Here is a 288,358-nt window from a genome sequence, read left to right as displayed (position 1 = left end):
AAGACTTTGCTCAAACTCAGGTTTTTGCATCCCTGACCCCAAGGTGACCTGCTGACCTCTCCTCCCAGCCTGACTCCAGCCCAGCTGTTTCTCCTGAAGGAAAGGGGCCAGGCTCACCTCCTGCTCTCTGCTTGACAGCGTGTCCAGGCAGACTCCTTCCTGCCAGAGTAAATACAATTAAAAGAGCAGCACACACCTAATACCAAAGAGGTCAACAGGATAGGTGCCCCAGAAAGCCCCAGTGTGACAACACCATCACAACAAGTAAATAACTGCACATGTGCTACTCTTTTGAGTTTGCCGACCACATAGGTAAGAATTGTTGGATGTTGCTTGTTCTCCACACATATGTAAAAAACTGTAAAATAAAGATCTGAAGCAACCCATGAGGTTATGACTCCAGCTTCCAAAAGATGTTTGCTAATCACTTTCCTAGTCAAAAGGCCCCAATAAAAAAAGTTGCGGCAGCATGCAGCGTGAAGGCTAAGGCAGCATGGACTAGCAGAGAAGAGAGAGATGTACAACTAGCTCCTGACAGGAAGAATTTATTTGAGAGGAAGAAGCAATATTTAAAAATCAGTAGAGAAATATTCTAGTCCACAGCCAGGACAAAACAACTACAATTATGTGCTCGTATTAGGAAGGAAGAGTGGTTCCATTGCTAAAGTCCTTCCTCAGGCAAGGGATCAAAGCAAATTACACCCATAAGAAGAATTTCTACAATGCCTCACTAATTAAATAGCAGTTGGTTCGTGTAATACTGAAATCAAAAATCATGTAAACAAACCTTGAGACAGGATTGAATATTTTCCATGCAGACATGAGCCTGAACAAACTCTATCTTGCACTGCGCCTGACTTTTGGAGAAGTTTGAATCCAGAGATGAATCCAATTTTTGTGCTCCAGATGCACCTCCACTTAATATTAACAAAAGTCAAATCCTTAGCAAGCAAAATACAGTAGCTTGAAGGAAACTGCAGAACACAACCAATGACTGATGACAAAATGTAAAATGAGTTCAACTTCAGTGATGTTTCAAAACTGAAAATGAGACTGACTGGTGTCACATACTTTGATGCAAGTAAGTGTATACATTCAGTACTTTTTAAGCTCTTGTAGGGAAGAAAAGGAATGAGTATTACATTAACAAAACGAATAGCAGTACCTTCCAGTATGACTAAAGGTTCCCAGGCAAATGGCAAGGCAGCAGCAAAGACCAGCAGCATCCTTCTTTCATCCTCCCCTCTGAGTGAATTTACCTCCAAGCAGATGAGTGCTGCAACACATGTGGTGCTGGGCTGTTCAGAAAGGCACAAAATAATAACTAGAGCTTAGCACAGCTTTTTATAGAAACAGTGCTGAATGTCTAGAAGCCCTGACTCTGTGACACCTACAAATCTCTTCCATCTGACAGAGGCAGAGCCTGTGTTTTGAGGGGGCTATCCCTGCAGCCGCATGTGTTCACCTAAATAAAAAAAACGATACCTAAAAAGAGGCAGCTGGGGATTTCTTGGCTCTTTTCCATTGTAAGTCTCTAATGGGAACTTGTAGCATCTCTGCTTTCCATTACCAATTTCTTCTTGTTGATTGAAGGATTACCTGCAATGCCTCTGTCCATCAGAGACCCAGCTGGGAACACTGGGAGCGTTTCTCCTCTTTCATGGCAAAGAAGACCTCTCTTCCCCCAAATCAGCTTCTGCTTTGTATATGCCAGTGTTGCTCTGGCTGCATCTCCTCCAGTAAATGCAGCAAGGCCAGGGAAAAGACTTAAGCACTGGCCCACAGCTGCGTCTGCCATTTGGCTGTCAGCAGGCTCCTGGGAGCAGTGCCGACGGCTGCCTCCTAGCCCACTTGCATTGCTTAGGCACAGTTTGCAAGTGCCAAGAACCATTTTCCCACAGCAGAAGTAGCCCTGTAACCTCCCATCCCTCCCAGTCACTGTCCCTTCCCTGTATTCAAGGACTATCCCCCTGCATCCCCAATTCCTTTCCTGCTAACCAGGGTCTACACATATACACACAGCGTATTACCACATCCATTGCTATTCCTGTTTTTTCCCTTTGAATCATAATCCTGGAGCCCTGCATCTCGAGAGAGCCAAGTTTCTCTCAGAAAGAAGATTTACAAAATGAAAATTTCTTTCTCAAGAGCTCATCCGCTTAGTCCCCACCTGCACTCCTAATCCTACTGGTGACATCAGGAGGAACGGGCAGACATTTAAATTTTCAGTAAAAGGCAAAAGTGATGGGTCTCATATTCATTTTCTACAGCCACACACATCTGCTCCCAAAAGAGAAGTTTTAAAAAAAAAAAGAGAATAAGCAGAAAAAATAGCCAAAACCCCTGCACACCCAGAAATATGACAGAATCACACTATTTCTGAAGCGAACACTTCTGAGTTTCCTGTAACGACAAACTGGATACACAGGTCAAGTACCCTTTGGATGTGGTAACTGGGAGCTGGAACAAGCAGCCAAATGTTTGGCGTGGACGTGGCCTGTCGCCAAGGGCAGGGTAGGGGACTCACAGGGGCGATACTTTCTCCCTCCAAAGGCAGAGTGCCAGGAAAGCCCATTTCCCTCCCAGGGAGCCAGGGTGGCCACAGAGCTGGCCTGGCTTCACAGGCAGCCTGAAAAATCCTCTCATCCATTAGGTTTCCCCCCGAAAGGACATTCCTTTCCCAGCTCACCTCTGCCAAGCGCTTCCCTCTCGGGGCAGCTCAGAGCTCTGCTCCCTACCACAGACATCTGCAGATGGCTCTTCTGCAGACACCTACTTCTAACCAGCTTAACCTGTGCAGACTTTTGCTTCGCTGCAAAAGGACACCGCTCTCAATTACACGTTTGAAAAGTCCTTGCACACGTACGCACACATTCGCATATACACTCACACCCACACATTCACACCCCGGGGGGGGGGGGGGGGGGCACCAGCAGTAGCCTGAGGCCAAGTATATTCAGCACCAGCTTAAAGTGTAACTCCACGGCATCCCTCATTTTATGAATAAAAGCTCAGCAGCAAAACGTCTTGGGAGGAGAAGCCACAGGGCTGTTATAGCTTTAACAGACCCCGAGTCCTTATCTCAAGCTGAGAGAGTGATTTCATGGCAATAATTTGTTTAAAGTGTTGCTGATTGCTTCCTATTTCTTCCTAGCAAATGACTTTTACACCTTTCTACTGTTGCTTTTATATGAGCTGCTATGGCAATTACTCTGTGGGAGGCTGTGTAAACATCACACAGACCCTTTTATCTGATTACTAAGGGCCATAGAAGACACTCCTGAGACCTGATAAAAAGTATTTTCATACGTTTTTCCCCTTCCTTGAAAAAAAAATTGTTACTAAGTTGCTACCAGAGTTTCCTCTATTCTTACAGAACGCATTCAAGTGCACTTCCAACAGAGACTGACTGATCCCTGTAAGTAGCCTCTTTGAAGGGAGCTTCAATAAAGTAATAAATAAAATTACTGAGGGGTCCAGGAGGCAAGGAATTGCCCCTTCTCTGCTGAAAGAGGAATTTCTCTGATAAAATTATTTCAAATCAAGTTGACTCTTTCAGAATAACCAGGGGTACACAGTGATTAGGGCTAATCAGAGGAATCTCTTTCCGGTTCATCCTTTTATTCTCAAGTGCCAGCGCTAGGTGTCAGCTCTCCGTTTCTCCTGTCCCTGCTAGGAGCAGGTTGATGCAATGATGTTTGGAGTCTGACCAAGGCGCTTTGTGTGTTTGACCAGGGCTCCAGCTCAAGGATCTGGTTTGGCCCATGAAAGTTTTGTGCTTTATCCCAACTTCAAAGTTTCTGCATTCTCCGCTCTGCATCTCTGGGAGATCTGAGCCCTGTCAGATCACCCCTGAAGCCCAAGCACCGTCACACAATCACATCTCTGTCAGATTAACCAGAGCACATACCACGGAGTCTATGCCAGTTTTAGGCTTTTTTCTGCCAGTTTTATTCTGACTTTAAGAGGACTTAAAATAGCTGAACCAGCACAAAGTTAGAGCAGCACAGGAAGATAACCCAAGACCTGGTATAAATCCTGCTGGTACAAAGTCAGGTTGTCAATGTTTTTTAGCACATTTATGCTGATGATGTGAGTTCATTCTTGATCAGTGTTTTGTATCGTATGACCACAGTGGGTTTTTTCCTTATCAAGAAAATCATCATATTATTCAATGAAGAGTGAGAAAAACACTCTGATAGCAATTAGTAGCAAGAGAATGACATTAGCAATTAGTAGCAAGAGAATTAAACCTTACAGGATGATTAACTTAACAATTAACTATTGCAGCTAGGACTGTGATGCATTGTAACCCCTGAGTGTCAGTTGTTTGGGGGATTTGATGATTTAACTATAACTTGTATAAAAAGAATGATTAAACTCCTACATGCTCACCAGCAGATTATATTCCTTTCTCTGATTTAATGTAGCATAGTCTAATATAAGTAATATGATATTTCTTTCCTCAGTATTCCATACGAATGAGATGTTTTAAATGTCTTATGGATGAAAGCACCAAAACTCAAAAGAAAGATTCATAAAACTTTTACCTGTAGGCAAAATGGGGAAAACATTCCTCGGTGATGTTATCTCAGATTCTTAATCGTTGTTTTCCATTTTGTATATATTTTGTGTTATTATCCCATTTCACAGTCTCTGAATTCATATTTACTTTGGGACAAAGGTAAATTTGAAAGTCAGTATATCAGTTTACTTCTGAAAGCTGCCATTTCCAGTCACCCAGTCCCAGAGATAAAAAGCATACATACAATATTGTGAGGGTAGCACTCTTAGATTCATCCAGTTGTGTTCTTTACCTTTGGTACAATCAAGAAAAGTTTTCTGAATTGCAGGTCATATTAGTCTTCCAGAGCCATGCCAGTCCTTCTGCTGCTCATCCACCCCTACTGATACACCATTAATAATACACAATGACAGCTTCTTGTATTAGCCCCCCATAATAAGTTACGGGTCGTTCTTTTCAGTGTTTAAAATGTGTTATCAATACTAGCAGAGAACAGGACTCCAGTAGGTAGTGAATCAAACTCATATTCAATAAAGGGAATAAAGGACGTTATGCGTATCCTTACCAATACATAGAGTTCTCTCCTCATTTCTACTTGGACTTCTGGGCAGTGAAACAACTCCCTAACTTTAAGAGGAGAGCAGGTACTCATCAATAGGCTCTATGACATCTGTTGAAAGACGTGCTCTGTGCAGCACGATGTCAAACAGAGGGAGCGTGGGCTCGTTAGGAAGTTATGAAAGGAGCTTCCTTGTTCCTTGGACTGAAAGCCCATTTCTGGCTCCAGGTGGTAAAAACATTAAAATAAGACTGATTGTGCATTATTCTCGCTGCTTATTTCACACAAGCACGAACTGGTCTGGTACAAGAAGTATCTGTCAAGTAAGTGAAATGAGATAAGCAGGACTAACACAGTATTATGCACTTAGCATAACAGTAACTCCTGTAACATTATCTAGATGGCTACATAAATTGCTCTTAAGTACTCCAAGTGTTGTTACGTGCATTTTCTTTACAAATAGGCTTGGTAACATTGTTCTTCCCGGCCTTTACACACCCGTGTACATGCTCCTTCAGCCCTTAGAAAGGGAGAACTGTAACTGCCCAAAACAAAAGCTGAAATGATAATTCACAGTAGTACTATCTAAGTGAAGCAAAAGTCTTCTGAGATCTATTTGCTATATACGTCCATGGGTATATGAAAATACAATGCAATACTGCCCTCTATTAAATGAACATTCATTTGCCCAACATAAGCTGGATAGTGGAAAATCCTGATTCAAGCCCCAAGATTTGTGTGAGGATACTTCTCAGACCAAACAAAGAGGAAACTGTTGTACAGTATCTGACATTCATTTGCAACCCAACACGGAGCTAACTAATTCATCACTGTTCCTTAATGTTATCAAATTCAATCCTAAAGCCTCACTTGGTGTGAATGGTGGCACTATTCCACCACAAAAACTTGTTTCAGATAGATAAAAAAAAATACACACTGTGTCAGTATCTTGTCAAAGATGCTTCCCAAATACAATCCCCTTCAAACCATTTTATACAAATGAAACTATTTCTGACCTGTTTAAGTGGAAGAGGAGGGGTACTTAGAAAAACTCCCATCTCCCCAGCTAGCTTTAGCAATTTGACTGCCATCTGGTGTGGTCTTACAGCTCCTAGAGAGAGAGGCGCAGAGCCCCTAACCTGCCTTACCCACACCGGGTCCCCTTCTGTCCCCCCTTCCCATTGAGGGACCTTAGAGAGAAGAAGATCCTCATGAGGGGTTCCCCTCGGTTGCCTGCCCATAGACAAGGAGATATGCTGGAGCCCCCCAGGACACTGAAGACAGAGCGGGAGGCTGGCAGGCCGGAGCTGTGCTCTCTGGGCCAGCAGTGGGAGCACCCTGGCTGGCACCGAACATCAGTGCCCATGGAGGTGGTCATCTGCTAGTCCCAGGGACAAGCCGGGGACAGCACGGGCAGGGACCCTTCCCACAAGGCAGTAAGGAAGGGTTTGGCTGTACAAACACAAGCTATGCCATGCCACTTACTTCCAAGGGCAGAGAGCAGTCCCTGGTCCATTTTATTTACTGGTGTAGGTGTAACCCTCAACTTCAACAGTGACATTTCTTGAAGAACTGCATGGTCTACCCAAAGGGAGTGAAATAATAGATACCAAATTGTATCTTACTGTGATACATTAATATTATCACAGCTTACTATGAAATAAATATCCCGATGTAAATTCTCCAGCCTTCTCCGATCACATCTGCATAATCACAAATCTCTCCTTAAAAAAAGAAAACAAAACACACACACAGAGAACTAAAATTTGTCCAATATTTCTGTCTAAGCTATTTCTCTCACTTCTCAAAGATGTTTAGGATTTTCTGTTACTTGCTTGCCCATCTCTAGCTGTCCCTTCAGAAGCTCTGGGAATTCGTGGGACAGTAACCCCTGAGAGGTTATTGCCCCCAGGGATCTCCCCACCTCTGCACCCAGCCTGCCTCAGCTGCCATCCACCTCACAGCCTAAGCCAATTTGGGTTAACAGAGCTGACTGGGAGCAGCGGAAGAGTGGCCACATCACCTGTCCTGCCATCCCTGAAAGAAGGGAAGTCGCTTCTAGCCTAAGAGTGGATGTAGGGAATGGTCATTGGACTTGGTATCCTACATTACCGCTATGAAAACATGACCCCAAATCTGGAGCATGCTGCGTAGCCACTTGCTGCAATGTGAGGAGACTTGGATTTCTGTGTTCTTAGTGGTTTGACTTTGGTTCCTTGCTGAAACCAACATTTTAACAAGTTTGTCTCTGGAAGCCTTTGAATTTATTATCCTTATAATGTTTGTTCCTAAAATGGCCTGTTGCAGGAAACATTTAATATTTCACATTCCTTTTGTATCTGGTAACATATAAATTTCATGCCTATAATTCTGTTCTTTAGAGTAATTGTAAATCATTACATTTTCTTTCACTCTCCCATTTCTCTATTATTGACCAGATAGCAACGCCTATAACCAACAATTTGCAAGGTACATGGTGAAGTGTAGATGACAACCAGTAGAGCCAGTCACGTTGCTCCTCATGTGTCCTTCTAGTCTATGCTCCTCTTCCATTTGAAAATAAGAAGGTATCATTCTTTCTTTTTTTTTTTATAAATTATTTTGTTAGGTCTGATGAAATGATAGAGTGATTGCATACAGTCTGTGAACACTTTCCACTGAGACTCCAGGAACTATATGGTCTCTAAATTAGCCATTCTAGGACATATTTCTCTTATTTTCTACTTCTACAGAAAAACTACAAATCTGAGAATATAAGAGGTAATAACAAATTATTTTCTTGTTTCCTATTATGTTCAATGTAACAAATTCTCCGATCTAAAAGCAGCTGCTGTAACATTTTATACCACTTTCTGCTAGGGTACTTTTCAATTTACTAACTTTAATATAAGACTTTGCTTTCAGTTTCATGATAGAAATTTGCCGTGTGTTACATGTAAATTTATTTCCCATTGTGTAAGAATTTTTATAAGTTTATTCTCTTAGTGTAGCCATCTTCCTCCTGGAGGGATTCATGAAACTACATATTTCTAGTCCCTGTAGTCAAAATTATTAGTTCTCTGCCATCCTTAGTCACCTGATTTCTCACTGCATAAATGTTCAGTACAGCTGCCAAAATAGGAGCATTTTCCATATTTCTATGTTTACTTACATTCTGTTGTCCCACTTTTCTCAGGAATGTAAAATCATCCTATAAATCTTTATCTACTGAGTATTACAAAGTCATCACATGCTTTTAAACTGGACCACAGGCAAATGAGAGGTACCTGTTGCACAGAATGACCAAGTTAGTGGCATTCCTTGGAGGAACGACGCTTCATTTTGATTTAGGAAAGGAAAACATAGCAAAGTATTCAATCTACGTATCAATCAAAATGACAACACGATCCTTACCTTTATGTAAATGAAGAAACTCCCTAATTGTATATTCAGTGCTATTCCCCTTTGTGTATCAGAAGGGCTTATCAGTTGAGAAAAATGTTTTCTTTCAAAGGCACAAACTGTAGGGGACTCAGACAATTTGGCAGTATATCTGGCAGCAGACAACATAATACCTATTGTTCTTAAACCTCTTTGAAATATAAATGAAATCCAGCAGAAGATTAGAAACCCGGCTGACTTCACTCATCATCAGTGGTTTCATATAACCAAGCAACAGTCAAAGGCTGAATCCCACTCCTGGAAAGAAATACCGGTTACCAGTATATTGCCTTGAGGTAATTCCACTCCTAGCAAAATGCAAAGTTCCCCCAACTGCAATGATGCAAGGTCACAGCAAGTGAGGTTACAGAGAACAGACAAAGAAACTAACCCTTAACTAAAAGAGATGAGGTGGGAATAAAGGAACTAAGAGCAAGTGACAACTTCTCTGTTATGAGTACAAACTACACAGGTGCCTTACTTGCCTTTCTTCATTGGAAAGAAGAAGTAGAGGGTGAGCCGGGAGGGTTGGAAACTGCATATTAACAGTAAATGAGTTTTTCCCTAGAGTGTAGACAGTTTTGGCCAGTGCACAACCAACACAATGACCTTTGTGTCATCATTCCAGTCGGCTCAGATCGACTCTTGGGCTGCTCTAAACTATATCAGAAGCTGAAGCCTGTAGGCTTAGGGAAGCACTAAGTTTCTGCAGAGCCTCCTACCTCCATGTTTGCTCTTTACCTCTTCAGCAATCCAGTTCAGTCTATACAATTTTTTTTGTCTGCTCCTACAGTGCCTCTGACATGTTCAAGCAGGAGATGACAGCCATCACAGCAGCATGTGCCATTTTGTGATGGAATCCGTGTTCACAGACCTTTGCAATTATATTATAGACCCTCGTCTGTTCAATGTTTAATTTGCAAAACATTATTCAAATGCAGAGACATATTACATGACTCATACCACATGATACAGCAACTTTAGCATCCTACAGTAAGAGCTCCTCTGAAATGGTCCACGACACATTGCCCTGAACGTTTACTAAGCTGTCAATAATCTGTATTTCACCACTGTCCTGATTTCTTTTGCAGCTTTTTCCTTCCGTGTCTTATATTTTTGGTAACCTAGGCCAGTAACATATTACTGAACCTTATATTCAGAGGAGCCTTCAGTGTCCTGTGCTTAAATCTGGACAGGAGCAGAACTGACTGGCAATACAGTCCCAGTTACCCTGCCCTGCTGTTGTGCGGCTGGCGTAGAACAGGAAAGTTAACCTCTAGCAGGATAACTCTGAGCCTTCTTTGTTGGAGTTTATCAAAGACACCAGTTTTTGAAGTGTAAGAATCAGCCTCTCACAGAAATGGGTGCTTTCCAAATTATTTATATGCTAGTATAACATTTTCAAATGGGTTAATAACAAGTTACTTCTTGCACCATAAGCTTTCTCTATGTTTCTGATTGCACAGCTCTGTTAATCAATTTTATGCAACTAATGTTCCTGATCTACTGCTCAAATGTGCCCTATAGAGTTCATATGATCTGCTGTAAGCCTGATTGATAGTATATTTCTTAAATTAGTTTGCCTTAGAGGGGAAAAGATTAGGGCCCTGTAGACCCTTGAGTACCTACTTTTAGGTCTTCGCCAGAAGACATATCTCTTTTATCTCTCTTGCAGAGAAAATTTCTCTCATTTTGTAACACTGGAGGTAATACTTCAAAGCTATCCACTGTAAATTGAATGACAGAAATTTGAATAGTATTTAGTTCATGGCAGCCCTGTTATTGGCTCCAGGGAGGAGAACAAATTCTGATATGATCATGGTGCAGCTTTTCTTTGCGCTAAATCTGGGTCTGCCTCAAGAGGATGTACTGATTTAGTTACTTCCACTGCTATTACTTTTGGCATAATGTGCAACAGGTTTTATAGCCCAGAATGCTTAGTGCTTTATCTCTGTGTTGAATTTTAAGTTTGCATGGAGATGCAAAATATGAACGGTCACAGATATTTTCTATGGTCAATAAGGTAGAGAAATCTAACCATATAATGTGGTGCTTTCTGGAACCGATTCTCTCCTGCAGGAAACCCCCAATATTTTAAAGAAATGTTTCACTAAAGTTACATTAGCATAAAAAGATGCAAAAGAGAAGTGAGTATTTGACTGTATTTTTGCATAAGGGTCCTCATTATCTAGTTCATTTGCAGCTTAATACGTAAGTCCTCTGCGGAATAGCAAACATTTATATATTGCTCTACTTTTTTTTCCCAGAGTTTCTCTAAAAATCTCTGCCACAATCCTATTCATGTAAATCTCTATACAGGCACTTTGGAGAAAACAATGCCCCCAAAACAAAACAAAAAACTCAGACCAAAAACTGTTTTCTCTGCCCCCATGACTTGAAAAGCAGAATTTGTCCAAATACAAAGCAGTCAAAACCACATCTACAGTCTTAATTAAGTAGCTGCGCTGTGTTTTTCACAAATTTACCAACTGTAGAAGCTGCAAACATCCACTGTAGAAACAAATAAAATGCATTTTAAACCATATTTATAACTACCTCAGAGTAAGCAAATTACTTTGTAAAGGTTGATACTTAGTTCTGTACTACTCATTTTAGCTTCCTGTAAATTTTAAATTATTTTTAAGATGGGAATTTACTGTTTATGATTAACATCAAAATTTCATCTCTTTCACCAGGATGTCCCTCACTTTTGGCAACTCTGTTGGAAAGCCAACCCATCTTAATTTAAACACCTCAAGTGACAAACTAGGAGTCTATGATGGTAACGGACAGCCTATGAGGTACACTCATTACATGCCTGTGGATTGTGAAATAGTGAGATAGCAGCCTTCCTCATTAGTGGGAATACTAAATATATTGCCCTGCTACCAGCCTGGGACCCTGAGAAACCAAGTCCAAAATTTTAACTGTTTGAAGTCTGGCATCCCCTTCTTTCTGCAGCTGTCTTTCTTGATATCCTATCATGGAACTATGCTCAACTTGCAAGAATTAGTAGTATTAACTATTAACCCCAAGCATCTAATAAAGTTTTCCAATAAACAGATGTTATATTCAAGACTCCATCTTATCTTCCTTTGAGATATCTAATATTATGAAGGAACCCCAGATTTCCCTAAAATATTTATTATTCCAAAAGATATTTATTATTTCCCAGGAAAATACAAATTCTATTGCATAAATTTTACTGCACAAAACACTGTTAAGGTATTAGAAAGCCTTTTGGAAATTTTTTGCTCTGAACTGTTCTGTGCCAGCCTGGATGTGAAAGCTGTAGTGAGCAGACCTTGTTCTGCTACTGGTACACCACAGTGACCCAAGAGTATTGTAAAAGTGCCCCGAAGTCCCTGCTTCTGGGCTCTCCACAGGGGTAGGTGGCAGAGACTTCAGGAGGACACTGCAGCCAAAATAGTTTTATTCAGTACTATTGTAGACTGAAAAAAAGAAAGTTTATAAACTAAAGCAGAATATTTTACTTATTGATCCATTTATGTTTAAACTCTTTCTGTTCACTAATAGCTATCAAAACTGGTTACGTCCTTCTACTTTTCGTGTTTAGATTAGATTTTCATTACAAAATTGACTCTAATGCCTATGTTTAGTATCAGGAATTAAATAAAAATTAATATGTTTAAGATCATATGAGATCAGACGAGGTGAGAGAATACCCCCAGGTTTAAAATTTAAGTAAGTAAGTAAGTTATTCTCATTTAGTACCTTGTTTCCTTCACAGATTTGCCTTATTGTATACAAGATAGCTTTACTCTTAAATATTTTTACACTCCTATACTTCTGTGTTGGCACACAGTTTTTTTATCCAGCATTATATGAGGGTTTCTGGCATGCAGTTGTAAGGTACATATCCTTATAGATGCAGTTTTGTCCATCCAGACCACTGACCACATGTGGAAAGTAAAGCACAGTCTTAACAAGAGGGAAGTTCTCTTAGTCCCAGTCAATAATGCATCACATACTCTACATAAACTAGCCATTCCCTTTCAGAATCCCAAATAGAGCTGTCAATTCAATGCTAAGAATGAATAAAAAGCAACAACGAAGAAAGGAACACAAAATACCCCCAATTTCACTTTTTTGCCCTTGTCTCCATGGCAAGTTCTCTGACACTCTCAGATCTTGTTTGCATTTCCCCATTGGAACAGGCTTTGCTATCTGCACCTGTATCTACACAAATCTTCCACAAATGTTGCCAATTTACAGGTGTGCTGGTTTTTTTGCCTGTTAATCACATATGCACCCTTACAATGGGTCTTATTAGACTGACACCTAATTACCATGGTTCCCACTGAGCCAGGGCAAACATCAGACTCTCATCCCATCCAATACTGGATGACTTGCAGTGCTTCCTAACTTAGCTTCATACCTTGGCATGTTTGGACACCCCAGTCATTTGTCCTAGTTTTTCAGTCCTAACGCTGACTCTGGCGTATTTTGGGTAATCCAAAAAAAGAGCTTTCTAGTGCTAAGGCTACTTTGAAGACAACTAGTTGCGAAAACCTTCACTGAAAAATCTAGGCACCTGCAAACATGCTGTCTTGTTACTAGCTTTCACGCTCTTCCCTGATGCATTTTATGTACCTTCCTACAAAGGCTCTTAAGGCTTTCCATGCTTCACCCTCATGTTTTCTTAAGGCTCTCTTCAAAAGGAAAAGGTATAGGAACTTACTTTAAAATTTAAGACGAAAGCCATGTCTGCCCAGTGTGCCCGAATCTGGTGTCTTTGAGAAGGCACCACAAGGATATCCCTTCTAGTGCATTGGGATGGTGAAAAACATAAAGGTGGAGCATAATGTTTTATTCTGTTGCATGCAGGTTCTTATGGCACACTCATTACTGCAATATCTACACCTTGGATAATGCATTTAATGCGGTGAGTGTACATCAGTCATCCTGGTCTGCTTATTTTCTCATCTTCTCCCTTAAGGGACAAGAATCTACAAGAAAGTAGCTTTTTTGATTAGCTTTGGGAAGGTGGGAAAAGCTATCCTTTTTCCTTTAACATACCTACTGTCGTGTGTGTAAAAGAGAGCAGAACAGAAATGCATTTGAGGCAAAAAAAAATGGTGATATGTACGATGGCCTTTAGATTTTGGGAAAGTTTAATATAGACTCTCTGATTTGACGCCAAAGAAATGTATTTTTGTCTCACAAACAATATTTTTTCTCTTTATGCAAACTGTTCTGTTGTGTCAGAGGATTTATGAGATAAAGCATTAAACTTCTCCTGGGTGACACTCACTTTAAATCTCAAAAAACAGCCCCAAACCTTCCATTGGTTTTGAAATGCTATAGAAAGTCAGCATAGAGAGATGAGGGTGCCCACACGTGCCATGGCTGCTGGAGAAATGCACTCAGCACTGGTTGAGGTACAATGCTGGAGTTTCAAGCCCAGCTAAATTGTATTCACATCATCAAGGGCAGGCTCCTCAGAGCACAAGAACGGTCCAAGGCAAGGTGCAGAGAGTTGAGCAAGCATGACAGAAGGCTGCCATGGATGAAAATTGTGATCCTGACTGAGCCTGAGCACAAAAAGGAAGCACACAGAGACAGAAGCTGGGACAGGCCAATTGGGAGGATAGAGACATTGACTGTGCATGTAGGGCTGGAATAAGGAGAGCCAAAGCTCATCTGGAGTTGAAGCTAGCAAGGGGAGTGGAGGACAACAGGAAAGGTTTCCTCTGTAACTACATTGGCAGCAAGAGGGAGGTTAAGGATAGTGTGGACCCATTGCTCAGTGGGGTCGGGAATCTAGTGGGAAGGGAAAGGTGCACCTCTATGCCTTTTTTGCCTCAGTTTTCACTTGTCCTCAGACCTCACAGGTCCCAGAGTCTGCTGGCAGAGTCTGTGGGAGTGAGGCCATACCTACAGGAGACAAGGACAGAGCTAGGGATCACTTGACTACTTGGATGTGCACAAGTCCATGGTACCAGCTGGAATGCATCCAAGGGTGCCAGAGGACCTGGCTGGTGTCATTGTGAGGCTGGTCTACATAATTTTCAAAAGGTCGTGGCATTTGGGGGAAGCTCCTCAGGATTGGAAAAAGGCAACATCACACTCATCTTTGAGAAGGGCAAGAACGAGGATGCAGGGAATTGAAAGCTGGTCAGCCTCACCCCAGCCCCTGGGAAGGTGATGGAGCAGGTGATTGTTTTAGAAACCATTCCAAACACATGAAGGACAAGAAGGGGGGTGGGAGCAGCAAACATGGGTTTGCCAAGGGCGAATCATGCCTGGCCAGTCTCTATGCTTTCTGTGATGACATGCTGTGGACAAGGGTAGGACAGTGAATGTCATATACGTTGACTTCAGCTAGGTCTTTGACACAGTCTCCCTTAGTTTCATTACCAATCTACAAGTGGATGATAAGGTGGGTGAAAAATTGTCTGGACTGCCAGGCTCAAAGCTGTGATCAGGGGTGCTACTGTTCAATATCTTCCTTAACAATCTGGATGATGGAACTACATGCACTCGCAGTAGGTTGAATGAGAGGGTCAATATGGTGGAGAGCAGGGATGTTACCTAGAGCGACATGAAGAAAAACTAGCTGACAGGAACCTCATGAAGTTCAACAAAAGCAAGTGCAAAGTCTTACATCTGGGCTGGAATAACCCCACACGCCAGTACAGGCTTGGGGCTGACTGGGACACAGCTCCACAGAAAAGTCTTTTCAGTGAAAGTTTAGGTATCAGGTTTTAGGTTCAGCAAAGGACTCCAAGAGCTTTCTGAATGGTAGGCTGTGGATCAGTCAGTGTAGGAAAGCTGGCCTGAACTTCTGAGATTCACCAGGAGAGTTTTTGAGCAGTGTTCATTATCAGATATTTATCATTCAAGATTAAGGCTTTCACTGGCTTACATGAACATAACAAGTACTTAGATGAATAGGAGCAGTCTACCTCTCAGCGAACAGAAACCACAGTCTATGTCTTCGCATTAATATCTCTATACTGCGTGTTTAGAAAGATAAAGGAAAGTTTGCAGGCAAATGCCCTGCTCACTTCCAAGCTCTTTTAGTGATCTCTCCCAAACACATCTCTCTGCTGCCTTCTGGTCAGTGTTGCTAGAACTTGACCAGACTTTCCCCTATAGAGAAACACAAAAGCTCTATACTCTGGTCTTAAAGCTATTCAAGCTTAGTCAAACCTATCTCAAATGTCAACAATATTTACAGAGCTATCAAGAAAAACGTTGGGGCTGGGGCCAGCACCATGCCATGCATGCATCCCTCCCTCTGCAGGACAAGGGTGCATCCTTTGCCAGCCAGCTCTGGGTGGAGAGCACTTTGATTCTCCTTTACCAACTCCCTATCTCCAATTAACCTACTCAGTTCCCCTTCTCACTATGAAGTAGAGAGGAAGGAGAAAAACTGCTTACTCTTTTTCTCTCTTCATTACGGTTGTACTTAACAGTTGTTTCTGTGTCACCTGGAGTGCTCCCCTACCCTATCATGTTTTGAGGTGTTGATGTTGCAGCAGGACAGTGGTATGTTAAAGACTCCTGCTGAAAACAAAAACAAAGGCAGGGGACAGAGCAGTCTCTTTCCTTCCCAGAAGCTGTGCCCTGGTGGGAGAAACAGTGGAGGGAGGGAAGGTGAAATGGAAAGGGGGGAGAAGAGAGATAAACGGCAGGAGGAAAAACATGGTAAGGAGAGAAGAGCCTTGCATAACCTTTGGACTTGTTACAGCCAAGTCACATTTTTTACAGTTGCAAGCTTCCACGTCTTGCTGGGCTGTTCAGAAAAAGCTCCCACAAGAAAGAGATCTTAACTTCTAAAAAAACCCTTCATTATTACTATTGTTACATTCTGATAATTTCCAGGATTTCTGACAGCATTCCAGTTTCCAAGGAGCCATAGAAATCCATATAAGAAATTAATAAAACAAGAAGTACATATCAGAAATTAATAAAATAGTTGTTGTTTTGCCTTTTGTTTCCTTTGATAAAAGAGGTCATTAGCATCTTTCAGCTAAACAGCTTCCAGCCAGTTCCTGTGTACGAGAGCGTGCATCAGCAGCATCTCCGTGAGACTGACGCATTCATCAAAACCCCTGAAGCAGGCACGCTGCACCATGGGCTGATACTGCAGACCTCCAGGCCTGCTTAGTAAAAGTTATTTTTTACATCTTGAACAGTAAGCATGCATTACAGTACTGTCTGTTAGATCAGTTAAAGGGAAAAGGCCTGATCCTATTAAAAAATAAAGCCTAGCCCTATTTCAATTGGTGAAACATTACATAAAGAAAGACAAGAGTCCCAGATTAAAAATGGCGCCTTTAAAAGAGATCTTCAATGCTTATGATCTGAGGACCTGTATCCTCCAGAAAGCCGCTGACATGCAGAAAAACCACTTATCCCTCAAGACTTTTGTAACACAACCTCTCGAAATCAACCTCTTGTCCTCTCCTTTAGTCCTCTCCTTCCTCTAGAAGATCTATTTTTTTGTATAGAAATAAAAGCAAAGCCATGTTGGATTTTCTTTCCTCCCCTTCCTTTTTTCTTTTTGATTATGCGCTAAAAGATTGAGAAAGTTTGGTATTTCTTTATCTATAGTTTTAAGTTTAACAGAGTGGAGCAGAAGGGAATGAGAAGCCCCAGTGAGCACAGTTCACCTTATGCAGTCTATGTGTTCGAAGAAAAAAAACGAAGCTGGAGCGCAAGAACAGTATGGCGTGCTCTCCCTGTTTGCTCTATAATATCCCAGATTTACTAACAGCACAAAGACAAAGCAGTACCGTGTTATTTATAATGTCATTTCTCAAGAATGCAATGTCCCACCCTCTCCCACTCTCAGCTTTAAACTCATTTGATGAACACCAGTTTTCCAGTAAAGACAACATGGTATTTGGCCAGAGTGGTGGAATAAGAAACATGATTCTTTTCATGTTGGACACTTGCATAATATTTCTCAACATCCAAAGTTGGGTTTATGCAGGATTACAGCAATCCTTATATTATTTATGAAAGATGACAGCATGTCATGTGATAATGTTTAGGTTACTCATCATGCAACCTATAATAGCCTACGTGGAGGGAAATATGAAATTTTACTTAGCAAAATGAAACCTTTAATTAGTTTCATCTGTCCAACAGTTGCTTTTTTTTTACCCAAGCAGTAAATATCTTCCAGCAGATTCACAGGGCAGAGACTTGTCTTGCAGTGACAGCTAAGAAAAATGCTTATTAATGCTCTGAGCCTGCCATGTATGTCTGACACAGCCAGGTTTGTCACGCTGTTGATCTCAGATCTGCGTGAGAAAAACAGATTGCACACAACCCTTCGCAGCTTCTCCAGGCCTGCGAAGGTTTGCATGGTCTACACTGGAGAATGGCGTCCTTCTCTGGAAGAGGAAAGGAGAAAACTCTCAGCCCATCACCATCATCTCCTCATGTATTGCTGTTACCTTCGCCAGGGTGGGCGAGACATCCTTCCAGGGAGAGATGAGGAAACAGCAGGGAAAACCACACATGAGACCTGTTGAGGTTAACATTTCCATAAAGTCTCCAGCTGACCCTCTGGGTGCTATCAATAATGTTAATCGTAGATGATCTTCTAAAGGCAGCGATATGAAGCATGGGTGTTTTTCATTGCAGTACAACCATAAATAATTAAATACAATGTAATAAATGAGCCTGTCAGAACCAGCTGGCATAAAGTTAGACCTACTAATCTGATCTGACTGCCAAAATCAGCACGCAAGCAAGTCTCCATCTGTGAGCTGACTGCTCAAGGTGTTCCGGGGGCATGTTGTGCATGCCCGTGTCAGCTACCCAGAGCAAAGATGATGCTCGGAGGTGCCCCAGGATGGCAGATGGATGTCCCATAGGACAGAGGAGCGTGAAGGTCAGCACTTAATTGCCACCATACATGGGTACGTGCCACAAGTACAGCCTATCACTGGATTTTTTTTTTTCTAGATAGGATAAAATACTTCAGGAAAAGCTGACTCTCCAGTAAAAGCTTTTTCTTGTATGTACATACACCATTTTTTTACCTACAGGAACTGTATTAATGAAACATCTCTGGTTGTGTGAAAATTTACTCAGAGCCAGGAAGTTAAAACTACACCCTTAACTCAGAGGCTTGAGCATTTATAAAATGTGACTTTTCCCATCCTTTCATTGTGCTAAAAAAAAAAAAAGGAAATTAGTCTGCAGCTGACCAAAACACACAAAAATGTTTCATAAAAAACCTGGCATTTTTAGAAGATGACTATTGGCCACACATTGGTGATGTTATTGGAGTTTTTCCTTTAAGCCCAGACATCTAATCTAAGTATTATTAACACTTAAATAATTCGCCATTTTTTTTCCTTACTAAGCCTTCTTTTTAAGATGGTTATTGGTTTGTTTCCTTTTAAATTGTGTTTCAAGTGTGATTTTTAATGGATTTTCAACAAAAATTTCTCTTTTAAAAGCCAAATACTTTTTTGGGAAATGAAAAATGGCTCTGAACAGAGACTTCGCAAACTCAAATCAGCCTCAATGCTTTCTATGCTGCATTCTCCTATTTTTGGCTGACTCTCCATTTCATTGAATCTAAAAAAACAAACAGTAAAATATGTGTTTGCTGTTATATATATATATACACGTGTAAAAACACAGACAAATACACACACACACACACATATACTATTTGGCTGAGACCTATTTGGAAAAACAAAAAAAAAAGTTGCTAATGCCTGAAAATCCTTCGGCTGGGGCTGCACAGCTAGAAGGCGCGTCCCCTGGGTGGTGGATAGGGGATCCCTCTCTGGAGGGTGCACCGGATAAAATTGAAGAAGGTGCCGCGAACCAACACAGCCTAAGGGAAGGCCACCCTGACAGAAAAACCACTGGCCCTCCAAGTCATGGGGGTTGGGCAGGAGGCCAACTACCTCCTCCCGGGGGAAAAAAAAAAAAAAAAAAAAAAAAAAAAGTTGCAGAAACAACGAGCATCAGAAATGGCGGGGATGGAGAAAATCGGTAACAAAGTGAGGAGGAGGAGATGGAGATGGATCGGTCGTGTCCTGAGGGGGAAACCGACGGAAGACTGCACTGTGGCCCTTGGACTCCAGAGCACGCAGCCGCAGACCGATCGAAGTGGAAGAACGATGTTCGCGCCTTGTGTGCCTCCTGGCACTGAGAGAATTCAGATCAGAATGCCTGAAAATGGGGATCTCTGGTGGTAATAACTGTGTAGCTACAGTAGGCATCAGTGCTACCAGGAGTTTTCTCCCTCCGTCTATATGTGCTTAACATTCAGGGGAGTTTAGAGATGTTGTAATCCTAATCTGTCAGATTAAGATGATGAATTCTTGATAGTCTCTTCCTGCTGTAAGAGGAAGCATTCACTCTTTTACTGTGCAGTTGGATGGGGTTTTGAGAGGATCCTCCACCCTTCAGCAAGACCAGAGCTAAAATAGCTGACAAGCCTTTCAGTGTTTAAATTTTTGTTGACATTTACACACCCTTGTCTCCCTCTATCTCTTTTACATGAGGACAATAAAGAGAAGGGGATATTATCCTTGCACGTACTGATACAACGTAAATATTTTGAACTTTATCACATAGATAAGGAAAAACGATCCCATTTCTGCCTCCCTTTTTACATCAAATTTTGTCAACAGCAGCTTCATTTAGCTACTGTTGAGCACACTACATTAAAAAATGCGTGTACTTTGAGGATGGGTTATGCTTGCATGACGTTAAAGTCAGAGCAGAAGAGCAACAGAATGAACGTGGGTACAGCTAAGGAAGCTGTGGAACTATATCTATCATCCAACACCTTTCTAGGATCTTCACACTTGTGATCTAATCTTGGTTGCAGGACCTGTGGCTCCAGAAAGGCCTCCAGCCTTGACTTTAAAGATCTCAGGAGACGGGTCCAAGCACCACGTCCCTTGCTTTACTCCCTCCCCGCTGGCGGTGGGTGCCCGCGGGTGCTGGGCTGCAGTGCGTGCCGTGGGACGGCATGCCTCCGCATGCTTGCCAAGTCTCCCCACAGCCCAGTGCCAATAAATATGCCAATAAATCTGCTGCCCGCTCACGCAGGGCTGCAGGCTGGCACCCACCTCCTCCCAGCCCACGTTACATGCTCCTAATCAGTCTTCCTGCAGGAACAACAATACCGGATCAGACGGCGGCACATTCTTGTGCTGGGTACCTGCCTTAGTGGAGGCCTTTTCTTTTGAATTACAGCCCACAGCCAGCTGGACAGAGTGGCAAAGGGGCTGTCGGCGCTCGGTAGGAAAGTCTGGGAGGAAGGCAGCCCCGTGCGGAGAATGGCAGGAAAGCCGCGCCGCTTCCCGGTGGCTCTATCTGCCGGGAGGCAGCGCGGCGCCTGGAGCCTGCCTGCCCTTCGGGCGCTTCCCGGGATTTCCGAGCCGCAGCCACGGCTCCCGCTAACAGCCAAATATTTCACTCTGGAGACATACTACACTTCCTGATATAGGATGCACTTGCATGTCTCCCGGTGACCTTAAACACTAATAAAGGAGTCATAATATGACCTAGACGGGCCTTGAGAGCCAGCCGTGGTGCGAGTGATTGAAGGGGAGGCTGAATGGGTGGGTGCGCTTGTCTGCTCTTTGTTTGGCAGCTTTCGTGTTGTATTCCTTTCCTTTTGATTACGCGGAGAAAGAGATTTTAAAATACATTAGTGTTGCCCTTTTGCCAGCAGCAAAAATTAATCCACGGTGCTGGGAGAGAAAAATCTCAGTGTGCTGACAGTCGGGGCTGGCCAGCAGCTCCCATAGCCTTGCCCTTGCTCCCCCCAGCTGCGTCCTACCAAGGAAAACAGCGACGCAGTGCTAGTCCTCCTACACGGTCACTAATTCCCACTGCCTGCGCAGGCAAAAAACAATTGCGCGTGTGTATCATGGACCTTTTAAAGGCTGCTTTGCAGTTGTAAACCAGAGATATCCAGCTCCTGTCCAAATCACAGACCGAAGAAATGGTGGGGTTCTCGATGTTGTTGGACCAGATTTTCATCTGCTGACAACAGACTTATCTGCATTCAAAACAGCAGAGGACTTAGCCCCTTTGGTGTAAGGAAACACAGCAGCTATCGTTTGCTGCTTCCTGCCACACGTTGGGTTTTGTACTGCCTTGGCCCTACAAGCAGAAAGAGGCTAATTTTGGATCATGCTGGCAATCCAGCTATCAACCGTAAAATGTGCTCAGACTTGCTAAGTAATGAGTGAATGATGACTTTGTTACCAGCAAAACGGTCAGCGTTACAGAGATCAAATGCAAGTGGAGGAGAAGCAAGAGAACACCGGGAAAAGAGGCAGACTTTCTCGTCAGCAGAGGACTGTTTTAACTGCTTTAATAGCTCTAAAAATACCTAATTAGATGGTGAAGCTATGTTATTTAGATCTGTTTATTTGTAAAAAGAAGGATAACAGTCTGTCTTCAACTCTATATTACATAAGATCAGCTGACATTTGCTATGATGTCATAGACCAACAAAATGAAATAACTTGCAGAGAAAATATTGACTTTCTTTGTCTGAAATGAAGCCAGCAGACAGAAGAGAGATGAATATGAAATAAGAGAAAATATTAGAGCAGAAAATATTACCCAGACTAAATTTAGATACAAGTGATGCATGATCTAATTCAGGAAAGCTCAAGAAAAAAGTCTTAGGCATTATTATCATTGATATAAAAGCTTTAAGTTGCAGAAACCAATCCTTAGCAAACGAACAATGCAGTGAGACAATTCCCACAACTGATGAAAACTTAAGTGCACCATGAGCTCATCGTCTTCTGATACTTTCACATAATTCCCACTGATTTTGACAGGAGCTATGCAGACATTTCGGAGGGAGGTCTAGTTGCATGGAGAAACAGGAGGCAGAACCTGTACACACGGCAATTCTTAATGCTCGCTGTCACTGCACAGCCCAGCAACTCAAAACATGATAGATCCGCTCTCAGCTAAGACCCTAATCAAGTAACCTCACATCTGACATGCCCTTGGCGTATCGGCCTGCCTTCAAGACTCTTTCCCAGGATCTGACTGACAAGGGCAATTAATCAGGGCTGGGTCCACTGTAGCCAACAATGTGACACCAGTGCAAAGCTGGTGAGAAGTCCACGCCAGACATCTTTTTCTGCATCAACTTCATTCTTGACATAGTGCTGTTGCTCAATTACCACCTCATTTTTTAAAATAAATGTATGTTTTTGAAACTGTTGGTAGGATACGTTTCTCAGTTTGATTCAACCCTGTAGACTTTAACTGCAATTTCAACAAAATCCTATTCACTCATTCCACTTCTGTACGAAGATAACAAAGCAATGATGGCTGTCTTTGAATATTTCTGTCTGTCCCGGACACCTCTCCAAAATTTCCTCCGTACATTCAGAACAGTCCCCTGTATAACTCTTCTAGGCTCTGATGTGTCTACCTTGTTATTTTAATTCACCGTCATGGCTACAGCAAATGCTTCACTTGACACTTTCCCAAATTCTTCATTTTTAATCTAATACATCTAAATAACAACTCATTATCTCCCCCTGATCCTAGACTTGGAGGGGATGAAATGCTGTCTCCCATGTGCTCTAGGGTTTTAGGATGGCAGAAGTTTTGACCATTAATCTTTCTTTAATATTTATAGGAATTGATCCATTACACTACATCCTAACTGCTGAGGTTACACTTGTGTTCAGAAATCACGCTAAATCAAGAACAGTGCTGAGGATCTGATTCATTCAGTGTCTGACCTGTACGTAGTAAAACGAGATTTAAAAGACTTTGGAGACCTTGCCACTTTTAGAGAATCCTGGATTTTTATGTTATTTCTGTTTTTTATGGCACCTCATAAAACAATACTTCTGTCTTCTGTTACACCTTACCAGATCTATGCAAGCAGGATTGTCCAACATCCCCCTCCAATGCTCCAGGCCTCTCCACTCTTTACTTCTTCCCATTGGTCTTTTTTCTGCCGTTTCTGTCATGTATTTCTGCACAGCATTTCAGTTTCTTTAAATGCATCACTATTGGAGCCTCGGCTGATCTCAATTTGTATGTCACACAAGAAAAAAAATAAAACCCAGTCTGAAATACCATTTGCTTTTTACTGTCTAAAACGCACCATAAGTTCACCGCATGTCGTGTGCGTGTTTCCACTCTCCTCCACATCAATTTTTCCATGGAAACTTGCACCAGCGTCATATAGGATAGCAACGCCCTGCGTCTGGGCTACCCATGCGTGAGAGGAGGAGGAGGTTGCTGAGAAGGTAAGTGTGACAGACAGACAAACGGCCTGCGGCTCTTCGGCACATGTGTTTCTCAAGCTCCAGTTGTGAGTTGACATGTTTACATTTCAAACCACTCACAGATTGCAGTGGGTGCAAACAGGCATCTTCAATTATTCGTGTGGCCTCTTCTCCATAAATAAAATATTAAGAAAGAAAGAAAGCTGCCTTCTCGCCTGTTTACTGCCGGGATTTATCCCATCTTGTTGTACTCGAGCAGAGTAACTACGAGGAAAGCCTCGGCTGTTGTGGAAATAAAAAGTTATGACCAATAAGCCCAGACAACGGTCAGGTAGTTGCACTCCCCCTGGGGCCAGGAGAAAGAGCCCCGATGAAGGTATGGCTCTGCAGCAGCGGGGAGCGGGGCCCTGGCTGACATGCAGGCATACTTAAGTGTGTCATCGCGGATTTGCTGTCACCCCAAAACAGGGAGGCGGTGGCTGCCGCAGCCCCGCTTGCCCTGGAGGTGGGGTGGGGTCTGGTGCAACAGCCCCACAGCCGCCCCGGCTGCTGCCAGCACTCCCACCGGTTTTGCGTGACAGTTTAGCCCAGGTGACATCTATGTCACATCCAGTTCCTACATACTCCAGTGAAACTCCGAATTGGTGCCAAGGGAGCTTCTTCTGGGCCACAATGCACGTTTGTTTGTTCAGTCAGACATTTGTCCATGGTGGTAACTCATCACAAAAAAACCCAAGTGCAGCAGTTATGTCCTATATGACTCTCATGTAGGTTTAGAAATAGCTTCAGTCTAGGTAGATTTAAGGTGGCATTTTTTAAAGCACCTATTTTTCAAAGTGTCTTTAGGGCCTACCTCCCTCCAGCTCTCAGTGAGGTTAATGGCTTGTCCAAGCTGGCAATTACAGCATTTCACATGAGGCTGGGGTTCATACTTCTTGATTCATAGATGTGACCCCCACAATGAACATTCCTGTTTGGCATATGGCAACATAGACATGAACATACGGTCATGGGCCCCGTGCAGGGCACAACACGACTTCTATGTCTTTGCCCAGTGCACAAGTGAAAACAAGCATTTCAGTGTCATGCTGGGCATATTAGCAAAGATTGCAGGGATAGGTTTTGCCAGTTCTCTTTACATTTTGAACTTTCATAAACTAATGAAAAAGAAATTGGTAGGCAAATAAACTAATGAGAGCAGAGGAAATCCACATGTTTGGGAAGACCAGTCTCCTGCAATCGTCTGTGGACAGAGTGGTTCAATTAAATTTAGAGAGTTTTCTTTTTCACTATTCCCTAGGAGTTGTATTCATCCTGCCTTCAAGACCTGGTGTTCCTGCTTAATCAGATTTATAATAAGCCTAATATTTAAGTTCTCAAGAACAATTTGCGATTTCCTTCCAGTGAACATTAGAAAATGATACCGTGATTAGCCATGATATCTCTCTGACTGAGACTGCTAAACAAAATAAGCGGCTGGCACAGCTATTTGATTTGGGAAGAAAGAGAAGTAAGAGTAATGACAGCCAGTTTCCAGGTTTTTATTAGAGGAAATGTTTTTGATACAGAAGTCCCATCCCACATGCATTTAAGTTCACATACTAAATAACACAAGTTGTTTCTAAAACATGGAGAAGTTTATAAAAGCTGATTAAAATGATTTCTTATAGCCCTCTATTCACTTTTTTCTTTATGTAGCCCCCAAGAGTTAAAAGAACTATGACATAAAAGATGATAACCAAACGGTCAATCCTGCCCAACGATATAGTAGTCAGTTAAGACAAGAGCAGAATTTTGCCCGTCTTTACCTTTGAACCATAAGGACTTTGTTAGCATAAAAAGAGACAATCTTACTTTTCTGGGGAATACGATGCCACTAGACCTCTTGAAGAATAAACAAAATATTTTCTTGCATTGTGCCATACAGTCTTACAAAAATAGTGAACTGACTTTCTTCTCATGTTTTTTACCACAAGTGATGCACAAGGCAGAAAAAAATTGCTGAATAGTTTCTGAAATTTCAGGCTGAGCTGGCAAAAGTTAGAAGAAACTTGCAGATTTAACCACTGTGACGCTGAAACAAGTGACAGAACAGAACTATACAACTTTACATTTTTGTTTTCTGTGGTTCAGTGTAATCCCTCTTAAGAAGAGTAGACCTAGTACTGACTAGAGGGCTGTTGCTTTTTCTTGATGTCACATAAATTCAAATTTCAAAGTGCTTTTTACTCTGTTCTGAGAGTGCTTTAAAAGTAAACATCTGTCTTTCATCGGCTGGATGGCAATTAAAGAAAATCTATCATTAACCCCACAAGTACCTCGGCAGATTCTGGGTCACTGGGAGCAAGCGATGCTTGGGGCTCTCGGGGGTCCTTGGGTGCGGAGGAATCCAGTGCATCTATACCTCTTTCTGTGAAGAAGGGAATATGGCATCGGGAGTGCCTTTCTGCAGTACAGCTGGGAGATAGGACAGAAGTCTGAAATGGATCCTAAAACAAAACATCACCTACAGTATATATCTGTTCCTACATGTGTTCCCAATAGCATCCTGAAGACAGACATGCCTATTTGTTTTTAACAAATCAGAAAGAGTAGCATCTACTGCAGCTGAACAAAAAATGTACTTTATGGTGTTTTTATGTGTAAAAACACATCATTCAGTCCTTCTTGTCATTTGCCTTCTCTCATGTTTAGCACCCAGGGCTATCTACTGTTCTCTTCTGAAGCAGCCTTACAAGTTCACCTTCTAGCAAATACTTGAGTACATTCAAAGTGCAGGTACTTGGCACTCCGGGACGTGATCCAATCTGCAAAGTGGGAAGAAAATGCATTTCCTCCTTTCTTTTTGACATGCCACCTAATATATTTCAGGGAATATGAAACGCAGAGGAGAGGAGTCAGTCTGAAATCCCTTACTCAGTGCCTCCAAAGAGGCATTTCCATGTGCTTGGAATGAGTGCTGGATACCATTTCTTCAGAGAGAGCAATGCTGCTGAGTTTTATCCCATCCCAAACTGCCTACCCCAGGATGTGGAACATCCAGGCTTGATGACCTCAGGAAATTTAAACTGTTACCTGCCAAGTGACTGCATAACCACTAGGGCAGGGGGTGGTTTGGGTGTTGGCGTCCTCCATCCACTCTGGTGCTTTTCAGCCAGGACAGCAAGGTCCCTTTGACCAGGGAGTAAGCCAAAAAGTAATGGTGGTTAGGCTTGGGGACACCCACTGCTAGGACATCATGAGTGTCACATCCAGCATCTAACACAATGCTTAAGCATTCAAGGGACAAATGCCTAAATATCTTTCAGCCTGTTCTCTTTTGTTTTACTGGGATTAGTGCGCCATGTATATTACCATGGTATCTCAATGGTGCATTTCCAGTGGTACACAAAGCAGCCTACATCTAGACCTATTTAAAAAAAAAAAAGGATTTCTGTTCACAAGTCAGCTAGACGCTTTTGAAAATGTAACTCCCAGTCGGATTAAGCTTCTTGGGCTTCCCCCAGAGAAGCAGCTGGGATGCCTGGGACCTACCAGCACAGAAGCAGTTAATTTCTATGAAGACTCCGAGAAAGAAAAACAGTCTAAGAACAGCCTTGTGTTGGGAGGAGGGCTAGAAAACGAGGCTGTTGCTGTTGTTTTCATTGTGTGCACTCTAATCAGAGAGAGTAAGAACAATAATGCATGTAATGCTGATTTTGGACCGTTTCCATGCAGCTTTTCCCAGGCTAGGCAGCCTTGGGAACCACTGATAGTGTGGCACACCAGGGGCACAGCCTCAATCACCAAGCACAGGGCAGGGCAGCCTTTTCTGTGGATAAAATATGTGAGGGATGACAAGAATCTTCCCAGCATGGGAAGTGGCAATAACAAAAAAAATATACAAGGGGCTGAAGCTGAGTGCAACATCCACTGCAGAGCCTGCCTGCAGGCAACACTCAGATTTGAAAGGTAGACTGCTATTTTTCATTTCCTCCCCCATTTTGTGTTTGTTTGTTTGTTTGTTTGTTTTCTCTTCTTTCATTAGATGCCCCCCTCCCCCTCTCAGCACCACTTTGAAGCCAAGATGAAAGAAATGCTGTGGCTGCTGGCACGGAGCACACACAGGGAGACGGACTGAAGTGTGCTTTAGTTTAAGATGCCATGGCTTTTTTTTTTTTCCTAAGTAGGGGAGGGATGGGGGAGGGGAGAAGAGGAGAAGAAAGTTATTCAGCTAAAAACAATATATTACACTTCATTGAAAAGCATATTGTACAGCTTGGATTGAAACATGGTCCTAATTTTTCAAAGCTTTGCTCTTCAAGGACGGAGGGTTTGGGGTAGCTAAGATGTGGCATCCTCCCAGACAGTAACTGCCCATATTTTATTCATAAAACCTGTCACATCAGTGTATGATGAGAATTGACACAACAAGCTGTAGCTTTGTGACCTGTTTTGAATAAGTTGGTCAAATCAATGATGTTTGCCCCTTAGTAGCAGAAATTTATATGGCCACTGCGGGGTGGAAAAAAGTCACTTGCCACCATTTCTGTTCTGAAAACAGAGAGATGCTTTTGAACAGTAACAATAAAAGGATCAACTTGTTTTCTTTTCTTTTCTCTAGGCAATTGATTTCTCTTGACATCCACTTTTAAAAAAAGAAAAATCTGGCAGGGAGAGGGGTAGAATTCACACACCTCTGCCTTGACACTGTAAATACTAGAAGATGTAATTAACTTCGAGTGGCTGAAGAATTCAGATCTTTGGGGAAATCCTGGTGCAAGTGACATCAGCAAGGGATGTGTCAGTGACTTCAGTATATCAAGGAGTTCAAATCCCACCGAGTTCATTATGTACCATCCAAGCCTGGTAGAACAAGGCCCTTCCACCAACCCAGACTTGCCCCAGTGCTGGGAAAGTTGTGCAAAGACTCTGTAAAATCCAGGGGAAAAGGAAGGTCACCATGGATGGTTACAATATTTTCTCCTGCCTTCAGCTTCCAGCCCTTGCCCCTATAAAAGTGTCATTCACCACTAGAATTTCATGCTTATTTAATATCTGTTAGTCACTGTTAAACTGCCAACAGCTAGCTAAATTCACACTAATGTTCTTTTAAATATGCAGCAGTCCTACCATTTACAATCATTATGGAATTAAACTGTAGAATTAAACTCTCAGGTCAAATACTTTAACATATATCTAAACCAGCATTAATTAGCATGTCCAAGGATTTTTTGGAAGCCCTTGAAGAGAGCAATTACAGCAATTGGTGAATATCCTTTGAAGGGTGGATTGCATGCAGCTTAGCAAGTTAGAACTTCTGACTATTAATTTATTTTGAACTAATTCTGACCCTGCTTCTGTCTGCTAACTGCAAGCCAATTTTCAAAGGCCAAGTATACTGGTGTACAAAGTAAGCCAAGTTTTCTGGAGAATAGAGAACAGTAAGCCAGCTCTCAAAGGGATGGGGCTGGTTCAGTATCAGAGACTAATGGAGAAACAAAAGAATCACAAAATAGGTGTTATCATGGCCTGTTACACAGAAAGATAGTTTTATAGCAATATGTTTTGTACATGGAACAATCCAGGGTCCGTGTTAGGAAACAGCACAGCCATCGTGAGAATTTCTTGTCACACCAGTAACAGAGAGGATTTGTTTCAAACCAAGCAGTTTCCAAGCAAGTAGCAAGCAGGGGAACAGACCCATTTGCAATTGTGACATCGCAAGAGAATGATGAGCGGACTTTTCAACAAGAGACAGATTATAGGGCTTGAAGAGGTTTTCTGACTCGACCACAAGGAAGGACCAGTTATATCTAAACTATTCCAGGCAGGTTTATGGAATCTCCTCTTTAAGTTCTCAAATGATGGAGATTCCTCAGTTTCCCCAGGTAACATGATTCAGTGCGCAACTGGCTGCACATTAAATATAACTCCTAAGATCTTCCCCAGTCTCCTTTATTACTGTTTGGTATGCATGCATCACATTCTTCTGGAAGGCAAAAGGCATTACACGTTAGTGTTTTCATTCGAGCTGCCTTTATCCTTACCATTAATAGGTCCGGTCAGGCCCATCTTTCCTCCTAATGACTCCAGGGTGGTGCAATTAAAGCCGTAATATGCTCCAACTCTTTTATTTGCTTCATTTTGTCTAGCCAAATTCTAATTGTAGGACTCCCTTTTGTGAATACCGTGATACACTTCCTATCACCATTGTTTTAAAAACACAGGCCCTTTCAGAAGCGTAAGGAGGAGAGGATCAGAAGAGGAAACGTCCAACTTTTAAATCAATTGCAGTAACCGGGTGCCAAGACATTGCGCAATGAACTTTGCATATCAGACGACCATGTGGTTCTCCCTCAGTCTGGATCAACAGGTGAGTAATATTCCAGAACTGAAGTAACTTTAACTGAAAGATAGAAAGAATCAAACAGAACAATTCTGCATATGGTTATACTCCTGGTACTACACAAAATCCAGCTACAAATCAAAAACAGCAGAGTGAGGAAAAAGCTAGGATCCATAAAGAGTTATTTTTCAATGTGGCGAGATTACAAGAGTTCTCCAAAATTCCCTCCTCCTAAATCAGTGGGTTTGATGTTTCCTTGGGATAATTGTAAAGCAGTGACACGGGAACGGCACAGCAAGTTGTAATTCTTACCTAGCATCCAAGAAATACTCCACTTATTGTAACCACCAGAAAGAAGACTCAAGTACCTTCTGGAGGGCCTCAGTAAAAATATCTGTTCGATGTGCCTCTGAGACAGAAAACTCAAATTGTTAGTGCTTCTGGGAGAGTTAACATTTGAAAAAGAGATTGGACAACGGCATGAAGAATAAAAATATAGGGAATTATAAACGATAATGCTGAAAAAAACCTTGTTGCTTCAGGATTTAGATGGCTCTAAATGTTGGTGGTAAGGAAGAAACCTGCTGGGAGGGAACACAAATCTGCCTACCTGTGTAAGGCAAGGTTTTCTCACCAAGACTCTAGTGCTGACTGGTTTTTAAGGTAGCATATTGAACAGGATGAGCCGCATACTGGTCTGATATGAGAACTACCGTGTTCCTAAAAAAAAGGAGGTATTTTAATAATTCTAGAATCAACCTCAAGGTAACATCTTTTCCATTTTCACCATCATATCTGGCACAGAAATATTTATGAGCACTGATTGCTATTTAACCTTGTTCACTAACTTATTCTTTTTACTCTAAATAAAAAGCTCTAAGTGTCAGCTGCAAGACTTCAACACTATAGTCCTGGCTTTAGCTTTTTAATTACCGCATCCTACTCCCACTACACCTGTGTTCTCACCAGCCATGGGAGACTTTTCCTGGCTGTGTGCCTGACCCCATGAGGCTCTGTGTGCAGAGCCCCGTACAAAGAAGCAGTACCCCCTGCCTCCAGCGCCTTTAGTGTAAGTCCCTGTGCTGTCCTACAGATACAGCAACGATGATTTCCATGAGTCCTTGAGCTTTGCCTAGCTATATGGCCTAAAACGCCAGATAACTAACTTCTGTTGATTAAACCTATTAGTTCTGTCAGTGAACTTCGAATTTCATTTAGTATCCAGCAAATGGTTTTGGGAAGTCAGCCCTCGTCTCTGCTCCATAACAAAGTCAGGGGCCAGATGCAGCCTGCACGCTTGTTCAGCAGCCTCCTCAAGCTCTGTGAGGATCACTCTTACTGACGAATTCATGGTCGGGTGTCTATCAGGAAAGTATCGGTTGGAGAGATTTTTTGCATTAGATAATTAAATATTCTTCATTAAGTAACACTGAGATACTAAAATACTAAGTTGATTTTTCATGCCTTATGAATGCCTTTGACAGGCAGCAAGTCCACATGAGTTAATGACTGCCTGCAGTACAGGGCAGAGCCTTTTTAAAAGGTTACAGAGAATCCTGGTATTGGTTAACAAATTTGTCCTTTTCTATGTGTGACTGGTATAGTCAAGGGAAAATATGTCATGGATTACTTGTAAGAAAGAGAGTAGGTGTATTTTAAAGCACAAATAAACCTCCACCTTTGCAGTTTCTCAGCAGATCACAGCAGGCAGCTAAAAGGTTCATGTCACTACTCGTGAGCTGTTTGTAACATGCTTGAAAACTTTCCCTCGTAACATCAGTCCAAAGCTAAGCCTTACTAGCCAGAGCAAAAACAGCTGTGTTGCCATGACCCACAGATTTTAAGGGAACAAAACAATTAGTATAGTTATAAATAACGACTTTTGAAGACTGTAAGTCAGTCGTACATTTCAGTTTTTCCTTTGTGTTCCTTATAAACAAAATACCCCTTAAAATAATTGTGTTAAGAGTAAAGACACATGAGATATATGACTGTGACAAATAATAGCCTCTTGTTAAAATATGGGAGTTTGGGGGTTTTGACATTCCTAGTATAATAAAGAAGATCATGGGTTTTTTTAAGGAGTGTAACGACATCTGAGAGGAGGACATGCATTGCCATTGACATTTGAATCTCTCAGTCAATTATGTGTAGGCATAATTCATAGTAACTGCTACACTGTCTTCTTCTGACCCTGCCGGGAGCATAGAGAGGCTCAGAGAGCAGGGAAGCTCAGACCCTGGCCCCCTGAAGCCAGGGCTTGTGCCTCCAGCACAGCAGAACGGCAGCAAGAAGGGACAGGGAGCAATGTGGAACCGATCAGATGGGGAAAAGGTGGCGACGCCAATTTAGTCGAGAGGTCAGATCCTTGCAGTCTTTCCCAACCACTCTCGCTCACGGAAACTTTCTGCTGCAGTTTGGTTAGACCTGCTACACTGTCTAGAGTGCTTATCTAAATGAAGGATATTATGCTTTCTGTCACGGCGTTCTCCTTTATCTGAAGCTCCCACCAAAATCGTCATGTTATTCTGGAACAAATAAGAGGTCAAATAAAGAGAATAAATATCTGAAGGCAATAATATCATATCTGAATGGATGCTTTCAGCAAAGGAATGCAGATTCAAAACAAATAAACTAGCAAGCAGAACTGTGACCCCCTCTCTTGCTGCCTGAGGCACAACAGGGGTGTCATAGAGATGGAAGGGTGGTGCAAGAGGCCGGAGCAAGCCCTTTTCCACCAGCAATAAAAGCAAGAATACTGAAAGGATTACTGAACCAGGGAGTTCCTGACATACGCCATGGCATTACTGAGAAGGGAAGTGAGTAACACCAGGTCTCTGGCTGATTGAAAACTCTTTTGGCACTTTGGGCTCGTTGATTGAGGGAATGAGAGATTCCTGAGCGGGTACTAAAAGACTTTCAGAGTACTTTCCAAGCTGCCCCTGTAACAAAACTATGGGTCTCACCTTGGCTGTAGATGAAACTGCTGCTATGGAAGAGCCCCAGTCATAATCCAAACAGGAGATTTTGATCACTTTTTTCTTTCTTCACTGGGCAACAATTACAGATGCCAGCATGGTGTGAGCCAGGGATGCTTTTGTGGGTCCCAAAAGATGATGAATCCAAACTGCAAGGCACAATGTGTAACATTTCTGCTGCTTGGAAGCCACAAGTGCAGAGATGCTCACTTTAAAAATCTGTCACAGATGTTACAGATTGCTAAACCAGGGACTTGGCTATGGAGTCCATTTTTCAGCTCATGGAAATAATTTAACTATCTAAGTCTACCACTACACAACCTACCTCTCCTCTCTTCTGGTTAGCAGTGTAAGGGGGACGTAGCCTTGAACATGGGGAGACTGGGGTTTAATTTTCAGCTTTGTCAGTTTTCTGGTCTGACTTTGAATGTAGCATTTGAATGTGTATCAGAATAACAGGATGGTAAATGTCTCTGCCCTCCCATCCAAGGCTGGTCGTGAGATCAGTGACAAAAACATTTGGGTCCAATGCACTTTACTCAAATGGGGGTCTCCCACCATCAGCACATTCCCATTGCAAGGCAGCTGCTAAACCCCTTGCAAACACAGCTGGCAGCCCTGGGAGGACTCAGCCAAACTGGAGCCCTCTCTGTGAGGCCAGAGATGCGTGCTGCTGCCGAAGGGGCTATTGCGATGTCCCTGGGCTGCTGTCAAACTGGTCAACCCCGCCATGGCCATCCGTGGGTGGGGTGACCGGTTCAACGGCAGCCCGGGGACTTCCCGGCAGCAGCACGATGGGCTGCTCTGCTCGGACCATGTCTGCTGTCCCTCCCACACTCTCCCCCGGCCTCTCACATGGAAGCAGCGATGGCAGTGGGGACAGCAGCAGATAGTGCTCGGCTTGCTACCCGTCTGAGAGCAGACAACGCTCGTCTATTTTTATCACACCCTTTACCATAGTGGGTCTTGGACCACAGATGTGGAGTAATTGCTGAAAATGTTGTTCATCCCGAAATTATACTGGCTAGCGCTAGCATAAGACAGCTCTGTTATTGCCTTCGCCCTCGGTATAGATAGTCTCAACAGCAGGGGAGCATCCTCCCGTGCTGGAGCACTGGTGTGTGTTTAACTCACTCCGTCTCTCTGGCATTCTTTTGGCTATGCTACGAGCAAGAGAGACAGCATAGAAGAGAGACTGTGGTTGAAAGGAGAGGAGGTTTTCTGATTCAGTGTCTCTGTCTCTGCCTTTGTCCATTGCTATCACACAGTGATTGAGTTACAGCAGTGCAAAGGAGGCTGTGGGAACATCTCTGTCCACTGGCTGCAGAAACAGAGAGGCCCCCCCGACCAAAGCTACAGCAGTGATACAGGGCAGCAAAGGAGCCCTCCATCTTTACAAGCCCAGGTAGGCTCTGTGGCAGCTTTTCTACATGACACGCCATTACTCCCAGCCTTCCTGTCTTCGTGACACTACTGCATAACACTGAAGTTTTGCCTTTTCCTCCTAAATCTGATTTCCCACATATCACTTATCATAAATGACATGGCTTAAAGTGGCCCTCAGTTTGATAGAGCCTATGTTAAAATATATTAAGGCAGCCTGACTTTCAAGAAGAAGGTTCTTGAAACTCTCTTGCAATCAGCTCTTCTCCATTCATCCCCTTACAACTCAGGCACTGAAGATCCTTAGCTAATACAAGGATCCCACTTCACCCATGGTCTTTCTACGAAGCCTGTAGAGATTGTGTAAAAGAGTGATGTTTTCAACTTTAAAAGCATGAGATATCTTCAACATGGAAAGAAAAGCAATTCTATGAGCTGTTCTTTAATTTTTCGGGTATAACAGGCAAGCTACTGGCAAGGTACACTTGATGCTAAAAGCTACTGCAGGTAGGGGCTACTATATGATTTATATAGGGCTTACTAACAGTAGGGTAATGATCTGGAGAAAATCTGATTACCTGTTTTTCAGACACAGCAAAGGGAATTAGCTGAATTCTGTAATACTTATTTTGATAAGCGCTGTTTTGCTGTGTTTATTCTCACCTCTAGCCAAAAGGAAGTACTGATTTTCAATAGATCCTTTGAAAACAGCAGTATACACGTCAAATAATAAGAACAGGAAGTTGGCTGCATATAGCTTTTTCCTGATCATCATTGCTTTAATATTCGAATACTTTACTCTCTCAATATATTTATCCTTGCAATTACCCCAGGAGACCTGACATCTGTATAGTACCAACTAAAAGAGGAAATAAGTGTTATATCATGTTAGCTGAACATGGCTCTGTCAAGCCTTAACTGGTATCCGAATCACCAAAACAATCTTTTTCTGCAAACTAAATACATATGTTCTGAGCAAGTGTTGTAGAGAGGATTGTTTCAGTGACTAAGTGATATGTTTCAGTGGCACTCCTTTGTGACTTTGCATATATGCATGTGTGCGCATAGAAATCCATGTGTGAAAACAGAGAAAACCAAGATTCACTTTTTCTAATCTAATATATCTCTGAATGATTTTATACTCCTTTCTCCCATCTGCTTTCTCTCCAATTTGCTCTGTGGCTCTCCAAGCCGGTGGGAACTTCTGACAATTTCTGAGATCTTGAGCTACAGCTGAGCCAGCGGGATGGAGAGGTGCCATAAAGACTTTCAAAGAGCTGGCTGATGAGAACAGATTGGTGACAGAGCAGTTTTAAACACAAAGATGTGAAATCTGTACAGCAGAAAGATCCCAAAGCTTTTCAAAAAGCTTTTCCCAAGGGATTTGCAGACTAAATACATGAATTGTTTCGACAAATTTACTCACTATGTCAGGAGTGAGTAAAAGCAAGAGTGAAGGCTAGCCTGGAAAAAGAGCATACTGCAGACCCAGAGGACCACTTCAGCAGAATGTAACCATCCCAAACTCTAATATGGTCACAATACCAGAAGCACGTCTTCTGTATTTATAATGGCCATGTAGCCAAAACAGAATACCTGAGTCTAAGGGCACTAGGGTCAGTGGCACAATGTCCACCAATGCTGAAAGAAGAGAAAGTCCTTATATCTGATCCAGCCTCGGTGCTTCCTTGGGCTGGGTAAGCAGTGCCAGAGCATGGCCAATTTATATGGGGAGACTGCAAGAATCTAAAAGTTCTGGTATCTGATATTTCTAGGATTAAAATACCATTCATTCACGTTTTATATGTTAGTCCTATTAAAAAACAAACAAACAAACAAAAACAGTATTATAGAAACACAAACAACTCAGAGAGAAACTGTGGGGTTTTTTTTAGCTTTCCTGTGATACAAGGTCTGTCCGTCTGCACCCTGGCTGTCATAATTTGCCTCTTGGTAGCACTTATCCCTCTCCCTTAACTTCCCTGAATTTCTCCTACTTCTCCAATGTATGTTCTCTCCATCAGCTTCTTCTTGGCTTCTTCACCACCTGTATCATGTCAGCCTAGCCTGAGACTTTCAGTTGCAGGACTATGGCCTTACAAACTAGAAAAAAGGCCTTTCTCTCAGACTAAAACTTCCCTCCCTGTGCTAGGGTTGCTCTCTTAGGGAGACAAGAAAAGAAAAGAAAAAAAGGAGAGGAGAGGAGAGGAGAGGAGAGGAGAGGAGAGGAGAGGAGAGGAGAGGAGAGGAGAGGAGAGGAGAGGAGAGGAGAGGAGAGAAGAGAAGAGAAGAGAAGAGAAGAGAAGAGAAGAGAAGAGAAGAGAAGAGAAGAGAAGAGAAGAGAAGAGAGCAAAAAGGGAATGAGTCTTTAAGTACACCCCACAAAACATATTTTCTGGGATCTGCTTAGCACTATCTAGACACATGTTAGCAAGGGAAATTTCTCACAATGAACTCTGATATATTGCAAAGAGGGAAAAAGAAAAGAGGAAAAAAGAAAATAAAAGAAAAAAACCTGTGGCATAATCCCCATGGGAAGACCATGTCCAAGAGTGACATTCTTGAGGCTAATCTTCCCATATGTCCTCTCTAACAAGCACGGTAAGAAATAATTGCAACCATTCCTGCTCAAGTCGTATATGTTGGCAAAAATTATTTCACCAAAAGAGCATTCTTTTGTGCGAGTCCCCGAGCGCCTGCACGAGGCTATGAGGCAGCGCTCGCTCACTCACTCCCCAACATTCCTGCTCTTGAGAGTGTGACATTCAACTACGGAGTGGGTTGCTCTTTCTGGTATAGCAAGTAAAGGTGACTCTCACTGTTACTGTAAATTAACCTGTCAACACTAGCCAGAGAGCCGTGGCCAATACAAATAATGGGCTTGCTAATGAAGAGCTGTTGACATAGCATTTCAAAAAGACGAGTTCTGCACTTGGGGCTGCAAGGGCACCAAACGTTTTTGTTTTGGTTTTTTTTCCAAGTTTGACTGGAAAATGCAGAAAAGTGGGGAACGTTCAGCATCATTTCCAGCCTGCTAGTGTGTTAGGGAGGGTATGGATATCTTGAGGATTTTCAGCCCCAAAGGCCACCTGAGATTGGGTACTTAGCTTGCATATCTATACTGCATGAGAAAAATCAGTAACCAGAGGGTTATATGTGTTGTTATATCATTTTCAGCCATGATGATCTTTAAAGTGGGCCTTTAGAACTGATGATTGAAAATTGAGCCCCCAGTGTTCTCAACCATTGCAAAATTATCACATAAATTCATGTTCTCTCCTTTGGTTGCAGGAGGCACTCACGTATCTCCATATGGAAAGCACTGACATCTTCCGTTTCTCTTAAAAGCTCCCCTTTGCTGCAGGATCAGAAGTACAGGTAGACTTTAAAGTGGAAGACCATAAGCACTTCTTTGTTCAGAGTGGTTTTTGAGTAGCCATTGGTCTTCAAAGCTGTTTGTATTCCAGCAAGTTGCATTACAACTACTATGAAGTGATTTTATAAGTATTGTTTCCAGTACTCAGGAACAATTCCTGCTGTGCTCTTCACCATCCTCAATTAAGCCCATACATGCAGAGCTCATCCCGCCAGCCGGATCAGGGCAGTCCCTTAACCAAAGGGAGCAAGTACAAAGGACAAAGGAGCCTGTAAGCAAGCTGTGTGGTGGAGTGTGGGAGGGAAAGGAGTAATCCTCTCTGCCCTGGTGGCTGGGACAGAAATTGCCTGTGGAGAGACTGGGACTCAATTCAGTCATTCTTGCTGTTCTCATGTTCCTCTGAGTCTTCCCGGCACATGGCCACATGGTTAGAGCACTGATGTTCAGGTGTTTTAGGCTCAGTCCCTGCCTCAGCTAGAGACTAACTGAAATGCTGGATGACCCAAGAAATCTTAGATGAATGGGATGACATATCTTCTATTTTCCCATGCAGGATCTGCCTTATCTGTGTCATAGCTATGATGTCCTCAGGCCAGGATTATCTGTCTCCCTATGTCTATGCAGTGCCTGCCACAGGGACACCAATGTCACTAAGAGCCTGTATGGTAGCCCAAAAAAATAAGCAGATAGATGGGTGTCTGCATACAACTTCCCCTTTTTATCTTTTAACAACAGCTGCTACCAAGCACAGCTTTCTCACTCTCTACTACCATCCTCTCTGGATAACTTTACCAAGCATGAGGTAGTGGTCTCCTGCCTCCTTTTGATGCCTTCAGTTTCCTGCACCAGGGTTTGGAAGACTCTCCATTACAGGCAGGACTATTGATTGGTCCACAGGCCAGAAACATCTTTCACAACTCATTAAGGTTTTACATCTATTTGACTGCAAAAGAGTTGCCTAATACCCACATAGAGCTCTACACCACTCAGGTGTCATCTGCCCCAAGCGGAAATGCAATAACATGATTCCTGTCTCAAAGAACCTGCTGTCCAACTAGATATAACTCTTCATACAGTGCTAGCCCTTGCCTCTGTTAATTTGGAGTACAGCTTCCTAAAAAATTATTTTTAAATTAAATGTTTGATCAGAACTATTTTAATCACTTTTTTTTCTGAACGATGATTTGATTTTGGAGATCTTTAACGTAAAGAAATTTAGAAATTAAAGGCTAGATTTACCAAGTGACTTTAAAAACCTTGAGAACATGTTGTTCCCTGATCCTACATCCTTAACCAGGAAAGTTCATTTGTTGCAGTATTTACTGAGGAGACAGAAATGCAACACTTCTCCTTGTGTGTCTACTGCAGAGAACAGCACACTCGCATTTGGGCCCTTTGCTTCTCGGGAGCTTGTCTCAACACTCAGAAAAGGTGCTCTGTAGTGGAGACATCCCAATATTTCTGACTGAAGCTTCATTCCAAATTATAGAAAGTAATTAAAGTAATTATTATCCACTCAGACAAGTGCTATAGACACCGAAATATAAGAATGGGTTGTGAGGGAGGGACGTACAACCATCTCTTTCTTCTCTGCTTTGTGAAAGCCACTAAGTTGCCTCATGAATCAAGCCTTCCAAAATTCAATGTTTCCTTCTGAAAATGTTGAAATGAATCGGTTGGGCATTTTCAGAACTGTATTTGTTTGTTAGTTTTTGCATCAACCAAAATTAGTTGTCCTGCCTGACCCAGTGTCACAAGCCTGAACTTTTTTGGGCTAACGCTTGATTTATTGGGGAAAAGAGAACAATTGCAAAGTCCTGGGCTGTGCCCCTTCCTTCTAAGCCAGGTCCAACAGCTGGGGAGCAGAGCCCATGCTCTGTCCTGCCTGGGCATAACGGGCAGCCTCGGACCGGCGGCAGGAGGTTAGCTACTTGTGTGGCAGCGTGTGTCATTTCTTCTTAATAAAAAAAGAAATCACCAAAGCAAAAACAGATGATAGAGAGTAGCCGTTGCTGAGATACTACAAATAAGTAAACAATTCTTGGGCTTTGTGCTGTTGCTATTTTTCTTTAATGAGGACTGTGGGTGGGAGGCCCTGGCGCCTCTTCAGTGCACCCAGCCTAGAAAAAGAGCTTTCCTACCCTGATCAGCTTGACAAAGCAACAGGAGTGGTACCTCCTGAGCAACTCGGTTCACAGCTGGGGAGTATTTCCCCACTTTGAAGGTTTCTGTTGCTGACATCAGAATAAAATATGAAAACCCTGTCTCTTCTCCTGGATCAGACCATGCAGTTCTGCTCCCACGAGAAGAAGCTGCTGTCAGGGACTTGGCAGGCTCCCCAAAGCTCAGTGGTTGAGTGACAAGGAGTAGGGAAGGGCACTGTACCAGGGCTAGTAATGCCTATTATTAGGTACTAAAAACTATAGAGAAGATGTCCTCACAGGCGCAAATCATCTCAATTGGAAGCTGATGGTAGAGTGCATAAAATCTCATTCTGAGGACAAGCCAAACTGTACCACATCAGCCATGGGCTTTTTGGGTCCACTTGCAAAATATTTTCCTGCACTCTTCGTACCTCATGTTTGTCCACTATGAGACATGTTCAACAAAACATAATGATACCAGTGGGAAAGAGGTACAGAGTTGTCCCTGGAAACACCTTCAGGCTACAACTTCTATATCCAAGTATCCTCCTACTTCAAGAAGCCTCATTCTAATTTTATGCCAGCTACAATTGCACTAACACATGGGTTTAACAGTTCTGCTGTCTCTGGACCTCCATGTCTACTTCTTTGCATAAAACTGGCCCCGTTACTGGAAAAGAAAAATAAGATGGTTATTTGAGATTCCAGCTGGACACTGAATGGATTGTTCGTGATACAAACCAGCCTCATGAGAACCCACAGAAAAAAGGGCAGCATTGCTTTTTCACTCCTCCTGCTATTGCTTGCGTGCCTTTGCATGTACAGCCCTGATCCCTCATTGATTTTTTTAAAAACTGTCAATAATCTTGTTTACACCCCTGTGGTGAGGGGACAGAGTATTTTGTGCTTAGTTCAGGAAAGGAACTGCACTGGGTAAGGGCTACTGTTCTTGCCAAACATCAACTTGAACGTGAAGGTATGTAGCTGCTCCTTTGGAGTCCTGCGTTGCCTGTGTAGATTGTTTCCTCTTCCTGATACCTCAGTAAAACCTGTTGCTATTGCTCCCACTATTCCTGTCCTTACAAATAAATGTACAAAAAGTACTAACTGCAAACATTAATGAATGTACCTTTATGTTCAAGGGAAAAGCAAGAACAATGTGGGCTGACCAGACCAGCTGGCTGCTTGCAGTCAGCTGCTGCCAAACGAGGTGCAAGGGGGGAAAACTGAAGTGCCCGCCAAATGCGTCACTCTGGGTGCCAGCTCAAAGGGCACGTGGTTTCCCATAGGCTTGTGTTTCAAAGCTGGTGTCCAGAGAGGAGTAAAGTTTCTTCTTTGAAAAGCTCTGTCTCCAGTGGATTCTCAGGTGCCTACTAAGGTTGCTCTCCCTCAACAGCTTTTCTCTCAGCTGGGGTGATACAATAGGCTTGTGTGATTCCATGAAGCTTGCGGAAATATCATTAATACCTTGGTGATCCCTACTAACTCTAGCTGAAACTGGCCAGCCAATTTGAAAGATATTGAGAGATGTGAATATGAGCAAACAGATGCACAGCACACTGAGTGGTATGTTGGGAGCCTTATTTCCTAGAAAACCCAGCTGCTAAATAAAACAAAACCACAAGTAATGTCATTGCATTAGTGTCAGCAGTCCTCTTACCTGTCATGGTTCTGAGGGCACCCACAGCCCTTACTGTGCCCAATCAGTCTCCCCTGGGGCTCCTCCCACCCTGCCCACAGCCCAGGACTCCATTTCAGTAGATAATCTGGGGCTCGCAGAAGGGGACAAATGTCATAAGCTTTTGGGGGAGGAAGAAGGGGCAAAAATGGGAAATGATACCTCTGCTTGTCAAGGATTTATCACTTCATGTGTTCAAAAAGTACAAATACTTGAGATTACCTTAGCCAACAAACAGATCCTTGGGGCATCTTCCCTGGCAAGGAACTAGTGAAAAAAAAAATGATTTGTGTGGTGGGGGGAGCCTTTAACACTAGGAATTATTTCTTCTGAAAAAGGCTAAATAGTTCACACGCAAAGTCACAACTCTGTTTTTATACAACTCTTATCAAACTAATTCATGAACAATGGCTTTTTAGCAGAAAAGATTTAAATAAGAAATACAGCATTGTGACATGTGTTAGCAAGGAAAATATAATATTAAATAACTCCTACAAGGCTTAAGGCCATCTAATAATCACGGGAAGCTGAACAAGCTTCTATGAAATGGAGGCATAACAAATATGTTCCTCCTGCCACCAATAAGATCACAAACACTGGAGTATTCCCAAGAGTTTGTTTATGGTTAGCTATCCACATGATGCTTTAGCTTGGCTATCTGGAACAATGAAGAAAAGGAAGAAGAGCTGAAGTCTACAGCTGGTAGCAAATAAAATGAGAGGTTAAAATCACAGAACCAGTCTCCAGGGAGCTGAGGATGGAAGGTGAAAAGTGCTAAAGGGTGGCACGAGGAAGTGTCAAGTGCCAGTGAGGGAGTGTTTGTTATCTGAGCCCTGTTACAAGAAAACATGCAGAGGGACAAGTTGGAGCTCTGGCAGGGCTGTGCCTGGAACTAGAGTAGATACGTAAGCTAAGGCTGCTACCACCCCGAGAAACCAGCACAAGGGCTTTCATGAGGATAGCGTGGTACTCTTTGGATGACCAGAAGCCAAAATGCATTGGGATCCTGCAGTGCACTCATACTCCAATACTAAAGGTGACGAGCATCACATTCTATTTTGTTGAGTTGAAATAAGTGAGTTAGTGTTTGATTTTCTCAATCATTGTGCAAAAATTTGCCTTAATGTCCTCTGTAGTGTCATTATCATATTTTACAGCCTGTTCTTTGATGATTTACAGGCACATCCTTCAACAACCCCTAGGTTTTGTCCTCTGTATCAAAATCCTCCATAAGACCCATCAAAGTTACCTGTGGGCCAAGCCTAGAGGATCACAGCTTCCCATGACAGCTTCATTCCTGGCGAGAATGGAGCTGTCAAGATCCACAAGTGCAAGCCTTGTGCCCGGCTGGCAGGGGCTCTGCAGCAGCCAGCCCTCAGCTGCAGCACGTGCTCGTCAAAGACAGCAGGAAGACTCAGATATCAGCATTCACGGCCTTTGGAAAGAAAGTGTAGAAACATAGCATACCATTAATCCTCCATCCACTTAGAGCTCAGAATTAAAAACACACAAGAAAATTTCTCTCAAAAAAAGGGAGACAGAGAAAGATGCAGAAATCTCCTTCTGTTCTCGGTTTTTTTACAAGTTGATGAGCTATTAAAAAAATTACATGATGAGCACAGTAAAAGAAGCCAGCAAATGGCTGTCAGGTTATATTCACAAAATCACAACCAAATCCTGCCTTTCTTTTTGAAAAAGAAGTGCTGCTGTCATTACCTATAGATGATGAAATAAATCTGTTCATTTGTGTTTTTAACTGCAAACCTAGGAAGAAAGGTTAAAATCTTATGTTCCTTACTTGACATAATGCAGAAAATAATAAAAGGCAATCAATTTTTATCATAAAGGAGGCAGGCATGCAGCTTGCACTTACAAATATTTGTATCCAACCATCCAGATACTTTGTAGTATATGGCTTTGTGGATCTAGTCCTCCATTCAATTTTTCTTTCAGTGATCTCAAGCTGTAAAAGTCCAAATATCTCCTTCATGCAACAGGACTAGAATGGAGTGGACAGACAGCTGAAACCAGTGCCTAATGTGTGAGCACACTGCTCTGCTCCTTTCTAGTGTAGCGCTGAATAGTTAGCTTAAAGCGCCTGTGGTTTATGCTGCAAAAACATGATTACCATTGCTCAGCCCAAATCAGCGCTTTACTGTGATTTTTTTTTTTTTTCTCTTTTTCCAGCCAGAGCAAAGTAGTGATAGCTTAAACCAGGTTCTCTGTCTTTGTCCTGAAGAGGACTAGAGCGTGGTGTGTCCTTTCAAACCACCATGTCACGAAGATGGAATTAATTTGTGAAACCTTCAACTTCAGTTCTTCAACTTCAACCTCTTTAGCTATGTTTTTTATGTGTGTGTTTGACTGTTTTCTGTGTAACATATAAGCACCATACCTTTCAGTACTGCTTTAAGCAACCCATAGCCTTGAGGCTGGGACTCTATAGGTACAATTGCAGTTCCCAGTTCAGGCCTGAGACATAGCACTGAGGAAGGAGGGAATATGATGATTGCTTTCAAACGTACGTACTCAAACAAGCACCCAGAGTAGCCTGCGCTTTCACAGGCTTGAAGACCTCTGATCAGGAAAGCATTTATGGATGGGTTTAATTAGAAACACATGCTAAAAATATGGACTTCAATTATACTAACTTCAATGCAACTTAATTGAAAATGTGCTTAAATATTTCCTGTTTGAGGCCTAAAAGAACAAGAACACAATTCTTCAAAATATAGGACGTTTCATTGTGTGGAATCTTAAAGGACTTTATGTGCTGCATATGCTGGTATTATTTATCCCTGAAAAGCGGTTGCTTCTAAGGTGGAACATTTTGTGTGCTATGAGAACAAACAACAACACTGCAACAGCTGCAGACAATGAGTATATCATGCCCAAATAAAACCACTGTAGGAAAACAGACAACCAAAACATAATTTCTCAGCTTGAAATTTAGAGGAGACACTAACTGTTACAAAAAGCCCGACTGGAGCTCTGACAATGAGTATGGAGGTCTGGAGCCCTTAGCTTCATGCCGGGACACTGATTCATTCCTTACTCCCGGGGAAGAATGACCTCTTCCTTAACGAACTACCAGCCGAGCGTTATTCCTTGTACAGCATTTAGTCTTCCTGCAAGGTGTCCTATCCCAAAGCCATGCTTAGGTTGCAAGAGTGTCACAGCCTGGCTGTCATGGCTGTAGGGAAAAGGCTGCCTAGCGCTTTAGAAAATGTCAGACACAGTTTTGTCACTGTTTTTCGCTACTGTTGTTGCCTTCCACTTAGGACACTTAATCCTTTGCATTTATTTCTAAAAACCACTCTATGCCATCACTTCTTCAACAGTGCTTAAAAATTGATAGCATGATATGTTTCGCGGCTACGTGCTTTGCCTTACACATGGCATCTGTCTCGTCCGCTTTCAGCAGCACACGTAGCAGCTGCAGGGAAACACTGCCCAAGGCACGCGAGGGGTTCACGGGAATGCAAGGGGCACTGACAGGGCTGAGAGCGGGCGCTGCCCTTCCCGCACACACAGGCTGCAAAGCTTTAGCTGTTGTAGTGTGGTAAAACCTCCGGATACAGCTCTATTAGTCAGAGAAGTATTTTTGGTCGTATAGCTCTTTCCTACGTGGCTAGGATATAATGGTATCAACTGCCTTTATACAGCTTCGCTATATTTACAGTGGATCCTGTACCAGAACATTCATGCTCTTTCTTTAAATTCACTTTGTTAACTATCATCATATTGCAGTCAAAAAACTTATGTGTCTTAGGTCTTCAGTTCAAAACAACCTGCTTGCATTATCACAACAGAAATTTGTTCTGGAACATACACTCCAAACACTGTCAGTCTAGAAATATGGAGGGGGAAAAAAAAGTCAAGTTAACACCATTTAAAGTTAAGTAGAATCTTATTTCTTCTCAGTTTTGCCTCGGTTGTTGTTTTTCTGTTGCTTGATGCCCTCTTTGAGGAGTGATATAAAAGACTTTTTAAAAGGACATTTGCAGCAGATTAGTCTATGATGTGAATTAATCCCAGTCTGTGTTCTTAAAACATTTGACATGTCAGAATTTACAAGGGAGCTATGCAATAACCATTCAAAATAGATTACTGCATGGCTGAAACTATAATTCTACAATATACACATACCAATAGACATAAAGGGCAACAAAGAAACATACTTCAATTACATTAGTAGTAAGAGGAGGATGGGAAAAGAGCAGGACCACCATGTAGTATAGAAGGAGTGACACCACTTGATCACACAGGCAAAGGCAAAATACTAAATCTTTGCATCAGCCTCCAATGCAAAGATCCTGTGCAATCACACGATTAATACAACTTACATCAGAACTCAGCTCTCAGGCTAAGAAGAGGAGAATATTTAGAAAAGTTAGTTGTTGAGTTGCATTGTCTCCCATATCAGCTTCCTGATTAATTTTATCTTGGGGTGTTTAAAGAACTAGCTGAAACCACCTTGGAGGTTCACAGAACTCAGACGGGCAAACGCAGAATGGGCATTCATGCCACCCAGTGAGGATCATCTGAAAGTCAGGCATTGTTAATAACTCACATTGCACAGTCATTGGAGACATCTTCTCCAGAAGGTAATTTTCTTATCCTAAAGTCGTTCCTAAAACTACTCTCTTGAGGCACCCGTCTTTCTCCCATAATTACAGAGGAAACCTTGATGACTATTTTAAATTGGACATCTAATGCTCCAACATTTCATGTCATGTAAGCTGAATTGCACCTATACCTTCAGAGTAAGGAGACGCTATGGGACTGTAGGGCAGCCATGTTATCTTTATTGTAGGAAAAATACTAGAATGAAGAAACAAACTTTTTGTGAGTGACTGCAAGATAACAAGGAAAGGAGTACAGTCAAGATGGATTTGTCAAAGTCTGTATTTCAAACCTTCCTGGCAAGCACCATGGCTACTGGGTACAGAGTACTGTGGGGCGGGTTTTCTCAGCCCATCCCAGTGTTTCGTACTGCATATATAGTAAGAGGCTAAAAACTGTATTTGCCACATGCTCTAACCAAGAAGCAATTTGTGAATGGGTAGCAACGGTGGCTGGATGTGCAGGGAGCCCTTTTGGCACCCAGGGACTCCCTGGTGCCCGCTTGGCCAGTCTCCTCTGTCGCCACAGTGCCACATGTCAGAGGTGAGGGGCAGGGAAAGTGGTGACCAGCTGGAGGGAGGACAGTGCCCGTCGCCCCTACCACTGCTGTAACGCCTCCTTTCAAACAGCCACGCAGATTAGGCAGCCGGCTTGATTTCACCCTTGTGGTGGGCTTTGGCTACAGAAACTCACTCTTTGGCTGCCGTGAGAAACAGCTCAGGCACAGTGGCAGATGGGGCGAGGCCACTGAAAGTGATACAAGGGCAGACAAAAGAGTGATGCTTCTGCCAGGGGAGGGTATGAAAGTGGTGTCATAGGAAAAACTTTGTTACACAGCAAGCATACTGTCTCTTATTCAGACCTCTCCTGAGCAACAGCTCGCAGGGAATGCCCGTAATTGTTCTCTTCTTCTTAGTCCTTTGATGTGGTACCTATTGAAGCCAGCTCTGAGAAACTGTTCCCCTGGCCCTGACGCATCACCACGTCTTCCAGCAGGTTGGGTGCGTGATGTTCAGACCACTGTGTACATCTGCTGTGGGAAGCACCCACCGGGGCAGGCCCTGCAGGGTTTACCGGGCAGCAAGATCGCACACGGCTCTCCACACCCAGGGGCCATGCAGAATTGCAGGCACTCAGGGAATGTTTCTGGTGGGAACGCAGATTCCTCGGGAATTTAGGTTCTTTCATCCTCCAGCAGTTTCTGCATGGGAGTCCTATGCATCTACCTTACAAGCAGATGTCTTTACTTAGCTATCCCCCACACAATAAAAAACAGATAACAGTGCAAATGTGTCAAAGCAAAGTATAAAATTACCTATAAAGAGATGTGGCTGAAATAAAATACGTATGGACAAATACCTATGTTTTAACATACCGTCACATTGCTACTGATCCTATTTAGAACAATGTATTACCAAAATAAATTTAAATATAGAGTCAGATCCTTGGCTGTTTGAGATCAGCTGGTTGCCTGATCCCTGATGTATTTTCAGCACAATTACTGTAATTGACATTTTCTCAGGCTGCCTGACTTTGATTTCTGTTCCTGTGCCACAGCCCTCAGTGTGAGGACTGAGCATCTCTGCTGCGCAGCGGAGCACAGCACACAAAACCCAGCACAAAGGTGCACCCAGCAAGGTGTGCCCTCAGAACAGGAGGGCAATCCCATGCAGCCTCCTCTGAATAGATGTGGAAGCATAGAATTACATTACTGCTGGAATTGTGAAAACAATTATTTGCAAATATGTCTTATTGGTACTGAATGACCATGTGGGCACTGGTTCCGGACCTATCAACTTCCAGGGGTCAAGGTCTCTGCACTCAGGGTCTCTGTAACTAAAATACTTCAGACCTGGCCCTGGCTCAGTCGACCCAGCTTGGGTGTTTCCATTCCCACAAAGTGGATGTTCCCTGAGCCTCTGGACTTAGAAGTAGTGATGAGTAAAGAATTGAGAGCAGAATAATATGCTGGCTAACATACAGGCAGGATTAGCACAAATAATACTAGTTAAATAAGGCAACATCTCCCAGACTCAGATGTTCTGCAGGCTCTCTGCATGGCAGTCATCAAGCACTGGAAAGCAATTCAGCTCATGAGAGAAAACACCGTGTTCTGAAAATCTCTTTGTGCTGTGCCTGTACGGCGCCTAGCGTGGTGGGGTACTGGTCCGTGTTAGGCTCAAAGACACGAGTGCAGTGAAAACAGTGCATCAGTTATCTCGGATGGGGGAGCAATGCTGCCATTTACTAAGGTAAGTGGTGTCATCCTCACTGCCTCTGCCTCTCAGAGAGGCAAAATACAGCTGATCACATGCTTTTTAGGTTATGCAGGGGTGCCCAGCTTCAGCCTCCCATACACCTTTGTCTCCTGTTCTAGCTGCCTCAGTAATAATCATGCAAGAAAAACCAAACCAATAACAGCAATGACAATGACGGCAACATGCAGAACCATAATTTGTTCTTTAACCAGCAGCTCAGCTATATTGGGCTGGACATAGGACTTGCTCATAGACAAGGTGTGATGGACCAGCTTATGAGGTTTGCAGCATACCGTCTCCAGAGAACAGCACAAATTTTTCTTGCATACCTAGGGTCCTCGGTGCTCTCACAGAGGAGACATATAATAATGACTTACGCTGTCAGGGCTGTGTTAAAATTGCACTGATGACAGATTAAATCAGTGTCTGGCTTTGTTTGATGCTCTTATTTCCAGCACTAACTTTGGAACTTAGAATCATAGAATCATTTAGGTTGGAAAAGACCTTTAAGATCATTGAGTCCAACCGTAAACCTAACATTGCCAAGACCACCAACTTAAATTACCTTTCTGTTCCTTTTGCCTGTGCTGCCTAGTTTCTTGTGTTTTCAGTCACAGGGTTATATTTTGGCCAGTCACACTGCTGTGCAGTTTGCAAGTGCAAGAAGAAAACAGCCCAGAAGTAGAAGTGACCTGTTTCCAGGATACCATGTGCTTTAATTTCATTTTTCAGATTTTCTGTAAACCAAATATTTTTCCCACAAGGTGAAACAGACGTAATAAATTTGCTGCACTTGCCTTTGTGAAGGGATTTCACTCTCATAAATTCAGTGCAGTGTCAGGTCAAACATTCCCTGGAGAAACCAGGGCATAGATTACAGTTAAAGCCACGAATGGCACACGCCGACCTATGGCTATACCTCCAGCATTCATTTTAAATGTGTGACACCTTGAACTTCAAAGAATAGATCATTACAGTAGATACAAGAATGAACAGGGGAGAGGGCAGTGAAAGACAACATTCGCTTCTGCAGTTCTTAGGTATAGAGCCAGCAGAGTTTTCCCACATGATTATAGAAACAAGGAAGTTTTTGTAAACTTAAAGGCAGTGAGTTAAAGGCATAGTTGCATCTCATTATACACCAAAGAACGGGAAGGATAACTTTTTCTATTTTTCCTAACAGCAGCTGAGATTTTCCTTTTCTTTTATTTCCCAGAAAGTGGACAAGTTAAAAAATAAATACGTGAGCAAATATAGATATGTGTGTGTATAATTTTATATATATCTTATATGTAATTTTAGAGAAGTTCTGCTTCAGCACCTTGACATCATCAGGGAAGTACTCTGTACTTTTACATTCCAGACAAACCCTCCCAACATCCTCTCCTGTACTTTTATGGAGAAATCCAGTGCTTACAGAGATAATGCATGTTTGTATCCCACGAGCTGCACTTCCTGCCCACTCGAACCTCTGGTGAAAGCTGCAGGTTCTCTAAAATGACTAGATCTTCCCAGTTCACTAGTTTCTCCCATTCCTGAAAGTAGTGCAGAAACTCATGAGTTTAAACAGAGGTTAATAATAGTTTTTAAGTGTATTTTCCCAGTTCTGATAGGGACGCAGTAGTGCAACTGGATTGTTGGCAGAGGACTTCAGAAATAAAATGCTGTAAAGATAGCCAAAAAGTGGCAAGTAAAACCAAGATAATGTGATCAGCACGAGAGATACAGGACATTGCACCAGTCAGACAAAGGGGCCTTTAGAAGTGTATTATAAGCCTCCAGGGTTGATTTAACAGAGACAAAGTTTACTGTGGCACAGAGAGCACTCTCACTCCATGGAGGCAGCAGAAAGCAGTCGGCGGGTCCCGTCCAAGCTGCCGGGGGGAAGGAAGGAAGAGAAAAAACCAGAATCAGTGTATTTTCTGAAATGCTGTCTCTTTCCACTTCTGGTCTTTAGCTAGTTTGTGAAGTTTCACCCCAACAGAAGACAATGATTTAGAAGGGCAAAAGTCTGCCCTGTGGCTGGTGTCGCCAGTCCCTGAGATAAGCCCTGGGAGGCTGTCCTGGGAACGCGCCTCACTGAACAGCCTGCAAAGGGAAAGGGCTGCCTGAGCATCCCCCAGCCGCACTGTCACCAGTCTGTGGCTGGCCACCCTCTGGGTCTCATGTGTCTTTTAGATGTCAGCATCTGTGGGGTTGTCTTGTGATAAATACCAGGACTGGTTCAAGACTAATGCAGAAATATGGGGAAATTCAGTGTTCCTTCCCTAGGACTATTCACCATGTTACTTCTCACATGCAAGTACACCAAGACTGTAGAAATAAAGTCTTTAGAAGACGATGGGGAATGCAATCATGAACTTTTGCCGGGGGGGGTGGGAATCCACTGAAATACAGTGGATGAGGTAAATAGAGTACCCCTCTAACATCTTTCTAATGCCCTTGGCAGAGGTCTCTCTCTAACTCTTTTCCCTGGTGATGATGAAGACTGTCCCACAGCTCCATCACCTCTCACAGACCACGTCAATGCGGAGCAGTAGCCCAAGTTTCTCTTGGCAGGTCTGTCTCTAGTCCTTGGGGGTCTAGCTTGCTTAGACTACTGTGGGAGCATCACTCCAGCCTCCCTGAGGGGCAGAAGAGGCGAGGAAGGTACTGCTGTCCTGTGTGCCACCTCCCACTGCAAGGCCCTCTCTATCATCACCCACACTAGCGTTCAGTCCATTGCAACAGAGACCGCAGAAATGGGGACCTCTGCAGCAACCTTGAGCAGAAAGTCTTGAAGCATGGAAATGAAGTTGTTGCCACAAGGTAACACTTCTGTTTTAAACTCCCAAAGAGCAAGTGCAACTATGATAAACTACCTCTGGAATTTCTCTTTTGCAAATGAAGCTCTGCATGACAGCACTTTGCCCTTTTTATCAATAGAGGGAGTAGATAGCTTTTTCCTCCCTAAAGCTTCTGGTCATAGGGTTGCAGGTACTTTACTGACAGTAACATTATAGCAATCCCTGACACCACAATCTAAGGACAGATGCTGAAGTCTCAATTAAACCTGAAATAATTATCTTCTGTTGTGCATCTTGGCAATCCTTTCATTCCTGGCTTCGTTGTAAGCTGTACTGTTAGAGTGATCACAAAGCCAGAACTAAAACCTGTGGAGGGAACCCAGCATTCATAAAAGCAATCAGGTTTGCTCAGCCCTTCACAGCATAGCTGTGAACCCAATTTCTCCATTATGGCAGCAGTGATATTTAAAAGCACGTGGCAGCTATACTGCCAGCCTGTACGAAGAAGTACCACTTTAACTTCCAGCAACCTCTTATGCCTCCAGAGAAAAGGAGAACTTCGTCCTTGCCTTTACCTATGAGAAATGTGTAGCATCCTGCATTCAGCCCTACTAAGATGGAGCACTGGAAAAGAAGAATGGGAGAAAGAATGAGCCACATGTTGCAGCTGTATAGCCACATTTAAGGCATCACTGGAAAACACTTGGGTGTCTCTCAGCAAGAGTCACGTGTAAAAATCTATGTCGAACCAATGAGTGGATCCTGAATCCAGGCAGCCACAGATCACTGACAGCCTGCAGACCATCGGGTACCCTTGTCATCAAGTTCTTAACTCAAAACATTATACGAATGATAGTTCCATAGGCCAGCTTGGGATGATGAGGAGTCCACACTTGGTTTGTAGATCAGTGGAATAAGAAAAATGTTAGCTTCCTCAGTATTCATAGCTTTCACATTCTTTATTTCTTAATCCCAGAATTCTGAAGACAGAAACTCTGTGGGGTGATCCTTGTTAAACAAAACCACCAGCAAGTCTCCCCGTGCAGCCGAAAGAGTGGAGTTCAGAAGAGATTCCATCCTTAATTACGGCTTAGTGTTCTGCACACACTTATCTGTGAGTCAGAGAAACAGATCTGCATTCCTCAAAAAAAAGAAAAAAGGGTATTTCAATGCCTTGCTGCTCATGCACAAATGCAACTATAACCTTATGCTTTTATACTTCTTATCTATCATATCTTTTTAGATTCCTAAGCATTGAAAATACAATCCTTTGGTCACAATTCATTGTCTTTATTGCAGCCAAATACTGTTTGAAATATGAGAGATCTGAAGCCCATACAAACTTCTTCTGACATTGTTTTTCTGAGCGTGGCCCAAACTTTGCTGTGACTTAAGTGAAGTTTAAGGCATAGTGGTGCTGAATAAAAATAAAGCATCATCCAACAGTTTGCATAATGTAACTATACATGAGATAGATAGAGATGAAATTAGATACTGCAGGGATTGGTAAGGAAGATAAATCCATAGCCAAAATTTCAAGCAACTGACAAAGACCATCAGGATTTTGCAATAGAGAATAGCCATGTGTTTTTCAGTGATGTCAAAGATGAAAGATTATTATAATTTTCAGCTGTTACTAGTGCAAGCCATTTCACAAAATCATTTCAGCCAAGAAAAGGACCCAAATACGTGCCAAATAATCCTATACAAAGGTTCCCATGTAGCCTGTACATTTATACACGTCTGTCAGAAGCACAACATCAGATTATCAGACAGACGATAATTGCATTTGCTGCAGGATATCATACTCTGAAAATACGCTGTGTGTTTGGCCCAACCAACCAAAGATAAGGCTTTATTCTGAAGATTTTTCCATAATAGACAGTAAGCAACTCTGATGACCTGCAGCTTGGAGATGGGAATGGGAGGGGTAAACTCAAACCAAAAGAAAAGGTTGTATTAAACTTCAAACAGTAAAAAAAAAAAGTGTTATTTAACAATAGGAGGGGAAAATACTAAAGTTACAACATGTTAAGTCAACTCTTTGCATACTAATATTGCTGACTCTTTTTAATATGTGCTGTTAATGCTTTCTTCATCTTCATTAAATATGTCCTTGTTTTCCCCCGTAAAGTCTCAGTAGCACTGTTACGTATTGGTGGCTGTTACCAAGTTGTCTTTGTCTTGATATTCCCAAAATGACTCCATCTCTGTAGCAAGCCTCTCTCACTCTACATTATCCACTCTTAATAGCAATCCAAACAACTCCTAGATTTCAAATATTTGTGAAAAATTGGAAGAGCATCCATAGCTCCATTCTGCAGTGGGAAGAACTGCGGCACAGAAAGATAAAATCGTCTGTCCTTGGCAGGAAGCCACTTACAGAATACTTGCTTTTTGTTTGTTTTTTTTCTCCCGCCTTTATATCCCAGATACTTCTTAGATATTTTTTCTTTCTCTTTCTTGCTGGTATTCTGTTTGATTTTTTTTTTTAATCTTTGCCTTGTTTATTGAGGTGCCTGTATTTTTAATTACTTCTCCCTACAGGCTATTTCGTATGAGGAATCCTCCCCCTGGTTGCACAAAGTCCTTAGTGAAACATCCAGCAGGACCAGGACTAAGCATACCTTGCTTTACTTTCGTCCCACTTTTCTCCGTCCTTTGGATCCGTTTATCCCTAGTTCTACCCATTTTGCGCTAAACTTCTAACCCTCCCCCCCATTCCCTGCCGCTGCCTTCCTATTTTCTTTCTGTCTCTCTCTCCTCTTTTCCCACCAGCTGGACATAAAGGGACCAGGATTTGAAATACCAAACAATAGCTTTTCAGATCTTGGTATGTTTCCTAAGGACTTCACAGGACTGGAGTCTATGGGAGGGGGAGTAGCCTTTGCAAAAATAAGTAGATGTTCCTAATCATTGCCAGGAGATGCACTAAGGGGAGCCTAAAAGGACTCAGTCACAAAAAGGGAGTGGTATTTTCCTTGCCATGAGCCCAGTATTGCACTAGCCAGCACTCTGAGTCACTGGGGGGAGCTTTGCTGGGAGAAATCATGCAGGATGTTTGGTCCAAGAAATCAATCTCAGAAAAGCCATTGCCCTAGTTTGGAGAATATCGAGTATCAACACAGAGTTTCAGGAAGGTTGTTCAAGGTAATCTTCTCATTATGGGGAAAAAGCATCAGCTATGCCTAAACAGAACAGTCCTCCTTAACAGTTTCTCCCTGGTATCCCTTATTACTCTGATGTTAGCATGGTCGCTGTGACCCAGGGTCATCTGCTGAGTACAGATTGGTGGCATATGTTCAAAATGTCCCTACATTCCTTTAAATAGTTCAAGAGATATTTCCCTGATCTCTATGCATTTTGGAGATACCAAATGATAATTTAAGCCTGTCCCTGTCCACATACTCCTTTCTCAGCTTCCTGCAGTTGTTCTTATTTGTAACATCAGTGTTATTTATCAATTTTCACAAAAATTACCTGACAAAGATCAGTAAAACTGAAACACCCCGAGGGGTCCCTCTGCGTCCTGCAGCCTGTGACATAGTCGGAAGCTCAGGAAAAAAAATCTTGTTCAGAATGTTCCCTTCAACAGAGATATAAAAGAAGAAGAAAGAGACAATTACAGAAAATGTTAGGAGAGCTTTTAGCAAACTGGCACAAAAAAGTAAGAAATAAACGATGGACGTGCTCTTGTCTCAGATGTCCATGATGGATTTCAAATCAAGCTTTAACTGTGGTAAATTTGTATTGGAATAAATGTCCCACAAACATTTGAGACAGGTCCTTTGTTGCAAGAAAAGCAGAAAATAAGAGGTAGCTTCCCAGAGACCACTTTGATTTACATTTGTGTCTTGCATGGAAAATGCAATAATTTGGTACAGAGTCACCATTTGTCACTTTGTCATTTGAAGTGCCATGTGCAAAGAAATTCACAGAAGAGTGGCATAACAGTGACATGGACCAGCTCGTCACCTCTTGCTTTGTGTACATACCCTTCATCACTTGCACTGCTGAAACAGCACATTAACTAATCTATATAATGAGAAACAGCACTGTAACCCAGGGTATCTCTTCATATGCCTTTCTAATCATGGTAAGCCTTTCTGTTTCTGAAATCCATGAGTGGGTTTTCATCTTGTCCTATGCAATGCATATAAATGAAGACAGGGGAGACTACATGCTTGGTCACACAAAGGGAAAAATATGGAAAAAAAATCCCAGTATCGAACATGATGTTGACGAGTTTATTGCTTATCTAACTTTATTTCTGGGTCTGGGAATAAGGTTTTCTAAAGCCTGTCACCAGACTTGCCACAGCTTTGGGCAAAACAGATGTTTTCTCCATGCTTCTGATGCTCCTCCCTTAAAATGAACTTTACAAACCTAAACTACCCCAAGATGAATTGATACTACTCACAGGTGAGAGCCTAGACAGCACCAGGCTATGAGTATGCTTTGGGACCAGCTCCTTGGTCCAGGTCCATGCCTGAGGCATGCCCAAAATCCTCACTCCGACAGTGGGGCAAGTCAAAACGAGACCCAGACATACAGCCTTGCTCCCTGCCTCCCTCATGCCCTTGGTCCCAAGGGAAGGAAAGCCAGATGCATTTGCTGGAGGCAGCTCCAGCACTTTGCAATAGATCCCAGGTCTGATGAACTAACAGACCAGGACAGTGAGAGGAGGGAGACGAGACTGTACTCAGGCTTCCCTCTCTTCAACAGTAGTGTAAAAGAAACCACAAAACCAGCCCTACAATCACATGCAAACAAAGGCTCTGTGAACTCCTGAAATTTAGGCTCACTGGGAGCAATACTTTCCAAGCAATCAATACAGATCTTCCCAGGTGTGTTTTACACTACAGGCATACAAGATTAATGCAGCTTTCTCAGAATTGTTATAGGAGGACCAGAAAACAACCAAGCTGATCTGACAAAATGTAGACATACCAGATAGTATGTCCCTGGGCAGAAAAGAGGAAGGCATTTGAAAACCTTGTGTTTAGGGACTGTTGTGTCCTTTTGAAATATCTCAAAGACAGCCTTGTGCAGGCTTTACAATTAGCGAGGGAAAGAGAGGATTGTGAAAAAAAGAAATGAAGGAAATGGAAGGAGAACATGAAGAGCATTTTAAGAGGTTGCAGGCAAACCCCCCACCAGGGAGAGTGGGCAAAAAGGGAGCTAAAAATAGGCAGCATGAGACAGGGCTCTCCAAAAGAGAGCGAGAAGGACACTGTGTTCTGGAAGCTGGTGCAACCAACCACAGATGAATGTGCCAAGGCTCTTGTACATTTTGTTGGCAGTTGCTCAAGGCTGGCACGCAATCCCTACCAGGAAAGGTATCACCAAGTAGGCAGTGCCCTTCGCCGGGGCATGCATCGCCAGTACAAACTCCTGGAGGGGCCAGAGGCAAATGGTTCATCAGTCAGTGACGGAAAATGGTAAAATGAAGATCTTCCTGGACTCCCCCTTATCGACAGAGGAACTGACAGAAGCAAAGTTTTATGTACTTACCTAACTCCATCAAAAAAGGGGGTTTTTCTACGTAGTTTATAGCCATTTGTTCTTGTGCTTACATTGGCATTTAGCTTCTTTCTAAATTAGCTTTAGTTAGCTTATCTTCTCCCCCCATCTGTTTATAGAGAGTAATCATATCCCCCCCACTAAGCTAACACACCAACTTCTGCTATTTTCTTACTGTAAATCAGATCTGTGATTCCGTGATCACTCTGCTTTTCCACTTCTGCATCTGCTCTGGTCCAAACTAGTTTCTCTTGAAGTGGGGTAAACAGAGTGAAAATGAAATTTCAAATACAAGCTCAAAAGCATCTTGCAAAATAGTACCTCTCTACCTCCATCTAAGATCCCAGACCTGACAAAACATCTGAGGGTAAATAAGTCTTTTTTGCTCCCAAATCATGCTAATGTTTCTAAGTCCCTGTTACCTCTTACAGAGACCCAGTTTATAATAGATGTTCCGATCACCTCCTAAATGCAATGATTTGCTATTTATACCATTAAACTCTATCCCATTTCTGCTGCAGTCATCTTCAAATTAATCTTCAAAGTCATCTTTATGTGATGGTCTGATCTTCATCTGTATTGACATGCTTCTCTTTTTATTTATCACTGGTGGTTTTCATCAGCTTATTCCTGTTTTCTATGCCAAGCTCATGAAACAAACATATTAAGTGGCACCAGTGCCCAGACAGGGTCTCAAGGCACCTCCTTGAAGCCTGACAGGTTTCTTTTCAGCACAGCATGTTGTCCTTTCCCTTTTATGTGCAACTCACGTATCTCATATTAATCTCTGACTTCTCCAATCTGGCAGTTTCTCAGGTGGTACAATATCAAATACCTCACTAGAGAGCAGGAATATTGGACATACTGTATTTCTTTTAGCTAGAAAATCACTTATTTTTCTCAAAGATAAATTTTATGTCAATATGGAATGCTTTATGCAACCAAGGTAAGGTTTTGTCCTGTTTTATATTTACCTCCATTTCCTTAATTATTCTACATGTCAGCAGTAAGCTGTGCTAAAAATCCTTGCTGCTAGAACTACACTTCTCTGACTCGTCTCACAGGTGAAGATTGTCCAGGGTTCTGACTTGAGTACACGGAGAGGGCATGGACACCACATGTTCCTCACTGTCTCTTCCAATCCAAGAAGCAGGACACACATTCAAAGCCAACACGAGGAGGATGGTCTTCAGTCAAGCTGCAGGTAACCTCTGGAATTTCTTGTCCTGAGATGTTGTGGATGATTAAAAACAGATGAGGGGGTGAATGAATGAGTCAATGACAGAGGAAGCAACTGAAAGTCAATAACTACAACCCTCCTTATTCTGGGTATGTAAGTCCCTGGGCCACAAACTGCTGGAGGCTCGGAGACTTAATCCTGAGTTGAGAAGCATGGTGAGATGGATTTGCAGTCTAACCCAGTGAATTGACTCTTATATATTTACGTAATCTACCATATCTTATTTGAGTACCTTATCTGAGTCTTATTTTCACCACACTCATTCTAACATACCTACTCCCATTCACTTTCCCACTTTTTAGCTCATGGCCAACATCATTATTGAAAGCTGAGACAAAGTGTTTGTTTAGCTTTTACACGATACTTAGATTATCTTTAAACCCTTATGTAAAACCCTGTAATATCCTTATGGCACAGCAGATGCACTTCATTATTTTTCCTTTGTGTTTCTTGCTTTACCTGCTGTTATTTGCTGTAATTTCTTTTTTTTAAGTTAAGAGCCTGACTCCTGGAAATTCTCACTTTGTCCCTACATTTTCTAAGATCCAGGAAATTGTTTATTTCTTGATAAGTCTTTTTTCTATTCCCTGTAGCCTTCAAGTTTTGTTTGTACGTTCTTGTTTGACACAACAATTCATTAGGCCACAACTGGACCCCTTTCTGCAAGTTCTTCCTTATCAAAGATGAAATAGATTTTACACTTTTGAGGTAGCTTTTACACCTTTTACACCTAGAGGTAGATTTTACTCCTTTGATTTAAGGAACTCCAACCCTCTGCTGCCTTTCAGTTCTTCGTGATCTCTAAGTCATGAAAGTAAGAACAACAGCTCAGGAGAGAATGGAAAGTAGGTTTTGTCATCTGAAGCCCCTTCCAAGCATCTAAGGTACTTACCTTCAACAATTGCAGCCATCTAGTGGGCAAATACCAGAAACAGTCACTAGTCAGTAAAAATGTGGTCTCCTGTTACTTGCAATTGTTCACTTTCTGAGTGGACTGATATTTCATGGCTAAACCAGGCAATATGAAAAAACGTGTCTCCAAATATCTTTATCATAACCTTGTATTACAGTGCAGTTGTCTTGGCCACCCCCCTAAGACCTCAAGAATGAGCACGCCTTGCTACCACTGAACATTATGGCACAAGGAGTCACTTGGGCATACGGATTTATTCTCTTGCGCTTCCAATACCACAAAAAAGTTATGACTTTACAAATGCTGCCATGCACTGAGAGTGACAATAAATACATAACCAGAATGGTTTCTACAGTGGGACACACAACTGACTCATTTGGATGCTTGACAAGTGAGTGTGGAGTCAGATTTATGTACAGCAAGGCCTTACCCCACAGCTATGAATCCTAACCTGTGCTACACCTACCTTACTGATGCACCAATCACTCTATCAAGGAGTACATCAGCAGCTGCTGATTATCCCTGGTGTAAATGCTTGCCATCACAGTAGGTGACTCTACACAGACAATTACAACTTTTGCGTGCTCAATTAACTCGGACAGCTAGGTAATGGCAATCCAACAGCAACTGCCTTTTGAGGTATGGGAGGTATGGAAGGAAAATAAATCAGCTGGTATGCATTTGGTGGAGGAGAGGGTGCAAAGCTGTAGGAAAAGAAAGAAAGGAATGTAGATAACTCTTGACCTGTCAAGAGCTGCCTATGGAGCCCGAAGTTGTTGCTATTGCTGCTGGCAGTGATAATTACCTCTTTCAGCATCAGTTGTGGTGGTATCCACACACTCTATGACCACAAACTACTTTGCTAAAGTTTTTTTTTTTTTATGCAGATATATCAGTCACAATTTGAACACCATATAAAATATTGTGCTTCCTTAAGACTGACCTTCATTATTTTTTTAAATGACCACATTATCATGTGCATAGCACCCAAAATGCTCTTGTGTCAAAAAAACATGCACTTGGCAACACCATTATGATGACGTCCTTCTTTGCCTGCCAAAAGTCAGCTTTTAAAATGCTGCTACTTGAGCGCAAGGCATGACTATTCCATTTTGTCAGCTAGGAACTCACCACAATTTTCATACTGTATCTCTGATAAATGCTTCTAAACACACTGAAGGAATGACTTATTGGAAGCATAGTCATTTCAGTTTTGTTTTAAGTAATACCACAAAACTTAGTAAAACTCTAGTGGTTATTACCAAGATAAAAGACATATACCCATAAAAGAATTTGCCAAAAGTGAACCCTGAGAACCTAACTGATACACTAAGCAGGTATAATGCAGAAGTCTAGCTTTTCCACACTCTGGGTGCTTTCAGGTGTGTTATCATTGTCAGTGTATGCCTGCATTATTTCTGGCTATTTGGAATAAAAAATTCAAATGGCAATTTTCCAGTGAGATTCAGTCCTTGTGCTTCCTTGAGATCACTGTAATGAAGCTGGGTATGAAGAGAATAGACATGATAGGAGAGGATCAGATCAACGCGGATGAGAAAGTCAGAAACATTCAGCCACTGAAGTTCCCCTTTCTGTGCCTACAGCGTTTTCCCTCCCTTTTCTCTTCATTCAGCTCCCATTTTCCTTGTCTGAGTGTCTGAACTGATGCACACAATTCTGTCCATTTTCTGCTCCTCCATCTCCCAGCAAACTATCACCACCAGATACTCACAGCTGCCTCTGCTTTTTCTGGAGCAGCGTTTGTCTCCAGAGCATGAAGCGTGACTGCTCACAAGGATATCTTTGGTGTTTCATATTTTATGGGCAGGGCAGTTTCTATCAAAAAGCAGAAGCAGCTCTGCATCCCTAACCCCCAGGGCAAAGCTGTGAGCGTGCAGCAGCATCCAACAACGCCCAGGGGTGGGGGGAGATATGTGCCAGAGGAGACACCATGCTCTATACAGACCTCCATCACGTTCAGCACAGCTTCTGCAGCTCCTGCAGCTCCTGGAGCTGGACACCATTTGGGCACTAGTGTAACTACCTGGCTGATTCAGCACCGGAGCTAAGTAAACTGTTTGCAGCCAAAAACATAACAAATCCATCCCTTTTTCTGGTTCATAAATTATTTTTAAGCTCCGCATTTTATCAATTTTTTTTACCTGTAAGAAATTCACTGTAACTCTTTAATGACGCGTATGCTATTCGTGTTACACCTAACTCATGTGATATTATTTCTATTGCCAGATCAACTCTCTGAAACCTTTCATCAAGAGACAGTGGAACTGAAACAGTCATTTCTAGTTGGATCTTTGAGCAAAGACAGACTTACGCACACATACACAAAACAGCAGCCAACGTTTGCTTGTGTGCATGGCCTGGGGCAGCAGTTTTCACTACTGAAACCCAACAGTACACAAGAGATAGGAAAGCAGATGTGCCGTGAAGTTCCCAGCATCAGCAGAGCATCCTTAGCTACATATTCTAGCGAGCAGTCCACCTCAGGGGAGCTGACATCAAACTGATGCTGGATTTATTTCACATTCCAGAATAGTGGCCATAATCCTAAATTACATAGGTCTACAATGGACTTTAATGCCTGACAGTCGTTTGTCAGCTTCAGTCTTGCTCCACATGTATTCAGTCCCTGCAATATTTTAGCATGTTGCCTTTTGGCAGGATTAGTGTACTGGACGTCCCCTGAGAAAGCCATAGGAAATACATACTGGTCTTGTGGTTAAATTAACAAAGCTCTTGATGTCATTATTATTTAGTGGAAAAGTAGTCAAATGCTTACTGGGCATCCAAAGTTTAAATAAATTCCCATGTTCTTAAGTGGTCATTTTGAATGTTTGACATAAAACGCACATCTCTGTTTAAGACGCATGGCATACGCAGATGAACTTACACACCACTGTGGGTTTTAACATGCTGAAATGATTTGCAACTCTGCTTTAAAGTTTCTGGCTTCCAAAAACAATGGTGATAAGTAAAGTGAGATCTGGAACAAATTAATATATTTCCCAATGACCTGCGGGTTTCTTCGGGACTACTCATAGTACTTAATGGGCAGCCAGAGCTTCCCATAACAATAACAAAATGTAAAAGAAGGAAAAACCCTATGAATATTGATAAGGTGCAAAGTCAAGCACTTAAAATTTAGGAAGTGTAAAAATAAGGTTCCCTCTGTGATGTTAATTTGAGACCCTTGTATACATTTATTGTGAAACAAACCTGATACTCAATTTTTTTCCACAGGATACTTCTGCGGCCAGGACAGACTGGGAAGCCAGGAAGCAGAAGCAAAATGCGGCTTTCCAAGTAGGACACAGCTGACTGTCAGCAAATGCCATGCCGATGCCAGGTTCTCTGCCACAGAATTAGAAAGGAGCCCAGAGGAGTTATCAGAGGCACGACTGACCAAGGTGCGTGTGTTTGTGCAGAGACACTGGGTGTGGAGAAAACAAGTTAACTGCCCCATTTCCCACCTTTCCCAGGAGGCCCTTAAGAGCAGATGTAACCCAGCTGGGTTGCCCAGGAGGGGCAGCCTCATCCTGCTGCCTCCTTCCCTCCCCTGTAACCCCTCAGCTGGGTTTCTCACCTGAGCTGGGGGACAGACAGGTCAGTGCCCACAGCCAACGGGACCGTGGAAAGAGAGGGCAACCAGGAACAGGCAGCCAGAGTTGTTCCAGGAGAGCATACATTTCCTTGGCCATCATCTTTTTAACCCTGGGATCTGCGGGGAAGCTTCAGGTTGGCTGGGCTGGTTGTGCCCCTAGCTGCAGACCTGCGGTGGGAGAGGAGCTGGCCCCAGCTGGGCACCTCCCAGGAGGAGGTGTGCCTCTATGGGGAACGCGTGTCCCCAAGGCACAGTGCAGGTAACACCTTGCAGAGATCCTCAAACCACTTCTAAATGAGCTACTGCAGGGAGCGCAGATTAATCCTGCATTAATGCAATACTGCACCCAGCCTAACGAGCTCTGTTTCTTAAGCCATAAGGCCACCTTACTATTCCTTTCCCCCTCTGTGTTGTTCTCTATGTGGCTATTATATATTGCCCCTTTTTATTACAGCGATTTAAAATGGAGAGAAAAGACTTTACAATTTGCACCCATTTTATTCTGCTTCTTTTTTTCTTCTTTCCAGAAAAAAAAAAAAAAAAAACAACAAACCAAACCAAAACAAAGACCAGCTCTGCCATTCAGCTTGTCCGGTTTTGTACTTGGGCACTACAATGGTTCACATTAACAGCTGTAATATTTTTTATAGGAGGTAACTGGAAGTTCAGAGACACTGAGTGACCTCTCCACACAGGAAGAAACAAAAGCCTTTATTTCCAGCTTCCTCTTCTAACAGCAAAGCTGCTCTCCCACCCTCCCTACAGTTTACTGAAAATTGTTCCTTCTCTTTAAAATGTTTACTCCAAAATACCACAATTGTGTCTCAGATTCCCACAAAGCTCGGAGTAGCAATACAACAGACCCCAAATCTGTCAACATGGCTTCACCTCAGTGTTGCTGCCTTAGCCAAGGTTTGGATCCACGCACCTCAGACTGCTGCACCGCCTGTACATGGAGCCCAGCCGCTTGTAGAGGAGGCAACCGTGAGCTGTGGGTGACAAACCAGCAGATGGATTTGGGGAGATACAGGGACTAAGCTTTAAAATTGCAACCTAGGGAGTGAAGAGTAAAAACAAACAAACAAAAAATTTTGAAATTACCCCATATCTAAAATTTCAGAGTATTTCTTTCAAAGTCAGACAAAGAGTCTCACTCAAATAATACAGTTGCTTATGACTCAAATTTTCCTCAGCTTCCACATTCCGAAGTATTCAGCCAGCTTCAGTATTTTTTAATGTACAGCCAGCTCAAGGCTTCTCAGCAGTGTCGGCAAAATGCAGTTTTGGAAATGGTAGCAGAACGGGTCCAGGATGGGGAGGGGCTTTGGTATATGGTGAAGAACCAAAACAGCATTTCTTGCACTACGAGAAGTGTGGTTCAAGCAATTTGAGTCAGCTTGGAGCCTGGTTCCAGGAAAGCTTTATTTTAAACCTCCCAGTGGCTAAAGAGGAGAGAGAAGAGATTTATGCCTCTTGGGTGGGAGTGCTAAAAAATGGACATATAGAGTTGTTCCCCATCTGGAAGAGGCTATTCGCCCAAGAGGGACTGCAGGGCACAGGTTTTCATTGCTCACTGAGTTGAATTTCCTGGCCTTTTGCTAGGAGTGGCAGCCAAACAGTTGTGGCACTTACTGTCCCAGCACAGGGGTGGTGCTGCCAGTGCCCAGGCTCCCCAGGGGTGACACAGGGAACTGCAGTCACTCCAGCTTCTCACAGGGTAGGTAATGGGAGGCTCTGCCTCTTGAAGGAATAGCTCACCAAAGCCAAATCTGCAAGACACACAGTGACACAGAGTGTTCCTGAGCACTGCATTTTGGTCAGATTTTTGGGTTGGGGGTTTTTTTGGTCTTTTACAACCAAAGGAATCTGTTTTGTCCTCCCTCTCGATGCACCCACATGTTGTTTTTGAACACCAGCTTGTATACGTAGGTATGGTGGTAGATGCTTCCTCCACGGACTGATTAGCCTGCTCCCACCTTTACGTGGTCCTCAGAGGGACATGAATGTGGCACTCAGTACTCAGCTGGGGCAGCCCTCTGAGCCCCAGTCAACCTCCTGACTTGTTATGGGAATGCTGCATAACAGGGTAATTCATGGCAGTCTGTTTGCAGAGGAGGAGAGGTGTAACGACTGATCTCCTTCACACAGCCCTTTACTGGTTACCACTTATAGCAGCGTGTTCAACGATAGCCTCAAGCAAGCTCATTGGCTTTGCTGAGGACTAGTAATGTCCATGACATCTGCTGAGCACCTACCTGGAGCCCAAGCCCTACTTTCTGAAAGCCATTCATGGATAACTGAATGCATGGCATTACAGCTTAGAGGGACTCGCAGTATGAAGGTGTAGGTGGTTTCAAAGATGGGAACAACAGCAATGGGAATGTTTCACGATGCATGGTCTGAATATAAGTTACGCTCTTTTCTCTCTCCATCGGAGGCTTTTTAATCTGCCTCTTTGGGGACATGGTGATCAAGATGGTGCCTTGTTCATGTGCATTTAGCAAGCCTGGGGAGATGGAGGGAGGCTCAGATATGAAGCAGTGTATCCGCTTTCACCCACTGAGTGTTTGTACATAGGGACTGCCTATTTCAAAGAGTGCTGGTTACTGGTAAGTAGTCTGTTGTCTTTTCCCCTTGCTTCATTCTGTGTCGTGTTCAGATTAAAAATATGTTAAGAGGTCCAGATTGGTTTAGCCAGCTCTTTCAGTGAATCTGCAAACTATATTGTTTCAGCATGTCTCAACTTTCCATTACAATGTAGGATTATATTAGTTGATTTGCTTCATGAAAACTACAAACTCAACCAACTTTTGCTTGTTGTGGATGTGACTTGCCCCAGTGCCCCATCACTCCTGTACTACAAATCATCATGTGGGAAAGCAGGAAGGAAATGACACTCTGAGGTTGACTGCTAGTCCCTTTCTTGACACCATGAAGGAGAATGTGGTGTCCCCCAATTGGCAGAAAAAGCAAAGTCAGTCCATTTCCTTTGCCAAATGTGTTAGTACTCCTGCTGCTGCCCCAGGAAACTCAGGTTTCCAGGATCACCAGAAATTGCTCAGTGAATCATCACAGATCTACAGATCCATAGCTGCTTCTGAATAAATATGCCCTTCGTGCACTGAGTACATGGAGAACTTCTCTTTGAGAGGCTTATGCAAGACTCCAAGTCCTTTGCTCATGTCACAGAGTTTTCAGGAGGTTAACGATTACGTTTTGCATAGCACTACTAGGAGCAAATATTTATCATTCTGAGCTGAACTAACATGTAACTGTGCCTAATCCAGTTCAACAAGGATTTTAATCTGCTGCCTGCTTAAAGCAAGCCATAGGCTTAAGCAGCTTGCTGAATAAAAGCTAAAGGGAAGAAACATTGAAAGAAAAGGATAGGTGGTCATAAATGATTGCATAAAGTTTTCAAACAAACTTTAGAATTGTTTTTCCTTTAATTCTGATGCCTTACTTTTCCTTAATTGGTATTGCTTTCCCAGTAGAATCTCAGTGCAGCTCTCATCTTTACAACAGAAAAAAAAAGAAAACTGAAACAAAACTATAGTTTCTCATTTAATTGAGCACCAGTTTGTAATGAGTGGAGTCAGGTCCAAACACAGAATTTCTCAGACAGACTCCGAGTTCTTTATTTGCATCTTCCAAAAGCCTTGAGCTGTTCTGCAAGTGTTTTATCTCATATTAATTAAATGAGAATAAATCATTTCAATATAATTTCAAATGATACATGGAGCACACGGGGGTCTTGTAAACATAGCAAAACATTACAACATCTGTTATTATTAATACTCTCTACTTTCTGCCAAGTTTATCCATAGTCCTGTCGAGTGATGAAATCCCTCCTCGCTGGTACACGAATCAGATGATCAGAGCTGGGCTCACCAGGGAAGAGGAGACACAAGGATTCTGATGCGTTTCAGGACAGTGTAAAGAGCTTGTTCATACTCTTCTGACTGAAGAGTGAAGAAGCTATCGCCCATGAATACAACTGGAAGGACTGAGTGCCGTATGAATATCCTTACCAACGTGTTGTGATTTCCTGGGCAACCTTAATGTTGGTGGATTTAATGGGGTGCAATGAAGGTTCGTTACTCATTTTCAATGGCTTGTAAAGAGAGGTACTGTGTCCTGCAACACCCAGGTTCTCTTTGTCCCACATGCTGTGATTACATATATTTAGCGCAGAGATGGCAGTGTTCAAGTACCCTCTCAGTGGGGATGTTTCAGGCAAGAAAAGTATTTTTTCTGGGTTGAATACCAAAAAGTGGTAAAGAGCAAGTAGGGAATAATAGTAATAGTGCAAAATATCATGGGCAAGCTGAGATTGGCAAGCTATTTTCATGTCAGTATACAGAAAGATGGGCTGTAGCATGCCATGCTAACATCTGGAGGAATGAACTGCAAGGTTTGAGCCTCATTTTTCTGAAGGCTCAAAAAATGTTTTCTGTGACATTGATAAAAATTAGGAGAAAAAAAAATCTTTTCACTGAAATCTCCAGGAAAAAATACATTCAAGAGAAAAAAAAAATTATTTCCCACAATCTAAATCAGTTCAGACTTATCCCAGAGGGAGCTGCTCATCCTTTCTGCCTATTTCCACCCCATTTGTTCTATGCCATCTCTTTCTAATACAACCAGGGAAACTGATCAAACACATTCTATACATACCACCCAGCCCACAGTCTCAGCATCCCAGCTGTATTCCTAACCTCACAAATTCACAGTGAAACCATCTCCAGGGTTTCAAAAGCATAGCAGCTTTCATGAAGGGGGGCAGTGGGAGCTCTCTTAATTAGCCCAGCTTCTTTGTGCATTTCTAGACACGTCTCCCCCTTTGTTCACCTTCAAGAGTTTAATGCCAGGGTAGAAAGAGAAGATTTCTCCTCTGGAAAGTAGCAAAGTTTTGGCACTCGGAAAAACAGCTGGGGCGAAACATCTAAATGGAAAGAGGTGAATTTTAACCAGTCTGCGCATTTATTGAGCACTAACAGTGGAAAATTTGGAAGTTCAGCCAGTTAGGTGAGCATTTCATTACCAGAAGTCCTTCACATGTTGTCCCTGCAACTCTGGCAAGGGAAATTCAAACACGAAACCATCATTAATGTAATTCAACCCTTTCTGGAAGTACAAAAAAATGAAATTCAGTCTTGATACCTTAATTCTTTTGATTTTTCCTCTTGAGACATAACTTACTGACCTGACAGTCATTTCCTAGGAGAGACTGAATGCAGGGAAGGCAGCAGGACTGTGAATTTTATCTCCAGTGCTTTAAAGCATAGGTCTATACAGAGAAAAGAGTTGAGGATAAAGTCATGGAAAGGTGGGTTCCAACTTTACTGTGTTCCTGATTTCATTATCAAAGGTTTGCAACAAGGAAATCACATGGTCCCCCAGCACATTCAGCCTGGGCCAAGAGGTCCTGAGACAGCAAATCACTCAAGGATGTGCCTAATCTACACACAGCCAGTTTTTCTAAGGAGATCCCATGCAGATCAAGTTAGAGAATAATTAAAAATGTCATTACAATTTCTCTTTGGCTACTGATAATAAAGTTTGAAAACTGAGATTTGCCATTAAAATTTGCATGGTTTCCAAAATCTGAAGTAGTATGCAGCTGGATAAAAGGCAGCCGTCAGCTTAAGTTTGTAGCTTCTGAGAATTGTTTTGTCTTATAGGCTGCAATATTTCTGTTACTGGAGAACTGAACTAAAAAGGTTAACTTCTGGGCGTTCTCTAGTTTTTAATGTTATGCATTATCATGATGGCTTAAAAGAAAGATGAAAACATGAAAGAAATGGAGAATTTTAAAGTACCCCAAAAGTGGATCTCCTTCTGAAGGCAAGGCAGCTATGAACACCAATCAATCTCTAGATGTTTCCTCATTGCTATGAAGAGTCTGTCTTTCCTACTGAGGAAGATATATTTAAAGAACTTCATACTAAGCCACTGCAATATCAAGGAACATAAACTAATTCTGGTCTCTACCTCAGCTCTACCTCCCTTTGAAACCCCTCTGGACTGGTACTGGCAGAGTATTCTGTTCCATCTCACCAATGTCCTCACCTCACCAGTTTCCCCTTCAAAACCCTTGCAGATCTCTCCTGATGATTTAAAACACACCTTTCCTGCAAGAAAGGAGGCAATGATCTAATTAAAGGCTACTCACCTTTTCAATACATGCATATGTGTACATCGTACATCTTACTGCATGTGTATCCTCTGCTTGTCAGTGTATTCCATCTCCTTTCTCAGCAACAGCAAAGTTTAAGGGGGCGGGTATTACCTAGAAATACCTCAGCATTGCTTTACAAACTTATAGTAATAAACTACATCAACGTTTGAAACAACCGTACAACTCTCACTGTGAGGCATTTCATATTTTATTTTTTCCATGTAAAATAAGGTCTACTTTTTATAGAAAAAGTTTGAACAAGACTTCTACGTGTTACATTTGGCATACCATACACAATCCTACTGGTTTATAAGGTACCATTCCAAAAGTGACATTTTGGCTGTTTGGCGTTTTAATGCCAGTGAACTGATATCATGACCACAAATACATATAGTTAATACACAAAGTGAAGCGGGTATAATATATTCACAGTCATGGAGCCCAAGGGGCAAGGGGTGTCCTCATCCTCAAGATATTAATTTTTGCAAATCAGCATCTTAACCTAAATTTAATTTAATTGTAGTTAATATTCAGCTGTTAGGCTGTGTGCTACAGGGAAAGGGCTGAGAAAAGATCCACAGGAATATATCTATAGTCAGGTTCAGACAACTAATCACATCTGTTTCCCCTGGATTCTGCTGTTCATGGCAACTTAACATAGTCTCAAGTCTCATCTCTCAAACATTCTGTTGAACAAAGGTCAGAGATTTTGCATTCACCATGGAAAAAAAGAGGCTCAATAGGCTGTTTTGGCCAGCTATTCATCCTTGTTTCTTTTCAATGTAATATCTAACATGTTGATGCTATTTAACAAAAATTGAATTCATTAACACATTAGTCAATACGCAAATATTGTTTGATGACTAAATTCTTGTTCTTTTTCCCAAGCATAAAGTGATCAAACTAAATCTCAGATGTTTTTTCTTGTTGCTTTACTTTCTCAGCTGGTTTTCTTAACTATCATTTTCTGCAGATAATTGGGTAAAAGGAGATGCTTCTGTAATTATTGTCTTGTTGGATGGTCTCTTTTGTGTATTCTTATTAGAGCATTTCTGCTGTTTGAAGGGACTGTGGCCATCGCCCCTATTGAAGAGTTATACTCCAAGAAAACAATGGAAAACACAGTTCTACAACTGCCATGCATAGACTTCTCTTTATTTGTCTGAATAGGGTTTGGGTTGCAGGATCCTGGAGGATAATTTTATGACTTTTTGGACATAGCCTCACTGTCCTGCCTAGGCACAGCAGACTGTGGGGCACAGCTCAGTTACATCTGTGCTAGCAGACAATGGCTCTGCTCCTGCTTCTGATGTAGTCACTGAGAGTTTTGCCATGAACTCCTATTACTGTAATTCAGATGTGCTACTGAAATAAATGTGATGTATATTTTCCATTATATGATTACTGGATTCAGTTCTGGTCAATTAAAGCAGCCTGCCCAGGGCTATCAACAGGGTAATGATTAATGTCTATAAACAACCCTTCCTGGCATCTGGTGGCTGCCTGTAAAAAAAAAAAAAAAATTAAAAAGGGGCAGTCGCATCAATTTGCTGCCTTCAGCTACATTTTAGGCTGAGAATACATAACTGCACGGAGCTGAAGCCGTTTATTGTGCCCAACAAGAAACTAGCTGAGGGAACATCTGTTACCAGGAGTATGTCGGAACCGCCATGAAAGTTGCCCTGGTTCAAGGTGAAGAGTTTGGCTGTAGCACTGGGCACATCACCTGTGAAAGACCATCCAGCAGCACTCTGCCAGTGCCTCACGAGACAGACAAACTAGACCTGAGCCTCGCAGCACAGAAGAAAAAGGCTCGAAACATAACGGAGAGAAGAGAAAATTTTGGGCATGTGAGCACTTGAATTGGCACAATTATAACAAAACAGCCCAAGGGCCAACCAGAGCTTTGGTGTGCAATGGGCGGCCTGAGTGCCAGCCCTGTGGAGGAAAGCACGAGAGCAGCCCTGGGCTGGGACCCTGCCACAGAGGGAGAAATTCAGAATAGAGAAGCTCCTGGCAAATTTCACATGGGTCTCTGGCTCCCCCCGCTCTCTTTCCAGCTAGCTCCCAGTACACACACACTGACCCGCAACGTTTCAGCAAGCGTGAGACATCTTCTCTTTTTCCATCCTAGCTGGGTCTTCCTAATCAACCAGTGGGTTGCATCTCCGAAACAAGGACACTCCCTTGCGCTCCAGCTCCTTTCCGTGCTCCTTCTCCCCTGGTTTTGATGCCACCCTAGAGAGTGGGCTAAACAGATCCCCGCACTGTGGGGAGCAAAGATGGGCATCGCTCATTCTCCATTGTTTTGAAGCAGGAAACGGCTGCAGAAAAGCCTCTTCTCAGCGCATCCAGGCTGATGACATGGGACTGGTGGGATCCCTTCTGGTCAGAACGTAACCCTCACTGGAACAATCAGCAATTTGGACATCCGAAAATTATTTTATTAAACAGCAGTTGTTAATCAGTAGGAGGTCTTTTTCCACAGCCATTCTTTAAAACCCAAACATTTCCATGTTTCCTGTAATACTTGTGCTTAGTCACACATTGACAAATACAAGGAAAAAAACTCAGATCTGTATGACAGATTTTTGGAACCGCCAAAATAATCTCTTTGAATTTTGCAGTCACTTGACAGCAGGAGTCCAGGAGGAGAGTGTTGAAAACAAAAACTTATATTTATTCACCGGAGTTTTTACTGCACTTCTCTCTCAGAAAAGGATACCTATCATGTTCTGCTAAAAATACATCATCAAATAAACAGACTGCAGACCCCGTTAAAGTTTAAAAGTTGCCAAGTCCACTTTTTGCTACCCAGCCTGTAAGTATGACAGAGAGAAAAAGGATGGTCCTTTGCAGTTCAGCCAGAATTTATCACACTTCAGGATGGAGGTATTTAACATTCTCAGATATGGAGACCAACGGCTCTGTCAAAAGACATCTTCTGCAGAGCATCCTGCCATTTTGCAACTCGCATACCCATATGAGCAAAAAGTCTCCAGCTGAGTCTGGCTTCCCCTGCTGTAATACATCATGAGAAAAGAGATCCCTATATCAAAATTCTCAAAAATCTAAATGCCTGGGAAGTATTAAGCACTATAATTAAGAGTTATTAGTATTACTCTCTAAATACTTAGAGAAGAATGGTTGTGCTGGTTGGGCATGAGGCCATGTGTCACTAATCCATGAAACTTTCCTCCACCACGCCAGGCTGTAAGGAGGCTGGCAGCAGGTCTTGTTCAGAGTACTGCCCATGCAAAAAACAGGTCCACTCATTCATTTTTTTATGGTCAACCCAAAAGGCCACAACTTCAACAGAAATGAAGGCAAATATGCCCTCCCACATCCATCAATTCTGAGGCATGGAAGGAACAAGCACTGCATCTCTAAGTAGATTTTGAAAGAAAGAGATAAGCCTGGCTGTTTTTCAAAGAACTGGTTTAGCACAGAGCTGGGAGTGGACATAGCCAGCTGAGGAGCACCACAGCCTGCTGATGATAGCAGCCCTGTGGTCTGCTCTGCTGGTGGCACAGGCCTGAGAAACTGGGTTTGCTGCTTGACCTTGCATGACCAGCTCCTGCTGGTGGGATCCTCCCTCCTCCTTTCACCAGGCGTGCACCCATGAGCGGGAGCAGCAGGCTGGGCTCTCCCCCAGCTCTCTGCCTCAGATTTGCCCTTCCTTCTCTCCCTTCTCTTTCCAGGGTAAGTCAGTCCAGTCTCTCCATCCCTCACCTCAGACCACACTGGCTGTGTTGCCGAGAACCTCGAGCATGGGATGCTTCAGGTCTGCCTCCAGGGGGGAGCTTCAGGCTATGCCCCACAGCAGTCCTGCATCAGCAACAGAGATCCAGAAAGGCCTGGGGCTTGGACATAACCATAGTGTGTCCTACCAGCCTGCTAAGCAACATGTAAACATCGTTTACATCTACTACACATGCCACTACACATCCCAGATAGTGAGAGCTGTTCAGAGGTACTGCAGTCTCCCCATGCTATGCCTGCATGCCCTTGGGAGCCCAACTCAAAGGCATGGGTTTCGCCAGCCAATGCTGAGAGTCAAAACTCCAGTGTCTCGTTGTGACTCTACTCCTTAGCACATCCCATGCCCATCTGCATACTACGAATAATTTTTTTCACCAGATAAAACATTTCTGCAGCTTAGAGGAGTACTGTGAATATAAAGCACAGTCGAGTCCATGAGGTGCTTAATTCTTTGTCTTTGGGGTCATTATGCTATGATGGAGTTATAGGCGTTATATGGAAATGAGCACCCCTGCTCGTCACCTTCCCAGCCTACTCAGAGGTGGCCTTTGTAAACGAAATGAAAAATAAGACTCTCCAACAAATACGGACTGAGAATTGAGACTTTATAAAATCACAAATATTCCTTTGCAATAAAGACAGTATTTATGCTAGAGACTCTGTTTTAAATTAATTTTGGCCAGGTGAACATGGTTCTGGCCCTGAGGGGGTAAAGCCATGGGGAGAAGTCTCCTGGAGAGGCAAACAACGGCAGCTGGGTGTGCATGATGGGTGCATCTGGGCACCACCAGGCCTTTGTGGTGACCTCAGCAGGATGAGTAGTAAACCCAGCATTTTCCATGCAGCAGAGAACAATTTCTTTCACTTTGCAGCTTTCTCCTGAGGCTCCCAAGAGAACAATTATTCTTTTTTCCAGACTGTTTCCAAGTGCCATAGAGCTTCCCCCCAAATCCCTATAACTCCTGCCTTATCAATACAAGAAAGGAAGGAAACATAAAATGTTCAGAGTGACAGGTTCAACTGTTTTCCTTCTTAACTAAAAATGTGGGGATTCTGTGGTGGTCGGAGAGAGAGGTGAAAACACGTCAGCGCAGCAAGGTGACATGTCTTTGCAAGCCTCCTGCCTCTCGTTCCCCTTCCACAGGCACAACTGGCCACGAACATGGATGCAATAGGGGCAGCTGTCGCAGATCTCCCAGTTTGCCCCATTATGTCTTCTAGCAGTTCCTCTCGGTGCAGACCCCTTTGATCAGCGATACAGGGAAGATTAGATCTGAGCTGATACAATAGCTCGTTGCAGGACAAGGCTCATTTGGCTCCTGCCTGTCAGTGTGACGTGCCATGTCCGTGGGGCTACTGCATCTGCGTAAGAGCGGCCACACTGAGCTCCCACGATGCACAAAATTCACGTACTGAATTTTCCCTCTTTGCCTCCAGCTATCCCTGTTCTGCTTCTTGCTAAGTCAATTAATATCTACCATACTAGTAGTAAAGGGCCCTTGGGAAAAAGGAAACCAGGGAGTAGGCTGGTTGTTCCCGATCTAGGCTTGCCCTGTGCCAATACAGCATATTTTCTAGAGTGTTTTTTTCAATTCAGTTTAAATGACTCAGCTGAAGGGTTTTGTATAACTTCTGACCACAGCCTAACCGTTCTCACAGGAGGTAATATTTCCTAGTGTTTGGCATGAGCTTTCCTCCTTTTCATCTTAGCACTTGTGCTCCTTCAGCAATCCTTACCCGCTTCTTTCCTTCCTTCGTGCTTACAGCCTACAACTTTGTAAGTGGTTACTGGATCCCTCAGCTTCCACCGAGCCCTTCACCACGCAGCATAATATATCACATTCGTTACTGTTATGCAAGCACCTAGACAGACAGGCTTTATCTAGCTGTTTTAATCTTTCCCATAAACCAGTCCTTAAAGTCCAACAGCGGTTTGAGTTATTTTATGTGAATTCCCTCCAGTTTGTCAACATCGATCTGCAATGCTCTGATCTTTGAATAACTGGATTGTCAGAGTGCTGAGAAGGTGTGACCATTTTCTTTTTGGTAAGTAACCAACTACTCATTTGTTGCATTTTACTAATTGCATTTAATTCTACCTCTGTTTTTTCCCAGTTCCGTTATACTCTCTGTATTACACTTTTTGTGGTAAGAAGCACCAGACACAATCGGATTCCTTTGTCTGTCAGCAGCAAAGGTAATCACCGTAAATATTTAAAACACAGCAAACTCTGATATATGATACAATTAAAACCCTTTCAAAAGCATCCTCTCTCTAAACCCATCCCCTGGCAAACTGAATTTAAGTGGCAGCAAAGCAACCAAATCAAAACATTGCCTTTCATTTCTGCTGATGTGAAATATTTCCCCTCTCTGCTCTATGTTCTTGCTCCTCGCAGAGTGAGTAGATATTTGATTAGGTACAGATTTAAACACAAAAAGATTTTCCAAGCCTCAGTTCCAAGTTCCAAGCAATTACCCATTTGCTGGGTGTAACTCACTGCAGGGTCGCCCAACTGGAGAGCAGAACAGAGGAGGCTCTTTACAAAGGAAAAAAAAAAAACTATTCCAAGTGTTTCACCTCACAAGGAATTCTTGAAAAATGTGTTTCCCCCCAGAGACCTGGAGTTGTTTGTCTCATTCAAGGGCTGAGTATTTTCCTCTCGCTGGCAGACTGGCAAAGAGGTGGAGGGCTCATGCTGCAGCAGAGTCAGTGAAGAGCTGTCCCGAGCTGACACCGGATTTGCATGGGAGCTCCTGAGGGCTCCACTTGTGTCACCTAACAGTGCTGCCTGCCACATGCCGGCCCCTTGCACTTGATCTCAGGTATAGCACGCAGGATGTACTCACCTTGTCTGCTCTCCAGCAGCACTGGCAGTAAAATAACTTTGCAATCAGGGCAAAAAGTCCCAGTCACATATCTAGGTCTGCCCCTAAAGCAGCCTTTCTAAGAGGCAATACTGTTGTTAAGGCTGGTGGTCTTCTGGGCACCCTGCAACGTTGTCTCTGAGGAGCTCACCTGGAGAGAATAAGAGCTAATATCGATCCCCCAGGTCTCAGATAATCAAGATTAAATGTGATTTTTTTAACGCTAAAACCAAGTCTAGAACAAGAAGCTAACTAACTAGCTCTGACTAGATGACACCAAGTGGTCATAGCAAAATTTACATTTATTATTACTGGAACACTTTGCAAAACTTTCACCCTTTGAACTGGCATTTTGCAGCTTTGCCATTTGAACAATTTTATTTTTTATGTGGGAGCCACTAAGTCTGGGTATTTTGACTCTAGGAAGAGCACTCAAACTGTTAAAAAATACAAGGAAAATAGTTCAACATAAATTGCTACCATACTCAAAAGCTGACTTATTGTATATTAACAAGGTGCAGATTTTTAAGCCCTAATTACTAATTTAATTAATTAATTAATGGTTCATGAAGTGATTAATAAGTAGACTATGCAGTGGTGTTAATATAGAAGTCAAGAAAAAAGTTCCTATTACTAAAACATCAGAGGTCTTTGGATAAGGCATTGCATGGACTACAAAAACATACTGAAGTATAAAATAGCAGCATATCGGTTACACCATTATTTCAAAACAAGTGTTTATCACTCCCTATGCTCTTAGCTTTATAATATCTCTTACAAGAGATAGCTGGTCATACCTTTACTGGACAAGATACTTAATGATGTAGGAAAAGAGATGTCAGCGGTGCATGTTCTCAACCGTTACAATTTTGTGTATGATGTAGAATTACATGAGCCAATATCAAAATGTATTTTTAAAAGTTAGTCATCTGCTGCAATGTGTTCTGTTGGGATGTTTTCTTTCCTCCCTTAGATGACTCCGTGAAATACTTCTCTAGTCATTCTGCCAGCAACCATGAAACCCCAGCAAAACATCAGAAGTCCAGCCAACCCAAGACTGCAAAACTGGCTACGCTGAAAATTAACTCAACAGGTTCCTCCATTCTTTTTGAAGGGCTTAAATTCTCCCCCACTAAGGAGTCTGAACCTGTGCAGACACGTGAAAAAAGAGAGGGCTGGTTATGTGAAAGCAAACGCTCTCTACACCTGCAGGAAAGGACAAGGTGAGAAGCAGGTGTGTGGGCCAAGGTGTGTGGACACATGGTCTTTGTACCACCACTGTCTGTAGCAAGGAAATTCTGTTCTCTTTCTACACAGAGTTATCATCCTGTCCAAATATTTCCCATTTTGATTCTGGTCCCTGTACAAGGCATGTTCTGAATCGAAAAACTGTGACTTGAAGGAGAAGGTGAGAACAGCATGAAACACGCAATGGAAGACAACCTGTGCCGTCTTCTTTCTTCCTGAGCTTTCGGTGGGCTAAATTGTCTGCTTCTGTCACTGATGCCACAGCAACTGGTTGTACCATGAGGATTTACCCCCTGGTGCCTGTGCAGGCCTGCCCCACTGGTGCACGGCCATTTGACCAACTAAGCTACATTGGCCACTTTATAGATTTGCTATGTTAGAAATACTCTGTGCCTCTCCATTTGCTGGAACGCACCCCCGTTTCTCATGATTCACCTTGCGCCTCGGGCTGTGTTCCCTGAGCTCTCCAGGTTGCTTTCTGTCATGCCCATGTCCTCACTGCTATTGGCAGGTCTCTAAATTTTAAATAATCTTACGTGCTCTCATTAGCATCTCTCCAGTAGTCTGCTTACTTCCCATTTAAGATCAATACAGAAGAAATCAATGACACGAACACCAATTCCCTCAGGCACTTCTCTCTAGACTGTAATGCATTGCTGGCATCTCCTCTGCATCTGGTCTGTCACCTGTCTTTCTCTCTTTATAGCAGTGGTTTTATCTGAGAGATTGTCCCCCTCTACTCCGTTCTTGTGAGGCCCCACCTGGAGCACTGCATTCAGCTCTGGGGTCCCCAACATAAGAAGGACATGGACCCATTCGAGCGAGTCCAGAGGAGGGCCATGGAGGTGATCAGTGGGCAGGAGCACCTCTCCTGTGAAGACAGGCTGAGAGAGTTGGGGTTGTTCAGCCTGGAGAAGAGAAGGCTCCAGGGAGACCTTATAGCAGCCTTCCAGTACCTGAAGGGGGCCTATGAGAAAGCTGGAGAGGCACGTTTTACAAGGGAGCATAGTGACAGGACAAGGGGTAATGGCTCCAAACTGAAAGAGGGTAGATTTAGCTTAGATATAAGGAAGAAGCTCTTTACTATGAGGGTGGTGAGGCACTGGAACAGTTTTCCCAGAGAAGTTGTGGATGCCCTCTCCCTAGAAATGTTCAAGGCCAGGTTGGATGGGGCTTTGAGCAACCTGGTGTAGAGGAAGGTGTCTCTGCCCATGGCAGAGGGGTGGAACCAGATGATCTTTAAGGTCCCTTCCAACCCAAGCCATTCTATGATTCTATGATTCCTGGAGAAACTGTACTTGGAAGAGTGGTCCTGAAAATCTAAAGACGTATTAGTTATGCTGTTTTATGCTTTGCTGTATGAAACAAATTAAATACTGGTTCAATAATAACAAAAGTGGTAGACTTCAGATGGACTACTCAGACAAGCCCATGGACTCATAGAGCACGAGGGCTCTGGCCTTGTTGGAACCACAGCAAAAGCATCACTCTAGACGAAACTGTGCTGTGAGACCCTGAGCCCTGCAGGGTAACTGGCTTTGGAAGCGGGGCATACAAGTGATGTGTACCCATTGAGTGGGTACTAACCTGTTTCAGATAAGCAGGTACCTGGCAACTTCCTCCAGCAGGGCACTTGCTCTGCGTGACAATCCCCTCTCCTTAATCAGGACCAGCAAGGTGGTCTTCCCTTGTTCTCCTTACTCTCAGACTCTCTCCCAGAGCAGGGAGGTTTGCCCAGCACATTTCCTCAGCACGGACTCTGCCCCCTTGGAGGAAACGTCCTATCTCCCTTTGCCCTCCCCAGCCCCACGTGCCCACCCAGAGCCCCCTCCCCACTGGCAGCTGAGGAAGGGCAGCAGCAGGGAGGTTTCTGGAGCTCGTCCCTCTCGCCTCCCTTCTCCCTGACAGAGCCAGCAGGCTGCAGCTCCAGCTTGGAATTCCCCTATCAGGGAAGAAAAATCCCCTCTGATTGCAGAAACCCAAATCACCCACAGAGGTGGATGGGTGATGGAGTCCAAGTGTCGCTGCTCTGACATGTCACCTCACGCAAAAAATCACATGCGTCGAAGTACCTCAGTGTGGGGCTCCCAGCCAGCAGGAGCTCCAAGGCGGAGGGGAACATTTTGGCAGCTTCAGGACATGGGCATACCCAGTAGCCCTTGGGGCACGCAGCTTTTACACCACCTATGCTTAGGCCCAGAAACAACATAAAGGTAATACAGGAGATATACTAGCAGTGGTACTGTAATATAACCTGGAAAATATTTGAGCTAGTCTGCTCTGGGGAGCATCTGCTGAGCCTGGAAAACCAGTATGGGGAGTCTAAACAGACAACATAGACGACTGTCATAGCCCTCGTGTTTGGGAGTCCCACGCAACCACTGCTAACCCTGAGTGTGTCTGGAAAATCCACCAAAATGCTTCGGAGACTCTTCACATGCACAGGAATGGGGAAGGCAGATAAGCCTGGCTTGACCAAACTAGTGGAAGAAGGGAGGAGAGAATATGGTAAGGAAGAGAAAAGGCAGGGGTGAGGGAGGGTTGGGGAAAGGCCGAGATGGTGAAGGCAGGGTATTTCAGGCAGAGTAGGAATGAGTGAGCCAGAGGGAGTGACAGGAGCGATGTGGCCAGGGCTATTAACCAGAAGGACAAACTGAACAGCTTTTCTAGCAGTCCAGAAGCAGAGAGGAGATGTGTTTGGGAAGTCAGGCAGAAGCCTGAACAAAGTTTAGTTTATTTAGCAGAAAAGTCAGATTATTCTCTGCATTTGTAGGAAGACCTGATAGCTGCACTTGGAGACAGCCTTCACGTCTAAGCAAACAAGAGGGCCGAGAAGGCACCAGCATTATAAGCCTTACTCACCGAGACTGGAAGAACTGATGCCCTCGGCCACGTTCAAGGAAGCAGAGGAGACGAGAGCCTTAGGAAGGAAGAAGAGAAGTTCAGCCCTGGCTGAGTGAACGCCAAAGATGGGAGAGGGACGCAGGAAGAGGTAGAGCCTACCAGAAAAAGATGCAACGTAAAAGCCACGTCTGTGGCCGGGAAGAAGTTACTGCCAGGAACCAAGTTCTGTGAGCTGCCATCCCTAAGATGGCCTCAGGCTGTTCCCAGAGATGGAGGTGGGAAAAGGAAGGGAGCAAAGGTGGAGACCTGAGCACGCCTCACGAAGAGCAGTAGAAAATAAAGGGACAGCCAGAAGCAGGGAAAGAAGCTAAGGAGCAGGGCTTGCAGCGGGCCAGGGAGGGCAGTTTTCCAAGCAAGAGCGATGGCCTGAAAGAAGAGAAAATTTCAGAGACCTTACGTTTGGCTCGGAAAAGGAAGCTAAAATCTTCAGTTAAAAAAAACTTTCCGTGATCAAAACCAATGCAACAGTGACTAAGGTGGGGGCTGGAGGGAAGAAACATGAAATAACTGTGTCTCTTTTATCCTTAACACCAGGACAAAAGCACCCGGGGACCTCATGGTGTTTCGGCAATGGGAGTGCCCGTCTGCTGCGGCCCCAGAAGGGTCGCAGGCCCGAAGAAGGGGTGCCGGCTGCCTCGGGGCCTGCGATGGAGCCCAAAACAGGAACAGCACGGGTCTGAAAATGAAACCTCTGCTCCTTGCGAAGGTAAGCACCAACACCCAGGCAGAACCGGCAAGCACCAAAAGCAAAGTGCTCTCTCACAGTAATTGTAAATGTTCTTTGGTTAACATCTGCCATAAAAAATTAAATACAAGAAAACAACTTACCAAGCAAAAGAAAGCATTTAGCATTTTGGAAAGCCTTCCATCTGCACAGATTTTTTTCATCTCTTGCACCACAAAGAACAGCGAACACTTTTTAAGTCACTGACAATTAGTCTGACATGTCCTCAGAGCTTCAGAGCTTTCCTCTCGAAGAGAAAATCTTATCTCTTTTTCCTGTAACATGACATATTTATTTTCAACCCTATATACACAAAAAAGATACGTAGAATAAAATTAATCAGAAGCATGTTAAACTAAAATACTACCAAAGTAATATAATATTTTGAAGGAGAGAAGAATGTTTATCACCATAAATCAAAAATACCTTGACAGTATCCTTTTATTTTAGAAGTGAGAAGAAAATTGGAATTAGGCCCAGCTCTTACAGAGAGCTCTTCAATTTCTTTATTGAAGCAAAAGTCATATTCAGTCAACACAGGTTTTCCTGATTAAGCTCAGCAGGATCAAATGCGATATTAACTAAAGAATCACAAAAATACTTGTTTAAGCCCAGGCAGCCGTAAGACACAAGACTGAGCACAACCAAGACAGAGACAACTTCTCTCCCTCAGAAAATGAGAGTAGTTGACAAAAGGGAACTTTTTGCAATTTAAAATAACTGTTTTCTTCATGGACACACATTCATGGCTCTATTTAAAACTTTCAGTTTGGGGAAAACCAGTTCACCTCTTTGGCTTAAGATCCTGATCCAAACTCTTCTGTGGTGGAAGACCCTGGCTCTTGACTGGATTCATGCCTGCTTAATTTGGGTACAAATTTACCAGTTGAGTATTCATATTTTGACCTTATGTATGTGTTTTATTGCAGAGATTTGCAAGATGTTTTCATTCATAATTTTTCTTTTTCCAGAGATCATAACTTCTTCTACTGACAAGCAGACGTTTAGTGTGTCCTTTTACTTAGCTAGCTTTGCGGGATCTGCAGTTCCACAGCCACTTCCAGGTGCCGACAGTGACTACTGTGACTGAGGAAGTTCATTAAAATACCATGGATCTAGCCAGAATATATGGGGTTGCTTATTTTCATTATATGCATAGTCCATGTACAGGAGTATTTTCAGAGCATTCGGTGATGTGCTTTATTATGAACAGCTAGGTTTGAAGATGATACACTATTTTCTCTCAAAAAGAAAACTCAGCTAACACCACTGCTGTTTCCTTAGCACCCTCTGAAAACTGGTTCTGTCTTAACTCTCTGGAAAGCATCTTGGTTTTTTATTTTAAAAGGACAACCAGCAACAAAACTCAAATAATGACAATTCTCCATTTTTTGGCAACCAAAAAGCACAAAAGAAGTCCCATTTGGAGTGAAAACATTCAAGAAAAAAAAAGGAAAATGCTGAAGAGAGCTGACTAGGAAGAAGGAACTATAAAAGATAGAATTCCTTTAGTCCAAAACCCACCAAGTGTTGATAAAAAAAATCAAGAAGGTCCCCATTTTCGACACAGGGTGTGTTTATCCAGCCTTGCCACAGTTACTAGTGACATGAGCTAGTCAAACCATGCTTCACCACTCTGAAAATTTATTTAAACAGAAATGAGTTTCAATGAGAAATCTGTGCTTATGTGCTCATTTTTACAAGTACTCTATTTCCATTCTAATAAGATAATTTTATTCTTGCTACAGCTCTATGGATTTTAATAGATCTACCTCTAAAATAGATTAAAGTTCATAATTCGTGTTGTGCAGAAAACCGTGAGACTAGGTTCTGTATATTTTTGTGAGGTAATTAAGTGGCCTGATTTCCATTAATGAAGAAAGTGCCCTAGTTCCCATTAACACCATTGAAGCCGTTCATTAAGATGAGTAAAGTTAGAGAGTTCCTAAATCTTGGCCCATCGTCTTTGAAGAAAACACAGAGCCGAAGCCAAGGAGATGTTCGGGGAAAGTTTAAAATGCACAGTGAGGCCTGAATTCTCCGCTGCTTCTTGTCTCCTGTGGTCATGTACAGCTGGGCACAGTCCTCATAAAATACTACCAGGCAAGAATTTTGCACATGTGTAGAAAATCAGGACCTGGCTTTTGCAGAACATATACGCTGAGTATCAGGCAAAATGCTGCAGCTACCAAGACCCTTCAGCACAATGACTTTAAAACCTTAGCAGGCGATTACTGTTTCCATTTTACTGATAGGGGACTAAAACAGAGAGACAAAGCAAGCTAGGCTAGATGGAAGTGCCCAGGAAAATTAATAGAGTTAATTTTTAAAGTGGATTAGTTAAACCACAAACAATTCTGTGTAGACACCCATTCAAAACCAAAGCTGCTTTTATTCTATTCAGTGTTATTTTATTCTGAAAGTGAATTAATTTAAATCAAATTGCAGCCAGTTCTGTTGTGAATAAGAGCATGCAAATTGAGGTTCAATACAGTTCACAGGCATTTTTAATTTACACCTTTTGTTAATTTAATTAATTGTCCTGAGTGCCTGAGCTCACATAGGAAGCGTGCCAAGGTGCAAAGAGTTAAGGATGAGGCCCTTCAACTGCAGGGTTTGCCCTCTCCAGCAGCCCTTCCTTGGGGTGCTGCTCAACCACCCTCCTTATCACCAGGTGGCACAGCCCCGGGTCCTTGATCCTGTGGGAGCCAGAGGAGGTATTCCTGTCTTTCCCCGCCACCTACCAAGTAGTGACAGCTCTCAGGGAGAGCATTTCATGCATTTAATGGGAGGACTGGACAAACACGCAGGACCTATTGACCAGGGGCCAGGAGGAAGCACTCGACCCAGGAGGGTGCAGTCATTGACCTCTGTAGGCACCTAAAACAGGGAACTAGTGTGACACATCACAGGGGACGCAGAGTCATGTTTTCATGGGCAGCCTAAAGACCCAATAGTCAGCTTCACTACTTCACCAAGATCAGATTTGCGGAGTTGTAACTCAATGATAACCATTAAAAAATATCACTGAGAAAGATCTATAATGGGTATATATCTGCATCTTCCTTCTCACCTACTTTTTTTTTAAAATCATATTCAGCTTGAAATTGTAGTTTCTTACAGCAAGTCTCTGTACAATTTTTATACTTCCCCAAACTGAAGCATGCTGAAGCGATCTACTGGTGTGATCGCATCCACCTCAGGGCAGCTCAATTCTGTCAGTATCTCTGCGGTTATTGCGGTACCGCAGCAACCACCTATGGATCACCCTCTACTTTGACCCATTGGCAAGAGTCCTACAGCCCAGCTAATAGTCGCATACTCCTCCACGATGCAAAAATGCGTGGAACACCATGCATCCACTGCCACCCGTGTGCAGCCACTGCCTAGGCAAAGCCACGTGTTTTAAGGTCTCTCCACCTTTTCGGAGTATTATTTTCTTCAGCTTCCTATCAATCCTGCCTTGGTATGAATTTAGCCAGAAATCACCTTAGCCTTTTAGTTATAATTGCATGAGAGGAAAGAAAAAAAAAAAAAAAACACCAAGATGAGCTTTTCTCTCATTTTTCAGCTTTTCCTGGCAGCTAATGATGAGGCCATCAAGAAAAAAAAAATACAGCGTCATTGTCCGTAGTCCATGAATGCGAATTGTCTTTCTCTACTGTTCTTAGAGCTTCCTAACAGCAGAAAGTAACTTCAGAGTAATGGAACAGTTATCCCTAAGAGGCTGCTTACTGGGTGAGGGACATGGGCTGCAAAGGTTTGTTTAAGAGGGAGAGGGTAAGGCATAAAAAACAGCTCTAAGACTAAAAGTTTGGGTGCCTTCTGAGTCCAGTAAAGAAACCCGGGACAATCTTGAGCCCCCGTGAAGAGAGCTGCTGGGTACAACTGCAGCTCCTTCACGAGGCCACGCTTATTTTTAAAATGTTCTTTAGAACTCCTAACTATTTAATCGTAAACGTCTCGCAGCTACGTAAAAGGGGCAACCCTGAAACCTCGGGGGAAAGGCAGATTTATTTTCGGGGGGGGGGGGGGGCAGACGATCGTCGCTTCCCTGCGGGAGCCGGCTCTCCAGACGCAGCGAGGAGCGTCCTGCTTTCCTGATTTCGCAAGCCAATTCTCGACCCCCCCCGCCCTTCAGCCAAACGCGGGGGGCACCGGCCCCCCCGGCCCCGGCGCCACCCGCGTTTGGCCCCGAGTGACCCACGGGGGCGCGTCCCGCCGCCGCCTCCAGGCCCCGGAGCCGCACCGAGCTTTTATTCGCATCAAGAGGGGAAAAAGAAAACAAAACAAAACTCCAGACCCGAGGGAGGGAAGGAGCGGGAGCTGCCTGCCCTCCTCCCGCCGCCCCTCGGCCGGCCGCGGCGGCGGGGCAGGGTGTCTGCGGGCCGGGTGTCCCGCTGCCCGCCGGCCCGGGGCCGCCTCCCCCGGGGAAAAGCTGTTCGGGGGGCTGCGGGGAGCGGGGCTCCCCCCCGCCCGGCTCTCTCCCCGCCGGCGGTGGGGCGAGGGCTGCCCCGGGGCCCCGCGGCTTCCAGGCGGGAGCGCGGCGAGTCCGCCCGGCTTTTTCCCTCTGGAGGGAAAGGTACTGGGGAGCGGAGGAAGATGCGTTTCTCCGGGCTGCAAATGTCAACGCTGCTTGCTGCCGGCAGAGCGGGTCATCCCTCTGCAGCGACCGCTCCGGGGAGCCACGCGTTGCGGGGCCGCCGCAGAAAGAGACACGCGAGTACCGGGACGCGTTTCCACCAGCGACCTGAGCAAAACGAGAGGCTTCGCCCCGCGACGGCGGCTCCCCGGGCGCGGAGGGCCCGCCGCGGCCCCGGCCCGGCCCGGGGGTGGCGGTGCTGGCCCTACCCACGGGGGACCGTGGGGTCCCCACGCAGCCCCCGCCCGCCGCCCCAGCGCACCTGCCGCGGCCGGCGAGTCCCCGACCCGGCGGGGGTGCAAGGGCCTGCCTTCCTAGCTGCCCCCCGGGAAAGCCCGTCATTCCCCCCGCAAGGAGCAGGTAGATCTAATTAAAAAAAAAAAAAAAAGAAAAAAGAAAAAAGGAAAAAAGGAAAGAAAAAAAATTAATCTGGGTAAACCGAAAACAGTAATTGCCTGCTAACACTAGGAGCTTCCCAGAGGAGGGACTTCAGCAAGGCTGCCAGGAGGATTTAGTAGCCGGATCCACGACAAACAACGCTGACATAAGCTCTACTCGGGGAGGTAAACATAGGATAGCTCCGGTTTCTGTAGGAGAAAAGCAGGGGAGACTTGTGCCCCAGGGAAAAAAAAAAAATACCGTAGGACAGCAGGAACTGTTTCCAGCGTGAGCAGAAATTACAAATCCAGCGGCACCGACGCGTGACATGAAAGATTTCTGTGCAAAACCCCGAGACAGCTCGGAAACGCACCAACATCCCCGGGTGGTTAAAATATTTTAGCGGGGATTCAAAAACCCGCGCTCGAGCCTCTTGCCCCGTGTCGGCAGGGTTTTCAGGCGCATCTGGAGCAGCTGCAGCCCGGGCGGGGTGACACGGGCTTCAGTGCAGACCTACCGAACCTCGCCCCCCTCCCTCCGAAAGGCGACTTCTGCGGCGGGGCATCGTCTCCCGGCCCCCGGGTGGCGGCGGGAGCGGGCCCGGCCCTCGCAGGTCCCCCGGTGTCCTTACAGCACGGACAAGGAAGGGAAGTTTTTGTGGGGTTTGTTAGTTGTGTTTTGTTTTGGTTTTTTTTTTTTTTTTTTTTTAATCTAGAAAACCTCACGCCGAGCAGTAAAACTGCTGAGTCCGCTCCCAGATTTCTAAAGCGCTTGTGCTTCAAATTGAAGTCGGGCACCGCAGGCTGCTCCTGCTATCCGCTTCTCCCGAAAGGTCCCGATACTTTTGGGGGGCTTTTTCCTTTTTTTTTTTTTGTTTTTTTTGTCAGATCCCATCAAAGGGGCCATTGTGGGGAATGCATCCCAAGTCTCCGGGAACTGCCTTTGCCTTTCCCGCGGTCGCTCGCCCCTGTTGTGCCTAAGCAGCCGCGGAGGTTTTAGTAACTCCGCAAACACGGGCATGAAAAGGATGTCCCGGCAGGGCAATGAGCCATGAAATCCCGCTGTTCCTTTACATAGTAGCAACATCCACATGAAAGAGCAAACACCCGACGTGCCACCAAATATAATTGCATAGATGGGAGGGTATTAGCGGGAAAAAAAAAAGAGCTGGCGCCGCTTTCTCTTTCATGAGGGCCCTTTCTCGCACGCACACCCGCAAACAAACCAAACCACCTGTACCTTCTGCAGGATTTAACCGAGTGGAAAACTGAGTCATTGGCAACATGGGTTGCTAAATATAAGGTAATCGGGGTAAACCCCGCCCGCGGCCAGCCACGGCGCCGGGGCTACCGAGAAGAGCCGCGCCGGGAAGGTGCCCGCTCGGGCCGGGCGAGCAGGCTGCGGGTCCTCCGGGCTGCTGAGCCACCCGCGTGTGTCCCCCGGGGGTCAGGATAAGAGGGGACGGGAGAAAAATGTCTCCAGGAAGGTGGCAAAGGGGACGGAGGGGGGGAACAGGCTAGGAGGGGGGAGAGTCTCCGAAGGTGAAAGATTAAATATTTGCCGAGAATATAGCGGAGAATGTACCACCCCCGAATGTATTTTGTCAGGAATCCGGAATTAGAAAGCACAAAACAAATAAGCAGGGGGAGGAAAAATCCCAAAGAAAAGCAGAATAAACCCGCCTGTTAAGGATCCGCCAGTAACCGAGGCGCTAAGCTTCCTCCAAGTCCTTTCCAGCCGGGATTATCGCCGTGCTTGGCTCCCGTCCCTGCAAGTGCCCGCTACCCCTCGGCGCGCCCGTGGGCGCCCTGCGGGACGGGGCGGACGGGGCCGCTCGCCCGGCCGGGCCAGGATCCGTACCTTTCCCGGGATTCGTGCCTTCCCCGGGATTTATACCTTTCCCGGGATTTACACGACCCCCAAACCCGCGCTCCGGTGCCCTACAAGACACCCCGCGGCATCCCAGGAGCGGCGGCCAGGGCTGCCCGGCACCCCCGGGGGCTTTGCAGGACGAGGCGAGGGGGCTGATCCGGCTCGGGACTCACGGGCCAGGGGCAGTAAGGCCCCCCCAAATGCCGGGTGGGGGGGTAGGGTAGCGGGGCCGCCCCCCGCCCCCCTCCGGCGGCATGAGAGGGGCTGGGAGCCAGATCCCGCTTCTTGCCCCCGGAGGGCGAGCCCCGGGGCTGCCCCGGAGCCCGGCGCCGTGCCGGGGGCATCTGCCCCGCGTCGCTCCCCGCCCGCCGGGGGCCGAGGGCGGCCGGGCCCCCCGCGGAGCGACCGACCGACGGCCCGCGCCTCCGCGCCGCTCCGCGCCTCCGCGGTGGGCGGCCCCCCCGGCCCGTCACCCCCGGCGGGGCGGGCCTTGCCGGGGGCGGGCCGTCGGGCTTGAGGCCGTGCCGCGGCGTGGGAAAGCGCCTCAGAGAGGGTTTGCTCTGCTGGCGGTGCGGAGCCGAGCCGAGCCAGACCTCCCCCCCCCCCCCGGATTTATTTATCTCTGCCCCCACCCCGGCCATAAACTGCGCCGCGTCCTCTGCCCACGATGAAGCGACCTTGCGAGGAAACTACCTCAGACAGCGACATGGACGAGACTATAGACGTGGGGAGCGAGAACAACTACTCGGGGTAAGTGGGGCAGCCCCGGACCCCCCCGCTCCGGGGCCGCCGTCTCCGCGGGCGGGGGCCGGGATGGGGCAGCGCCGGGGGGGAAACGCGGCCGCCCCGTCGGGGGGGGGGGGGGGCGGCCTGAGTGCGAAGCGGGGTGCGGTTTTGTCCCCCTCTAGGTCAACTAGCAGCTTGTTGATAGCCCCCTGAGAATTTGCCCCGCGGTCTAGCTGCCCGAGCCTCGAAATTACGCGGAGCACTCAAGCGGCTTGCGAGCCACCCGGCTGCAGCTCATTAGCTCCGCTTAATTTGCCATTTTCAATCAGATCTTTTCCCAAATAGCTCCTGAGCAGGCCGAACAACCTAAGGGAATCGGCGCCAGCGGGAAATGGGCTGTGGAAAGTAAGCAGGGATCCGCAGTGGTCGAAGGGTGACTTGGGCAGCGCCTGGGCGCAAGCCGCGGGCGAGCTGGGTGCTTGCCGAAGGCGGGCGGGCTGGCGAGCTCCCCCGGGACGGCGCGGGTCTCCGAAGCTGCTCCGGCCCATTTAGAGGCACCGGCGCCCGTGCCCCGTCTCGTCCGCACCAGTGGCTAAACGAGTATCAAAAGCTACTGGAGTTTTTGTTCGCTCATGGTGAAATAAAAAACCTTTTTGTACTTGTGGGTAGTGCAGTTTTAAAAGTGGATTTTGAATTCTGTTCCTGGTGCGGGACAGCGCAAGGGACGCGGGCTGGGCAGCTGGCTTTGTGCTGGAGCATCTATCGACTCGTGTAGCAATGGGCAGGAATGTCAAAACCTAGCAGGCCAGGCAGAGGCCGTGGCATCGAATTCGTGTACTTGCCACTGCTGGTAGCACGGCGAGATGGTTCGCGTGGCTTTGGACTCGGTTCTTCAGCCTGCGTTTGGTGGGCAGGGCTTTATATGCAATGAAAATGAAATCAGCTGAGCTGGGCAGCGAGCTGTCTTCAGAAAGGGACTTTATTTCCAACAGAGTGTGCTGTCAATTCAAAATATATGCTGGGGCAATCAAAAATGAAATCTCTCTCTAAAAATACTGTGCAGTGCAAAGCACATCTTCTAAGCGCTGCAAGCAGCAGGAGAGGGACTATGCGTACCGAATACGGTGACCTAAGGTGTCTTCAGTGAGCAGGGTCAAGTTGTGCAACACCTGACATACTTCTGTTGTTTCACAGGCAAAGTAATAGTTCTGTCATTCGATCAAATTCCCCAACAACAACATCTCAGATTATGGCCAGAAAGAAAAGAAGAGGGGTACGTTGCATTTAATTCTTTTCCCGTGTGACAATTTGCATGTGTGCTGTGATTTTGCCCTTCAACATTTTTTATAAACTTCATGTGTTTTGTTTTTTTGGGAATAGATTATAGAGAAAAGGCGCCGTGATCGTATAAATAACAGTTTATCAGAGCTGAGGCGGCTTGTGCCAACTGCTTTTGAAAAACAAGTAAGCCCTTTTTTTTTTTTTTTTTTAAATTCTGTATCTCATCTGGCAATGTTAGTTCTCTTGTAAAACTCATTAAAATAATATTGTATGTGTCCTGATCTGGCACAAAGCAGGCATTTCAATAAAATGCTTTCTTGTGGCAAAACTATTAGAAACATAATTCATTATAAGGCTGAAAAACATTTCCATTCTTTGGCTTGTTTTTCCCTTAAGGGTAACTGTGTTCATGTTGCCTCTGTTCTTTCGATGAATTCCAGTAGTGGTTTTGTTAAAAATGTGCTTTACTCCATATTTAAAAAAAAAAACAACCCAAACCCAGCACAGCTCCCCCAAACCTGTATGTCAATTAGCCTTCTGTCTAAATCTTTAAATATAATCTCCTTCGCCCCTACTTTAAGAAACCTTTGGTTTTTAATCTATAATTTCAGTTTGAAACTAATCAATCCAGTTTCCTGAAAAGGGAACAGACAGTCTGGATTATTCACATTTTAAAATGACTCTTTAGAACCAGAGCATTAGGAGAGGGAATAGGCCCATGCCATGTGAGCTAGTGAAGCCAGTGATATGTTCAAAGACTTGCAGTGAGCAAGTATTCAGTGGGAAGGCTGGAAGGACCCAACTAACTTCGGTTCAGCTATTTGGTCATGAAATTACAGACCAAAAGCTTAGAATGCAATCTGTCCTGTAAAAAAGGGCATTTTGTTTATGCCATTCAAATTAAATTATTTATTTACTTTTCCATATCTCGATTTTTATTTTTTGGGCTTTGATTCAATATTTAGCCTTGTTCCTGTTTTACTGGAGGTATCCAAAGATCTATGGATACGTGCAATTGGCACTATGTTTCAATAAAAGGAACCGACTGAAAATAAAGAACCTGACTTCCTTGTAATAGTAAAATAAAAAACAGAAAGTAAAATTTGAGAGCAGGATTGCAACATGCTGAATGTCAGTGGTAACTGCGTGGCAAGCACCGCACCGCATTAGGCCTGTTACATCCCTGGTCTGAACAAAAGCTAAAAAGAAATTTTAAATATTGTAAGCACAGCGAGAGCATCACTTGCATCACCTGCAATACACTTGTAATAACTGGTAGTTGTAACTGTGCCCTTCCGTAGGTTCTGGCCAAATGGAGTGACAGAGGTATTTTCAGCTAGATAAACAGGGGCAAGAGACAACAGTTGTTTGTCCCGTTTTATTGTTTACTTCTTGAAAACCACAAACATTATAAAACAAGTCCTACAGAGCCTTTGGAAATTACCCAGCGCCATGCAGTTTTTAGCTATTAGTCACTCTCACTGAGACGGCTTGTGCTGTGTCTATGGAAAAGATGAAGTCTGAGAAAAGCACAGGATGTAGTCGCGTGTAAAACGGGGAATTCTGACCAAAAATTCGCACGCGCACCAACCTTTCTATGAGGAAAGCGCCAAAAGCAATAAGCGGATAGAAGAAAATGTATTGGCGTAAAAACGAGCGCGCGCTGTATTTTGTTCGGAAAGCCCCACCATTTTTCTGCAATATGCCCAGGACAAAGTCAACAGTCCTTTTCCAGCTCCTTGACAGTCAGCTCACTGAAGTTTCCGAGCTGGAGGTTTAGTTTCGCTTCTGCCTCCCTGCATCCCTCCCCAAATCACAGCTCTGCTCTCCGGAGTCCCTCGCAGAGATTAGCGCTGGCAGAGCGGGGCTGCGGAGGAGGGCGTAAGCCTTACCTAACTTGCACATGTGAAACCTGGGCAAAGCCGGCTGAGGCTGCAGGACAGCCGACGGCAGTGAGGTGGCCTGGATGACAAGTAAGAGAAAAATTTGGCTTGCAGGATGCAATCTGCCGGTGGCTGAAGCTTGTGCAGCCCTGGTTTTAACTGATGCCAAGGAATGATTTCTTGCACTGGAATAACATTTGCGTGGTAAACTCTGTCATCTGGGCTTGCTCCAGGTATTCAAGCGAATGCTACCATGCCAAATAGTTATATTTGTAGGTTAATACTACCTTTCGAGTTGCATTTTATACTTTTCCAGCACTTACTGTAGGTCTGTGAGCCACCCTCAGTAACAGAAAAGATTTTTACTGACAGAGAAGCCGTACTCTTTCACAGTGTTTAGCTTCATGTCCCTGCAAACTAGGCCTCTCACTAACTTAAAATACCGTGGACTGTGTGGTTGCTTTTTCAGTTGAGAATGAGAATAGAATATTCAGCAGCCAAATGACATGTCGAAAATTAATAGGCGATTAAGAAAGAGGGATACTTCCCAGTGTGTGTCCACAGGGACACCTACTGGTAAAAGCAGAAAAAAAAAAAAGTTGGAGCGGGGGTCTTCATCGATAGCTGTGCAGACCTGTCCTGCCAGCTCTCCATTTGTGTTTGTTGTTAAAAAAAAAAGTCCAGAAAGTGATGTATTTCTCTCATTTCATGCAGATGTGATCACTAGGCTATCTTCAAGGCCAGAGCTACGCTGAGCTATAGCCTTAACAAAGCAAAATTGTACTGCTGCTGCTTGTATCGCTAGACAGGAGACAGCATTAGTCCTTAGACAAAGTCTGGCAGGCAGATGCTCACGAAAGAATTAAGCCGAGAATGTCCTAATGATAGGGGAAATTGAAACCACAAGGCTGAGCTCAGTGGAAAGTATATAAAATTAAAGTTTCTCGTACTTGTAAGCCTTTATTTATATGAGTCTCTTATGTCAAAGGGATCTGCCAAATTAGAAAAAGCGGAAATACTGCAAATGACAGTGGATCATCTGAAGATGCTACAGGCAACGGGAGGTAAAGGTAAGGAGCCGACAGTCCCTTTTCTAATATTTGGGGAAATCTCAGCAAAAAAAGTGCTTTGAGGAGCTGTGATAGGCGTTTCCAGATTAAAGGAGTGGAAATCAATGCTAATGGCAGGATTGAACTCGTGGGAAAGAACTACTGGGACAAAAGAAGCACTTGACCCTGAGCTTGTGTTTGCTTTCATAACACTGTGGGAGTAAAGGCTTCATTCACAGGCAGCCCAGTCAGAGATTTGTTTGGGGTTTCCAAAGAGGACTGAAATCTGCACAGGGAGACAAAACAAATACACAAACACCAAACATAAACAGGAGGTTTGTGGCAACAATTGTGTAGCACAAAACCAATGCTAAACCTCATTATCCAGCAGCTATACTGAAGGAAGTGGAGGGAGAGGAACTTTCATTATTGTTTATGTATTTTCTTTGTTCTGGAAAGGCTCTTAAATGCCAGGTTAGAGCGTCTCGTTCACCAGAACAAAACCCAGTCTTGCTCTATGCAGCTCCAGGTATCTGATAAAGCAGACAGGCAGATGGCTAGCAGCGCTCCCCGCACCCATATTTATATGCTATATTTGTGTGTCAGAGGTCTGGGTAGCTCCCTGTTAGTGGGTGCTGGCGTGACGCAGGGGCTGTGCTGGCTGACCCACTAGATCAGCCGGCTGCCGGGAGTCGAGTGTACCTCGCTTGTGCAAGCTGACAGTCCTGAGGCTGGAGGCCAAATGATTTCAGCCACCCACGAGGTGTTCTGTATAGTCATGATTTTGGAACTTATTTGGAGTGAAAAACTTGCTGGCCTGCTGTAAGCACGGTCCCACGTCCCGCACCGTCAACTGTGATTACGGTTCAAATTGTTGCAAGGGAAGCCAGCCGGTTTTTCATTGACCTGTTCTGCCATATAGGTAAAGCTAGAAAAGAGGGGGCTGCCGGTCCCTCTCTTCCTTTTTTGATTAAGCTCAAAAGTTTTTAGCCCGTGACTGAATTACAGCTTCTCTCTGTACCTTGCAGCACTTACAGAATTCAGTTTAGAATCGGTGCATGCTTAACAACAGATGGTTATAGGAAAGCATGTCGAAGGCTGGTGTTCTGTTATCTGTGAAAATTAACACTGAGCTTACGTACGTATTGTCCAGGTGTTAAGAGGCTTTTGCTACAAGTCCATTTAAGCTTAAAATTTATGGGTAGCTTGTTCTATAAGAGCTGAAAGGGATTTTATTGCCCTTCGTATAACAGACGCAGCTCTTGATTCCTCGGAAAACGTGCAAAATTAAACCTAAAAAAAAACGTTAAATTTTACATCTAAAAGCTTTCTTTACAAAGCACTATTTAGATGGTAAAGCTATGCTCTTGAAAGTTACGAAATGCCAGAAGCGATCATGCTTGTGCAATTTGAATTCAGATCCTCTGTGTGCGCGCGTGATGGTGCCGTCCTTAATTGCACGGTTGCGTGCTGGCTTTCCGCAAGCTCTGTCTCACTTGGTGCGCGGGGCGATCGACGCTCGGCTGCTGAGAGAAGCGGTGGCTGTTTCGCTTCACCCTCCCCGCGCGACGTGCAGCTCGGCTGTCCCAACCTGACCCCTGCTTCACGCTGCGCATCGTTCCTCTTAAGAGCTGCAGCAGCTCCCACCCCTTTGATGTCTACACCGACAATGGAAAGGCCAGGAGGTCAACCCTCCTTCCCCTGCCTCCCTGCCCAAAAAGTGTATGTGGGAGATTATTTTATAACTGGGTCAGGTTGGGTGGCCCAGCCAGTGGGGCAGGGGACGAAGTGCCTGGGATGGGAGCTGCCGGGCAGAGAGAGGTGTCGGCAGAGCCCCGGCCTCCGGCTGCGGCCGGACAAGCTGGATTTTGTTAGCAGCTCCAGGTCCTGCGGTCTCTGCCTTGGTCCGCCGCCACCGCCGTGCCTCCCCCTGTGCCGGGCTGACACTGTGGCTGCCGGAGGGCGGTTCAGGGAAGGACGAAGTGTCGGGGTGCGGGGAGAGGCGATGCCGGCTTACACCCGCGTGAGCCCGCTGCTGCCGGGTGGGCAACGGCAGCCGCCCTCACGCCATACAGAGCCCCGGTTGTTACTCGCGGTCCGTAGCGGGTGGGACATCAATATAATACCCAACTGCTTCACAAGTACTGTGGCTTTATCTTCTCCTTCTGACCCAGAGATAAGAGTAATCTCGCTGCATGGATTAAGAAACTTTAAGAAAAAGAGGTTTGCGAGTTAGTACTGGGCAAAGTTTAAGCCTGTGTTTCCTGCTTGCTTAATGTTTTACTTTGCAACCTAAGTAACATCTTTAAATATAATTTCTTAGGGTGTTTTTGAGGCAGACGTTTGTTTTATTTGCAACTGTAGTTATTCCCACTTTGTAACTCATCGTCCGAGCCAGAAACTTTTTTGGATCAGCAAAAAAATGAATTCCATCATTTTTCCTATGGACAAAAGCTATTATCGCAGCAGGGAGAAATGGGTCCTGATACCCTTATCCTCCCCTGCTTTGAGGGCTGGGGAGAGCTCGTCCTCTTCCTCCTCACGCCGAAATGGAGGACACCCACGATGGGGAATGCCCAGGGCTAGGAAAGCCAGGGTGGAGTCAGCCGCTGCTCAGAGCGCCGAGCCCGAGGTGGGCACGGCGGAAGAAAACCCGACGTGGCTCCCGTCCCTGCTCTGCTTTTCGGAGCTGCCGAGGCAGGCAGGCTGCCGCCTCTGAGGTCCTGCGCGGACTCCGTGTTTCCGCCACCCTGACGCAGGTGTGGGCCATGGTCTCCTGTTCACATTGAGTTATTGTTTTGGCCTGGGGCCAGGGCTTTTTGCTGACTGTGCAAGCAAGCACAGGGGAGGAGTAATTTGTCAACAGTGAGTAGCTCGCTGGGACCTTGGTGTTGTTTTATTGCAGCTTCACTGCAAATTTAGCTTGGGTGACTGACACCTGGGTCAGCAACATGAGTTAATATAGCTCAAATGACTTAGCCGGTGTCCTGTGTGCAGAGCAGGTGGGTTACCAGGACAGCTGAAGGAAAAGCGAGACTTCCCATTTGCTACAAAATGCCGGCGTGTATGCGTGTGGGTGGTGGTGAAAGATGTTCTTGGGTTTTGGAAAGAAAAAAGAATCAACGTTTTTAAGTCTGTCTCAGAAGGGGGAAGCCAGCAAAGGGGAAACCTGGAAAGATAACCATCAAAATCAAAACACAATGGAGCCTGGGAGTCCCAGCTCTCATCTCCCCTGTTTTCGTGTCTCGGCCACCATAGGAGACTGAGAGGGAGCCAGGATCACCAGGGCTTTGGGACGGCTCGTCACAGAGCCAGCAGCTCAGACTCAGGGGAAGCTGGTGACAACCACAACCCCCACGTCTCCTCCGGTCCGGAGGGAAGGAGGCCGGGAAGCCCTGGCTTGAGCCGTGCATTCTCAGGAGTCCCAGGCTGGCTGACTCGCGGCCAGAGCCGGGAGGCGGCTTTGGCTGCCCGTCAGCCTCTCTGAAGCCGCCGGAGGTCCTGGAGCCTCCGGCATTGCGGCAGTCCCCATGCCAGGCTGGCTGGCACCCGCGCAGGTGCCCTGCGAGCTCGCCGCTGCTGGCCTGCCTGGCGTTTGTTTCTCGGGAGTTCACTCAAACCGCAGCGTTTCCACAGATCGCTTGGTCCTGGCAGGAAAAAAAAAGTGCAAGGAGTCAGTGCTTGCCGAGACGAGTCCTCGACCCCTCGTGCTCACTGATCTGCTGGCCGAGACAGTGTTTCTCTCGGGTTTCGTGCAGCCTCAGATGAGCAAGGCAGCCTGCGTCAAAATCTCTGTCGTAATTTGGCAAGAAGGGCTATATAGCAGGCAGGGGATTTGGGGTGATGTCTATAAATGTGCCCAAGTTAATTCTATAATGCGGGCGTGCAGCAACAGAAAGGCTCTTTTCTTGCTTGAAATTTGATAAAAGCGAGAACAACTATCTAAGGCGCTAGCATTTTTCAGTAGTAAGGGCGCTTGATCTTTGTATACTAGCACACATCATAGTCACACATACCTAAGAATTTTCACTGAAAACAAGAGGAAAAACCACCATGCCAGCTTGGGAGGGGATAGGACATTATTCCCCCAAGGAGACTACTTTTAAACTAAAATAGGAAAATTCCAAAAACTGGAATAGGATTTTGTAGTTGATGAGCTGCAACTTAAGCACTAGATTTGCTGCTAGATCCCTTTAGAAAGGGAATATCTTTTCATGTGCATTTAATAAGACAATTTTTTTTTTTTTCAATGCTTTTTTGTCCCAAGCCTGTGGAGCTCCAGTTGCTGTTTGTTGAAATACCTCATGGGCCATATGACTGTCAGTCTTCCATCTCCAAATTAGCAATGGCATTACATAAAACGTTTTCTCAGTAAAGCTTTTTATTGTGTGTGTGCAGAGTCATGACAAGATGTTTTTAGTTTGTAGTTAAATAACACCGTATGTCATATTGTCCCAATGACTCTGTGAAGTAGATGGGACCCTGGCAGCAGCTACAACAACTATCTCACAATGTCAAGAAATAGTTTGAGGGCATTACTAGGAACGCCAGGGTAGAGAAGAAAAGGCAGGGTAGTACATGCAAGCTCTCTGATCTCCAGCCTGTTTCTTTGTCCGGATAAACGTCTGGTTCACACACACACACGCACACACACATGCGCGCGCAGGGTCGATACTGCACTGCCGCAGCTTGCTGAGGAATTTCAGGAGAGGCATCGTATATCTTCTTAAGTGTCACGAGTACTTATGGACTTAATTCTTTTCATTTGTATATTGTCTGCAAAAACAACTACAGCTTATTGCATTACAGGGATGGTGACACGAATCATTTACAGATCAGAGAACAAACTTTTCGCGTTGCAAATCTTAACCCGTAAATGGGCGATGTGGTGGCTGAGCAAGGACCGGGTTAGCCGCGTCACCTTAACGCCGGCTGGGAAGCCGGCTCGAAACTCAATGCATCTTTTGCCCTCCCCTTGCAGGTTATTTTGACGCTCATTCCCTGGCCATGGATTTCATGAGCATCGGCTTCCGGGAGTGCTTGACAGAAGTGGCGAGGTACCTGACGTCGGTGGAAGGTCTCGATACATCTGACCCCCTGCGCGTTAGACTCGTGTCTCACCTGAGCACCTGTGCCTCTCAGAGGGAAGCGGCCGCCATGACCTCCTCCATGGCCCACCACCACCACCACCCCTTGCACCCTCACCACTGGGCAGCCGCCTTCCACCACCTCCCGGCCGCTCTGCTGCAGCCGAACGGACTCCATGGCTCCGAGGCCGCCCCGTGCAGACTCTCCTCGGACGTGCCCCCCCACGGCTCCGCCTTGCTCACGGCCACCTTCGCCCACGCCGACGCCGCCCTCAGAGTCCCCTCCGCTGGCAGCGTCGCTCCCTGCGTCCCCCCTCTCTCTACCTCCCTCTTGTCCCTCTCAGCTACCGTTCACGCTGCGGCAGCGGCAGCCACAGCCGCGGCCCAGAGCTTCCCCCTCTCCTTCACTGGCGCCTTCCCCATGCTCCCCCCCAGCGCGGCCGCTGCCGCCGTGGCTGCGGCAACAGCCATCACTCCGCCGTTGGCCGTATCAGCCACCGCCAGCCCTCAGCAGGCTGGCAGCGGGGGCAGCACTAAACCCTACCGGCCCTGGGGGACTGAAGTTGGAGCCTTTTAGGTCCCCCCTCTCCCTTCCCGGTCCGGCTCCCTCCTCTCCCTCAGCGCACGCACGTGTGCACACCCACGCCCCCACGTGCACACCCACACCCCCACACGAGCCCCCGGGACTCGGCGTGTCCTTCCCGCTCAGCCCGGCCGAGGGGCCGCCTTCACCCAAAGGGCCTGAGAGGTGCCGGCAAGCCCGCCGAGGAATGGCACAGCTATCCTCGCCTCGGGCGTCGGAGGGGACGCGGGATGGTGTCGTCTTCTTCTCGGTTTGTTTTGCTGGAGGCACCTTGAGGGAGCAGCCATGGCTTTCAGAAACAGCGTGACCGTATCGGCATGTAGAGGTTTCCTGGGAAATATGTAGACGCTAGAACTAATAATTCTCCAGCTATGCATCCTTGTTTGGCAGAGAGGTGAGGGATCGCACCTACCGGGTCTCCCCAAGCTAGAAAGAGAGTTTGAATTTCGTAAGTGCCTGACATTGAAAAAATAATAATAAAAAAACTATATATGTGTGTGTTCTGCTAAAACAAATAACATTGCACAGGTATGGAAATGATATGGGAGAGAGGAAATCCTGCATTCAGCTTCAGGACTCGGATATCTTTCCAGGGAAGAGTGTGCTCTTGAAGGGGAGAGGTTTTTTTAGCCAAAAGATTGCCGAGGAAGAATGTTCATTTTGACAGGCCTAGTTCTCGCTTCCTTAGTTCACTTTGTTTGTACAGACTTGCCAAATTGTGACATCTAGCATAGCATTGGTAAAAGCAATTATCTTATCAGTGCTGGGATTAATGAACGTTTCAGCACTGCCTGGGAGCCTTGAGGCACCCTTTTTTACGGCTTAAATATGGTGCTAGCTCGTATCTGCACAAACAGTGAATTTGTCATGCACCCAGAAGTAACCACCTATTTAAAGTGTGCGCACTTGGATACGGTTGATTCATGCCAATACAAGAGACTCAGTGTTGCAAGAGTTCAGATTAACTTATTTAGCTGTATATGGACATTTACTTTTAGCCGATTCTGTGCAAGATCCCTCATCTTTTCACTATCAGCTACAGGGACAATGATCACTCTGGGTATGAATGAAGTTACGGTAGGGACAATTTTTAAATTGGCTATTAACATGCCAACATTGTAATGTGGGTTTGATTCCAAACCAAAATGAATGTATTAAAGGGTATGTCAGTAAATTATTTTGTCAATACCCAGACAACTAGTGCTGCATAAAATGGTTTGCTTTCATTTTTTATTACAGTGACTTAAAATAACCTAAGTATTTTAATACATCCAGTCAAGAACTAGAGATTTTATGTAAAAAAAAAAAAAAAAGTAAAAATAAAACACAGCATGTATTATTATGCACTTGATTTCTCTGCTGTGTGGAGAAAGCAATAAGCATTGAGAATGTTAAACATTATGCAAAATATACTTTAAAATATTTGTTTTAAAAATACTGTACCTAGTTGGTCTTTTATGCATTACTTTGTTAACCTTTTTTCTATGCAAAAGTCTTTACATATCACTAATTAAACGAAGTCCTTTTTGACTGCATTTTATGGATGATCTGTTGAGTTTTTGTTTGCTTTTGAGGAAGACTCGTGGAGTCGAAGTTAGTTTCTGCCAACTGGCAACAAGCCTGTCGGCTGCTCCATCCTCTTCTGCTGCCCTTGCTCAGCTGGGGAGCCCGTCCCATACAACGTGCTCTGAAACAGGTAGAAAAAAGCAGTCAGTAAAGCAGCATTGGTTTTCAGACTTGTAAACTGGTTCTGCATTGATGGTACTCTCAATGATACAAACCCGTCTGGCCATCCCAGAGACCCCCCAGAATTGTGGGGTTTCTAGGTTCAGCCTTCCTTCAGATCCTCACTAAGGGCCTTGCTGTGTTTAGAAGGGGAAAATTTCAACCCAATGACATTATTAAATATCTGGATTGAGAGAAGGTGTTTTTTCCCTCCAGTTCTGGTCTTCTAATTTAACCGTTCTCACCGAGGCAAGGGTTTGTTATTGTTTCACCTTAGATCTGCAAAGCCCGTCTGTAGAAGGCATGTAAAGGTCTGTCTGTAAGGATAAGCACAGTGTCTTACGTGTCCAAAAGACACTAAAAGATTATTATGCCCAAATAACAGCTGACAAGACTGAGGCACAGAAATGAGGTGACCACCCTTCAGCCAGACAGTGACTTTATCCGTTGCCAAAACGAAGCCTCAGCTCTGTGACTTGCTCCCCATCATCCCTTTCTCCCAAAGGTTAAACATGTAACCCATCCCCGCATCAGCTGGTCTCCAGCACCCAGGCCAGGAGGGATTGTGATTTCCCTGAACAGCCTGCTGCCCCATGGGGAAAATGGACAAAAGAGGGGGAAGAAGGCTTGCTACCCCTGCCCTGTAAATCATCCTTGATATTCTTTGAAGTTTTGTTGTTTGACATTTTTTGATTCAGGACACAAATGCTGTACTGCTGTGCTGGCATGTTTAGCAGCCTCCAGTTGAGGTACCATTCACTTTCCCTATGCGAAGTTTCAAGAATAAAGATGACATTAGTGAACTGGCAAGTAGATAAAAAGTGGGCTTTATTTACATGAAAAAGAGCAGGTTGCAACCCTACCTGACTTTAAGCTGTTAGCTATTAACCTGCCCTCTAAGAGCCTGGTAGGAGGTCTCCCATGCATCATATCATGTTAAAAATGGGCAGCCACTGACTTGGTTCCACCTAAGGGCTTCAGCCTAACTGATGTGCTGGAAATCATTACAATTTGTTGCCCCAAATGCAACATTTTGCCTCATTCTGAAGAAAGAAATTTTGAAAAAGTATTTCTGAAACTGATTAGAAGAAAGCATGGTTATTTTACCCTCCTGAAACAATGCATCACGGATGGATTTGTGCAGCCTGTGTCTTTGGGCTTATCCCATTTTCACTCTTGCAAAACAGGCTAAATTCATGTATGTGGAGTTGCTGATGTTTCCTCTATTTCTTGTTTTGTTTTGTTGTCTTTTGCTTTGCTTTGTTTTGTTTTTTTAATCTGAATCACCTGAAGGGACCAGCACATGAGGCAGGAGCTCAGCCTTCATACCTGTTTAGTCCTGAGCTTCTCTTTGGAATGTTACCTCTGTGACAGCGGATGAAGATTTCTCAAGTGAGAAATTAATGGAGAAGCAGCATATTTTACATGTGCTGTTGGAAAGACATCAGAGGGTAATAGCCTCTGATGGCTTCGGTTGTAGCTGTGCTAACAGGTCAGAGCTGAAGGAGTCTACGCAATTTTTAAAACGGAGCAAGGGAAAGCTGTTTCCTTGGCATAACCAAGACCCAAAAGGTAGAACGCGTGGCTGTGCATGCACCACCTTACTTCGTCCCTTTTCTATCTTTATACTGCATTCAGTGACGAATGGACCCGGAGGAAGAACATTTGTAATTCATATAATTTAGGACTAGATCATACCACAAGAAAGCAAGAAAGCAAATCAGGCTGCTTGCTCAACAGCAAGCAGTTGGCTTTGACTAACTTTTCAAGGGGTGGCTTTGCAACCTTAAATTCCAGTTATCAAGAGGATCAAAGGAAGTTATGCAATTTCCTAGAATGTTTTTCTTAAGAGGAAAAAGCTAAAATCCAATTTTGTCACTCAGCATTAGCAGGCTTGAAACCTTAGCCCTCAGCAGTGCAAATAAAAAGCACTTGGGCTGCTGTAGCTGTGGGACTAACTGTGTCGCACAGCACCCAGAGAAGATTGTTACCCTAGAGAGGAGGCGGGCGACCGAGAGGCGGTGCTGCCTGCCCTCCCTTTGCTCTGATTGCAAGCGGGGGAAATCCGGCATTAGGTATTGCCCCAGAAGAAAAACTGGCTACTGTGGCTGAGGGCTGAACGCACATATTCAAAGCAGAATAATTGCATCCTGGCTGTGACTACATCTGCCTGAACAGCTGCCAGGAGGTGCCTGTTCATGCTCCTGCCTCCTTAGTGTGAGCCTTCAAGATGTTTGTTTGCAGCTATTCTGAAAGATGATACTACAATCGGGATGGCATGAGGTGAGTAAAGGGCATTTACCGAAGCCTAGGACATGGATATCGACAAATTCTTAGGGCTATTGTAAATGAGGAGTTTCTTCTTCATAATAGAAAAAGGTCATAAGCGTCTTTTCATCAGAAGATATTGCGTCAGAAAATACCACTGAAGTGTGAAGTGGACTGTTACCAGCTCTGCAGTTACCAGTCTCATTAGTCATGTTCTTCTATAGGCACAGATAGCCTGAGATCACACAAATGACGAGGACCTAAGGGATTTAATAGTCACAGGTAGTTTTGTCCAACTTCCAGAAAAGATGAAGAAATCGGTATAGCTTCATTTGCAAGCTCCATGTGCCCAGCCTCATTTTTGTGAGGCTACTGCCTGAACCTGCATGTAATTTTACTCAACGCTGAAATTTTTACTTGTGCTCTGTTCCTCTGCTTCACCATTTTACACAGCAAAGACTTGTGTTTTGGAAGCTAATGTGCAAAGGACTCAAAAGGGATGACTGCAGCAATGCATCTGCCCGTGAGCAGAAATGATAAGCAGAGGAGCACCAGGCAGGTGCTAGAAATGCTGGGATCTCAATGTGGGGGTAAACCTAAGCTTTCCTAATTTACAAATGAAACAAAAGTTTGACAGATAGTTATCTGAAAAGAGGTGTTTTGGTTTGGGTTTTTTGGGGGGTTGGGTTTTTTATTTTCCTCTGGTAATTGCTACTACTGGAAGTTGTAAAATGTTATTAATGTGTAAATACAATCACTTAGTCGGCATTCAGTTGCCTAAATATTTGCCACATCCTAAGCTGGGCTCCAACTATCACTCTGGAAGGTGCAGGTCTCCCTTGTGTCCTCTGTCATCTCTACCAGCCCCGTCCAGATGCCTGGGAAACCCAAGGTTGCTTAAGTGGCACTAAATGCCTATGGCCAGGCAACCGAATATTTCCTTCTCTATCTCGCATCATCTGTGGAGAGATAGGATTTGAAGCTTAATAATATTTTCACGTGATCTAGTTTTTTCAAAGAATCAACCTCCTTCTCACTTGAAGAAACAACAGCACAGTATCAAAATCATTTGATGATAACACGTTGTTATCATCTATCCGTCTTGTAAAACTAAGACCAGTCAACACCTGCAATGGGCTCATTCAGCACTAACTTCAGAATTTCTTTTAATGGTCTGGCTGCAGCAGTGGTGGTGATAATAAGATGATGTCAATAAAATTTCTTCTTAAAGGGATATTTTTGTGCATTCACGGTGGCAGTGCAAAGCTGGACACATGAATTAGTGTTGTACCCTAGAAATTAAAAAATCAGAAGCAAAAGGAAATGAATATAGGAAATAAAAGGAAATGTATCCAGTCGAATTACTTGCATGGTCTGGAGAGGCAGACCCCATTTTTACAGCTACAGCTGTCAATATTGAATTCAAGAAAAGCTAAATGTTTTAGACGATGTTTGTCTGAACAGCGCTATTACTTATTCTACAGGAAAGTCCTTCTGAGGTGTTGACTTAATTCTGCTTTCCACACAGTCCATATTCAGCATTTTTCTCTTCTACAAAGGAAAGTCTTCAGGATGAAAAAAATACCATGATGCAACACTGAAATTGCGATTGCAATCACCTCACAGCTGGGAAATTTCTAACTCTGCCCACGTCTTGATGTATGTTACACTGCTAGACCTCCTTCTATGGAATCGACACACTGCTCCAGGAAACAGTATATTACTGGAAGATGTAAAGAAAAGTGTTTTACCTGTAAAGAATACCCATAGATAGTATTCTGTATTACTGTGTGGTAGGTGAAAATCTAATAAATGACTACAAGGCAATCCATGACCCTACAGAGATAAAATTACGATTACTGAAAGGCCTACACTTTTTTTCCCCTTAGTTTTCATTTAACTCTGAATGATGTAGGGTTTTTTCATAGATCAAAGAGCCAAGTAACTATTTTTCTTTAGGAGAAGGACTCTCCCTCGGTGAGTTTAAATCAAAATGTTAGGCATTTAAGGTACGCTTTTGCAACTAGACTAACAAGATGAGGTCTGTTGTGTGTGGATAGCTCAAATAGTTTTTAATGACACTTCCCAGCACAACACTGGGCTTTAATATACAAGCCTTAAAATAAAATAACATTGTTTCTCTCCCCACCCCCTCTCCCTCTTTGCTTTCTAAACATATTTTGGTGGAGGAGAAGGGAGTTTATTTTGTTTGGGTTTTCTGGGGTTTGTTTTTCTGAAGAGGCACCGGGGTGGCAAGGGGGAGCGGCGGTGGGGCACGAGGACCATCTCCTTTCCCCTGGGTAGGCAAAGCCGCTTCCTCGCCCTTTCCCTCCCCTGCCCTCTTTTTGGGCAGCCGTCCCAGCGGGCAGCCCCCTCCCTGCTTTCCCGACAGAAAGGAAAGGCAAAACGGGTTGCAACCGCAGCGAAAGACTGCGGTGTCGCCAGGCTGGCCCAGTCTCTCTCGCCGTGCTCTTTTCGTTTCGTCGATCACAAGGGCCGAAGTGTGTGGTTTTTGATAATTACCTCAGGTCTTCAGTCGTGATCTGCCACCACATGGCCGGTGCCTGCTTCCTTCCCTCCCGCTCTTATCACGGGTCTGGTACCTGCCCAGCTGCAATGACTTTGTCCCTTCAATTTATTATTGCAGTTAGCAGATAAAAATGCTACAAACAGGAATCTCAAAACAAAACAGATGAAAACGTTTCTCGATACTGCTGAAAACTGACCTTCATGTGCCGCCCTGTCCTGCTTCAAGGCCTGCTAAACCCACAAGAAAGATTCCCATTAGTAAATCACTATTGGATCATTAAACCTTTTTAAGGCAGTATGTGCCTTACCAAGAGAATGAGGATTACGACACAGCAGTGGCTGCTGCCCACTGACAATCATGGGAACCGACCTCAGTAATAAATCCATGAATTATCTGGCTCACTTTGACCGGTTCTCACGCCAGAGCAGCTCCTTTGATGTGACCGTCAAAACCCAAGGATGCCCAATAGCAGTAGCCACCAACAAAACAATAGAGAAGTAATAATTCAATATAAATATGTAAAACCTGCTTGCCCGTATGCCCAGCTTTTGCAGTGGGGTATTTCTGTGCCTGTGGTTGAAACTGGAGACAAAAAAGAGAAATAAGGGCCTTTTTTTTTTCTGTGTAACCTTTTAAGGGAAGAAAAACTGGGCATGTTAGAGAGATATTTTTCAGCTGTTGATGTGCATCACTTTTTCAGCTAAGGGGGGGGGGGGGGAGTTCCCTGTTGCTTTTCAGTCTGATAGTTCAGCACCAACATTCACTTCAGGACTGATCCTGCAGAGGGACTAAGGATGTCCCTCTGAGGGACACAGAGGCACTCTTCAGTAGGGCTATTTCTATAAATAGAGTTTTTCATGCTTTTAAGCCCCTGCAGGACCAAAACTTTAAAGGATGCATTCTCATTTGTCTGATTTGTAAAAATATTTAGGTGTCAAGCTCCTTTGGATTGTTTAAATACATCAAAAATGCAACTGTTTGTTTGGTTCTTGGCTGACCACCTGTGAAGTGGGAATAGTGTTATCTAGTCTCTTGTCCTTGATCTTCCCTAATTAGACCTCAGACTCCAGGGGAAAGATTGTCTCCACACTGACGTTCAACTTGTGAGCACCCTTATCTAGAGCTTCTGGCCCTTACCGTGTGCTGCCAGTTAATAGAAGGTAGTAGCTGTCCTGGAGCCCAGATGCTAGTGAGGGAAGCAAATTTCTGATGGCATAAGGGATGACATGGAAGAAAAATCCCCTTCAAATTGTAGGACCAGAGGAGAAGCAGGATTTATTACATTACTTTTAAGCATTCATTTTTTAACTCTTCAAGCAGGATCAGCAAACTGTAATAGAGAGTAGGTACAAAAGATTTTCAGACACCTGGTTTTCAAAAGCACTGAAGTACCTGTGAGTACACCAGCATGACAGGAATGAATAAGCAGAGGACACTGCTTCTGGGTCTTGCTGTGCTGGGCTGTCACGGGGGAATTGCTGCCGTACTTGGGGTGAGGTGACCCTTGCCTGCCCGTAGGCAGAGGGCTGCCTGCTCCCGCTGCCCGCGGCGTGTTTATCTCACGCTGCCGTGAGCTACCCGCTCCAAGCAGCCCAGCAACGGAGCGCAGTCACCAAGAAAGCAGACAGGCGGGGGGTGACAGGCGCCTCTTCTAAACTCCTGTGTTTCTGAAGAAGTGTGGCAGTACGGCATACCGCAGCGAGCTGTTGCATGTTGCCTGCCTTCACAGCCAGAGCTGCCAGCAGCTCCCGCCGCTCCTTTCTCACCAAACACAGACTTGGGGAGGTGGTGGTGGGAAGCCCCAAGGCGAGCACTTCAGAACCGGGTTTGGCATGCACACAAGGGCTGCCTGTGAGCCTCGCAGCAGGCCAGGGAGTCACGGTGATAGGAGCTCATGCTCATCATCACACGTGCTTCACGCTCAGCTTCAGTCTGCTTGCTTAAGGGGAGGTGATAGCAGTATGGTTGGAGGGATGAAAACCACCCAGCAGGCTACAGCAAGATGCTCCATTTCGATTGACCTGAGGCCATTGTCCAAAAGAATCTGAAGCTGAGACTTTCTACCCAGCTTCAGGTAGAGAAGGAGCAAACTGAAGACTATGTACTGCAAAACTTCATCCTGTTAGAATTAGACAGGCAGTCTCTTAACTGAACAGAGGGGAAGATCATTCCTGTTTCTTTCATTTATTTTGCTGGATTTCTTGCGCAGAACTGCAGCTTACACAATACCGATTATGCCATTTATGGAATACAGAGTTGTCATTTATGTCAAAAAAAATCCCTTGCAAAGGATGCGGGGCCAGTCTGAGTGCATAGCCGCTTGGCAGCAGAGCTGCAGAAGGCACCCTGCCGTGGCCACGCTCCATCAGCCGCCTCGGCCTCGCCTGGGTCACTGCTATTCCCTGTCACACGCAGCGGGCAGCACCATCAGCCAGAGCATGTGTTGTAATATCAGTTTATAGCCTGTTATTATTTTCCTGCTTTTGGGGGAAGCTGGCACCTCCCAGCTCCATTTCCCTGCCAGCAAGACAAAGATTAGGCATAGCATAATAACATTGTCAATATAGTTTACGAAAATGTGATTAATCAAAAGAGCACATGGGAAATAAAGCATGGAAAAGCAGAAGGTAATGATTGACTGTAGCCACAAGGCAGTAATAAAAGGGGCCTAGAAAGCAGATTTTCAGCATGTAAGTGAAGAAGTTCAGGCATTTAAAAGGATCAGAGCTTTCATAATTTCATGATCAGAGCACTTCTTAATAGGATATGGCAATTGCTCCTGTAAAAGGGACTTTTTGGAAAATGGTCTTCAGATAGTATTATCTAGATCTGTGTGTGGTAATTAAATCTGCATTGGACATTCATTACCATCACCTTAAATAAAATGCCTCGATTTGGATAAAATAATTTCTTTTAAAACATGATTCAGAGTAAATTTTCCAGCTGTAGTTCTCAAGGGACGGTCCTATCAGGATTTGAAATGAGGTTGTTACGGTTTTTTAGTTTATCTTACTGTCCAGGAGGTGTTCCATATTGAATCTGTACCTAGGAAAGAGATTTACAGTTATGTTTTAAGTCAGCAGTATTTTACGGAAAGGATCTTGGGGAGGTATAATAGGAGGAGGAAAAAAAAAGTCTGGAGAAGGGACTGTGTGCCTGGAAGCATCTTTTTTTTTTTTCCCTTCCATCTCTAGCAGTTTAATAAACACTTTGCCTTGTTTGTGTCCTTTGACTGCCATGGTGACAACAGCACTAATGTCACAGCAGAGACTGCTCCCATGGTCCACTGGCCTTGTGAATTAGTGCAGAAGGGAACGAAACCAGACCCTTCTTGTCTCCCTGGCCAGCTGATCCTGATGCCCTGGGATCCTGACCTGGGATGCGGAAATTCTGGTTCTCTCCTTTGCCTTGGCGCAGAGTTTCTGTGTGATCTTCAGTTCAAAATCTACAGGTGAAAAGCAGAGATGCTGCTGGCCCCTGACAGAGTGGCTCTGAGGATGAACACGTCTAGGGCCACGTGGTTCTTCATCACTCTGGTAACGGCATATATCATCACTGTATAAATGTCACAGATGATAGACTGAGGTGTTAAAGAATCCGAGTCATACTCCTGATAATCCTTTGTCACTTCTCTTTTTTAAATGCTACATTCAGGCTGTTTAAAAGACAGCTTGTAAAGCTTTCATGTACAGCCTTAGACTCAAGGAAACACGTTGCATATGATTTGGCTCAAAAACAGCTTCGTCTGTACATGAAGTTGGCTTTATCAGCACATGCAAAGACTTCATTACTCTATAGCTCATTGGAATTAAACGGGCACAATGTTAACCTATGGAATTAAATCTGAAACCTCCAGAGCTGGGAGGCGCGGGTGGGTGGTGGCAGACACGGGACCGGGGTGCCACCTCGTGGCATGTTCACACGATATTTTGATCAATAAGCAGAGGCTCGTTGCCCTGTAGGGGATAGCATGAAGTTGTATTTGTTCATGTCCACAATAAAACAAAAAATAAGGGGATAAGCGGCCACCAGAATGTCCTGGGAACAGAATAAATCCAATGACTGCATGACTGTATGTCCTACAGATAGAAGTGAAACATGAGGGCAAGTAGAAAATATGCCTTTAGAAAAAAACTGGGAGCTTTCATTTTCTAAAGAGTCTATTGATTGTAAAAGTCATGCAAAATTTTATGTTTGCTCACAGGCAAGGTACTTCATATAAGATGGGAAAAAACTTAAGAAGCAGAATTAATGTAGGGCTATAACTTGAAGGAGGTAGCCAGAGAGAAAACTTAATGCCAGAGATAAAAGATCAAGTTTGGGTGTGAAAGCTCCTGTTCCCAAATTTTCCAATAAGAAGCAAGAGTTAACAGTCTTATCCAGAAACTCAGCTGCTGGTTTAAACTTATCTATAGTTAAAGCATTGTCTTCCTTATCATCTTCTTTACTTCTACTGCAGTGCATTCCCATCAGCCTTCGCTGCGAGATGGAAGGCAATTAGTCAAGCTTTTGAGGAAGGACAGAAATGAAAGTAAAATGAATTGTGATCCAGTATCTCAGGATGTATCACAGTTAGAAGCAAATTCACCTACACTTTGAGAATGTGATGCTTATAATAACAACAACAACAACAACAACAACAACAGCAACAACAATAATAATAATAATAATAATAATAATAATAATAACAATAACAACCACCACCATACTGATCTTATATTTGTTTGAAATACCTCTGTTCTAGCCTGTGCAGCCATGTGCCAGATCGCTTTTGTCATGTGTCTTTGGTTGTACTGCCAGTCCTCTGCAAAATTGCCCACCTTTTCTGGGGCTTCAGCATGCCAGTGTCATGAGTTACTTATAATTTAAAACAAAAATATCAACAAAGACTCTAGGAAAGATGCTTCTTCCGCCTGTTCCAAACAAGTAGCCTATTCCTTCCCTCCATCATGTTAATCTAAGGCCCAGGAAAGAGTGAGTCAGAAACCGCCGCAACTGTTCAACCCACGCTGAAGATGAACACTTATCCTGGAGTCTTTTCAACTGAAACCAGGACACCTTTAATTACAGTAGGACCTGAAGTGGCAGGACACCAGCAAGAGGACTGGTTCCCACTCCTTGCCGCGTTGATATTTGTCCTCTGTGCAAGGGCAAGTTTCAGGTCCGGCATTGGACTGAAAAGGGGTTGGGAAGGCCATTAGGTAGCCTCCTCAGAGACTCTGCTTCCATTCCTAGCAAAATACTGGAAACTGCACTCTTTTGTGGGCAAGACCTATTATGGTGACTTTTTCCAGGTTTCTAAAATCTTACATATGATTATCCTTTCTCAGATGACTCTAAAGCTGGACTCATGGTGCTAAGAGCATGCAAACATACTGCTACAAAAAATGAGTTAAAGCCGAAGGAAAGGCTTCTTTTGCTACTACTCTGCAAAACCATATCTATACCTTTTCTGGGAGCCTAGTCAATACCTGAAATTCACTTCAGCTGCTTCTAAAATGACCCATCGTTTTCTGAGGTAGAAAACAGCAACTTCTTCGACCAACTTGGTAAGGCATTTCACTGAGTCCGAAGAGAGACGGGGGAATCCAAGAGCCCCACACGGCTATCTCAGTGCAGCTCATGTGTCCTGGTTTCAGCTGGCATAGAGTTAAGACATCATGTAAACTGGTAATTATAGGGGAAAGTCCAAGATGAAATAATAAAATTAGGACTTCCAGGACCTTAGGAGACTCACTGAGCTATGACCCTGGCCCAGTCTGAGACCCTTGAGATGCTTGCCCAGCCCTCTCTTAACAACCTCCAGCCACTGGAATGCAGTAAGTCCTTAAGTTACATCCTTTGGTCCCAGTGCTTAGCCATTATTGGGCTGCTTTTCTTAATATCTAAAGGGTAACAACAGCTCTTTTGACTGGTTGCTTTCTGCCTTAAAGCAAAGGCGATCCCATCCTTTTGCACCCCCTTGGAGCTTCCTTGTCATAAAAAATATAGCAGAGGACCTTGGGATTTCTCATGAGACCCTCCTGTCTGCATTGGAGGGCAGCCCAGACTGCAGTACGCCTCCGGCACACCCAGGGAAAGGCAGCCAAAGCCATCGTTTCCAGTGATGCCTTCACATCAGGGCAAAGTACTCCAGCATAAAGCGTGGCCTGCCGATATTAAGGAGTTATATGGGTGATGCAAGGGCCATGGCTTGCTCCTGGCAGCAGGGAGGATCCCTGCTAAAGTGTAAGCTGCCAGGTATGCTAGCCTTTGTTTTGCAGTCTGTCTAAGGTGATAACTTTATTATATTCATTTATTACCAATATTTTTTGGTTTAACTGCAGCAGTGTATTGGGTCTGCCTGGGATGGAGTTAATTTTCCCCATAACAGCCCTCATAGTGCTGTACTTTTTATCTGAAGCTAGAAGGGTGTTGATAATACGCCAGTGTTTTGGCTACTGCTGAGCAGTGCTCCCACAGCATCAAGGCTGTCTCCCCAGTACTCCCCTCTCCCAAGGCCAGCAGGCTGGGGGGCGGGTGGGAAGGGTCTGGGAGGGGACACAGCTGGGACAGCTGAACCAAACTGACCAAAGGGGATATTCCCTACCATATAAGCCTTTCAATACTTAACATAAGCCTTTCAATACTTAAATACTTAACATAAGCCTTTCAATACTTAAAGGGGGCCTGCAAGAAAGATGGAGATACTCTTTTTAGCAAGGTCTGCTGCGACAGGACAAGGGGTAATGGTTTTAAACTAAAAGAGGGTAGATTTAGACTAAACACAAGGAAAAAAATTTTCATGACGAGGGTGGCAAAACACTGGAACTGCCCAGAGAGGTGGCAGATGCCCCATCCTTGGAAACATTCAAGGCCAGGCTGGATGGGGCTCTGAACAACCTGATCGAGCTGTAGATGTCCCTGCCAACTGCGGGGGGGGTGGACTAGATGGCCTTTAAAGGTCCCTTCCATCCCAAAGCGTTCTATGATTCTGTGATTCTATACGACAGTTGTGCTCAGCAATAAAAGCTAAGAGAAGAGGCGGGGGGAGGGATTAATTTTTAAGGCATTGGCTCAAAGATTCATGATGGCACCAAGTGACCATTCATCTGTGGGGGGAAAGGTGTGGGAACACCCTTAGCTGTCAGAGCAGGCAGAAAAAAGGAAAATATGGTTTTTCTAAGTGCTGGCCAACAGCCCTGCCTGTGCCCCTCTAGGCAGACATTGCTCAGCAGCCTTTGCTGACTCCCAGAAACCCTGTGGGTGGGCATGTGGTGTCCATAGGCACTTTTGCGAAGGGAAGACTTCCAGACAGATGCTACACCTGGGCAGGCTTCCCCTGCCTGCCCGCACCTGGACAGGGCGCTGAGACTTTGCACACTCCCTTCATGCAAGACTCCTCCAAGCTGTCAAGTGCGTCTTAAAACTCGCTGCTGGGCAGCAACGCCGACGCATCGGGCTCGCACAACAGCCAGCCGGATGCTCCCTGAATTGTAAAAGCAGAAGGAAAGGGTCGGAGAGAATCCTAAAATGCAAAACAGCCGGGGGGAATAAAGGGAAGGAGCGGGGGAGGGGAAAAAGAAAAATCACCTTCCCTGACCGGGAATCGAACCCGGGCCGCGGCGGTGAGAGCGCCGAATCCTAACCACTAGACCACCAGGGATCTGCGTACATTACTCGCACCTCCTTCCTCAAGAGCTAACTCCCGTAACGCCACACCCCCGCCTGCCCACCCTGTCGGTTTCTCTTCTTTGCGCTCCCCCCTTCTGGGCAGTACCAAGTCCCGGAGGCAGCAGTGTGTAGGGAGGGACGTTCCATTCCATCCCACGGAAGGGGGGGTAGGGAGGAGAGGGGGCGCCTCAGGCGAGGCGGGTGAGGGCTCCTCGCCGTGGGCGGGAGGCGGGATGGCGGTGGGAGGCCGGGCAGGACCCAGCCTCAGGCCCTGCCGTCAGCCCGGCGGTGCGGGAGCGGGAGCAGGTGCGCCGCGCACAGCGCGACAGGCAACCGCGGCGCGGCCGCGGCAGCGGGCGGGTCGGTAGGAGGAAGGCGCCGGAGCGCGGGGCGGGCCGGGCCGCGGCCCCTCCCGTCGCCCGGGGCCGCTGGGCGGGTGGCGGCCCCCGGCTGCAGCGTGGTTGTTTTTCCTCATTTCGTGTTCGCTGCTCACGCTGTTGCGTAGACGATCGTCTCTGTGCGGGGTGTTGCTGCAGCGGCTGCAGGCAGGGCCAAGCGCTGTGCGCGGCAAACCCCGGCCGGCGGCTCTCGGGCGGGGCGGGGCGGGGGGAGGTGGGCGCTGGCGGGGCTCTGCGCCGCTCCCTCCGGGTTGCTCTCCAGGCGGGCTGTGGAGACGGAGGGTCCACAGCGTCCGCGGGTGTCGGTGGTGGGTCCGCAGGGGAGAGCCGGTCAAAAGGCCCGCCTCAAGTGGGAGGCCCTGGCTGCACCGAGGGAAACCGGGCGGGCGGTTCGCCTGCCCTGCGCTGCCAGGGCCCTCTCACGCGGTGGATGGGAATGTGTGTGCGACTTGGTTTTTTCTGGTAAGGTTTCCGTGAGAGGGGTGAAAGCTGCCATCGGTGCAGATGACATCTGCATAAGCGCTTTTTGCTCCGGCGTGTTGATTCCATGAGCAAAGTTGATCTGCGAGCTGTGCTAGCAAAGGTAATTTCCCCTATGTAAGCAGTGTCCACAATGTAAGAGGGTTTGCTCTCCACGAGCAAATTTCTCTAGTTCTCAAACCCTCTGCCTCTGAAATGCGTTTTATAGGAAACCTTTTCCATGTTAAGATAGATAAGCTTCAGACTATATGCTTGTGGACTCTGCAAATATGCATTAGCTTATCTTTAAAAGCTTTAGAGTCTGAAAACAAACTTACGGAGACCACTTTTCCTCAGGGATGTGCTCAGGAGGTTTGGGTGTTTGGTTTCTGTCTCACCAGAGTCCCTGTTCAGCCAATGGTTCATTTCATCCCAAACCCTTCACAGTAACAGGCTTGAACAAAATGTGTATCTTGATTGCGATGGAGCTGTCTTTTGTCCAAATTGAGCAATTTTACTGTGCAACGAGGTAGATAACTTATAAAATGTGAGGTTACAATCAGGCCCTATTAGGTATAGTCTGATGTCTTAGATACTGCAAGGGCTGCATTTCACATGCGCGTATCGATAGCAGCTTCCTTGGTAAGACCAAGGCATTTCAGGCCTTGGGGAGACAAAGCTGCGAAGCGCTGGAGGCAGCGCACGGCTCAAGCTGAGGCCCCACCACGGCCTGAGGCCACTGCAAAGAGGGGGCCATGGTTAGGTGAGAGGGGTCACCCGCTCCCGGCAGGTAATCTGTGCCCCTTGTCGAAGAGAAAGACAAAGCGGGACCTGGTTTCCTGCAACTCAGAACCTGCAAGGAACACCAACCAACTATTAAGGGGATACTATACTGCAGAAACTGAGCTAGCTTTAAAGGAGTTTGTATGCTTCAGTAGGTCCACGGTGTTGTGGTTAAAAGCATAGGCTTTCCCACCCTCGGTGCTTCTCAAGTGGGTTTTGGAGGGGTACTGATTTCTGTGCTTCCATGGCTGGGATGCTAGCAGCACTTGAGGCAGCTAGGTTGAAACTAGGGTAGGTTCACACCAGCTGCATTTGCAGTGTTGAAGACGTGTTATAGAAGGGTCGTTGCCACTGTTTGTTCTTAGAGTGCCTCTGTTGTGCGACACCTCAGAGGAAGGCAGGGGTGAGCCCCCTGATTCTTAAGCTGCCTGAGTGATAAAGTATTCCCCCCGACAATTTCAGAAAAGTAGCTGAGCCTATGAAAGATGGGAATCTCCTGGCTGATGGCGGGCTGGGCGAACATGTTTTGTCCATGTCTTAGGAAACTGCTAGATGTAGAAACAAATAATTCTTGCTCTGTTATGCTTGACAATTAGCAAGTTATTTTCAAGATGTGTAATATATCAAACTAAATTTCAGTTGAGTGGTGAAAGGGTCGTTGATTACAGCCATAAGAGTAGTGAAAACTATGTACTAGAGAAATTTTACTGAAATAAGGAATCTTTTCTTGGATGTGAACCCACATTGTGGGGAGTGGGGGGCTGACCACAGGAAAGTAGCATAGAGAGTCATATGCTGTCTAGTTATTTTTAGAAATAGCTTTCTTTTCTGTACAAGTCATGTGCACTGACAAAAGATGATGCCTCTTCTCTGGCTTCCTGTACCCGATAGAGAAACGCATCAGTGATACTGTCAGCGATTCAGCCTCCTGCCAGCGCAGAAGCAGCCAGTGCCTGCATCCCTGCGATGCTAGCTGGAGAAGAATGATCTTCCCAAAAGCGCCAGGGAAGGAATGTCAGAGGCCGATGTTTCTTTTCACTTAACACAACGGAACGGCGGTGTGTCAGTAAAACCAAGTGAGTAACATTCAATGTTAGAGGTACTGTACCCCAGCTTTCAGAGTTTGGTACGTAAAGCTGAATTTTGGAACCTGAAAAATCAGAGCGGTTACTTTAAATGCAAGCTGTAAAGCAGCATGCAATTAACTTGTCTGTTCCATATGAATATATTACATATTATTGTTATTACTATAATTTGCCTTGTTAATTGATGTGTGACAGTAGGCTTACTATGTAAAAATGAGTGAGAATAACATCAAAGTAATGTGCTAATTTACTGAAAGTATATTATTTGGGTATGTTTCTGCTGTACAATGGTAAGTACAAATTGTCTTTAGTACCTGGGGTACACACTTCAGCAGTAGTGAAAATCCTTGATTTGCAAAGAGGCTGTAAATTATATTTATAACTATGTATAATGTGTGCGTTTATCACTCCTCTCTTTCCTCAACTGTGTATTTGATCTGGAAAGTCTTGACATCAGCTTGTCTTCTTTAAGTTAGCCTGATTTAAAACGTACACCATTCCAGTTTCAGGGAGGTGGAGAGAAGAGGGAAGGAAAAGGTGATGCACAGTCTTTTGCTATTTTATGTTTAATTTCCATGTGTGGTTAGAATGGTTACTTAACTGTTAGATTATAATGATTTTCTGGGGGAAAAAATACTATTGTAGTTTATATTTCTTATATCTATTTTCACCATAATAGTGTTTTTATGGAAATAATCTAAGAAAGATCTCAAAAGGCGTTGTCCAGATGTTACAGCAGTTCTGATACTCCTGTCTCCAAGATCATCTTCCAAGCTGTACAGTGACTTGCTCTATCTTCTTGTAGTTTAATTTAAATAGAGCTAGGGGGCAGGCTGTGAGAATTTGCAGTGTCATGTCTTAATACCGTGTGGACTAGGCATTTCCTATTTACAGAAAATATTTTAAAGATCCTGAAAAAAAATGGGGGAGTAACTCACCAGAAATATTTTTATAAATACTTTTACAAGTTCTCTTATTGTTTTCCTTCATCTTCCGTTCTTTCCCTGACACCATATTTGATCCAGGAAGACCTGTGTCAGCTTTTTTTCTCTTAGCCTGTGTTAAAATGCAAGTGATTCTGGGATTTGGGGTAAGGTATGGCGGTGGGGTGATTCATCCAGTGTCCACTGAGCTCAACAAAATACCTTAGTTGAAACAAATACGGCTTTATCATCATCTCCTCATGTATCTCAGCAAATTCCTTTTCTTTTACAGTCTTTCTTCTGCAGAGCATTTTGAAAGAAACTTCTGGTTTCCTCTACTAGACAGTAGAAATGGGTGCACAGAATCAGTTATTGGGGAGAACTACATATAAAAGTTTCAAGGTCTGGTCTCTTTCATTTTTGTGAAACTTGTAGAAATTTTCAATATCTCTGTCAAATTGAGTTATAGCTAGACAACCAATTCAAAGTTACAGGGTTAGTTGGGGACATTCAGAAAATTCATCATTACATAAACTGAAGAAACCAGCCTAAAAATAGCAATGTATTGTTACAGAAGTCAACCCCCAGTGCATGGTAGGATCGAGCAGAGCCTCAATTATGCATAAAAGTCTGCCTGTAGGAAACCTATTTTGTGACTACTTCATAGTGAATAATTGTAACAGTAATTTGGAAAAAGAGGATGACTGCTAATGGAAAAAGAAAAGATTGGTGTCACCTTAATTTTTATACCTTTTCAAAACCAGAGTGTTATGGTATTCAAGCTCATCAGTGTAATTCTTTATGGCAGGTCGTCTTTCTTAAATAAACGAGCTGTAAGCTCACAGTTGCAGATGTTAAAAAAAACCTACACGAACCACACATGAGCAATACAATATTTTCTTTCTGATATTAGCGTAAGCTGATCTGAGTGCAGGCCATAAACATACTGTACCTGTGACAATTTTTTTCTCTTTAATGTATGCAGCTCTATTAATACAAACGGAAGTGTGTATTGTGGAAGATCAAAACCCATTCAAACATTGTACCTAAGTATCCCAAGTCTGTTCTGTCTTCCATGTGTTATTACGCATGTGAGTTTGTGTGAGAAATCTTTTTCTAGGGCAAAAATTCACAATTTGGAAGGGCTTAAAATAGCAAACTTGCATTTTATCTCCATCAAAATAGTGCAATCAGTGATAAAACAGATTTGCCCAGTCCTGAAATGAATGAGTGACATGAATTTAAAATTTTCTCAGGTAAAGATATTCTAAGCATTTATATTGATATAAAGACAATGAATTAAACGATGTGAGATCATTTGTATTCAAATGAATCGCCATGGGATATATTGCCACAGGAAAGAGCAAACGATTCAGACTCTCTTCTATCCTCTATGCTATAGAGAGACCAAAAGTAAATTTTATTTCAAAGGTGGCGTTTGTATCTATCTATCTGTCTGTCTGTCTCTCTCTCTCTCTCTCTCGTGTTCATCGTTGTAACAGGTAGTCAGGCATCACCTCTTACTTCCAGACTCAGTAAAATAAAATGGTATGTTACATCCCACTCACACAGTTTCTTCCAACGACATGAACTCTGGGTTGAGCACCAGGCCATAACCCACAGTGCCGTAACCAGAACTTGTACGATGCTTCCGTTCCAGTCCTAGCCTGCTTATTCTGCTGCTCTGACAGGAGTTTGCGTGATTTCTTCCCCCATGCCAGTAGGCTAGAATATGTATTTGAAATGCTTGGGGCAATGTACATACTGTAGAGACGTTTAGTTTCTTTGTCTGCTGTATGGAATCTATGCATTGTCCTCATAGAGTTTTCTACACAGTACAACAGAGGTGACGGTGCTTGGAATGATGATGGACAGTGAACTGGTACATTAGGACAGAGGCAACTTTTCCTGGAGCTAAAATAAGGTGTTAGTTGCTGTCATTGTTGTGCAAGTTCAGCTAAGAGGTAAGTAGTTGATGGGTAGGGCTGCGTACCTTCTGCAATTTGGCGGAAGAAGTCAGGTAAATGGTACTGTTTTAGGCCTGCAGTTTTCTTCCTCTTTTTTCCCAATTTTTTTATCTAAGCAGTGCCGGAGGAGTAACTGAGAGCAGGGCCCCATTCTTCTGTGCTGAACCCTTGTGCCAGTGAGGTCTTTGAGATTTTAACCAGTATAACTTTTGGTTTGCCCATCTTTTGCCTGGGTAGTAATATACATATAAGATGTAATAACTGCAGCATGCTATCAAAACGTATCCTCTAAGCAGGAGGCTATGTTTTAAAGAACATCTGTGTCTTGTAAAATAAACTGTTTTGGAAAAAAAAAATCAGATGCAAACTTCAATTTTAGCTGGAAGTACAGCAGCAAATGTAGTGGAGAAGTCGAGACAGTTACTGTCCCAGTACTGACACGGAGTGGTAGAAGGCATATGCGACGCGTAGGGTAATGGCAGCGGTGGGAGGTGGCTGCCCGCGCGTATTGGAGTTGCGTTCGGTCCTGAAGTGGACACATGCGATTTTGAAAGGGATCTTTAAGCAGCTGTTAGGTTAAAAAAACAGGCCTCTGACAAATACCTCTCTTACTTAAAATGAAAACTCGTTGGATTTGTAACATTATAACTACTAAAAAAAAAAAAAAGATTCTTATCCTGAAACACCTGCGCACCACTTGCTATTTTATTTTGGCACACTCTCCTAGCATCTGTATGTATGGGTGTATGTATACACTTTGGGTTACTTTAAATTTGTATTTATGCGGGTATCTGCCTACCTTCAGGCTTTTGTCTTGCAGAATTTGGGGTTTAATGATGTTACAGTACCCTAGGCCTTTCCCTAAGCTTTCCAGTCTTTTGGAGCTGGTTACTGACCGAAGGAGGGAGTAGGGAGCTATATCTTATTTAGGCTAGCCACAAACGTGTGGAAGGGTTACCTGGAGTTATCTCTGCTTAGGGAATGGAGTTTCTGGTAGCTATAGCGGGTGTTGTTTTTTGGGGGTCGGGTGAAGAAGCCTGCATGCTGGCAGCGTGGAAACGGCAGATACAGTTTGCAGGCTTTTCAGTTTCCCAGGGATCTAAAGGCTTGGGGTTAACCTCAGTTTCCAAAATTGGTTGTTTTGTTTCAGTACTGCCCTTGGGAAAACTCCTCTCCGGAGGCAGAGCCCGGCGCTTGGCCTGTACGAAGAAGTGCGCCGTGCTCGGGGTTGTTTGTTGGCCCCGAGGACAGACAGGCCCCTTTCCCCAGGCAGGGAAGCCGGACCGGGCTTGCCGGCGCGGCGGCGGGCGGGTGGGTGGGTGCCGGGGCCCCCCAGGCGGCTTTGGAGGAGCGCGCCCTCCTCGCTCCGCTACCGGCCCGCTGCCGGGGCGATGAGCCCCTGCAGAGCGGCCCCGGCCCCGGGGCGACCGCGGCCCCCTGGGGCGGGGCGGCCGGGCGGGCCCGGGCGGGATCGGCGGGGCGGGGCGGCGGGGCGGGCCCGGCGGGGAGCGGCGCTGCTGTGGCCGAGCGCGGAGCGCTGCAGCCGGCGCTCCCGCAGCCGCCTCCTGCCGCCGCCCGGCAGCGGGGCCTGGGCGCCGCGCCGCGGGGCCGCCATGCGCCCCCCCGCCCGCCCTGCAGGTGCGCGCCGCGGGGGGGGGGGGGGGGGCGCTGTTTTCTGCTTGCGCCGCGGCGGGGCCGGGGGCGGGGGGGCCGGCGCGGCTGCTCGCCGGGGCCTTCTTCCCTGGCGGGGGTCGGCGGCGCCGGGCCGGGAGCTGAGCTGCGGCGGGGCGGCGGCGGGCGGGGCCCCAGCGCCGCCGGTGTTGTGGCGGCGGGGGGAGGCGTTTGCCTGCCCGCTCGCTTACAGAGCCGGCCCGGCATCGCGGCGCGGGAGGTGCGGGGCGACCCCGCCGCCGTGCCGCGTCTCCCGGTGCCTGTCGCTGGGCGGGAGGCGCGGGGCGGCCGCCCTGACCGGCCCGCCGGCGCTGCCGTGCCGTGCCGTGCTGTGCCCTGCCGTGCCGTTCCTGCCGGCCCGGCCGTCGCCTCTGCTGGCGGCTTTAACTAGCCGGTGCAGCCGAGCGGATTGCTTTCTTGGCTTTCGCCGCTTCAAACCTCATTTATTTCCCCCCTCCCCAGGTCTTGGATGACTTACTGGAATGTTCCGGGCTCTCTAGGTATTAATTTATAGTCTCAGGTTGTTACGATTAAGAAGTGCTGCCGGGTGCCAAAGCTGTGTTAGTAACCGGTTTTTGTCTCTTAATCTGTGCCACGGACTTTCCTCTCTGTACCTCATCATACACTACTCCAGAGTTGTTTTTTTTGGCTGGAGCGGGTAACCCGTGTGTGGGTGATGTGTTTGCAATATTATGGTGCTAAAGGATGCAGTAACTGTTTGTCCTCTAGGTGATGAAATAAGATGATGAACGCGGAGGCTCGGTAACAGGCTTTTACCATGTGTTTACTTTACACGCCACAATTACTGTTCTCCCATTAAGTAGTCATATATTTCTTGTATTAATGCATAATGATGGACTTTTAAGATGGGTAGGTGCCCATTAATCGATTATGCTTTGCCTGAAATGCTGTGACAGACTAAGGGCCTGTGTTTGGATGATACTTAAAATGCATATTGATGAACCCTCCCAGCATATTGTATCAGCAAGTGTTTACTTAGTGTGGAATTAATATTTTGCTAATATTGTTCCTTTTGGATGTGTATGTATACACACACAGACTTCAGAAAATTAATGGAGAAGGCAATAGCAAATGCCAAGGAAAGTATCCGTGCATATCTACTTTCTAAATGAAAACTACTTTATCGGGAATTTATGTCTTTAAATGTAAGTCATGGTTAAAAATATGTAACTCCTAGTGCATTTTAGGCTGCTTTCTCTTTCATCCTTTTACCTGGAAAATGTTCATAAACGTACACAAAATATTTTAAGGATCTAAACGGGCAAGTAATGTTGGTCCTGTGAAGAGTTGTATCGAAGCTGATGGGACTGCTTGTAGACAAAATGCTGTATGATGGATGGCTTTCCCGGTTTTGTTTTGGTTTTGTTTTTGGTTTTTTTTTTTAAATAATGGATCAAAATCTTGGGCTTGGAAGGAAATTCCATACTTCAGTTAAATTCAGTACCTTTTTTTCTTTGTTGTGTTATTATGTTATGAAAAAGAAACACTTCTATAAACCCCCATTTGTCTAAATCAGTTGTGAGGCACAGTCTGAGTCTCGCTCCTTGCCTTTGCCCAGTGTCCTGTTCTCACTGCACCAGCGGCCAACTCTCCCATTTGGATTCGTCAGGTTTACTGCCGAAATGACAAGTGATTCCCTTTGGAGCTGAAGTGACTTAGAATTGATTGGAACAGTCCTTGTCTTGTTGTATAGGAATATGGCTTTGTTGCTTTGTGTGTCCAGGATTTCGAAATTTAAGAGTAAAATTGGCTGGGGATCGGCTCTGGTAAATATTTGGCTAGCTTATGGTCCTGACTTCAGTGGACAGCTTGCAAATCTCTTACAGTATTAGGGAATAAGTCCCTCTGTTCACATAGAGGTGAATTCATCAGAGAGTGATTTGGGTTGGAGAATAACATTTCTTCAAAAAGGTTATTAATAAAATTGTGAGAATCCTATAGATGGGTGCTGCAGCGAGAGTGGCTCCCTGCAGGCACCCATCTGGGTCAATGTTTCAAAGGTGGGAAGTTAGTGTGAGCCTCTGCAGCGTGATCTGACACAAGAAATTGCTGCTTCAGGCAGCTGGAGATGTTCACAAATGATAATTATGATGGAAATGAGGGATGAAGGGACTCAATTTCCCTTTGCTTTCCACTAGGCATTGAAGGAAAGCTGCAACATAATCAATGTTGAGAAAAATGGTAAAAGTCCCTGCCTGCCACCTGGCCTGTGCCCTCTGTGTCTCAGCAGGTGCCTGACGGAGCAGCAGGCAGTCGTGGTCCTCAGCTCTGCTGGGGGGGTGAATCTAGTGTCATCACCCAAGAAGCAGCAGACTGACAAATCTCTTCCTCCTCGCGATCAATAAGCCAAAAAAGTCTAAGGCTTTATGGGCACAGCTCTTGTTTAGTGAGGTACCCACTTGCTGGTGTAGTTATTGACGGTGGGGATGGCCGTCTGCCATGGAGTTGGTGGTTTCTCGCTCCCTGCTGCGAGGGAGCTGGGCCTTGGGATCTGTGCCCTCGTGGAGGAAAATGCACGAGTTGCTGCTGCGGGTTTCTTCTGGGGGTTAAGGTTGCTTTCCCAAGAAGAGGAAACATAACACTACAGTTGAGGAGTGGAGTCAGCATTAAGAGCACTCACTTAGGCAGCCTCCTTTGACCAGGAGGAAAAGTACGGTAGGAGAAACAAGTTTTCAGGTTTGGTTTTTGGGGGTTTTTTTTGTTGTTGTTGGTGGTGGGGTTTTTTTTGTTTGGTGGTTGTTTTTTTTTTAAATCTGACTGGTTTCCTTATTCTTGTGTCATTTTTCCCTAGCCGGATTCATGAAACGGTGAGGCAGTGACAAAATTCACAGCAAGCTAGAGGGCTTATATTCCCCCCACAAACATAATATTTCAGATCAATACATTAAGCACATAGATGGGAGTATTCTTTTTTTTTCCCCTTTTCTTTGCAAACCCTTCTGATGGTAGGTGGAAAGCTATATTTCTGTGTTCTTGATCAAAATGTCAGGTGGGCATGAGCGGCTGTGCTGCTCCTGGAAGGCATCTGTTACAAACTGTTTGTTCAGTTTTGGGGTGAGCAGCACGCTGCAGCAGGGCAGGGGGCTGTGGTTGCCTATCTGCAGTCTCTCTTCTCCTTGCCTGCAAGGGCAGGGTGCAGGCAGGCTTTGTGGGGTCTGTCGGCAGTTCCTGATGGGTTGCAGTGCAGAAGGTGGTAGTAGTAAGTGCCAAGAAGGGTGAGTTACTCCAGGTGCAATGCTTTGCTCTTGCACTTCTGCTGCTGCCGCCAGTCTCTGACCAAGCTTGGAGAAGTAGTACCAGTATTTCAGCCTGGTACCATGTAGCATCCTAGTGGCATGCCTGTACTTACTTGAGACTTAACGACTTGACATGGAACCACAGTTTATCCTTCAAGAAGACTTCTGGCTTAGACTTGGAGCTCTCAATGGATAGAGTACTCATAATCTTAATAAGCCTTTCTGTTTGTTATTTGTCTTGTTTTTAAGATGTGAGCTGTGCTTTCAGTTGCATGCCTTAAATTCCATGTGTTGTGTGGTCCTATGGCCTTGTCAGCTACATGGAGCTGTTCCCTGCTCGCAGTTATTCTGTCCCCTGTAGTATTCATGCATTGTAATTAAGCATTAGGGCTCCTCTCTGATATGCTACATGTAGATCCCACTGAAGTGCCACTTTTTTTTCTTTTGTTGCCTTTGTTATGGCTACTATGTATGTTTTACAGTTTGGGTTTTTTTTTTAACATCATTTTTGAAATGCAGGGTCTATGACTACCTGTCGTATTTAAGTGATGGTAATATCAACCTGGTTTACAGGAACAGAAACCATCCAAGGTGAGTAGGGAAGTTCTGTTTATACAAGCAAGATTTGCGTTTACTTTTTGGTTACAGTGTGAAATTAGGATTGTTTTGTGTTTCATTCTGTATTCCCTTAGCAGGATTTAAAAGCCTTTTATTAATAGCTACCAATTTCTAGAAAGGAAATTTTATTACAGTAGTCTCACCCATTAGTGACTGATTTTGGGATCTTCCCATAGTGTATCCGTAGATATGCGAGAGCCATTTCCCAAAATCTAAGACTCCCTGGGCAGACAAAGAGCTGTCCCTGTACACCAGTTAAAGGAAATCACAGTTTTGTTTTGCAGAAGTTCACAGTGAGAGCTACTGCTTCCTTGAACTCGGCCTTATCTTAACAAAAGGTGATTTATTCCCTGACTCATTTTTCAAGTAAATTTAACCTTTTCTAACAGTGCTCTCTCTATCTGCTGCTACTCCTGTCTGTTTTTTTCAGCTTTCTGTCCCACGTGCCATCTGTCTTATTTTCTGGTTTGTTTTCTTTTTAAATACTCTAAGCTAATGCAGCAGATAGCAAAGAAGTACGAATATGTATGAACCGTCACTGCCACCTTCCTTCTGAGGGGAAGAGGTGTGGATGGCTTCCTGCCAGGTCAGGTGATGCTGTGATTGCAGAAACTAACTGGGATCTGCCTAGGTTGTTACTCGGAGGGGATGCTACAAGGAGCAACTCGGTATCGTCAGTGGCTCAGCAGTGCTTGCATGCTGCGTCACTAGTCACCGTGCACAAATAATGTAGTAGGTAGCATTAGTCTGTTGTTGTAGTTAACTGTTTTGTATGAGTTTTTCCTTCATACTTTCTCGCAAATGTTCAGATAGTTCAGAGAAGCATTGAAGAGTATAAAAAAGTAATTTTACGTGTTAAGCTTATTTGTATGATATTTAGAATATGTATTAAAAAAGAAGTTCTTCACTTGTAATAGATAAGTAATGTTTGACTTCTTGTACTCCCTTTTTTCCCATCCTGGTTGCCGATCAAACCTTTTGCAGTGAAGCTGCTGAAGACTGATGGCTAAAGGTAGCAGCTGTGATAACCCATGACATAAAATCCAGGCAGTTCCATCTGTCCCAGCTCCAAAATCTTCTGAAATGCAGGTGTTGTCTGGTAGATGAGTGGTGCGAGTGGTGACATCCTGGTGACAGTGGGTGGAGAAACAAGGAGATAAAACTTTGACTTTGTTACAAACAGTGTGCTGAAACGTGTCCAGGTATGTGGTGAAAGGTTGACGTTGCCTGCTGTAAGCCAGTCACTTGTATCCATACGGGCCAAATGATTGACAGCTATGCAACAGCTGATGAACATGAAAGCCCCCTTGCCACCCACATGTGCCGGGTCAAGTAGCAAGCAGTCTGAGTAGCCATCGCAGCAGTTAGGAGATGAATTGAGAACCACAAAGGAATGACAAGGGTGGCTTTCTGCCGTTGCGGTGAGTTGTTCTCCATCCCTTGTGCTTCGGGTATCAGCTGAAGAAATTTCATTTGATTTACAAGTAATTCTTTTGGTTTTGTTTTTGTTTGGGTGTTTTGTTTTGTTTTAGTGTGTGATGCTGAGCTGTGTGGGTTAGGTATGCCTTCTTGTTAGTGGTGAGTAGATTGTGGGAGGTGGCTGGCATCACATCACTGTACGGAGGCTAGGCAGGAACTTGTGGTGACATCCACGTTTGTGTCCTGATACAGTCGTGCTCACAGGATAGAAAGTAAAATCTCCTGTGTTGGGCTAGCGCCGATGTGGTTGCTCATGGGGGCCCGTTTGTTTCCTTATATACAGGCATTCTGGATTCTTTGAAGTTGAGCCCTGCTGTTAACTGATCACTCAGCGGATACATTTTTAAGTGGGTTATTTGTTTTGAAAATTGGATTTCCCTTTGTAATGCATAATTTCTGTTAGTACAAGTAACACACTGGTTGTCATGAAGAGATTAAGGAGCTGGAGATTAGTTTTCTCTTCTCCTGGTATGTTGACACTGTGCACTTGATGCTATTGTGTGGGTAGTAAGTTACAGTGTTTTGTCAACTAGTTGTGTCCTTTCCTGAGCCCTGCTCCGGTAGTTCCCAGTCCCAGGCTGAGCCTGGCAGGTAACGGGCAGGTTTTACAGGAAGGGAACTAGAGACTGGTTTTGAGACCAAAATGGTACAGCAAGTACAAGAAATCCAGAATCTTCTACAGGCAGGGTGGGAAGAGCAAGTTAACATGAACCTCAGGAAACAACCAGACCTTAGGCAGTGGCTCGTGTTGGTGAGTTCTCCTGGGCTCCATGGATGGCGAGCTGTGGAAAAAACACCGCACCCAGGAGAGTGGCTCCTAGCCCTTCTGCTCAACTCTGAGCACGCTTTGGATGAAGCGTTCCCTTCCTTGTTTTTCTCCTGGGAAGGAAACGCAGACCCAGGCGCTGCTTCTCGCAGAATGGGGCCCCGCTCCCCTAGGAGTGCGGCACAACTGAAGAGTGCCGTGGGCAGTCTGTGCAAGTGCCGGTGGAAAGCCGAGGAGGTTTGCAAAAGGAAAGCTGGCAGAGCTGAAGGGGCCGCCTGTAGCACCAAACCTGATTTTAAGGTGCTTCTGAGGAAATGTGTATTTGTTTGTACTAGGTAACTGTAATGTGTTTATTTTGTCATGTGGATTGGTGTAGGATTTGGGATGTAAGGGCTTCAAGTTACAAAATTTATTTCTTGGGCAAAATTATTGTCGTCCCTCAGTAAATGGTAACAGGCCTTTAAAAGCCTTTCTTCTGACTGTGGGGTTTTTTTTTTTGTGTGTGTTTGTTTTTTTTGTTTGGTATCTAGAAACTTTGTAAACAATCAACCTTCCATGGATGTCACTGAAATCAGGACTTCGCCTTCAGTACTGAGTACAGCTTTCAACTCTTAACTGCTTTGCAGTCAGTATTATATTGCATTTAAAATAAAAGTTTTACCTGGTACTGTTTTTTGTAACTGTTGTTTAAGTTTTGATTTTTTTCTTCATCCCACGTACTATTTGTTGTGAATTCTGTGATGAAAGAGCTGTGGATGATTATTTTCTCACTGAAAGGCTCTAGGATGACAGCAGACTGTGTTATAAATTGGAATTTACTTTATCTGGCCTTGAAACATATCTTTCTTCTTGCTTCTCTTCACTTTTTTTTTTTTTTTTTTTTTTTTTTTTTTTTTTTAACTTCACTGAACCCAGCAAGCAGATAGCTCAGAAAAGCAATTTTGACCCGTGGAAGCTAGTGCGAGGTATTACCTGTTCATTAGGTTAGCTCAGCCATGTGTTTGAGATTGGAAGTGTGCATTTTAATCCTAGGTCTTGCAGTAGTTATTGATAAGAACATGAATGTAGCTCTGGGGTAATACACTTCCCACAGGTAATGCGTCAGTCCTTTTTAACTACAAATCACTAATGCACCCAGATGGGGTAGGTATAAGCTGCTTTTCCTATTTTTTTAAAGGTGTAGGTCTCTACGCAGTTTGGAAAGATTGTCAGAGCAACTGTGAAAAGGTCTGAATTGCTCTCTGCCAAATTTTAACACCAAAACTGGAAGCGCTACAGCCCCCCCCAAAAAAGAGGCTTTAACATGGACCCAAAAAAAACCCAAAACTCATTAACACATTAACTGTTTTGGCTGGCTTCAACATGAGGAAGGGCCAGCAATTACTTTGATGGAGCTGTAAACAAGTGAGGACAAGGTTTTGTTTGAAATGTGTTGGGCAATCTGAAACACTCGCCACTAGCAGCTATGTCAGGCATAACTTGTGGCGAATGGAAAGTTAGCAGCTTTCATCTTTGGGCCCCAATTATGCAAATGTGCGCTTAGGAATTACAAACATAACCTGTGTGAGTGAGTAGTCCTTTTGAACGCGCTTGGTACATGACTGGAGAGCTCAGCGACGTTGCAGTACCTGGTGATGTGGCTGGGATGGCTTCCATGAAAATGCAGCGCTGGAGGAATTGAAGCTACTTGTAAAATTAGGTCAAATTTTGTGAAGGTTTTTGTTTTTTTTTTTTTTTTTTTCCCCTCCCCAGCAAAAAAAATATCTAGCTTCAGAAACGCTGAATTACTTTATTGATACAGTCAGCGTAAGATGTTTGAATTTTAGTTTCAAAATCGGCCTGTTTTGTTCAACAAGAGCACCTTGGTTCAATAATAATGTTTAAAACACTTGAGTAATCTAAAATATATACTGCTGTTGTTTTACCAGAAAATTTCTACACTTCTGTTTTTTATGCAACAGTGCTCAACCTTAATTCAAGCATATTTTTAACTTTTTGTTGGTTTTTTTTTTTTTAACTAAGCCCTGAACCATCTCACTGACTGAACACATCCAGAGTTGAGCAAATAAAGTCCGGATTAGATATGCTGAAAAGAGGATAGCATATAGCCGTTTTGTATGAACCATTCCATTGTTCTGTCTTCTCTGCATACATAGAAATAGGTTGCTAACTTTATTTACCTGAATAATTTCGAGCAGACACTTAGCTGTGCACAGATGGTTAGAACACAGAAAAGTAGAGAAAACTTTTCTGTTTCTGGAAAGAAGCAAGCAGCTATACAGAGGGACTCTCTAATGAGGTAGGCAAATGTAACTGTGCTATGGTATATAGCAAGGAGAATTCAGTTTGAGAGGGGAGTTTTTGCTTTGTATATAGTGCAAGGTGACTCAGTACAAGGCCAGAAACTGTGTGTACTGTTGTACAGGAATCCAGAGATGGAGGAAGGAAAAATGGTAAGAGATAAAGGTTTTAAGGATGTTACAGAAGAGCAAGAGAAAGAAATCATTCTCAGTTACACAATACCTAAAGGAATTTTGCAAGGAAGAAGGAAGTAATTAGAAACACTGCTGCTTTTAAAACAGGCTTCAGACTATGCAGTGGGTAGAGGGTACGATTTACTGTCAATAGTTGCAATTTTAATGCACCTAACGCTGCCAGTGTATGAGCGCCCGTGAAGCTGCGTGTGCTGGTGTAATACACAGTCACACTCAACAGACTGTAATGCAATAAATGTTGCAGGTTAAGGAATTGAAAAATAAACAATGAAGGTTTCCCGTGTTAATTTTGTACATTACAAATGTATGGGATTTCCTGTTACAATTAAACTGTTCAATATGTTACTTAATGTACAGTGTATGCAGTGTGACACAGTTAAGGTTGCTATGGAAACCTGGTATTTTGGTTCTGTTAACTGTGTTTCAGATAGGAAAACATTTGCATTGCATTACTGCGAGACTCCTTTCTACCCCCACTCCTCAGCTCCTTTGCTTCTCAGTTAGGAGGTGGGTGACAGAGAAAAAGCCATGACCTGGAATTTCCATGAGTCAGGGTCGACTGAAAAAAGGGATGCTGAGCTGAAACTTAAAAATTGCAATTTTCCCTTCAAGTAGCTCTTATGTCTTGAGTTGCTTTTTGAAGTGAGAAAGTATTTAAATGTTAATATTTCACGGTGTAGTGTCAGTGGGCTGTTAATTTGAGGCTCTTTTTCTAAAAACTTGAAAATTATGTGTATTTTCTAAAGAAAAGTTTCCAGTGATGTTCACAGCATGATTATGAATATTGTTGGACATGTACTTGACCTAAAAAACAGTGACCGGTTCAAGTACTTCCTGTTACATTGATGGGTTTATTCACATTTTAACATTTTCTTGTTGCCTGGCCTTATTCTGTAAAGCATTGAGAACGCATTAACCAAGTCTCACCAAGTACAATGGGAATATTTACAAATATAAACCTAACTTTTTGCTTGAGCATTTTGGGACCTAAACTAATTGTAAGTAGAAGGTGATTTATGGTACCTGTGATTTACAGTACAGGCATTTGTGCCAAGCATCAGGCTGCATCTTTGTGGCTTAAGTGACTCTTCAAACACCTGCCTCTTTTTGCTCTACCTCTATTTACTGTTGGTATAAATGCCTTTATTGGGTTGGTGAGAGAAGAGCTGAGAAGCGAGAGGGCAAGTGTGCCGTGAAGCTGAGAACATGCATTTGTCTTTCGTAGTCTGTTTCTCTCTCGTGAACGCTGGCCGTAGGTCTCGGCAGCACTCGTCTTTCAAAGCGTGCGGTTGCTGAGGCCCACCGCACAAAGTGGCTGCTCAGGGAGTTACGTCGATGGTTATCTGCCCAAGCTTTCTGCTGCAGGCCTGCCTTCCGTGGCAGAAGTAAGGGTGTGCTTGCGGTTCAGCCGTGTGCAGCAAAGCCGGCTGGAGGTGGGTGTGGGCTGGCGTGGCAGGATATAAACGGAACTGCAGATACAGAGCCACTTCTGCTGGCTCTGCGGCAGGTAATTTGGGTGGTAATTTTGGGTGGAGGAATGGTAGCACACAGCTGAAGTAGGTGAAAGGGAGGAAGGCGAAGGGCAGTAATACTTCAGACTGGCACCTGCTTGCTGCATGGATGTATTTTAACAGCCTGAGAGAGGCGAGCGAAAGCCCAGTTTCTTTGGCTTGGCGCTTCGGCTGGCCAGGGTCCCCTTGATCACCAAAGGATGTTTGCTGCGCATCTGTCTGCAGTGGTGCTGCTGTTTTGCCAGTGCAAATCCCGCTCGAGCCCTGTGTAAGCTCATTCATAGAAGCAACCCTGATGTATGGCGAGGCCTGGGATATGTGACACTGTGGATCCGGTGGCCCTTAACAGCATTCTGCGTCTGGGACGTAGGACAGTTCTGGTTGCTCAACTGGCATGGAGGTGGCACCAGGCAGTCGGCCAGTTTTGTTTGCTGCCTGACTTGCTCTCGTAACACACTGCTGCGTAGGAGTGGTAAGGATGGAGTGACTTTCTTTTTGTTGCTTCTGTTGGTTTGCTTGGTTCAGAGAGGGGAATCTAAGGAGGACTTGGTCATGTCCCTTAAAAACCTGGTAGAGAATCCATAACTCATTGGCTCTGGGAGTGATGTGGTTATCTGTATGTGTATGTTTTGACCTTGTCAAAACAGATGTGCAGGCTTTCCTTGAAATGTTTCTAAACAGATCATAAAACTAGTAGTTGTTAAGAGCAAGGAACATGCTGGCATCAACTGCCAAACAACAAGGTAGTCCGAAGTGGATTGTCTAAATGCTAGTTGATGTGTCTAAGAATGTTCATCAATTTTTATTTCTTAGGAAACTGCAAGTACTTAGTGTCGTAGCTGAATGCTGCTAAGCACATACATAAAGGTCCTGTATGTGTGTGTCTGCGTGCTCCAGGGAGAGGTGAGAGAACAGTGTCTTGTCCTCTCTGGGTATGGTAAACTGCATCCTCCTCTTGTCCTGTGGTGGTGGAACTATGATGCTGTACATCAGTTTAGGATCTGACTCAGAAATGCAACGTAAACTGTGATAGGAGTGTCTTAGTACATGGCATAAGCACAGACTTGATTTCATTCAGCACGTGTCCCAGGAAAGGAAGGCACAAAGGGTCAGCCATTTGCCTTGCAGTTACAAGATCTGTGGTTTTGTAATAACTTTGCAGAATGACTACAAGGTCCTTCTGGACCTCAGTCTCTCACCTGTAAAATGAAAGCAATGTTCTTTACGAGGAATGTTTGAAAGACTTAGCTTTTTAAATAAAAGTAGCTAAAATTTACTGGAATCTCAATTAACTGGAACCAGCACCCTGCAAATTCTTGGGTGTTTCTGTTTGTATGAGGTTTTCTGTATTTCAGTGGCCACAGAATTCATTCTGTTTATCTAAACGCTAATATTTTTCTGCTGCCTTGTACCTGTTGTTACAGTATTTGGTAGAAAGAGACCAGTGTTTTCTGTAAACAGTCCATAAAGATGCAGGATTTGGCATTTAGACTCTGCATACATGCCTGTACCTGTACAATGTGAGCCTGAAAGGCTGCGGGGTCCAGAGCGCTTGGTCTTGACACTTACTTGAACCAGGGTGGGTTAAAACAGGGGATACAAGAAAATGAAGGTGTTAATTCTTGTAAAACTTCTGCAGCAATGTTCTTGTTGGCTTAAAAGTGAAAATCTTCCCAAGTGGCCTGATCTCAAACAGCACTGCACTTTTACATTTCGTATGGTGTAGCACTCTACCTGTTAATAGTTTACCTGTGTTTTGTAACCAGTTTCTGTCTAGCAACTGCAGCTGAATTACACAGTAAAATAGATTGTTCCTTATGCCAAATGCATCTGGTGATATTCAGCTGCCAATGAAGGAAGATTAGCTCTGGATGTTTTTCTCTCTTGACAACCATCCCGGGTGATGTGGAATTTCTGGTAGCTCTTTTGCTTCCCCTTATTCTGTGTGAAACATGACAGCCTGAGTTAGTGGGTAAAAGTCTTCTCCCAAGCAAGGTAAAAATAATTCTGCTGGGGAGCCCATTGGCACTGAATCGAGTTTTGTTATCGTTGTTCCGTTTCTGAATCAGAAATGTTTCTGTTACATTGATTCTCATTTATTTTATTTGAACTTTGTTCGTGTGGACAGGCTGTTGCAGATCCAGTCAATGAGTTGAAGGTGATCTAAATTAGCCTGTTCTTACTATGTTAGTAGGGAATGAAAATGCTTGGACCGTTAGCTTACTGCACCTCTGTAGTGGGGCTAATAACCTTCTAAACATTGCAGCCAGTTCCTCCAGAGCAAGGGTGGTTGTTTCCTTTGCCTGTCTTATCTCCAGCTCTTATCTTCACTGTCCTTGAGAGTCCACAGGGTGCAATTGCCACAGGAAATCTCTTTCTCTCCGTTAGGAGATAGAGAAATTGTGATACTGGTCTGTGAGTAATTTGAACAAGAAGTCCAGAAATTGTTTCTGCACACAAATTTATTTTCAGTGTCTTAATTTTTGCATTTTAATTATTTGGGGATTTTAAGAGTGCACTGTTGTTGCAAGAAACATGACAGGCTTAATGCTTTAAAGGGCAGTAGAGTTGTGTGCATAAATAAGGGTTATTCACCTAAGCAAGGGTTGAGTCATCAGCCTCTACTTCACTGAGGTGGAGAAGCTCTCCTACGTTAGTTTAGCACCCTTCAGTTACGTATAATGGACTGGAACTTCTTTATAGAGCTTATTAATGTTTTAGAAATAACATTACACTTTACCTGGTAATTATAATGTAACTATGTAATTGTATTAAAATAATTCCATATTTATTTTAAGATAGCTTTAGAATAAACTATTTTTTGTCCATTCTGCTGAATCTAACTTAACGTAGTTAGTCTGTGCTGTGTTTTATTGGCTTGTGCTTTCCTGAAAGCTTCCAATCTCACTTTTAGCTAGGTCATTCTGCCTGAAGGAAAGACTAAAAAAGTTGTGGCTTACTCTCCTCTCTGCTGGTTGTGCGTTTCTGCTTCCCTTTCATCTTGAGATGCTGTAGTGTTTGTTCTGAAACTTTTATCTTTACTATTACACCGAACGAAATACACTAGCAGAATATAAAAGCTGTAAAACTCAACCTGGTTAGTCCGGTCAGTGAGGCATTAATGAAATACTGCAAAGTTTAGCATTTCTCATAAGGTGCTAATGTGCTTTCAGCTTCCTGATTTTAAAAATGGGATTTCTTTTGAAATGAATGCTAGAGTTGATACTAGTGCTTTGGCTTGTGAAGCTTAATTATATGCATTTTTATGACCCAGTAGCAAATTATAATGCCTCCTTCTCCGTGTTAACCTGTTTCTGTTGCCTTATGCCTAAAGGAGTTGTGTGTGACCCTATGCTGCAGCCTTCTTGGTTTGTATTTCTATTTGCATCTGCACAGTGCCCTGGGAGCTGCTTTGGGCTCACCAGAGGTGCAGCTAGCAACCCCAAGGGTTCAGTTTCAGATCTAATACGCTGAAAATACTTCCCCTCTATCTGTGATTTGTTCTATAATTTCTTATTCTGCCAGCTTGATAGACATTTTTAATATTGCTCTTGAAGTACTACATACATATCTGTCCTTTTTTTGGTCTTGGTATTGACCTGTTGGTGTAATCCTTGTCATCTCTCATGGTGCATTTTTTTAGGGGTCAGAGTTGGCACATGTACCCAGAAGACTTCTTACTTGTAAGAAGACACTCTGCTGCAGAGTTGCGGATCTAAGCAGAATTGTTAGTAATGCTTTATGTCTGAAAATGACCAGTGGCAACATTTGAATGCTTGTATTGCAGCAGATGATAGTAAGGAAGCATGCAGTGGTATGAGCAGACCTGTGCGGTGTTTGTCTGTAGTCTCAGGGGCAGAGGTAAAATAGAGAAGCAAAAATAAAAAAAATAATGTTGTGCGGGATGCTGTGCTAGAGAGCAGGTGCGGGCTGCGTGGTGTGTCTGGGCAGTGTCCTGTTCCCTCGGCACAGTGGGGTCTCCCCGTTACATCCTTGGCAGGGCTGTGTCCGCTTGGCTGTCTCACTGGGAGTCTTCTGCCTTAATCCGCTCCGTCTTCCTAACTGTGGAAAATTTGTGCTTAGGCCTCTCATCTCCTCTGCTTGTTTTTCACAGTATGATCACTGCTGCCATTGCTTGCCTTGTGGGGCCACTGCTAAGGTACAGGATAGTATCCTTGACTTGGTTTCCCTAAAGTCAATTCATTGCTTTTTTTACATATTTCCTGAAGGAGCTGAGAGAGCCATTTAAACCTAGATCCTCAGAGGAGTTAGGATTTTTATTTCCTTTTGTGCATCTGAGCTTTAATTTCTATGCATATGCCCACAGTGGCAAATAAAGGTGAGACTGTGCTATGGTCTCCAAAGTTTGTCACTTTAAATTTTACACAGAAAATAGTAACTAGCTCCTTGTCAAATTAGTCTCCTTCCTTGTTCTTGGTGCTGCTGGTTATTGGGGCTGATTGGATTAAAGCTGGTGGGAGGATATTTTCACATGTTGCTCTTCTGCTCTCATTTAAGTGTGTGGAGGAACTTCCTGTAGTTCCGTTCCCCATTTGCAAAGTGGGGACTGAGAGCATTTTCCTACCTCGTTGGTTGAGAGGTATTGATTCTGCAGGACTATGAAAATCTATAGAGAGAATTGCATGATCTTGAACTTTTTTTTTTTTTTTTTTTTAATCCGTATGTCTTTCCAGGACTTGCAGTGGGCACAGATGGCCGGAGACAAGCTGTCAAGTCCATTGAGTGTTCTAAAAATAATCGGATAGTTCACTGACTTCTGCTTTGCTAGTGCTTTGAGCGTGCTATTGTTCATGTACTCAGTTTTGGGAAGTAATGCTCGCAGTTGGAGGATTGATCATTGATGCTTTAGAGCCAGCAAACAGGATTTCTGGGTGCTTACCCCTGAGCGCAGCAAGCAGGTCCTTTTGTTATCTCATGAAAATGCAAACTGCTTAAACCGCAAGTAGCAAGGTATATTATTCTTCATGCCTGAGAAAGGAGGGAAAAGAGAGGAAAAATAATTAAAGAAAGTAGAAAAATTTGTCAACATTTTAGAGGATTTAGGATGCTCTACTCATATATTTATTTATTTTTAATGTTCCCCTAAAAAATATAGTTCCCTTCCCCTTTGTTTATCCTCACACTTAGAGCGTTTTCTGCTGCTTTCAATGTGCCATGACAGGAGCCTGCTGTCCTGCAGTGCCAGGTGGCAGAGCGGGCAGCGGGAGCTGGAGGCAGCATTTCTGGGGCTCTCGGGAGGGTGGTGGCTGTTGCAGCGGTGTGGGTACCCACAGTCAGGAGTTCGGTCTGTTCCTGTGATTTTTTTTTTTTTTTTTTTTTTTGTGTGTGTGTGTGTGTGTGTGTGTGTGTGTGTGTGTAGCCTTGGTGGAGCATTCCCACCCTTGTTACAAACTCCCAGTAACACGCCCAAAACTCCCTGGCAGCAAGCCTAAACAGAGAAAGCAAGTATCCAAAAATATGCTAATATAAATGGAAAAAATCCAGAGCAATAGGACTAACATAAAAATATACTGTACTTTTTGCTGTATTCTCTTCTTTTCTTGATGTAATTATCAGGTGCTGACATTGGCTGAATTTGGAGAGTAGCAAATTTTTAACAGGATCCTTACTTAAATGCATTGTTTGTCCATCAGGAATATCTTTCCTTTTGAAATTGTCTAATAAAAAAATTAGCATTGCTATAGACGTGTAGCACATGCTATAGACATGTATAGCTTTTCACTGTCCATTTCGGTTTTAGTGTAGAAAGGGTTAAACTGAGCCTGAAATTTCTACAAAATCAGCTTTGTCATCATTTGAGTTTGGACTATACTCATGATATATGAGTAAGATGTCTGTCTCCCAGCATATAAATATCCCCCAAATATGTACATTTTTAATAGTCTGCCTGATTCAGTCTTCATCTCTACCAGAAAGGAGCTACTGGGAAAGTGAGATTCATTTTAATCATATATCCTCAATAACATTTTAAGCAGTTAATATTAATGAAGAATACCTGAAATTCCTTTCTTAGGAGATATCAAAGGACAGGTAGGGGGGAAGTGTGGAGTAGGGTTACTTTTTTTTGACGTAACTTTAAAACACCAGTGACAACCTATAAAGTAAACGTGGCTTTTGTACTGTTACTGCTTAAAGAACTAAAAATTGAAAAGGACCTTTCAGAAATACTAGTTTTCAGTAGCAATTACTGCAGGTTATGCTGTGGTCCTCCTAGCTTTCAGGCTTCCCCCCCCCCCCCCCTCCCCCTTTAAAGCCAACCACTACATGAACAATTCCCAACAACAAAAGTGAACTCAGAGGTTATGAAGTCTGCACTCCTAATCGATTTGCTTCCCCTAGTACTACATTTTCAAAGTATAATTTTCAGCCTTAAATATGCCTTCCTAGAACACCACCTTTGTTTCTTCTAAGAAGGTGAGCTAAATAAGTTTTAAGTCAACAGAGTGGAACCTGATGTTAAATTATTTTATTGTGAAAATTTTCATTAATTGGTGACTGGATACGAGATCCCTGGGTATTTTTATCAGCAAAAGAAAAAAAAAAACATCGCCTGAATGCCTTTGTTACTTCTGGTCTATGGGTAACATTCCAGTTTTCTGAGTACCCGTCTGTTCTGAATATTTTTTTTTTTTAAAGTTCTTGATTTATTCCCCCTCACCGTGTGGAAAAGACTTGGAGTTGCATTTAGCTGATGTGGGAAGAACAAGCTTCATACCTGCATTGTCATTGCTAGCTTTGTTTAGCGTTGATGAAAGCAAACAGCAAACCTTACCCTTGGCGAGCTGAGCAATGCCACACTGGTTTGGTGCTGGCACCTCCTGCAGCATCTGTGCTTAGGTCTAGGCTCAAGCCCTACGTCCTCTCTCTTAGTGCCCCTCTTTGCCGAAGCAGGGGGTGGCTGCTCTGGCACTGGGCAAGACAGGGCTGTGGGCAGGCAGGGTTTTCTCCTCCTGGCTCTCTTCATCTGCTAGCACTGTGCCGGAGCAGGGCTGCTATTCCCCTGGCTGGGGTCGGTAGATCGTGGGAGAGGAAGGGAATGAACGGGAGGTGCACAGGCCGAGGCCCTGAGGACAGCTCTCGCTTCCCTCTGTTCATCCCACCTGCTCGTGTTTCAGTGAGGTGAGAGGGGCTGTACCCGCTTCCCTCTTCTCTTTCCCGTGGGTCCCACTGTCCTCGTGGTCATGGGTTTAATGTTATCTTGGTACTCTGTGGTTATTTGGTAGTTCTTGGTGTCAGCGTGAGACTCAACTCTGACCCGTTCAGTGCCCTTGCCCATACGCTGCAGAGTGTAGTGAAGGCAAAGCAGGCAAAGGGGAAAGAGTGGTTCCTCTTTCTTTGAACTCTTTGTAGTTTGCTATAGAGGTTGTAGTTGCATGCTTTGAAAGATTTATTGTAACTCTAAATGCAGCGCTAACAAAGTCACCATTTCTGATTCTCTGAAGATCTAAGGACATGCCCCAGCAGGGAAAATAAGGATGCGTTGAAATTCTCAGGAAGTATGTGATATCTTTGTACAGACTGGACATCTGAGCAGGGCAATTTATTTTGATGCTATTCTTATGCTACTGTCATGTAGGTTTCTGTGTCCGGTTGAAGACTGCAACACGCATTCACTTGCAGAGGTAAAATAGTGTTCTCTTTATGAAGCCAAAGCTGTCATAGGCAAATTTGCCATTTAAAGAGTGACCATTACTATAAGACTCTGCCTGATGCATAAAGATCAGAGAGACTAGATTCTTTTTGATGCACTGGATGTATTCAAAATTAATGAGTAAGAAAAAGTGCATTTTGAAGCAATGGACTTTAATTGCTGTGGACTAATGCTCCATAAATATGGAGAGAAAATTATGGCAAGTATTTCTGATAGACTCTAGCATGATATGTTCTTGGGCTTTTCAAGTAGCTTAGTCTATTTTTGCTACATTATCTCTTTTGTTGACATCTGGCAGTTTGTTGCTTATGATCTTTTAATGTGGGGGAAAATAATGGAAACTGATTAGGTCCTGGAGGAATTCTTCTTCTTTTGGTACGAATCGTAATTTGTGTGACTTCCATTTCTTTGTTATACAGCCCATTAGACTGAAATGTTTAGTAGTAACTTCTGGTTTGAACTTTAATCTGGAATACTGATAAAGAACTCTTAATAAGTTAACTTATTTTGTGCATGTACACGAGCCGTTGGGGTAGGTTGAATGTGTGTTGGAGAGGGAAAGAGGATAAAACATCTTGGCAGGAATCTTGGACAGCAATTGATCTAACTTGTGTATTGTTCACAACAGTCAAACCTGTGTAAAGAATGTAGATTGCTCTTTTTTCCTTTACATTGTTTTAAAACTTTCTTATTTCTCACTATTTTACAGAATTTTTATAAGGTGAACATTATATATCTTTCTGGTTATACTGTTTGTATTGGATATTTCCAAAGCTTCTCTTGATCTTCCTGTCTATAAAACACATGAAACCAGGAAGATGTTTTGGTATAAACTATTCAACAGCTTTCAAAATATTTTAATCCTTCTAGTGTGTTAAAACTTGCTACTGCTCTTTGGGTTACCTGCTTTGCAGTATCTCTCTTCCTCTGCTAGAGAAACTGGCCTGAGTGCATTTACTGTTCTTTGTCTCCTTGTGTACTAATTGGATATCACATGGCAAACACTGACTGGTTAAAGTTTTACTTTGCTTTGTCACTGAGTCGGTTGCATTTCCACAACCTTGTTGGTTTTTGTAGGTGTTGTTGACATGTTGATTTATAAACTTCCTGTTTTTACACGTTATATACAGGGGACTCTGCCTGGATATGAGGTACTAAGGGGAAAAGGAGCATCACGCTTGTCTGCTCACCTTGCCTATTTGACTGTACATAATGGAGACCAAGGAAGAGAAGAAGGAACGAAGACAAGGCTATTTTGCTCGGTAAGGTTACAGGGTTTATTTCAATGTTGATTAAAATATGGAACTCGTCATTGTGCCTTTTTCACAAGCTTTACAATTTTAAAAGTATGTATAAAAATGAAACCCATGCTGCATTATGTATCCAGAAAGTGCTTTCCTTGCTGTGTCCCTAATGTTGGAGTAGTCATTTTTTCCTTTTGGGTAGTGGAGATAAACTTGAATTATAATTGTTATTTGTAACACAAAACTGTTCTTGGGTACTCAGTTGCAAATTGCACTGCATTTGAGGTTTCAGCATCCAGTTCCTGAAGAGTGTTTATGAAAACAAGCACATCTAAAACATAAACATGTCTAAACCTAAAGTTTATCTGATTTCAAATAAAGCACAGACTAAGTAGTATTACCTCATAGGATAAGATCAGCTAAGAAAGGGTAGTTATATGCTGATAGGTTAAGCTAGCTAGATTGTATCATCTTTATAAATGCAAGCAAAGTTTTTTCAGCCAATCATTTTTATCATTTGGAATTCATGATTGGTGATTTTTAAGAAATAAGTGATGTTGATTTCCTAATAACTTGTCTTTGTTAATTTAGCAAGTCTGTAATCATCTCTGAGCTCTGATGTACAAGAAGAACCAAAGCTCGCTCACTTTGCGGGGGGGCTGGAGGGAGAGGAAATCAGTATGAAAACTATCTTTGACTCAAAGATACTTTCTGCACCATTGAAGAGGAAAAGTGTATACTCTCTCCACTCTGTACTAAATAACTATTATTGAAACTGCACTAAAACCCTAGCCTTAGTGCATTACAGGCATCTAGAGACATGTCTGTTGCACCACTTAGAAGCAGTAGTGTGGGGAGAACTTGCAGCACTTCTTTATTGCTGTTCAGGTGGTACGTAGTGGTGGCGAAAGACTTGAGGAGGTTTTGTGGTGAAGGACGTGTTAATGGCAGGGAACTTGCTTTCTGTTTGGAGAAATGCAATTATGGGACATAGCAGGACATTAGGCAAGGGTCAAAAAGACCTGAAATCAATCCTTAGTTCTAGCACTTACCTGCTGTGTAACTTTGGGGAGGTCATCTGTCTCTTTCCCTCCCGGCTTGCATCTTTTTTCTTTACGTAGGTTGCAGGCCCTTAAATGAGGTTCCCACTCTAAACAAACGTGTGTATAATTTCTACAAGAATGTTCTTGCAGACCCTCAAGTCATGTTGTAATAGAAGCTAAAGTAGGTCAGAAGGTGGTACGCCCAGCTTACCTTCACGTACGTTGTCTGTGTGTGCAGTCAGGGACAGAAGCAGAACGGAATTTACATGTTCTTGATTTTGGTCTAGCATCTTAAGTCTAGCATGCTTCCTCTAGCAAACAAGTGTCCCGGCATCTTGCAGATGAATGGTTTGAATGCTTCACACGACCCATGTAAATGTCACATGAGTACCTGAAAATAATAGGCAGCTTATATTGCCCTTAGTACAAAGGCAGTTCTAACAATGTCCCTACATGTTTTTTTTAAACTTCTTAATAAAAATTTAGCTTTTGACTTGATGTAGATGGAAGTTCCCAGCTTAGGTGCCCGATACTGGGACATCGAGATAATTTAATCAGGTACGTCAGCTTTGATGTTGCTGTCAATTTTGGTTGTTTTGGGGACACCTGTTCTGTTTTTAAATTTAAGCACTCAAGTTTAATAAGTTTTGGCCCTCATCTTTTGTGTGCTACTTCAAACACCCTGCTTTTCCTGCCTGCTTGGGCTCATATTTGTTAAGCCAAGAGCAACCCCAGCTGATTCCCCAACACATGCACCCCTCTACTTCCATTACCATGTTTTTCCCCCCTTGCCTCTTATTACTGTTATGTTTTGTGAGTCTAAGATAATAATAGTATTTACAAAAGCTAAATTTATGTATAGTAAATGTTCTTATGAGACAAGGACTCTCCCCACTCCCTATCTGAATCTTGTTATTTTTGCCTGTGATCAGATGTTCATGGGAGAAGACTCTACTGCTTACCAAGGAAGAGAATGGGAAATGGGTTAGACTTTTTGCCAGCAGGAGGGAAACTGTGCTCCATATCAGGAGGGTGGGGAAAAGGGCTCTGCTCTACCCAGGGCTGAGAAGGAGGATCCTGCTTATATCCTTGTTAGAAAGGAGAAAACATATATATTCAATGCTGATGAAATAAAATCTCTTATAGCTACCTTGTGGACTATATTAATGAAAATACACAAATTTTAATAGAAAACTTCACTCTCTAATGGGAGGGGAAAGTTATTGTGGTATTAACAAGAACAAAGGCATTAACTGAAAAATGGGAGATGATAGGTCTTTCTCTTAAACTCCTGCTAACAGAAACCCAGGTTCTGTGTTGGCAGAGCAAGAGAGCACATGGGTATGAACAGCGGGGTGAGCAGCGGCCTTGCTGTCCTGCCAGCATCCCAAAGTGTCGGAGTTCCCATCAGAAGGTGGCTTTTGGCCTTCGGGCTAGTGTAATCTTGGCCCCTCCTGGACAGCTTTTGGTAGGGGTGGCACTCAGTGTCTGACTGGTTACACTAGCAATTGTTGGAAAGGTTAGCTTGAGAGCCCCAACAAGGTTGAAGTGGTTAGCATGGTGGTAGTTATGTGGTGACAAACCAGCTCCTGAACTGCTAGAAGGGAAGCAAGATTAACGTGAAATAACTGTCTGCATCTCTGTGCCCCAAATTTAATGTTATAAATAAGCTGGTTTAAACATTCATCCTCTAAAATATGTAAAATTATCTATAGAAGAGAGCCACCCAGCCATTGTATCTTTCCACTACAGATCTTCACGGTCTGAGTGCCTCAGTTTTCCTGGGTCTCTTCCCCTCCCTATGGTCAGTGAAGCTGAAATAAAACCCTCACCATCCGTTTTTGCTTCTTACCAAATGCTCCTTTACCCATTGTGTTTTGTGGTAAAGGGCTTGTTTTTTGTCTTAGTTGGCAAGAAATGAAACAAGTAACTTTTCAAACAAAATAGAAATGTCTACAAAACTTTTCAAAGACCAATTTAGATTCCTTATGCAGATAAGATGTTACAGCTCGTGGGAGTTTAACAGGCAAGAAGTGAAAGTATAAGAGTAACATGCAAGCATAAATTTCTCTTATGCAATAGGTCCTTATTTAAGACTGCTACTCCTACTTAAAGACTATTCTGTGTAGTTAAGTTTTCTTGCCTAATTCTTCAAACCTTGTTTTTAGGCTCTTCTGTTGACTTCTGTGTCATTAGCTCCCAAATGGACTAATATTACTCCAGCTCTTCCAAAGAACTCTGTCTCCTCTTGCTGTGAAGTCTGTTCTGGTATCCAGCATGTCCAAAAATAAATGGTACACTGTAATATAGATGTACAATGGCACATCTGTGTGTATTGGGTCCCTGACTCTACTGTGACATTTGGTGCTTTTTATTGTGATTATGTACCCCTGAACCCTGGTACAACTTGCGATTTCCCTCTGCCCGTGCTTCCTTTATCTTCCCTCTCTCCTTACAGAGTGGAGAACCTCTCTGTTTCCCTCTGCCCCATTGCATAGGGTCAAGTTGAGAGGTATTTCACCTTGTGAAATGAGTAGCTATTAAAATTTCAACTTAATTTAAAAAGAAATTACCAAAATGAGTGACGTGTCACATGGAAAGAATTGCCTTGGATATAAATCGGTAGTCTGGAACACTGAATGTACAGCTTGAAAATGGAATTGCTTTGCATGTGCTATTGTGTGATACTGGATATATTTGGACAAGAAGTTCTAGAAGATGAGAAACCATAAGGGAAGAGTTTGAGTAGCTTTCTGAAGGAATGACAAAAGGGGCTCTTTTAGTTTCAAGTTTTCTGTGTCTCTTAACCTTCCTCATTGTGAATTTCTCAGCATTTTGCATGCTTTATATGATCTATCATCTATGTCAAGTAGCTCTCTACTATTTTCTTAGCAGAGAACAGCAAATAAGTAGTGCTTTATTTGAAAAAATGTTACTTCTCAACAAGTCAACCGAGATGCTTACATTAATTTCATTAATAGTTATGTCTCCAACTTGTGGTGACCTTAATCTGAAGAATGCTGTATAGAGATGAACCGTAAAACTGATACCTACTTTGAATGATTTTTTTAATAGTTTCCAGGGGAATTATGAATTTTAGTTCTCAGTCTTTTTTTTTTTTTTTTTTTTTTTTTTTTTTTGTCACCATGGAGAGCCAGATTTTTGAAGTCAAAGATGAAGTGCTTGTATTAGGGAAAATATTCTCACTGGGATCTGGGTGCTCTTGTGTTTATTGAATTTACATTGGTCTTGTTACCATCATACTTTCGAAAAAACAACACAAATGTCTGGGACATGGTCCAAAGCCCATCTGAGTAGGCAGAGACTCCCTTTAGCTCCAGATTGCTAATACTCTGTCAGAACCTGAAGCCAGTTGTACAGGCTGATGTTCACCTCATGTTGCCTTATGATGTGACTATTTAAGGGAAATAAAGGAATTTACAGCATGTTTTAATTTAATTTAGATTCTTGGCTTTGATACCTAAATTTACATTCAATCAGATTAAGATTTGTGCATTAAAACCAAGATTTTAAAAAGACACATATGAGTGTTTAGTACAGTTGCCACTTACTTGTTACCAGGCTCTAATTTACAGCTTTTTTTTCTTCTAATTATTTTTAATACCTAAAAATAAGTAAAACAAACCATACAACAAATAGTATACAGCACTCCAATCGCATTAGTTGTTTACGACCTAACCTTAGCTTTCCTTTTAAACATTCACAGCCTATGACAGTAGGAAACATTAATACATAGCTGCTGGGCTGTAAACCGCCAGAGCCTGGAAAGCTTAGCTGGAGAAGGAGTCATATATACTTGTCGTATTGTTATGGTCTTTCCCTGGTCCTTGCTCTTGGCTGCTGTTGGAGGCAGGGTGTTGGCTTGCATGGACCCTTGGTCTGCCACACTATGGTTACTCCTTTGGTCAGTCTTTTTGCATATTACAAACTAACAAACAGGTTTATAAGCATCTCATTTGGATTTTTTCTGGCTGTGTTCTGTTTTATTCCCGTATTCGGTATTTGTACAGTTCTTATTTTTCATTCCTGTGGCTATTAAGATGCAAGAAGATGATGACATGAGAAGAATGCAGTGAGCACAGAGGGAATGTGTGGAAAGGGAGGATAATCAGTGGTGGCTAGGAAGGAGGGAAACCCAGATAAAGGAATATATGCACAAACATACTTTCTTGAGCGCATCTCCTATATGTGAGACTTTGTCATAGGTTTTTCTGTCAGGTACTTTTCTTGTTGGCCAGACTCATTATATCCACCCAACAGGCTTCAAATGTTGAGTGCTCCTCAGATCGCTATTTCTCCAGCAATCGTCTCCTTGCAATTGTTCTTGCTCTGCTGAGCCAAAGTGTTGATGTTTATTCAGGTTTCCTGTAGCACCCATAATTTATTTTCTTCTTCTAGAAGGAAAAGTTTCCACACATTGTTTTTAAAACAAACCGTCGCAAAGGTTTATCTTGGGTGTGCAGAATAGTCCAGCCAAGATCCTAGAGATGCTTAAATTTTTTTTAAATGACTCTAGGAAATAATACATCATTTCAGCTGATCTGTATAATGGAAATTTCTCAGCTCTGCTTCCAGACATATAAACATTACCTCATAATCCTGTTACTGAAACTAAAAACAGTATTGCATTTTACTCATATTGTTTCGACCAATAACATGTATGCCTGAGGCATTTTATTTTCGAAGAAAAGGCTGAAGATATCACTACCTCAGATTTATGGGGTGCAATGGATATTATTTGCTCTGTTATTTAGGGGTGTATGTGTGGGATACTTGATTTGCTATGTTGGATGCTGAAAGAAGCCATAAAATATTTTCTGAAACATACAGTATTGCGATTCGCCTTCCAGTTACTTAAAGTTGAGGGGTTTCAATGTTTTTAGCAGACTTTCTGCCTGCTGCTGTGTAGGTTAGTATTTCAGCTATCCTTTGCAACCGTTGTAGGTTTCAGACACTAAAGAATGTCTAGAATTTCACAGACAGCAGCACCAGGAGCTTTTGAGTAGAGCTTTGCGAGGTTGGTCAGGTCCTTCAGATGCCTGAGAGACACTTGCTGTTCATTGCTCATAAACTTACTGTTGTATGTATTAAAAAAAATTAAAGTTTTCTTTTTATCATAGGTGTAAACCTGGAGAATGAGAGTTGGGGGAAAATTGAACCTGCTTTTTCTGAAGAGTGTTGCAGTCCAGGGAGAAGTATATTGAACAGCTGCTAATCTTGGGAACTGTTTCCTGATCTTGCGTTGCTGTTGCTTTCTGGACTCTGAGGTTTTTATATTAGTGGTCTTGTAATTCTGTGGTGCAGGATGAGAGTCAGCAGAAGAGCATGAATTACCGTCCTCTACTTAGCCTGTGAATCACAGAATTATTCCCAATGTGAGTGCTTCCTCTGGGAAGCATAAACAAGGCAGTGGTTTCTGCAGCCTCAGTTCTTTCCAGTGCTTTCACCCTCAAGAGTAGTGGAGTCATTTAGGATTGAAGAACAATTTTGTTATTGGATAACAGGGTTAGTGCAAGTATCTAATGGGGCCCTGAGACTTTCTCCAGGGTTTTTCAAAATTTTCCAGTACCAGAAATGCTATTTATGGAGATACAAAGCTTGCATAAGACGAGAAGCATGGTTAATCTCACCCGTTCACTTCCCTCTGCATGTGAAGTGAGACTGGGTAACAGTGTCGGCTCTGTATAAAGAGGGTTTGGGTTTTTTTTAGGAAAGAGAAGAAAGGCAGAGTTTCATGTTGTTCTTGATTTCTTTGAGGGCTATATCACAGAATATACAGAGAAAAGAGTTTCTGTTTATTTAATCTTCAAACGTGCTGTCTCACACCAGCAATTTCAGAATTTTCGCTAAATCACCTTGCAAGATATGTACAAGGCTGGCTTGTTAGGCAGCAAGCGTACAATGACCTTATATTTGCTTTTCCCAAAGGGACTTTTGGGTGTCTCTTATCAGCCTTTAAAAAGAAACTGCAAAAAAAAGAAACTTATTTAGCCTCCTTTTTAGAACATAAATAGTTAGACGATAGGCCTTTTGATGTGGGAGTCTGTGCAGTTTTGATAAGAGTTGCTGTTAACATAGTTGTAAAGTATTTTGTCTCCTTCCCTGTAGCCTGCAGCTGCGTGTGCCAGGCACAAGGGGTGTGCTGGAGGCTCCTGGTGGGCTGTGCCATTTACCTTTTCGCTCTTGGACGGATTTAAAGACATTGTATCTTAAAGGCTATAAAATTTGGGGGCTTCAAAAGATGGCTTTCTGGATAGGTGAGATACAGACTTTTTACTGTTGTCTGTAGGAAACTGATATACTTAATTACACTGCATTTCTGTAGTGTCTGCAGGTATGGTCTCGTCCCTTCAGCCTCCCTGATGTGTCTTCTCTTCTGCTTTTAGGACCTACTGCATCAAATTCTGCTTAATCCCAGTGAACTGTTTTAAAATTAAGCTTAGCTTAAGCACTGGTGAAAATTAGCATTAATACTTGGTGGATGTGTGATTCCACAGTCAATTTTAAAGTGATGCTGTGTGAGATGCTACCGAAAGAGGTGGTCCCACTCAGCCTTCTGGTTTTGCCATGCCTCTTGTGGATGGCAGAGCTGCCATCAAGGAGCTGCTGTGGCATGAAGGCCCCTTCCAGAAGCAGCCACGGTTTTGTGTCATGGAGGCACACACCTAAAGAGATGCCTAATGGTACTGACTTTTTGGTGGTGCTCTTAATCATCTCTTGCTCGTGCTCTGAGAAATCCCAGCTGTCTTACCACCTCGTGGCAGCAGTCCTGGTCAGCTCTCCTGTGCTTTGTACCACATGGTAGTAGGGAGTGGGGTGTACAGTATTTTGAGGAGAAGAGTTGGCGTCGTGAGATATGTTAGAGTTTGCTGGACTGAAGAAAAGCCGGGTTGATAAGAAGCTAGCCTTCAGCTGGGGCTGCACGGCTAGAAGGTGCATCCCCTGGGTGGTGGATAGGGGATCCCTCTCTGGAGGGTGCACCAGATAAAATTGAAGAAGGTGCCGCGAACCAACGCAGCCTAAGGGAAGGCCACCCTGACAGAAAAACCACTGGCCCTCCAAGTCATGGGGGTTGGGCAGGAGGCCAACTACCTCCGGGGGGGGGGGGGGGGAAGTTGCAAAAACGACGAGCATCAGAAATGGCGGAGATGGAGAAAATCGGTAACAAAGTGAGGAGGAGGAGATGGAGCTGGATCGGTTGTGTCCTGAGGGGGAAACCGATGGAAGACTGCGCTGTGGCCCTTGGACTCCAGAGCACGCAGCCGCGGACCGATCGAAGTGGAAGAACGATGTTTGCGCCTTGTGTGCCTCCTGGCACTGAGAGAATTCAGATCAGATAAGAAGCTAGACATGCCCCTTCAGGGGAGGCTGCTGGTGTTTCTGGCCCACAGATGAAGTTGCCTGCCTTGTATCTGCTGCTGTGATTCAAGACTCTGCCTGTTTGTTTCTGGCGTGTGCCATGCTACGTTGGATTGTTGGTTTGGCTGGTGGGATGGTCCGTTTCTGGTAACGGTGCTGCACGTTTAAAGGGGAAGATATGAACGATACCTGCAGGAATGTGCTTTTGGAGAGAGGCAGTTTTTTCCCCCTCTAAGGGACTGGAAAGCATTATATAGCTACCTAAGGGAATTCTGTTGGTAAGAGAAGAAATGCTGTAGATCCTGCGTGGCGACACTGGGTGACTGTCTGCTTGCACTGCGTCTGAACTGTTAGTTGCATGTTCTGCCGTTTCTGCTGCGTGCCAGTGGGCATTGGGCGCCCCGGTCCTGCCTGCCCCAGGGAACAAAGCTTTTTTCCCCCTTCCCTGGGGCTTTGGACGGGGTAAGAGGCTGTGTGGATATTCCTGAAGGCATTAGGTTCCCTGTGGTGCCAAGCTGGTAAACTCTCATGCCCTCAGCATTAATCCAGCTTCCAGACTGGGTTTGGAGGGGATTTCTCCCCTCCCCGCCCCGCTCCTGCCAATCTGATTATGGGGAGGTGGGTTGTAAGTGTAGGTTTGTGGTGGTTTTTTTCTGTCCTACTCTGTAGTCTGGGCAGGGAGTGTTTCCTAGGATCATCTGAAATTTAAGCACGTATGTTAGCTATGCTCTAAGTCTCTCAGGCTATTCCATTGAGGTCCGTGGGATTTGTCCTGTTGATATGTGTGGGAGAAAATCCCAAGGAGAGCAGCAGAACTGCTTAGGAATTTGGCGGGGAGGGAGAGGATTGTCCTTATGCTGGAAAACCTTTGTAATGTAAATGAGCCATAAATCAGCTCTCTGGGTACCTTAATGCACTGAGTATTTTCCTGTCAGATGGCAGTCTCTGGCACAGAGAACTTGTCTTTTATAGCACTTAATATACTGCTAACAACTCCAGGTTTCTACCACTGTTTTTCTGGAGTGGCTGTTTTTATTTCAGTAGCCTTAAACTTAACATCTAGCCAATCATAGGTAAACTTAGTTTAAATTATATTTTATGTTTTTGACATAACAGTGCATTTCTGTAAGCTGCTGGATTTTTGCTTTCAGTAATGCTTCTATAAATACATGGCTTCAAGGTGTTAATCACGGTTCAGTCAGATGGTCTTTAAAAATCGAATCTCCTTAAGAAGAAGATTTATCTGTATGTTCAGTATCTGTGTTAAAAAGGTAATGCTCCTCTTTCCACCTGGACCACAGCAGGTGCTGCATGTAGCAGTTCTCTTTGCCTCAGGCTGAGAAGGGTTTTTTTGTTACTATAGAAGTGTTTTGTGTTACAAATGCTGCCAAGCCCCCTTCCCTTTTTTTTTTTTTTTTTTTTTTTTGGGGCGGGGGGGCAATCCCACATAGTGTCTTAAAACTACAGCATATGACTCTGGTCCCGTGAACTGATGCATTTGAGCAATTTTATGCATATGAAGAATCATACTGTTAGGTTTAACAGAATGGTGAAAGTTGCTACAGCTCTGTTCCTATGAGCAAGGGTGGTGGGAGCAGGTGCAAGGCACTGCTGCTGCGGGGTGAGATGGCAGGGCACGGGAGAGGAGGGGAGGCCAGCAGCTCCCCACCCACCTGCCGTAGCAGGGGTAGGACCCAGCATGCCAGGAAGCTTTCCTTCCCAGCCCAGGAGGGAATGGGCAAGGGGGGACAGTGGCAGGCAGCAGGACAGGGCGTTGCAGAGCACCTGCCTTATCTGGCGGTGGCCAGCCAGGTTTGCGAGGAGGCCGTTGTCCTTGAACGCAGCAGGGGATTGAAGATAGCTGGCCTGCTTCTCCCCACCACCCTCCTGCTCCGCTTCTGCAGGGAGGAGGCAGCATGTAACCCCCTGGCCGTGCTGCAGCCTGGGTACATGTGGTTGCTGCCAGGAGCGAGGCCACTCGGTATTAAGCAGAGGGGCTGCCTTATAAGATCAAATTCAAGAGCACTGTAACTTTCTGGTTTCCTCAGCTTATTATTCTAGTTCAGCATCTGCCTGAAGTGCGTTAGGACCTTCTGGACTTGCAGAGTCCGGAGAATGTGGAGGTGGAGCAGAACCTCTTGTGTCCTCCTGTCGCCTCTTCTTCCATCGTGCTGATGGAGGGCAAGATTTACTTTTTGCCTTTGTTTTCCCCCTGCAGTAATTGCTTCTTCCCCTTCCAGTCATAAACATTTTGATTGCATGTTTAAAGTTTCAGCTGAAGAGTAAATGAAAAAATCCAAACCTTTTTTTCAGTCAAAAATAAAAGCGTAAATAATTTAGTATTTGATATAAAAAACACAGAGAAATTGTAAGACTTAGTAATTAATACACGCTTTGTCTCTTGCAAGTGCAAACATAATGGAGGACGTGTGACACTACTATAGTGGTATGGCTGCTGAAAAATATCAGACCATGCCAAATACTTATTTTAGCATAAGATATATGCATATGAGAAGTTGCATTGGTACATGCATGCCATGTGACTGTCCCACGTAGAAAAGCCCTGCCCTGTCGTGTCATCTTTGTACTTACGGTTAATCATCTTTTGACTGTAGTATTAAAAAGGTCATGCCCTATTATTTTGTATAGAAGCATTGATGCAAACGTCTTCTCTGGGTGGAGGGGAGTTACCGTTCTCACTTATGAAATATCCATTGTAGGAGACAATATCGCTCATTATTCCAAACACTAAAGCTACAGATTCCTCACTTTTCCACCTGTTACCAGCATTACTGGGTGTTTCTTTAAACTTTACTCCATGTAGCAGGATCTTCAGTCCACTTGGGCATTTCCTCGCCTGTGCTGAGTGGGTGTCAGTTAATGGGAACTCTATTCAGGAAGCCAATTAAACTGCTCAACATGCAAAATAGGTTACAAGTTGTTTGGGGACAGTGAATGCAAACATAGAACTGAGACACACGGAGGGTTGGTTGAGATTTGTTTTTAACAATTACTCTGAAATACTTTAAATAAAACCTTTCGTCCACTTGGGTCACGATGCTTCTTGCTGTAAATTTGTTTGTGAACAGATGAGGTTGCAACCTGTTTGTAAGCATGTGCACAGCATCTCTTACGTTATAAGCTCCAGATGTGATTAACAGAATCCCTGAGAAATACATGGTGGCATTCAGGTAATTGTGTCATCACGAAAATTAGCATTTAAAACCATTACTTTGGCTTCCTTTTTAGTGCTGCTTTTTTTTTTTCCTTCATCCTGGCCTTCTCTATTAATAATAAGAAAAGAAGTTGTTTTTTCTCTGTGTTTTTCTTTTTTAAACCACTTTTGTTTACATCTGTATTAAATGTGTAGTTTCACGCCATACAGAATGGTACAATGATGCAGACAGCCTTGAGATTTAAATGTTAATTTTCACAGCAACTTTTTTAAATAAAAGCAAAAGCTAATGCAGACAGGTGCTTTAAATCTCAGCCCCCTCCCTCTCTAAGATATCCCTTTTAGTGGTCATTTAAGTAAAGAAATAATTGAATTTTTGACTTTACTTTCATCACTGACTTCTTGAGCATGGTTACTTTCAGATCCCTGCGACCTTGCTGGTCAGCAAAGTCAGCCAGGTGACTTCACCTATCGAGTTGAGTCAACATTAAGATCCTCTTTATGAAGAAAAAAATTATTTCTTCTCTTCCCTGCTGCTGTTGGAGAAGCATTGTTTCCTTGCTTTTTGCAGCAGGGGAAGCTGCCTGTCTCCCAGCCCTCGCAGTGCAAACCTTCATGAAAATTTCCCAACATCAAAGTGCCTTTTCTGGTTAAATGGGAAGAAGCTGCCACAACTGCTTCAGTGTTCCTGTCCCGAGGTCTGCTGGGCATGGCGTGGCCTGTGTCTGGTTTGGCTTTCTGGCTTCATCTTTTTGCTGGTCTCAGCCTAACGTTGCAGAGAACAAGCAAGGCTGTAGCTTGACGAGCCCTTCGGTCTGGGCAAAGTGCCTTTGAACTGGCACGGCTGCTTGGGGGAGCAGTCTTGTCTCCTCTTTTGGCCTTCTCCTTTGTGTTGATACAAATGTTAGCACAGCCAAGTGGGATCTAATGGGGGAGTGATCCAATTTGAAAAATTAATTTATGTATTGGCACTTTTGCTGGGTTATCTTTAACGTAGATAATTTCCCAGATCTGGTCCCTACACAGCTGCAACAAACGCTTGTGTGTGAGAATGGGGACAGCTCCTGGGGACAGGATCAATGGTGAGCAGAGAGAGAGAGAGAGATGCCGCCTTCTGCTAACAAAAGTGGCTTAAAATGCTTCTTTGAGCTACAAGCTTTTCCTTCAAATAGTACCGTGCACCTTCTGCATCCTAGGGGTTTGCTGTGCTTTTTGCCCCAATACTGCTGCATTAGTCATGCTTTATCTCTGACAGAGGCCAGTTGGGGATGCTTAAGAATGAAGAAAAAAAAAAAAGTGAGTTCTTGCAGGGATCCTTCATGAGTGTCACAGGTGTACAGGCTTCTAGCAGTTTGTGGTGTAGGTACCTGCTGAGCAAAAAAAAAAAAAAAAAAGCTGTATCTCTGTGACTGTGTTCTCCATAGCTCTTCATAGGCCCTGCCGTGATGAATTTTCATAGTTGCTTTTTGTATCTGTTTACATCTTTGGCGAACACAGCATGCCTAAGCTATTTATTTTTAGCTGCTTTTCACCTTATCTGGAAGTATTTATTGAAAGAATTTAATGTGGTGCCCTTGGTACTTCTCATATAAGAAATACTAAAATACCGTTCCCTGAGATTTTTTCCTGGAGGTGGGTTGAGCTGCATTATCTCTGCACAATCTGTGGCACATTTCCTGTGCGTTTTGCTTTAACTGACCATTGATTTTCATCTACTGTTTTATCGCTTCATTGTAAATGTTTATTGCCATTTGAGTCACTGAGCGCTAAATTACTTTCTGACTGTTTTCAGTCAGTTTAATCAATACTAAAACTGGCTCTGTATTATGAGGACCTACCTGATCTGAGAAAGTGGGTGTGCAGCGATGACTGTATGGAGCGGTTACACGTCCCCCACAGCTCTCCTTGTACCCTGTTGTCTTCTTTCTTCTTTTGGGTTGTTCTCAATTCTTGCGCTTTGTTTCCCTGTATTAATCAATCACTAATTTAAAAGGGTCTTCCTCTTTGTTTCATGGAAGTTGAGTTTCTTGAAGACTATTCAATTGAGGCAGGGAGGGAGGAGCATATCAAAGTTTTGGGAAGAACTTGAGATGCATTTCAGCCAGCCTGATTACCATGTGCTTATTGTCTTCGTCAAATAATCTTAATAGTTTTAATATAGTGTGACTCTCCTGTGCAGAATCTGTGCAGCTTCCCTGTAACATTCTCCTTTGCCAAGTAACTGCAATTCCCTTTTACTTCCAGTTTCAGCCAGCCAATGTCAAGGGGAGTGGGAGCTCGGGGAGCTGGCACTGAGCGTGGGAGAGCAGCTGGAGCCCGGCGCTGGCTGGAGGTGATGGGGCAAGGCTGTTCCTCCCTGGCCAGGGCTTCGGTGCGGGGAGGGTGTCTTGCTGGGCCACTTTGGGAAGAATTCATTGCATGTGTAGGAGCAGTTTGGGATGATTAATGAACACCACAGTAGGAGAAAGTATCTGGCATCATTAGCAGAGGAGGAGCAGGATGGGAGTGTGGTAAGAGTCCAGTTGGTATTTGTGACAAGATAGATCTGTGGTGTGGGTTTAATTGAACAAGCCTGTTAAATGAACTTCAGGCAAAGTTAAAAGAGTCATCTGAAGGGAGGAATTTCTTCATTTTGCCTTCTGCCTAAAGCTGTTCTTTGAGAGCCTGCAGTAACTGAAGTTATAAGAGAAGGAATTAAATAGATGTTTAAATCAAACAAAACAGCTTTCCAGAATCCTTTCCCTATGGAAAAGATTTTATTAAATTGTTGTCATGGTAATGGAGTGCTGAATACATCATAATCTTTTTTGATAAGTAAACAGAAAAGATGGGGATGCTTTTTGCCTTTGAAAATAGAAAGTTTATTAAGCTGTGTGGGAACATTGTATTCTTAAATTTAAGAAAATAAAAACTTTCTGACAGCTCAAAACTCTCTTGAGTTTTACCCTGGGAAATGGTGATTATTTTTTTCCCCCTAAAATAGACATAAGAGAGCTTAATTGGGATGTTTAAGATTCCCTGATATCAGTCAGAAGACTGGGGGGAAAATGAACGTATTTTCATTTAATCTAAGAACTTTTTTCCATCAGAAGGTACAATGTCTTTAAAATTCCAGAACAGCTTTACTACAAATCCTTGCCTCCACGTTACAGATGATGAAACGGAGGTAGAGTGACTTGGTTTTGTAAGCTAATGGCAGTATCAAGAAGAAAACGGACATACCCTGATTGTCAGTACAGCACTTTACTCTTTGGAGCATGCCAGCTTGCTTGAGCGTTGCTGATGCCTGACCATGTGTGAAACCGGGTGCTGGTATTTGTTGTAAATTAGTAACAGCAGTTCCAATAAAAGTGGAAATTTCCAGCTGTGACCTGTGCTACTAATATCAGAGCTTTCTGTAGTTGCTGTTTGTCATTTGGAATGACCAGAGTATGGACACTTTTCAGTGTTTGCAACCACGCTGTTGTCCACGGTAACTATTTCAGAGTTACTTTTTTTCAGAGGGTTTCTTTTTCTCCCCTCTGCAGTTAATTGTTTAAATATCTCATTAAAAAACATGTTCTATCCCTTATTTTTGCCATAATAGTCTGTTTTATAGTAAATATACAGCCTTGTGGCTTGCTCATTTCCAAAACAGGATGCACATCAGCCTGAAATGGCTGGTGTTTCATGGAGCGTGCTGTTTATTTTTAGGAAGATGTCTCACTGAGGATGAACTGTTTTGTATTCGTTTCTGTTGTGAAGTGAAAGTAGCCGCACTGAGGAAGTCGGGAGTGAAGCGTTAAGGTCTGGCAAGCAGTCTGACTTCCTTTGGCTTTGCAAACAGTAATGATTTATTTTGTCTGAGATTGCTTATTCGTCAGGTTACATCAGATGGGATGAGAGCACAGCCGTGCCCGGAGCTGGCTGAGTGGTGCTGGCACCGAGGTGGGTGACAGGGAGAGGAATGATCTCTGCATGCTGGAATAGAATAGCTGACTAGGATCAGACCAGTGGGTGCCTAACGGGGATTTTTACTGTAAGATTTCTGTACGTAGGTTTTTTTCATGTCATGAATTTGATTTATTTAGCTGTTCTGGGTGGCATGTAGGGCACAAAGAAATTAGTAGATATTATATTGAGTGCAGAGATTTAGATTAGGATGAAAATGGTTAGTTCTGAATGAAATAATTGGGGTGCATATAATTTTGTATACAAAGTGAATTAACAGGAGTCTTGATGGGAACGAAACAGGTTAAGATATTTGAAGTGTTTTAAAGCTCTTTTTTACAAGTTCTGTTAATCTTATTGCGTATATGCATAAATGGATTAAAAAAAACCCCAGCATTTGTAGAACATGGTCTGTTCGTGCTGCGCAGGATGTTAAGCTGATTGCATGTCCGATATCAAGGCATGTTTTAGAGGATGCACATTGTGGAAAATTTCCCAAAAGGAAAACTGTGTCAACTTCAAGATAAAATGAAGATTTCTTCTCCCTTCCCGTTTCTTTTTTAATATTTTTTGGAGGGCCACTTTGTTAGATCCTTTTGTTTCTGAAGTGAGAGTTGTCTATGCTCTATGATTTTTATTAGTCTAATACATCATAAAAATCACGCCTTGTTATCGTAGGAGTTTTTTAGAACATCCTGCAATATGGACCTAGTGCTCTTTGCCTGTGATCAATTATTATATGTCAAATGAGGTCCTATTCAATTGTTTGTTAGGCATCTCTGTTGAATAAGTGTTAACCAAAACCAAGTGGAATTTCTAGAAAAAAATTATTGGAGATTTCCATTTCTTTATTGTCTCAGTGTCAGAGTTGCATAGCTTTACTGGTTGTTTGTAGTCTTCTAGTGAAAGCTGTGCAGATAACATCACCCCTCCTTTCTCTGATCAGTTTTCTTTTTACGCTAACCACCTACCTTGTTAGTGTAATGGGAAATTCAGACTGTTTTATTCTAAAAATGCAGATTTATTTGCCTTTTGTAGGCAGGCAAATAGACTTGGGTCTGGAAGATGAAGTAGGCCATTTCTTGAAATCTTTCCTAGCTCTTTTCCTGTAAGTCAGTGCCCAAGGTATTGAGTCCGTTGCAAATTAATTTAAGGGGGCACTGCTGACCTTGTATTTTTACCTGCCTACTCTGAAATTATGTCCATTCCAGATCATTAGTCTTTATTAAATTGTACGAGAATGGTCGTGTTGCAGAAAGTTTCTGCTCCCTCTTCCCTCTGTAGGGTAGATGCCTGAAAGGTCTGCAGCCGGCTCACAGTGCCCTTTAAGAACCAGTTCCCTCGATTCTCATGGGACTCAGTGGAAAAGCCCCTGTGCCATCCGTTGTGCACAGTAACAGACTGAAAACTTTTACTGGAAAACTGTATTTGGACAGACTTAGAAAATGGCTCATCAGTTGTTGCTCAGAAAACATTCTGAGGAGCTGTAAAAGGATGCCTCTATATAAATTCAGAAGAAATGTTTTGCCTGTCAGAACCAATCAGCTTGAAAAACATTATCTGGTGTCTAAATGAAATTACAGATCTGTAAGACTCTTTCCTCAGAAACCGGAGTGTTTTTGCAGATAAGCTGTTTGCTTCTCCTGCCCTCCCTTTCTCTCCCTCTTCCTTCCCCCAGCAACTTTCCTAGTGAAACACAACATATCCATTGACTGATACTGAAAAACAAACATCTTGTGCAGTAACACCTTATCAATTCACTGGAAAAGATGCATATTTTTTTGTCTGAAAGGCTGATTTAATTGCAAAACCTGACACTGGTCAGACGGAGGAGTTTCATTCATTTATTTATTTATTTGGCCATCGGCTCCCTTTTGCTCTCATAGTCATTACAACAAGACTGAATGTTGGTTTTATTCAGAGAAGTCCCCTTTAAAATTGAACAAAACCACTTGAAATCCTCAAGTAGTTGAAAAAGGCAGTAATTTGACAAATGGTGTTCTTAAATCCATCTTCCATGGCAGCTCTTGCCGTGAAGGGTGGGAAATACCTGAGAGCTGGGAGGAGAGCAGATGAGACCTTCAGCCTCCAAGTTCTTCAGGAGGTGACTGGTTTGAAATCTGGGGAGGAGAAGGGCTGGCCGTTGGCGTGGGTGCCCAGTCTGCCGTGCTGGGATGTGCTGGTCAGAGTGAGAGAAGGGCGGGTGGAGGCTGAAAGGGGTGCCTCAAGGGGATGGAGTTTTGTTTAAGGTGCAGTAAACCCCCTGGCTGTGCTCTGCACAGCCCAGTCTCTGCCACGCTGTACCAGTGCACGTTAATAATGAATTGCCTTGTGTGTGTACAGGACTTTGTATTTTCTATACTAAGAGGGTGCACATAATAATGTCAAAAAGCACGATAAATTTGAGGCTGCTGTTACTGCTTTAAATGCTGCTGAAGGCTTGTTTTGGTTCCTTGGGATATCGTAGTTGAGGTTTTTCAAGAGCGAGTGGAGGGTTGTGTGTAATGCTGGCCAGGCTTTAGAGACTTCTAAAAGCAGCATCTTGCGAGCAGAGATCATAACCCCAGGCAGAGTTGCAGTAGCTCTGAGTCCTGTGATGAACGTCATGGATACTCAGTCCGCATCTGGTATTTTTTTCCAGTGCCAAGGCTACCGCTTTGAGAATTGGATGGTCATTGCCTTGAAATGGAGCAGTGGGCAGGGGGAACAGGCTTGGCACTATCTGAAAATCTGATGCCTGCCTTGAGGACAGAATAGAAATTATGGAGTACACATTCGTGATCCCTCTTACCTGAAAAGTGCCTGTGGCATTGCCCATCCACAGCAGCAGCAGCAGCAGTGTGCCGGGGGTGCTGTAGGTTGTGTGACGAGCTCTCGGTGGGCTGTGGTACGTGGGGATCAGACAAGATTAAACACTACAGGGAGAAGCATCAGTCAGTTATGTTGTGGTTAGTCAGTTCAGGTGGTCGTTTCTGTTTTCCTCTTTTCTGTCACTAATGGGCCAGTTCTGTTTTAGCTCTTTATTCTTAAAGTCGCCTGGGGCAACTTTGAAAACTCTAGTTCAAATGAGTATGTTTTAAGGAAAGTACTGATGGAAGCTGTTAGTATTGAGGACTGTTGACCTCTAGAGAGGTTTTTCTCTTTATTATTTTTTTTTCCCCTCCAAAAAAGGGTTCTATGTTTCCATTAGCAGCTTTTTGTTGTTGTTTTGAGATACTACATATATGCTACAGAAAGCTTACTTAACAGAGTTTGTGATCAAAACAAACAGACTAGGCATCTGAGGATGGAAGGCGCTGATGCAATAGGAGTAGAAATGGGGCGGCCAGTGGGTGCTCGCCAGCTCTCATCTACGGCAGCAGATGGTTGGGGTACCCTGTGATATGCACATGGGCAGGAAGGTTGTTACGTCACTAGAGTAAAACGTCAGGGCTGTGTCGGATTCACAAGTCTGGAATCAAGTACAGCCGTGAGGTAAGGATGTGCCATTTCAGCATAGAGGGCTGCTCTGCAAAGATTTCTACCAGGGCTAAATATAGACATTGTGTATGCAATGTGACTGTAATGTTTTGTGGTTGCTACAGCAGCCTTTGATCAGGCCTGTAGCTTATTAGTCAAAAATAAGCTTCCTTTGCATACTCAAATTTTCATTAGTCTAACCAAAGCACTTCATTTGTTATATAGATGTATTCACTTTTATCATTTATAAATCCCTGTAGGTTGTTTTCGTATGTAGTCAGGACCTGATCTGTAAAGTTTCACACACTAAACCTCTTTTGCTGTGCAGAGCATGAACTACTACTAGTTGTCTTACAAATCAGTGGGTTTGAATGAATGGGGAACCACTGCAGAAGTAGGACCCATCCTCACTGAGCTGGCTGCAAAATGTGGATCTCCTGCTACCATACTTTGGGAAGCATTTAAGAAGTGTACGTACATGTGTGATAGACACAGCTTTTGCAAGACAATCTTTCGAAATGTTTCACTGGAAAGTGGTGGTCACATGTGGTCTGAAAAACTACCCTTCTCCGAGGTCTCAAGCTGGATATTCTAAACTTGGGAACTGGTTTTAATGTTTTATTAAAAAAAAAAAAGTGTAGCCTGAAATGTCTTACTATAATTCTCAAATGCTCTGTATATTTATTTTCATGTTGTAGCCTGAAACAATATATTGATAAAATAGAAATATAAAAGCTGGAAGGAAGAATCTCTGAAATTCCTGCATTATGTTATAACTTAATGCATTAAGTTTTCCCTTACGCCAACTCCTGCTGTGAGATCACGTAACCTTTTCCCATTTGTGGTGACTCATTGATTGTCTGTATTTTCTATGCATAATTCTTCCTGCGCACGTAGCAAAGTTTTTAGCATCAACAAGATTAAGATACTACTCCCTCCTGTAGGTACCTTGCAACTAAGAAGTTAATGTACTAGAAAGAAGGATCACTAGGTAGATTAGTTTTTTGGTTTGTGTGGTATGTGTCAGTGACACTTAAATGAGGACTATTTTAGTGACTCTGACCCTTAGTCCATAAAGTCAGCCTTTGCTCTTTCTAAGTAAAGTCAGTGCTAAAGATGGTGATTTAACAGAAAATTCTGTGTTAGGATTCCTGAAGCATCTTTGTCACTTGAGCTGTGCTTTAAGGAGCCTTCTAAAAAAAAAAAAAAAAAAATACTCTTGTTGCTATAGTGATAAGTTGGAAGATTTATAGGCAGCTTGTTAAGATTTCTCTCAAAGAACTATAGCAGCTGGAAAATATTCCTGCATAAGCAGTTTGTGGCCACGTCGGTCATGTTGTGGAAGGAGCTGCTGGGTGACACTTGGAGTACCAGGTGGTGTGGGTTGTGCAAGAACAGATGTGGAGTAGCGTGGGTGGCCGCTGGGAGATAACCTTGGACAAAATGGAAATAAATAACAAGTTTATATCAAAACAAGTAGCTTTATAAAGCAGGAGCAGCTGATTGTGAAGTTATGTTAGCTGTTGCATTATAATACATTATGATCTGAGGTTTTATTTTATCCTAAGCAGCTTCATCTTGAAAATGTGATTCAGTATCTTGTTTCTACATTTAGATGTATGATGGTTTAAAAACAAAACAACTTTTTGATATTTTTTTGTTTCTTTTTCCGCATTCCTCATCCCCAGGAAACAACAGTAAAAACTTTATTGCCTTTTTTGTTATTCTTGAGAAGATATCTTTGAGATGATGATATGATGAATGATTGAACAGTATGCTATAGGATAATCTTAGCTACCAAGTTACTGATGCAAAGTGTGTGGTTTTTACTGAGTTGTAAAGAATTCTGATATTAAATTAATTTTAAAAAAATCATTAGCAAGTGAGTTAGCTTGTCTGGAGAGGTTGGCTATATCTTAATGTTGTGGGTTTTTTCTTTATGCATAGTTTGAAAAAGAAAAGGCAAGCCAAACAAAACACCGAGACTGTCTCTGCCAATTCCTCTGGATCTCCTGTTTCCAAAACACTTTCTGAGAAAGATGATGAAAGTAAAGTTATTTTGGAGCAAATCAGTTCCTCTGAAGACAACTGTAAACTTGCTGGGGAAAAGGAAACTGTTCCAGACAAAGAAAAGAAAAAGAAAAAATACAATCAACTGAAAGACATCAGACGGACAGAACTTAAAAGATACTATAGCACTGGTGAGTTACGTTAATGCTATAGTATTTTGAAATATTTTTGTTTTGATAGCTTGTTAATGTACTTTTCTCGTATTCTGTAGGCCTTCCTTAAAATAATAATTGACTTTGGATATCCTTCATGTAAAAACAAACAAAATTATGTAGTTCTGCATATCATCTCCTTCTAACTTTAACCTTGCAGTTCTTAAAACATATGTATTTCTCGTTTCTCAGTTCTAAAACTCAGTGTTTTTATAGGCAATAGTTAAGTTTATTATTGCATTTTATTTTAATTTTTTTTTTTTTAAGATTTGTCTTCAGTGTTTTATGGCATTGGAGTTCACTTTTTTTGGTGGGGTTATTTGTTTCATAAATTGATGTATACTGGTTAAGACTTCAGTCTTAATTCATATTCATTTTGTCTGCCGAAGTGTGAACAAGTAAGTAAATTAACTACATATTTTTAAATAAGATGTCAAAGGGCTTGTGTGCTGGAAAGCTTTGTTTCCTCCCCCACCTCCCAACTGTATCAGTACCTCAGTTAATAATAGATATCTTTTTTAGATTTATTCTTGCAAGTAATTCAGAAAAAAAAAAAATCAGTTTGTGCATAACTATATGTGAGATGAGTCATACACACATCTGTTGGCAGTTCTGGATTGTAATTTGTTAGATACTCTTAAGTAATTTTAGATATGATTTATGAAATACTTCTCCTTCCAAATTTTCTCTTGGTATTTTGTAGGAATGATCTTTTAGGTTAAGAGAACGCTGGTTCCATTTTGGAAGTAATCCTTTCTTAAAGAGGAGGCAGGCAACAGAAAATTGTAGTTATCCTAGAGGCAGGCTTCTTTCCTGCTCACACTGTGTGCGTGAATGGCTGGATCCTAAGAAGGAGTCCTCATTAGGAGATGGAAATGAATCCGCAGTGAAAATGTTGTTATGCATTGACTGGCGCATGCAGACTAGTCCATGCCTGGAGATTGTCTTTTACGAGGCACCATGGTCCTTACCAAAAAGAAGATAAATCTTGGAGTAATGTTTCCTGGCAAGCTCAAGAGTTAACAGTGATTTATTGATCAGTCCGTAATTTTTGGCAAGTTTAAATCTGATGAGGTCAATAATCTGGGAACTAAGAGAGAACTTGCTTCTCTTTGTCTGAAGGTCTGACCACGGTGTTCTTGAAATAAAATCTGTAGAAGGAAAACTGGAGAATTGTTAATGAATGAACCTGTGAACTCTTTATGTTTTTGTTAGTTTGCTAATTTTAAAAAAAAAAAAAACAAAACAAAACAAACAAACACACCAAAATATAAACTCCTGTTGCATTCCTAGTAAAGTGCTTCTGCTAAAAGCAGTGATTTATTGTTGGTTTGTTCCTAAAAGAATTTGTTGTTGGGTGTTGGTTTTTTTTTTTGGAGACAGCTGAATTTTATTTCTCTAGTGTTACGGTAGTTTTGTGAAAAACACTGCGACAGTTGGCACTTGTGGTGGGGAGAAGGGGGATGATGGCATCCCTCTCCCTCACTGAGGAGTGCTGCAGGGCTGGCGAGGAGAACGTAAAGTTCTCCAGGTCATCTTTGGCTCATCATCCAGCAGCCAATACAAACTCAGGTTTTACTAATGTTTGTTTCATAAGTGTTCCCGTGTTTTGTGCGGACTGGCATTGTTGCGGGGGTGACTTGAAATGCTACTGCCCGTCATGTGAGTGTGCAAGGCCTCTGGGTTCTGCAGAAATACAGAATTTCTGTTGAGAAATACAAGAATTTAATGCTGCTGTTGAGCTGAGCACAGACCCAACTGAGAAAATCCATAGAGAAAGAAACCCCTTTGTTATTTAAACGCCTGCTTTCAGTTGTTCCTAAATAAAGACTTTTACCCAACTGGAGCATCAAAATTGTGGAAGTGAAAGTTTGAAGAGAGATGGAAAATAGTTGATTGTGAAACAAGTGCAATAGCTCTGTGTTGCCTATGCAGCTCTCAAAATGAAGTCATTTCAGTGGAATCGTTAGTTGCCGTAGTATCAGTCTGTGTGTCTTACACCTGCCTTCGTCCACTGCGGCTGTACCTGGCAGTGGTTACCTGCTTAGCCATTTGTTACTGCTGCTCTGCTGAAAGGTGCTGCCATCCCGAGCAGTTTCCGAGAGCTCTCCCGACACCTGTAGCAGCCTGTACGAACTGGACTGCTTTAAATAGTTAGCTTTCACCTCCATGCAGCAGAGGACAAAACCGTCCGCCTCGCTGAGCTGAGTTCTGCCAGAAGGGTCTGCGGTTCCCTGCTGGAAGATGTGTTAGCTGCAGCAGTGGGAAGGTACTGCCGAATCTGTAAAGGCTTCATTTTTTAATTGTTGATATGCTTTCACATAAAACTGGCTGAGAGGGATTATCCATGCATATACATCTGTCTTCATTATTTAACATTATGGATGCATATACCTCAACTTTTTTTTTCTTCTACATGATTTTTTTTTTCCCCTTTGAGTTGTCCCTTCATTGATGTTTCTGAGGTGCTCTGACTAAAATAGTCTCTCCCTCTTACTTATGGTTAACCATTTTTCTGAATGTGTTTGCACAAGGGCTTGGGGGGGTTTTGCTTGGTGGTTGTTTTTTTTCCAGTTACCGGGCTTTGACTTAATGTCTAGAACTTTAAGAAAATTTGATACAGAAATTATTAGTTCTTTTTCTAAATGCTTTCTGCACTTTGCCAAAATGCTTAGTTTTCCTAGTCAAAAGAAAGATGTGTTAAATGTAGCAGCATTCTTGCAGATTCTCATCTGTGTGTTGATATGATGATACATACATACTTTATTTTATGGCTTAATGGAGGTGCTGTCATAAGCTGCTTTGAGCTTAGAAGGGTTGTGTCTGTCAGTCCCCTGCCCCCGGAATAATCTCCCTTCCATATTTCACAGGACTATAAATCCTTCGTTATTTATTGTTCTAAGAGAAACGGGGAAGGACCGTCACATCTCACTACAATTTGTTCCTTGCACACAACGTCCCTTCATTAGATGCTTGTGAATGTGTTTGCCTTTATGAATTCGTAAATGCTGACAGTGACATCCTTACTCTTTCACTTTGAATGTCATGCCTTTTAATGGATTTATGCAAGGGCTGATACTCTGTCAGAAGGATTTTGATGACTCAGTAAATCCCTCTTCTCCGGTGGAAAGACTGTCACACAGTTTCTGAAGGCTGCGGAGAACTGGAGGTGGTGGTGCTCCCTGCTGCGCTTTGTAGAAAAGAGAGCGGTTAAGAGACTTTTCTTGTCCTTTGAAGAGGGTGGAAGCGCAGCGATGGAGGGAGGAGGTCCTGCCCCGGTGCCCGTGCCCCGGTGCCCGTGCCCCGGTACCCGTGCCCGCCGCCTTGTGTTAATGCCGGCAGCCGGCGGGTGGCATCGCCGAGCCGAGGAGGAGGAGCTGCGACTCGGGCATCCTCTAGAAAGGGATCCTCCAGCACCCCTCTCCCCAGCCACGAGTGTTCCCTGCAGCATGGCCGCTGGCACTGCGGTGGCACCGTTACAGATAACCTGATGGTATGAGGTATTGATCGTTTCTCTTGAGGCACTGCTAAATGGCTGAACGGATCCCACTGCCAGAAGGTTTCTCCTGTGTAACCTCATATTTTCCTTTCCTTCTAGCACTTATGTTGTTCTTCAGTGGCTCTATAATACTGGAATATATTTGTACCATTCAGTCTCCAAATCTGTAAGACAAGGGCAGATATAGCCCTTGTTTTCTTGTCTTAAAAAACCAGAGGTTCTGATACTGTTTGTTTTTCTTTCCCGAGGACCAAGGGAAATAACACTCCTTTCTCCTTATTTTTGCCTTGTCTCTTGGCTTATGTGGCAGTCGGCTTCTTAACTTTGTCTTCTTACCCCTTCTGCTGTTGCTGCTGCAGTAATCTTTCAGACTCCCAAGGATGTGTCTGTCTGGCACAGTGCGATGGTTGCGTAGGTGCCCTGGCTGCTATACCTAGTGCCCAGGATGCTCTCCCCTCCTCCTTGAGATAACCTACTTGACCTACTTCTGCAGCTTGGCTGCTTAGTTCAGACACACTGTCTGTGGGAAGCCTGTTTTTCTTGGAAGATGTTGACTTGCTAAGCTTTGACTTCTATTTTTTTTCTCTTTTTTTCTCATTGTTTTGCCTCTTCCACCCCCACCCCACCCCCCATTCCCTCTCCACATCTCACAGGCTCTAAAACACTTTCACAAACACGAGGTGAGTTGCAGGAACCCAGCACTGGAACTGTAACAGCCTGGAAGCACCAGTTTATTTGCTCTAGGGCAGGATGCCCATCTCTGGGACAGACTTGTTAGGTGGACTCCTGTGAGACTAGGAAACTAGGATTCGTGTCAGCAATTGCTAAGCTGGATGAGGATGATTGTGTTTTGCCACTGAAGACAGTGAAACGGGAAAAAAGTGACCTTCTGAAAGCAGGCAGTGTAACAGCGGTGCAAATTAGGGTCGAGTGCAGTCCTCTGTATTTTGTCCGTGTATTTATTCCAGCATGATATAATGCATCTTTCTGCCAGATGTGCAGAATATGCCCAAACTGCGTTGATTTTGCTTGAAATCGTAAGTGGTCAGTGTATGTGAGGAATTGGTCTCCACTAAAAAATGCATCATAAAGAAAAGTTTGGTTTAAGTGACTTGTCCTACATCACACAGTTACTTTTATCAGCAAAATAAAATCCAGTTAACTAGCTTACCATTCTGCTCTATAGTCATAAAGCCATCCTTTCTCATTCACTGTACGGTGTTCAATTTCTACAGCAAGCGAGTGGGAGGTGAGACTAACAAAACCTCCTCTTATTGTAGCTCTGATTTCTGTCCAGAACAAGCAGAAGTCCCTAAACACTGTGACAAGAGTCCTGAGAGGGAAAAATGGTATGTGCCCATTTAATGAGACAGTATATTGTATGCTGAATAGGAGGTACCAGAGTATCCTCCCCGGAGTCCAGAAGCAGAAAATGGATGCCTTTTTGACTTGTCCTCCCTGCCATCACTCGGGCAGGGGGCAATACTGGAGCAGTATGGCACGCGTGCAGTTGCCAAGCCTCTGAATGTTCGGGGTAGCTGGCCAAAACCAAATGTAAGCAAATAAAAGAGAGAGGGCACAGCAATTTTCATCACCCATAATGTGGTGAGATTTGCCCTGACTGGCACAGACTGAGCAGAGGCAACTCCCATCATACCAGCAGTACTTACTCTGTTTCAAAGCTGAAAGTTGCTTGTAATGCAGTGAAAATTTATAGAGAATTTAAATTTAATGAAAAGGTGGGGCACTTACTGAACCCACTTTGCATAATAGTTTCTCATAGTTAGGGCATTTGCTAAGTAGCCTTAATCTGAAGTGGACTTTTCAGTATGTATTGAGTTGAAAATTGAAACTTCCTTCTGCTAATGAGCCCTGGTTTTTCTTTTCTACTACCTGGTACGGTTATTCAACAGTAGGATGCAGTTGAGGACTTAATTAAGGTGCTAGTCATAAAAAGGTACAGTACATTTAAAAAAAATAAGAAAATCCTTTTAAGTTCTTGCTGGTAATTAGCTAACTGTAATCAAGCCGAATGTCAGGGCTTGATTTGGTCAGCCCTATTTGTGTAGCAAAGCACTTTGTATTCTAAGTAATCCACATGATTTACAAACTGGACTACTCAGTGTTGTGTTTAAGTTGCTTAATACAACAGTAAGTGGAACAGGATCTGAATTTTCCCAAGCTCTGAGACCTTGCTTTAGCCCTTGTGTTTCAGGTTGGCTTCAGACAGCAAGAATGAGAGTAGAATGTAAGGAGCGGTGAAAAGGGAAATAATTTGTTTCTTCCAAAATCAAGATCTCAAAATTAAAGCAGCATAGGAAGAAGTTTATTTGGTTGTAATTGTCTCCGTAGAATAACAAGGGGTTTGGAATAACTTATATGTAAGTGTAAACTGGAGATATTTGGCAGTGGCTGGTTGGGGAGCTTCAGGCGGTTGGTATATTAGCATCGGTTGCTGAAACCACGTGGAAAGAATGAGGTGGATGAATGACTGAAAGGCAGCCAGTTTCAGATCACTTGTTTTGGAATAAGAACAAATGATCTCAAATCCTAGGGGATCGCTGTTAGGGCCGCCAGGTTATAGTCAAGCTGGGTTGTTAATTGGTGTTTACTAGAAACTGTCGCACGCAGAAGGGATGCCTTGTCCGCAGGCAGGGGAATTTGATCTGGGCAGTAAGTACCAGAAATAATGCTGTTAGCACTTAACTTCTGAAAATTTGGATGGAAACATCTTAATGCTGCTCGAGATCTCCATGTGTGGAATCCTCTTCTAATTCTCATCTTGATGAGAACAAGCAAGCTTCTCTTTGTTGTAAAACTAAGTAAAAGACACAACTGAAACTTGGTGTTTTGTATGTAATCCTTAGGTATTGCCTATCAGTGCACAACAAGTTGCCTCAAAACCTATAGTTAGAACAGAAGATGGAGCTGGTTTTAAGTCTGCTGTTAAATGGCAGTGAAGCTATATGGATATATAGAAACAATTGTAAACTTGGCCATTGATAGTCAGTAAACTAATGTACATTTCAAGTGAGAAACAAGGGAATTGAAATGGGAAAGTAAAGGACAGAACATGAAGACTGTGTCCAGACTAGGGAATGACACGACTGGTGTCTGATCAGCTAAAACCGATCTCGCTGCTGAAAGAACCAGATGGGTTTCCAGGGGCTGTCTGTTTTCCCAGGGCCTGAATTTTCAGGAAGAGTGAGCACTTTCGTTCTTAATTATATTTAAATGCAGATGCACTTAACATCTCTGAAAAGTGGCCCCTGGAGGAAGGGAGGAAAGCTGCGGGGCAGTTGGTTGCATAGCACAGAGCCAGGCTGTGGCAGGTGTATGTGTGCAGGAGGGGAAAGGGAGGCATGTCAGGAGAATTAATGAAGAGAGTTGTCTTATTTCTGCCGGGGATAATGAAGGGAAATAGGTCTGCGTGGTTAGCAAGTCCTTCGCTTCCAGGCTCCACTGGCTCAGCAAGTCTGAACTTCCCCAGGTCGTGCCAGCTGCCTGTTGGGTCTTGCGCTCTCTGAGCCTGGGTGCCCTGTGAAGTTACTCTGAGCGCCTGCAGGAGATGTGCAGCTCGTTGGAGGTGATTTTGGTAGCGTATCTTGTCCTGGGGGAAAGGGCTGGACTCCCTTACGTGTTTTTCTCTTCAGCGTTTTCTGGGAGGGCTGTTGACCAGGCAGACTGGGTCCTTTGCCTCTTCCCCCACCCAGGTTTCCAGGACCCGTGCCCCGAGTGCCTGCGGAGCAGTCCTCTGCAGTGCCCATGTGTATCGGTGCCATAGTCGCTCTCCCCTGCCCAGTGACTCCCTGTAGATCTCTAGGAATCTCTGCCTGCAAGGCAGAGGTAGAATATTCTCTTTGTAGTTTCAGACATGAGGTTTACATTTGTAAGGTTTTTTTTATCCCTTTAAGGCAGGAATATTCATAAGCCAAGTACATAAGGAGCATGAGAGAGTGCATTTGAAATCATATTGCAGATCTTCTAGTCTCCAAGCAGAGGCGTGAGGGAGTCATTCTCAGGGAGTCTGCATAACTCAAGCCTGGTATCCTCAAGGCAGGATTTTTAGCTCCTCTTCTTCAACAACTTCCCATATTGTGCTTGAAATCCACTGTCGGAAGTTAACCTAAATGCTCTAAAAAGCAGAACTCCTCTCACCTGCATTTAAATAAGAACACAAAGTTAAGCCAGATCTCTTTTATTTTGTAACATTCTCACTCCCAGCCTTCCACAGTGACATTTTCTCATGTCTTGTCTTTCGTGATGTCTGTGATGTGACTCGTCAGGTCGCACTTGGAATCAGTAGCGTGTATAAACTGAGTTGCTCTTTTCTATGGCTCCTGAGGATCTGTGTGATGAAGTGCTGGCAGTGAGCAACACATCAGATGCTGATGTCATCTCTGTACACAAAAATAGGGTATGTGTCCCCTATCTTTAGAGTCTTTGTGATTTTCGTCTATATTTTTGACCTATGACCATGTAACCACCAACCAATAGACAAGACAGTACAGCATGTGTTTTGAAGAGATGTTGTCCTGGTTGACTTACATGGCATAGCTTTCCCAGGCAAGCTGCTGTATGTTCAAGAAGCAAAATAAATGAAGGAAAACAGCATGTGTAGTGTTAACAGTTTTTTAAAATGCACACGTCTTCTTTTGTGATGCCTCAGTACACTTAGCCCTCAGCCCTGCTCTGTTGACAGGCTGATTTTCCTCACTCTGTATTGTATTTGAGTCCCTGATGTAGTGGATAGTCAGAAATTTTATGGTGGTAGTGTTGTGATAGATGCATTTAGGTACTGACAGTTACCTGAACAGGGTTCACAAGCAATGCTGTCTGTCAGACCACAGAAAGACCAGTGGGCAGCTTCTCTTCCATGCAGCTGCAAAATGCTTCTGAGCCTACCTACACCCAAAGCGAGGAAAAATTCATTGAACCTTCTCTTTCTGCGTACCCTCATCTCTTGAAATAATCAGCAACCCTTTTTACCTCCACCTTTGTATAAGAAACCTGGAACTACCTCTGATTGTCACCATGTGCCTCCCAGGGTGCACTTTCATTAACAGTTTAAGCCAATCTAAGGTGTCCACGTTGCTGCTAAAAGAGGATGTACTGCCCGTCCTCCTCTGGAGCCCAGCTGGGTGGTCCCAGTCCCAGCCTTCAGCCATCAGGAGCTACTTTCCCTAGGCTGGCATCTAGCAACCTCGGCCAGTGCAGGGCTGGTGGCAGGAACACATGGAGGAAGAAGGTTGGTGGAATTGCCCCTTTTGGCAACAGCTTCATCGTAGGTTGGTTTAAGCTGCTCGTGGAGCTGTGCCCAGATCCAGTACGGCTCCAGAGGGACTGATGTTGGGTCTGCTTTCGGGGGAGCTGTACAGAGTCATGTGCGTTAAGCCTTTGTCACTGCCAAGGTAAATTCATTGAAGAAATTAAAGTTAGATGTGTGAAAGGGTTGATTTTTAAGCATTGCTTGGTATGAGAAGTGTATCTGGTGTTTTTTCAAAAAAAAAAACCAAAACCAAAAAACACCAACACAAAACCAAAAACAAAAAAAACCCAACACCCCCCCCCCCCAAACAAAACAAAACCGCAAAAAAACCCCAAACACCAACCACCCCACCCCAAACCCAACCAATGTGCCGTTTAAATTACGTGTTGGGGATTTTTAGTGTTTCTTAATGAAGTCTTTGCTTTTTCTCATTCCCACGCTTTTGTTAAGTTAACCTGAATGAACTCCATCCAGCAGAGGCCCGAGGAAGGCAGTGTGAAAGCTTTCCTTCCTGTACCTGGGTTTTCTTCAGTAACTGAAAACAGGATGTGGAACTTGTGTAAGAATTGGGTTCCTGACCACACAGTTAGATATCAAGTGTCTGAACAGCTCATCTGGGCAACTGACAGAGAATAAGAATGACCTTCTCTATCTGATCTAAAGATACGTGTGGCTTTCTTGTTCCAGTTCCCAGTAAGACAGCATATTTCTGTAGTGCGTTCAAAGATTGACATACTTCAGCTATGCTGTGTGATTTGTTCCGGTTTAGGAGTTGATAGCACAGACACCTGCATGGAGTATACATCTGCAGGTGACCAACTTAGCTAGAAAAGCTCTTTCACATACAGTGAATAATGAGGGAAAATGCTATCCAAGCAAGCACTTCCCAGATACTGTATTACTGCCTTTATCAAACTGAAAATGTAGAGTGTTTTTCCCCCTGATTTTAAAGAAAACCAGGGAAAGTAATTTCTTCTTTTTTTTTTGTTTTCACCTTGCTATTTTTTGAAGTGTAGACTTGTCTTTTAAGTTCACGGTCACTGTTGCAGTGTGGTAAGACAGCCAACACTCCACTGTCTGATAAATCTGGCAAAGCACAAAATTCATTTTGTCCTGCAGCTCCACCTGGCTTTATCAGTGCACCCAAGAGGGCCTTTCTTCCTATAAAAATACACAAGGAGAGCAGCGTATTTTAGAGGCAGACTGTCAAACACAGGGATCTTGGGGTAGATTTCCTTCTTGAAAAAAGTCCAGCCTTCTTGGACTCCTTTGCCCTTCAGGACTGCCTCCCAAGGGACTCTGTTAACCAGGCTCCCGAACAGGTCAAAGTCTGCGCTCTGAAAGTCCAAGGTAGCAGTTCTGCTGACCCCCCTCCTTACTTCCCCAAGAATCAAAAACTCTATCATTTCGTGGTCACTATGCCCAAGACGTCCTCCAGCCGTCACATCGCCCACCAGGCCTTCTCTGTTCGCAAACAAGAGGTCCAGCGGGCGCCTTCCCTAGTTGGCTCCCTCACCAGCTGTGTCAGGCAGTTATCTTCCACACGCTCCAGGAACCTCCTAGACTGTTTCCTCTCCACTGTATTGTATTTCCAGCAGGCATCAGGTAAGTTGAAGTTCCCCACAAGAACAAGGGCTGGCGATTGAGAGACTTCTCCCAGCTGCTTAGAGAACACTTCGTCCGCCTCTTCATCCTGGTTGGGCGGTCTGTAACAGACTCCCACCATGATATCTGCCTTGTTGGCCTTCCCCTGATTCTTACCCATAAACACTCAACCCTATTGACACCATCGTTAAGTTCTAGACAATCAAAACATTCCCTAATGTACAAGGCTACCCCACTGCCTCTCCTTCCCTGCCTATCCCTTCTGAAGAGTTTATAGCCATCCATTGCAGCACTGCAGTTGTGTGAGTCATCCCACTATGCTTCCATGATGGCAACTATATCATAGCTTTCCTGTTGCACAACTGCTTCCAGCTCCTCTTGTTTGTTGCCCATGCTGCGTGCATTGGTGTAGATGCACTTCAGTTGGGCTATTGCTCCTGCCACCTTTTTGGGGAGAGAAGCCCTAGTTCCTATGTGACCATTCTCAGGTTTCTAACACATCTATAGCCCTTGCGTCTTTGCTGCTGCATGGCTCTCCGTCCCCTACCTCCAGTGAGACAGCAGACCGAAGGACCTCGCTAGCATGCTGTCCCTCAAATGTTGGTGTGCTGCCTCTAGGCTTATCTCTAGCAAGCCTGGTTTTACCCCTTTCCACCTTCCAATCTACTTTAAAGCTTTTTAAGTGTAATAAACAAGTTTCATATGTGTAAAATGGTTTTCTTCTTAAAATTTCTTTCTTAAAGTGGCCCAGGCTAGATTTAGACTGTGTCCATATGTCTGGTGACTATAGTTTTCTTAGGCAATAGTTTCAAAGGGCAGCTGAGTGCTGTGAAGAGCTTTATGTTCTACAGTGTGAATTAGCACCTCACTGCTGCTGCTGAACTGGGAGGTCTTGTGCTTCCTCCCCCTGCTCTGAACTATGTTTTTTGCCCTCCCTCTGAACTGGCGCTGGCATTCATCTGATCACAAGGTAAGATGAGTCAATTCACTAGACCCAACAAAGAAAAAAATTGAGATAATTGATTGTTTTAATCAGTTGTCTCTCTGTGGTATCAGATGAGAGCCAGAGCCCAAGGTAGACAGAGATGCGAGAAGAGAACAGCTTCCCTTCTCTTAGGAGCCGCTAATTTGGCTTATGAAACCATACCCCTGCGTCTGCCCTGAAGAAGAATTGGGGGTCACTGTCACTGCTAAGTAATGTGAGATTGAAGGAATCCAGAGCACAAAAGTCGTACGCTTCTCTGTGGTCTAACTTTATAAATCTTTTGAAACTTCAGTGCTGGATATCTTTGTATAATTGTACTGCATTACACAAACACTTTTCTTCTGCCTTAAGTAAGCTACCTTTTAAAAATAAGCTATGTTTTAAAAGTAAGCTACCAAACTGATCATCTGGGCCACTGCACCTTTGCTGAAGTCAGTTCAGTAGCTGTGTGGGTTTTGTTCCTATTGCACCTCCTAAACCCTAAATGAATCTTGTCGTGTGATTCTTTTAATTTTCTTTCAAGTATTTGCATGTGGGGGAGTTTGGGTCATCCTGTAAGTGCTTTGCTCTACATAAGCAGTACTGACTTGACTTTTGAGCTCAAAGTGTTGTATGGTTGCTTTTATAGCTATTCAACATGCTCTAAATGCAAACAGCTCTTAAATTAGATCGTTTTTTTTTTTTTTTTCCTTCAGAGTATTCTTCTTTCGTGTAAGGAAAATTACTTCACCTGTTTTTGGTTTTTTTAATCCCTGTACCACTTTTATTTCTGCTTTTCATTTGTATAGCTGCATTGAACAAATACAAATTTGGGAATGATGTATCTCCTGCAAATTTAAAAATACTAACCTGATTTATAATATGACATAAGACTATCTCTGCAATCAAGTTCTTTGCCCAGCTGCCAATGTGCAGTCGGGGACAACTCAGAGGTCTATAGATGTACAGCTTGTGTTGAACTTCAGGCATTTGAGCAGTCCCTTTTTGTTTTGACGCCACTCTTTACGTGTATTTGGTGTTTTGACACTTTCTAGTATTATAGTATGGCAGTGTGAACTGTCAATTCCAATAAAGTAAGGAATAAAACTTCAAAATGCCGTAGCGTAAAATCTTCAAGAGAGATGCAGTTACTTCAGAGCCCTAAATTGCTCTTGGAAAACTTCACCCAGACACTTATGCAAATCTTACCCAAAATGAAGTAGGGATTTGTATCTCAAAGTCCATACATCTCCTCCAAGAGAAAAGCCATGTATGGTTTAATAATAAAATTAACAACTGTTAGCTTTTTGCTCAGTCTCAATACGTATTACACCCTTGTGTAAGGAGGCGTTCATTTTTGTCTGCAAACACTTTGCTTACAGAAGCATTCCAGTTGCATCACGGGGACTTGGTTTAAAAATCCAGAGAGGTGGTAGATGCCCCATCCCTGGAAACGTTCAAGGTGAGGTTGGATGGGGTTCTGAGAAACCTGATCTAGCTGAAGGTGTCCCTGCTTATTGCAGGGGGGTTGGAGTAGATGACCTTTAAAGGTCCCTTCTATCCCAAACTACTCTATGAAAAATTGTATGAACCGTTCCCCAAAATGGGACTATCGGCAATGAGATTGTTTTCTCTTGACTGTTTTTCTTCCGCATCTTGAAACATGAACCACTCTCTCCTTTGGAGAGTTGCTCAGGATAGTTACATTTCTGTACATTACATTCCCTAGGGCTGTACAAAGTTATTTCTTGAAATCTAAACAGCTGTTTAAAAACAGTCTCAGTGTGTGTTATGGTTCTACCTCAAACCCAAAAGGGAACGTGTTCTTTGTTTTGAGGCACAGGCAGCTGGAGATGATGTTTGCTCACGCACCCACTCTATCTCAGAGAGGCTTAGGACACAAAACATTTGCACCATGTAGGACATTTTCCCCAGTACAAAAGAAAAGCATGTGTAACCAGTTTACTTAAGGGTAAAGAAAGACAGATATGATCATTGCAGCTGGGAGCTATTCTCCTGTCCAGCTGATAAATATCTTAACTTGTTCCTAATGCGTATTTAGCAGCAAAGCCTGGTCCTTGTCAGACCTGAAAAGTTTGTTCATGGTCCCAAAGACTTCTCTCATTTTTCTGCCTATATTCATTGCTCTGTCAGAAACCTGTTACCTCTCACAATAGCTTCGTCTTGCCTGCTTTTGGCTACAAGGACTCCCCACTCCCTGTCTTTGTGTTCTCTCCTTCCTTCTTCCCCATGACTCCAAATATTCCCATTGCAGATAGGTTGCTTTGCATCTGGAAAAAAGTGGGAGAGCGCTTCCTAGGAGTCACTCATCTGCCTTTTCCCAGGATAAGTTTCACAGGAGCTGGAGGCAGAGGCTGTCCTGCCCATCAGCATCCTCTTTTAGCAGAGGAACGGTTGTACAGTCTCTTGTCAACAAGGCACATGCATCTAGAATGGCTTTCTCTACAGGCTTGCTGTGCTTTGGTAAACATCACCATGACCTATTTCTTAAGTACTGGTCTCTGTCTGCAGAAGCATGTCTGTTTTCTGTCTGATATGAAGTTATCGGTTGATCTGAATCCTTCCTGTGTCTTCAGACAGCACCTAGAGCGAATGCCGGGAACCCTCCGCCTCTGCCTTTACTGGGCATCCTCTGCACGTCCTCCCTGCTCACAGCACTGCGCATCCTCTCCTTCAAGCTTCCCTTCTGACCGTAGTGTTCAACATAGAGTCTTCTGGTCACCCTTCTTCAGTGCTTCTTTCTAGGTGCCCAGCAATAGGCTGCTTCAGCAATACTTTAGTTTCAGTCCATTTCAACTGCTGCTATATTGTTTTCCAGCTGAGATTTAGAGCTAAAGCACTAGGCTGTTGGCTGCATCTCACTGTTTCTTCACAATAATGTGTCAAATTTTCTTTTTGACAGTTGGAGCGTATGAGCTACCTCCTTCTGAAATTGAGTGGTGGGGTTTTTTGGTTTGTTTTTTTTCCCCTTTTCCTAAACCTCAGTGACCTTTTAAACTACATCTTTCCTCCTCTCATTTTTCAAGCTGATCCTCACAAAGGAAACTTTGAATGCAGCAGCGCCCATCTTGCCATCTTAAACATGAGAGCTGCTTAGCTGCCTGGGACTTGGCAGTCCTGGTGAGTGCTCATCCCTCCTGCGCTGTCGCTGCAGGGCTTGTGTCTCCTGCTCCGTGTGCACCTTGTTCAAGTGCCAGCAAAAAAGCGGCAGTGATGCTGCCCTGGACAATTTCTCCTTGCAAGGTTCCTGGTGGGAGGAACCCTGCTGCAGGGAGGACCTTTGCCCTCGCTCAGCTGGAGGGCTTTCTGGCTGTGCAGGTCCCATTGCCCAAAAATGTCCCATCGCCCAAAAATTCCCCTGTTGCCCAAGCGCAGTTGCTGTCTGTCCTGTAGTCCAGCACACAGCTGCAGGGAAGGGACAGCAATGGGTCCTCTCTTGTTTTAACAGTGGTGGGAAAGGATCGCTTCATGTTTTAATGCAGCATATTCAGGTGGTAGTAAAACGTTAAACATGTAACATGTAGCACTGCTTTGTGCCTCTGCAGAGGAGCTAAAGCCACATTTTGGGAAGGAAGGAGTAAATAAAGAGGGAATTTGAGTTCCTTGAAAATATTTGCAGTTCTTCATGTAGAAGCTGCAGTATATGAATATTGCATGAATATCAATAGCCAAATTCTTATTTAAATGTGCCTTAAAATACCTTCTACATTTATAGTAGGAGTTACTACCTTTTTTTATATCAGTTCTTTGAACTGCTTGTCATTTTTGTTAGGGCCCTGTATTTTCTGATGGTCTCTTTATTCCTTTGACAGACTTGCTTGGAAAATAACTAGTGGAGAATCGCAATCAGTTTTTATTGAGGACAGAGAAAAGTTGCTCAAGGCGTAGATATTTCAGAAGCTTGTGCCTGGATTTGTGTTGATCAGGGAATTGCTATTCTCCTATGGCAGAAGAAGTTTCACTAGTGAAGGAGCACAAGTGTGGTTGTGATGGGTGACAGCTGCCTTTTTATTTCAAGTTACTTCAGCAGTAGAGAAGGAGGAAGCCAAATGATAATACGATTCGGTAGAGGAAAAACGTGCAGAAGTAAAGGTGAGGGCTTGGCAGGAGGCTGTGGGAAAAGTAGGAAGCAGAACAGAAAAACAGACACCTGAGATGGTGGGATGTTGTGGGGTTTTGATTTTTTTTTTTTTCTTTTTCTTTTTCCTTTTTCTTCTTTTAACATGGTAGCAGTCTACTACCCAAATCTGGGCAGGGAATGTTTCTGTCTAACTTACTGCATTTTCCTCAGGGAGATAGGCCTGATCAGATGGACAAAAAGCCTTTTTATGGATGTTCACCCCAGCTGCTGCAGCTGCAGCTGGCTAAAGGAGGGAATGGGGCTGGGATAATCTCTCTTCCTCGAAGGCTGCTGTGGCCTCTGGGAAGTGCTGGGATGTCAGAGTGTGTGGAGGGTGTCCCAGAACAGGGATCTGGCCCCTGTGGTGCTGCGGTTCACCCACGCTTGACAGGAGCTGAAAGAAAGACTTTTTATTTTAAAGTAATAACTTCAATGTGAACACTATTCAGTTCACTTTGGGAGCCATGAAAAGAGCCAGAAAGGTGCTTTTGGAGACACGATTAAATCGTCCTATACATAACTGCACATAACAGCATTGCTGAAAGTTACTAAAATGTTAGTCTAGAAAGGAGAAATGGAAAAAATTGTTCAGATAAACTGATTTGTCTTTCCCCTTCCTCCTCTACCAGTCCAAGCAGGACTTTCATATTCTTGAGGTCTCTGTGTCTCTCTAGAACGACTTAAGTGATGCTTATTGTATTCCATCTCTGTCAAGATAGGTGGTATCAGGCCTCATTCACTGATAAGGGAGCTACCTCAGGAAGCCTTGTTTGCTTAATTTCTTATCAGTTCTCTGATTAGGTTATCCCAAGTGATAACTGTTCTCCCCTGAATTTATTGCATTTCAGATTCTTGTAAGCTACCTTCAGGTTTTCACTCCTGGGTCCTGGTGCTTGGCTAGACTGTAGTAATATAGTTTTATTTCTTCTAACAAATCTATCAGAGACATAGGACTGGAATGTTCTAAAATAGCAGTGACGTACTCAGTGATGTGGAAAAATATGACTAGTATCTTATAGTTTTAAGGAAACCCTCATTACATCATTGCACAAATTAATGTTTTTTTCACATCTTAAAATTTGCATTTGATTTTCCTTCCTCCATCTCAAAAAGGATATAGTAGGAGAAGAAAAACTAACAAGAAGGACAGCATGTGTGATCAGAGAAATAGGAAAAAGTCTAAAGTACGTTAGTATTAATCAATCTGAAAAGGTGAAATAGCTAAGAGATGCTGTTGGAAGTCTGTGACATCATGCATGATATGCAGAAGGTGAATAAGGACTATTTTATTTGTTCACCCTTAAAATAACATTAATTAGGATGCTCAGTGAAATTAATCAAGTATAAAGTACAAGAAAGGAAGCACTGCTTTATGTAGCACATCATGGTACCGTTTCCTTCCTATCATTGGCATAGGACCAGTGTGGAGGTCTTGGAGGGACTGGGGACTTCAGTGGATGCTGCTCCTCTACCCTGGGAAATCCATGATTTCTAGAAGCCGACGGGGCTAGTCAGGGGAAAGATTTCTCTATTTACATGCCGCCTAAGTGTTTGGTAAGACAGAGATTAATGAGTAAAATGGACTTTTGGTCCAATATGCCATTGCCGCTATTCTCTCAGGCTGCTGAGTTTGTTTACCTGGTGTGGGAAGTGGTTAGTCCTTTGGCCCCTTGTTTACTTCAGCGTTCCTGCTAGCAGTACCAGACGCCAGCCTAACTGATGGCTCGGGGACTGCTGGGCAGTTTCAGCTGTCACCGCCAGCACTGCGAAAGCCTGCACTGGTTTTGGCCGGCAGCAGGTCAGTCCGTAACACTGGTGTTGACGGTATTGTCTTGCAGTGGCACGTCGTACGTCAGTGTGAGCAGCCCGGGCTTCTGTTGATGCTTCTTGACCTATTCGATCTACTTATACAGCTATTTACATAGTTGCAGAGGTGTAATTCTCCTATCATGTGTCAAGGTCTTCTGGGTGATAAACTGATTGATCTCTTTGTCATACTTCTTCAACAGTTGCTTTCCAAATTATTCCTAGGTAACTCCTTTTTGTAAGGCTTCCCATAGCATTGCAAAACAAAATATGAACAGTCTGCTAGGAAACTGAGTTAGGTATAAATATATCAATAAGGGCAGAAAAATTTCCATTCCAGACCTATCTGTTTTCAATAGGCCTGTCTTTTCTTGCCTGTTCTCACTTGGCATTCTTCTTCTCATTGCTCGTTAATTTTACTATTTTTACGTAATTCTTATTTTACATGTTTCCTGAAATCGCAGAGAGGTTCAGTCCACCCACTCCACCCTTTTCCTAAAAATGCAGTGTGATCAAATTTGCATTAACACCTAGTCAGTTCTCAGGGTTGTACGATCCCATCTTCAGTGTACGTGCAGTGCAGGAAAACTTGGGAGGCAGAACCGTCAGTCACTTCACCACTACGCAAATGTCCAAGTTCAAAAAGTAGCCAGTGGCTTTTATTTTATAGCCTGTGGAGAGGTGCGGCTCTTCCATCTAGTTCTGTCTGAAAGAAACGTGGTTACTGAGGGCTCTTGTCACGCCTGCATGTGCTCTGGGTGCCTTTGGGACTACTCCTAGAGCTAGCTGCCTTCAGATCACGTCAGAAAACATTTGGCTTTCTGAAGGAGAAATGAGAGAGGATAAGGGAACTGGAGAAATGGTATATTGTGGTGTTTTGCTTGCTTTGCCAGGCTTTCCACCCCCTCCCCTGTAACCATTCATGCAGAGCATAATTAGTGACCTTGGCCTCGCTACGTGTGCAGTAAGTGGGGTTAGCAGTACCTGTCAGATTTAATGGGTTCATTGGAATTTTTTCCTCTGAGGGTCTGAATTCTTTAATTTATGATTTTAAAGCTTTATATGCACAATTAAAAATACAGACTAGTTAAGACTTCCCACTGTTCAAAGTGATATGATGTGGTTTGTAATTGCCAAAGCCTGCCAAGTAGTTATGCTCAGTGTAAGGGTGGTGTCCAGAACCCCTGCTGGTGGGATTTCAAAACAAAAAAAGGAGGGGTCGGGGGAAACAAAAAAGTATCCAAACAAGAAGTGTCAGATTTTGGTTTTAGAAGACAGGTGGGTTCACAGACTGTGACTGCTTCTTTTGGACTGTTTTCTTCACTGAAAGGGCAGTCAGGCACTGGAACAGGCTGCCCAGGGACGTGGTTGAGTCCCTGTCCCTGGAGGTATTTAAAAGACAGATAGATGTGGTGCTTAGGGACATGGTTTAGTGGTGGACTTGGCAGTGCTAGATTAGCAGTTGGACTTAATGATCTTAAGGGTCTTTTCCAACCTAAACAATTCTATGATTCTGTGATTCTAAACAGGCTATACGACATACATTCTTGCATGTAGATGTGAAAGAAAAGCAAGCCATCTAATTGTTGGGCTTATTTAGGATTTATTAACCTTTTTTGGCAAAAGGAGGACTGTGTTATGTTCAGTCTAAATTCAGCTTGTCTTTTGAACTTTTTCTTTTACTTGTCTGTATGGTTTGGGGTTTTCAACAACGTATATCTACCTCGCTCTTCTGTATTGCACCACGGTTGTGTTGGAGACCCTACTAAACAAACAGACCCACAGTCCTGTCAGCCAAGAACTAGAGCGTATTATATGTCTCCTTGCAACACAGTATTTTGGGTTATAACTTTTCACTGGATAGTATTTTTTTATCTCCAAACTTATGCAGCCAATGCAATTAGGAGGACCTGAAAAATAGTGTATTTTACAGGGGGAGACAGAGGTGTGAGAGAGAGGAACATCCCTTCCCAGGCAGGAGGCTGTAGAGGAGAAAGTTATTGGTATTGCTAGAGTATTTTGTGGTCTTGTGCGATGGTGTATAGTGGTTGCTGTCATGGTCAGCTCTCAGCCACCATTCCATTTTCCAAAGACAGAGCTTTGGAATGAAAATGTTTAGCTAAGACCAAACATCATAAGCTCTGAAGAGAAACTGCTTTTATTGTGTATTGTTATTCCTCCCATCCATACACAGACTTAAACTTTTTCACATTCAGCAGGTACAAAATCTCTCCATCTCTCTACATCTCTCTGGGCTACTTTATTTTTATTTCCCTCCCATCCAAAGGTCTTACTGATGTACATCTGGTTAGTACGAAATAATTGTTCTTTACTGTTTCCTACTTTGTGTGCTGTTTCAGAGCTAAGCAAGAGTTAATGTATCTGAAAACTTGTCTAATTTTTCCAGCTACACCAAATGATTTACGAGAAGATGAAGTCTACCTGTAAACCTTGCTTGTCTCTCTCCAGTGATGGGTCGGTGACAGCTAGGTAGTTGGCCTGCACGGATATGATACATAGTTCTAGTTATCCTGGAGTAATTTAAGTGGTATCTCCTGAGTAGCACAAAATAGTGTGAACTCACTCGTTGTTAGCTGGGGGAGTTTCTTCAGGGTTATGTCCATATCGGCAGTTGTACGTAAATAATGGATTAAGGGAACATCCACTATTTGTTCCTTCTTTGTTTGCCATATTGGCATTGTGTTTCTGATGGTTTGATACTGTGCTTTTCTAATGTTGTCATTACCTGTTTTTCCATCCTTCACCATAGACTGCTTTGACTTTGATCAGAGGAAGATGGTGTGGCAATGATGGAAATACAAATAGTCAGAAAAAGAATGCTAATTTTAAAAGTTTTACTGTGGGTCTCCAGTCTCAGAGATGAAATGTCTGAGATCACTGCGTGATGCTCTGTTCCAGAATGCTATCAGGGCAAAGACAGCATCGTCCTGATCTTCCTTTTCCTACCTCTGTCCTTCATGCCACGTGTACTTAAATTGTGTGTATTTAGTCCCTGCATGCTTTCTGCCTCTATTATGTTGGGGGAAAAAACGTCTTTGCTGTCTGTTACGTCACTAACCATGGTGCTTCTCGTGACTGCATCCCTGGCAGGCAGTGGGTGGGGTGTCCCTGCAGTAACACCTGGATGGATGTCCAGCTGTGTGCACCAGCCTGGGCTCTGGTGAGTCTCAGGTGACTGAAGGAGATGGTCTCTGACCGCGTAGCCTCTGGAAGACGCTGAGGCAGCCCCCAGCATTGATCTCGCTGTGGAAACGAGCTGGCAGAAGGGTCAGGTGCAGCACGCTTCTGAGCCCCTCCTTTCTCCTTGTGTACATTACAGTGGGGCAGGCAAGTCCTTGCCCTTCTTTTTACTATCTGCTTCTTGCTCTCTGGAGATAGCAAAGGTTGCAGCAAAGCCTGAATGCGAGTCAGAAGCTTTGCTCTGCCATTCCCCGTCCTTTCCTCCCTGACCTCCTTCCGGAGCTGCCGGCTTGGACCACAGGAGCAGTCCCCCCAGGAGGGCAGCGTCTTCCCGTTCCTAGTCCTGGCTGCTGGCTTTGCTGGGCCCAGCCCTGCTGTGCCTTCTCGCCTCTCCCCATGTCTGCCAGAGGCAGCAGGACCTTTCCGAGGGGCCGGGGGCGAGCAGGCTGGGCGAGCGGGGCAGCCATGCATGGCCTCTCTGCGCCCCGGCCCCGCTCCTGGAGCTGGGGCTGCGTGCTGTCCTCGTCGCCCCCAGGTATGCGGGTCTGGGCTCGGGGTGCAGAAGGTGAGCCCTTGGGGCCGGCATCGCTTTCAGGGAGCTGGGGTTGGCTGGGCAGCAGGTGTCTTTCCTGATCTTCGGCTTTGCCTACCCTCTGCCGTGGTAAGAATTAGAAATAGCTACCCTGCTCATGCTCCTGAGAGCTCGCGTGTGCCTTTCGGGTCTTGCAAGGGTTTCCGTAGGCACAAGGAGTTTTGCATACTGTAGCTGATGGAAAATGTCTTCTGAACAAGCTTTATGCTTTCTGATACTTGACTGTATACTGTATGCATGCACGTTTTGCAGGACTCTTAGCATACTTTTACCTTCAGAGTTTAAAATGGTATTTAAATATGATGTACTGGTGGTGAAGTGGTGATTAACCAGTCTTTGTTGTGGCCCTACTGATGCAGTATCAGTGCGTACGTTCATCTGCTGGTTTCTGCCTCGGCCTTGACAGCAGCTCATCACACAAAGTAATTGTATCCAACAGCTGAATTGTGTAGGAATCACAGAGAAAAACATGGGAGCAGTTCTGTATTGATATGGTATCACGTATACATTACTCTTGCAGAGTTCCTGAATGATTACTAAACCTGCTGTACTTGATGAAGTTTTGCTTGCCTTGCAATGCAATTCTAAGGCCTAATTAATAGATATTTTCGATGTGCCCTCTTGTTCTGTTCACAGCTGCAATTCTGCACATCCTGTAGATCTCTTTCAAAACATGTTGATAGGCAACCATCTTGAAAGTCAATTACTTGAATATTTTTGTTTTTCTTTTTAGATGACAATCAAAACAAAACCAATGAAAAGAAAGAGAAAAAAATGGTTTCTCAGAAACCCCATGGTACCGTAGAATACACTGTAAGTATTGGTGTGTGCTTTGTTCGTGTCTGCTTTTTGAAAGTGAAGTTGTTGAGGTTGAGAGGGAGCCAGTGGCACAAAACTGAAAGCACTAAGGGAATACTGGCTGCAGTTTGTATCTATCTCAATAGGGATTGCTCCAAATAGCACTGTGTGGGAAGGGCAAGGCTCATGTCCTGAACCGCTGTTCAACCCAGGTCCTCTGCCTCTTCTCACAGGTGCCGGTCCTATTTTTACTTCAGCACCATGGCTCTTTAGTGGTTGGTTTTGTTATTCTGAAAAATACTTCCATTCCACAGTGTTGCTTAGGTCATCAAGTGGTTGGCCTGTGCTTGGTCCTGAGATGATGCGAGACCTCTTTAAGCTGGAGCAGGGTGGCAGTGTGCTGCTGCGGCGGCTCAGAGGACTGCCTCTGCCCGGAGGGTCTCTGTGTGAGCCGGCCGGGTCCCTGAACCTCACCCTCCATCACACAGAGCGAGTGTGCAAGACAAGTGTCCCAGCTGGGAACAGCACAAATGCCTGACGTGCTGCGGCTGTGAAGGTGTAATGAACTTTCCAGTGTGTCTGCTTTCCCCACTTGCCAGACCAGTTCTAAATAAGGTGGTGCTGCTTTAAAGTTTTATGAGAAAAGGAGAGGGACGTCTGTAACACCTCTGTTTTATCTACTGTATAGTAGGAGAGGATATTTTTTTTTCTTTTTATTGATACTGGCTTATCACGTAAGCTATTAAACAGAGGGCGTGTTGAGATCATCAGATCTATTCCCTGCAAACAGTCTGTTAGATGGTTTTAGTTCAGCTGGTGTGCTGAATGTGTTCACTATGGTATCTTAAGCTTCAACTCTTTTTTCAGGCTGGAAATCAGGACACCATAAACAGCATAGCATTAAAGTTTAACATCACCCCAAACAAGCTTGTGGAGCTCAATAAGCTTTTCACGCAGACGATTGTGCCAGGCCAGGTAAATCTTTTATGTTTTTTTTTTTTTATACCTGAAACCTGATGATTTGCTATGTATTTAAAAGCTTTTTATTACTTTCACATATATTTTAGGTACTTGGATACAAGGATAATGAACAGTAATTTAAATGCTTCAAAGGGGAACTCAGTAGATCATTACCTGAGTTCAGGGGCTGGGGGATAGGGGGCTTTGTAATTGCCGTATCTGCCTTCTGTTATTTATTTGGTGTCACTAAAGCTTAAAGATGACTCTGAAGCTCAAGAGGGTAATGTAGCTGTTGCAAGAGAGTAGAGTTACTGGAAAGCCTAGATAAATGCTATATATAATACATTAAAGAATTAGAGAGTTAGATACAGTAATTTAAGTGGCTATTTGCCATCATGTTGGGGATGAGTCAGTCTCCTGTAAGATGAGAAATGAATGGAGACAGACTGCTTTTGGGACAGTCAAGTAATGAAAATGCAAATATGAAGTCTTAACACCTGGTTCATGAAGAGCAGATCTCTACTTCTGCGTCATGGACATGAAGAGATTGAAATGTCCTGGTTTGCAGATGGGGAAACTGAGGCACAAAGAGATGGCGCGACTTGCCTAAGAATACCCAGCAGACAAAAGCTGGGATGAGCAGAATGGTTTTATTTTTCTGAACATTTTTAGTTTAAAACTAAACTGTGAACATTTTTTTAGCTTTAGAAGTATCTTTCTTTGCTCTGACACTTGCAACAAATGACTCTCTCTATTTGGGGTGGAGGTCCAAAGCTGTACTGCCATTTTAGTACTGCTGTACTGAAAATCTGGGATGTTCACTATGAGGGAATGTGAAAATTCAAACAAAGCATTATGTTTTTTATATACATTTGTATTACTGTAATTTTTTTGTTTTCTTTTAAATGCAGTATATGATGATACAATGCTGGTTCATATAAAGATTTTTTTCTTAAATTTGGAGATGCAAGTATGTTTTTGGAAACAGACAACCTATAGCGAAGTGTTATAAACTTCTAACAATACAAATTCGCCATCTTCAGCAATGGCCTGCTCTTTGAATCAGAGTTTGCTGTTACAAGTTAATGACTGTTAACACTCGTTTTACAGTTACTTGTTTTGTAGTTGCGATAGTTGCAAGACAACCTGGGATTGTAACTTTGGGGGAAAAAAAGGAGGTTTTCATTCTGTGGAAAACGTTTTATTTTCTTGACTGTGCTGCAAAACAAAAGGTAGAGCTAGATCCTGTAATTAATCAGACGTGCATGTGCTCTGCCATCACCACCTATGAAGAAGGATTCTAGAATGAGTAGTTGTTAAGGAGTGCATTGCAATCACAAGTGATGAATATTGGGTTGTCTTTCTAGTAGAAAGTAGTATTTATAGTGAATAACTTTTTGAAGCTTGTGTCTTACTGTTTTGACATACGTGTTCGTATTTAGATTCTCTTTGTGCCAGAAACAAGCGCCGCAAGGCTGTCTTCTTTCAGTCCTGGTGCTCCCGTTTCTCCTTCATCGTCAGATGCCGAATATGATAAACTCCCTGTAAGTCAAACGTTGGTTCACTGGTCTTAAACTCACTAAATAATTTCTAATTCTGAAGTTGAGATTCAAGGCTGTGTAAATAGCATTTTTTGAGGTTACAGTTCAGACCTTGTGTTTAGCGTAGAGTAACACTAATATTAATTTGCTGTACTACAAAATTTACCATCTCTTTAAAATATTCCAAATTAAGGGAATTCTATCTGAGCGTAGAAACCCAGTACAAGTTCAGTTGGGCCCAGAGTCTATTGAAGCAGTTGAAAATGGTGTAGTGTATACTTTTTAAAGAATAGGAAGTTAAATATGAAGAATTACTTCGTGCTTCACCCTGGAGATTTCTATGCTGCTCTGCAGTCCAGAGCCTTGATCCTGCATTGGGATCCTTAAGCACGGAGGCTGTTGGTTTAGTCTGAGCAGTCAGTTTCTTTCTAGTTAAGCATATTATGGTGGTACCCATATATAGACTTGACTTATATAGACAAGACTGCTGGATTTAATCTTTGTGAAATGCCTTGGCATAGCTGATCTTTCGTTTTCCTTAGAAGGGTGATTGGCCATGATGATTTTAGATAGTAGCTTTAGGGAGTTTAGCTGTCCACCTGCTGATGTTAAAACAATTAGACATTTCAAATCCATAACTAATGAAAAGGAAAGTGGAGAGAAGCCTGGAGTGAATAACTGTGTTTAATCTTAGTCTTACGCCTCTGTGCCACCTGCATGGGGAATCACACCAGTGCACTGTGTGCAGAGGTCTTCGATGTAGATGAGGTGGCAGGACTGGCCCTCTCTTAATGAGAGTACCTCATTGAAATTCAGTGAGCTAACTTGCCTTGACGTTTTGAATTTCTGCCTGTTATTTGCATGGAGGTTTTTCTGTAATGTTACAAGGTTTTTCTTCCATACAGGATGCTGTGGGAAGTGTACATACATACATGCATGCATACATGACCACCACTTTTCTTCCTTAAGCAAAAGGAAAATATTTGGTTGAACCTGGCCTTTTAGTTGCACAAAATCTAAAAGTACATGATTCTGGCCCTGTTGCTCTGCACTGAACTTTTTCTTTCTTAAGGATGCTGATTTGGCAAGAAAGGCCTTCAAACCAGTTGAGAGAGTCCTGTCCTCTACTTCAGAAGAGGATGAGCCTGTGGTTGTAAAATTTTTAAAAATGAATTGTCGTTACTTCACAGATGGTAAGGTAGGTGGAACCTGGCTGCTGGGCATTGTTTGAGATTGTTTAAAAGCAAAATCTGTTTGGATAAGTGAGAGATGAATACTGGGGGAGTCAAACGTGCTCCATGTTTGTAAAGAATGTAAATGTTATGGTGGCTTTATCTATCACTGCTGCGTTTATTGGTACCGTGGTAATAGGCTGTATCATTTTGTTCTTTCAGTTGTTTAATCTATGATAATTGCTTTATGAAAGAATAGCTCTTCTACCCATCTTCATTCTCTTACCACATCTTACCAGAATTATCTGTTTAACAGTGTGTTGCTAGATACACAGAGAAAACTGCACTTTAGAGTTATGACGTGTCAGGATTAGTTGTCCAGTTCCATCAAATTGTGCAACAGCTTTATAAAACGAGCACATGCCTATCTACTTCATTTATGACTTTAAGCTAATTTTTAACTGTTTTCAGAGCAGTGTTTCCAAATACGTCCATGTTGCTTCTGCACTTGCTAATGAATGTCAAGCAAAACCTAATAAAAAGATAAATATTGCATGATACAACCTTTTCTTTCTTTTTCTTTCAAGCGTTCTTGTAACATACGTGTTCCCACTGGGACTGCAACCCTAAATTTTACAGCAGCTGTTTTAGAAGCAAAGCACAAAGCTTGGGCAGTATTTTAACCCTCTTTTCTTCTCAAGGTTGCAAGACACTGTCTTCTTGAACTATCTACTTTGATATATCTACTCTTGTTGACTCTGGTTTCAGTTAGATATCTGCGTGTTTGGGTTTTCAAGTTCTCTGGAATTTATAACAGTGGCGATGCTAACCATTGTAGTTTAAACATATTTTTCCCTTAGTCCTGACTTTTGTAAGATGGATGTGTTTACACCTACAGTTTTTGGCTTCTTTTTGCATCGAGTGGATGTAGACTGTACTTAACTACTCTGCAATTTTTCAGTCTGCTATTTTGTAGAAGGTAATAGAGGGCTACTTGATGTCTCGCATCCAAATCAGGGCAATACTGTCGCTTTGTTTTGTGATGCTTGCTAGATGCAGAGGATACAGTTTGCCAATTTTATGGCTGCAGCACTGAAAAAGTAATTTGCAGTCAGAACAATCAAAAGTGGGACGACTTCTCTGCCGGTGTAGCTAAAATCCCTTGTTGCCTTGCTTCCTGCAGTGGCTGGGTAGGAAGTACAGCCTACTGATGTATTGCTCTTCTGGCTAAATAGAGCTACATACCTGTGGGAGAAGCCTTTGCACTTGATATTGATTCTTTCATCCAAACACAAACCAGGCATGTGTACGTGAGTCGTACAGAAGCAGCAAATGGGAAATATGTACAGACTTTGCTTTACGAAGGAGCAGGCACACATGTACTCACTTGTCAGTGCCAAGCCATCAGCTTGGCATCTCTCTAATTTAAAAAACAAACAAACAAACAAACAAACAGAAAAAACCAAATCAAGCTTGTGGTCATCTACCTGCCTGTTTATTAGCCTTCCTTGGCTTGCCTTGCAGATGACCTTGGATAATTAATAGTATCTACAGTGTAGGTCATTGCTGGTGATCTGTGGCTCCCGTTTGCCAGATGTCATGATTTACGCACAGCTTCTGAGTTGATCTGGTGAATTTTGTAGCTTATCTGGAAGAGAGAGTGCAGGAGCAAGACATTGGAAATCTCCTTTTTAAACCTTGAAAAATGGTCAGTTGCCGTAGCTTGAATGTTGAATAATGGCTGATGCAGCCTCTTATCGAATCCATGGCTAGAGCACTTTTTGAAGAATTAAATGTGTCTTCTACACCTGTGCAAAATGTGCTTGGATCAGTGGTAGAAGCTGCTTCTAAATCAGGGAGAAACTGTTTCATGTCAGGTCCCTGTATGTGGAAGCTTTTTGCACGTACCTCTGGGAGAGTAGATCGAGGGGAGCTGTAATGTAGCATAGCATAGTAACTTTGACATTTCCATGAGTAAGACTGCCTTCAGGTGTGCTGGTTGCATATAAAGTCATTTATCGTATGAAGGTGGCTGCATCTAAAATAAAACAGTACTTTTTTTTTTTTAAATCCACTAGCCTATTTTGTCTGAGATCGATTAACAATCTACGGTTTTAGCTTGTAGCAGCCAGCACTGAAAGTTAAATAGTTCAGATGTTTTTCCTTATCAGCCAGGAATGTGGATGTCACAAAGCAATCTTTTTCTTTACTCTCCTTACAACGTCTGACTTGATGCAACTGGAAACCAAAATGTTTTGTTAGCAAACTTAGCATGACGGGATATAAAGAGTCAGGAGAGAAGTTTTTCTTCTTAGGATAGTATTCTAAAATTCCAATACCAAATGATAAGTGAATTACATGTAATGTGCTAATTCTTCCTTCTCCTATTTTAGGGCGTAGTTGGAGGAGTCATGATAGTAACTCCGAACAATATCATGTTTGACCCACATAAGTCTGATCCTCTGGTAATTGAGAATGGCTGTGAAGAATACGGGCTTATCTGCCCCATGGAGGAGGTTGTCTCAATAGCTCTCTACAATGACATCTCTCACATGAAGATTAAAGATGCATTGCCATCGTAAGGAGTGTTCTTCCCTGAACTTACATTTACATATTTTCAGTAAGGGTCATAGAAAAGGAGGGGGGGGTGAGTGGAGGGGAAGAGTTTTAACGCAGCAGAATAAAACAAATCAGGGAAGGAAAGTGCCAGCAAAGGGATGAGTCACTTGTATTGTTGTTCTGCTTTCTTTTTAGAACACTTCAGTGTCAGTAAAGAGAAATGGGTCATGAATATGAGAACCAAAGTGCAAAGGAAACCAGTAAAAATCAGTAATTAAAACCATTGGTGGCATGCCACGGTTGGGTTTTTGCACTGACCCGTCTCTGGGGTTATTTCAGTGGAAGTGAAGAGGGTTAGATTTGGACCATTTGTTGTGTTACCAGGACTATTCTGAGAGGAGTATTTAAAACTTTTGAGGACAACAGCACCTTAACCGCCGTCTTCAGTACTTACAGAAATACCAGTCTGTGGAATGCTTCCACTTCAGAACCAGAAATGCATTGCTAGTTCGCATTTATAATACGTAACAGACTTCCTGGGGTGGGCTACTTCCATTTATGCGTAGTCTAGGCACTGCTTATGTATTTATTCTAAGCAAGGTTTTGTCTTTATAGGCAACACCTGTTTGATCAGTGAAATTCAACTACTTCTCTCATTTTCTCATTTCAAGAAAAACTTTCCAGATATTTGTGTTATGCTCATTACTAGAGTGTCTAGTAACTTCTTAATAACTTTTAAGTGATGAGAATCTTGTATTCTCGTTCACCTCATGCTTTTTAGCAGTAGTGAAGAGCTCAAGTTGTATGCTGTTAAGTTCTTAAGAATTTTTCATTTTGAAATGTTTTGCGAGTTCTTTAAGAACTTTAAAAAGAAATCTTTGGGGAAGTCTGCATTCAAACAGTACATTTGAGTAATGGCGAAAAATTAAAGGAAAAAACCCAACTCTGTTGCCTGTTACTGTTTTGCAGTAAACGTGTTCAAACAGGGTATGGCTTATCTCTGATTTCCTTTCTTCTCAAAAATACATTTGTACTGACTAGGAAAACATGGATGGTTGTAGAGGTTGACTCATTGTCAGGTGTGGGAAATAACAATATGATATGAATGAAATTCCAGCCGCTAAATACATGTCCTGTGGTTTTTTGGTTACTGAACTTCTGATGACTTGCACATTGTTATTACATGTATACCATTTCTTCACCCATGTGGCATATTCTGCCAAGTGGTTTACTCATTTTATTTTGGTATTATCCTTTCTGCATTTTTCTTCATTTTCTTTAAAGTCACTTGTTTCCACTGACTTATGTTTATTTTGGAGAAAGTAATTTTTCATTGAGTTTTAGAGCTTAAGTTGGTATATTATTTATTTTTTCTTTTCCGTTTTTTTTTCTGTTTCCATTTTGCTTTTAACATCCTGTGTACATCCATCATTTTCCCTGACAGTGACATACCAAAGGATCTTTGTCCTCTGTACAGGCCAGGAGAATGGGAAGACCTGTCCTCTGAGAAAGATATCAATCCTTTCAGCAAATTCAAATCCCTTAGCAAGGAAAAGAGGCAGCAGAATGGAGATCCATCCATTGCTCTGGGTGCCAAACAGATAAAGCCTTCAGATAAGGAAAAGTCTGCTGATTTTGAAGTTCTTCAGTCATCTGAGAGTACAGGTTCAATCAAGTCAAAGTCACTGGAGCTTCCCAACAACATCACTGCCACTGATCATTTGGCAAAGTTTGCTGCGGATCCATGTGCCAAGGAGCCTTCTGGGGAAAAAAATGCTTCAGACGTCAAAACCAAAGAAAAATCCCTTTTGGGAGAAGGAGAGGTTGACTTCATTGAGCTGGAAAAGACGTCATCTTGTATGGATAGAGGGTTGGACAGGAAAATCTCAGTAATGGAAGGCTTGCTGGCTGACCCCAAGGAGTTGGGGAGAACTAAGCAGCAGGTAACCAAACCCACTACAGAAGTCCAGGAGCACTTGACAGTTGATTCCTTGGAAAAAAAGGACAGTGTTGAACCTAAAGCTGACTTAGACTTAGAGCTGTGTGAAAAGCAAGATGTTTTTCCAGAAGTAAACAAATGTGTCAGTTCCCCGACAGGTAAGGTGGAGACTGCATTGGACACTAAGAAAGAGCTAGAGAAAGATAAACTTATTGAATTTTACCTCAATAAAGATGGGAATGGGTCTCAGTCATCTGAAGACTTACACAAGGCTGAAATCCAGAAAGGTGAAAACAATAAAGCAATTGGTATAGACCTTACACTTAGCTGTTCAAAGTCCCACGCTAATGAAGTCCATACAGTTAAAAGTATGGAGCTTGATTCCTGCTGTGTTGAAAGGAAAGCACCTTCATTAGAAATCAGCTCAGCAGCAGCAGAGGAAAAGGATCTGAAAGAGTCTGTGGACTCTTCATTAGTACCAGCTGTAGACAAGACCTCTCAAGAAACACAGTTAGACAATCAATCAGAAATCAGACTGTGGCTGCTGCAGAAAATTCAAGTGCCAATTGAAGGTAGGTCCCTGGTTATCCTTGTTTCCTCTGAGACTTGGACAGCATTATGACGGTAACCTTTGAATTGATAGCTTTCTGCTCTAAATTTCCTCTTCTATAATATCTGGTCTTTTTTTGTTTTTACTCTTGTATACTATATTTTTATATTATCTGCTATTTAGAAGAAAAAAATACCTTCAAATTCCCTAAGCTTCTAGTTTGATAAGTAGCTTGTGTGCTCTTTCCATATTCAGTGATCACTGTTTACATAATCTTCACCTCTGTTTACTGGCTTTAAGAAGGACAGTGAAATGTCACCCAGTTGCAGTACTGACAGGGACACTTCATGGCCTAGGAATTGTCAGTCTGTACTGGTAACTTCTGTTGCTTCAGTGAAATCTGTCAGTGTATTTCTGATAGTATCTGAAGTAGTAGAAGTGCACTGCTGTAAAAGGGGGTACTGAAGTATTCTTGACACAATTTGCATCTGTCTAGTGTCTTTCATGCTATGGAAACCCTTAAAGAAGTATAAATAGGAATGTATGTAGAGTCTTACTGACTGATCATTTTGTCCTGATTGGTCATTCAAATATTATAAATAAAATTCAGGCTGTTACTGGAAAGCATATAACAAAACGAAACCTCAGTTTAGATCGCATGTACACATATTACTATTTCTACTACAGCCCAGTGCCTCTAAGCACTAGTCCATCCTGGAGCACTGATGCTCCTCTCTTGGTAGTTTAATGAATCAGCGGACGAACCCTTGATTCATATCAGGTGGGGGGGGATGATTAGAGTGGAAGTCTTTATTTTAAAAACAGTTGTTCTTAAAGTGATTTTTCCTTTTTTTTGTAAGGGTTTACATCTCACTAGTTGTATTTGGCAATTGTTCTCATTGGGAGAGAAAAAAAAACAGCTGTATTTGTACTCCTAAAATGAATGAAGCAACTTCAGTGTGATTGAGGCTCTAGTTCAATAAGCAATTTTTTTGTCACACTAGCAATTTAATGAACTTAAATGGCTCTTATGCTTGACCCTGTCTTGGGCTGACAAAAGGTGTTTGGCTGGCTGTCTGACCATCAGAGTTGAGAAACTGATGGGGCTGTGTGTGTCTGTGTGTGTGTGTGCACAGGGTTACCCTTCGACTGGATGGGTTTCCTGGACCCAGTCAAACGCTGTCCCCTTTACTTGTCTGCTTTGTGTTGCAGTTGGCACCCAGCCCGATCACCTTACTGATTTGTTTTACAGGGCTATTCTGTACATAGCTGTACAGCTGAGGGGAATACAGGCTGTGATGAAATGGGAATAAATGGCCACAGTTTAGAATGAACAAGGATTTATTAAACCAGTTGTGCTATTGAATGACACGTCAGGTTTAATTCTGTGTATGGTGCCTCTGAGTATTCCTTTGCACGAGATTATTAATCTTTGTGACAGTGTTTTATCAGCTGCAGTATTTGTGCATTCCTGTAAGCAGCCCATTTCTTTTGTCTCTCATTCAGATATGCTTCCTTCAAAAGAGGAGAAGAGCAAGACTCCTCCAATGTTTCTGTGCATTAAAGTAGGGAAGCCCATGAGAAAGTCTTTTGCGTCTCAGAGCACCACCATGTCTCAACAGTACAGTAAAAAGATAAAGCAACCAGAGTACTGGTTTGCTGTTCCTCGGGAAAGGTAAGCTGCAGTGCATAGCACGAAAACATGTTTGTCTCTTACTTTTTAAAAGGTGTAGTGCTTTCTAGAGTTGCATCTGACTTCCCCTATGTGGTCCAAGGTGTGAAATGTAGCAAGGATGCTGAGATGAGGAGGGGGGTGCCCTCGTTTCATTGCATGCCAGAGAGATAAAGCAGTGTTTGTTGCTGGTGTAATATGGCTCCCAGTGGGAAGGAAGCCTCCTTCAGGTGCCACTTCAAAGATGAAAAGAGGGATACACATGCAGCTGACGTGATAAAGGCACTAAGGGACGATCTGGGTTTCGGCGTAGTCTAGAAAGTGAGGGAAAGGGGAAAAGGGAAGCAGTGGCAAGAGAGGCAAGGAATCCACTGAGGTGCCAGTGCTAAAAAACAGGCATTTCACATGAGTGAAGGCCATGATGTGGAAAATGGAGACACTCCTAACTGAATGGGTGTGGCTATTTCTGCTTTCAGGCCCATAAAGAAACATCCTTTCCTTCGCAGTAAAATCCATTTAAATGTTTTATGTGCCTGTAGGTGTGTATGTGTGCATAAATACTACTATAGCACAAAAAAAAAAAGTGAAGGCCTGTGATTTTCAGATCACCCAAGAATTTTCACTGGCTGTGAGGAATCAAATCCATGGTCCTTCTCTTGCTAGAAGGCAGCTAGAGCAACTCTCTGGGCTGTTGATGAACCAAAACAGGGAAATCGGTGATCACAATTCTGGTGAATTAGGTACCAGGAAGGAAGAATCTGAACTTGCGATCAATCTCAGAGGTGTCTTCAAGATGCAGTCAATTTTTTTCTTTTTTTAAAATAATTTTTCAGAATATTTAATTTTATTTTCAGTTTTGTAGCATGTGTGTTGACTTAAGTGTTTATTTATTGTATTTTAGAAATGAGCGTTTGGAGCAGACCAGTAGTGTGGAAGTTGCTGACCCAGGGGAGGAGAGGGAGAGGTTTAAGCCAGCTGGAATGTGGCCATTGGGAGTGTAGCTGAAGATAGCTTTTGGTTTGCTTGCTATCTGCTGAACCCAGTCCTTGGCTCCTTAGGGATTGCAAAAGGACGGGTTCAGAAAATTCTAGGTTGAAGTGTGAGTAAATACTTCAAGGGGTTGGAGTGATGCTGTAATATAACACAAGGTCAGTTATTGCTTTAGGGATAGTGTTTCTGATGTTGAATAAAGCTACTGAGCTGAACTGGGTCTCTGATAGTTGCTCTGTGCAACAGGTAAATCTATTAAGCTTCTCACCACAGACTTGGAAAACAGCTTCTTTACTTGTCGTTTTATGACCAGTAATTTTCTGATTAGTGAGGGGACCTAATCCATATATAAACTGAAGTGTTGACATCTGGTTTATACTTAAGTTTTTAGAATGAGGAAAAAGTAATTTCTGCAGTGAGCTGTTGCAGCAGCACTTGGCTGTGCTGGCTGACAGGCCAGATCTTTGCTGTCGGGGCTGCTGTTCAGATCTCGATCAAAATTAGTGGTGAACGTAGTATAAGATTGAGTCGTTTTGGTGCTATTCATGCACGCGTGTTTTAACACCACAGAGGTGCATACAAGATCATGCAAAACTTGGGGCAAAAATTAAATGCGAGACCCACTCCTTCGTATTAATGCAAGACATGTCTTTGCCTAGCAAGTCGGTGTTCTCTCCCAACTCTCGTATGCCTTCCCAAACCGAAATGCATTGCTTTCTACTTGCTGGTGATATTCTTGCACCAGTATTGCATAGTATATAATTATCAGTGGTACCCAATTATCTTGAGTGCCATGGACAGTAGGCCACTTGGGATAACTTTGCAATTTATTTTTTATGCAATGTATCAATATAATTTACTAAGTGTAAAGACATTTGGAATGCAATTTATATTCATGTATGAAAATATCAAGAATACCACTCTCATCGCATTGATCATAAAGCAGCATAAATAAAACACTCTGTCCAGTGCAGTAACAGTAGCTTGTGCAGCATGTTAATAGTAATTAAAAAACCAAACCACCACCAAAAAAAACCAAACCTGGATTGAGATTGTGAAGAAATTGGAGTGCATGTCTATAATCATTGTGTAAATTAAATCTTCCTCTGATTTGCATTTAATTGTATTTTTCCATGGTCTGTTAGTGTTTGCTGTTAAAACAGCTTCTGTCATCAATTGCGAAAACAGCTCCATTTTCAGCCTGAGCCCCGTAGCCCGTGGCTCCCAGCAGAGCTGCTCATCCATCTGCAGACTGCTGCTGCTTTCCTGGCCTTGGCAGGCTGTGGGAAAGCTGCACTGGAGGGTAAACATACTTACCTCTTAAAATTTTTAACTTTTTTTCCTTTTTTTTCTTTTTAATGGAAGCCTCAGGAAACACTATTAATACAGAGAGAAGACTGTTAGGCTGATATTCTTTATAAAGGCGGTCAAGAAGTCTTAAGTCTGGTTTGCCTTTTGCAGCTGATGTAGGTTTTCTCTCTTCCTACGTGGCCTCCTGGGTGCTGAGAGTGTCCTGGCGCGCCTCGCCCCGTGACCCACGCAGCGCGGCTGAGTTAACGAGTGACGATAGGGCTGCTTTGCGCTGCCCACTTGATCACAGTGGTGCTCGCCTCGACACGTAACAGGGGAGATGGACATCTGGAGTTGCCTTACATGCAGATTACTACAGGTTACTCAGTCTAGGGCAGCTCTTCTTGGGTTCAGCTGAGCAGAGAGGCACCCATGGTTTTGGACACTAATAGATTGATTCTTTTGCTGAGAAGTCTTGCAATGGGTGTAGCTTACAGTATTAGAGGGTAAGTCTGTGCATGCTCTGACTACATGGATTTACATTTAAATGGTATGTAGATTTTCCACGCTAGTGGATTTTGAGTAGTAGTAGGTCAGTAATTATGCACAGATTTCCTCAAGGTCTGTGCAGAGGAAAATGCCTTGCACTGGGACAGAGATAATAATGCAGAATTTCTTTGTTTATAGACATGTGTCCTAACAAATAATTTCCTTATTTTAGCATAGACTAGTTCCTCAGTCAAGAAGTAAATCTCACTGATTATCTATCATGTAAATTTGGCAGGCAGGTTTGGTTTATGAATGTATAATTTGCATTGATGTTGATGTAAAAGACATTGCACCGAAATCATGCTGCTGAGAGGGCATCCGCTTTTTGGAAGTTCCTTTTTTGAGAGCAGGCAGATGTTCAAGGAGGGGTTGAGGGGTTGTTTTTCAACAGGGGTTGAGCCTTTCTTCTCTTTTTCAGTCTTAGCTTCCTTCCCCTTTGATTTTTTTTTTTTTGTTTGTTTGTTTGGTTTGGGGAGTTGGGTGAGTTTTGGTTTGGTTTTTGTTACTGTTTCTGTGGGGTTTCCTTTCGTAGAGCAAGATGTCGGTTGGTTGTGACTCCTGTTAGTATCTAGTACGTAACACCCTGTAGTTAATACGGTTGAAGCTGAGATCTGGAAGAACTTGGCAGCACAACTAGCTGGAGTCAATACCTACGTGATGCTTCCGTGCACTTACGCAGGGCTTCGCATAAAGGGACGATGATTAAGATGGTCCTGGTGCTGAAGGATCACTCTTCCATGGTGCTGTTAACGGAATGGAATAGGTAGCATAAAACTTAGATTTAGACTGCTTTTGAATCAGCCTTCTACAAATAGAGTACTCCTAGACTCCTGATAAATAAGATATCAAACTATACAGATGAAACCTATGAAAACCTGTTTGTATCTATAGCTTAGTATCTTACAATGAGGGCTCTTATAAGTTTATATAAGCTCATAGAAGCATATGAGGGCTTACAATACCTTAGTCCTCATAAGATTCATGAAGGATCATCATCATCATCATCTAGTCAGGCATGTTAATAACTAAGTTGTAGGACTCCTGAATTAATTCCTCTTTCTAGGCCAGGTGCTGTAGCTGGACTTAGAGCCTTTGTACATGTATTGCAGGATGCACAAACCCTCTCCCACCATCCAAACACACAAATTTGGAAGTAGTCCCCCTGCCACCTGTGACTGACTTGAAGACATTAATTTATGGAAAACTGGTTTGCCTCTGCCCTCAAAGAAGTCAGATATTGTTGCCATATCAACAGAAATGGTGGTAGTGATGTCAGTTTGTGACTTCCTAAATTAATGTATATCTTTTAGAAGAAAAATAATTTACAGTTCCCCCTCAAGAACCAACTGTAACTTGACAAGTTGTCTGGTGTGTTTTATAGATAATTGCCTTTGCTCTTTTTCAGTGCACTATATACCTACTTTAATTTTTCTGGCTTTCAGTCCCTGGTTGTGGTTGAATCTGTATTACCAGTTTCAGTTCTTCTTAATGTAGGCTATCACAGGGTATTGCTCCTGTAAGCTAAATAACTCTTTTTGCCTCTTGCTGTACGACGGTTGGTTTTGCATCTCTAAGCTGTAACACTTGAGTGTGACTTGGGAATGGTGCACCAGAGATAGGCAGAGTATTCCAGCAGTGGTCACCAAAATGTCAAACACCAAACTAAACACAATCTCATTCCTTCCGCTGAATGTTACTTTTTTGGTACATTCAAGGATCGCACCAAGTGTTGTCATCGGTGTGCTGGTGCAGAACTCTTGCTTCAAAATTCAGAGCCGTTATCCCAGGTCTCTAGGGTCCTACTGCCGTGGGTAAAGTACCATCCTGCATGCACCGCCTCTGCTCGCTCTTCTTTGGTGTGTGCTCCTCTGCTCAGATGCATTCACACACACAGATGGTTGTGCCCAGTTTAGTAAGCAATGTAGTGGCATAAGTACTCCACAAAGCTTTTGTCTTACACTGATTTTATCACTTTGCTGTCATGATCTTTATGTCATGCTTTGTACTCTCCAAAATTAGTTTTCTACTGAATTTATATCCTTCACTATAAACTTTTCTTTTTACATTTGTTTTGTGTCCTCTGTGTGTGTGTTACTATGAACATATTTGTAAGCATATCAGTTTCCTTTTAATCTGGCTACCGTTGGGGAGGGAGGTGTCCCTCTTTAATCAGTGTTCCATCTTTCATTTTTTATTTGTGTCTCCTAGTTTGTTTGTTTGGTTTTTTTAAATAATAATAAAAAAAAAGTAGTTTCCTGTTATCATTTTTTCCTTTTGAATAATTTCTTTCTGGAGTGATTAACTTCAGGTTTCTGGAGTTGTTCCTTTCTAAGTATTTTATATTTTATTGATGTTTCTCTGTTCGTGCATGACAGACTCATAAGCATGTGATCACCAAAGCAGCAATTGAGTTCTAAGATAAATTTCCTCACAGCTGTCAAGTTGGCTGTAAGTGTTCCTTAAGCAGTGTTTTTTCAATTTTAAAATTGTCTCAATTTTTTTCAGTTTGGGAGCTTGGAAATACCACCATAGCATAATATTATAATTTTATTAACAGAGAAAGGATGCTCTTCATCCACTTTCAGAATGACCTCACTTCTACAGTCACCAATTTCTCATTTTATGCTGCTGCTTCTTAAATCTGGAGTGTCTGGATTTATTTAGCATCTGTCCATGGTAGAGGAAAACTTAGTTATGCACTACTTAAATAAACTAAGCACATACAGGTCTGTGGGGCCTGACAGGAAATATTCTGAGTTTACAGAGGAAGTTGGTTCATGTTATTGCAAGGCTGCTTTCTATCATCCTTTGAAAGGTTATGATCATTGGGAGAGGTTCTTAATAACTGGAGAAACAAATACTGCAACGATCTTCAGAAAAATCGAGGAGGATCTGTGAGGGCACAGGGCAGCCAGCTTCACCTCAGTCCCTGGGAAGATTATGAAGCGCATCCTTACGGACACCATTTCCAAACACATGGAGGGCAAGAAGTGATCAGGAACAGTTATCATAGATTTACCAAGGGCAAATTGTTTTTCTACCAACCAGGTAACTTTTCTGTTTGAGATGGCTAGCTCTGTGAACAAGGGGAGAGCAAGGGATTGTTGTTTTACCATGGCCTTCGTAAAGCTTTCAACACAATCTCCCATAGTATCCTCATAGCCAGATTGGAGAGATGTGACCTGGACAGGCAGACTACCAGGTGGGTGAAAAATTGACTGGACCACTGGGCTGAAAGGGTTGGTAGCTAGTCTGAGTGGCAGCCAGGTGCAAGTGGTATTCCTTGGGGACTGGTACTGTTTAATGCCTTCATCAGCAACATGGACATTAGAACTGAATACACCTTTGTCATTTTGGGAGATGACGCCAAATCTGGGGAGTGTTCACACATTGGAGGGCAGGGCTGCTGTTCAGAGGGGCCTCAACATGGAGGAATGGGCTGACAGAAGCATCAGGAAGTTCAGAAAAGGCAAATACGAAGTTGTGCCCCTGGGGCGGAGCAGCCCCTGCAGTGGTAGAGGCTGGGGACGGCTGGCCTGGGGAGCAGCTCTGCAGGAAAGGAGCTGGGGAAGCTGAGAGCAAACTCGGTGTAAGTCAGCGGTGTGTCTTTGCAGTGATGAAGGATTCACTTCTTGTTGGCCTGCATGAAGAAGAGCATAGCCAGCAGCTTGGGTGGTGGTTATTCCCTCTTCCTTTGGGACACATGGTTAAAAAAAGGGGCGGCGAGAGGGGAAAAAAAAAAGTAGGATGGTGCCAGACCTCTCTCAGACCACATGCTGCATGCGGAGGAAATCGTGGTTAGATAGAAGACAAAAACAACATGAGACTGGTCGTGCGTGGAACAGGTTGTGTGGAGAGGTGCTGGAATCTCTGTTGGAGATTTTCACAACTGCAAATGGACAAGATGACTGTGCAACCTCCTCTAACTTGGAAGTTAGCTCTACTGTAAATAGAAGTTGACCTAGATGATCTCCAGAGGTGCCTTACAACCTAAATATGCTCTGCGATTCTGAGATGGGGTTATGCTGCTCTCCTCCACCCACCTGTATGAACGTGGTTTCAAACTGATCTTAGCCAGACAGTGGCAACCACTAGTTTTATTGTTCTTTCATAGGGATTTGTAGGAATTAAGTAGTTAGCTTTCCAGACTAGGACTACTGCACATAAAATACACAGTGCTGAAGTTAAATGTCTCTTTCAGTTAAAACTCACATTAGTTAGCAAAGAGATGATCATACTGCTCTTTCTGAAGCCTCTGTGAGCAAATGAAGAAGAATGGCGTATGTGGAGTGGCACCTATTGATGTGGGAAAACTTCTGCAGTTAGAAAAGGTCTTGACTAAAATGAGATGGTACGGCTTTTAGAAGTGCCTTCCATAGTTCGCTGGTTTTAGATCTACACAAACTTGTAAGCAATCACGTGGCTTCTCACAAAGAAGGGGAGAATCCCTGGCAATGGGAGTGTGGCCCTCTTTTAGCCTTTTCCAGGCAATAATTGGCGAGAACTATCCCAAAGACTGATTGTGCAGCACTACCTTGATCTCTTTTGTGTGTGTTGTTGCGGAGGAATGAACAGTAGCTAAAATTTTTACTTTGGTATCAACATTAGCTACCTTACTTGTTCTTGATGAAGGGAGGCTGCTGATGCCTCAGGAACTAGTGTTGGCTGTTCACAAATTTAGGACAATTGTACTAAAACCATATTTGGTTGTATATGTTAAAAATGTTTCACAGGTACAGTTCTTATTTGATAACAAAAATTTAAACTCTCCTAGAACATCTGTTAGCCATGCACCACAGAAGCGTTTGTGAATGCACAAAGGAGAAGAGAAAAAAATGATGGCAATGCTGATTTGTTCCTTTTTCATGGTTAAGAGGACATTTCCATGTTGAAGCAAAGTCAATCTTTTATTCCTTCTGAGGGTAGTGGAAATTGGAGCCAAATTTCTTGTGGACAAAGTGGGTCAAGCCCCTCCAAATATCTCACTTTGACTGTGAATTAGCGTAGCTGTCACGAGCGGGCAACAATTTCAGGGCTGTCAGTTTATGCAGTTAGAACTGACATCAGACTCTAGCCCTCGTTGGTAGGAGTGTAGAACAAAAAATGTAGACTTCATTGGAAAAATCGCTGGAATTAGACTAGTGACCCTGAACAGAATCCAACGGTGCTGAAATGGCGTTTTAAGATTATTTGTGCATATATATGTGAGTCCAAGTAGCTTGAAATAATAGGGGGAAAATGTCAAAATTTGTCCAAGATTTTTCTTGGTTTGTATTGATCAAGGAGTAGCCGGACAAAACTTCCTGGTGAATAACTGGAGAAAGATCCAGTGTCAGAAGTACTTACTATCTTTCTATCTGCTCTCTTTAATTAGGGTTTGATTTTTTTTTTTTTTTTTTCTTCTGGCAATTCAACTTCTTGTACAGTAGATCCACTATTGTATTCCTGTTTGAAATGGCACGTGTTCATTTTTACTTGTATATACTACATAAATTCCTACTTTAGAAATTGTTTCACTGTTTGTTATGGATGTTGTCAAAGAACATCTCTTTAAAGACACTGATTGCAAGCTGACTACATTTATGGAAGTGCATACCCTGCTGGTACTGTATCATTAGCAAAGCTGTCAGTAACTGCTTATTTTCATTATGCTAACAGAATGAAGAATTGTTTTGTGGTTATTCTCAAACTTTTAGAGGGCAGCTAGAAATGTGGTGTAGACTTTACTGGTGATATCTTATGGCTTGGTTTATGCAGGAGGTCAAAGTAAATAATTAAAGTGAGTTTTTTTTAATGGACTTATCTTTTGTGAGCATGATCTAATACCAAACAATTTGTTGTGTTAATATGAATTGTGTGGGACTGGACAAGCCACTTAGTTTTTCTGTGATGCTTTGGCTGTGTGTATAGCAAAGGAAGGAAAAAAAATATTGTGGGGACGGAAAGCAGAGAAACCTTGAAACGCTTCAGGCTGCCAGGTGGAAGGAGCTATTGCCTTGTGTGGGACGGGTGTCCTGTTTGTATGGTTGTCCCTTCTTTGTCACTGGGCAAAACCTCAGCAGTACGTGACAGTGCTGTGTTCATGGACCACTGCACAATGGTTGTTTCCTCCTCTTGTGTTTACAGGGTGGATCACTTGTACACGTTTTTTGTTCAGTGGTCACCAGAAATATACGGGAAAGATGCCAAAGAGCAAGGTTTTGTCGTGGTAGAAAAGGAGGAGCTTGACATGATAGACAACTTCTTCAGTGAGCCCACTACTAAAAGCTGGGAGGTGAGTGCTTTCTGCCGTTGCATGAAGCATGTGCATATCAAGTGTGCATCCCCTGTTAAGAATCTCAGCACTTGCTCTTTTGGTGATTTTTATGGTGTTTCTTTATAATGCTTGGTGCTTCCTATAGAAGTCTCCTCAAGGCTTGTATCTGTCTCACAAAGGTACTCATATTCCTTCAGTCCTCCTTTCTTCTCTCCCTAGAAGGAGCAGGCAAACAACTGGGAGCTCTGTGGTGTGAAACCAGCAGATGTGTAAATATTTTGCTTATGTGATGTTAGCCTTTTGCAAACCTATACAGGTGTATGTTGTCAGCGTTGCTAAATTCGTGTTGTATTTATATGCCACAAATAAAGCCTCCAAAATGTATATGTACACATAAACACCAATAGAGACCCCTGTGTGCTAGTTGAAATGGATTGGTATGTGATGTTGTGCCATACATACCCTTGCTTCTCAGGTGCATGCAGCAATACTGTGTGAATATTGGTTGTAAGACGGATAGGTTTTAGACTGGGACTTTGGCTTTTTCATATGGAGGCTTTTGCAATCAGTTTTAACTACTTGGCATGCCTGTGTTTATCTGTCTGTCTCTTGTGCATACAAAGCCTAGTTTCTAAGGGAAATAAGCTCGCACACATTTTGTAATGATATTTCTGAATGCTGAAGCACTCGCTGTGCTAAGGATATGGGTTAAATTAAAAAACAAATAAATCCCTGAGTGTGAAATATCTTGATGGTGATTTAAAAAGTGATCTGAGTCTTTGTTGTAAACATAAACTTGTTTTTAAAATTCTACTGTCCCCTTTTTTTTTTTTTTTTTAGCATTTCTATCTTCAAAGTATGTTGTCCTGTTCAAAAGCAGAGCTCGTGAGTGGGGCTTTTATTTGAAATGTAGCAAGGTCACCTCTAATCCTAGATAGCTTTTATTTTTGCAGTTTTGTAGTTTCTTAATGTTGGTGCTCTGTGAACTGCAAGGTGGAAAAAAAAAAAAAAAAAGTCTGCATTCCTTGTTTTGCTCAGAGCTGAGTGCAGTCATACATTGCACTAGATTTCACTGTTCGGTTGTTATTTGCATGCCATTTTCATAAAACTAAAATGAAAGAGGAGGGCCAGTGATCCAAAGAACAGAGGTGGGAGAGATCTGGCCACACTGGGAGATTTTGTCTCATTGTTTTATTTAAATATGTATTGAGAGAAGAATTAGCTGGAAACAGTTTCTTGAAGGTGTGTCTCTTTTATTTGTAATATATTCAAGCTTTACAAATTCAACGTAGGTCTGCCAGGAAATCTCTATCGGAAGTCCAAATTTGGGCATGATTAGTGTGGAAGTTTCACTCTCCCTTGTGGGGAAACAGAAAGTATGATCGTGGAGAAGCATATAAGCAACTTTACCACAGTGTGCCACAGGCAGTAGCCATCTGTCATGCTTGCGGGCGAGAGCTCTTGCCAGTAGAGCAGGGAAGTGTAGTGGCTACTGCAAAATAAACTGGCAGATGATGAAAGGGAAACAAATGCCTTTGAATATTCGAATTCTTTACTGTGCCAGACCTGACCTGGAGGAACCTTTTGTGGAGGTACGTTGAACTGTGTCCCTGTTTGAACAGCATGGATCTGATACAGCACTTCTGTCCTAGTAAAAAGTGTGCTCCATACTCAGGTGAATTTTAAGTCCCATAAAATCTTTAAAAGATTTTGTAGGTCTGGTTTCTGTAGTGGTTGATTCTTTTCATCTGTCTCTGCTTTTGTATTGTCTGTAAATATCTGATCTTGCAGATCCCTTTTTTTTTTTTTTTTTTTTCAGTTGTTGACTCCAGACTTCATTCAAATGTGCGCTTCAGTTATAGACAGAATAGGTATCTATGCAGTGAAGAGGGGGGCTTGTCAGTCTTTGGAGTCGATTTGCAGTCTACAGCTGTGTTCATAGATTTTCTGTGGTTGCCTATGTCTGTGCGTTTGGTTGCATTTTGCTGCAGATACCTGTTGCTGGTTGATGTGCTGTGATACTTTTCCCCCTGCTCTTGGGGGGAGACTATTCCTAGAGAATAGTGTTTGGAAGAGGAGTTGGGTACTTTTGATACAAGACAGAAAAGGTGTTCATTTAAAAAAAAAAAAAAAAAAAGAAAAAAGTAAAATAAAATAATGGCCTGGGAGATGAGGAGGGAAGGAAAACCATTCAGGAGGTGGAAAAAGAACAAGGATAAAAGCAGAAAGACCATTTGCCTTTAACAGTTTGTTGGGTTTTTTTTAAATTGATCTTAATTTTGCAGTGCAAACCTTCCCTGAAATGGGCCATATGAAAAATTTTCCAGCACAGGATTCCCTCCAGTCTCAGAAGACTCAGGACTAGATCCCACTGAGCCTGGGCTGGAGGGGCAGGATGCAGCTGTACAGCTCTTCCAGTGTCACCAGCAGGAATACCTGTACTGCCCGGGCGCACAGAGGCATGTAACAACGTTAATTCTGCAGGCAGGATTTTGCCTTGTGGTGGTCCTTTCCATCTTTTCCTGACCCTGCTGTGTGCGTCAGAGCACCAGTGCCCAGGCGCCCTGCTCAGGGCAGCTGCCCTGGGCTCAGCTCCAGGCGTCCGCAGGTGTATGCGGGCTGGACGTGAGTGCGTATTGCCCGTGTCCCACTGGAGATGCTAGGTGTGACTGACAGTATTAGGCCTTTGTCCTACCCATGGTGAACTCCTCACCGACCCTGGTCTTCATGAAAAGCTCCTTCTTTGTGCTCTGTGGTGTGGTTAAGTCTGCACCTGGAGTCAGTCCAGTGGATTGGTTTTCTCGCCCGCGAGGCAGGTGTGTGTAGGAACTCCAGGCACTCCTTGGCAATTGTCTCAACTGTCTTGGCAGCTGTCTCGACAGCTTCTGCAAGTTCAAGCAGTGATTGTGAAGGTGCAGAGGAGTTACGCAAAACTTTATCCATGTGTAATGTGAAAGTCGTTTGGAAGCCATACTGGCTGGGAGGTGTGTGGCAGCGGTGCAGTGTGCTCTGCAGCCACATCTTGAGGTTCCTGCTCCAAGATAAGACCTCTGTGGTGATATGCTCATGGAAGGAAGGTGATTTAAGGTTTCCCATTTGTTTTGCAGCTAGGCCTCCTTGCTTCCCCTTTTCTTTCTTATCAGCCCCATCTCTGAGCTCTTGCTGTTGCTCCCTGTTTGCCATGGTGGCACCGAGCCCTAGCTAAAGCCCGCTGCCGGGCACCAGTGCACCTCATCTCACCTCCCACTGCTGTGCAGAGCCAAGGCTCCTGTCGCTCAGTGAGCACCTCAAGCTGCACTGAAACACTTCCCAGCTGTGCCAGATGATGTCCTCTGCCAGCCAGGAGACCGAGCACCCCAGCAGCAGCTCGTCAGGAGCCAGGACACACGGACTACTGCTGCCGAGGGGCGAGGCAGCGTCCTCCCCTCCGCGGTGAGCTCCGGCACTGTCGGTGCTACCAGCCTGGAGCTCCTGCCCCGCACCACGTTTGGGCTCCTGTTTGCTGCCCATGCTGCATGGGGTTCAGAGTTTGTTCCCTGTCTCTCAGCACCTTAAAGGCTGCTGAGTCCTTTTATAGACAAGCATTAAGCGTATGGACTCGCATTCTCATTTTGTTTCCAGCTTTACGGGAAGAGGTAGTGTGGCTTACTTGTAGTTGCTGGGGAGAAGTCTGTGCTTCATTTTTGTAAGTATTTAAATTCAAACCTGACGTTAGAAATATTTGTATGGACTCACCTTTTAAAATATTACGGTGTGCTCTCTTTATAAAGTCTTAAGCAAAAGAATAAACAGAAGTTTCCAAAGAGCTGTTTGGTCATTTTCAACTAAGAATGTATTTTATAAAGACCTTGACTCTCAGAATAAGTATTTTCAGGAACTTAACGTAAACTGGATGCTCAAAATCTTACTCAGTACATTTCCTACAAGACTGAGCTTCGAAATACCTGTTCAAGTTGATTTACATTTTTACTTCTTTGCTATATTCATTCTGTTTCAGTTTGTATACACAAAACCATGTCTGAGTCAGTAAATAAAACCAGGAAAAAGCTGCTGGTTTAATAAAAAGAAGTGAAATTTTAAACTTTTTCATATTCTTATGCATTAGCACCTGAGAAGGTAATTAATGTACTCAACTAGCTGCATGAGAGAAAACAAAGCAGCTTCTGTGTCCTCCTCATTTAGACTCGCACAAGACACCTAGTTCAGATGTGGGTAGTGTGCCTCAGAAGTAGGTGCACTTTAGCCTTCTGACTTGGGACCAAGTGTGTCTGAGACCGACCACATGATGTCACCTGGTTACCTCAATGTTTATTAATCCCAAAGGACTCTACAGCTGTGGGAGGTCAGCAGGGCATGAAGAAATTCCGGCCGTGCTGTCTTGCTCGTTAAGAATTTCCCCATTTGGTTAAGGCCACCTGTGCTTGATACAACCATCCCATACAGTGGTTTTGCTCCACTCAGTGTAACAGCTGAGGAGTATGTTGGTTTAAATGCATTTGCTTCAACAGAGGATTGACAGTTTAAGAGCTATGCTTGAGGTTGGACACTTGTTCTCTTGCCTCAGATCATTACTGTAGAAGAAGCAAAACGACGGAAGAGCGTTTGCAGTTACTATGAAGAAGAAGATGATGATACTTTGCCTGTCTTAAAGCATCACAGCGCTCTCCTGGAGAATATGCACATAGAGCAGGTATGGCTAGAAAAACCTCGGGTTTCCTTGTTAGCTGTGGTGCTGTCTCTGCCGAGTGTGGGACGTTCTGCCTTCCGGAGGCAACGCCAATGCTTTGTAAGAGTTTGGAAAGTATGTTGGAGTGTCCTTATGCAAGGTCCTGTTTGCTGCAGCACTGGCTCACCTGGAAAGCTTAATTTTATGTTTTGCAACTCTGGAGTTTCAGTTGTGATACTGAGGACTGGCAACTCTTTCAGTGCTTGGAGAGGGGGTGCCAGTTTTGCAATCTCTTTCACAGGTGATGTGAATGCAGACAGTTGGGCTCAGGGTACAAGGCCACATGAACGTGGCAGAGATGTTAAGCTACTGGCATCAGCTGCTCCCTTGACAGCCATTTTTTGGCTCAGGAGCCCCTGCAGAAAGGGAGTGGTCTGGGGCTGTGACCCAACCTGCTGAACATGTAACCATTTCCCTGTGTTCATTGCCCAGCTTGCCCGGCGCTTGCCCGCACGAGTGCAGGGATACCCATGGCGGCTTGCATACAGTACGCTGGAGCACGGGACTAGCCTGAAGACTCTGTACCGTAAATCGGCATCTCTCGACAGTCCAGTTCTCCTTGTCGTCAAGGATATGGACAACCAGGTAAGGAGTGCTTGTTCTGCGGGGTTGGACTGAAAAGGCAACATTATAAAAAGTGATCAATATGAAGTACTAGTCATACTGTGAAGTGACATGACACCAAAAGAAGGCATTGGTGTTTTCTTTTATATTTTCTACTGCTTAAACTAAACTTACAGGCAGGAAAGCGCATCAGCACTAATAGAAATACCTGCCCCCCACATCTTCATAATTGCAGTGAGTGCCCATGGAAGTATCTTCCTTAGGTCTCTCAATTAACAAGCTGTCACAAGTAATGCCTCTGTGGAGGTCTAGTACTTCAGTAGCTCCTAGAGTCAGCATTCCTGTTGCCGTTGTTGTCATCTGGCTTTTAACTGGCAGAATACAAAAGGTTTGCAGGAGTACTTGCTCATCTGCTGTACTTTACGAGTTGTTTCTTCTAATATGAAACACCAGCTCAGTTGTTCTTTAGAAAGTATTTTGAAATGTTTGGGTTTTTTCTCTTGAATTTTGCACTGTCTTCAAAAGTAGTTTAATCATTTTATTCTGACAGATATTTGGAGCGTATGCTACGCATCCCTTCAGGTTTAGTGACCATTACTATGGCACTGGTGAAACATTCCTCTACACATTCAGTCCAAATTTCAAGGTAAGTGGGTGTTCGCTTTCTCAAATAAGACCTTTGGGTTCCACTTCTGAAACTTTTATGAGATTTTTATGTGAAGACAGCATATTTGAACATTGACATTCAGAAGATGTGCTGGCTGTTGATGAATGCAGTTAATCACTCATTGCTTCAATGCAATGCTTTAAGCAAACGTGTCTGTAATTACCTGAATTGCTGAGAGGACAGTCTGTAAGGGTGAGGAGAGGGTTTTAAGTGGATTGAAGGGAGAAGCAGGGAGGAGTAAAAAGTGGACTGTCAAAGGCTCACTTTGGAAGGCAGTGGTATCAAGAATAGGGTGTAATTTCACACGTGCTTAGGATCACAGGGACAACAAACCAGATATGAGTGCTACTGAAATACCCCTTAATGGTCATGGCTTATGCATTTTTCAGTATTGAACACATTGTTCCTTTTTAACAGAATGGCTGTTGATTTAGAGATGCAGGCAGAATTTTAAAAAGGATTAGGGTGCCTTGTTTATAGTTTTAAATATGTGTTGTTCCTTTACTTTCTACCTATTACCTTTTCCTCCCCCTCCTTCAAGAAAAAAATAAAATAAAATATGACCACACCAAAAAATACCTGCTAAGAGTCGGTCCCCAGTAGTTTTAGAGTACAAGAATCTTTACAGTCCAAATATATTTGGGGTTTTCTCCTCCCCCCCCCCCCCCCCCCAGGTATTCAAATGGAGTGGAGAGAACACCTACTTCATCAATGGAGACACCAGTTCTCTGGAGCTCGGAGGTGGAGGGTGAGTGAATGTTCGGTTTTCAAATCATGTAGCTAATTTATTTTTAAATGAGAATAGGGACAATGGTAGTTGCAAGAAAAACTAATCAGTAAAATGGCTGAACTTACTTTTAGTAAACTGTTGAGGGCAGATACCTCAGCAATCTGATTTCTGTTATAGTCCTAGAGCAGCTTCCATTGCTTAGAGTGACTGATGTTGGGCAATCAATTTTTTTTTTTTTTTTTTTTTTTTTGGATTGGGGAGAAAAACAGATGTTTTGGGTAGATAACACGTCTCATTGCTGAAGAGGTTTGCCACTGGAAGATAATCTCTAATGGCAGTTTTGCCATCAGCTTCTAAGGTTTCTCACATGGTCCTTATTAAATTGTCATTATTGTGTTGCTACACGGAGCAAGGATACAGACAGTGCTTAATCAGGTCCTAAATGTCAAAGGTCATTGGCTGTGAAATCAAGGGCTAAGGCTATGCGACTAACTAAAGCTAGCTGCAGGCTGCACCAGGGGACGTCTGGGCATGGTTTGCATTGAGAGTGTACAAACACCCCTCCTCCTAAGCCGGAAGGGGCCGTGTTCCCATCCAAACAGCCAGGGAGGGGACCCCGGCGTCCACGCCCTGGTGCCGGTCACAGCCACAGCTGGCGGTGCAAACAGCTGAACGGCACGGGGGGCCGCGGGCGCACGCTCGGTCCTGCGCTCTGCCCCTCTCGCTGGCGCAAACAAAAGCGAGGGGACTGCTCCGTGAGCTTCTTGGCCAGTGCTTTGCCAGGATTGAACTCCTCACGTTCAGTCTAACAGATCCTTAGAATTACCTAGATTCCTCGGTATTGGTCCTCTAGTAGTTTCTGCAGCTTCCAGTATTTTCACTATTATATATTACCTGAAATTTGTCGTGTATTTCATTTTTAGTGGCCGGTTTGGCTTATGGTTAGATGCAGATTTGTATCACGGGCGAAGCAACTCCTGCAGCACCTTCAATAATGACATCTTATCTAAAAAAGAAGATTTCATAATACAAGATGTAGAAGTATGGACATTTGAATGAAATACTGACTGCCTTAAGGACTGGATCCATTAGGCACTTAAACGCTAACTAGAAGGTGCAGGCTGCCTCACAAGGTTGCACGCTTTTTCCTCAAGTTTGTACCAGAGCATGACTACGCAAAAAAACCCAACCAACCAACCCAAGAAAAAACAGAGCTGGTTTTGAGAGGCAGTAAGAGACAGAACAGTAAGAGATCAGTCTGAAGTGTTTTTTACTTCCTCCTCCAACACTCCTCCATTGAAGATACGATGCTTATGAAAATATTCATGGTGTATAAGTTGAAAACTTTTTCTGTAACTGTGAAAAAGATCCTGTGGGAAAACTATAACTATCTAGTACATTCCATGTGTATTTATGTTCAACGTACAAATGCTAACCAAAAATAAAAGGTTGCTTTACCAAAATCTACAACATACTGTTTGCCATGGAAGAGAATCAGAAATAGGTGTACACAGCACTTAAGGGAACATGTTTTTAAAATCTTTTTATTTATTGTTATTGTATAGTAGGGTTTTTTTTTTCTGTAAATGTATTAGCTGTGAGTTTTTTCTTTGAATGTTTCAAATCTCAGTTTGATAAATGATTACTGTTCAGGTAGGTTTCTTATGCATTGGCATTTATTCTGAATCAATTTATTTGATTTCTGAAGTTAATTTTTATATTTTTATTTTGTAAATGAGGTTTGGTTTCCATTTTACCCTAATTAGAGGGTTTGTTTTCTGGCAGAAACACTTGAGTGCATAATTCTGTTTTGGTTTTTTTTCTGAGATGAGGGAGAAGGTGAATAGTGCTTCTTATTAACTCTGCTGCCACATTCCTGTTAATAGATTATTATTTTGGCAGTGTATGGAGACACTGGGCAAACTGCCACCCTGGTATAGACTGTATCAGCTCTGTTGCAGTCAACAGAATTGGGACAGCATGCTCTGAGCGTCTGCCCTAGTATTATTTGACTGTTTACAAAGGACATTTCTAAGAGAGGATTGTTTTTCTGTATCACCACCAAATGATTCAAAATAAGCCACCCACTGTGCTTTTATGAGCACTTCTCTACAAATTGAAGAATAACTGCTTTGTTAAGGAGAAAATACAATTGAGATTTAGAGAAGAATGCTGTTTCCCTAACAGGCCTCGTCATGTTAGTGTAATACTTGTTTTCTTAGTAATTATATATATATATATATATGATTTCCTTCCCAAAAAAAGACTTGAAGCAGCAGGTTGGCTTAGGATTTCACAGGCAACTAAATATTCTTCTTTGTTTTCCATGAAATAATCAGATACTTTTCCCCCTCCCCCCTCACCACTGAAAAGAAAAGACTGCATGTTACAAAATGAAAATTTCGGAAAATAGAGTGTGACAGAGGACTGGCAATCTTCACTGTTTGCTAAAGAATTCTGTTTTCCCATTATGCTGTGGTTTTGTTTACACAGTCCAAACCCAGCCAACATTAGGATGCTGTCCTGCCCTTAGAATTGAATGTCTCGTGGTCCTGAGAAAGGGGGCTTTTAGAAACAGTAGTGTGCTTCTATGCATTAAACAGTACAGTCTAATTTTGGAATATTATTAACTGAGTAATACAATTCAATTTAGTTACTGTTCTTCCCCTTTGGAATAGATAAAAAAAAAAAAAAAAGCAGCCAAGTGGTTTTCTTTCAAAAGCATTACTAAATCTTAATCCTGCACAGAAATTTCACAATCTAAAAGCCAATGCTATCTACAGTAAGCCTGTAACACGCTGCACGTGAGCTTTTCACACTTCCCTTCTGTGTGGTCTACTACAGCCATAAATAAAGTTCTTATTGGTAATGCTGTGACATATTTTGGAAGTTGCTAACAGCATAATGCTTTGACGATACCAAGAATATCTAATACTGTATGCTCTTCTAAATGGTGGCAGACCACTTAATAGTTTAAAAAAAAAAAAAACCAAACCAACCAAGTTCCAACATTTTACATACATTTCACTGTTGCTACCTACAACTTACTCCATTATATTATCCTTGTCAGAGCATATCTAAACGCTGTGGTCTATATTCAAAACAGTGTTGTTCAATCAAAATTCTGTGACCCTTGAAACTATGAATATTGAATATATGTAATGCAGTGCTATCACAATATTTTCAATAAAGGAATTTATGCATTCAGAAACTTGTTACAGATGTTTTCTTTTATTCACCAATTTTAGTACATTTTAAAGATGAAAGGATGCAGCTTAAGTTACAGGTTATGCTGACAAATACCTACGCCTGCCCTCAAAAAGAGACTTCCAGCGATGTCACATTCTAGAGACATGGCTAAGGAGTTGGGAGCTTTCGGGGGCCGGGGCAGGGGGGGTGTTGTGTGGTATAGCATCTCCTAAAATAGAGCTGTGTTTTGAGTTCACTCAAAGACAGGCTCTGACAAAGGGCTAAGAAATAACCGGTAAACAGTTAAATAGTTGGCCTAGTAGTTCTCACTGCTCCTCTCGGCTGTAGTGAATGACAGGTATTCCCTCATCTTTTTTGACCAACCTGTTCCCAGAAGTCAAAGGTCTGTATCATTTTTGTATGCAGCCTTTTTATGTTGCTGAAGTGTTCATGTATTTTTCTTTCTGTCTAAGCAAGACAAAGGCATACAATGTCTTAAAAGTACTTGGTTCTTGACTTCATCAGTTTTGTGGTGTACAGAGGTGGCATTAAGAAAAAACAAACTACAGTTATGCATGGAATGGAACCAGTCTGCTGTGAACCTTGCTTTGAGTGAAGTGGCGGTAAGAATTCTCTTAATGTAAAGTAAGAGGAAAATTACAGTCACTAATAATTTTTCTCTTGGAGGGAGAACAAAAGCTTGTTCTTGCAACATGAAGCATATGTACTTTAGTGGTACTCGGATAAAGATTTTTGATTCAGGATAGTGTTGAAATGCTCGTTCACAGTAAGGCTTGTAAGTACCCAGTTAAGTGCAGATGTTCAATTTGGTGCTGATTTCAGTGCAGTTTTTGCACCGAATGTTTCGTATGAAGCTGGCTTTAGAGCAAAGTAACCCCCGTTACTTTCAGAATAATCCTCGTGTGTAAACTTTCAAGATTTCACTTGCCTGTTTGTAGCAGAGAAAAGGGACAGGTTAGCTCGTTGCAAAGGGGATGCCTTGCGCTCTGCAGGTCAGCAGTTGCTGGCAGATGTGCTTCTTCAGGTAGCATAGCTAACCGTGTCCTATTTGTACAAGCACAGCTTGCATGCTCGGAAAGAAATGCGTTTTCGAAAAATCTCATTCCAAATTTTGCAGCTCGTTACCTCTTTAAACAGTATGGCCTGTCGTCTGTGGGACACGTACTTTGTGCCATTTGGGCTGCACAAAGAACATAAACCTTGAAATTCTGTGGTCGGGGATTCTGCAGCTCTGCAACTCCAGCCTAATGAGGGGTGGAAGTTGTTTAAAATGCAAATTATTAAGAAAACATTTTTAGAAATTGAAGGTTAGCTACCGCTTAGAAATACCCTCTGTTAGCTTTGGAAGCAGTTGATACGCTGAGGGTGGTGAAACACTGGGACGGGTTGCCCAGAGAGGTGGTGGATGCCCCATCCCTGGAAACGCTCAAGGCCAGGCTGGATGGGGCTCTGAGCAACCTGATCGAGTTGAAGATGTCCCTGCCAATTGCAGGGGGGATGGACGAGATGGCCTTTAAAGGTCCCTTCCACCCCAAAGCGTTCTCTGATTCTGTGAACTGATGGAGCTCAGAATGCATTCACTTAATTTCATTCCCAGTTTGTACCCGGTTTTTTCCTTAGTGAAACCTTAGGGTGCGCAGCCTTTTCGTTGATGCTTCGGGGCTGCGATGCGGCGTGCGGCTGCAGGGTTGCTGCAAAGGGCCGAGGCAGCGCTGTATTCTACCTGCTTAGAAGCAGCCTTCCTCCTCGAGCTGCGTGTGACTTCATCGGAAGAAAGGTTTCTGACGTCCGGGCTGGCGGGGCGCGCGCCGGGAGCTGTGGGCGGGGCTACAGCCGGCACGGGGCGGGGGGGGGGGGGGGGGGCGCGGGAGGAGGGAGATACACGCGGCCCGCGCGCGCCCCCTGGCGGCGCTGGGGCGGGCGGGGCGCGGGGGCCGGGGCGGGCGGGGCGCGTGGGCGGGCGCCCGTGTCCCGCCATTGGTGCTCGCGGCGAGCGCGTAGCGGCGTCGCCCCGCCCCCGGCTGTGGCGCCGGCAGGGGGCGCGCGCGGGCCCGCCGGGCGGGCGGTGGCCATGGCGGGGGAGGAGGCCGCGGCCGCGGCCGGCGGCGCCGCCGCTGAGGGGAGAGAAGCCGGGAGCGGCGGCGGCTACGACGGCAAGTGCGTGTTCTGCAGGATCGCCCGCCGGGAGGAGCCGGGCACGGCGCTGCTCCCCTGCCAGGTGGGTGAGGGGCGCCCGGGCGGCGGCGGCGGCCTCCCCCGCTGTCCCGCCGGCGGAGCTCCCGCGGCCGCTCCCGCCCTTCGCCGCCGCCCTCGTCCTCTCTCCCGGAGGTGCGGGCAGCCGAGGGGCTTTTGTTGGCCTGGGCGGGTGGTGGTGGTTGTTCGTCTCCGGTCGTTAACGGCGAGCTGAACTGCGGCGGCCGCCATGCTGGCCTGAGAGCTCCTGCGCCGATCCCGCCGGCCGAGCTGCCCGGCGGCCGGGCCTGCGGAGCGGGCAGGGCTCGGGAGGGCCGGGGCAGGGTGCCTTGGGAATGAAAGATCAGTCCCTGAAGCCGTGCCCAGGTGGGTCGCCTGCTGCCAGCCCTCCTCCCTCTGGGGGCGGCTCGACCCGCACCCCGCCCTGGGACAAGGCTTGGCGTGCTCTTAGGGGTGGCGTGCTCTTTGGTGGAGGTGGGAGCGAAGCATCGATCAGAAAGGAAATATCTTGCTAACCTTAAACGTTGTCACAACAGCTAGAAACCTTAAAGCAGGCACCGAGGAATCCTGAACTGCAGAAGGTCAGCTGAGGACACAGACCGTGCTTACAGGTCCTTCTGTCGGCTGGCTCCAGAAATCTTTTTTGATTTTTGCTAGTTGCTTCAAATGCGACATTAACTATCACATTGACACGGGGAAGATGGACTTTGTTACCTACTCCGTGCCAATGTCCTCGTCCTAATCAATTTCATATGTCTGCATCCTTTTCTAGTACGAAGACCTTGTTTGCTTTAGAGATATCAGACCTGGTGCCCCCCACCACTATCTGGTGGTGCCGGTGGAGCACATGGGAAACTGCAAAACACTGAAGACGGAACACATACCTATAGGTAAGGCTGTAAGTGTGTGTTTAACTTGAAGGAAAATAATTTTGCGCAGTCTTAAATAGTGTATCGTCAAGTAAATTACACCTTTGAGCACCATTTGGTTGTGAATGTGGACACTGAAATAGGTGCTGTGAGCGTAGGTAGGGACTTACCCTTCCTGGGAACTTCCACGTGCTACTCTAGAGTAGCACACTTTTTTGTGCAATTCTAGAAAAACATTGCACTAGCGCACAAAATCTCTTTTGTTTGCATAGAGCATAGGTGCCTCTGCACTTTGTTGGAAGTGCAACTTTATTTTTAAAAATATTTATGTGATGCTTCATTGTGTTTTCTTAGATATATATGCAATTTCAAATTCTATGAAAAATTATAGAAGAATTTTATAAAATGTATACTTTATAATAAGTGCTACATTATTTTTCAGGAAATGGGAGTAAGAGAAGAAAGAGGGAAATGGTGTTCCAATAAACTTCAATAGGTTTTGAAATGATAAAATTTGAATATATTGAAGCTATGATGTATTGTTGATAGGCTTTTTTTTTTCCTTAAGAAAACATTGTCGTGGAATTAGTTGTTTCACAAGAAATGCCTAGCTAAGTGTGTTGAGTAATGGAAGAAACTACAGACATACACCCATGAAGAGATTCCACCTCATGGAAAATTACAGGTGGTGCAAGAAAAGAGTTATAGTTGCGTGTTGCAAATCTTGCATCACTGTATTTCGCTTCTAAACGTAGGGTAGTTTTCTTCAGAAACAACTTCTGTATGTGTTTGGCTTCAAGTAAATTCCTCAGACTTTTGCCTTGAGTTTTTGTATAAGGGTTGCTTCTCTTCTCAGTGATGCAGTAATGAAACTTTGTCCTAGTAATAAGTAGGACTGAGATTTTTATTTTATTCTCATTTAAATTTGTGTACCGTCTCTGAAACTTACTAACTTATGCCAGGCTGCACAGGACCTAGAGATCAAAGCCCTGTAGCTGTGTAGAGATATAACACTGGAATTAGTGTAAATGTCATCATTCTGACCAATCAGTATTCGTTGTTTTTTTTATAAGGGTGTGGTGATACCATGACTTTGTCCAAAGTTGTTAGAAGAAGACCACACTTAAATGTCATTAGTGTGGAAATCAGTAGCAGTGGTGATTTTCATGTCAATCATTGCACAACACTGTCTTGACAATCTTTGTTTGCTTATGAGTAGTTACAGTATTTATGTTTTGAAAAAACCATGTTTGTGATCTCAGTCTAATCAGTTTGTTGAAGTTAATATTCAAAAATTTTGTTTCTGAAGAATAACTTTTTTAAATTACTTGATGATGTATGATATGTAAAATATTACTTAAACATTAAATGAAATTTATTTGTGTTTAACAGTGAAGAGAATGATGGAAGTTGGAAAAGCTGTCCTCCAGAGAAATAACTTTAGTGACTTGAATGATGTAAGGTATGTAATGGAAACCTCCTGTGTTTACTGAGAATGGTTTTTACTTTGCAGAATGCTATTTTAGAGATGGTGGCAACAACTGCAGTATGATTTATTGAAGAAATTGGGTCTGCATTCACTTATCGCATGCCTTCTCAAGTAGAATGTGCTGACATTGAATATAAACTCTTTTTTTCTGATGAATTTCCAGCACAGATTGCGTTCCAACTCCACAGATTGTGTATCCACAGCTTGGGATAGGGAGGGCACTTCAAACAACTTATCTAAAAGGCTGCTGTTTAATTACATTCTGAAAATGTGCTCTAAATCCTAGATTCCACAAGAGAGGTAAACTTCGTCCTATTCAAGCAGGGCACTGCATTGTGTTTCAGTCGTACCTGCATTCATTTGATTTCAGTGCTGCAGCCTTTAGTTTAAGCCAGTGCCCTTGATAGCCAAAGTAAATTGTAACATAATTTAAATAGTGTAGAGTATAGGGAACTGGGCCTTCATGATTAAAATAGGTGGAAACTACATTCATCAAGTGACAGTTGGCTTTCCAGCTGAAAACTAGATATGATACATTTAAGATAGATTTTATTTTTTAAACCCTCCTTCTTAACAAAATACATCTTAAATACAGAGACATGGAGGAGGAGGTTAATGGGCATTTGAAAAGGTTTCCTGAGCGCATAACAAAAGCAAAGGGCGTGTTTTTGTTCCTGCCTTTATGTACAAGGAAAATGTCATGAATTGAGTTCTTAATTCAGTTGATCATGTTAAATAACTTGCGATATTCCACTTCTTCCTGAATTAACACCACTGCTATTTTTTACTTGTTTTCTGAAGAATGGGTTTTCACTGGCCTCCGTTCTGCTCAATATCCCACTTGCATCTTCACATCCTGGCCCCAGCCAGTCAGCTAGGATTCTTATCCAGGCTCATTTACAGAATCAATTCCTACTGGTTTATCACGGTAAGTGTAATGCAGATGAGCTTTTCGGTAGGTTTTCAATTGCAAGCTGAAAATGTGACATCTTTCTAACATTTTATCTACATCCAAAAATTCTTTGAGCAATTATTTTTGTCATTACTATAACTATTAATTATTTACCTTTTGCATTCAATATTTGAGAAAATATAATGGTAAAATATAACTTTAATGTTTATGCTTATTAAGGGAAATGGAGCGACAATAACGTTCACAGTAGTTCTGGATCTAATGTGTAGCTTAGGGTAATGTGATGTGCTTCTGAGGACACTTTGTAAGTATTTGTCCTTTAATGTGAAAGGATACATTCAAATGTGATGGGCTATGTATTGTACATACCCTGGTTCATCCAATTTAGGTGAAAAACATGGCCACCTCATGACTGCCTGTAGCATTTCACATGTTTTTTCTCATCTCGTCATCTTTAGACTGAAACAAGCGTCTGCTTTACAAAAACATTGTTTGTACTGATTTATGTCAGCAGAGGTAAGCGATGAGACTGAACTGGCACTGGCTAAATCACTGTTTGAAAATATCTTTCTTGAGGACTAAAGCGTACTCTCACTGCTTTGAGGCAACAAAGAACCTATCCTTGCAATGTAGCTACAGCATCCTGGCGGCATTGCAGAGCCCCAGAACAAAGATGCTGAAAAAGGTCTCTCATCTAAAGAAGACAGACAGCCTCTTACTTAAAGAGAAAAAAACCTGGCTTCTTCACAGTGTTACCTCGCTGAAGATCTCACCTAGCTCGAAAAAAGCAGATGCGTCTCTGCTGTATTGTAGAGCATCACACAGATATTTAGCCCTCAGATAGTCTTGGATTAGCTCAGGGAGATCTGTACCAAGTTTGGTTATGCAATATGGGTGCATCTCAAAAGATATTTTGTCCTGTTCCCAAGTTGGAAAATGTTCTTCAGTTCTTTTTGGTTTGTTTGGTTTTGTTTTTGGTTTTGTTTTTTTTTTTTTTTTCAAAAATTATAATGGCTTTAATATGATGCTTGTTTAAGAATGCAAAACAAATTCAGATAACTTCATTTTCAGTTGCTTCATGCTTTGTCTAGCTTTAGTTGCCTTTCTGAGGGCTCTGTGGGCTGGTGCTGTTACATATACAAAATACAGCTGTCCCAGTTACGCGCTAGATGCATAAGTAGCCATACCATGAGAAAAGTTACGCCTGAGCATAGTGACATAACCAAAGAATGGATGTGTATCTTGTGACGTGAACCACACACGTGAACGCGCTCCATCCCTCAGCAACACGTGTGGCTGGTGTGCAGCTGGTCGGGTGATGAGGGGCCACAACACGCCGTTCTGGTCTCACAGCTTGGTTGTTCTGAGCACTGCTGTCTTCTGAGGTCTGTAAAACCACGCTGCTTTATCTGCTATTTATTTGCTCAGACGTCCTCTGACTTCCATAGGCTCCGTTTCCTTTTCTGATCACCTAATGGGAGTTTGATGGAAACTGTGAAAGAGAGTCTGCTGTTCAAAGCAATCATTGTATTCTACTTCTGTTGTATGCTTTGTCTGTAAAAACGAAAAGTAAATGCTCTGTCAGCGTCACTTACTGTTTTTAAAATGGAATTTTCAGTTAACTGCCGGTCCATGGTGTAGTTAATGCATTGCCTTCTCTCTTTCATAGGCTGAACAACTGATTGAGCGACTGCAAACTGAAAATGCTGCCAGTTGAAAGTACTCTTAGCCTTGTGTCGCTAGCCAGTTTATTCTTTGTCTTTGAACTCTGATTTAAGGTTGCACAGTTTGATGTTGCCAGTAATAGACCAGGATAAAAAAAGCTTTAGTTCCTTATGAGGGAATACACACAGAATTTGTAGCTGCCAACTTAATTCTCCCATTTGGATACTTGAGGCTGTATACTTCTCTGACAATAAGGTGATGTATTTTAATTATCATTTTATATTTGTATATATATACATACATACTACAAAACCACACATAGGCACATGTGCAGAGAACTTTTCCTAGTAAAAGGTGGGGTGTAACAGCAGAATGTATTGCAACTAAGGTAACAGGTTACTACTAACAGCATGCATGTGGTACCAAAGGGAGTATTTGCTGCAGAATCAAGCTTTTATTTTAAAGATGCATTGTTCTGGGATTGCAAGTAGCATTTAAAACATTTAAGTTTCCATCTGTCTTTGTATGATACATTACTTATGCCTAGTTATTGATAGGTACATTGCTGAAAATACACTACTAACTTTCTGGTGCTAAACCACTTTAATATATTACCTGTCTTATTTGCATGACAATGACATAGTAAATGTTAATACAATAGGTGCCCAAGAGATGATAATGCTATGTAACATAGAATATAGTTTAAATGTGTGTGTAAGTGGTTGTATGTTGGACTTAAAGATTGTTTCCCTCTTCTGTGCACAATGTCTTAAATTAGTTATTGTATGTTTACAAAAAATGTGAAGAGTTCAGAGGAATTGATTTAATATACCGCTCTTCTGCATGATGGTAGAAAAAAAAAATCCGAATTTTTAGATGGTTCTGATATTGTTCTCACTGGAAGTCCCTTGGAGATTACTAATGCCTTGCTAAATTTGATTTCTAAATGAAGTCATAAGAGAAACGGGTCTTCGCTGCAGTGAGCGTGTGGCAGGCTTGCATAATAGCAATCTGATTGGAATTTGGGATAGCAGGCACTCAGCCCACAATTGGAACACGCTGGGTTCCTTAAGGAACCTGCTGAACATTTCCCTTTGCTGTACGACTCTCATCAGTAACGCTAGCGCTCTGTTTTTCAATACCATATTAAGGCAGGCTGTTTGAAATGCTAAAGCTCCAGAAAACACGGGGTGGATTTCTTCATCCGCAGAGTGTACCTCTGGGTGCCTGACTAACCCAGTGTCCTCGGCTGATGCCTTTACAGGCAGCTGAGGTGGTGGTGGTCTGTTGCACCTGCAAGCGTCCCTGAATGTAACCTTCTCAGTGTTTTCCACTGATCCAGCGCCTGTTGCCTTAGTGGGACAATACATTGCCGTAGTCTTACAGTAAACTGTATGTAATACTTCAGAAAGTTCGCACCCCTCTGAAGAACAATGTTTTCTACCCAGAAGAGTTTACACCTCTCTTTTCTGTAAGACCTTGTTCCTCATGTCTTGTTATTCTTATTAGTGGGCGCTGACACGTCATTTGCAGCCCTTTAGGGTTTTAATTTGTAACGTTAGGTAGGAAGAGTGTGAATTAAAGCCACTGAACTTTGACTACTTCTGTGCAATAGATTAGGAGGTTTGAGCTGGCTCCTAGCTTTATGAAATATCTGAACATTAGGATCTTTCAACAGTTAATACTGTCTAAGTGTTCTGATTTGTAATTAATTTATGTAACTGTACTTGACTGTGACATGTGATATTTAAAGTACCAACATGAACTGTTGTCAAAAAGGATTAATAAACAGAATAAATGCTAATCTTGGAATGATCTTCCAGTGCAATGGAATAGTTGACTGTGGGGGTTGACCCTAGATACCCCTTTGCTCGCTCTTCACCCCCGACCCCAGAGGGATGGGGGAGAGCATAGAAAGAGCAAAAGTGAGAAAACTCATGGGTTGAGATAAAGACAGTTTAATAAATGAAGGAAAGAGGAAGAAAAAACCCAAGGCATGCAATGCAAAAGTAATCCCTCACGACCTCCCACAAGCAGGCCAGTAGCAATGGGTGCCCCCACCCCCAAAAAAACCTCCTCAGCTTTGCTTGCTGAGCATGACGTTAGATGGCATGGGACAGCCCTGCTAGTCAGTTTGTGCCAGCTGTGCAGGTTGTGCCCCCTCCCAGCTTTTTGCCCACTGGAGGGGCAGAGCAGGAAAAAGAGGCGGCCCTGGCGCCGTGCAAGCCCTGCTCAGCAATCACCAGGAGACTGCTGTGTTACCAATACCCTGTCAGTCACAAACCGAAAACCTGGCACCTTATGGGCTGCTCTGAAGAAAATTACCTCCATTGCAGCCAGACCCAGTACATTGTCAAATGTACACAGCAGCACAAAGGTCAACTTTTATATCTTATAGTTGAGAAGGGTCCCGCTAATGACAGTGAGACTGGAAAGGTAAAAATCAGGATGTATTCCAGCTTCCAGACTTTGGCTGATGAGCAAGATGGGGAATTCAGCTTGTCGCTGACACTAGCAGACAGGCCTCAAAACAGCTCAAAGTGTTAAACGCCACGTTAATTACTGAGATGAATGCTCAGTACCTCATTAGTGTTTTTCAGCATAGAACCGTGTTCCATTTTCCTTCTGCGTTGACAAGCGTTCTCGGACTCAGCAGATATTTTTTTAATTAGGCTAAGAAATATTTTCTGAAAAGCCTATCCTAATGCTTGGAATATGTTTCAGAATTACTGGCTAGCCCCTGGAAGAGGTGGTGGGCACACTGCATTAACTATGTCACCCTCTTCTACAGCAGCATTATAACATCATTTTAAAACTTCCAGAATCTTCCGTGGAGCTTTCCAGTGAGCAAAGATCAATAAAATACTCACGGAGAGTGAACTCAGCAGCTCTCGCTCTTCAAGCGCCTGGAGAAGCAAAGGAAAGTTGCTGAGCCGCTGCCCCTGGCTCTGTTGTTCTTTGATACAGTATTAGCAGTCCTGAGAAAAGCTGCTTTTTTGACTACATGTTTAGGAACAACAAAGCTTTACTTGTACTCTTTTGCTCAATTGTTTCACATAAACCCCCAACCTAATGCAAACCCAGAGAATAATGCTTTTATGCTGAAGTACTAACTGCCCCCTCTGCAAGGATGAAACAGAGACACACACAATGCCGTTAAATGTAGAATAAAGAAAAAAGTTTCTGTTTTGACTACAGACAGCATTTTCAATGTGATTAAATTGGTTATAGCTCCTCAAGCTATTCTGAAGTCTTCTTAAGTGTGAGTTGTAAATAAAACCATAAAAATGGCAGCAAACCAGTGACAATCATATTTGAAATTTTACAAACTTGGAAACAATAAAATGCTGCATAAAAACTCCCTTGCTGTCATTTCAAACTGATGTGCAATATTTATTGAAGTGCTGAAAGTGCTTTCAGTATTTGACAAGACAAAACACGGGTAATGCCTATACAATGTACGGTCCGAAACAGATGCAGAATTCACAGGCTTCAATTGGAAGAAGAGGAAAGACCACCGAGGGAGCTTGCCACAAAGAAGCGAAGTTTAGGAGAGATTTGAAGAGCTGAAAGTTACTTAGTAGGGCAAGAACGCCTTTTAGAAGGTCAGAGTTTACTTAGTGCTCCGAATTATCCGTAATACTAAAAAAAACCTTGCATCCTACAATTTTTGTAAAAATAATTTAATAAATTCTGTTCCATTTACTCTAATGGGAGCCTGTCACAAAAAAGTTGCCTGTTGAAAAGTTTAAATTCCTGTTTCACCTGTAGATGCTAATCTATCTCCACATCGCAGGTAAGGAAGCAGAATTTTGTAAAACTTGTAAACTAGTAGCTAAATCGAGTCATGTGCATTAGATACGATGCATTCCTGACTATACAGGCTTCAGGAGTAATTTTTCATTCTGGAGTGTACCAGTGGACAAACTGACCTATTGTATTATCTATCTTTTAGACTTCTTTTGAAATACCGGCTGTTGCTGGAAGCAGGAGATTGGATTTGTCAGCCTGTGTGGTGACCCAGTTTGGCAGCTTTTTGGCGTTTATAACCATTGCATGGGCACATAGAAAGATTGCAGTCACTCTTTAGAGAATGCTCATCTAAAGCTGGCAGGTAGGAAATTTGGCCCTATAATTGTTTAAAAAAAAATCCATCCCTCTATAAATAATCTGTTTGATAATAATCCTTGGTTTTATTCAAAATATCACGATAGGGCAAGCTTTTTGTAGTCGCTTACAAAGTGGGTAAGATCATTTCATGAGGGCTTACTCTGCTTCTATCTGTTTTGATCAGAAGTGTGCTTAAAGCTCTTGTAGATGTACTCGAGTGATATTTAAACCAACCAGCAGCGGGAGAGAGCGCAGCAGAGGCCATGTAAGTATCTAACCCTGACTGCGTATATGGCAATGGAAGCCTAGATTCCTGCCATTTAACTACTTGAGACTTAAGGCTTGAGACTTAACTACTTGACTTAAGAACTAGTAAGTTTGCATGAGGTGGACTTGCATCTTAGGGTGCTCAGGCTACACACTGCCTCAACTGTGTGTCTTTTAATGTATTATTTGTACAACGTCTAGTAATGTATTATTTTTCCTGATAATAGCATCCTGTTAGTCAGCTGGCAACAGCTGAACCGCCTGATCTGCTTCCTGCAAGTGCTACAGCAGCACTGACTGAATTTGAAAATTGGTAGAATTAAACAAACTACATTCCATAGCTGTATTATAAAAAGCTTGATTCGTTTTGAAATCAAAATGCACGTCCAGGCTTTATCTAAGGGGAGCTGAAATCCACTGAGGTGTGCTCATGTCATTTTGGCAAGAAATGCTTTTCCAAAAAACAAAGCATTTTGAACATGTTAAGATCACAAATTATATGTCTTGGTTTTAGCTGCAAGACAGAGATTTGTTTAGGAAGAAGGAGTGGTTTTGAAAACTAAGGGAACAGACACCAGCAGTGCCTGGTGCAGCACATATTCCCCAGTTTCCTATGTGGTAAAATTATGTGGTGATTAAAACCCAGCCTTTGTTTCTCCCTCCATGCTCTACCTGCACCTGGCTCCCCTGTCCCCTAGATATACTTATTTCAGCACATTCATTTCTTCCCTTTTTTTCTATTTATTTTCATTGTCTTTTCACTAGGAAAAGGAGGCAGAGCGATAATGAAATCCATATTTTTATTTGCTCAGTCAAAAGGCTTATTTTGATGCAAATCCCCATTGGATGAAAATGTCAAAACAATTTGCTTTTTGCAAAAAATGTTTTATATAAATAGGATAAAATAATCTACCACTTTTATCAAGTTCATAATTTGTATTAGGTTTCAATATCCTTTTGAGGCAAGAGAATATTCTTAAAGACCCATCAAGTAGCGTAGTTATCACCACATAAAAGCTTTTATTTGCACTGGCAAAACCCAGAAATTTGTATTCCTAATTATACAGTTTTCTTGGTGGGGATTATTGTAAATACAGCACCTGATTATTTTTAATAGCGTTATAACCAATCCTTTCTTTTTTAAACATAGAAAAAGTTCCCCGAGAAGAACCATGAAGGAAATTGTTGCCGGTCATCTTTCGGTCCCATTTTTAACCAGCAGATCATTTTTCCTCCCAATTTGGAGAGCTCACAACTGTGCTCTGAAAGCACAGCTCTGCCTCAGCTAAGGGAGGTATGGGACTGCACTGCTACACTTTTATTTATGCATTTGGCACTACAGGAACTCTGCTCTCCTCTAGTTGTAAACAACACTGCTACACTTTGGTGAAAGAAGAGAAAGAGCCTTTTTTTTCCCCCCCTCACGAATGCACAGTGCCCCAATACACAGTTTCAGTTGTCTTTCACTTCTTTATGTTGTGGCACCCTACTTTCTATGAAGGGATATTAGCTGAATTCACCACGAAGGCTGCAGAGCTTTGTGATCTTCTAGGGTATGACACAGCATTAGAAGAACAGAACAGGTAAAAATGGTGTGAGATACAGAGGAAAAAGAACAAGAGACAAAGAACAAGAGACACAGAAGGTTTGGAGAAGATACGACAATAAGAATAGACTATTAAATACCAGGACCGGTGCAGCTCTCCAAAACACATGCAAGATGCAACTCATTTAGGAACCACCAAATATCCTTGCTGTGGTATTTCCGTAAATTTGGGAATTTTCATATACTTATGAAAGCCAATGTAATTTCCATTTATTCAGTTTTACCACGTGAAAATAACCTAAACTTTTGCTATATACCAGACTTTTTTTGAAGAAATGTATGAATTCCCATAAAAGTTTTAAATTCCATGTTTACAAATCAAAATCTCCCACACAGCAAGTATTTCACGACCTGCAAGAATCAGTGTTGTATGGTAGCAAGTTAGTAATTTATATTTTCAGTAACCTATAGCAGTAAGCCAGCTGAGTTATTCGAAGAATCGCAGTATGCTTGGTAGTGGATAATAATGAAAGGACAATCCAATGTCAGCGTGATGGGTTAGTTGATTATTTGTGATTCCTGTCCAAATCTCTACCATTTTTAAGAAAATATTTTTTATCCTTCTCACCCATTTTCTCTCTACTCATGTCCCAGTAAGTAGCCGAGTTGAAATTCTGTTACGAAAACCTCTTTCAAGATGGTATCCAGATACATTTTTTCCAAATGGAACCATGCAGCAGAATTCATCAGATGACAAAGCCTTATTCCAGTAAAGTGATGATCACATCATCATCTTTTCCTTGCCAAAGCATTTCACCTTCAAAATGAACCAGACCATGTTTTCTGGCTCTTAACAAGATTCCCACTACTTTATTGGAAATAGTCACATATGTTTCAAACAGCTGCCCGAATGTCACACTCACATGTCCATCTTTTCCCACCTCTCCAGTGCTTCTAATGATCAAGCACAGCTCTTCTACTTCCTTACCCACGTGTGAGTGAGCATCTTTCCCTCTCTGCTCTGTCTGAGACCCTTCAGGGGGTCTCCCGTAGGTAGGATCTCCTCTGTGAGCATGCACAGGTTTAGATGCAAGCCTGTCGTCGTTGCTGAACGGGTTCCTTCTCTGATACTCAGTGTGATCCTCTGCCCAGGTCTGCCAACTTTTCCTCAAGTCACCCACTGCACCAGTAGCTTTAGCACTCTGCCCTTTATCTTCTTCCATTTCTTGAAAACGTTTTATGGTGCTCAAGCAGGATACATATCAATGACTGGTTCTAACTGTGGTTCCTGGGTGGAAGCTGTGAAGGAAAAACAACAAATCAGCCTGATATAATTTTTGGAAGAGTTTTGCCCCAGTGAGAGGCAAGGCTGCTGAAAAAGACATTAAATATCTGAAGATTTTGTTAAGTCCACCCATAATTCTACAGCAACGCGGATAGTAAAAGTGATTCAGCTGAAATTTGGAAGTCACTTTGTAACACGGCAGTAAGTTATGCTTACAAGGCTGCGCGGCGTACCACCGGTCCCGCAGCGACCGTACAAACCCCGCTGCCTCCGTGCAACACAGACGTAGGGCAGTACTTACTCTTCATGCAATGACGCCTTTTAAAGAACTTTCTCCTTACACCCAGCAGCTCCGCAGGCTTCCCAAACAATCTGATGGGGTGCCGGCTGACCTGTTCAGCACAGGCTTACTGACAGGCGAGAGGGCAAACCATTCCCCGAGAGGCAGCGCACCAACCCCTACACAGGGGCGGTGAGCCTTTCTCCTGCCTGCACGCTGATTAAAGGTGGACAAACCCACGCCGTGCCGACGAGGTGCCCACAGACCGTGGTAGTTATGCACAGAAAATATTATCTGGAGCTGAAACGCCGATACATGGTGGAAGCAAGGGGATTTTCCTCCTCAGGCACCGAAAAAAGAAGTAGAAATCCAGTTAGCAAGTGCGGCACCGTCTGCAACGCCCTATTTAGCAAAGAAGACAAAACCAGAATAGATAGTTCTCCCTTAAAAGGCTGTGCTGCACAGCCATGCCTGCCTACTAAAACCTACAGGCAGGCTGCAGGCAAGGGAGCTTGCCTGAGAGAGGTGAAACTGCCCGGCTCCTCTAGGTAGACAGGCTGCCCGCCACCTATAAATTACATGTACTTAGGTGATGGACTATCCGTGCAGTATGTAATTATTTTGATGAATTAGGGACAGACTTTTATATACCTACAGAGATCTGACTGTGTTATAACCATGGTCTTTGCTGGATCGTATCCTTCACCTGTTGAAATGCACAAACTGGAGTTTCCATGTAGCACACTAGTAGAGCTGATACTTTTCTTACAGACATTTGGAGATAAAACAGAGGATTAGTGCTGGCTTTTCTATGGGGAAATGGACAGAAATGCAAATTCTGAACAATTTAATAACTGAATTATAGATCACACATTTCTGTATTTTAAAAGCTTTCTTGTTTATTTTTAAGTCAGGTTTCATGGCCCACATACAGATGTTGATGTTGCTGCCTCACGTGAACCCCATGAGCGGTGACAGAGCTCCCTGAACGCCCCAGCAGAACATTCAAGTCCCAATCAAAAAAACTTGTGTTGCGTTTGGGTCTAGAAGAGTGCACGGGGCGAGCAGAAGATGGCAACACAACAGCTGCAAAAGAGAACTGGGAAAGATAAACAGCAGCACACATTAAATAATGGCTTTTCATTCACAGCCTCTCACTTTCAAATTGAAACTCATGATCGTCACATGATCCTGTTGTTATATTCTTTGTGAGAGGAGAGTGGTTAATTCTAGCTTCCTGGATAAATTTCAATTTGAGTAATTACATGTTGTGTACTTAAAATTCCCCTGAAGGCTAAAAAGGATAATTGTTCTTCCTTTCCCTCCCTAAAATACTTATGCAACGTTGTCAACGTAAGACAACTCCCCAAATCCACGCTAACAAACTGCTTGATTCTCCTCAGTGGCAGTACAGGAATGTACGCTAAGTGTACAAACACAGCATCTGAAAAGCACGTTGTTTTTATGTCAGGATGAAATACTCTGTAAGTCTTACTTATTAATATACATACACTCTCAAACTATGCTGAGCAGCATACAGAGACTGCCAGCGCTTTTACATGGATCCTCAAGTCAAAAGCAGGAAAAAACAGAGCTTTAGTTAAATTTTTCTGTAGAAACAGTATCACTGGAAAATTGAGGCATTGACCTTCTGAGAACAGACAGCACTGCTCTGCAGATAAAGTAGTGCACAGAAAGTAAGAGAAAGCCAGTCTCAAAGAGATTAAGCTTAAACAATAATACCAATAACCCCTCCTAAGGAGTTTCTAAAATAGAAGCTATACAGCCAATAAATTTAAAGTGAGACAGATTGGGGGGGGGGGCGGGGGGGAAACAGTCTTCCACTAAATCTCTTTCAGCAATCCCAAGATTTTGTAAGCAACCTCAGACTCGCAGGGTTTGTCAGCCGTTCGGTAATGTGTTTGTTGCTGGGTATCAGCACTCAGCTGCTGAGGTGAACAAGCCTGATCCACATCTACCTCTTTTCTTTCTCTTCTAGGAAAGCGCATGTTTAGACGCCAGTTCACGTTTAGATGGTTTTCTTGTCAATTGTCAGGGCTACAGCTTCATAGCAAACCTCAGTTTTGATTACCGGAGGAAGAGAGAATCGAAGAAGCTGGAGGATGAGATTACGGAGATGCCTAAGGAACACGGCCCGTGCCAGTGCTCACAGGTCATGAGCAAAATCTTAGCCATCTAGAAGAAAAGCTGCCCAAAAATCAGCACAGAAAACACAGAACATGAGTTCAGTGCTGAGCTGGCCTGGTCCTAATAAAAGGCTTACTGAAATCTGGATAAGCTGAACCTTTCAGCTCAACACAGCAGGGAGATAGCGAGTGTGGGATTATAGTTGTCTAGACGTTAAAATAAAATCTCAGCTGCAATACAGAAACCTTTTTTTCTCCCCTTGTTGGATAGTCACATCTCTGCCCCTTCCCTGGGAAACCGTTTCTCGTCTCTATCTGCTCCTACACGCGTGTCGCCGGCGCTGACCTCCTTCCCACGGGAAAACGGAGGCGGCTCCTTCGCCGCCCGTTAATTGTTAATGTTATTTACCGGCCGGCCGCACCGAGGGAAGGAGAGGCGGCAGCTGCCCAGCCGTGCGGGCAGGGCCGGGCCCACCGCAGCCGGCTGCCCCCGCCGGCGGCCCTGCCCAGCCGTGCCCCCGCCGGCGGCCCTGCCCGGCGGCCCTGCCCAGCGCTGCAGCACGCGTCCCCCGCAGCCGCGCGTTTACGACCGGTACGCGATGCACAGCCACCGCTGCGTGACGCCCGCGGCGGGCGTTGTAAAGCAAACCCCCACCGCAAATTAAACCTGGGCGCCCCCGGCCAGCAGAGCCGCTCCCAGAGGCGCGGGCCCGCCCGCGGGCTGCCGGGGGCCGCTCCGCACACGCCCCGTACCGGCGCCTCCCCGCCGGGGCGGGCGGGCTCCTCCCGCCGTTCCGCTCCCGCTCCCGCCGCGGCGCTGGGCCCGCCCGGCGGCGCATGCGGCGCGGGGAGGCGGGGGATGGCCGGACATGGCGCTGGCGGCCTCGGCGCTCCGGCGGTACCTGCTGCTGCTGGCGCAGGAGCACCTCGAGTTCCGCCTGCCGGTGAGCGCTCCGCGGGGCCGGGGCCGGGGCCGGGATCGGGGCCGGGGGCCCGGCGGGGTCGACCCGCTGAGGCGGGGAAGCCGGGCGAGGCGCTGCCCTCGGGGGCGGCCCCGGGCAGCGCGGCCCCGGGTGTGCCCGGGAGGCGGCCCGGCCCCGGCGGGGCCAGGCCTGCTGCTCGCCCCGGGCGGCTCGGGGAGAGGCCGCGGCTGCCGGGGGCGGGGGTTGCCCGGTGCCCCTCCGCTCGCCGCTCTCCCTGTCCGGTGGCGAGCGGCCCCCCGGCGCGGGGCTGCCTCTCTTCCCCTCAGCCTTGCAGCGGCCGTAGGCTTCCTCCCCCGGCCCCCGCGGGGAGCCTCTCCGTGGCGGCTCTAAGGCAGCGCTTTCCTTGCCGCTCTCAAGAGCCTTTGGAGCCAGGAGAGGTTGCCAGCAAAGTGCCTGGCGCTCCAGATAAGGAATGGCAGCTGGGAGGGGAAAAAAGGGCTTTACGAACACGTTTCCTTAAGGAAGCAGGACCTTAAGGTCCTGTTTTGGTGCCTTCTCAGTTTGTTTCAAAGTGCTGCGCGAGTGCTCCCGCCGGCCCGCTGGTGCGGGTACCTCAGCGGTCGGTGCTGCCCTGGCGACGCGCCCGTCCCCTCCCCGTCCCGGGTGTCCGTGGAGCCGCTGAAGGCAGGAGGGCGCGGAGATCTTCATCCTTCTGGAGGAGGACGTGGGGAGTGGCGAGGATGGGGCTTCGCTGAAGCCCTAGGGCCTGCACGCGTGCCCGGGTCGAATGGAGGTCTCCAAGGCCTTGGCTGGCGTCCCGGTCGCGAGCCTCCCTCCTCTGTGTCGCACCGAGGGCTGCTCGCCTTTGGCTTTTAATTCTGAGTGTTTATTTCCCTGCGGTCAGAGGGGTTCGTGCTGCGTTGGCCGATGCGGGAGCAGAGAGAGCAGACCCGCTCCTGCAGGAGGGTCGCAGCATGCCGGGTGCGGGAGCCAGCCAGTCCTGCCTCCGTAACTGCTGTCTGCTTGTCGTTGACACGTTCGTGCCAGTTGGTTGCAAAATTTGGGGTGCAGAGTTTGTTCCTTGACACTAAATTGGTTTTCTCTTATCAATTGGTATTCACAGATGTCATTTAAAAAAAAAAAAAAGTAACTTACCTGAAGCTCCCTGGTATTTTTGATGAGTCCCTGGTGTTTTTTATGGGTCCTTGGTGAATGTCTAGTTTAGCATACACTCAGTTTCCGTGTTTGGAAGAAAACCTTCTTGTTTGTAAATTTAACGTGTGTTTATTTTTTTTTCCCCCATGATGACTTACAGAGTTACTACACAAAGTAACAATTTTTGATACCTTAAGTGCTCTTCTAGGCACCATCTTGAAGATCTAGTAATATGATATCCAGGGTAATATTGTTATTGTTTAAAATAGTGTTGAAATGCAATTATTTTGTTAGAATTGGTAGGTCATCATTACACATTTTAAAATATTTAACGTGTATCACATAATTTGTTTTCCTTGTTTTCATTAAGGCTTTCTTTTGTGCATTGGTTTTTGCTATCTGCATTGTGGGAACTGGAACGTGAATTTATTTATTTATGATCAACCCAATTTTTCTTTAGGCAAGGTCATCAGATTAAGTAAAAAAAAAGACGATATATATGTAACATAAAAAGTTTTTCTTTTTTTGCCAAGGTTGTAGTTGCACTTGGTTGATACAGCCGTTGAAGAAAGCAGTTCCATTTCACTTTTCTTGTACTCTGGTGACTGCTCAGCCATGTGTTTGGCTTTGTGACGAGCTGTGTTAGGGACCTGATTTGTCTGAAAACTTAATGAAACAAGTAGGGACAGATTTTTTTAGCCACATCAGCTGCCTGATTTCCATCTCTACCGTACCTGCATATGGGATAGGAGAGGACCGCTTTTCTTCTTGTGGTGGTGCTGGATCACAACAGCTGCAGGTGTTTGTTGAAGTCCACATTTGCTGTTAAGTGTCTGTAGAATAAATTTCTGTGTTTCATATTTCTTAGTCAGTAAGAAACCGTGCTCCCTAGTCTTTGGTTAGGTCAGATACTGAGGGGTAACATCAGGCAGCCTGTTTTCTAGCACAGGGTGTCTCTAATGGGCAGATAGATGCATGTCAACTATTTTCTTTACAGTATCTTCAGGCAGAGCTGTTCCAGTGCTTCACTGTCTTTGCTCTTGGAAGGATCTTCGCAGCCTCTCATCCAGAGCACTGCTGTGATCTGAACCCCGTGCTCTCGTCTCCTCCATAGTAAACGTCAAAAACAGATGATTACCTTCCTTTATTACAGCAATGTTTAGCATGAGTAGAGGTCATGATCGTGTTTCTCTCCAAGCCTTTCCTCACAGGCCATGTTTTCTCCACTTCTCATTCTTGTCACTTTCCTATAGATAATATTGCCGGTAGTATGTGGAGATGCCACCGATTCATGTGTAAAATTTCAGGTGCTTTTGTTGTCCCAGGACCATACAATGAAATAGTTATGCAGAAACTTTCATTTTCCTGGAGCAAAGTCCCTGTTTTTTCCAGCGTTTCTTCTGTCCTTTCTACGCAAATGGGAAGAAGGAAAAGAATGCGGTATTGTCCCACTGAAGCCGTGTGCTAGTGTTATGTAGGGGTTTGCTTTTCCTCTGTTTTTTGGGATACTTCATGGTAATTTTTTATTTACCCACTCAGTTCAAATCTAAGCCAATATAAAAATTTGCTTCTGTATTCTTTTGCCAGTAACATTCAGAGACTGCTGCATGTCATTTATAGCGAAGGGGCTGCATGAGAAACGTCCCCAATGTTTACCTTTCATTTCAGTTCAAAAGCCCTTTTAGTGGATGGTTTTTTAATTATTACTGGCTGCCTTGTTTCTTGGAGATTTGCTGTTTTCTGTGTTGAGTTTACAGCCTCTCATTTAATTTATGCTGGAAAAGACAGCTACTGAAGAAAACTGAGATACGTGTAAGGCAGAGAGGTAACAGAAAAGGGGCTGATGCTCAGTGCTGGGCCTGCCCCCAGGTCAGAGTGTTACTAGTGAGGCATTGCTTTCATGTGAATTAATGTGGTGGGCTGACCCTGGCTGGACGCCAGGTGCCCACCAAAGCTGCTCTATCTCTCCCCTCCTCAATTGGACAGGGGAGAGAAAACGGAACGAAAGGCTCGTGGGTCGAGATAAGGGCAGGGAGAGATCACTCACCAATTACTGTCATGGGCAAAACAGACTCGACTTGGGGAAATTAGTTTAATTTATTGCCAGTCAAACCAGAATAAGGTAATGAGAAAATAAAAACTAAATCTTAAAACACCTTCCTCCCACCCTTCCCTTCTTCCTGGGCTTAACTTTACTCCCGATTTCTCTGCCTCCTCCCCCCCGCACAGCGCAGGGGGACGGGGAATGGAGGTTTCCATCAGTTCATCACACGTTGTCTCTGCCACTCCTTCCTCCTCGGGGGAGGACTCCTCACACTCTTCCCCTGCTCCAGCGTGGGGTCCCTCCCATGGGAGACAGTCCTCCAGAAAACTTCTCCATCCTGAGTCCTTCCCACGGGCTGAAGTTCTTCACAAACTGCCTCAGCGTGGGTCCCTTCCACGGGGTGCAGTCCTTCAGGAACAGACTGCTCCAGTCCTGCCAGCAAACCTGCTCCAGCATGGGCTCCTCTCTCTCCATGGGCCCACAGGTCCTGCCAGGAGCCTGCTCCAGCATGGGCTTCCCACAGGGTCACAGCCTCCTTCGAGCATCCACCTGCTCCGGCGTGGGATCCTCCACAGGCTGCAGGTGCATATCTGCTCCACCGTGAACCTCCATGGGCTGCAGGGGGACAGCCTGCCTCGCCATGGCCTTCACCAGGGGCTGCTCTGGCGCCTGGAGCACCTCCTCCCCCTCCTTCTTCACTGACCTTGGTGTCTGCAGGGTTGTTTCTCTCACATATTCTCACTCCTCTCTCTAGCTGCTGTTGCTGTTGTGCAGCAACTTTTTCCCCTTCTTAAATATGTTATCCAGAGGCGTTACTGCCATCGCTGACGGGCTCAGCCTTGGCCAGCGGCGGGTCCATCTTGGAGCCGGCTGGCATTGGCTCTATTGGACAGAGGGGAACCTTCTAGCACCTTCTCACAGAAGTCACCCCTGTACCTCCCCTGCTACCAAAACCTTGCCACACAACCCCAATACAATTAGTTAGAAAAATATTTTAAGAATAGTTAGAATAATATTTTAAGAGGAATATTGTTGTGAGAGCATAGGATTGAACAGTAAAGATTTCAATGAAAGAGGAATAGAAAAATGCGAAACAGTGGGATTTGATTACTGAAATTTGCCTAACTTGATTTTATTGTATACTGTACAACATTTCATAGACTATTCATAGCTCATTCTTTTGTAACTGAGCTCTGAGAGAGCTGTTTTTTATACAAACTGAGTTTAATTGTGAAGCTCTGCCCTATCCACAGAATCACTCTGAATGTTTCATTGTCAGTTCCCACAGTAAGTCAGTAGTAAATGCCATTCTTTCTTCTGTTGCCATCTCTCAGATTTTGTTCATAATACCTATGGAGGTCACAGTCTGCAACAGAATTTACGGTGTGCTGCTCTCTCTCTGAAATTGTCACATTACAAAAATCTGCTTTGCTCTTTTTAAAAAAAAAAAGTAGTTAATGCTCCTAAAGCCTAACGTTTATATTTTCATTTTAGGAAATAACATCTTTGCTCTCACTTTATGGTGGACAGTTCAGTGGTGAGCAGGAAATTCGTGTAAACGTAAGTGAGGACCAAATACTTTACTTGAGTGCATGCATGGTATGCAAGTATGTTCTTTGTAGTATTTTTATTAAATATGGGTAGCTGAATAAATTTTGAAGTTTCTTAGGAAAAATAAGGAATCTTCCAAAAACAAGCAATTCTCAATTTCAGTAAAGACTTGGAATTGAGTAAAAGATGCACAAAATGCACCTCAGGATGTTTTCATTTAACAGTGTGAAAAGAAACAGTGCCATCTGCTGGGAGGCTCTCCTTTCTTTTCAGAATAGCCAAACCATGAAAACATTCAGCAGAAGTTTGAATTTGGTGTTTGCCTCTAAATCAATGAGACAGCGTTATCTGGAAGAGTGAAGCTCCGTGTGATTCTCGTCTCAATGCTTTATCAGAGAATGTTACTGGGTTCTAGTTACTACTTGTGTGTAACAAGGTGTTTTGAGTGTTTAGAGGATGAATAATCTAGAGAAGTATAAAAAAAATATTATTTTACCAAGTCAAAGATATGGTGGGAAAATAAAATACCTAATAAAATTTCGTAGCCATTCAAGTTGAGTGTACAGTTTTACCTCAGATTAAATGTTTTATCCTCATGGTCTCTGTACAGTTAGCAGATTTTTTTTTTTTTTTTTTAATCTTCAGCATGCATGTTCTGTTTTTATGGAACAGAATTGTGTAGTTGTGTAATTCATGTTACATCCTGCAGCTAGATATTTGCATGACTTATCTTCTCTTTATTTCAGTCTCCATTTTGGATTCTCAATATTCCTTCAGAAGAGACTGCAAGGGGACTAATGAAACGGACAGTATGTGCAAAGTAAGAGGTGAAAAATCTTGTAAATAACATAGGCAGTGGAAAATTGTTCTGCTATATTCTGGCAAATATTAATTTTGTATGGAGTCTCAAACAGTCTCTAATTAGCTCTAGAATTGGAGAGGCGTTACTGGAGCCTGTAGGACTGATTATGTAGCATACTTGTCCTCTGTACGTAGTGTACGATCAACGCAGGGTCTTGAACGGCATTCTTCACTGCAGAGCCAGTGCTTGTCTTGTAGTGTCACTGATGTTTTAGTTACCTTGAATAAGGTTTAGTTGGTGGCTTGTTTTAATATGTGTATGGCATTAAAAGAAAACCAGTGATACATAAAAACTGAAAATCAAGTTTGGAAGGGAAAGGCGTCCTTGTGTCACCCTCCTAGTGCTGGTGTCTCAGCCCAGGCTGCTGCAGCAGACGTCCTTCTAGAAAATTCAAGAGCACAGGAATATGCCAGAGAGCGATTGTTCCAATGCTTTTGGTCCTGTTTAGAAGTGTCTGCATAACATGCTGTCCAGTGAGGCTTGAGAGATACCTTGGAGGTATGGTTCAGGACGAGAAGCAGCATAGCTGTGGTATGGCTCTCTGACCATACTAAATTTGGGGTGTCGACGCTGTCCTGTTCAGGGTTAGTTTGGGTGCCTCTGCAGAGCATTGCATGGTCCCTGCTGAGTGCTTCTTGTGTCAGGTATTCGGTTTTACTGACAATGACGTGGGTTGTACGCTCTTACCTGAAGAAACCCCATGTATACAAAATTGTCCTTATGATAATATGTTTTCAATGGGGGTAAACTGTATTGCGCTTCAAAAAGCAGCTGTAGGCAATTAAGGAAGTAAAACATGACAAAACAGCTTGCAGATGTTCCATATGCCATGCTCTTTCAACTAATGTATGCTTATTTTATGTAGAAAGCATAACTGGCGCACTGTTTTTTTCCTAGTCTACTATTGGTCGTGGGGAGATACGTTAGTTTTAGAGTAAGATTACTGGAGCATCTCCATTGCAATGCTAATGAATATTAAAAGCTTGGAAGCTTACATTTGTCTAATTGAAATCTCCCCAGCATTTTGCGTTTTTTTTCCAATACATATGTAAGTATAAGAGTAAGAAGTGGGCCTGAAGGTGTTATAAGAGCTTCTCTGACATTTGAATAAAATTTGAAGATGAATGTTTAGTTCTCTCCAGTACTGCCTATGCTGTCAGCATTTCCATTGCTCCATCTAGAAATATAGTTTAAATTCTCACAGTAGATAGAAACAGATGCTTTAGGAAAAAAATAAACACTTTGAAAAATGTACCTTTTTTCAGTGTAAATGCAGGTTAGAAATGTAGCCTTAAATCGTTTATTCCAGAAAGGAATATTTTAAGTAAATGTCTTACCACTGGGCCTTGGTATCTGCTGTTGTCGCTTAGTAAAAGGTAGTTCTCTTTTATTTTTGTTTGAGTGAGCTAAACCTTTGAACGTTTTGACGATTTTCTTTCAGGAGTCGTCTTTGGAAAGGTACTACATGGCACTGCTAATCCTTAAAGCCTGTGTTTATGGTGTGTTGCAAATGCACATGAGTGTGTAACAATATATGCAGTGGCACTAGGATTCCTGTACTAAAAAGATTTCTTTGATGTGGAAAGTCCACTCAGTTGGGATATTTGAATGCTGGGGGAAAGGTCTGTGATGTGGTGTTGTGCCTTCATTACAGTAGCATCGGCTATCTCATCTTCCAAGGCAGTGCTTTTCTTAAAGCCAGCAATATGGAAAGAAAACAAAAGAAAATGTAAGACAGCATAGTGTTCAAACAGCTGAAAATATCAGACATCATAACCACATCTTAAAATGGGATAGAACCTCGGGTGATGTCATTATACATAGGATGTTACAGTTTCATGATTTGTTTTACTCCAAGGTAGTGTAACACTTTGAAAGTCTGTTCTTGACCTTTTTCAGCCTTTGCTTACCCCATCAAATCGATAGGTACAACTGAATTTTGTCTCGTTTGCTAGTATCACTGTGCGCCAGAAAAAGGTCTGGTGATGTCCAACGGTACTAAGACTGAAATTTACCTTTTAGTATATGTTACCAAACAAAAAAGCTTCATCGACATACTAGTTTAGGATTAAAAATAAGTGTGTCCCTGTTAAGAAGAAAACTTAAGCATGTGCTAAGAGTTAAATAACACACTTGAATACTCCATAAAGCACAGCCTAAATACATTGGCCAAGAAGGTTAAAAGGAGTTAAGTACCTGCAAGGCATTTTTCCCCACCCCTATATGACTGCACTCTAAAAAACTTTGTAATTTCAGGTCTATATTTGAACTCTGGGGTCATGGAAGATCTGCGGGGGAGCTCTATGCATCTTTGAAGAACTATCCAATGGACAAGATGGTATGCATCTAAAGAATCTGGATAATATGATTCCTTAATCAGGCTGAATAGCACTGCAGCTGTACTAATGAAAGTGTCTTTGCCTTTTTTCAGCTTCCATATCTACAGGCAGATTCTACTTACAAAGTACATATTCATACATTTAATAAAACACTGACCCAAGCACAGAAAATAAAAAAGATAGATGTAAGTAGATGTTTAAGAAAACTTTGACATTTAATTTAATCTATTCATGTTGTTCTTATTCCATGCTATCAATGTTGTCTGGAGTGTATTTGAGTTTGGGCTTCCTGATGATCTTGAAGCAGTTCACAGCTTATGCCTTGTCAGCTCTAAATGGTATCTTTGTGTCTGAATTAACATTCTCGTCAAAATTCATGACTTTGTATGTGCCTTACATGGTCTGTTTAGAAAAAAAATATACAAAGGCAAACAAATATCACTGCCGATTTCAGCCCAGTGTGCTGGGGAAACTGAAGCTTATTGCCCAAAACTGTAAGATTCATATGGATAGAGTTAGGTGCTAGATTTTCAGAAAATCTGTTGCTTGATCTCCATATTAGGCATTTATTGTTGCAGAATGTGGAACAAGCCAGTCCAGTGACTTCAGTTGCAAGCTGTAGATTGTGTGCTGATTTCCTATTCTGTCCTTATGCTCTTGTCTGCACTTGTGCTCTCCTCCTAACTGTATCAGTTAGAAAAATTTCCTAATTAAAATAATGACTGTTAATTTTTGCTCTTCCACATTCTGTTTTTAGCAGCCATTTATCCTATTTACATCATTTACAGAGACTGAAATTATCTGTATTAATAGTAGCTACCCTTTCCCCTTTGTTCAGTTTTTGTGTACGTGAAATAATGCTAAGTATGTAAATTGGTCTAACTGCACATCACTGAAATCTTAAATCCCATTGTTCATCATCAGCGTTGTTTTTATAACTTGAAAATTACATAGTTAATATGCACAGTTCATTTCCTCTAAAGTTGGGTTCTGTTCAGTTAATAAAAGTTATTGTTCCTGATTTCTACTCCTTAATCATTTGAGCTATCTTTATTCACAAAAAAGGCATTTCAAAAATCCAGAAAAAAATTGAGAATGTACTTTTAGTACTAATCTATCATTTCTGACATGTGGAATTGCGGGGGTTTTTTTGGTTTGTTTTTATAATATTTTTTTTTTTTTTGTGGGGGTGCATACTTAAAAGTTTGACCCTGTTATTTTTGACTCTGTTTTTCTTTATTGTATAGGCCCTTGAATTTCTGCCATTCAAAGGAAAAGTAAATTTAAAGAATCCAGAACACAGCTTCTGGATTTTGGAAGATTATGGAATGGATCCTAATAATGTTCCAGAAGAGCCCCTTCATCTGTATTTTGGTAGATGGGTGCGTGAGTATGCTTGCTGCAGTTCTTATGAGCTTGTATTTTCAGGAAAGTGTTCTTCAATTTAAATGTAAAAACTTGTGTTGAGTTTTAGTGGAAGCAGACAATATAATTATGGCTGAATCTGTCACTGCATAATACACTGACGCAAGTCTTGAAAGTCCTTATTGTGACTAGGAAAAAGCAGGTTAATTGAGCAATTTAGAGGTGGAAAAAATTGAAGTTATATCTGGGAACACACCTTATCTAGCCCTCCACTGAGAGAACTCAACCAAGCAATGAGACTACACATATTATTGTGGGCCCAGATGGAGCTAAAAGCAACAGCAGCTTGTTTCAAACACGAAGCAAGATGTACAGGAACTGTAGATGGCTTGCAGCCCTGCCGAGTCGCATCAGCCCTGCTGGAGCGTTCCGTAAGTGCTTCAAATAGTCCTGGCAGGCACCTCCGCAGAAAGGCACAGGCTGATCCCTGAGGCTTTGGATACCGGCGGGTCCAGCCCACAGGTGGATGCTCACCTGGGGGGACACTGACAGTGCCCTGCTGTATGGTAGGAACCATGTTCAAAAACTGTCTGGAGCTTGTTGTCTGAGGCGTTCAGTACAAATGTTCTTGCCTGTTGGGTGTATGCACTCCAAACCTGCTGCATTATTGTAATATTAAGATCCCTGGTGGTCTAGTGGTTAGGATTCGGCGCTCTCACCGCCGCGGCCCGGGTTCGATTCCCGGTCAGGGAAAGTTTGTTTTGTCGTAGTGGCTTTCTATGATGAAGTGACTACATCAGTGGATGAGGGAAGAGCTACGCATGTCACCTGTCTGGACTTCCATAACGTCTTTGATATGGTCCCCCACAATACCCTCCTCTCTAAATTGGAAGGATATGGATTTGATGGGTGGACCATTCGGTGGATAAGGCTGGATGGTCGCATCTGGTCAATGGCTCGATGTTCAGACAGAGAACAGTGACGAGTGGTGTCCCTCAGGGGTCCGTTCTGGGGCCAGTGCTGTTCAATATCTTCATCAATGACATAGACAGTGGGATCAAGTGCACCCTCAGCCAGTTTGCAGATGGCACCAAGCTGAGTGGTGCCGTCGACACGCCTGAGGGACGGGATGCCATCCAGAGGGATGTGGACGGGCTGGAGAGGTGGGCCTGTGTGAGCCTCATGAGGTTCAACAAGGACAAGTGCAGGGTCCTGCAGCTGGGTCGGGGCAACCCCCGGTATCAATACAGGCTGGGGGATGAAAGGATTGAGAGCAGCCCTGCCAAGAAGGACTTGGGGGTGCTGATAGACAAAAAGCTGGACATGAGCCGGCAATGTGCTCTCGCAGCCCAGAAGGCCGACTGTATCCTGGGCTGCATCCAAAGAAGTGTGGCCAGCAGGTCAAGGGAGGTGATTCTGCCCCTCTGCTCGGCTCTGGTCAGACCCCACCTGGAGTCCTGTGTCCAGCTCTGGGGTCCTCAGCACAGGAAGGACATGAACCTGTTGGAGAGGGTCCAGAGGGGGGCCACAAAAATGATCAGAGGGATGGAACACCTCTGCTATGAAGAAAGGCTGAGAGAGGTGGGGTTGTTCAGCCTGGAGAAGAGAAGCTGCAGGGAGACCTTATTGCGGCCTTTAATACGTAAAGGGGGCTTATAAGAAAGATGGGGACAGACTTTTTAGCAGGGCTAATAGTGACAGGACAAGGGGTAATGCTTTTAAACTAAAAGAGGGTAGATTCAGACTCAATATAAGGAAGAAATTTTTTACAGTTAGGGTAGTAAACCACTGGAACAGGTTGCCCAGAGAGGTGGTAGGTGCTCCATCCTTGGAAACATTCAAGGCCAGGCTGGATGGGGCTCTGAGCAACCTGATTGAGTTGAAGATGTCCCTGCTCATTGCAGGGGGGGATGGACTAGATGGCCTTTAAAGGTCCCTTCCAACCCAAACCATTCTCTGATTCTATGATATCCTGAGGAAATCTGATCTGGTCTTTTATTTCTTGTGAGGAAAAAGTGGATCCCCAAAGGACATCTTCCAGAATGACACCAGCTACTGATGGGAGTATGTGCTTGCAGTGTCCTGGGTCAAGGGCAGCTGGAAGGAGGGAGAGCCCCTGCTGAGGTTGTACAGCTATGGTCAGGGGCTGTGCACACAGAAGTTAGAGATCCAAGCGATCTGTTAGCGCCTGTGAATATTCTTCATGCCTGTGATTAATGTGAAAGCACTCTGGGTTGTGGCAATACTGCAAAACGTTGCAGCTGTTGTCCCATCTGTGCTGAATTCCTGAAGTGTTTAAAATGAGTAAACCACCTGAAAAAAATAGGCAAGTGTATTTTGTTTACCCAGTAAGACTGATGTTGACCGGAGCTGGGGGATAGTGTTGGAAGAGCTTTTGAACATGTTTTCTTCCAGGCTGCTTTGGTCCTCTTGAACATATTTTGGAAGTCTGATGTAAAAATGTTAGCATTTGGTCTTTGTTTGTTTTTCCAGTAAATTCTGATCTGTCAACACTATCCTAAATTTAGATTTTGAGCATGACAGAAAAGCCAGTGAAGGTGGAAATTCTGTGTGACCTTAAGCATGTGTGTGTGTATGTGCACGCACGTGTTAATGTGCTTTTTTACCCCTCATCATTTCAAAATTCTTTTAGCTCTGAATTGCCAGGAATTGTTTTTCTGATACCTAGAATAATAGCAAAGTTGCTCTAATTGTTGTTTCTTCAGAAGAATTTTCCCTCTAAATTGTTTGTATGTTTTTGACCTCTGCTTGAAGAATTTATCTAGGTGTTGAACCAAGATATCTGTTGCTTGGAAAGAAATCTGTCCTATTTTCAGACAGCAGAAAGCAAAGTGACGTGTTACGAAATGAGGAGTTCCCTATTTGTTGGATGGTGTCACTTAAGCAAGTCTGTCAGCCTGTCTGCTTATATCTTGTATCTAAGACCTGACAGTGATTTAAATGTTTCTACAGATTGCAGATGGCCAAAGAGAACTTATCGAGTCCTACAGTGTAAAAAAGAGACACTTTATTGGAAATACTAGCATGGATGCCTGCCTGTCTTTCATTATGGCAAACCACGGGAGAGTAAAACCCAATGATGTTGTATATGATCCATTTGTTGGAACAGGTATGTTTTTTTTTTTACTGCTGGGGAAAAACTGGGAAATTGTGTTACTGCTCACACCACACTTACCTGGCGCAGTGGCTGCTGGTGCTTGACTGAGATTTGAGATGATACCAAAAGCAAAATGGTGATTATAAAATGAATGTTTTGTTAACTCAGGAAGGGTTTTGGGGGCAGGAGAGTAACTTCAGAAGATGTTAACAGTTTATTTTACACTTCTGACAAGTCTGTCTTCACTATATTATTTTTTGTAACATGGCTTAAGCACTAATTCATGCGTGTCATGAACTGCTTAAGATCCAAAGTGACTAAGAGCTGAAATTCGGCTAGAGCACGCCCTGCAGCCACTTTCAGAATGTTACAAGGAGCAGCGTTTTTGGAGCTGGCTATTTAGAGGAGTGCTGAGGGCACTTCCGGGCATATAACACAGCAATGGTTAGGTCATAGCATTCCATAGTGATCAGTTCCTTGTACCATCATGTCTTGTCTTCAGGATAATATTGTTCATGCCGTGTATTTTCCCCCAGCTGAATATTTCTTAGTTAAGCCAGGAGGGGGAGCTTTTATTCCACATATTACTGTGTCTGGCATAGAAGTACTTTTTACCTAAGGGAAACTCAGCTGTTTTGTAGGTGAAATAGAAGATGTATTGTATCAGGTTGTGCCATTTAATCATACAAGAGTATATTGTGTTAAGCTACCTATAGTAGTTTCTTCAAAAGCATAACAAAGGCTGTGCTTCTGACCTGAATTTTGCTAAACTTTGATCAAGACGACAAACGTGAGATGCATACAGTTAAAAATACTTACATCAATGGGAGGATGAAAAGAATTTATTGCAGAAATCACTACAGGGAAGTCAGGGAGAGAGAAGACAACACTACAGGGTCAATAGTAGGACAAACTCTTATTAGCATGTGGCTTCTTTGATGTGATGCATCTTTGCTGGCAACATGGACAGTGGGATTGAGCACGCCTCCAGCAAGTTTGCCGATGATACCAAGCTGTGTGGTGCGGTCGACACGCTGGAGGGACGGGATGCCATCCAGAGGGACCTTGACAGGCTGGAGAGGTGGGCCCATGTGAACCTCATGAGGTTCAACAAGGCGAAGTGCAAGGTCCTGCACATGGGTCAGGACAATCCCAAGCACAAATACAGGCTGGGTGGAGAATGGATTGAGAGCAGCCCTGAGGAGAAGGACTTGGGGTGTTGGTTGATGAGAAACTCAACGTGACCCAGCGGTGTGCACTCGCAGCCTAGAAGGCCAACCGTATCCTGGGCCGCATCAAAAGAAGCGTGGCCAGCAGGTCGAGGGAGGTGATTCTCCCCCTCTACTCTGCTCTCGTGAGACCCCACCTGGAGTGCTGCATTCAGCTCTGGGGCCCCCAACATAAGAAGGACATGGACCTGTTGGAGCGAGTCCAGAGGAGGGCCATGGAGATGAACAATGGGCTGGAACACCTTTCTTATGAGGACAGGCTGAGAGAGTTGGGGTTGTTCAGCCTGGAGAAGACAAGGCTCCAGGGAGACCTTATAGCAGCCTTCCAGTACCTGAAGGGGGCCTACAAGAAAGCTGAAGAGGAACTTTTTACAAGGGCACGTAGTGATAGGACAAGGGGTGATGGCTTTAAAGTGAAAGAAGGTAGATTTAGATTAGGTATTAGGAAGAAATTCTTCACTGTGAGGGTGATGAGGCACTTGAACAGGTTGCCCAGAACAGTTGTGGATGCCCCATCCCTGGAAGTGTTCAAGGCCAGGTTGGATGGGGCTCTGAGGAACCTCATCTAGTGGAAGGTGTCCCTGCCCATGGCAGGGGGTTGGAACCAGATGATCTTTAAGGTCCCTTACAACCCAAACCATTCTATGATTCTCTGTACCACAGAAAACAGACCAGGGATATAATATTTTCAGAAACACAGGGCTTTAGTGAACTGTATGTTTTTGTTTAAAATTTTTGTTCATATATGACTTGATTTTTTTGCGTTTATAATAATGTCTTATGAAATTTCCTCCTTATGCTTGTGTTCCTTGCAGATGAGTAGTACTCTGAAGGGTTGAGGAAATTCCTCTACTTCATCTCTAAGCAGTTTGTTTCATGTCAGTGTCTATGGTTTTGTGTCTTTTTACAAAAATCTGCTAAACCAAAATCAAAAAATTCTCTGAGAGCATTCATTCTCTTGGGAGTGAAAGTTGAAGAAAAAAAGGGAAGGGTAAAGTTAGAGGAAGAAAAATCACACAGAAGTGGTGAAACTGTAGAAATTCAAGATAAATGTTGTGTTTCAGTTCAAAAGTGTAACACATACAAAATTCTCCCCAAATTGCCTAATGATTTGAATTGCAATTTTTGTGGTTTTATTGCACTAGGCAGCTGTAATATACAGGCTTGAGATTAAAGGTATATAGGGACACTGGAGAAACTGGGTGGCGTGCCATTTGTTAGTAAAGTGTATTTATGACTAAACAACTAAACAGTGGCTTTTGCACCTACTTTTGGTGAGTAAACCCCAGGAATTTCAATAGTCTCTTGAGGTCTCTTAGAGGATTTTCAAGATTGTCAGTGCAACAGCACCCTGCCACTGGAATTCTGGGAGGTAGCTCAGAGTAGAGAGCGATGCAGTGGGTTTGAGCTGATGGGTTTGGAAAGAACATACATTCAGGATTTGAGGAGTACTTTGAAGAAACTGCAGTTCACATTTATTTATTGGCGCAACTTTAATACCTGGCTTGGTTTCTTCCTGTTTTTTATGCTGAAAAGGTAAAGAGTACCAAATTAGAATGGCCTTGCAAAACGGTGCTTGCTTGTTGGAAACAAACTGGTTTTGCTGGATGAGCCAAATCACAAGTCTTCCACAGTAGTGTAAGAGTGGAGAATTGCAATTTGTCCTTGGAATGAACGGTGCTTTTGACCAGGCTCGTTTAGGAGACTTGATTCCCCTTTCTTGTAAAGCAGAATTGGAGTGGCCAGGATTGTTTTTGAGTTGTAAAATGTAACTTCCATAAACTGTTTAGATATTCTTGCCTCAGTGTTGGGCAGAAGGAAGCCTGAAGGTTTCTGGAAGAATAAATCAAGTCTTTTACCTGAGTCCTTTAGACAGTCTGTTCTGGTTATCTCAGTAAGCTTATTTTTTGTACCTTTGGAAGATGTTTGTCCCTACTTTGCCAATTCATGATACTGCATAATTGCAAATGACAGGAATTTTTTCTTTGACATCCTGGAGGATAGTGGTATGACCAGACCCTCATCTGTGCTGAAGAGATGGGGGAAATAGTATATGATAGAAAGGCATGAAGTTCTGTGCCATCATCATTCTGTCATCAGGGGACACATTGATTCTCTGATTAACCCTTTGTATACAACTGTTTGATATAGTAGGTCAAAGGGCTGGCCATATTGGAGTATTTAAGTATTCATGCACCTTGTCTGTGAACACAGTTGAACTAGTAGTACCAGCTGAGATTTATTAAAAGCTGTAAGTTCATGTTTTCCTAACTTTTTTTTTCCCTGTGATTAAAAACATTCTTAGATGGGCAAAGTACTTTCTTCTTACTTTTTTTATAGGACTGGGTGGTATGCCATACTTGGGGTCAGGGCTAGCTAAATTTCTCTTGACCCTCTGGAGGTACTGCCCATCTGTTCTGAGGGATTGCAGCCGAGAAGGGAAATGGGTGACTCCTCTGGGGTGAGTAACCTTGCTTTTCCCTGATCCATTTCACAAGAAAAAGCAGAGGAATTTTTTTTTTTTCTTTCCACCTCACCTTCAGTTTTGATAGAGTTCATTAGCATATGACGTAGAAGTTCTCTAGTGCCCTGAGATGGGATCTTCAGCCTGTGCACGCAGTGAGTGTTAGGGATTTGTTGGTGCTGAGCAGGTGGCGCGGGGCAATGCAGCCACCCGGGATGCTCCTCTCCACACTGTGGCGAATGGGAGAACCGGTGTCACCCACACAGCCAGCTTGCGCGTTGTTCCCTGTGCTGGTCAACTCTGCGTCCTGCAGCAATCATCCCCTTTATTTTAGCAGGACTGTTGGTATCCATAAGCAATTGACATCAGTAGTGTGGGGTTCGCAGCTTTGTTCTCAGTCACTGTTCTGTTTTAAACCATTCTGTTAGCTACATACCTCCTTATTAACAACTCAGCAACACAGCTCTTTGGTAATCTTCTGCTGTACGTCCATTTTTGTTTGGAAGCTGTTAAAGAGATAATGTCATTTGCTGTTTTCTGTGGGCTATTCAACCATTGCCCAGTTCCAAGGGGAAATCACACATGCTTTTTTGGTAGTTTGTTTTTTTTTTTTAATTAGGAAAGCAGATCACAACAGTACTGATTAAAAAAATTAGTTTTTGCAGGATGAGTACACTTAATAAATGTACTGACAAAATAGGCGACATACGGAAAAAATGCATCTGTCTATAGCTTTCACACTGCAAAACAATTACAGAAACTTTTTTGATATTGCTGTTTACATTGGAGATGTTTACATTTACAAGGTTCTTGACCGTTGCTTCTTACTCAGGGAATGGCCACATTATACAATGAGTTTGATTTTAGACACAGTTAAAGAGACTGACTTTGAGAACAGACATGGTAGAATTGCCATTCGTTTGGTGATGATTTTTCAGATTGTTTGCCAACAATTTGAAATGCTGCTACTTGCAAAGCAGAATTAAAAATTTTGGTTCATGTAATGATTAAAGGATCTTACAGCCTTGAAATACAGCAAACCATAAACAGACTCCTAAGAACAGTCTCTGGAGATAAGGAGTGACATAGGGCATAGCAAGATAAGGAAGATCAGGTATAGCAGACAAGGGACTTAGTGTTATTATCTCTGATTATAGTTGCATAGTAATTCTAACTGGTTGGTAGTTTTAATTCTTTTTTTCTTTCTTTTTTTTTTTTTTCTTGGGTCTAGCTTTGGGTCTAGTGTGCTACTGGTGTAAACTCCTGAAGTTCCTGAGCAAAAAAAATCCTAACACAGATAACATTTATGACAACAGTTTATACTTTTCCCCTTGTCTCCCCTTTATAGGTGGCCTTCTAATCTCCTCGGCACACTTTGGAGCATATGTGTGTGGTACTGATATAGATTACAATACAATCCATGGATTAGGTATGTTACATATTTCTAAGCCACTGCAATCTTACACTCTGGAATTTAAGAATACTGATGGTACTGGATGATACTTAGTGGATTTTAAAGCAACATTAATCTTCATAGGATTTATTTGGTCATGCTTATTTTTATTGATCAATTTACATGTATCCTAGCTAGGCTATTCTCTTATTTTTTAAGCAGGAAATATTTAATAAAAGGAATAATGAAAACCAAAACAAAGTTCCAAATAATAATTACAACAGCTGTGTGCTTTCTTAGCCTGTGATGTAGGAAGCTTCTCCTAACCTAACCCAGGAAGTCTAATCCCATTCTTACTTCTCTGAAAAACTGCAGTGCAAATTGTATCTGACTTATTGGACAGGATTATGACTGATGGATAGTGAGAACATCTTACAAACTAACATATTTATAAATGTGTTCTGTGACGCCCTGTGCAGATGGTACAGCCAAACTTTTCTCATGTATTTTCATTATTCCTTGCTACGTGTGAAGTTTATCACAAATACTTGTGACAGTGAGTAGAATAAGGCAGGAGATAAACTCTGGTTTTGTATGTGACATTTAATTCTTTTCCTTTAAAATAAGTGATAGAGTATATGAAAGCTTTTCCTATAAAATAATTTGTTGTTGAGTATGCTTTTTTTTCTGTACCATGCCCCCGCCCCTCTCCCCCCAGGCAAGGCAAGCAGAAAGAACCAGAAATGGAGAGGGCCAGATGAGAATATCAGAGCTAATCTCCGACAGTATGGTTTAGAGAAATACTACCTTGATGCACTAGTTTCTGATTCTTCAAGGCCAATATGGCGAAAAGGGATGTTGTTTGACGCAATCATTACAGATCGTAAGTTTGTTAATGCTTTTTGTTTCCTAATAACAATGATTAAAAGATTATTGCCTATGTCTATGCCTATGTACATTGATTTAATGTCTTGATGAGTGCTCAGATCTGCAGTTTCCATATTACAGAAGATGACCGTTGAGAGCAGCACTATGGAAATTGGATCTGCATTTGACACCTCTGCATTTATTTTAAGGGTAATTAACAAAGCTGTGTAACAAAGCTGGCAGTAATACCATATTATGTTCACCAGTGGAAGTCAATATGGCTGAAAATCATCCTTCGAAGAAGTCTCATTCAGTAAAGATGCATCAGCTTTATTGATGCACAGAGACTTCTTATCAGAATGGTCCATGCTGCTGTTAGGACTTGATCTGTAACACACTGGAGTCTGCCATGCAGCTCTGATGGACTTCTGGAGACCTATGTTAAGTGCTTATTGGAATGCTTCCAAAGAGAAATTTTAATGCATTTCTGATACACTTAACTACTAGAAGCACTAGTCGTTTGAAAGGATCTTCTGCTTTTTTAGAAACCGATGTGCTTAACACCATTTGTCATGCATGAGAGGGAGTAGAGGCTAAGGGAATAAACAAAAGACCTTGATACACCAATTTCTGATCTCTAGTGCTGGCTCTTACGATGACACATTCATATTAATTAGGAATAGGGAGTGTGACTTTTCTTTGTGGGTTGCCTGCTAATTTTTATTTGGCCTGTTTGGCAATAAGACAATGCAGAATATTAATGTGACTCAGAACTGAGTTTGCAAATTGTGTCACAACAACTGCGTTTAAAAAATGGTGATATTGGTGCTTCCATGAAGCTGAAACAAGTCTCACAAAAACAAATGTGTTTAATGTGAAATAATTATGTTATGCTATTAGAAATGTGCAAAAATGTATGAGAAAAAGCCATCTCTGGTTCTTCTTATCTGTCTGTGTGAGAATTACCTTTTGTGTAATGTGTTGGCAAGAAATTCCAATATATACAATTTCATTTTGAAAAAGGTTAGCTAAGTGCTATAGGGGAGATGTTTGTGTCTGTCAAACAAAAGAGGATGGGATTATTTGTCACATGTTGGAAATGTAAGGAATATCTTTTAATGAACAAAACAGAAAAGCATTGTCCTTTGTAATGTAGCAAACGTCTAGGCTACCAAGAGCCTCTTACAGCTGAAGGGCTTTCTTTGAAACAGTTTTAAAGTAACCTTTTGGAGCAAGAAACTTTTAATAGATGTTGAAGAAATTACCTGTACTGACTTTTACTTTGTAAAAGTTTTTCTTTTTTTTTTTTTAACATTATATAAGCCACAGTTTGTGCACTGTTGTGTATGTATAATATAATTGTATGTTATTTAGACAGAGGGTGAGGTTCTCATCTCTGCATTATGCATTTGCTTTGTATAGCACCATACGGTATCAGAGAAGCTACTCGCAGAACGGGTTCACAAAAGGAAACAGTTAAGTCAGCTGAAGGAAGGTGGGTAAGCTGTCTTATCTGTTGTAGAATATAAATGTCTTAATGGAAACCCTGTCACAGTTGTAGAATTTTTATTATTTCTTGATTGGCTGTCAGCAGTTAAAAAAAAAAAGATAGTAATAATAATTAAAGGAGAAAAGCCCTTTTTGTTCTGTTTGCAAAACTAGTATGTCACTTCCCGAAATCCTCTTGGTTTTGTTCTCCGTGCTTATCATTTGCCTGTGTTCAGATTTCAAATCCTATTTCTCGTCTCTGTGAGCCACCATTACCTTGTGTTTCCTGTTCTCAGAAGGTTCTCTTCAGTCCCTGTGAGCTGTGGAATCAGTGTAAAATGGAATGCCTCTATTTTACCGTAACCTTCTGTCTTGCATTTCCACTTGTCCTTTCTATTCAGAGACAACACATGGCTCCTCCACTGCCCGGCCTTCCTTGTCTTCTGCCTTGTACTCTAAATTGCCCTTAAGAAAGATGCTGTGCGAAATAACTATTCCCAATGTGCTTGTGATTTCTTTGACTTCCACAAGTACTAAAGAGCCAGTAGGGGAATTTGGGAAGTCATACTCCTCATAGTAGAAGTTGTACTCCTAGATTGTCCTAGGTAGTTTTTCAAATCTCAGATAGTGCTATTTTGTGGTTTGGGTTTTTTTTGTTTAGCTTTTTTTTTTTAATTAAAAATGGAGGTTTTACTGTGCTTTTGTGTTTACACTTGTGAATTTTTTGTTTAGCACAGAAAATCACATCTTCGTTTCATCCAATTACCATCTAAGCGACATCTTTTTTGACCTATTGAAGTTTGCAGCAGAATACCTGGTGATGGGAGGAAGATTAGTTTACTGGCTGCCGATATACAGGCCTGAGTATGTATTCTTGATTTCTGGTATGTAGTTTGTCAGAACGGATGCTACGTTCTCACTGTGCTTTGTTTTGGGGCATAATACAGCTGGAACTTCCATAGTACTAGCACTTAAGAATAATGCTCAGACTTCATATTTTAAAACTTCATATGAGGGAAAGCAGATTTTGAAATCAGTTTTTTGGATGGAGATAATTCCTGACTATTACCAAAAAGAAAAAAGCTTTTACATGTCCTAGCAAATGCATGTCCAAAGGGTTCAGGTTTAAGCTTAGAAAATTAGACTTTCAAGGTGCAGATAGATTTCCAAGATACAGTAGCAAGGCTCTTATTAATATGTGTTTCTACTAGAATAGCTGATTGAGGTGCATGACAAGGTCCTGTAAGAGAACATTCTTGGCTCTTTGGTGTTTGGCACTACTATTTTAGCTTTCTTCTGAGAAATCAAAAGTCAAGTGACCAAGAGATGGCAGTGAGAGGCAGGAAGTGTAGGGGAGCAGCGGTGTTGTGGACGAGAGAGGCCAGCAGAGACTGCAGGATGCTGTCTGCTCAGTAGTGCAGCCTGGGATTAGAACTGGATTTAAAAGGAAAGACATCTGTTTTTTTCCTTTCCAAAACTGTTTCATAGTAAAGTGGGGACTTGATGTACAGTAGCTGTTTCTAAGTGTCTTCCAGATGTAGATGTGCTCTGAAGGTAGCTTCCACAATGTCATATGTTTCTATGTACAGTCAAACTATACTGATATATAAAGTGGTTGTTTTCCCTCGTTTCACCATGGAAATGGCTTGTGACAGTCCTACATTTAATTATCACATGCTGTTTTGAAAATTTGGAAATCAAAAGGAGCCATTTCTGTTACATGCTTCCATAACAGAAGAGTGCATTTAGTAGCTTGCTTTTTTTTAATGATAGAATTGGTATCTTAGGCTTTTTTCCTTGTAAGACTATTCACAAACAAAACAATGAATGCCATTAACAGTATTATAGCTAATTGTTCAAAATGTCTGCCTATACATGCTTAACCCTGACAGACCCATGTGTGGTTGTGAATTCTTAGATTTCCATGTCAATAAACTCTGTTTGGAATTACTGAATTTATTCTGTTTGTGAAGATACCAGAGCTTTTTGTCTGCTCATTGAATATTGGTATTGCTTCCTTGGTACAGCAGTAGTAGGTAACTATGAACTGCACGTTCCAGTTCTACTTTAGCTGCTGTTTTGGGGAGGGCAGCTCTCTCAAGCTCTAGTTGGGTTGCCTCTTAAAAAGTAAGTTTGTACATACTACTATGAATTGACTCTATGCAATGAAGGTTGAAATACCAAAGTCACTATATTAGCACAGAATATTATTATAGTCACTTTATTTTCAGCTGTGATGATGAACACAGGAACAAACATTAAAGCAAGTATGTGGGGGGAAGATAAGATACTGCCTACTAATATGCTGTGCTATCAAATATCCCTTGGCAACACCTGCCGTTGGGTTCATACGTTATTTGAGATCCTTGTGTATTTCCTTAAATTAAAAACAAAACTGGATTAAAATGGATGTCTGTTAAAACCACTGCTACTGTATTTCTTATTTGATAATGTTCTGAGTTTTACCTGAAAGAATGTAGAAACATATGCATTAATGCTAACAGACAAGGCTTTTTAACAAAGTGATAATGATCTCTCCCTCTGCAAGATAGCATCTCACTCCGAAGTTTACTCTTTCAATCTGACATTGCAATCATTGTTGAGTCTGAATTCTTTTAATTCCTTTGCAGTCAGGCTTTTATATGGTTATGAAAAGAAACTTTTAAGATGTTGTGGCAGAGTGCCTACCTTTGTAAGAGAGAGAGGCAGTTAGATGGTACTAGATGCATCAAAAGTCTCATGTAATAGAAAAAACAATCGAGAATTAATTTGATTCTCCTTTGTCAAAAGCATGTTCTGACTTCACCTAGCAGAAGTGGTGACTTGCTTTCACACATGAGAAGTGACTGAAATGTTGTTTTGCAATCTGGAAGTTTTGGAACAATGCAAAGAGGCAGTGCTGTTTGGGTTTTTTCCTATTTACAAGTCTATTTGGTATCATCTTACTTCTTTAACAGCTCACTATTATCTTTAAGAAATATCAAGATTTCCATCGGCACCTAGATGGATCGTGTTTTGAGTTGTGTTTGACTTCTCTTTCTCCCCAAACAATACATTTACTTTGTAAAGTGCATTCAGAAAATCCACTTCTTTACAGGAACAATATGAAGCTCTTCCTTTGTATCTTTTATGTTCAAGTGATAGATGTGAAAGTTGTTTAGTTCTGCTTTTTAATGTCTGACTTCTGTTGACCCCCGAGCATTGGGGAGTCATGAGAGCAAGCATTTTATATGAAATCATAGTCACTGACAATACCATATACCGTTTTCTGTATTACGTTGTAGTAACTATTACAGGAAAACTTATTACAAAAACGTAGACTAACTGGCTGATCTACATTTCAATATATAGGAAGGATGTCTGATCTCGTATTTATCTTATTAGCTAGGTCAGTACTTCTTGTTCTTCTAGTCTCATGCAAAGCTCTTAAATCCCTCTTTCAGCATTTGGAGGAACAGAAGGATTGAAAGCAATCTAGAGAAAGCTGTTTCTATAGAAAATAGTATGCTTATGAGATGGCATTTAAAACACTGTAACTGCTTGCTTCTATACACAATATTTAATTGCAAGCCAGTGTTGCTACCATCTGATGTTAAAAGATAATGGATTTTTTTTTCTTACCCTTAGAAAAAGTAATTACAATGTGATACATTTGTAGCACTAAATTCTGAAGTCCAGGAATGTCACTGTCTAATAAGAGCTGGTTTAATATGATTTGGAATTGAAATGTAATGGTCTCTGTTTAGAGAGCCAGAGTTAAGTCTCTTGTTCCTGCCACTTTATATATGCTGACTGTGGAATACATTTTTTTTAAATCGCAGCTCCTGATTGCATAAGTTATTATTCCTGATTGGCTGAGATATTTTCTACTTGAAATGATACAGGCAGGCCTGTGTGCATACATTAACACTGTGTAAATACATGTAGAAAATGTGTGTGTGTGTGGGGGGGGTCTTTTTACTGTGAAGTTTTAATTTATTCTACATGTTTTATGTCACAAGATGATTGGAATATATGATGTAAAAATGTGATGTATGGAGTACCAATACCTGTATTTCTTTAATCAGATTAAAATGCATATTAACTTTCTAGTGTAAGCCACTTTGTGAAGAATCTGTATGAATTTTGTTTCAGATGCAGGTGTTCCAGTTCATGAGCTTACAGGTCCATGAATGTTTATTTCTTCCAGATATACAGAAGAGATCATTCCCCGCCACCCGTGCCTGAAACTTATTAGCAACTGTGAGCAGATGCTTTCCAGCCACACATCAAGGCGCCTGATAACCATGGAAAAGGTGAAAGAATTCAAGGTAAGCTTGAATTCTTGATTATATTGTGTAAAATAGTAGCTATTGCATTCATGAAAAGTTTGTGCTGTTCAGCATTTGATCCTTATTTCTGTCACACTTGGGTTTTTTATGATGAGAGTTAGAGTTTTTGTAAAATTGCCACACATTTCTTTAAAATAATTGGGTAGTGATTTAAGGGACCATTCCGGCTTTGGTCTTTTCCTTTTCCTGCTCAGTTTTTGATAAACTTTTCATCCTGAGCAAGCCGCTTAATAGTGTAAAAGAGATGTTTGAACATATGGTTACTTGTGAAAGTTGCTTATGCTTTTCTTGGAAAACTGAACTCTGTGAATCCCACCTGCAGAGATGCCTAGGTGCCTGACTTCCCATTGATTCCAAACTGTAATTTGATGCCCAAGTAAATACTAAGTGCCTTTGTGGGTCTTGCAGTACAGGTAAACTGTATTCAATTCTGTTATTTCATTTTTAGAGTGGTACTTTTTTAGCGTTTGAAATAATTGTAGCTGTGACAACAGCACAGTGAAGCATGTTGGCTTTTTTTTTGTTTTGTTTTGAGACACACTAAGTGCCTCTCCTGAGGCACTGAGACCAGGGAATATTGTATTTAGGTCTCCTTTCTGTTCTTGCTGCTTCTCTCACCTAATACTGTTAAAAGAGATGCTAAACAAAGGTGAAGCAATTTCTTAATGAAAAAACATGCAAACGGTGAGCAAGTGTTCTTAGTTCTTCATTCCTTGTCAGCTGGAAGAGCTATTTTAAATGACAGGAGATGCAGTCAGCCTGCTGTGTCTGCATGGTGCTTGCACTAATAACACAGCAGGGTTTCATTACTGCATTCATAACGCTAATGATGACTGAGATGCTCAAGCAACACCTGAATTTTTTTAAACACTGTATGTGGAGTTCAGAGCCAGAGCTGCCAACTTCACCAGTAGCGAACCAAGTGGGTAAATTATGAAAGTTTTTGACGTGTATGTCTCAAGGTGTTCGTGGAGGTTTTCTGCAGGAGTTTTGGTACTGCCAGTGCTGTAGGATAACATGTTCTAATTTAAAAAATACATCCACCCTTCCGTGAATAGACTTTCATCATTTGTTATTCTTGTTTTGTGCATCACCTGTTCTTCAGTACATACTTTGACAGGTTCATGTCTGGAAATGCTTAGCTCTGAGCACCTGAGTCTAGTTGGCAGGCATACTGCTTAGATAAAACTGTGCAGGTGCTTACACTCAGGACTCCATATGTCTTTTAGATAATTTAAAGATACCAGAATGCATGTACTGTTTCTGATGATGCAAAACTTGTCCAAATAACAAAATACATATTGACTCCTTAGCTAGTGCCTGCTTGGTTTAGGGTCCTGTTGTTTGGTGTCTTAACTATCTAAGATTTCCCCACCCCAGTGTCCTTTACCTGGGACATGTTTTTTCCTGTCTTAATATCTTGAACAACCTTTGAATTGGATACTTCTGACTCACCAGATATGATCATAAAATTCAGTAGTTGGAGCTTTGGCTGTTTTTCTTTTTCCCAAATGGAGTCAATTTTTATGAATATACAAGCATTTATGTTTCCAGATAGTTCCTGTCTGCTTTACTAAACTGTTTTTTTAACCAGCACTCACAAATGCCTTTTAATTCAGCTTTGTGTAGTACTTGCAAGTGGCTAAGAAGTTTTACAAATCATGTAGTGTCATTATGCAGCCCCTTGGTTTCCCCAGTGTTTGTCACCAATAATGAATTGCAGATTTCACAGCAAATTCAATTTCACTAGTAACACTCTAAACCCTTAACTGGAGATTAATTCAGTCAGTTACTGAACGTGAAATTGGTGGTGCAATTTGATTGTGCTTGCAATATAAAGGAGACCAAAGTGAATGTAAAGAATGAATGTCTAGTTGAAGTATTGATCTATCATAATTAATTGTAAGCATGAAGATCATAAATGTTGGACTAAAAACATGACAAAAGGTAGTATATAACTCACTGTCTTGTAAGCATCCAGTCTGTTCTATTTAAGTTTATGATGAAATCGTGCCAACTGGAAAAGATTTCTTACTGAACAGAGCGTTGATATGAATAGACTTTTCCAACATGTGCACAATATGAGCAGAAGAATTGTTTGTTTTTTAACATTTAAGGCTTTTTTTTTTGGACAGCCATGCTGGTCATTAGTAACTCCCCTCCTCCCTAGTCTTAAATTATAGTGATAATAATAAAAGTGAACGAAGGCAGTTGTTGTAGAGGGCAGCTAGCAGTAGCTAGCTAGTGACTTCTAGTCTTCTAAAACTCTGAAGGCAGAAGAATTAGAGAGGTGAAGAACAGGAGTGTGGAGCGGGAGAGGACCAAAACAGAAGTGATACAAGGTGAGAGCTTACTATCCTGATGTATTACTCTTTTCTATGGACATTAGTGTCCCTTCTTCTGGTACTAAATGGATATGGATCTCCCCAATATCTCTCTAAACCTTTCTAATTGATATTATAGCGGGCAGGACTGTGTGTGAGTCTACCCTCATTGAACTGTGAAGGGAGGTTTTTTTCAAGCAGTAAAAACACCAGTTCAGCTCTCCAAAGACTGTAGGCATTCATATGTAAGAACTGAAATACAGTGGTAGTGGAAGAATAAGAGTAGATTCGTGTTGTAATGTCTGTTGACTGTGATCTAGTAGGAGTCCAGTCTTCTGCTTTCCGTCAGATGAGGTTTGAACCAATTCTTCCAGCCCAAATCAAGTGAAAATGTACCTTCCATTGTGCCAGTTTGTTTTTTCAAAAGCCTTAAAAAATAGTTAGGTAAGGCTGAAAGGTCTCAATCTGTGCCACCTATATTTGAATTGTCATCATTATTTTTTATTTGAGTGTCAAATAACTGGTAAGTGGTTAATCAGTAGGAAAACTGGAGTATAAATCCTTACAGCATTATTACCACAAGGTAATTATTACCTTTAATTACAGTTGGTAATTATTAATTATTACCAACTGTTTTCAGAAGGGGTGGACTTCCTAGTGGTGTTTAACGGTAGGGTTGTTTGGTGTCCCTTTCTTTACAACATATGTCTAGCTTTCTGTTTTCTGAGGCTTGTTGATTTCCCCATGCTGAATTATTTCATCTATTGCTGAATTAACTTGTTTCATTCCTCTGCTAGCTGACTCTACAGAAATATATGGTATCTATTTGGCTGGTAGATGCTACCTGGTTCTGAAGTTTCTAATCAGGACTTCTTAAAAAAAATATTGGAGGAGAGATCTGTAATTGACAATGGCTGAGACACCTAGAAATTATGTAGCAAGGTGAAACAGAAAACTTGACTGAAGGATAAACTCTGAGCATATGATTGCCCGTGAAAGGACTCTGAAGCACTGTGCATACAAATCCACCACGCTGAATGGGTCCAGCATTTCCACGTCACACGGTCACTCCAGAGTCGTTACTGGTGTAGAATTTTTCCTACTGAGTGTAGCAGTGTGTGTTCCTGGATATGACTTTGTTGTCCCTAATTTGGAAACTGCTCAGTGTTGTTTATAGCTGTATAACATTAGTACAAGTGGTTTCTATAGCTACTGTCCAGCACCAGAGGTAGAGTGGTAGGAAGCTGTGATAAGGCTAGAAAGATTTTTTTTTTTTTTTTTTTTAAACAAAAACTGAATGTGGGCAATTACCCCAGGGCTGAACTGAGGCATGCTAGATTCATAAAAACCTTTAGAATATTACTTAATATTTGCCAAGATTTAAAGAAAAACAAAGCTTTCTTGTTATCTTTAAGCTTCCTCCTCTTTCTTCCACCTCTTTCATTATTTATTTGAGATCTGTAACACCTGTTTTAGTGTTGTCTTTAGAACAAACAAGTGTTGAGTTGGAAACTCAAATTAACTAAAAGCAATTTGGTAGCATGCACTTTGACAAGAGCTTTGTTGGTTTTCAGTTGTCACACAAGTCATTGTAAAACATTTCAGAGCAAAAGTTTTACATGATAACTGTTGTTTGCGATTAGTCTGCTGTTTTGAGAACTTAAATTATTCAAAGTGAGAACCAAGGATGATGATAAAGAATGACCAGGGATTAACGAACATCTTAAGTTCTCACGTTTACAAATAAAGGAAGAAGTCTTTGTCGTCTTGGTAGTGCTGGCTGGCGGGGGCAGGAGCTGACCTAGTGCCAAGTAGGCTGATCATTGCTGATCAGTCTTGGAAATGATTTCTTTGGAAGTCTCACTGTTTTGTGTTGAATAACCAATTACAAACTTTCTGCCTTAAACTACGCACAGTTGTTTCAAAGGAAATAAGTGAAAAAAGCTACTCATCGCTAGATCCATCTGTGTATCACAAGCAGTACTAATTCCTTTTCCAGTGTGTCATGTTAAAAGGAGGAAAGAGACTATCTCCCTTAAAACACTGTGGTTCAACTCCATTCCCTGAATTTAAACTTTTTTTTTAAAAAGGCAAGAGAAAGGAAAAAACATCCATATTAACTGCACTGGGCAGTTCATGCACTTGAGGGAGAGTTGACACTGCCGCTGACACCCTCCGTAAGAGAGCTTCTTTTACTGCAAAACATTCCTGTCAGATATTTAGACTGCATATTCTACTGATTTATGCTACTCAAGATAGAGCTTAACTGAGGATGTTTGACGGGCTTCCTTACTGAAACGAGCTGGTGTCTGATGCCCAGACAAATTCTAGTGCAAATAGTCACAACAAATTGTTTCATGAAGATTATTTTTGACAAGCTCCCCGCATAGATATAAAATACTCTAAGTTAGAATTTGTTCAGAAATCATTAGTCTCTAAAATCCAAGAATTCCTTTTACTTTGATCACTTCTCGTGTTGCCCATAAAACTGTTTTGATTAGTACATGTCAACAGTGAGTGGCATCTCCAGGTAGTTCAGGATTTCTTACTTTCTCTTCCCTTTTTTTAAGAAGCAATTCCCAATGTGTTATTTTTCCTTAAAGCAATTACCATCTTTATTGGGCAGTCATGTCTGTACAGGGGAGAGGTAGGGAATGGAAGTTCTTAAGCTGGAATTACTGTGATGTGGGCCAGGATCTTCCTTTGTAAGCTCTCCCAAGAAATCCGTGCCTGACTGCAGATCTCCTCTCATCTAGCGAGCAATGATTTGCATAGCTTTTGATGAGGCCTGGATTTACAAAATGGATTCTGCTGTGGAGCGATGCACCAAACCTGTTACCGTTTGATGAAAGCAGATGCTCCTCTTACAGCTGTGTTTAAGTTGAAGTTTGTTCTCTTATATATCATATCCTCCCTTTGCCCTAACCAGCTTGGGGGTAGAGGCGGGTAGTTCCTTTCTTCCTTCCTCCCTTCACCCTGAATCAGCATTTTGTTACTTAAGGAATCAAGATGAATGGTGTACAGATGTGTGACCTCTTAGAGGTTGTGGGGATTAATTTTTATGTTAAAATACTGTTGACCCAAATATCATTATCCTTTGGGGTCAAATATCCCATCCATTTCTCAAAACAAGCACATTATATAGAATTATCATTAAAACACATCCCAAAGGTATAAAAATATATTATATGTTTAGGTCTAAGAAGGATTTGTGACCTGCAAATTCAGGGGAAGAATAAGTGCTCTTTTCCTCTGAGTGGTCCTGTATAAGAGACCTGGAGAAGTGGGTACAGGCTGGCTGTGAGAGGAGTGTATCTTAAATCCTCCTTGCTTCCTGTCTGTCTATAGTAGGTTTTTTTTTCCCCATGGACATGTTAAAAGCCTGTTGATTATCAGCCTGAGAACGGTCTTGGAGATGGCAGTCTCTTGCAGGTGACGAAAAGACAGGTAGTACTGTGTCTGCAGTGGGTTTACTGAGCTCATTTTCTCCTGCTATTTGCCAGCAGTGCAGTATTTAAATAGAACTAATTTGCTGCTACTGGTGAACATGCTTTACGGGTTAGATAGCCACATGGCACTTAAACGTTTAGCAAGTTAATTTAAGCCAGTGGCATGCTACTGGTATCTGCTAGGATAGCAGATGAGAACTACTTCATAGGAACATCTCATTGTGTCCAGAAGAGGGCACTTGTACACGCACACAAACATCTTGCTGCGTTGAAAAACCTTTTGTTTCACTCCTTTAGAATGCGTATTAGGATATCCAAAGCAAGAGGAGGTGTTGATCTTGCTAGGTGAAAGCCTGGAAAGGCTACAAAATCACTGAAGGGGGAGATTGTGCACTAGGATTCAGCTCATCTTTGTGTTGTAATACTTTCATAGTATGAAAATATTGACTTAAATCTACTTCCATCTTCCTGCTACTTACAGTAACCTTATTTTCAAATATGAACAAATAACTCTGAACCATAAACGTAAGTAATGAACCAGTCTGTATGTTGCTGCATTGCTTAAAAAAATTAAAACAATGAGGATGCGTTGCAAAGAAACATTTAGTGGAACAGAGGTTTAGTTCTGTCATATGCTTGTTTTTATTTTCTCTTTGCACAGTGCAGTTGTTCTGTGTGAGGCTGCTTATCTCAGTTCCATCTTGCTATTGAGCATAATAAACTGACATCAACGATAAGTGTAAAACTGTTTTTAAAAGTTGCCATCACTTTTCTTTAGCACTCAGATTAAAGTTTGATGTATTGTTTATCTTACAGTATCGATAACATTAGTTGACAAGTATCTTAATTGTATAAAGCCACAGTACACGATGAACTCTAAGCATTTGTATATATAATGGGCCAATTTTCTAAACTATGTTCTTGGCTGTTGTCAAATAGGTATTATGTGTAGGGGATTTACTGGGTCAACTTCAACTTTCAGAAGTACGTGAATACTGCACAAGAAGAAAAATCCTCTGATTGCGCTTCAGTAACTGTAGGAACTCATTTTAGTCATTTGTGTTCCTCTTGTGTTTGTATCTGCCTTCCACAAACCTCTGAGTGATTGAATTCTCCAGATGGTATTTTTTCTGGAAACTAACCTTTATATTTTCCTTTATAAAAGTCTGTATAGCATAGTACCTGTACTCTCATTCATTCACGCGAGGGTTGGATTCTGGTGATGTTAGCTGAGGTATTTCCAGTGATGCAGTACTGTTAAAACTTCAAATGTCTGGTACTGACAACTTGCATCATTTTGGTGTACAGAACAGACTAATGAAAATTTGAATGAGTACAGAAAAAAAAAACAACAAAAAACCTTGTCTGCTTACAGCTTGTATTTGATCCATGTCAAATGAGAATCCATTGTGTATGGATTTTCATTTCTGTTAAATGTTAAGACTTTGCAGTAGGAAGTATGTGTTCTTGTTAATCCTAATGGAAACCTTAGCATGCTATTTTTTAAATTCTTTAATCAATCTAGTGACTTAAGCGTTTGCCATTGAATTGTAAAAAAACCCAACAACTTTACTCTTGCTTGTAACTGTTTGAAAAAGTCTGGAGGAAAACCAGTGGCAATACATGCTGAACATACTACCGTAAAATCTAATGCTTGCATTTTGATACCATACAGGATCAAGATCAGAATTCTTACTTGTTGGATGGTCAATATATGCCATACAGGGGACACAATTCTTTCCGTGAGAAGTATTTCAGTGGTGTCACAAAGAGGATTGCCAAGGAAGAAAAAGACAATCAGAAGTAAAATATAATATAAACAGATTAAAAAATGAGGAAAGAATGAAGATCGTGTTTCTTTGTAAGGACATCTGGATATGAACATTCATTTGGATGCTTCAGAAAAATAAATACTGCTTTTAATTTTAAAACAAGATGAAACCCACAACACAGGTTGAGAGCAGTTCTTTTTAATTAGCTTTGTTTATAGCAGATTTTATTGTACAAGTTTTTTGAGTCTTATTTAATTTATATTTGTACTTTCAAGTACTAATGATGATTGACTAAAACCATTATTATTGTTCTTTCACCATTAATGTTTACAAAAAAGTAGTAGTATTATTTGGCTTCTTAAACTGTGAACATCTGGCTGGTTTAGAAACACGTGGTGGTGATCAAGCGTTGCTTATTAAGAAGATCATTTTCATTTGTTTTGTTTTTTTGTAAATGGTATACAATAAAACAAAAGATTGTTGTGAGTTTTTTTTTTAATTGTTGCATGAAATAACTGCTCGTATGAATTCCAGTTGCTCTGGCTGAGGCCAGCAGTGTTTAAAACAAACAAAACACACAAAGAAACAAATGCGCATGCGTGCGCACACACAGGCACACACACATACAGCGCCCAAAAGCCTCTGTGACCTGACAAACTCTGGAGAGCCTGTTAAACCCTGTGAAGCCTGTCCACATCTGAAGCTCATCTGTACCTTGGATTTGCTTTTGCATTCCTAAACCTTGACTCTTGGTCAAGCCAACTGTCTGCAAATTTTGGTTCAGAAACTGATAGTTAAAGCAGTAACAACAGCATAAAATCAGTAATGGTTCCCTAATGGTATTAAGCCTAATCAAGTCTTTGAAATTGAAGCTGTATTTGTTAAAGGGCAAACTTTGCTGAATCCACACCATGTCCATCATGAAAATACCTCATTTGAAAACCACTAAGCCCATTAATTCAGGATGTTAATGGCTCTTCTCATTTTGGTGGTCAAATATTCTTCAGCAGGGCGTTGGTGAATATACCTACTTTCTCCAGCCAGAGGAAGCCTTGCTTCTCAGCTTGCTGCAAGTCACTGACTGTGGTCATGCTACAGTCTTTGTAGAGTATAATCTTTAAGTGCCTCTCCAAATATCAGTGACACGTAGGAAGGCACGAGTCGTTGTGTGTATCTGATCGAGTTCATGAACTGAATTTGCTGTTCTCTGTGGTGTGGTCCTCAGCTGCAGCAGGGAGAGCTCACATACTTAATGACAGCTTTGTCTGACCTTCTGGATCTAATCTGTGATGTGTTAGGAAGTTCTGAAATAGTGATTTATTTTCTGCGTTTCCATTATAAATCACTTTGTTTTGAGACTTGTAATGTCAGTCATATAATAGTTGTTCTGGGCTAAACTTGGAGCAAGATCAAAGCTCAGACAATTTTTCAAAAGCAGAACTTGAATTGATCACTTTCAAATATTACATCAAAAAATTACTGCTTCTGAAAACCTGTCTTCATATTACTTCTGACTTCAATTTTAGCATTACAATTTGGCATTCAGCTTTTATTACTTTACAAATTAAAATTACTCTCTGTTCTTCATAGGCAAGGAATTTTTCTAGATGGATTTATTATGCATTTATAACTTCATTTTCATAGAAGTTACTCTACATAGACGTGATCTAAATGGTTATACAAGATGTAAGGTAGTGGCAAATCTGGCTCTGTCTATTCAAAGAGAATGATTTAGTTTATTTCTCCTCTGCCTGGTCCAACTTTTAGTCCATTCAGCAGCAGTGGTGTGGCCTCTGTTTAGCAGTTCATACATAACAGCTCTATCATTACGGGAGAATACCATTTTGAACAGAAACTGTGAGTGTGTTTGGGGTACTGCATCAACATCCGCTAATCGAAAATGGTTTAGAATTGAAATCAGATGTTCGAGCTCTGCTGATCCCCAACTTTAAAGCTGTCATTTGGAAATATTTCTGATCTCTAAACTTCTCCTCACTTCGTGCGCACGCCCCAGCCTATTGTACGCGCAGACTTGCAGAGCGGAGGCGTTTATAGCTGCAGAGCCGTGACGGAGTCCTTGCACTCGCTCTAGCGAAGGACTGACAGGCGGGTGAGTTATCCTTTCGGCAGGATTTGGCCATCGATGGCCGCGGTTTCTGGCGCTTTCGTTCGATCTGGTTCCATTCAGTCTCCTTCCGCGAGGTTCCAGTTTCCTGTCCCTGGCAAGGAGGGTCAGTTCACGAGCCCGCGCTGAACTCACGCCGTTGTCATTCTCTCCTTTGGGGTGGTTTATGCCATTTTCCAGTTTTGAAAAATAAACGTTATTGTTGGAGCGCTTTGTTGCGCTGCAGCAAATTGGACGGAGGGAGGAGCTGAAAGCGGCTGCGAGGTCATATGGGCAGAGGCTGTCTCTTGCTGTAGGGAGCGATTTGTGAGGCAACGAAGGGAAAGAGCCCCCTCCTTTCACAGAATCCCTTTACCTGGCGGTGGTGTTCCTGGCTGCCAAGCCTCCCACGTAGCTACGGGAAGAGGAAGCGGAAAAGTAGCCGACATAGATTTTCTCTTCATTGCTTTTGTGCCCTACCTACTCTCTCTCGCCCATACTTTTTTTAATTAGTGGCCAGTTTGAACAAGTTTGGCAGAAGGTCAAGGTTTGATGCGGTCTTACAGATAACAGGGAGCTACAAATATTGTTGAAATAGGCAGAGGTGTTGAAGAAAAAGACCTAGTTAATATCTTCCAGGGAAAAGGTGGTAATATGAGTTCAACTCTCATTAAACATCAGAGAACCCATGCGGAAACAAGATCTGGAGACAAAAACTCTCCCCAATGTTTTTTGTTGCTCCTGTGACAACCAGTGCTGCTCCTGCTACTTCTTCATCTTCTCTTTAAAACAAAAAGACCCCCAAAAAGCGGACAAAGAGCTTTTTTAGAAGGAACATAAAGGTCTTGGCTGAACTTTCCACTTCCACTCAAGCTCTGAGACCAACTCACAAAAACTCAGACTCAGTAGTTTCTCCTTATCACTCTAATGAGAGACGTCAAGCAGATGTGTCAGCTTGCTGAACATCTCAAGGAGAGTGCAGTCCTCCCTTCAAACCGACCTAAGAAACTGGTGTCTGTTATTGGGACAACATCTAACTCTGGGTTTCCTCTAGTAGAGCAGGCTTTTTGTTTCCCCAGCACTCGTTGCTGGACTTTGTACTGGTACCATGCACTGCAGCAACGTCCACTCACTGGATACGGGCACTTCAACAGCAACTCTTGAAGTTTGGTTTTGGTGGATCCTTCCTTCCCCTCTACCTGTTCAGCGGGGCTGGAAGACCGTGGTGGAAGTCCTTAACTGTTCGGCGTCTCTTCTTTTTCCATTAGACTAGTATTTTAGCTCCAAGTTGTGACTTACAGGAGGGTTGTAGGTATCCATGCACGTGGCAGTTGGCAGAAGGCAGTCCAATTTTTGTGAGTTCTCAGTCAAGGCTCACCTGTCCAAAAATGCTGCTAAGAAGATAAAGTACGGGCTTTCTCTCAGGCTGTTTTGATATTGGTTAACTGTAGAGATGTTATAGGGAGGAAACACCTTAATAATTCTGAATCTTCTCTTTCCTTCTGTCACTGCTTTTTAAGATTTCTTCATAATGGTTATTTCCACTGTCCCCAGGACAACTCCGCAGCCTCAGGGCCACCAGCCAGAGAAGGGTGTCACAGAGATGGCGACCCCGTGACTTTGCGCTGTCCTCTGGCCGCAGGTTTTCCAGAGACAAAAATGTCCAGTTGGAGAGGGCAAGACCGGAGCAGACGATAGGCAGGGGTTACGGGTTTCCCTGTCGGACAACAAGCAGCTCTGGGGTTAGCTGACAGGAGGCTGATGAAGTCTCCAAAAGGCAAAGGTTGTTCTCTGCTGGCTCAGCTCCTGTCACCACCATGTTTCTCTTTTCTGACTCTTCCTTCCAACCCTTCAGAGAAGCTGAGAAGAAAAATTTAATGTGTTCTTTCTTTGCTGTTTAGCTTGGTCTGCAGTTTAAAGTGAGGTCCAGAGTTGAACAAGGCTGTCTTTTCAGTCTGGAAACTTCTTCACTGCTCCTAAAAAAACCAGAGTTGTGGGTACCCAGGAGAATGCAGAGGACAGTATCCCTCTCTGCCTTACTCTTCTGTTTGCTATTTGGAAAAAACGGGTTTTTAACCTTGTTCTTTTATGTCATTGATTCTGGTGATCACATAAAACATAAAATAAATAAACAGCGAAATACATCTTAGCTGCCTCCATGCTACCCTTTTTAATATATTTCTCTGATGTTCTCTTATTGGCTTATTGGACTGTAAAAATCTCCGTTGAGGGATGTGTCCTCACAACTGTTTTCATTATAGTTTTCTATCATCATGGCTGCTGTCACTTTGTACAGTGCCTCTCATCAGTTACAGCTTTCCTGGGCCTATGGATGGGGAGGACACCACCCAAAAGAGATGTCAGCTCTCTGTTAGCTAAAAGGCCTCGTCAGACCCAAGGTCCCGGAGAAAGGACAATCTGTCTGGCTACGCTAAGGGTATGAGGCCTCAAGACAGGTTTGCTAAGTAAGATCTTTCTTAATTCTTGTAGGTTACTTAAACCTGGGCAGCTGAAAGGTAAAATCCATTGATAGGAGGGAGATCTTACTGTCTGTACTGCCACTGTTGTGATCTTGGGTATCCGTACGCTCAGTGAGGTGCCCAGGAGATGCGTTACGGATTGCTGACAACCCACAGCAGACCTAGGCGCAGGAGGCTTCGACCCTGCATGTCAGCTTTGACAAGGAGTATTTTGAGTACAGCTGGGTGGGAACAGGACATTTTGCTTCATTTAAAATTTCCCCAAAGTTAATTTTTTTAAATTCCATGTTTGGGTGCTGGAAAGAGACCATTTTGTACAAAAATACAGTGCTTGCCAATGATCATCTGAGATTCTAATCCAAAATTTCTGTTGCTTTACATAAAAATAGTTAAAATAAAAAAAAAAAAATCTTACCTTCTAAAGATGTCCAAACAGGATAGTATTATCACTGTTTTAATTCTCTCCAAAACTAAGTTTTATTTAAAAATTACTTTTCAATTTTTTTTTCCAATGAAAATGCCACTTGCTGTATAAAATTCTAATATAAAACTTGTTCTTCATGGGTTCATTCTAATAAATTTTTCACTAATAAAGTGTAAAATAATAGGTCATGTTACTGTATGTGATGGGATAAATAGTTAATTCTAATCAAATACGTAACTCCTAACTAAACAATCTTATCTCTGTAAGGAGATATCATTGGCAAAATAGTCATATAGCAATTAATCATAATACTTCCTTCTTTAAGAGTCCATCCCAACAGATGGGATGTCTCTGAGTGATGACTAAGGATGGATGTTCAGTGCCATGACTGGACAGCCCAGAGTGTCTTTGCTTTATCCTGAGACTGATACGAGAGATTTCTATTCAACATTGGGAATCATGCTGGTGATTGATTGCATTTTGGAGGCAAGACTAATCCTTGATCTATCTATCTTTTTTTCTATTGAATGCAGCACTAGGAGACATGCAAGTGTAATTTCAGTACAGGATAAATTTAGCTATGAAAGTTAACAAGTAATAGGGAAGGTTCATAAAACATTGTGATTTTTGGCTAGAGATGAAACATAGCTATGTGGAGAAAATCCTGTGAGGAGGTGGATCTATTCGATTGGAAGGATAGGTCCTTACACACAGGCAGTCTTCTCCACTGAGTTGTGGTCCCATTCTTCGTGCAAATGTAGTGTGATGGGTGGAATGATGCCTCTCTGACCACAGTTCATGCCTTTATAAATTGTTCTGCTCTACAGGTTTGTTTTGAGGCTGTTTGCATAAAGCTGTGGGATCCTGAGATGAGAAGTGCTAGGCAGGTGCAACGTGTTTATTGCAATAATAGTTGTGGCAGAGGCTAGGATAACCAGAATCATGAGGAGCACCATAGGACACACGCTCCTGTCTTGGAGAGAACCTTGAGTCTTGCTAATAAACAGACCCCTAGCAATTTAGGAAAGTTTTGGGAAGTTTCTACTCTCTCTTCAAAACGTGTATGTGGCAGAGAGTACTTGTATGCCTTTGCTTGAACCTCATTCCTTAACACAACACAACCTGGAAAAAGGTAATGAAATTACATGAGAAAAGGGGCTGGTTCGCTTAATCAGTAAATATTTGTCAAAGCTGGCATTTGCAAAATGTCCTGTTTTAGTCTCCACGGCTTGCAACAGGAGCTGTCACAGAGGTGCCTGTGCACCTATGGGTGGTTCTTCGGTAGTGGTTACTGGAAAGCAGCTGCTTCTGTAGCGTGATGCCTCTGCTCAGTCCTGTAATTGCAGAGCAGCTGGTACAGACAGTGGTGAACACGCTTCTGCATGTTGGGCAAATACGCGCAAGCGCCCAAGCACCGCCTGCGTCGTTCTGCCTCCCCGTTCCGGCGTTCCCCAGAGCCGCCTGACAAGCTGCGGGCTGAACCCGATAAACGGCTGCTGCCTGCTGCGGGGAATGACCTGCCAAAAAACCGCACGGGCCCCGGCCCGCTGGGGCCAGGGAAGCAGGACCTCCCCTCTCACCCCCAGCTGCCCTGCCTCGTTATAAAGCAAAAAAAAAATTCTACCTCAGTAAGAAATTAATTTTATAATAACCGTAGAATAGCATTTTTAGCCTTATGTAAAGATGTCAAAGAAGGCAAAGATAGGGACTATTTCTTAATTAAATATAGATTTTCTTCTGGATTTTGTTTTCACTCTAAAAGCAAACCAAAACATGTTTGTGCCAAGGACTGTTATATCCCACCCCCCTTTCTCTTTTTTTTTTAAGCGTATTTTTATATGCTTGGCAGAATTAATGGTGAAAATCTTTCCAGCTGTGACTTTGCCAGAATCCCTTTCTGAAGCTCCTACTAATTTGGATTAAAACTGGATGGATGAAAGCCTCAAACAGCTAATGCTGGCAGTAGATTTGCTGAGGCCCCACAGCATATACTTCTCCAACTGTTCTTATCTTCTGAGGAAAAAAAAAAGGCAAAAAAAAAAAGCAAACATAATTTTGTAATTACACAGTTGTTAGCGCTCTGCCTGCCTTTCCCCTCCCTGGGCTGGGGCAGCGGGCATCTGCGTGCGGGGCACGGAGCCGGCAGCCGGCGGCTCCTGCCCTCCCGCGTAGCCGGCTGGGGCTGCCCGGTGCGGGACGGACCTCTGGCTTCTGCAGGGCGAGGTTTTGATTGCAGGGTGGCGGGTTTTTTTAAGCGCTATCTCATACCAGCTACTCTTTGTATTAACAGCCAGCGTGGATTTTAAGAGAGAGTTGCCACACTGGGAAGTCACTGTTCAAAACGGCAAAGGTGGGTGCGCAAGCCTGTCATTGCAGGGACCTGAAGCCACCGAGCCTCCCCAGTCCCAGCTGCTGGGCGCTCACCTCGCTTGCTTAATTCTAGCAGCATTGGCGCCGTGTTTTCTTACTGTCCAGGCTTCCTGGAGCCAGCAGCTGCAAGCTCTCCTACTGCCACAAACAATTAAATTAATTTCTTTAAATTGGACAGATCAATCTCTGGCAAGTGGCCCGTGTTCCTTCCCCTCCTCCCTCTCACCAGGAGAGTCTTCTGGAAGCTTGTGAGCTTACTAAGGCCTTGCGTGGTGTGTTCCTCTCGTCACAACCACGCTGAGAGCGAGCAAAGGCCGTGCTCTGAACGCCGGCAGTGCCGTGGGACGCTGACAGCCTCTTCCCGTGGCCTTGCCAGAGGCTGCCCCCTCCACCAGCGCAGCCCCTCCAGGTGGGAGGCTGCAGCTCGCAAGCACATCCAAAAGCTACTTGTGAGCACGTCGGCTTAGATGCCATCACTTGCCAGAGAGGATGGCAGGAGGTCCTTGCTGCAGATGCTCTGAGCACCTTGCTCACCTGCCTGGAGCACCTCCTGCATGGAGAGGGAATACCAATACTACCAGTTATATTTATGGCATATTCTGTCAATCATTATGAACAAGAGCAACAGCAGCTTTCCCAAATGGACCACTTACAATTTCTGGTAAATCTGAAGATTGTGAAGGAGGTGGCCACTGCTAAAGCATTATGGGGGATGGTGTAGGCAGCAGCATCTCCTGTCTCCAGGCTGTGCCTGCTGGCACGGAAAGCCGTGCAGCCCCTCTGACCTCCTGCAGAACACCTACCCCTTCCACTCATTTCCACTGGCCTGGGGACTTCGCTTTTGAAGGGTGTGCTCCTTGTCACCGTTCGCCGCTGGTTTTCTCCCCTGGTTGTTCAGCAGGTGTGAGCAGATGCTTGACGGGCTGCCTCAACTTGCCTCCCAGCTCCTTTGAAGGAACAGGGGAAACGCACAGTGACTGAGCTCTTCTTTCCTTCTTAGGATGCCTTGAGGTAGGGATGAATGTAGTCTAAAGGAGGCAGAAAAAGGAAAGTGAAATGTCCCAGCTGAAGTCCAGCCTGTCTTTCAGTCAGGAGAGGCAGCACTGGGGTGTATTTTCAGCCATCATCCTGCATATTTCCATACCAAATGTGCACAGTCTGTGAGCAAGAAGTACTTCTTCCCTGACTGCCACCTTTGCAAATGCATTTTGAGTTCTGTAACAGCAAGTGGATTTTTTCTACTCATCCTGTTACAAGCAGAAACAGTTATTCAGGATTATGTATTCTCCTTACAAATTCTTTATAAAGCTATTGCTTTCAGATTGTGCCCTTGAAAACATCTGCCACAATCCACCTGTTTATAGTATTAGTGCAAAAACAAGGCATGAATTTGGACACGCTTCTTTTTCAAGATATATTGTTTAATCATCTTCTAATTATCAAGAATCAGCAGGTCTTGAATCTCACTTTTGAAGTCATTAATAAAAAATATTTTAATGGGTTGCTTTGCTTTTCCATCAACTTGTAACTCTGAGGCTGGCAGGTCAGAACCTAAAAGTCCGTAACGTAAGCCACAAGGAGCATTAATTTTTGCATGAGCAATTCCAGCTGTATTCAGTGGCAATAATGCGTGCCATTCAGAGAAGAGAATTTAGGTAAAAGATAATATAGAAAGTTCTTTGTTGACAGTAAGGCCGATGTGATCCTTACAGTGATAATGGATTGAAATGAACTTCCTGAAAAAGCTAAAGCTTTTAACAAAGTAACCTAGTAAACGATGGAAATTACACAATTTTAGTTTAATATGATGAAGTTTTTAATTCATTCAACTCTACAAGAACAGCAAGACATGGAAGATTTTTGAATCCTTCCTCTGATTTTTCGTCTCGCTAAGAATCATTTGTACTTTAGAAATGTATACCTAATTAACAAGAGCTATCCATTTAACTCACTAGCAATGAATGGGACAAGATAGTTTATTGTTTCCCATGATACTTCATTCTCTATTGATTTATGGAAATCAGGCATGGGTTGGGAATGACACTTCCAAAATTTGAGTTGTTGAAACCATACGATACTCTGATTTTTTAGAATTTCACATAGCAGGCTTTCAGGAATTGCTACAAGTTTGAGAAAGCCTGCTTTCCAGATACCCATTTTGAGTGGTATTGATTGTTTTAATTTCCTTTAATTTCTTTTATTAACTGGGTCTCATATCAAGATTGGTACTGCTGATCAAGTTGGCAGGCCAATACTTTGTCTTTTACGAAACTGGCACAACATTCGCTTTATTCCAAATATCTTAAGTTTCTGCAACACACTGACAATCAATATTTAGACTGAGGTTTGACTTACCTAATCTTTCCTGTCAACATCTATATCTAAAGCAGTTATGTTAGTCTCCTTCTAGCCAATGGAGAGGAATAAGTCCAGAGCACTTGTCAGTCTGCTCTTCTAGAGCTCTTGGATATGCACAACTCAGACTTGCTTGTTTAAGAATTACTCTAGTTGGTAATGTTGTAGCATCTATTTTTTTATTGAAACTCTTTGTTTACAGTGAGGCCAGTTAATTCACCTTAATTTCATATATGCATATCAGCTGCTGCTTCTATAACGCTGGATAAGAATATTTATGAAATAGTTCTGTGTCTTCATTTTCATCTACTTTGTCCATCCAAAAAGGTTTTGATATACAGCAAAAACCAAGAATTCAACAAACACACAGGAGAGCAAACACCCAAACATCAAAATCTCTCTTAGTGTCTTTTGGTAGTCACAGAATTTATTTCCCTTTGTCCTTTTGGCCACCTTATCAGTTTTCTGGCTTATGATTTCTATGAGTTGCTGCCTACTTCTCCTTTTTTCCTGAGTTATCTAAATATTTGTACCGCTAATTTTACGTCCCCTTTCACTAGATTGTTACTTTATATGTATGATGCTTTGGGGAGCTGATGGGTGAGATACAAATCCTGCTTGGGAGTACCGGATTACATTTCATGAAAGGTTCTGCAGATGAGTTATTGCTCCGCAGCAGGTCCTCAGCCTGCGGTTTCACAAGCAGGCAAGCTAATGTGACAGTGCAGTGCTGCTGAAAGGAGAGGTTTTGTGCCTTTTCCCTATTCCCTGGTCCTGGCTTCTCTCATGCTGTGCTCAGCAGAGTTGCCCACTCTTGCACTGACTCTGGTTCTTACTGGAGCCTTTCTTGTGCCAGCTGAATTTACTAAGCCAGCAGAAAACTATTCTTTTTGCTGAAAAAGATTACTGCAAGGGAGTGAATTTCCTTCCGTCGGAGGTGAGCTGTTGGATCAGCTCGCTGCGGTCATGAAACTGTGGTCTCCGTCACATCGCTCCTAGACCTAAGGCTGACTGCGGAGATTATGCAGCTCCTCGATGAATCGCCCAAGAACCTCCTGGCAGGAGGAGGAAAGCAGCTGATGGTCTTTTGTGTCACAGTGGGCTTTGTTGAACGTAAAACTGTGGAAGGTTGAAGAAGAAAAGTCATTAGCTGCCTTTCTCAACACAGATTGACCATGTCTTTGAGAAAACGAAAGATAAACTAAAGTGAGAAGGATTGCCTTTGGGGGTTATTTACTCACCTGCAACTTATGCTGTATTGTGTTTTTGTTTTAAATGAAGAGCTATGTTGTGGCTGCTGAAAGCTTTCTTTTCTTGTTGTGATCCAGGGACAGGATGTGCCAAAGTTAACCCAGAGGAACCAGGAGGATCGGTAGTGGAGCCGCAAGTGGGCTGTTGGTCCGTGGGATTTAGCACCTCGGAGGGGCATGAAGAGGTTTGCAGCCCCGGGGCACTTGCAGCCTCTCTTCAGGTTCCGGAGGGTTTTGAGGTGTCTAAAAGTCCAGCCACAGTGTGTGTTACAGCAGCAAAAATTTCCTTTTTTTGTATGTGATTGTGGATCTTTAGGTATTCAGTGCTCTCTTTTTTAATACCTCCTAATTATTGCTTCTGTTTTTTTCCTTTCAAAAATTCTTTCTCCAAGCTGATCTGGCTCATAATAGTTTCCAACCCTGTGAAACTGGCCCTTTTGGAGCATAATGTGTTTCTGATTTGGTCTTTGTCCTGTTTGGATTTGCATCTCAGTGGCTACTGATTTTTTACCGAGAAATTAGTTCTTTCCTCTTAGTCTGTCAACTGAGGGGTGGCCTGGGATTCCTTTAATTTGGATGCTGCAACTTTTTGACCGAGGCATTTCAAAGATCATGCCTGGGTAGCTGGTGTGAGGATGCGTTGGTTTTTTTTTCTCTCTCTGAGTGTGGTTTGGTGAGACAGTCCTTGTCTGTGTGGGTAAGTTCTAAGTAGCAGGACATAAACCAGACTCAGTGTGTGAAATCACTGACTAGTTAATCCCACCCTGAATAGTATGGGGAGCAGCAGTGTTGTGTAGCAAGTTAAGTCAGTTACCCAGCAAACAGCAGCATGTGGAGGAGTTTTGGGGGGTGTTTGGAACGAGATGCTCTGTATACTCGTGGGGGTATTTACACCCTACGTGCTGAGCTGATGAAGTGGTACAAGAGTGACAGAGCAGCAGTTGTGACTGCAATGGGTACCCCAGATTTTATATCCTGCCTGAAGCCTGAAGGGGTTTTCTGTGTGTGAAATGCAAGCAGGCATTCATCTCTGAGGCTGAGAACATCTTCCCATGTGGAACATCGGCCTTCAGGAATGCAGGGTGAAGACTCCTTTTATATAGTGCTGTGGCCAGTCTTTCTACGAATTATATAGGAAGCTAGGACTCCTTATTCTGCAAAGCTTCCAGCCACAGAGCTTGCATAATTATTTAATGTATTTATATAAACCATCAGCTCTGGGTCCCCCAGCATAAGAAAGGCATGGACCTGCTCAAGCGGGTCCAGGGGAGGGCCATGAAGATGATCAGGGGGCTGGAGCACCTCGTCTATGAGGACAGGCTGAGAGAGTTGGGGTTGTTTAGCCTAGAAAAGAGAAGGCTCCAGGGAGACCTTATTGCTGCCTTTCAATACTTAAAGGGGACCTACAGGAAAGATGGGGAGGGACCCTTTGTCAGGGAGCATAGCGATAGGACAAGGGGTGATGGCTTTAAACTGAAAGAGCGTAGATTTAGATTAGGTATTAGGAAGAAATTCTTCACTCTGAGGGTGGTGAGGCACTGGAACAGGTTGCCCAGAGAAGCTGTGGATCCCCCCTCCCTGGAAGTGTTCAAGGCCAGGTTGGATGGGGCTTTGAGCAACCTGGTCTGGTGGAAGGTGTCCCTGCCCATGGCAGGGGGTTGGAACCAGATGATCTTTGAGGTCCCTTCCAACCCAAACCATTCTGTGATTCTGTGATTTGAGTGTCTTGCATTCTTGAATGCATTTGTCCTCACAAGATCCTTATGAAATAGATATTATTCCCATCATACAAATGTGACATGCCCAAGGTCATACATGATGTCATAGTGGAGCAGGAAAATTAACATCTCCAAAGTCTCAGGTTAGCTCCCAAACCACTCCATCATCTTTTCTTCTAGAGTTGATCACAACCAGCTCACAATGCCATACATCCACTGGGATTTTTTTCTGTGCTAGGAGATCGGGGAAGCAAAATGTTCTGGATGTGTTAATCTAAATCTGGATCTATCTGTGAAACTAGTAATTTTGTAGGGTTCTGTCGTAGCATTTAATAGTTTAGTGCTTGTGGGCACCGTTTACATTCATTTGCTTTCTAACTGGAAAGAACCAATGATCCATAGAAGTGTACTGAAAATACATGGAAGAAAGACTAATTTTAAAATTGATAGGGAAATTCACGGTGAACTAGAAAGCAATTGTCCACAATATACTGCACGTTCTCTTGAACAAAATACAGGTTATGTAAACTGCTTGGTACCATGAGCAACAATGCAAGCGGATTTGTCAATGATTGTTAAATATTTCTGGACAATTAGTATGATCTTCAAGTAAAACTTCAAAGGTTGAAATCTGCACAATTGGTTTCATTCACTCTGACTTGTCATTTGTAAGGAAGGTACTCTTTATTTTATACTGAACTACAGCAAACAGATCAAGACTAGGAAACTAAGAGAATTAATCCTTTATTGTAGCGATTATCTTCAAAACTTGTCCGAAAGATTTTTTCCACAAAAGACCCAACTGTGTTACAGTTTCCAAAGAAAAAAATGAATGTTTGTGATTGCCAATGTCAAGAAAGACCAATTTATCTATGGAGCATTGCTAGTCTGTGAGCACCGATGGTGCTGGGACTAAAATGTACTCATAGAATTTCATTAAAACTGGTTAGTAATTGGTGCTTACCACTCCACATCTAAAATAAGTGCCTGTCTTATTTAACTCAGTGTTGTGCTGAGATGATACTCAGTATGAGGGACACAAGAATAACATTTAATTTTTAAGAAAGCTTTATCTTTTTAATGGCAGACCTTCACAGGAGTCATATGAGAACGGAGATGTCATTTAAAACTTACTATTCTTCCGTGTCACCTTCAGGCACGTTTTGCCAGATCTGAAATCTAGAGCAGTGTTGACACTATTCCCTCACTCCAGAGAGAATAGACCATTCAGATCGTCCTCCATCACTCAGCAGAGCTGTGACAAGGTGAAGAGAAAAACATCACAACATTTCAGAGAGTCTGTCTTAGCCTTCTTCACAGGATGCAACACATCAGTGCAAAGACAGAAGACAGGGTGGTAAGGTACCTCCAGCACATGCCTAGAAGATTATTTTCAAAGTTTTCTGTTTGTTCTTCTAGAAATGAATTCCCACTCTATGATGATGGATATTTTCAGTCTTAAAGGTAAGAGGCTAGACTATCAGATTACAGGCTACCAGATATGGACAACTGATCATGTTGGCTCTTCCAGCAGCCTGTGTTTTTATGTCTGTGCTTAACTCCACCTTTCTAACCTTCACTGCTGCAGATGGATACTGGACTGCTATTTCTAGATGAAATTAGAATAATAGACGCTAGAGATGGAAAAATACCTAATGGTCCATTCCCCTGTAGCTGCCAAATAGACTTTATTAAAAAAATTGCAGGCAAATATCTTTCATGGCAATCTTTTACCATGAAATATTACATCCTCTTTATAGTCTGGGCAGAGAGCAGGAAATCTAACCGCTTCTTGGCTTAAGGTTTTGCCAGTCTGTGTAAGCTTGGTACCCAAAGACTCTATTTTGGTACCAGTTGCCTTTTGCTTTGTAGATTTGGAGCATCTGGAAAGTTGGATAGGGCAGTTTTTAAAGTGTCCAACTAATCTGTTGTGTTAATACCTAAGTTCTGAAAAAGGGGGTGAAGAATATCTGTTGAATTGCAAACGTTAAGCACCCAGTCCCACAGATGGCTTTATTTATAGCTCAAGGCACAAATGCTGTAACTTTGCAGTAGTCCCTGCAGTAACTGTAGGACGACTTTGTAGCTACAGTGGTTGAATGTACTTCACTTTGACTCACTGTCAAAAATATCGCTGTTGTGAGTGGGACAAAAGGGGTGCCTTTCTTCAAAATGATCCCTATCTGCTGGCTGTCCTATCAGATACATAACTGCAGTGTTGCTTCTGAGTTTCCTCAGAACTGATCTCAATATGGGATTTTATAAACCAGGGTTTTCAGCATTCAAAGGCTTGTGGGGGTAGGGGTGAGGGTGGACGGGGGGGTTTTGTAAATCTGGACTCTGTAGAAGTAACTAAAATGCCTCATTTAGGTTATTGAACCCATAATGGAAAAACAGCCCTGCAGACACTGTAATGGTTTAATTGGTATTCAATTGCTTGTACTTTTTCAGGCTTTTCAAAGAAAATATCAAAGATTGAACTATAAAACCAGATGTGTATCTCCAGAGACTTAAATTGTCCAGTTTCCAGTGACATGCTTTAATTCTCCTCCCACTGAGTAATTTTACATTGGCGCAAGTCCTTTGGATAAGAAAGGGCAACTGACCCCTCCAAAATTATCGTTCATACATTGAGCTGGAAACAATGGGACCTCACAAAATCTGTAATCTCATTAATTATAGTTGTATATGTATATTTTTTAATTCTGAATGCTCTAATTAATGTCTTGGGGGTGATCCGAAGGAAGACTTCAGTCTGTGCAGTTTTGCACATGCTTAGGTGCTTAGCCAGCTTTAGAAATTATTATAGGTAAGGAATTACTGACGACAAAGCTTTTCCACTCCTTTCCCCATTCCTCCCCCTCTCGCTCCCCACATCGTTACTTAGATTTCAGTTAGTTCAGGTGCTCCCTGTTACATAAATATCTGCCTGAAAAAAAAAAAAGACAACCAAACCAAGAAAACCCAGCCCCCAAAAAACCCCCAACAAAGCCTGGGTTTGTGTTCTGAAGGTCCCAAGTCTTTGTTTCAGCTGGTACTTGTGAGAAAGGGGGTCCTGCTGTGGCCAGCTTCGAGGTGACACACCAGCGGCCAGTGGCGGGTCCCCTCTTAGCACCTGCCTGGACGGGCGGTTAGAGGGGAAAGGGATCTGTGCCGGGGTGTCACAGGCCGAGACAGACACCCATTCTCCCCACCGTGGTGGGAAGCCAGCGTTGTTGTGTTGAGCTGCTTTATTTTGTGCTGTTGATGCCTTTTCTGAAGCAGGACATCGTGCCCTGACGTGCAGGGCTTGGAAGGACCAAAATGTGCCATTTGCTTGGCTCCAAACATGTCTCCCTCATGCCAGTAAAACCACCCACCCCTTTGCAGGTGGTAGAGCAGCTGATCTCTTGGGCTGGGCACTGATGACCTGAGTTCTCCTGGTGACAGCCGTTCTTCTGGGAACAAATTGTGGTAATTCAGTCAGGTGAATGGCTGGGACCTCTACTTACAATGTGCAACAGAGCAATAAGGTGGGATAGGGATTTAAACCCAAAGGAAATAGCCTCTGTTTATATGAATTGGAAGAGAGTTTGAAATCCCAAGGTCTCATCTTGTTCTGGTTTCTTTGTGGGTTCACCTTCCTCTTTCCTACTCATTACTTATGACAGAATGAAGTTTACTGAGACCTTTCATTTTTCTGACTCCTGTCCCAGAAGCAGAAACTCAGGATGAGGTAGGATCTACGCCAGCCTCGGTTTCTTTTCTGTTCTCCACCAGTTGTCATCCGAGTATTAATTACATCAATATACATACAATAACATATATATTGGAGAAACAGATACAAAGTATGATTTCTACTAAAAATGATCACTTTATTTATTATGGAAACCACGATCTTGCCTGTTATCATTGGTTTAAAATATGACTAATTGTTTGGACAGACCAGCAGTTTAGTTGGATGGTTGGCTAAACTGTGTAAGTTGTTTAAGAGTGAAGTAGTTGATTTTGATGGTAAAATATGCTCAAATATTATTACAGTTGTGTGTTTGCCTGAAAATTGAGGAGAAAGGTTTTTTTTTTTTTTCTTTTTTTGGCTGAATTCTTGGTTTTCTTGGCCAAGGAAATTGTTCAGTGTCAATCTGATTTGCAAATAAATTGTTCAGTGGAGACCCGTAACTGTTTATTAGAGCTGTTGGGGTAATGCTGAGATTGGGGACCTTTTGTTAGAGATGGAGGGCAGAAATTGCTTTTGTTAAAGAGTCTGAGGAATAGAATGAGCCTGAACTTATTATTAATTCTACTTGCAAGAGAAGAAATTGGAAACCTGCAAAATAAAGGGTCACTCATCTACTTCCAGCTCCATTTCTGTTGCAGCTAAGATCTTGGGAGAGGTTGATCTGTCTGTTTTAGGGTTATATTTTTCCCTTCATAATCTAGCTTTGAAAGTCATATGGCAGAGAGCAGGGAGACTTGTAACATCTTTGAATAAGGGTAGTATTTCTGAACCTTTCTTGATTGAAGAATGATGTAGTCCTATAAAAGTCTATGAACCTTTCTGTATCCCACTCTTGGATAAAAGGGTCAGTAATAAGTAAGAAAATCTTCGGCAATTGAGCTAATCACTTTGCAAAATCCTAGCTGAATCTTGTAATCAAACAATTTGATTAGAAGTATTGATAATAAAAATGTCTTTACACCTGCCAATAGATCCTGCCAACCCATAAAAACTGATGGCTGAGTGACTGGCTCCCACTGTTTTCTCCAGCAGGCAGTGATGCTTCCCAGCAAACCCCCTTGGAAGCTGTGGGTATGTTTGAAGCAAGGTGTAGTCATTTTAGCAGCCACCTCCTGATGTTGTAGAAATCCCGATGCTCTGTGGACCTTGAGCTGAGTAGCAGAGATGAGAGAGAGCAGAGCTGTGGCCCCTCACAAGCCCTTTTCCTTCTTTTCTGTCTTTTATAAAATTGCAGCTTTTGAGCTTCAGCTGGATAAAGTGGAGATGCATTAGAGTTGCTTCTTTACCAGGAATTGGGAAGCAAATCCAGTGTTTCCCAAAGGAAGGAAGGAGAGCAGTTCTAGAGCAGGAGAACAGCCTCTTTTCCTGTATTTTGCCTGGTGGGGTGATGGGCCTGAGCCTGGGGAAAAGGATGGAAAATCCTTCTATGGTTACATCCCGCAGGAGCGAGTGTGCTGAGAAGCACTTAGCATGCCGTTGTCCTTAGGCCATGGCTAGCCTAATGGGGCCGGCTGCAGGATGTGCACAAAGTGATAACAAATCAGCAGAAATGGAAGCAATGCAGATTAACTTGTTGTACAAACCAAAGATTTTCAGGCTGATTATAGTGGAAATCCAAGGTGGTTTTTCAGCTAATTGCAGCACTACCCTTGGCATAGCCTCTAGTATAAACTTTGGGAAATCAGAGTTTATAGAGCTGTATTCAGAGGTGATGTGTCAATTATACCATCTTCCACAGATACAGGTTTTATCCAGCCTTCAGCTGCCTTGGATGAGATGATAAGCTACTTTCTGTGACTCTTCCAGTTGTAAAATGAAGTCTAGGTTGTTGTCTCTAATGCGCCATAGACCTAGAAGTAAAATTGGATCTTCGAATGTGCATTTCTACCTACGTCCTGAACAAGAGGAGATCCAAGTCCTACAAAGGAAGTCTGCTGCTGGCTAAGTGACTGAGTGGGGTTAAAAAGGAGGCATTACAGTAACCTACTATTTGGAGTCTGGCACTCCGAGTATACTCATCATTTCTTAATCTGTCCCTGGGTCTGGTTATAATTTGCATCTTGAGCAATCATATTGCTTTCTGCATTTGCATTTGTGTTTTCTTTTTCTATTGTTAAACCTGTTTTCATCTTACACATTTTTTCATTCTTCTGCAGCCCGTAGCCAGTGATAGATGACAAGGTTCAAACACAGAAGGTCAATTTGATCATCCAGCGTCCATCTCTGCCAGCACAGGATTATTGCTTTCAGGGTCTATTTGCTATTGTTTTGTCCAGCCGATTGCTAAATAGGTCCTGTTTATTCGACAAAGTTTTGCCACCAATAATACCCCACATAACCTTAATTATAACAAGGGAGTAGTCTGGGGTATTGTTGAGAGGTGGGAGATGGTCTCGTATGGTCAGAAAAATTATCTGGTTTTTGACTCTTCTTACTCAGATCAGATTTGGTACATTTTTCTGAAGCACATTTCATTAACTGGTCAAATCAATCATCTACATGAACAGCACTGTTTGAGTCTTGCTTATCTCAATCCTTTCAGTCTAGAATATTCTCTTAGCAGAAAACAAGATGGCTATTGGCATGCATTGTCATTGACTCCAAGATTCTTTATTTAGTAAGAGCATGTTTGCTTGTATGTTTACAGTCATTCTGGGAAAAGAGGTTTCCCTTCCCGTGGTTTCAAATTGCAGTGGTTTATCTAGGAGGTAAGCCTGTCCTAAGGAGCTAGATAAGACACTACTGAAAATTACTTGCCTACAGAAGGAAACAGAGTTTCACTGGGAGCCACAGAGACAGAAATCCACCGAATCTGAGACTAGGAGTGATGCTGCATTGCAAACATCATTATGAAAATGACTTAGTGCACATTTACCTTAAATTTCAAAAAAAACATAATACAAGTCTAAAACATATATAGTTCACACCAATTTCAAAATTATTTTCTAAGGTTAGACTTTCAAGATTATTCTAAATTTGACAATGAGAAGTAATCTTGTAATTATTTTAAAGCAGGTTTCTTCAGTGCCTTAAGGTCTGCATACCAACCAAAATCCGTGGAGATGTTGCCTGCAAGCGATATACAACTGTCCGTATTATAATATTACATAAATAGATTCTGCTCACGCAGAAGCATTTTACTGTTAGCTGGATAAAATCACATAAATATTCCTTGGGACAGCTGTTTTTTGGATGTAGCGCTCAGCTGATTTCACAGAAATACTCTTCTTGTACACTTAATAAAGGAGCATAAGGAGAAGGTAATTTTCTGGCAGAGTTCAGCAGATATTGCATCCAATATAAAAGAAACACAGAGCTGTGCTTCTCTTCCTCAGGGAGAGCAGATCCTTCTTTCACAAGGTAGCAAGCACAAGGGAAGATAACAGGAGTCTGTCTGTCAGTTTTCCATGCCTAATACAGGGGTGAGAAAATGCTGACAAAGAGCTGGCTGTGAAACTCTTCCACGTTAAGCTTTTACAAAGTTTATCTGCATCTTCATGTTAGTGTGAGTCATATAGGCAGCTATGGGATTGTTGTGTTAGTATCAGATGGGGAGATTTCTCAGGGCACCTAAATCCTGATTTCTAGGCACAGTTGAAAGGCCATGCTCTCCACCAGCCTCCGGCTGTTGTCATGCTTACCGCAGCTTCAGTCTCGGTGTGGCCAGTCTTTTCGGAGCCCCACTTACCTCCACGTTCTTGCAGAGCAACTTCTCAAACGGAGCATGTCTTCCCCCATCGCAGCTGTAGGTCAGCCTTCACACTTATCCTGGACTGGGTCTTGCTTTTGCAAGCAGCCATAAATAAGGCTTTTTTTCAGGATGTATTGGACAGATGCTACCCAGTAGACAGAAGGCTGACCTGGGAAGTGGGGTATTTTTGCAAACTCGCACTCTCTAGCCAATTCGGAACAAAAATTTGCATGCCGTACTCTGACATTCTCTGTTGGCATTCAGCTTACTGCTTTGTCTGGTGTTTTAAGGTGAGCCTTTCTCTGTTTCTCCTGCTGAAGCCGTTTCTCTTTGCGTAGTCGCTGGGGGAGGCAGAGGGTGCAGGGGAACCTGGTTTGACATGGGTGCTCAGATGCGATGTGCAGCAGTCAGGACCAAATCCTTGCCGCAGATCAGGCAGCATGGTTTGAAGCAGGTTTCCCTCCTTTGTGGAGAGTGAGCTAGCGATCGAGCTACTGACTGCAATGGGAGGAGAAGAAAAGAGCAAAGTGTCTTTTTGTGGCAAAGGGTTAACTGGGCTTGAAGACCTACCTTCAGGAGGAGATTCAAGACTGAGCAGAGAGAGTTATTTTTGCTGTCTCTGACTGTGGTCCTATTCTGTTCTTGTGGTTTCTCCAGGCCAGTGTAAATAACTTCATGCTCAGTGTGCTGGTTTCTAGGAATACTATTCTAAGGCACCTAACTCTCCCTGGGAATCGTATCTTGACTGTCTAATTCCTGGCTGAGGAGTCTGCTAGGCAACAGGAAATCTGCAAATTAAAACATTGCAACATCTAAGTCCCTGGCTGTACCCCAGCTTTGCTGGAGGACCAGTTTTCATCTGTTTGCCTATGAAAAATATACTCAGATGTATATCCTTTCTCTTGCATCATTTAAATGATTCCTCATGTTTCCCACTGGCTATTATTTTTATTACCCATATGCAGTCACTTTGCTGCTCATTTTGTTCATTGTAATGCAGCCAGTAGCACTCTTGTTTCTTGATCCCCCAAAACGTGTGGTTTAAGGTCCCACATTAGCAAAAGTTGGTTAAAGTTAAGTGGGTTTAGCCCTCCAGCTTCTGCTATTTTGTGGTAGGAGCTGGACCAGCTCATTTACCCATTGCAGAGACGGACTGTCCGTCGTGATTCACTGGGCTGGATGGCTTCTCCTTTTCCCCAGCCCTAGTCTTTTGCTCTTCCTTATAAAGAGTTTGGAAGGGACTGTGCTCTGAGTCGCTTGCTGGCAGCAATCAGTAGGACACTAGTCATCTTCACTTCTCCCATTTACGGACCGCTCCAGTGTCCTCTCTTTATGAATCCAAGAACTATTTTCTCTTCCTTCCCCCACAGCACGAGCCCACAGCTCACTAACAGCAACGCTAACCTGGCATCAAGAGGGACCTTCGCTGCTAGCAGTGTCCTCTTTGAGAAGACAGAGTAATCTGTGGTCCTGTGGCTGAAACACTCAGAAGTGTGGAAGTGACAAGTATTCCAGTGCACGCACGGGTGCTCAGGGAGCCCATAAATTATTTTTGGAAATCAAGGGTAAATCTAGTCAACATTTTTAATCCACTGAAGAGCAAGTCTGAATGTTCAAGCAAATCCGTGAGCATTGATGCTTGGAAGATCCTGAAGCTCTTGGAGACTCCCAAATTTAAGTGCCAGGTCTACTGCGTCTACTCCCCTCCAGGTCTTTTTTGGGAGAGAGGTTTTTCTTTTCTTGCCCAGGAGAGGAAAGGGTCTTGCCTGTGAGTGACGCTCAAAGGCAACCTTTGGAAAAAGGCATAAACCAACAAAAATAAATTGAAGTATTTATTCCTAGGGATATTTTTTAGTGTGGCCAGAAGTGTGTGTGCCCTCTCCTATTATTTGATTTCTCTGTCCTTCCATAATAGTATGATGCTCAGCACTAAACAAGCTTTTCTTTCAGATGACATGCCTGCAGAAATGTGAGAGTGAATCACTGATATTCTCTCTAGATTTCTGACGTTGACACCATAACACACATTGCTCTGGGGACTTTTCATCAGCCTTCTACATCTGCATTTTAAAAAACAATGAAAATGTTACCAGAAAACCAATGTTGATATTCAGGATTTCCTGGTAATAGACTATTGAAACAGTGGAGGTGGGGACAGACCATCTTTGCCTGAAGATGTTCAGTCACCTGCTGTGCAGAGACTTGGTATTCAAAGACTGGCTGGGTCACTGCTTACCTCTGATGGTAAAGTAAGGCAGACCCCAAAGTACTGAGAAGGGATTTAGGCGCTTCCAGCTCTACTGACTTACTTACCCAGTCTGTGGGTTACCCAGTTTGAAACCCCTCCTTTGCCAGAGGGAACCAGGGCTGCTTAACCCACCTTCTAGGAGAAAAGGATTAGAAAGCTTTGTGGTGAGGGACCTCAGTCTCCCCACTGAGGCTGTCATCTTTGTGTTCAACGATTTAATGACCACGTTCAGAGGAAGCACCGGCAGAGGCAAGGCTGTCTCGCCAGGCGGCAAGACCTCTCCAGAGACTGTGGAGATCTGGATCCCACTCTCCCACTGCACCAGATCTTTCAGACAGAGACAGGAGCCCACTTCTCACCCTCCCAAGTGACTGTCACTGATACTTCTCTAGTTCACATAAAACAAAAGTGCTTGTATGTGAGGCAATGCCCTGCAGAATGGAGGGAAGATCCTGTTTTGGAGAGGTAGGATGTGGGAAGGGGAGGAGAAATTGAAGTAAAAGGCTCAACATCTTGCAAGAGAAAGGTGAATCATACCTATTTATGCTAAAAAATTGTATGCAACCAGTGGAGGGCTCAGTATTGCGGTGTTTCAGTTCTGTCTGCAAAACTGGACCTCTGGTCTGTGTAGCTGGGAGACAAATAAATTCTGGATTTGGAAGGACTTGTCCTGAACCATAGGAATAAAAACTTGTTTACAGCACACAAGGTAAGATTTACTGAGCGCTGTCACTATTGGTAGTATGAACCTATGTAACGACTTACTCCTTTCTAGCTGACAGTTCCCTGGCCCAAGCTGAGAGTCCTGGACTGTCATCAAGGACGTTGTTATGCATATTAACAGCATTGCTTCAGATTATTTCTGATTACATCTCTCTCTTTGTTCCTTTCCAGTTTCTTTTTCCCAGGTCTGCTCATTCCCACTCCGCTTCATCCCCCTCTCTTCTGGCTGCTCAGCTGCCAAATTTCTAGTCTGTTTGTGTGCTGCCCTGTAATCACTGCGCTGGGGGCCAGCCTCAGCATCCCAGAGAAAGGTGGACATTGAGTCCCACCTGGGTGGCATCGTGAGCATCCCCGATGGGAAGGGGAGCCACTGGCTCTCCAGGACAAGAAATGAGAGTCTGGCCCCATATTCATATGCCAGAGCCCCAGGCTCTCAGCTAATGTAAGTTAGCATTGAAACAACCAGGGGAGCTTTGTAATATACATTAGCTGAGCATCTGCTTCAGAAAATGTGTCAGATTTAAGGGTATGGAAATTCCTTCATTATTGGAATTCCCCAAACTTTAGCAGTCAGCAGTTTTTGTATGCTAATAATATTTGTGACAACAGGGAGCCTACGTGGGGATTAAAATAAGGCTGGAGGTAGAATTAACCCAAATTCCTGGCTTTTGCCAGTTACAAACAGTGCTGCACTATTGAAATTTTCACCTTATGTATTTTAAGAATCACTGCACTAGAGCCAAAGCTGATGGGAACAGCCTTGCATTGCCCTGTAAATTCAGCTGCATAAACTAGGAGGTCTAGCTGCATAATTAGATTTAATCTAACCTGTTATTCACAGAGTGGTGTGTAAAGTGCATTAGGAGAAATGGATTTATTTAAGATGCCATCTAAAGGAACTGATTTTAATAATTGGGCAAGTGCTGAGCCAAAGGCCTAGATTTTCTGTTTATCAGCAACTTTTGCTGCTTCATATGCAAATTTGATAATATAATGAGTGTTGGGGCCTAGTTTGTCCTTGAGCGTACGTGCAGAGCTGGCTGACCCCAAGGACAGGAACAGGCTACATGCTTCCAAAGGCATAAGGGGGCCTCTTCATTTGCTCTACATAAATCTCAGTCTTCAATGACTTGAGGGAGAATGTTCGAATACTTAAATGAACATTATTCTTGAACATGAAGTTTTAATAGTGCACATTTTAAGTTTTTCATCAACCTGTATAAATTTATAGCAGATGAGAGTCTGTACGCAATGCGTTATCTGCTTTGAACCGAAAGCCTGTTCCGTGACTGAGGAATCCATCCTCCATGCACTAGGTCCCAAAGAAATCAACTCCCCAGCCTACAACTTGCTGGGAGAAACTAATGATGAGCAGGATGGGTAAAAGGATTTCTACTACAACTATCTATATATACGTTAGGAGCAGCAGCTGCAGCTGCCATGGTAATTTTACTTTTAGTTTTCTGTCAGTATAATGAGGAAAGAAAAGCTAGAGGACTGGTTTTTAATCATAGCATTGATTTTTTTAGGCGAGATGTTAGTTGTGTGTCAAAACTGAAATCTTTGTAGGTGGAAATGATATGTTTACTGGACATATTTAAAAGCCTTAGCATTCAAAACAATACCAAAATAGTTTAAATACATATTTAGTCAAATATACTTTCAATAGCGTGAGATGTGTAATAGAGCCACTTCTGGTTTGATTTCAAAACAGCTAGCTGTTGTTTTCAGTCTGAAACTGCCCACCATTATAGTTGGGTAACTTTCTCATAGGGTGGGATGGAAAGGAGCCATGGAAGTGTAAAAAACCCCTTGCAATCTCCTATGAAACAGCCAATAAAGGAAACCCAAACCCAGATGATTTTAGGTGCTTCTGCCATCGGCGGTGGCAGGAGTGACACCTGCGGGGCCGGCCGAGCCCGGGAGCCGGGGCCGTGTCCCGGGAAGCGCCTGTCTCTGAGTCACTGCAGCAGCTGAGCTCCGGCTAAATTGGAAACAGAAATAGCGATTGTCATGTCACCCGGATGCTCTGCCTCCAGCCAAATGGTAGACGGAAAAAAAACACTACCAGATGTTCTTATGTTATTAATATTGTTATTATTGTTATTATAAATAATATTTCTTACTGGCTGGCTTTCACTCCTGGCACATCTGGAGAGCACATGCTTGGGAGGAGAGCGCCGGCAGCCCACTGCTCCCCTGTTTCCCTGCGCACCTGTAAAAGGGGCCGGGTGGGCCCTGCGCCCTGTGCTGCAGGGTGCGGGGCGAGGGGGGTCCCTGTGGCGGGGTGCCCCCCACCCTGCTCCCCTCCCGCTGCCGCTGGTACTAGCCTGAGCTCTGCCGGCGTCCCGGCGGTGCTGGCCAAGCCCAGGCCTTCGTTCCACTTTCCTCTTTCCAACGGGGCGAGATCCTTTCACCCACAGCCCTGTTTTGAGAGCTTTGCATCCATACGCAGCCCTGCGTTTATACAACGAGAGCAAGGTCGGCTTTTTTGCCGTTGGAGATGCTGATGTGACATGCCTGTGGTCTGAAGCACCTCTGGCCAAGAAAGCAGGATGCTAGGCGCCACTTTGGTGGAAGTTTGCTGGCTAAACCTCCTTATCTAATGTTAGACCAGAAAATGTTTCTATGTAATTGCTCCCACTCCATGTCACCAAAAAAATAGGCTCGTTTTGGAGGTGAAAATGAAGAGTATGGCATCACTCCAGTGTGGGTCTCACCATAAACTTCGGCAAACTGTCTTAAGGATACACCAGCTACCAGGCACCATTTAACGTTAAGCGCCAAACCATTGCTGGAGTGGAAATTATCGCATTATGCCCACTTAGGTCAACTGTCTAGGAATACAGGAACAAGAAAAAAAAATACTGGAGGAGGTGATGACAGTGGTTCGTTAAAAAATCAAAAAAATGCTAGGATACTATTAAGCATGGCATACCAGTATTTGTATATCTCTAAGCTGAGCAAACACAGCTCCAGTATAAATAGATGGAACTTTATAAGTGGACTTTTGTGGTCACACTAACTGTGTAATAAGACAGTGTATTTTTAATTATTACATTGTGGTGACATACAGAATGCATAAAGCTCTTTCCATGGACTTGGGAAGATGCTGTGCCTGCCGCTAGAAGTTTACAACTGACAAAAAATGAAGTACAGCCCTCTGAAGGTCAGGTTTGCCTGGGATGGCTGTACACACAGCACATCTCCCGCCACATGGCTCTGTGCCACGGGTAGTACTGCTGCCCAGGCAGCTGAGGGCCTGGCGGGGCTCTCAGCCCCCCACCATGAGTCACGATTCCCAGTGAGGGGAGCACAGACCCACCTGTGGTCCTTGCATTCCTGGCTAGAAATGGGAAAGATACCCAGTGCGGATGCTGAGAAAGGGCAACGCCCGCTGTGGCTGTAGAGCCTCTTCCCAAAGGCAAACCTGAGCGAGGGACACCCTGGCCAAAACAGCCAGCTGTGTTCTGGGTGAAATCTCAGCTGTGCTCTGCACAGGAGCTAGTTGCAATCGCAACAAAACCAGTCATCGCATCTGACTTCAGTTGCTGTGGGTCTGTATTGGAGCAGTTCCTTTGCCAATGGCTTCAGTAACAATCATCTTTTTTTATCTACACTTTGAGCAAGGCTCATCCTATGCGATGAGATTTCCATGCAATCAAGTTTTCTGGAGGATGTCTCCTTTTCTAGCTGGAAGGTTTCCCCAGGCAGAATTTAAGAGTTTTATACACTGGCCAGGGGTTTTCCACTCTGTGGCTACATGAGGATGTTTGGGCTTCTGGAAATGCAGAAGCTGTAGGGGAAGGGCTCGGGTCACGCGCAGCCCCTCTGTGGACACTGGGAACTTCCCAGGCAGGTCATGGAGGTGCTGCTGGCCAGAAGCCCTCCTGGGAACAGCGGGGGCCCTCGCGGGTCTACGGCTGCAGACTAAATCCTTCGTTCCTCTATGGACTAGCTTGGTATTTCTTTTTCTTCTCCCCCCTCCTCCTTTTCCTTTTGCACCTCTGGGGAACAGAATCAACCAAGTATATATTGGTGGAAGTGGCTTTTTCAGACATCTCGCATTCCCCCAACGCGCTGCTGGAAAACAAAACCGGTGCTAGTCTGAAGCCATAAAGAAACAGCAGGAAACCCTTTCTCTATTAAATCAATGAGGTATTGCCATCGATGTGAATAAGTCACAGACTTCATGCTTGCCACCTGAGAGACATCCACTCATCCTATGGAAAAGAGAGAAGCAATTAGGCTAAATCATGGGCAAATTAAGAGATAAGGGTGTTTGTTCCTCTCTTCCTTTCCCTGCTATTTTAGAACCCAGTAGTTTTCTGCTCCAAGTGGAAAATAAGGATAATCATTACTGTATTCAGCCTTGGTTTTTGTTAGATGCTTATAAATCTTGCTAATTAGCTGTAGAAATCATAAAAGCTCAGCATCATGTTTTAATCATAAGCTCCTCGGGCCACTGATGTTCATGTTGTTCCCTGGATCCTCATTTCCACGTACAAATTACTGAGCCCATAACACTTTGGCAGCTCATCTCTCATGCCAATGATATTTCCAACAGAATTATTATTTCAGTAACTAAGCCACAAGCCTACACCTGCAAAAAATAAAAATAAGAGAATAACACAGCAGTGGAAGGTCCCCCCTCCTTGTACTGGTGGAATGTTAAAGCTTCTTCAAAGTAATTAAACACAGGTTTCAAGTATAAAGCCTGGCTGACAGATCAGTAAAACCATTTTCTCTTTCCCAAGAAGCTAAAGAAAAGTTCCCCAGTCAGCAGCCGAGGAGGATAGGAAACTGTAAGCACTGCACTTAGACACCAGTGCTAACATGCTGGGAATTTCTGGGGCAGTACAACAGGTCCAAGGCATCGTGGACACAGCTGTGAAATCAAACCTCGGTTGAATTCTTATCCAAATCACCATAAACGAGGTCAGCATCTGCTAAGACACTGGATAATAATAGCTTGCTTAATTATACATTTTGCCTGTAATTTAGTCCAGACCAACTTTCCTAGTGGCAGTGGAGGAGGGTATTTTCCAGTTCTTTTATGTTCCTGTGATTAGTGGATAATGCCCTTGGTGTATGTG

General features: G+C 43.2%; 4 protein-coding genes and 1 long non-coding RNA gene across 19 annotated transcripts; 4 read left to right on the top strand and 1 right to left on the bottom strand.

Annotated features, from left to right (window-relative positions):
* Positions 1-87,838: 87,838 nt before the first annotated feature.
* HEY2 (hes related family bHLH transcription factor with YRPW motif 2) lies at positions 87,839-97,774 on the top strand (the record flags this gene model as incomplete). Its single annotated transcript, XM_082306208.1, has 5 exons — positions 87,839-87,921; positions 89,092-89,170; positions 89,278-89,361; positions 92,050-92,131; positions 97,092-97,774. The coding sequence occupies 5 exons, from the start codon at positions 87,839-87,841 to the stop codon at positions 97,772-97,774; spliced, it is 1,011 nt and encodes a 336-aa protein (XP_082162334.1).
* Positions 97,775-112,444: 14,670 nt separating this feature from the next.
* On the top strand, positions 112,445-210,744 carry NCOA7 (nuclear receptor coactivator 7). Of its 10 annotated transcripts, XM_082307635.1 has the most exons (19): positions 112,565-112,937; positions 114,488-114,672; positions 138,171-138,302; positions 139,814-139,885; positions 141,496-141,621; positions 159,219-159,472; positions 181,304-181,383; positions 182,236-182,343; positions 183,771-183,872; positions 184,942-185,067; positions 187,435-187,619; positions 189,045-190,111; positions 191,596-191,764; positions 200,717-200,864; positions 205,411-205,536; positions 206,005-206,157; positions 206,687-206,782; positions 207,478-207,551; positions 208,457-210,744. In XM_082307635.1, the coding sequence occupies exons 5-19, from the start codon at positions 141,605-141,607 to the stop codon at positions 208,590-208,592; spliced, it is 2,841 nt and encodes a 946-aa protein (XP_082163761.1). In that variant the 5' UTR covers positions 112,565-112,937; positions 114,488-114,672; positions 138,171-138,302; positions 139,814-139,885; positions 141,496-141,604; the 3' UTR covers positions 208,593-210,744. The 10 variants fall into 10 exon arrangements, 8 of the variants coding, with proteins under 8 accessions (XP_082163759.1, XP_082163764.1, XP_082163762.1 ...); XM_082307633.1 differs by lacking the exons at positions 139,814-139,885; positions 141,496-141,621 and adding an exon at positions 112,445-112,501 and having other exon boundaries at positions 112,822-112,937; XM_082307636.1 differs by lacking the exons at positions 139,814-139,885; positions 141,496-141,621 and having other exon boundaries at positions 112,563-112,937; positions 189,078-190,111.
* Positions 210,745-212,791: 2,047 nt separating this feature from the next.
* On the top strand, positions 212,792-219,676 carry HINT3 (histidine triad nucleotide binding protein 3). Of its 2 annotated transcripts, none has more exons than XM_082306895.1 (5): positions 212,792-212,961; positions 213,709-213,826; positions 215,198-215,267; positions 216,096-216,222; positions 217,877-219,676. In XM_082306895.1, the coding sequence occupies exons 1-5, from the start codon at positions 212,815-212,817 to the stop codon at positions 217,922-217,924; spliced, it is 510 nt and encodes a 169-aa protein (XP_082163021.1). In that variant the 5' UTR covers positions 212,792-212,814; the 3' UTR covers positions 217,925-219,676. The 2 variants fall into 2 exon arrangements, with proteins under 2 accessions (XP_082163021.1, XP_082163020.1); XM_082306894.1 differs by lacking the exon at positions 217,877-219,676 and adding an exon at positions 216,666-217,864.
* Positions 219,677-223,536: 3,860 nt separating this feature from the next.
* Positions 223,537-226,277, bottom strand: LOC309588083. The gene is made up of 3 exons (XR_014227664.1): positions 226,016-226,277; positions 225,382-225,701; positions 223,537-225,094 (listed from the first exon to the last, which is right to left on the bottom strand). It is a non-coding gene; the product is annotated as an uncharacterized lncRNA (long non-coding RNA).
* Positions 226,278-227,484: 1,207 nt separating this feature from the next.
* TRMT11 (tRNA methyltransferase 11 homolog) lies at positions 227,485-260,651 on the top strand. 5 transcript variants are annotated; one of them, XR_014227663.1, is made up of 13 exons: positions 227,485-228,451; positions 233,124-233,189; positions 233,927-234,000; positions 236,299-236,380; positions 236,474-236,566; positions 237,629-237,763; positions 240,720-240,876; positions 245,906-245,986; positions 246,669-246,833; positions 248,240-248,312; positions 249,038-249,189; positions 252,495-252,615; positions 260,085-260,213. XR_014227663.1 is itself a non-coding variant. In XM_082306890.1 (13 exons), the coding sequence occupies exons 1-13, from the start codon at positions 228,377-228,379 to the stop codon at positions 260,214-260,216; spliced, it is 1,386 nt and encodes a 461-aa protein (XP_082163016.1). In that variant the 5' UTR covers positions 227,485-228,376; the 3' UTR covers positions 260,217-260,646. The 5 variants fall into 5 exon arrangements, 4 of the variants coding, with proteins under 4 accessions (XP_082163016.1, XP_082163018.1, XP_082163019.1 ...); XM_082306890.1 differs by having other exon boundaries at positions 249,038-249,169; positions 260,085-260,646; XM_082306892.1 differs by lacking the exon at positions 260,085-260,213 and adding an exon at positions 254,910-260,078 and having other exon boundaries at positions 249,038-249,169.
* Positions 260,652-288,358: the final 27,707 nt, after the last annotated feature.

This window comes from Platalea leucorodia, assembly GCF_965183815.1.
Source record: "Platalea leucorodia genome assembly, chromosome: 3".
Classification (NCBI taxonomy): domain Eukaryota; kingdom Metazoa; phylum Chordata; class Aves; order Pelecaniformes; family Threskiornithidae; genus Platalea; species Platalea leucorodia.
Note: the sequence above shows the minus strand (reverse complement) of the source record. Positions and strands in the feature narration are given on the sequence as shown.

Coding starts and splice junctions, on each gene's coding strand:
- NCOA7 (XM_082307633.1), top strand. CDS start 138,253: ATGGAGACCAAGGAAGAGAAGAAGGAACGAAGACAAGGCTATTTTGCT. Junction 182,344..183,770: donor AGACGATTGTGCCAGGCCAG/GTAAATCTTTTA, acceptor GTTCGTATTTAG/ATTCTCTTTGTGCCAGAAAC. Junction 205,537..206,004: donor AGAATATGCACATAGAGCAG/GTATGGCTAGAA, acceptor TTCATTGCCCAG/CTTGCCCGGCGCTTGCCCGC.
- HINT3 (XM_082306894.1), top strand. CDS start 212,815: ATGGCGGGGGAGGAGGCCGCGGCCGCGGCCGGCGGCGCCGCCGCTGAG. Junction 215,268..216,095: donor AGTGACTTGAATGATGTAAG/GTATGTAATGGA, acceptor TGTTTTCTGAAG/AATGGGTTTTCACTGGCCTC. Junction 216,223..216,665: donor ATTCCTACTGGTTTATCACG/GTAAGTGTAATG, acceptor CGTCATCTTTAG/ACTGAAACAAGCGTCTGCTT.
- TRMT11 (XM_082306890.1), top strand. CDS start 228,377: ATGGCGCTGGCGGCCTCGGCGCTCCGGCGGTACCTGCTGCTGCTGGCG. Junction 236,567..237,628: donor AGAAAATAAAAAAGATAGAT/GTAAGTAGATGT, acceptor TTTATTGTATAG/GCCCTTGAATTTCTGCCATT. Junction 252,616..260,084: donor AAAAGGTGAAAGAATTCAAG/GTAAGCTTGAAT, acceptor GATACCATACAG/GATCAAGATCAGAATTCTTA.